This window comes from Streptopelia decaocto (assembly GCF_964273445.1).
Source record: "Streptopelia decaocto genome assembly, chromosome: 2".
In the NCBI taxonomy this organism is placed as follows: domain Eukaryota; kingdom Metazoa; phylum Chordata; class Aves; order Columbiformes; family Columbidae; genus Streptopelia; species Streptopelia decaocto.
In genome coordinates, this window is record NC_138655.1 from 78,232,271 (window position 1) to 78,520,628 (window position 288,358).

The 288,358-nt window shown below is 41.0% G+C and overlaps 3 protein-coding genes across 8 annotated transcripts; 2 read left to right on the forward strand and 1 right to left on the reverse strand.

The window, feature by feature from the left end:
* The first annotated feature begins 281 nt into the window (after positions 1-281).
* OTULINL (OTU deubiquitinase with linear linkage specificity like) lies at positions 282-27,171 on the forward strand. 4 transcript variants are annotated; one of them, XM_082046976.1, is made up of 9 exons: positions 282-490; positions 2,996-3,119; positions 15,911-16,070; positions 16,179-16,210; positions 16,318-16,409; positions 19,356-19,505; positions 20,297-20,425; positions 23,675-23,947; positions 25,063-27,171. In XM_082046976.1, the coding sequence occupies exons 1-9, from the start codon at positions 410-412 to the stop codon at positions 25,240-25,242; spliced, it is 1,221 nt and encodes a 406-aa protein (XP_081903102.1). In that variant the 5' UTR covers positions 282-409; the 3' UTR covers positions 25,243-27,171. The 4 variants fall into 4 exon arrangements, with proteins under 4 accessions (XP_081903102.1, XP_081903103.1, XP_081903105.1 ...); XM_082046977.1 differs by lacking the exon at positions 2,996-3,119; XM_082046979.1 differs by lacking the exon at positions 2,996-3,119 and having other exon boundaries at positions 315-421; positions 15,915-16,070.
* A 17,064-nt stretch (positions 27,172-44,235) lies between these two features.
* On the forward strand, positions 44,236-59,034 carry OTULIN (OTU deubiquitinase with linear linkage specificity). 3 transcript variants are annotated; one of them, XM_082047059.1, is made up of 8 exons: positions 44,243-44,693; positions 45,986-46,321; positions 50,202-50,275; positions 51,101-51,195; positions 52,187-52,330; positions 54,578-54,703; positions 55,727-55,996; positions 57,229-59,034. In XM_082047059.1, the coding sequence occupies exons 1-8, from the start codon at positions 44,515-44,517 to the stop codon at positions 57,421-57,423; spliced, it is 1,419 nt and encodes a 472-aa protein (XP_081903185.1). In that variant the 5' UTR covers positions 44,243-44,514; the 3' UTR covers positions 57,424-59,034. The 3 variants fall into 3 exon arrangements, with proteins under 3 accessions (XP_081903186.1, XP_081903185.1, XP_081903187.1); XM_082047061.1 differs by having other exon boundaries at positions 44,558-44,693; positions 45,990-46,321; XM_082047060.1 differs by lacking the exon at positions 54,578-54,703 and having other exon boundaries at positions 44,236-44,693.
* An 18,413-nt stretch (positions 59,035-77,447) lies between these two features.
* ANKH (ANKH inorganic pyrophosphate transport regulator) lies at positions 77,448-173,995 on the reverse strand. The gene is made up of 12 exons (XM_082047062.1): positions 173,610-173,995; positions 116,917-117,133; positions 109,272-109,390; positions 108,057-108,140; positions 105,347-105,517; positions 103,508-103,642; positions 101,869-101,961; positions 100,031-100,126; positions 81,732-81,861; positions 80,598-80,721; positions 79,913-80,012; positions 77,448-77,708 (listed from the first exon to the last, which is right to left on the reverse strand). Exons 1-12 carry the CDS (start codon positions 173,703-173,705, stop codon positions 77,592-77,594), a joined length of 1,482 nt encoding a protein of 493 aa, XP_081903188.1. The 5' UTR covers positions 173,706-173,995; the 3' UTR covers positions 77,448-77,591.
* Between the last annotated feature and the right edge of the window lie 114,363 nt (positions 173,996-288,358).

The window sequence follows — 288,358 nt, forward strand, 5'->3', positions numbered from 1 at the left end:
GACTGCCACTGAGACAGAGACCATGTATGGGCAGTGTATCACCATTTGACAATCACCCTGCTGCGATCTCCAGCACCCAAACAACTTGGAAGATGTGGAGGGAAGTAGCAATGTGACCTTTATAAATAGCTGAGTTACATTCAGTTCTGGTTTTTGTTGTTGTTGTTGTTGTTTTTGGTTGTTTTTTTTTTTTTTTCTTGTGGCTTGCATATGGAGAAGCATGCGCTGCCTGTGTGACTTCAAAAACCTTAGCGGAAATGAAACAGGAAGCCAGATCCTCTCACAGCTTGTTGATCTGTGAAGACGAGCCGAGTCTGTAGAGTCTCATTTTCTACCTCCAGCAAAAGAAGCCAGGGAAGAGAAATCCAGCTGGGGAGATCCTCTCGAGAGGAGATGCAGAGGCGACACGATGGAAAGGCAAGTCAGAACAGAGACCAGTTCACTGAGCAAGAAAAATGGAGCAGAATTAACCACTCAAAGAGAAGTGTTGGTAAGTTTGTAGAGCTGTGCCCTAAATTTTGGCATCTCACCAAGCTGGTGATCGGCTATAGGAAGCTCTTGTGCTGCAGATCATACTGCACTACTTTTACCTCTGAGTTGAACTATACCCGACCTTGGTAGTAGTAATAAATGATGATGAACTAGGAAATGGTTCCTGACTGTTAATGATGGACTTGAAAAACTGGATTTAGTGCACCTAGGTTTCTGCACCTAGGTTTCTGCACCTAGGTTTCTGCACTTAGGTTTCCTACTTTTACTGGGTTGCATGCTGTTTGATTTGTCTCAGCAGACCCTTTTTGCACTTCTTTGGAATTACTCACATTCTGTGGCTGTGGTTATAATCCTGCTACTCACCTGCAGATGGAAGCAAGAACATGGTACTTGTACTTGCTGCTGATTTGTGGGTTGAAACAGAAACAGTTAAAATGGCTTCGTACCTGCTTAGTGTGGCTTGCAGCATAAGCTTTTGCTGTAATTGCTGTGCAGTTTCGTGTGGGTACAAGTGTAGGGAGGTAGTCACAGTCATGCCTGCAACTTGGAGATGCCAGGACCTGCAGAAATACCTGGAGGTTCATGATATGAGCAAGTTCATTATGCTTCCCTAAAGGCGGGAAATATAAATATCTCTAAGTGACAGAAGTTTGCCATCGGCGTATAGCTTTGTCCGAGTATTGCAAACCTGTGCAAAACGCCATGACCAAAAAGTCTGGAGGAACAGAATCAAATTTAAGCTGATTCTAGTTGGAGCTCCCTGGATCTCTCCCCTTGCCCCCACGGAGCTGCTATCTTGTCAGAAGTGAAGCAGGGGATGCACTACTTCTACGGAAAAATGCTGAATGTATACTTTAAGTAAGGTCTTTTCTAGGGCCTAGCATTGTTTTCCAAGATATTTTGGGGAAGTTCACACTTTCTGAAGCTTCCTGAACCCTTGTAGCAGTGTGTTTCCCCTTCTGCTCAGTCCGTAACAGAAACTGCCTTCCACTTAGCTGCTATTCCGCTTTTTGCAGTTGATCGTGGCTGAGACCTAGACCTTGCTTGGTCTCCTTAGGATTGCCTGAACTCTTCTTCAGGTAACACGAATGGCATGAGCTCACCCTGGCCAGTCCAACACAGAGAGCAAGAGGCCTCTGTGGTCCTTGGCTTAGTCTCACCAGAGCTGTCTGCATCCCCGACTGAGGACAGGCTTGCAGAGGAGGGAAGTGGGTAGAGGCTTGTCCCACCTCAGTGACTTGCAAGGAGGAGAGACAATATTCTCCTGCTGAAGCCCGGGAATGGGAAAAGGTAGTAGAGAGAGAGCTCTCTGTGACTGTCTCAGGGAACAGGTCCAGAAAGACCTTAAGGGGGAAGAAAAGGTGTATGGACAGCGTTAGTTAAAAAAAAAAAAACAAACTCAAGAGGGTTCAAATAAGTGATCTCTGATTGATTGCCCCAAGGCTTATTCCCAGCAGGAGCACACGTAAAGGACATAGGTTATTCTCTATATTGCACTGAAATGCTGAATAACTGCCCCGAGATGAGAGAGCTGGGAATTGGAAAGGACTCTGTGATACAGGGTTGATCTGCAGTGTTTGTACTATGTGTGTTTCATCTCCCTTAATGAGTCAGCAATGAGATAAACATTAACTTTCAGGCCTGTCTGCACAAAAAAATCACCTTTTAAATCCTAAGACCTTAACACAATTTAGGGAGGGCAGAAACAGGCAAATGTGGATTTGGCTGGAATGCTAAACTGTCAAGCAGCACCAACGCTGACCTGGCCAAGGGGAGAAGGAGGCTGGAAATGGAAGCTGAAGCATGTGGAAACTGCAGGCCAGACATGGCTCAGAAACAAATCCCAGGTAACTTGGAGCCTTCACAGGTGGATGCCATGCGAGCTATACTTAACATTAAAACACAAACTGCATGTCCAAACAGAAAGCACCAGCTAGATGATGCTGCAGAGGAGCACAGAGCTGGCACTTAGGAATGTGGGGTTTTTTTTCTTTTCCAAAATGGATTTTTTGATGGAGCAGCACACAGTGCTACACAGCTGACAGCTTTAGGACTCTGAAGTCAGCTATTTACTTCTGCTGTTCTTAGCTGCTTTTTAAGCCTAGATTTTCTTTTATTTGGATAAGTGTGTTCGTGGCTTTCTGTGAGTGTACTGAAGTGAGTGCCTGGCACACACCAATATTTAACAGGTTTTGTCTTTTTTGTTCTTTGCCCAGATTAGCTGAGATGGGTGGAGAAACATTTGATAGTCATGCCAGACAGTATAAACCTCTTCACTGTTTCATGAAAAGTGTTTGTTTTCTATCTTCAGCCATTTCAATATCTTATGATATTTTGGAAAAGAAAAAAGGAAAACAAACAAACAAAATACTCACAAAAACAACCAACCCTTTAAGTTTGTTCTAGCACTGCACTGGAGCAAACTGCTTATAACTCTGTAAAAGATTTAAGTCTACGTCACTTGTTCAGACCATTACAATTCCCCTCTGTTTTTCCTGCAAAGTCCCTAGGGAGATGGGAGAAAATTGTTCTTCAATGTATAACCGGAAAAGAAATTACACTGCTTTATGCAAATTCTCTACATACAGCTGGGACAGATTACACCTGGAAGACTGATATAAGGGAAGGTATGTGGCAAGAGTGAATTTCTTTGCGGACGAATGTATTTAATCTTGTAAATGACTGAATTAGTGAGGAAATTAACATTTAACGACAGAAAACCAAACAATCAAACAAACAAAACCAACTTTAAAGTCACTAAGTTGTGTTTACGTTTCGTGGCTAGATTTCAGACAGATGCTGATGACATTGGTCTCCATTAGGGGAAATGCTGCTATAAAATCCACAATAACGTGGTGTGACACGAAGCACAAATTCTGTCTAACTGATGGAGGGGCTGCTGGGGAAATGGAGAACTCCACTCGTTTCTCAGGCAGATGGGTGGCAAGGGCTCTCCCTCCTCCTCGAAGCGGGGTCCGAGACCCCCACGCTGCCGGCATTACCCTTTGCTTTCTGCACGAAGGTAGGAAGTCCTGGGGCCTCCTCACCACCCACCGAAATGAAACCAACCCCCGTGCGGCAGCGGGGCGGGCCGGAGCGCCGCTGGGGGCCGCGGGGGCGGGGGGCGGCCCTGCGGGATCCCCGCCCCGGAGGCCGCTCCGGGCGCTGTCGGGGTTTGATCCGCGGGCCGGCGGCGGGAGAGCAGCGGAGCGAGTGAGGTGCGGCGGGGGCTTGGGGGGGGTATGTTGGGTTTCCCGTGGTCTCGGCGAAGGTTTGGGTTGTTTTTGTTTGTTTTTTAATGTTACTGTCCACTTGACTCTTTTGGGGACGTTTTCCCGAGGTGCCAATACCCGGAAAACTGCTCCAAAGGTCCCCGTGGCGGGACCGCCTCGAATGTGACACCCCCTCGCTCCCACCCGACCCGCCCCGGGGGGCTCCGGGCACGGAGATGTTTGGGGAGAGACAGGCTGACGGGTCTTCCTGCAGGAGTTTTATAGATGTTGAGATTTGGGGTTTTGTTTTAAAACAGCAACGTGTGCTGATTTTACAACAGGTGTGTATTTGGGGTTTTGGTTATTTAGGGTTTTTTTGTTTAGTTTCGTTTGGTTGGTTGTTTTTACTGTGTGCAATCTGAAATCAAGTGCCGCAGAATGGCTTCTATTCCCATCAGAAAGGTGGAGGTTTAGGAAAAAGGGGATCGGAAATAAGGACGTGATTTGGGAAGGCTTGGGAAGATGGACACGCACCCCTTCTGATGGGCTTGCCAGTTGCTTGTAGCTCTCAGTATTACTCATCTCTTAAGCCACTGCCAAGAGTTCTTTTAGGCTGAAGATACCATGCCCTACCAGTTTGCTTTTCTGCTGTACATTTTAGGATATGTTTCTGCTTTGATCGTTACTGGTCCAGCACTCGTTTTCACTGCCTTTCATACTAACCAACTGGTTTGCTTTTTGGACGAGCTGTACAAGTTGTGTTCAGCTTATACTGTCACTTTCTGCAGTGGAGGAACAACCAGATTTCTGTGGTATTTAGTAAGTAAGTTTTAAGCTAGCGTGGTTCCAACTGCTCTATTGCTAATATGTGCAAGTCCGGTTATTCCCATTTCAGTCCTTTTGCCCACTCCAGCTTCTGCAAGTGATGAAACAAAGAGGTAAAGTGTGTAAAACAGAAAAAAAGTTACCTATTTTGGTTTTAGGGCTCAGAAGACTTCTTTCTAGTCACTGAAGTTTGTTCCTCTAAGAATTTTATTTCTTTACTGCTGGACAAATAATTTAAGTAGAAATTGAAGGGGACACCAGCATGCAGTTGACACACCTGAGGGACGCGATGCCATTCAGAGGGACCTGGACAAATTCAAGGAGGGGGCCCATGTGAACCTCCTGCACTTGGATCAGGGCAGCCCCTGGTATGAAGTTGTTCAAGTACCAGGTGAAGGGTGTTAGAATTGATTTTTCAAAGGCAAAAGCAGCATTAAAATCCTAGTTTGTAGCTGGATGTGAGTGTTTTATGGCAAAGTTTCTGCATTCAGATTTGGACTTCTGAAAAAAATGTTTAATTTTCGTAGTTCTGAGTTTCTTTTTGCCATTGGGATATAATTTTTTTTTTCATTTTGTTTAACTTTATGGAACATGTTCCCTGACTAGATGGTGTGGATTTCTCATTGAGCATCAGGACTTTCTGTTTATCGTGTTTCTGAGATACAGCTTCCAAGTCAAATCCTCACATTCTATCTACGAAAGATATAACAACAAACATTAAAGGGTTTTTCAGTAATGTCTGCAGTTTTTCTTAACATTAATAGCTGAAGATGTTTGACTTTGCATGACTACCCAGGCAAATGAGTTTGTAATTTCAGAAATACCTCTGTGCTGTACCTCATGACCCTGTGCAGCTGAACCGTGGGAGCCACGGTGCCAAACTGTACTAGGGTAGATGAGTATGGTTGTAATTTGGTTGTTTTGAAAACACAAGGGAATAACCAGTGCTCAGAAGTCAAAAGGTTATATAATTATGCTGCTTTCTTCACGCTTGCATAACGAAATTTGTCAGTGTGATTAGAATTGCATCAATTGTACCTCAAGGAGCATCTTAATTTTCTTGTTTTAGGCTGTAACATTATTTTTTTTTTAATTACCATTGGGCCACATTAGTCGTATTCTAATCACGTTTTTATTCGGGCATTCTGACTTCTAAAAGAATTACAGTACTCTTTAAAGTCAAACACTAATCTGAGTTGCTGTCTGACTTCTGACGCTGAATTGTGTCAGGATCTGTCTTCTGCTTTGAGGGGATTTGGGAAAGCACGACGGACACAGCATCCTTCTTGCAGTCCTGGGTTGATGCAGATGACGTGGTGCCAGCACGAAGCAGTAACAGGGAACTTTGCCCATGTGCTCTGTTGCTGGGATTCCTGGCACGGTAAACACCGCTTCCTCTGTGCGTGGTTGCGGTGCCGGGGATCAGACATGACAATGTCGTGCCTTCCAGAAAGACAGAGAAATAGCTATGTATTAACTTTAAATGTCAGTGTTTTGTGATAGAAAACTGTCAGGACTGTTGTGCTCCAGCGACAGCAACGTAAAAGTGGTCAATGGCAGTTTAAAGGGTGGAGTTTGTAGCTAGGGATCTTGTACTATTTCTGAGGTGCTAGAGAGAGTTTAGTTTGTATTTGTATTTTCCATCAAAATTTGGTTTGATGGAAAGTTTTGTTTTGTTTTCCCTATGAACAGTATAACTTGTGGTTGGACTATCTGTTGCCTATCATATAAAATCAGGTCAAAGTTTTGCCCCAGCATAAATGAGAAAAAAGGAGATAAGGGTGTTACTGTCTACTTCTTAAGAAGGCTTCAGTGAAGCCAAACATGATGTAAAGTGTTCCAAAAACTGCTGCAGGTTACTTCATGGGTTTTCAGAGAAATGTTAGTGCCAGCAGCTTTTAGTTTCTTTGCAGCCTTATTCTGTCTTGGTAGTTTCTTCCCATTGTTTTGCTGCTGAGGAGCAACACCATTTAGTTTTGTCATGCTCAGGATCCAGACCCCAGTGCTTTGGGTTTTGCTGTAGACTGTGCAGAGGTGCTGGAAGCTCCTGAGCAAGAGAGGTGGTGTGTCTCTAGCTCCTGTCCCCACGTCCCCAGTGAGGACAGATGCCACTTACACCATGAACCCATGCAGAGGGATGTGGCTAGCAAGGCGACTTGCACTGCCCAAACTTTTTTTTCAACAGACATTTCCCTGAGGAGAAGGCTGTGGGCTGAGCAGAAGAGTTGTGTTGTGTTATTTGAACCACATCACCTTAAGGTGGAGGGCTAAAAATGCAGAATGATGTGGCTGTCTGATTGCTCAGTCTGTAGTCCTGTTGCTAGTTCTGTGTGTGGTCCTGGGCAAGACCCTGTTTTGGATTACTTGTCCATTGTATGTTGCTGACGTTTTCCAGATTTTTTGAGTGTTTAGCATTAGTGTTTCCAGGCTGGGCTGGTGCACTGAGTTAGCTGAAATTGAGTTAATTTTCCATGCAGTTAGAATCTTTTCTTCTTGGTAGCTAGTATGGTCTTTTGTTTTGGATTTAGTATGGGAATAATTTGGTAACAACCAAGCTTCCCATGCTTTTCTTTCAGTAGCTAGGCTGGGTTTTGGAGTTGGTATGAGAAAAATGTAAGAACTCACTGATATTTTGGCTGTTGCCAAGGGGATGAAGGACTTTTCAACTTTGTAGCTGCAGGAGCAACATAGCAGCTGGGAGGGAGAACAAGTGGGACAGCACCTAGATTGACATCCAGCTTATTCAATGAAATATTCCCTACCATTAGTGTCATGCTTGGTATATAGCTGGAGCTGGCTCTTCTGACCAGTTAGTTTGGTTAGCTCTGTTCAGTAGTTCCGTTCTGTTTGGAGTTTGGTGCTAGTTTGGCCTTTTGCCGTTCTGCCATTTTGCAGTTGATCTTGGGCTTTTCTGCCTTTTGCTCTGTCTGGGATCAGCTGTGTGGGACCAGGCTGCTCTCCTTTCCAGGACTGGCTGTTCAAGCACAAACTGCTGTCTGGATCTCTGCTCTTCCATGATCAGCTGGGACCGGTATTCATGAGCAATTGTATTGAGTATCACTTGCTTGATATTTATATAGTACTTGTAGTAGCTGTGCTGGTTTGACTGAAAATGAGTTAATTTTATTAATGCAGTTAGAAACCTTTCTTTTTCATAGCTAGCACGGTCATTGTTTGGACTTAGTTTGAGAACAAGCAGGTAACACCCTGGGACAGAGTTAATGTTTTTAATTGCTCTGGTCTGAGAGCAAACGACATTCCAAGCGCTCTGCCCACAGGTGAGAGGCATTGAGGAAGGGGGGCATGGATGGGGCAGAGCTTGACTGACATCCAGACTGATCAATGAGAGTATTCCATCCCTGTAGAGTCATGCTAATTATTTAAGGAGAGTTGGGGTCTTCTGATGCTCTTTCGCATTCTCTTCACTTTCTTCACTCTGTTTGTCACCCCCAGGGGAGTTCTGTTCAGGAGTTTCTTTAGTTTGGCCTTTTGCCATCCTGCCATTTTGCAGAGGCCTCTGGGCCTTTCTGCATTTTTCTCTCCTCTCTCTCTGGGATCAGCTGTCAGGACCACATGCTGCTGCCTGGGACTGGCTGCTCGGTGTGGACAGAGTTCATGAGGAATTGCCCTGAATATGACATGATATGATATTATATTTCTATTTTATATAGGTATTTACTAGTAGTGTATTAGTATTTTGTTATTTTATTAAACTGTGTTTATCTCAATCCGAGTTTCTGTCTTCCTATTTGATTCTCTTCTCCCTCCCACTTAGGGAGGGGTAAGGGCAAGCGAGCAGCTACCATAGTCCTTGTTGCTGGCTGGTGTTAAACCATGACAGGTAGTCATGTTGGATGAATGGTGCTATGAAAGTGGGAAACATGTATCTTAGCATTGACCTAGTGCCTGATACGATGTGACGTGCTTGGGGCTTTGACTATCACCAGGTCTGCCCTGGCATTTGTGCAGTGAAGAAGCATCATGGCAAGGTGCTTGACACTGCCCACAGGTCAGCTGCCACCGGGGAAATGCAGGCAAGTTGTTAATTGGTGAGTTTGTGCAAAATCAGTCGTTCTGCCAACTTAAATACTTGTTTCAGGTCCGTCTGTGTGATAGAGAGATGTCCTACTGGTTTCCCCAAGTTGTGCAGTTCTGCGCTGTGTGTGTGCCTGCTGCGTTTGTCCGGGACCGACCTGCGGATGTGTTTGCTGTTCCTCAGTTCTGGTTTCATTTCATGTCACTTCCTGGGCACAAATTTCAGCTGTGACATGCTTGCCAGAGTCTGAGGTCTTAAAAATAGGGGATTTCGTGTAATTGGATATCTCTAAAAATGACACTGCTGGCTTCCAATGTTAGAAACTGTCCAGTACTCTGTATTTCATTTTCTTAGTTTACAAGTGAAAGTAAATTGTGCCTCTGCCAAGTGCGAGCCCCTCAAGAGGAGCTTGGTATGCAGGGTCACACTTAACCATATTTTACAAGGCTGCGTAATTTGTATTTTATGTAGACCTTGCCACATAACTACCCATTTTTTAGGCAATTCGTGCAAATGCAGAGGTGTCAGGGAACCGTGGTCTCTTGGTCTTTGTTACTAACGTCCAGAGCACTTCATTTGAAGCTTCTCTTGGCTTCCAAATGTCTGTAACAATACCAAATGTGCATTATTTATTATAATATAATATACTATATATTATATATATAGTATATTATATATATAGTATATATATAGAGTATATTATATAGTAAATATATAATATATTTAATATAATAAATATACTATATAATAATAGTAATAATAATAATAAAAATAATAAAGTGTTTTTACAAGCAGAGAACTTCCACACAGAATATTCTGGGTTCTTGAATCACATTTTTATTAAATATTTATATTAGCTGTGACTTTGATATTACATTGGATGATAGTAGCTGAAATTTAAGTTATCTTGATGCTTTACCTTTTCACCATGCCTTTTTTCCTGAAGAATTTAGGCAAGAAGTGCACTGTAATGCATTCTCAATAAATGGCAGAGGACTCATTCATGCGTGAGCTAATTAAAAAATGCCAGATTGAAACTGTTGCCCTTTAAAAGACGGAGAGAGCAGGATTTAAACACCCCAGCTGCTTGCATACTAATAGCATTAACTCTGCAGAATAAAGCTGAAGTTTTGACTTTCATCAGGCTGGATGTTGAGAGGCAGGGGAGAGACATTCAGGACCAGTTTCTGTCTTCTGCATTTAGAGTGATGGCTTCAGTGTTGCTTTCTGCTGCCTTTCCCTTCTCCTTCTAATCTGTCTTGGAAAGAGGGAGAGGGACAAGTAAAATTCCCAAACAAACAAGTGACACAGCTGGAATAATCTCTGCACACATGTACTGGGAAAGTACAGGCTTTGTGATCTGGTGTGCCACCAGGAGATGCAAGTTATTTCTGATTATTAATAATAAGTTTTATGTGACTATTTATCCATATGAAAAATACACAACTCTGCATAGTGCTTCACTGTGCGCAGAGTCTGGTACACTTTTGGAGAGGGCTGTGCTCTGAAGACAGACATAAATCTTTATCATGAGGGTATGGCAGTCAGTCTCTGTGCAGAGATGAGAGTGACGAGCTGCATAGATGCAACCTGGTTAAAGGGGTCTGGCTTTCAGAGCAGGGTCTTCACCAGATGGCAGATGTACACACCACCTGTAAGAGTTAACAGCTCTGACTGATATTGCTTATGCAGTAAACAAGCTCAGATGAGTTGATATTTTTTTTTGTCCCAGGTTACTTCATGCTAATGTTTTCCAGGCTACCACTTGGATTAGTTGTTTACTGACAGGTAGAAACTTAAAATTCCTTGGACTGTCCTGCAGTGTGTGCCTATCGAGTAGAGCATTTCTTGCTGCTTTATCCTCTGGGCTACATCACTTCAGCAAAGGACCCCTCAAGGTGTCAAATCACAGTTTAGGAATGAGCCAGGTAGTGACCAACAAGGCGCTGGGGGGTTCACCTGGGCTGTCCAAGGGGGGTTTTCTCCCAGGAGCACAGCTGGTGGAGCCCAGTATGCAGCTTGTTTTCCCTCTGCTGCTCACATAGAGTTCTTTCCCACATAGATTTCTGAAGACATTCCCTCTGCCCTGATCCAGATATCTTTCCCACTCCTCATGTGCAGCTGGGGGGCTCCTCTGCTTGCCGCTTGCATCCCTTCTCCGGTGCTGATACCGTGGCCACGTCTGCTGGTTTTGCTGGAGTCACAGAGTCCACCAGTCCCTTCCTTTGGGGTGGCAGGCTAGGGCATGCGTTAATATCTTGATTAAATAGCTGAAACTGGTTCTGTAAAGGTAATTCTAATAGGGTATATTTTAGATAATCACACAATAGGTAAGAACACATCATGCCTGTTGCTACAGAGAAGGAATAAGTAAGTGTCATAACTGGGTAGATATGATTACCGCAGTTCAGGTCCTCTTGGCAGTCAGGGCGTCCAAAGAAAGCTGCTGACCTTTCTCTTATTTTTGTTTTCCCTGAAAGATCTTTACAGAAAGGGGACATGGGCAGAGAGAGCACTTGAGACTCCTATGCAGGACAGCTGTGTAAATAAAACCTGTCTTGCAAGTAATAGGCCTTGGTGCTAACGTAACTATTCAGTTTTCTAGGTTAATTGCATTATTCTAGTTGTTGTTTGGGGCTGGGATTCTGTTTTGTTATTTTCTGGAGTAGAAATTGAGGTCTAATCAGCAGATACGGTTGACCTTTTGATAGGTCACTGATGATTACCATCTTTGCCTGTAAATGATTATCTTTTTCTTCTTATACTAAGAAGAGATCCTCATCTCTAGTTGTTATGTTAGATGAAGAAGGTTTGCTTAACAAATTGACATTGCTTTGCTCTGTAAAGGAAGGGCTTCATAATTAAATAGTTGTTGAATTAAGCAGTGCTTCCCACATATCTTGGTATGTGTTTGATCTGTTTTCAGTAGTTTTTCATTTTTTTGATGTGGCGCTGATAACAAACTGGGAAATCAAAGACTTTGTAGTCACTTGGCACTACTTAAAAAGGCATGTTTCTTTCTTCAAAGGTGTTATGGGGTGTGATCTATTGTAGGTATTGAATTTGTATGATTAATAGCTTTTTGTCTGTGTCTCCCTCTGGTTCAGTCAGCTGAGCTGTATGTGCACAGGTGTGCATCTGTGCATGATGCTGATGCCCACTCTATAAGTTTGCTTGTTTTCCCTTTAAAGAGGGACTTTGCCTATTTTATAACATACCTTAGTAGTGATACTGCGTGGTCTGGAAAAAAATGATGTGTAACTTTGAAGAGAGCTCTGCAGGCACACACTGAATGCAGGCAGGCTTGCATCTCTTGGTTGAGTGGTCTCTCTTCCAAGCTCTGGATCCAAGAGAGGAAGCAGAAGGAGGGATGCAGGTGGGTAGCAGAAGGAATGGAACAGAGGGATCCCAAATCCTGTCTCCCTCTTTGAAGAGGGGGGGTTACCTGCTTTTTTGGGAACTAGGAACGTAGTGTTGTCCGATGGGAGTATCAAACATGGCCACTTTGTGGTAATAAGTGCTGTGTCCTGCTTTAAGTACCAAAAAGACTGTGAAGAGGAATGTCTTGAAAAGACATCACACAGTCAGCTTTTAATTTTGGAAGACATTGTGTTATCTTCCTGATGGCCTTGTTACAGAGAGGGAGGAAAAAAAGTAAAAGGGTGAACGTGCCATCAGAAACACTGGAATATTGGATCATGCTTTAGCGCTGCATACAGTGCTGCCTGCTAGTTCCCAAGCTGATCTCTTACGTTTTGCATTTTATCAGTTACGCATTTTAAGGTGACAGCCTCCAAAAAAGTTGTGAGGGAGTCAAATGTGGAACTAATCTTTTAGAGACTCTTCTTGAGTTACTTGTGAAAGCAGCAGATGTTACAGATGTCTCTTATTCATCTTTTTTCTGGCCTGTTTTTTTTTTCCTTTCTTTCTTCTGTACATCTCTCCTGATGACTTTGTGGGGAGGTAAAACCTTAAGGTTTGGCACTTGCAGGAAGTTGATGATGTGGCATGAAGAGAAAAAACACGGCGTCCTACTTGCATTGTAAGATAAACACTGCTATCAGCTCCTGCTTCAGCACTGTGCAACCTCTGTTCATCCAAATTTCTGCTAGGAGCTGTGTTGGCAGTCCCAGGGCTCTGTTCCCCTGCGTGGGAGAAGAGTTGGTCCTCCCTGTCCTCACAGAGATGCTCACGGTCAGTCTTCAAAAAGGTGTGAGCCCAGCAGGTGGTCGCAGCACCAACAGGTTGTCACTGTCTCCTGAGGGACAGAAGGAACTGTGTCCATATCCCCGGGAATGGTTTGTTTTAAAAATCCTTGGGTTTACTTTACTCCTCCCTTCAGTGTGTTATTAATTTAATTGCTCTTTGCTTTCTGAAGAATTTTGGAGGAGGCAGGGAGTGGGTGGACAGATCTATTTTAAACTACGCTCTTCTTCAATTCATGTTGTGTTCATGATGTATTTTTACCAGCAGCACTTTGTGATCCAACTGCCACTTCTAAAAGTCATTTACTTGAATTAAAAAAAAGTAATTATATTTCTAACACTGCACTGAAAGTGCTGTTTGAACAGCAGCTTTCCCTTGACAGAAGGGAAAGTTTATGAAGTCCAGGGTATGCTGTAAGACAAGTGTAGCAAAAATACTCAAAACTACTTGTTTGCAGGTTTTCCTGTCTCCCATTAGGCTTTTTATTAGGGAAATAACTACTTATAAATCACTTATATTAAATAAGAATGGATTAACAATATTTGGTTATCTCATGTTCTTTGATATTGATTTGTGGTTTTGACTGCAGTCACTAAGCCAGTGCATCCCAGTGCTCCCTGAAAAACAGTTGCTCATGCATCTGTGAACCATATGCCTTGGAAGGGGCCCTGCGGTACCTTTTTTCAGGATTAATATAATTAAAAGCTTTTTCAACAAATTGCTTGATTCATCCTAAAAGCTGATGCAGTCTTCTCATCTTTTTGACTGTGAAGGGGGTAAAAAGGAAGAAATTTTGCAATCAAATGTATTTCTGATACTTCATAAAGCAAAGTATGTCATTTTAATGGATGGACCGGATCTCACTTTTTATAATCCCAGCTTGTTCAAAATCAAAAGGGGGACGATACAGTCATTTTAAGTAATGAAATAAAAGTCTGCTCCATCTTCCTTTTGGTATTGTATGTTTAAATTGCTGTTAACAAATTTCATTTGAATCATCATTGGTTTTCGTACTATAGTGGGACAACGTAAATCCAAAATACCCACCAACCCATGGTCTGAACAACATTCGTAAGCCTTCAGATTCCATTCTAGTTAGCAGAAGGTTCACTTATTTACACCCTACAGAGTTTTGTGTGTTGTTTTGTTTTGTTTTGTTTTTCCAATGCTGATGCCTTTATCCTAAAGGAGAGAAGAAATTGCAGTGCCTTGATTCAGCCAGGACCGTTGTCTGTTAGTAATTCTCAGTTGTTTTTCTCTAGGCAGCAATTGGGGTGCTTGTTGAGAATGTGCCTGTTGGTGTCCATCAGCAGTAAGCGTGTGTGCTGTGAGTGGGAGTGTGCCCGTGTTTCCATGAGCTCTGCTGTTTTCAAACCGTACAGCTGATGTTCTGCTGTCTGCTACTTGGCATCAGTAATAAACTTTCCTTGCAGCTTCAGATGTTTGGTCCTTTTGGTTGCTTGTGAATCATAGAATAGTTTGTGTTGGAAGGGACTTCCAAATGCCATCTAGTCCAACCCCCCTGCAATGAGCAGGGACATCTTCAACTAGATCAGGTTGCTCAGAGCCCCGTCCAGCCTGGCCTGGAATGTCTCCAGGGATGGGGCATCTACCACCTCTCTGGGCAACCTGGGCCAGAATGCACGTCTTACTTTTTCCTACTCAGCATGTGCAGGTGTAACCCCTGGCTGTGCCAGCTGCGCACACGTTGGTGCAGCACTCAAGTAGAAGCTGACAGAAGACCTCTCCGTCATCTTCTGTATTCACAGCATACGGGTTTTGTGTAAATGGGAACTAGCAACCCAAAAGCTTCTCTGATTACCTCTGTAAAGTTTATTAACACCATTTACAGGTCTTAACCTGCCTTTTGTTCATGGGGGAGATGAGGGTCTTGCCTCTGGACAACTTATATAATGATGGCCTGTAATCAAACTTCTTCAAACAACAGAATATTGGAAAAGGCCAGATATCAGCAGTGCTCTGTATATATGCAACAGTACTTGTAAAAATATAAGCACAGCTGTTTATTTCATTGCCAAGGTTGGTATTCATATTTAACTCTTCGACTGGATAGTTGTCCACAGTTCACAGGCTTAACTTCCTTGTAAAACTTAAGCCACCCTTAAATTCCATGTTAAAGCCAGGAGGGGCAGAAGCTCAACTGACGTAAAACTGTGCTGAATGAGTAATTCCCTTTGTGGACTCTCTGGGGAAGGATATTTTCAGTCTGACCTGGGGATGCCTTTGTAAAAAGTTGAGTTCTCTTAAAGTTTTATACTAAATCAAGAAATAAGTTAATAGTGGAGCAGCTGTTGATCATAAACTCCAGGAATTTCCTATACTCAAATTTCAATTAGAAGATAAATTTCTCACTTAGGGAGAAGATACTGCCTTTGTCAATTATTCAGTCTCCAGCCTCTCTCTCAATTCTAGATTTTCTTATCAACAAGAGACAAGCAAAACCTTCCATAACCCTGCCTGTAATGCCAATGGAGCAACAGAAATGCGTCCTGGTTTATGTCTGTGAAGAGCAGTGAAAGCGTACCCCCTTTGTGATCTTCTGAGCTGCCTACCAAATCCCTGGGGAGGAGCTTGCTCCAGAGTTTCAAATTGACCCTAAACTTACCCAAATTGAGGCAGGAACATTCCTTTAATTCCCCATCCAGTTGTATGATGCTTAGTCAGCTAATGTTGCTTTACATGGCCTGCTTATACACTACAACTCCCAGGAAAACCAAGTCTTTAAAACCTTGACTTAGTGGCAAAGTGATGCTGGGACAGGTGTCTGGATCAGCGCATCCTGAAGGAAACACTTTTTGTTGTTGTTATTGAACAGCTGCTTTGATATCTGCCTTCCTGTGACTCCATTGTAACTATATATCGAGCCTTCACTGTGTGGAGGAAAGCCTGGAAACGTGAACCACGTGCACTCAAAACTCTAGAAACTTGAAAAACTAGCTATATAAAGTATGTATATTAAGGATATAAAAATATGCTCGCCTTATATATTTCATGTTTTGTGTTTCACTTGGAATGGTATCGTACTTGGATATTTTTCTTTTTGTAAGAAAACAAATAGAAACAAGTATTTCAAAACAGTGACAAGGTTTTTTCCTCTCTCTTTTTATCGCTATTTTAGGAAGGCATGAGGTGCGGTCCTGGACAACAGCCACCAAGCAATCCTTGTGTATTATGTGGCAAAAAGTGAAAGCGCAGCTAATGCTAAGCATGTCTTTCCTTGTTGCTGTTTTTTGGTACTGCAGAAGGCTATACAGCTTTTTAGCACAGCTACTGAAACGGTAGGCTTTTATTATGTAGACTTTAATCTTCCATGCTGTTGCTTATTTCAGTAAATATTGATCTTTGGCAACTCCTTTTTGACACCTGTTTTATCATTTGGATTTTAGGTGGAGCAACTACCTTCAGAGAAAACTCATAAGTAATCTTTTTGTTGTCATTCCATATTTATTAATCCTCTCCCTCACAACCACCCTTTAGATGCAGAACTGCAGAATGTAACTAATCTGTGAATTAATCTTGATTTAGGGAATCTCAGTGTGCTGACAGAAATCGATCTACTTGGTTACAGTGCGAGAGAATGGAAAGGAGAAACAAAGCAGGCCGAACACATGAGGGAGGTAAGAGTTAAATTTTAATCTCTGCATGAGTACAGGGGAGAAGAAGTACCTGGGTAAGGAACAGCACTGCCAGTGCAAGCAGCTACCGCAGCTCCCACAGCCTGTTGCACTGCTGGTCACACGAAAAGCAAAAGGGAAAGCTTGAACAAGGGTCTAAGTAAAGACTGCAGCAGAGCGGGTCAAAATGTAGACCAGGCTTTAGTCTTGCATCTTCTCAGAGTTCTTCCCTGTGTCACTGATGACCCACGCAACAGCTTTTAACGGGAAAAGTCATCCCTAGTGCTACAGCCCGAATAACTCCGTCTTAGGTGCTGCCTCTTGGCCAGCCTTCAACTTAAGGTAAAAACTCTTTTCCAAGCTCTGAAGGTCCATGTGACAGCAGCTGGCGCCTGACACCGAGGATCCCTGTCTGGCTGCATCAGCTGCAGCTGGGCCAGGGGTTCACATCTAACCTGTGCTGGGCTATGTGGGTGCTCAGTGGGTGAGGACCAGCGTGCTGGGCGGTGGCTGTCCCCTGCCTTCCCTTAGCGCCCCTCTGCTCCAGCTCCAGGCCCCTGGCCGCACGGTGCTGCCGAGGTGCTCCCTGGCCCTGGCATGGCTGGGCTGAGGCCTGTATCTAGTGGAGTGCCTCAAGGGTCGGTACTGGGACCAGTACTATTCAATATATTCATTGACTTGGATGAGGGAATAGAGTGCACTGTCACCAAGTTCGCTGATGACACTAAGCTGGGAGGAGTGGCTGACACGCCGGAAGGCTGTGCTGCCATCCAGCGAGACCTGGACAGGCTGGAGAGTTGGGCAGGGAAAAATTTAATGAAATATAACAGGGTAAAGTGTAGAGTCTTACATCTGGGCAGGAACAACCCCAGGTTCCAGTATAGGTTGGGGAATGACCTGTTAGAGTGACAACCTATGATAAGACAATGGGCAATGGGTATAAACTGGAACACGTGAGGTTCCATTTAGATTTGAGAAGAAACTTCTTCTCAGTGAGGGAACAGAGAACAGGGAACAGGCTGTCCTGGGAGGTTGTGGAGTCTCCTGCTCTGGAGACATTCAAAACCCGCCTGGACACATTCCTGTGTAGCCTCATCTAGGTGTTCCTGCTCTGGCAGGGGGATTGGACTAGATGATCTTTTGAGGTCCCTTCCAATCCCAAACATACTGTGATTCTATGATTCCCTGCACCAGGCCCAGCAATCAGGACACACACAGGTTAACTACACCCTAACTACACACAGCAACTACTGCTGCCTCATACCAGACATAGCTGGGACTAACCTGCTACTGATCTCACAGTTCATGTCCTCATCATCCTCAGCACCCTGATAAGCTGCTGAGGGGCGGCTGGAGACAGCCCTGGGCTACATGGGGAGGTGGCATCCTCTGCTGATTGTGGGCATCAGCTAATATTTGGTAATTTGGTGCTGCTTTTTTCCAGTTATCTTATTTTTTTCTTTTTTTTCCTTTCTGTGTAAGTTTTTTTGGTTGTTTTTTTGGTTGGTTTTTTTTTAGTCCTCGTATTTTTTTTCTTTTTTTTTTTTTTTTTTAATGAGAAAGAAAGAAGATACCTTTCAAAAACCTGGAGTTGTGTCCAAATGATGAACAGAGAAAGGATCCAGCTTTGCCAGATTAAATGCAGGAACACAGTAATGCCAAAAGTGCCCAGAACAACACACAACAAGGCTGGAAGTGATTTGGAGGAACAAGTAGAAAAAGACAGCAGAACTTTAAGTTGCAATAGCATATTGGGCAGCAAACCTTTCAGAAAATCCATGAGCCTTCTAGGTGATAAGAGCTGAAAAGGAGATTTCTTTCTGTAGAGCAGCCAGTGGGTGGCTTGTTATATCATGTAGAAGTCACTGCAGTAAGGAGCACATTTTAGGATGAGATCTCTCTCCTGAGATCCTGAACCTGCCTTACCTGCTTGCTGTCCCCCAAAGGGACAGTCCCTTCCTTGCCTTGTCTCTCCCTTTTCCTTACCTCATTCTAGCTAAGCAGTCCCTCCCTCTCTTTTGTGATGGCTCTTCTGTCTTCTGTTGGATGTGGTTCACCGAGTTGGTGAGCTGAGACAGCAGGTCATCCCAAAGGACGCTTCTCTGAGCCGCCTGAGCTTGCTGAAGCAGCAGGAAGCTCCCCCACCTGGATGAATTCAGTAGACTTGGATTATCACAGCCAATGCAAAGTAAGAATAGGGGAGACTATACAGCTGAGGTCTTGGGATGGGGTGAGGAAGCAACTGAGATGAAAGAGAACCAGGAGTTGAGACCATCTTCGTTCCCCCTTCAAGAAGCAAACTGTGAGACTGCTGCAGCAGCCTACAGAAGTGTAGAACCCTCTTTCTCAGTTAATTCTCTGCCAGTTTATTGGGCTGAATTGTGTTGCCAAGGGCTCAGGTGAGAGCCAGAGGTAATGCAGAGGAAATACAGGGAGTGTGTAGCTGGAGGAAGGGTTATTCACTTCAGCACAGAGCTGCAAATCTGCTTAGATCACCACTGCATGATGGATCTGGGTCACTGCAAGAAGATGCTTCTGCCACAAGGAGTTTTCTCCAGCTGCCTGTTCCAGCCCTTTTGCTGCTGCATCCCCCATGTTGGCACAAGTTGTGAAGTGGTCAGGGTTAAAGCTATTATGGCAAAGAAGTCTTCACTGATCTGCTCTGCTTTAGTTGGCCCTGTGAATGTTTACACAAGCAACAGTGCAGAGACTGGAGGAAGTTGCTGGATTTGGAGAGAGCACAGAATCATTCTTAAGGGGCAGTGGCAGTGTAAGGTGTTTACAAGAACCATGAAGTTAGAACATTTTTGTATATATAAAATTACAAATACACTCATTCTTTCCCTTAATTCCCTTTTATGAGTAGTCTGGAATTGGACTCAAATTCAGCATGGGTTTGGTCCAAGATTTAAAGTGTTTATTGCTAAATTTTTTGGGGTCTTTTTCTAGGCCTATGAAGAATTGTTTCGGAGCTATCACATCAAATATCTACGACAAGTCAGGAGGGACAACTATTGTGTACTAAGAGCAGTGCTTTTTCAGATATTCAGCCAAGGCATTCCATTTCCATCATGGATGAAGGAGAGAGATATATTAAAGGTAAAATTAATGTCATAAAGAAATATAATTCAAGTGACCTTATACTGCAGAAGGAAGTTATGTTCAATGTAAAAACTGCTGTGTCTGATATGGAAGTAGAGGAAAACCATTATCAGAATGAAAAGTTTTTCAAACTCTTTGAGTTATGCTTAGTTGAAAAAGTATCCCTGATCTAAATGTACCAAAGTCAATGTGACTCTAAATGGTAAAAAAAAAAAAAAAAGGGGTGGATAAATGTTACTGCCACTCTGCTGGATGTCACTGCCTTAACACAGAAGGATATCTGAATCCTCCTCATCCACATCTTTGCAAAGTCTAGTGGCTCACTTGGGAGCTGCTGAGCGTGTTGCTGGAGCAGCGGGAGTCCTGCCCAGGCCTCCAGGGGCTCTGGCGGGAGAGAGCGGGAAGGAGGTGCAGAGCTGTACCTGCTACCTGTGGGGACATGTGTGCAAACTGGAAGGTGTCTGTAATCCTAAAAACTTCACTGAGTGTGGATGTTTCCAGCTTTTCCGGAGTGTGGGTTATATACTTTGCTGAGAGCATATTTTCTTCCATTTTGGCTGGCCCTGTTTTAGAAGTTCCTTAAGGACTTGGCAGCCAAGTGGAGCTTCCTTCTTAACATTGGAGTTGTTCTGAAGCCCATTTATATTTTTTTGTTTGTACTGCACAACCAGAGGATAGAAACATCATAAATTAAAATGTGTATAGACAAGTTTATATAACTTTATATTTTACTTCTTGTTATGGTTATGATCTCTACTTAGTTTTTTTGCTTTGTTTTTTTTCCCCAGCTCCCTGAAAAGCTTTTGTATTCCCAAGGTTGCAACTGGATTCAGCAATACAGTTTTGGGCCAGAAAGATACACAGGTCCCAATGTCTTCAGTAAATTGCGCAAATGTATGGAGACATTAAAGACCAATGTGAGTATTTAGGAGATGCTTGGGAGAAATAAAGAAGTGGATTGAGACAGAGTTAGGGAACTGCTCCTTGTTTGATGTTTTCTGTAGCAGTCAGCCTCCCTCCCAGGTTCAGAGAGCTGAGCTGGTAGGCATGCCATTGTCTCCCCTGCAGAGGAATCTGGTTTTGGGGATTCTACTAAGCCAAGTGCTCACGGTCCCCCTGACAGCTGGGAAGGCCATGCTCCATGCTTCCCACAGCTGTTAGCTGCTGCACGGTTACTTGCACTTGCCATCAAGTGGCATCTGCAGTACCTCATCATTTTCATTAAAAATAACAATATGCTGTATGAGATCCTCCTGGATTCCTTCCCAAAATGGGAGGGAACAAACAAACAGTGCATTTTCTTCTTGAACTGTTGTCTTTCCTTTGCTCCCCTCTCCATGGAATGTTGTATTTACCCAGTTTTACTATAATTTGAAGCACTTGATTACGAAGAGCTGTCAGCCCCACTGCCCCCTCTGCTCAGCATATCCAGATTGCCGACATTCCCAACCAGGAATGCAACTCTTATTTACATAGCTAAAAATAGAGGAGTTTAGTATAGAGTCATAGAATCATTTTGGTTGGAAGAGACCCTCAAGATCATCAAGTCCAACCATTAACCTAACTCCAGCACTAAACCATGTCCCTAAGAACCTCATCTCCACGTCTTTTAAACACCTCCAAGGATGGTGACTCCACCACTTCCCTGGGCAGCCTGTTCCAATGCCTGACAATCCTTTCTGTAAAGAAATTTTTTCCTAGTATCCAATCTAAATCTCCCCTGGTGTAGCTTGAGGCCATTTCCTCTCATCCTATCACTTGTTACTTGGGAGAAGAGACCAACACTCTCCATGCTGCAACCTCCTTTCAGGTAGTTGTAGACAGTGTTAAGGTCTCCCCTCAGCCTCCTTTTCTCCAGGCTGAACAGCCCCAGCTCCCTCAGCTGCTCCATAGAGCCATAGTAGCCTCAAAGCCTTCTGACGCAGAGGTAAAAAATTGGCCTGACAAGACCTTGCACCTTCCTTAAGCTCCTCTGGGATTTCTGCTGTCTGCAGTTGCGTGAGCTCTGAGCTGTTCCTGTTTGCTTTGCCACAAGCTGTCCCTAGCACACCACCACCCTCTCCTCCACATCTTCCTCCTGCCAAGCTGTTGTTTTGTATGCCCTCCTGGGTTGTAGCCATCAAATGGATACTGCTATTTGATGGACCCCAGGGTTTTGGCCAAGGTTAGGTTGAAACTGCTCTCTGAAGGTTATCCATTATCTAGTATATCAGGTCTTAAACCATAATTTTTAATTCTACAGTACACCTTACAGTACTGGATGGTGTACCACAGCCACAACAGCTTATTTCACTGGTACACATTTAAGCTAGTTCCTTTTGTGTGGCCCTGTGTATGCAAGCCACAACTCTGTAGTTTTAAGCCCAATTGTCAGTGATAGTATTTGTTACTTAAAGAAAAACAACAGACCACAAATAGAATTTATTTAGCTCTAGAAACAAAGCATTAGTAATAAAAAGAGGGAATTAGAGATCTGGTCCTTGTCCCTTGCCTGCAACCTTGCTGTGCCACAGTGACAGCTGCCTGTCTTCTTGAGATGTGCCTGGTGGTTCTCGCGTGCTCTTATCGTTTTGTTCTGGTCACTCTTTGTGTTTGCCGGAGTTGGGTTGTTCAGCTTTTAACTTCTTGTGGTTCTTTTAAATTGATACTAGTCCCTTAACAAAGAACTGGATGTTTGTACAGAAAAAGCTTTCAAGTCAGCATGGTGAACAAATCCATACAATTAACAAATCATTGCAGAGCAGCTGTATGACGCATTATGCTGTTGTTGGACATGAGGTCTAGCTCCCAGCTTCATTTCATTTTTATAAAGATTCTGTTTGGCCAGCGAGATGGATTTTTTTTCCTATTTTCACTAACAGGGTTCTCTGCTGCCTTTCCCAGCTCCAGCATCATCTTGTGGGCTGCTGCCTGCAGATGCTGTTGTGCCTGGGCCATGTTGGTTAACAGGTGCTTTACACTTAGGACGGCCTTTTCACTGAGGTAATAGAGGTCCTCTAGTGAAGGGATATTAGCAGTTTATCGACTTGGTCTCATTTTTAACCTGTAAGGAAAGTCTGCTGGAATGCATGAGGACATGGAGGGGATGTTTCTCCATTTAGTATTCATCTATAGGTTAGATTTTTTTTTTTTTTTTTTTAGTTGCAATTCACAGTTTATGGCCACTTCAACATATAAATGGTACAAACACAGAATTAACTGAAATTCATTTGAATCCCAGCCATTGAGCATCATCTCTTATTATGGTCCCAAAAAGTCTCTCAGTTCCAGATGACTCTTTTTAGCCACTCTGTTCAGGACTGGGTACTTTAAGTTTTCTGATTTGGTCACCAGTTCAACATTGTCTTCTCGACAGCCCATTTTCTGAGTGTGAGCACTGGCTTTTGATCCCTCTACAGCAACAGAGAGCTCAGGAGCTTTCGTTATCAGCTGTGAACAGAATGAGAAATTCTTACCCCATTCATGTCCCATGCATGTCTTTATCTTGTGCCACCTTGTGCGGCCAATTTACCTTGACCACAAGAAGCAGAACAAGGTAAAGACATACAAATATGTACAGTTCATAATGCTGTTCTGGCTTGTCCAGTTTGTGTAGGTTCCTTTTAATTGACACACCTCTGAATTGGCTCAGCACCTAAAGAATTCAAGGTAGGACAACTTTAATGTAAAGGGTATTATAGAGGAAAATCACTGAGTTTTGGAAGCTGCAAGTTAAAAAGAGGTCAGGAGTCATCACTTACTCTAACCTTTTCTTATGGCTTAGTGTGCATGTCTGATGCACCTACAGGGATTTCCTTTAACTTTCTGAGGTCTTTTTGGTGGTTACACTCCCTTCAGACTCTACTGACGGCGATACCTGGATTTTGTACAATGGTGGTGGGTGTCTTTTGCATAGGGGAATTACGTTTGTTTTCTCATAGACTGTCATTAGCACCCAGATGCTTGGTGCTCTCTGTAGTAAATAGGTTCAGCTGGATAAATGAAAACTGAAATGTGAAATGCTTCAGATTTCATTGGGGATCCCAAAGAGCCACCTGCTTATTTGCATCACCATTTGGCCACAATGATGGTATAGTACAGACTAAGCAATTGTTCCTGTTTTGGAATCTTTCATATTAAATAGAATTCTTAATAATTTGATTAATACTCTTCTGTGTGCTTTCCAGTGGACTGAAATAAGTGCTACTAAAGATCATGAAGAAAGAGGAAACATGTGTAACACGCTCTTTTCTGATGAGAGCAAAGAGCACAAACTATATGAGGCCGTAAAATTCATCATGCTCTATGAAGTTGTCGAAGCCTATGAGCAGATGAAGAACAGGGAAGAACCCGTACACAACCTTTTTAGCCGCCTCCTTGCTCGTGATTCTTCATCTGATCCTTTGAGTTTCATGATGAACCATCTGAACTTCATAGGTGACTCTATTTGCCTAGACCAGGTAATTATATAAATGAAAAATAAATCACAAAATTTACTTAATCTCTGAGGTCATTAGGTGAATATATCATACAGCATCTGTGATAGCTGGTCCTTTTTTTGTTTGGGATGTGGGGAAGTGGACTGAGGATAGTAATGTACCTTCCCTGAAAACAACTGTATTAGAGTAAAATGGGGTGGACAGTTTTCTTGCTGGGCCAGAAATAAATGCTGCAAGCTATTAACAAGATGTAGTTTAGAACAATGATACCTTTGATATGTAAAATAATTTTCAGTTACACAGATTTGATGTGTTGTTTTGCTTTTCTTATCTGTTCCACCATCTCAAACCCTCTATCATCACTCTATTTTTTTCCCCTCTCTTTGGCTCCCTTAGGTCTAATGTCTGTTAAGAGTAGGAAATGAGAACTCTGTATGTTAAGTTGGTTTTTTTTTTTTTAATTTTATATTTAGTGAGGAGTTAAGTACTGACATCTAAGCTCCACACTGACACTCTGCAAATAGTTTCACTTTCCAATGGGTGTATTTTTTATAATAAATTTCAGTTAGCAAGTCAATTGTTACGTGTTGCTGTCGCATTCAAGAACAGTTTGGCTATAACTGGGCAAGTTCTGCTCTGTCTAGCTATGCTTTTGCCAAAATATTTTTCCAGATTAAGCAATCCTTTGCAATAAGTGTCAGTGAAGATGTCAGATTCATATACATGAAGCACAAGGAAATTTTTTCCTTTCACTGTTATGTTTCCCTCGTGTAGCAAGTGATCACAAGGTGGCAGGCTTCCCATTTTTCAAGGTGTACCAGTCTTTTAATAATAGCTAGTCCCTATTTGCTCTCCGCTGAACTGTGTGAGCTGGCTTTGGGAGCAGGTTATGTATTGTGTCAGGAGGAGGAGAGATGTTTCCAAAGTGTCAAGCATTAACCAGAATATCCTCTACGTGCAAAAGAGCAGTGGAAGGACTGTTGGAACATTTGATTTTCTTACTCCACTTACAAAAGGGCCCCTTTTATTCCTTGTCAACTGTTTGGAAGCTAGATGACTTGCCTTAACTTGCGTTATCTTCACCTTAGTTTTCTAAGTCTAGGCATAAGTGTCTTACAGACTTCTTTCATCTTTAGGTTGAACTGTTTCTTCTTGGATACTTACTTGAAGTGAAGATAAGAGTTTACAGACTGCATAGGTTTAATACCGAGGAATTTCAAGTAAGCTATCCAGATGAATACCGAAGGGAATGGAATGAGATTTCTCTCCTGACTGAAGATGACCGCTACTATCACATCCCCCTTCTCAGAACATGAAGGACTAGTGACTTTTTTTCCTTTGTGTAATATAGTGAGTGACCGGTTCCAGTAAATTAGGTTTCTAATTGGCAGCAGTAAGATTTTGAGAATGCTCATTAATGATTACAAAATTATTTATGCGTTCATTGTGTAAACGTTTTACTTTCCTTTTGCAGCTCAATTCATCATCAGTCAGCCATAAAAACCGTAACATATATTGTTATACTGTCTGAGGGAAACAAATGTCATATTTGAGAGCTGTCAGACAAAAAAGATTGGACTGCATGATGAAGGCAAAGGTATTACTGGGTTTTCCATTGCTAGTCCCGTATTTTGTACTCCAAACTTGCACTGATCTGGGGCCACCTAGGATAGGAGGATGCAAACTGGGGCCTCTGCAGAGCTGCAGGTGGCTTCTCTCATTGCTGGACCATCTCACACAGAATCACAGAATCACAGAATGTCCAGGGACGGTCAGAGCAAGCAGCTGCAGGCTGTACTTACCTTCAGACATGTGAACTTAAGCTGCCTGTGCTCAGTGCTGATACCCGAAGGTGAAGGAATGTTACACAGGGGGAGAAAAAAAAACACCCACACACAAATACTGTGACAGATGAATGGAGGATCTGCTTTATAACTGAGGAAAGTACACAAGCTTTCCCAAACCTAAAAATGGCAACAGTAATTAATAAGTAACATGCAATAGAGTTAAACCTGGTAGCTGCCTATGGATTTTGTCAACTTGTCAATCCTTTGAGGGCTGATTTCAACATTACCTGCCAAGAGATAACAAGATGTCCTTTGCAATTCATCTGAGAAAGCTGCGCACAGAATAAATTCACAAACACTGCATTTTCAGAAAAAAAAGAAGATTTTCTATGCATTATGTGAATTCAGCAGTGTGTATACATGTTTTGTCCTCTGAGTATATATAATTCTCTTTGCATAAAATATCTTTAGTTTAGACTTAAATGTTTGAAGAAGTCTGTCTGGGACAGCTAAATGATACATGGAACATTTTACCCAGTTCTATTCTCTGTAATAATCAATTCTGTTTTGATTATTTCAAAAACAAGGGACTTTAATTTGAAGAAATATTAAAATGATATAGCAGATCTAGCAAAATATTTATGAAAAGCTTACAGTCCCATAGGCACACAGTTATATTGAAGAAAGTAGGTTTTATTAAGAAATAAAGCCTCTACTTTCCTTATCCTAGAAATACAGGAACAGTCAGGTTTGGCTTTTAACTCCTGCAGGGGAAAATACCAGCCAGTAACAAAAATGTGAACAGGGCCTGCAGGAGCTAAAGCAGTTTCAGGAGGTAACTGAATGGTAATGTTTGGAGTGCACTGAGACCACTCTGTTCCTCTGTGTAAAGGAATGCAGTTTTATCCTTTACAGTCCTTTTATTTGTATGTATATGTACATATATTTATAAACACAAACACCTGAGTTCTGTATTATAACAGTTTTGTTTCCGGAAAGGTTTTCTGAGTTCAGTTTTGTTCGGTAATTTGTAGCTTTTAATGAAGAAGGCTTGATACCTATCCTAATGTCATCTCATCAAAACCTGCATATCAAATACTTTATTTATTAAAAGAAACTTTTTTCCACTGAATGAAATAATTTGCCTACTTTAGATTTGGTTTTGCACTGCATGGGGAAATGTTATAATGTCTGAGATTTGGATATTGCTATCTACTTTGTATCAACAGTAACATTTACAACTATCAATAAACTCGTCTATATTTTATTCTTATTTTGGTACAAGGAGATATGCCAAAAAAGGATGTCTTTTTATAGTGGGCTTTTTAATGGTTTGCATATTATTTATGAATAGGAAAACAAAAGCTTTGCAGCCGAAAGTGTTAAATTGTAAAAATGTATGTTTTTGTAATCTTGAACATATTGATAGCAGGGGCTTAATAAAGCCAGTGAAATTTATCTCACCAGTTTGGATGTTTGGATCTGAACTAGGTCACCTGGGGCTCTCTGCCTTGTTGGTGGAGGGCAGTGGCGTGTGGTCAGTCATAAGAGTGGGTCTCTGGGAGGCACTGGTTGTCCTCATCGACTGTCATGGGAGCTCGCAGCGATCAGCATAAATCTCTCTGCTCTAGATGTCTGAAGTTAGGCGAGATTAATTTTGTCCCAAGAATCCAGAAAGGATAAGTTTAAGCAGATCTGCTGGCTTAGCAGAGGTGCTGGCCAAATCATGGCTGGAACAGAAATGGGATGTGAAGAAAGAGGAACTTCGTAGGAACTTCGTGGGAGGATAACTGCAAGTCTTAGAGCTCTCTATGTGTTTATCTCTACGCAGGATCTTAAGAAACACTGAGACAGATTTGAGGCTGCACTACGTTCCCATCAGGTTCTCCGTTTATATATTTTACATATGTATAAAGCAAAAAAAAAAAAAAAAATTACATTTAAAGAAATATATGTCTATACATATAAATACATGTGTATATGTATTTAAAAAAAAAAAATAATCCTGAATAAAGTGCATCTGGAGCTAACTGGTACTATGGAAGTGACAGGTGCTGCAGCATCTTTTTCAGTCAATAGCACAGTCAAGCTTGCTGTAGAAATCCAGAGGCATGCAGTCATTACCAACTTCTTTTAAATGCAGTGTTGTTTGCAGCTAAAGTTTCGAGTCAGGATTTGTTTGCTTCTATTCTAGCAAGAAAAAGAAGAAATACTGAAACCTCAGCAGTGGGTTTGGATTTTTCCCAAACTTGAAAATGTGTGGTAAGAATGTAGCAGAGCAGCTGAAGAAATTTATATATTTTATTATAGTGGAGAAAAAAGACTTTAGTTTTGAATATAATCTTTTTTAAAAATTGCATCTCAAAAAACCTGTGTAAACCACGATCCATATTTCATTTTAAACTCCAAAGCAAAATACTGGCAATCTCAGTTCTTCTACCCTAATACTGAAATTGCTTCTTGACTAGATTGTGGCTCCCAAGTTGAAGCAGATTGAAAACCGCCCAGTGTAGTTGTTTGTTACTGGTAAGTCTACCTGCTTATTTTCAGGGTATTGAGTTTAATGTCTAAGAAACAGCTTTCAAATGCAGTCTGTAATTTGTCTAAAGCACAGATTTAAGGAATGTGTTTGATTTCAAATAAGTCTACTTCTCAAAATACATAAAGAGATGTCCATTCTCTTCAGAGCATAGAAAATACCTTCGTAGTTTTTTTTGGCAGTGGCTGGATTTCCCTCTCCCTCCCTACATCAATAGTATTACAGCAGCCCCACCTGTGACCCTGTTATGTTACTGTTATTGCAGCTCTAATGTTTTTTGGAGTCTTCATTTTTCTGGAAAGCTCCTGATTCTGAAGCGGAGGTATTAATGAAGTTGAGATGTTGGTGCCACAGAAAGCCCTAGTCCTTCCCTCTTGGCTTGAGGTGGTTTCAGAGTGCTTGACAGCCTCCCTGGGAGGAGAGATACTCCTTTCATTTTGTGTCTGGTTTTGTGAGAGGGCAGTATACAGGTCTTTGAGGGTCCCTTCAAATTATTTGGGAGGGGAGCCTGGCCTGGCAGCCGGGGCTGGAGGGGAGCCGCTGCCTCACCAAGTGGCATTTGTTCCTGTTCACAGCATCTTTCACAGCGTTAGTCCAACCTGATCTTGGCCAGGGGTGGAGCAGGCAGCCTTGCAGAGATTTGTCTGAAACTTTCCAAGGAAATCTACAGGCCCCAGAGACAAGAGGTGATGTACCTAGTGGTGGCATGAGATAAATGCCAAAAACTCTCTCCCTGGTGCTTGCCTGATACGCATCTCTTCATGAACCCTTGTGTCAGGTTTGTATCGACCAGGAATGGTGGGTGAAGGAAGGTGTCTGGGGCACTGCTGGGTCCAGTTCCACAGGGTTGCACATGCTGGTCCATGAGGGTGGGAGGGAAAAGTAGAAAACAAAAGAAGTATTGTGGGCACTGGATGCTTTCCATCTTCCAGTCTATTCCAATTTTGCATAATTCAAAGGCTAATGCCTTAGAAGGGCATTTAACCAAAGCATCTTCCTCTTTAGTAAAGCATTTGGCCATTGGTCAACTCTTCATTGAAATGTGGGGGCAACTACTTTGAATGCACTTGTGCAACTTTGTGTGTAGTAACTGCACATACAGCCACTAGTAACTTCCCATGGCCTTTAAGCCACATTCTCACATTCAGCTGAATGTTTTCCCTATAGCAGTAGCCAGATCGTGATACATCACATCTTATAAATGTCGAAAATAATCAGCCTTTGAGTTTCAGATGTTGAATACAGCATTTAGCTATGAAGGATTTTGTGTTCTTTTTACCTATCCAGTAGGTGGCTTCCAAGCATCAGAAAAAGTATTTCAGTAAGCTCAGTTCTGGCAATTCTTTGATTGTCAAACTTGCCAAGATGATAGTGGTGGCCTTGGCTGACAGCCAAGCACCCACACAGCTGCTCGCTCACCCCCTTACACCCCAGAGAGACAGGGGAGAAAATGGGAAAAACAGGAGCAAGAAAGATTTTAGGTCAGGCTAAAGGCAAGGAAATCACTTACCACATACCGTAATGGACAAAAGAGCCTCATCTTGGGGAATTTAACTTCATTTGCTGCCAATTAGCATAAATATTTAATTACTGGTTTGGATATTGGGAAACAACAAAAAAAGACAAACAGAATGCTTTGGGGAAAGAACACCCATCCTCCTTTCCCAGGCTCAGCTTCCCTACATACTCCTCCCCTTTCAAAGCAGCAATAGGAAAGCTGTTTGTAATGTTTGGTCCACCAAGTATAATTCATCTAGGGATACAGAATACTGCACAGAATAAATATGATACATTCAGGCATCAAATTAGAGCAAGGCCAAATGAAAAAAAGTAAGGGAGAGGAGAGGGAGAGGGAGAGGGAGAGGGAGAGGGAGAGGGAGAGGGAGAGGGGAGGAGAGGGACAGAGAGAGAGGGAGAGAGAGAGGGAGAGAGAGAGGGAGAGGGAGAGGGAGAGGAAAGCCACCAGCCTATTTATTGGTGGATATTTTATTTCCCTTTAAAAAAAAAAAAAAAAAAAGACAAAATTCCAGCACAAGTGCATAAAATACAGGTTTTGATGAAGGGTGTTCTCATTTTCTTTTCTCTCCCACCTGTATAACATCAAGTAAATCAAGAAATAGTAGACAAAATTTGGTGGTGGTTTGCTTTCTTTGGGTTTTTTGTTTGGTGGTGATGGTGTGGATTTTTTTTTCCCTTTCTTAAGGAATATAGCTGGAATTGTGTGGGAGAAAGCATCACTAAAATCTCTTCATATCATAATCCTGAAATTCCTACTAACTTCACACACATGACAGCTTTGCTCTGGAAATTTGCTGGGTAGAGGGAGGGATGCTGCTGGCTGTGAGGGAATGTAAAGGAAAAACGAAGTCTCTTCTATTTTGTCTCTTCTTGAAAGCACAGTGACTAGGAGAATAAAGATGCACAGCAAGGCTAGGCAGTACAGGGTGGAACTAGGCTTGAGTCATGCAAAGCAAGGCATAAGGTAAGCAGCACAAATACCATCATACAGTGGTAATTGACATTTGATCCTGCATGACCAGCTTTCCATAAGGCCTTCCTCATCGAAAAGCGAATGGAGAATGAAAGGTCACTGTTTTTTTCTCATCTGACTGATGATCATCCCTTTTCTGTCTTTTTAACCTGTAGTTCCAATGCCCTCTGCTGCCTAAGATCATTTCTCACAGAGACCTATAAGCTCAAGAAACAGCGTCATCAAATTCTTTGTACAAGAGCACTTACACAAATTTACAGACTATTTACTGGCATCCTGATGTCTTTAAGATGTCTTTCCAGATTCTTCACCCTCTGTCTTCACTGACAGCTCCCAGGTCCCTTCCAAAATGTCAGCATGTAGGGGCTGCCTCCATGTGGCAGCTGCAAGGTTGTGTTCTTGGCACCACCTTTTCCAACGGGTTATGAGCACTTTGGTGTGCTGGAAAGTCCAACTATCTGCCAGGCTAATATTTATCCTCATAGATTGAAGATTATGCTGGTCAACTTCATCAAAACTCAATGGTAATCCATGTGTGTGTGAGAAGGAGCCTGACTCTGCAAGAGCTGATCTGTCTCAGCAGGAAAAGGGAAGAATCTGGGCTACGGCTTCCCATCTTTCTGAAAATGTAGCTGGTGAGTTCTGTTTCTAATCACGTCTGTTTGTCTGGAAGTATCTGTCTTCTCTCTGTGCTTTGTTACTGCCAAATTCGTCTTCAGACACCCCTGACTGCAAAGCCCTACTTCAGGTTATCCCATCTGTATATTTCTGCCTAAATAAGGCAGTGCAGCAGCTTGGTCCTGGGAAGGCTCTTAAACATCATAATTTGTGAGCCTGACTGCAATTTGCTTTCACTCTTCCCTCCTTTGAGAAACTGAGCTGCTGCCAGCAATCAGAGCTCAGGAGGAATAATGTGGCTTGATTCTATAAGTGAGTATCAGTATGTTAACTGTTCCTTTGTGACCCCCAAATGTGAAGTATTAGAAAAATAGATGGATGTTAACAGAGAAGTTTCAGGACAACTATATTTTGAAGCTGTTGGGAAAAAAAAAAAAAAAAAGGATGATAGTTGTAAATAATTTTAGTGCTCCAGATGCATGTAATTTAGTTAACAAAGCAAATGATTTCTCTGAGATGCTGCCAGCAATTAGAAATTTCCAGTTTCTTGCCAAGCATTAGAAACTGCAGCCTTCAAGTGGAGCCACTTCCTACTTTTCTAAATTCAGTTAAGACTGTAGAGTTGACTTTTTTTTTTTTTTTTTCAGTTTTGAGGGAGTGGAAAGGGCAATACAGTGATTATCCTCTGGGCCCAACATATGCCAAGAGCATGAACAGAAGGAGAGAGGATACTAAGTATTTTTCCCTCTCTGTCCATCGGACAGAAAATTCCTGATGCTTCATTTCAATCTTGGCATATGACCTGGGAGTCATGTTTGTTTGTTTGTTTGTTTTTAATAGAAAGCACATAAAGCTAGGACTTAACACTGTCTCATCTCTTCATCCTGGGCTGCTTAATGTACATCAAGTCATTATAGATATTTTAGACTTAAACCTACAGTTTAAAACACAGTTTAACTGGCATCCAGTCTCTCTTCCTGCACGGAAGTTGTATTGTGTCTGAATAGAAGGTGGTTTATCTGCTGGAAATTGGGATCTCAGGTATCCAACTTGCTTGATACTCTTAGACAAAACTAAGCAACTGAATATTTCATAGCAGCAAGTTTATTAGTTATGGGGTTAAATTAGTAGATTAATATTTCACTATTTTTTGGCAGTTTAGAAGATAGATTCTGTCCTGGTTTTGTTAAAAACAAGTTTCTCTTTCAGAGAATTTTGCCTGTCAGCTAAAGCCTTCATATTAACTGCATTTTCCTGGAGAACCAGACACATGTTTTGGTAAACATAGCAATGGAATGCAAACTTAATGATAAGCATGGATGGACATCTCGCGAGAGGGGCGACGAGAAAACAAGTGACCAAGAAACTGACCAACTGTGTATAACATTCCATTCACGTGAATACTTCATATAAAAGTGGGAGATCACGAGGATCTCGTCCCTTTTTCCTTATGGCCGACATTAGGAGAGGGCCTGGCTAGTCGTCCCTGCGAACTGAGGCCTAGTGAGAGACTGAATCCAGCTCCGGTTGGCTGCAGAGTCTAATCCAGGACTTTGGGTGCCGGCTCTGCAGTTGCTGAGACTTTCAAGATTGGTTTTGTATATTTTGTATTATTTTCTCTATTCTTATTAGTAGCATTAGTAAAACATCTTTAATTTTTTCCAACTCTCTTCTCTCTGTCCTTCTTTCCCTCCCGATCGCCTGTGCTGAGTGGAAGGGGGGAGAGGGAGGGGCAAAAGGGGGAAGTGGGGGGGGAGAGGAGGTTAACAATACATCTGCCAGGGTTTTATTGTCACCCCGCAATCTTAACCCTTGACAGATTCCAAGTAATTTGGAGGCCTTTTGTTAGAAAGCAGTTCTTGAACGGGAAGGAAGAAAAGGAGTTTGGTCCCATTATCTTAGTTACAGCACATATTCCACATGTATGTCATCATCTCCTAGGTGGTACATGTCCAGATTTAGCAGTGCTTGGTCTCTTGAGGTAACCTTGGTGAACAACACACTTGACTTGTCTGGGTGAACTCTGCTGGCCAGGATCAGATGAGAACCACAATCCCAGAACCTGGGACCAGATGGGGATCCATGGCACTGGTTTCAGGCCCATTCCCTGAGGAAAACATGCATCAAGACAGCAAAAGCTGCTCAACTACTTCTACAGACCCTAGCAAAGAAAAGGTAAAATGCTACAGGATTACATCAGTATTATACAATCCAGGTGAAAAATCAGGTTTCTATCTGGAAATGCCTCTTTTGGTAGACAGGAAAGCACCTAGCTCAGAGTTTACCAGTGTTTCAACCTGTTATTTTCCTGGCATTTCATTCTTAGTGTGTTCAAAGAGCAGTGAGTTTAAATTGTGAGGTTTAAAGGTTAAGTATAGACATTGGGCTGGAGCTATTAGGACTTGCACAATTTCATTCTAGTTCAAAGAAGAGCATGTCTTTCAGAAAAGATATTACATTTAATCATAAATCATTCAGTGAGCTGAATCATCTTTACTTTTAAAAGCATATCTCTTTTTTTCAGCTGTCTGGCTATATCTACCAGCCATTGAATTCTGATATGCCTTCTTCTGTTAGACCGAAAGGCCAAACAGCAAGTGTTGAGTTTCCTAGCAGAATGTGATCAAATCACCCTTAACTTTTTCCTGGATAAACTGAACAGATACTATCCATTTTAAGGTTTGTGTTCAATCTTTTAGTCTCTCCCATGATGTGATTATGAACTCCTTCTTGTGTTCCAAATACTAGCCTGAAGTTTAGCATTCAAATCAGTCTTGAGTGAGCACTGTATAAAGAAGAAACAACAGAATAAGTCCATTTCCGCCTGGGATTCCTCTGTCTCTAGATCCAACAACAGCAACAACCTGTTTATTCCGCGGAGCCCTGTTTTTTTAGCTGAAATTTAACCAGGCATTGTGGCAATACAGTGACAGTATTTTAGGTCTGGGACCCCACAAAGCCTATGGCTGCTTCTCTCTGCACATGTTCAGTAGCAAACCATTGGGGACTGAGGGAATTTAGTGGGTCCTAGGGCTGGGAGTGTGGCTATTTCTAAGCATAGCAGCAGCATATATAGAGCTATAATAGCTTATGTGCTTGTGTGCTTTATGTCTCCAGATGATGTGTGCCACCACAGGACTTTCATAGTAATACCTGCAGAACTTTCGACTGCGTAAAATTGAGGTCAGCTAAACAAGTCCTTGCAAGTCCTCGGCGTGGTAGTGCAAATTAGGACCATAAAAATTGTTCAGCTTGTTCTATGATCTTAGCAAAGACTTGCGTTTGGGTTATGATTGACTGATTCCAATAAAGGTACAAATATGCCTAAGATGGAAAAATGATCTGGCACTGGTGTTCAAGAAACAAATACCATAAAAGTCAGGCAAATGAAGAACAAAAAAAAAAAAACAACAGAAAAAGGATGCAAAACCACCACCAACAAAAAGATGAGTTATCTATTGCCAGAAGGAAGTATTACCACAGATGACTAGTTTTCCCAAAGGCAAGGAGAAACAGGAGCCTGCTGTTACTGCACCACTCATTCTGTGCATGTATATTGTGCCCTGAAGAGGAATGGACAGGATTTGCTCCAATGCTACAGAGTTACCAGCACCTTTTATGTCTTTGCACTCCATACATTTTGAATATTGACAGGCTACTGAACCGCTACACTGTTTAGGCTCAGTCTTGTGAATCAATCTCTAATTACAAGCAGAGTCCTCACATTGACCCATGAGATTTCACAAAGGAATAAAAATCTCTTAGCTGGAAAAGCTTCTCAGCAAGTGTACAGATAAGAAAGTTTTCCAAGTGTTTCTACAGGACCTTGCAAGTCTTGCTTCGGAGGAGTTTGTCAGTAATGAAAACTGTAGACAAGACATGAGGATATCTGTGCAACCAGACTGAACTCCTTGTGAGCTGGTGTTCATCAAGAGTCAGGTTGTTAAGACACAAGAATGGATGACCAGATGATAACAGCATTTGAGTCCAGCAGCTCCAAATATCTGCAGATGATATCAGAAACCAAATGGCAGAAACATCCTGAAGCTTCTTTCTTTTAACAATTTTACACAAAGTTATTCTACCTCTACAGACTTTAGACATTTGTTTCAGAATGTACTAGGTCTATAGGTTGCATGTAGTAATGGTATTTTGCCTTGAGAGATCTTTTACACATATATTCACCTGTTGGTGTGCACACACCTGAAGTGAAGACCTCATGGAGGTGTACTTGCGGAACAGTAATACAGGTGCGGAGTGTGCTGGTCCTACCTTTGGGTCCTCTGGGCCAGCTGGAGCAGAATTCTCTTTACACCATTTGTAAGCAATGACTCACAGCTTCTTTGAGGCTTGTTCTCTGCTTGTGTGAAATCTTTTCCTTCTATTTAATTTCTTTTGTTTGATGTACTTTATCCCAATAACCCAACAGTTTTAAATGAAACCTGTCCTGTATGGAATGTTTCCTTACTATTTGTGCATGGTAGGTGTTTTTTTTTTCCCCATAAAATATTCAGTTCATAGCAAGTTCTAAACCTAAAGCAAGAGATGGGAGAGGGTACAACAACTATTTGCTAAGTAGATATATATGCTCAAATATTCATTATCTTCTAGGTAAGAATGATAAGCCCAGAATTTTGTCATTGCAAAAATCCACAAAAAGCACTAATGTTTGAGATGTAAGTATGAAAGGTTTTCATTTTGTGTGGAGAATATAAAAAGGCCTGCAGAAAATATCAAATCAGGAACAAGTGAGTTCCGCTGCTCAGAAAAAATTGTGACCATAAATACAATCTTTGTTCAGATACTACACAGATCCACTGGAGCAGAACAGGATGTAGTAACTGCAATATACTTTATGTAAAAGACCTGAAGGTATTGATGTATCATGTCCTTTACACTGGATCACTTCTGCTCACTTGATATTTTCAAAACAGAATTAGAGGAAAATTCCCCCTTTAAAGACAACATTAAGATTAATTTATCAGCTTCATCAGGAGAGGATGAACAGCTCCAGAAAAGGAAAACATAAACCTTATGTCCCATCTCCTACTGTGCTGAGTTTCCAGAAGACTCATTTCTTAGATAGACTCCCTGTTCAGAGAGAGAGAAGACTTAATGACTTTTCCCATCATAAAAGCTCCGAATTCAAGCAGTCCACTAAGCCTCAGATCCAGCCACCAAGTGGATGAGAACTGGGTAAGGGCACAATGTTTCCAGTACCGTCATGTTCTATGCCACTAGCTCTTCCCTGAAAACAGGCTTCAAAGAAAACCTGAATGGGGGATATCTCAGTCACCCTTTTGTGCTCCAGAAATCTCAGATCAGCCCCTCACTGCAAAAGACTCCGATGGACTAAATCCATCCACATATACAGTATAATGCCAGCAACCTCCCCCGATTGTTGCAAAGTGTAAAATTGCTCTATAATCCTTTGCTCAGCTCCAGAAGTCTGCTGTAAACACAAGCATGTCCTTCCACCAGAGGCCAAACTGGTCCTGTAACTGAAATGCAGTACACCACATAAATAAAAAATTCTCAAAGTGATATTAAAAGATAAAAATTCTCACATATTTTTCAGTTATCATTGAGCAAAAAAAAATTAAAAGTGACTGAGAGAAGACAAAAGGCTTAAGATACTCCAAATTTATCTTGTAATTTAAACCAGAAAGTTCAAAAACTTGAACTGCACCATTCAATCTAAAAACCTGTCTTGAAGCCCTGCAGGATTCTGAAGGGGAGATCAGCTACAAGGGTTAATGTTGTCACCAATTATGTAGGAAGAATGTGAGAGAAAAATCTGCAAGGGGCTGCACAAAAAGGTTGTCTGTTGGAATCTCTCTAATACATGTCCTTTTCCATGGGTGACTTGTCTGCTAATGCCTTCCAAGCAGATGTGATATGAGGCAGAAGATATAAGAAAAGCTGGTTACACTGAGTTCCCCCTTTACGGAACTGACACAGTAAGCCAGCTGAATGAAGAAAATGGAGACCTCTTGAAATTACCTTGCAGGTAGACTGTGTACTTTCCATATCTTTTATATGCATTCATAATTGTTGTTTTGGTCACTATGAATAAAAGTATGATTTTTTAATTTTTAACCCAACTTGATGAAATGTAATCTAAAGAAAGACAAGCAGGCACCTTCACCTAATGGCATGGATTCTACAATTTACAGACAAGGGCCACAGGACATCTTATCAGGTAACTCAGCTTCTCAGAAAATCCTCCACCACAACCAAATATTTAAAACATATGTCCTTTCTGAGCTGCAGAAGGCAGGCAGAGAGAAGGCATCACATTGGTGAGGGTTTCTTGGTGACGCTGAAGACTTTCTGGGATCTAGTAAGATACCAGGGTATGCTCTTGCACTCCAAGATTCATAAGTCAACCTTCTCTCTCACTGAGGTAGGATTTGGCTTCCCTGTGTCTGTTCTCCTGACCTGAGTAACAGACTGCACATTAGCAGCATCCCTTCATTGTGGTAATGAAGACTTTGTGTCTGCCATTGCCAAGCTTGTAGAAGCAGTGGGTTTGACAACAAAGTAAAAACCTGGAGCATTCTTGAGGAGCTATAGGTAGCCATGGAGATACGTGTCCTGAAGGCATTGAGGGGAAATGGATTGTAAGAGAAGATTTGTTTTAGGGAAACACTATAGCTTCACATTGAGAAGAAATATTAGTAAATTGTTTAACTGCAATGACATATAGCTAAATATGGTCAATATATGCTGATTGACATTAGTATAGAAAGCCTTGTTTCAAGCTGGCATTTGCAAGGGTGGCCACATCCAAGCAACTCCAAAGGCTTGTTCATGAGGTAGGCTCAAGAACATCAGCTGAGAGGGATTTGTTTCAAATGAATAGATTTAGTTCATTTGATTAATGAACTGAAAAAAAATCTTGAGGCTGAATTGTTGACTCAGTTGAATAAAATGCCACCTTTTTTTTTTCTTTCAGAAAACAGTAAAGAGAACTCATGAATTTGAGCGCTGTAATAAAAACCATTTAGTTTCTTGACTTTTGGTACTAAAATACAATCTGAGAGTTCTTTGGGATGTTCTATTACTTCAGTAACTCAACTGAAGGCTGCTTCTCTTCATGTCTTGACCTTAATGTCACACTATGTCACAAAGTACATCCGACTACAAAAGACGCTCTCTTGTTACCTTTGAAGCCAAGCTTGCATGTTTGCCGTCTGTACAGCTGATGAGGGTGGTCTTGCTGCGCTCCTTTGTGGGTACGCAGGTGAGCTTTTATCACTTAACTGAGCAAATGTGGCAGATACAGACATGTCAGGCTCCTTAGGAAGAACATCACAACTCATTGCTTGATTTCATCTTGATCACTTGTCATGGTAACTCTGTACAGTGATTTTGCTTCTCACTCTTGGTCTTTCATCTACCTTATTGCTCCCAGGTAGTCAGGCAGATTCATGATTTGCTTCACCAAAGAGAACATCACAGAATTTCAAAGGAGAAGCTGGTGGCCCTGCCACCAACTGCATACTTCTCAACTGAAACCTGTGTTTAACTAGTAGAGATTTTTCCCTGAAACAACAGCCTGGTGTTGCAGACCAGAAGTTGCTGTGTAACTCAGAGCCTGAGAACTCCCCTTCATCATCTAATCCAGCTGACGGGCTGTTCCACAGATGGCTTCAGGTAGTTTCAGAGGCCTACTGATAGCAATGAACTCATTAAACTCAACAGTAACAGGAAGTCCATTTTAGCAGCAGCAGTGACCATGCTGTTTTACACATGCAAAACGCTGCCTTTTTTTTCTACCTTTTTTTTTTTTTTTTTTTAATTTTCTGCTATCTTACGAAAACAAGACCAAACTACTTTCTTCTTTATAGCATGATAAAGATGCACACATCTTTGGCAGATTCAATGTAAGATTTGAGCACTAACTCTACTTCTAAACATGCTCTGTAAGCTGAAAGAAAATGGAATTTTCAAGCAATCAATAAAGGAAATACATAATTGATACTACGGGTGGAGAAGATGGGGTAACCTGCATGTGCATGTTTCTTAAATTTCTGTCTCATAAAACTGCTGGAGTTTTGCATTTAGTATCACTATTTAGTTTCTGCAGTCCTCTTTTTTTTTTTTTTTTTTATGTGGAAATTAGAAAATACAAAAGGCATGAAACATGAAAATTGTTCATGGAGGTTTAGTTACTTAACTGAGCCACTAAGAGCATTCTCAGTCTGAGCAACAGTCAGTAGGAAGTATCGCTGGCTTATTCTGACATACTAATTGACAAGAATGTTGATTTACTGAGAGCATTCTGAAATAAAATATTTGTATATATATTTTCCAATTAAGGGGACACGAGCTGCTCTTTGTTTAATAATGAAAAAATAGCTACAGCATACTGTAACTTCTTTTAATAAATATTTTTAACAAATGCATAGAAAATACATTTATTCATTTTAAACTTCATGCATTTTCAAATGTGCAAACTAAGCTTGTTCAGAAAAAAAGTGAAGCAGGTTTTTAAAGGTGCCTTCCTTTTTTCTTCTTGTGAAGACTTGTTACTTTAACTGTTTAGACTGGTGCACCATAAAAAATAGTGACAGATTTTTAACTGGCAAACAGACATAATTTTTACCAATGATGTATGTGTTATATTGATATGATGCACACATGCTCCATTTTCTGCTCATGGAACTGAAAAAAAACCCCACTGCACCAAAGCCACAACTTCCATATTTTTCTCAGCAATTTTAAAAAGGAACATAGCATGCTGGAACTGCCTTTTTGCTTGACAGACAGCACTATGCCAAATTAGAGCTCACTTAGTAAAGTATAAAAGTGAAAACTAAAAATGGAAAGTAGCATGTATATATACCTGTCTCAATGTACAAGGTAGGATATATATCTTTCTAAGAATACATCTCAAAAAACTCTTAACAAATTCAGGTACGCTAAAGGAAAAAAAACACCCATTGAACTAATATATAACTACAGAAGTATATAATGGATATTGTGTCACCCATTTGACTTTTACTGGTGGGTTTTCCCCATCTATTTTCTTATGAATGGTATTCCCCTATAGTCACAAGCAGAACTGATCACCCAAAGGTTTCTAATCTTATTCCTGAAAACTGTAGAGCAATTTTCAAGTAGTATGCTGTAATTAGTTTAGCAAAGACAGTAAGAACTGCTGGCAAGCACCAAGATGCATTAGATAAGGTTAAAACAACCAAAAGTGTTTTTTTTTTCATGGTGTTCGCTGGGTTTTGTATCAATATCTCAGTTGCTAGTGTCCTTTACCAGAAAGCACCCAGTATAGAAATATTTCAGACCTCTTTTATTACACAGAATGGTTTTGACATGTATTTATTCACAAACTTTTTAAAGGATGCTAATGTTGCTTCAGCTAAAAATGAGTAAAAAAATTAATCCAAATGAAACTACGTGTAAGCAAAAGATCTTACTTGTAAACTTACATTAAAAAAAGAGTGAACATTCCAAGCTACCCTGAACACTCCAGTACCTCCTTATAAACAGTAATAATAGAACTAAGTCTTTTAGAAGATAATAATGTGTATGTCAGTCAGGTCCAGTTTCCTATACAAAGCTGGATGGAATGAACACTGATGCATTTTATCACTCTGTATGCATGTAGCTCGTTTAGAGTCTTCCAGATAGAAAGCTTTTGCTTTGCAAAGATCCTTAACTCTCCTGAGGAGGTCAGAATCCCAAAATACCATGTGCAACTGTTGCTACACTGTGTCCTTTGCAATCCTTTCACAGTCTGAGCCAGGGGAAAAAATACTTAAAGAATTATAAGTGCTTTGGGGAAAAGTATATTAAGCTGCAATATTTTCTTCAGTTTCGGTATCTACTAATTTATTTATTCTTGTTGCTTCTGTGATTTTTTAAAATCTATATTGGGATAGATGCTCTTATTTGTAATGACAAAGTGGACTAGTTGTGCTCTACACTTAGAAAAGGATGTGGGAGTCTTACAGTAATAAACAAAATCTGCCGAACCCATTCCAGGTTGCATCAGCATCCCAGAGATATGTTCTTACAAAACTGTGAGTTATTCTTGTAACAAACAATTGCATTACAGTAAAAGTAGGGCTCAGCAATCTTCATTCACGTTTACATTGTTTTGGGGTTGACCTTGGTACCTTGCAGTTGAGAATTATAATCTCAATTTTGTTTTCAGCTGGGAAGGTTGAATCTTACCTCTCCCATAGGTACAGGAGCCATATAGCCTTCCCATTGGAAATTATGGCAACAGGATAACCAAATTTCTAAGTTAAATAGTCCGAGCTGTTCATAGATCACGTACAGGACAACATGCATGGCTTTGGGTTTTTACTGTAAACTTTTGTGATACTTACTTGTCTGCCTGCTTGGCAGATGGAAGTCTGAAAATAAAGCCTTAGGTATAGGTATTTTTTGAGTAATACAAAGATCTTGGATTCACATGCCTATATTCTGCTTAAGCCCCATTTTCAAAAAAACATCTTAGAGAGTAACATGACTTCGTTATCTTTAACAAAAGTAAACAACTTCTCCATTATTTTTTCTGCATAGATACATCTATCTTGCTTTATCTTAATATACAATTACTTTTTTCTGAATATGTTGACATGGTTCTTTCAAACTAACTTCAGATATTGAACAGAATTCCACAGACATTCTTTTTAGCATCCATAATTTCAGTATTTTTGTAATTTCTGCACATGTATTTATTATTTGCCAATACTGAAAAGCAAGATGCTACCTCTACCCTTAAGACTTTGCAAAGGGTAATTGTCCTCTGTTGGAAAATATGGCATTGTCAATGGATATGAATAATCATGTATGGCCCAAGCTCTAAATTGAAGTAATCATGACTAACATATTATTCTCAATTATCAATATAAACACTAGAAGTACCTGTGTGAAAAAAGTAAACACTGCATTGTTGTTCTATTTAATGTACTTAATAGTTTATGTAAATCTGTTGCTCAGCAATGTTACATACTTTGAGCAAATGAGACCATTTTTTTAATTACACATACCTATTAGAATATGGAAGTGAATATACAAATCACAAAGGGGTCTGTTTGTTTTGAGGGATGTTTGTTTAAAAATGAATCATCTCAAAAAATAACAGTCTTTAGAAAGCAAAGTTCAGGACCTTATGCTCAAGTTGTATTGTCTCTTAAACTGGGTAGTACTTGTAAAAAATGGAAAAAAGTGCTTTGCTTTGTTTAATCTATTCTAGACATATTCTGTATAAATTCGTATAACTCTTTCATTATACCTGTTTCTTTTTCCTTTAATGTTATTTAGTATTGTTGCATGCTCTTCGATAGCTACTGCATTCAGTCTCTAAGAAACTGGTTTTATTTGCTAGCTAAAACTGTTATTTGAATTTCTGCAACCTGGAAGGCAATGACTAATACACAACTCTTTTGCCACACTTGATATTGTGAAACGTGTCATGGGACTTTCAATTATTTCCAAATACTATATACCAACACTAGACTCAAAAATACCCTTTGCTAATAAAATAAATTCCATGTATGCTTGCAATATATTATTTACAAGAGGCAGAGAGAAACTTCATTTTTAGAAGTACTTAGCATAAAGTCTGAAATGATGAATATTCCCTTGAATTACCTTTATCAATTCAACTGTGGATTACATCTCATTAGAAGATAATGAGATTTTTTCCACTTGTGGAGGAAGCATTGGGTGGAGAGAGCGGACTTTTCCTGTTGATTTTGCTTATTCAGTCAATGACATTTAGGATACTTTTTTGCAGTTAATGCAAATTCCGAGTTTTATGAGGAACATACTACTTTTGATTGAATACTTTTTGTGATGAAGATAAAAAAAAATTAGTAGTGTACTTGACACAAGGCCCATCTGTAAGCAGATAAATACCAAATAAAAACTATTGCAGCCGTTTTTTTCAAGTTCACACAGCAAGTGTTACTGTAATGCAGCCCGAAGTATGACATTATAGCAAGCTTTTTATCTAATAATTCTTGAGAAAGGGAACACAATTTGCTGTTTAGGAACTGTCTGTTACACGGAAGCAGTTCCAAACAGAGCAAACCTAACATTTGCAAATTTCATTCCATGACTCAGAACAGTTCATGTATTTTGCAGCATAATTTTGTAATACACTATTTTGCTCATCATAAATAATTAGGTCTAGGTTGCAACTTCACCTATATTATAAAGACCTATGGAATTATTCTGCTCTGTAGTTCTCCGAAGGGCTGCCAAACGGTCAGACAACACGGCTTTCCCATGAAGTTGCTAAGAGAATGGTAAATGTGGGTAATTAAGAAACTAAAAAAAAAACCCCAAAACAACAACAACAAAAAAACAAACAAAAAAGCCACCTAAAAACAACAACAAAAAACCCCAACTGAAAACAACAAACCCCCAACTAACAACAACAAAAACCAAAACAAGAAAACCAATCCAACCCCCAAACAACTAAATCTTTGGAAAGCAGGTAACTGATGATTCCTAAAAGCTACCGAGCTGCTGCAGGCTCACGGGGAACACCCGAGTGTATTTTCAGGGGCGCGGCTGTTTGAACCGCGTCGTTCTGAAACGGCCAATCTGCCGTCCGCGCGGCGGTGGCCGCTGCCAGGCGCGGGGGGAACCCACTGCGGGCTTAGAGGCAAAGTCACGTTTCCCTCGTCCTGCCCCCCCGCCCCGGGGATTGGTATCGCCCAACCTTCCCCCCCGCCCAGCAGGCCCTCGGCTCCAAGGTCGGGCGCGATATTTTTTTTTTTCCCCCCCTTCCGCCGCCAACCCGCATGCGCTAGAGTTCACTTTTCCACCCCCCCCGCCCCGCGCCCCTGTGTGTATGACGGCCGCCAGGGCGGAAAGCAAGCATGGCGGGCACGTACAGACGCTATATCCGGCGCGATGACGCGCAAGCGGGGATACCGGCGGCGGCTGGCGAGGTGGAAGCAGCGGCGGCACCGCTGCGCAGGAGCCGGGCGCTCCCTCCCTCCCTCCCTCCCTCCCTCGCTCGCTCGCTCGCTGGCGCGGGGCCGTGGCCGTGGCCGCCCGCGCAGTGATGGCAGCGCGGGGCGCGCGCCGGCCGCCGCCGTTGTAAGCCGGCCCCTGCGGGTGGCGGCGGCCTCGTCCCGCAAGGCAGCCTGCGGGCCCCGCCGGCATGAGCGGCGAGCGGCGGGCAGGGCCGGCAGCTGCGGGCGGCAGCGCGTTGCCGGCCTCTCAGCGCCTCGGTCAGCGGGGCCCTGGAGCGGGGGCAGGCTCCAGCGCTCGACGGGGCGCGGCGAGCGGCGCCGGGCGGTGTCGGGCCCGAGGTCTCGCAGGGCGGAGTGTGTCGAATAGGTGAGCGTTCGGTTGCCCGGGGTGGCGTGGTTATGGCTGAGGGTGTGCTGCGCCCGGCCTGGGGCCTCCTTTCCCGGGGAGCAGGGCTGGGAGCGATGAGGCCAAGGTGTGCAGGTTGCCAGAGCTGTCTAGAGCACGAATGTGTTAACTGCAAAGCAACCCGTGATTTTTAGGGGAGGGTTTATGCATCAATCTAAGATAAATTTAGAGATAAACATTCCCGAAGCACATCCTAAGCTTTTGGACAACTTACTACAATGGATTGAAGAAGTTCCTGCCCTCCTACCCCTCTTCTCTGCCCTGGTGAGACCACATTGAGTTCTGGGCCCCTCAGTTCAAGAAGGACAGGGAACTGCTGGAGAGAGTCTTGTGCAGGGCAACAAAGATGATTAAGGGAGTGGAGCATCTCCCTTTTGAGGAAAGGCTGAGGGAGCTGGGTCTCTTTAGCTTGGAGGAGACTGAGGGGTGACCTCATTAATGTTTATAAATATGTAAAGGGTGAGTGTCAGGAGAATGGAACCAGGCTCTTCTCAGTGACAACCAATGATAGGACAAGGGGCAGTGGGTACAAACTGGAACACAAGAGGTTCCACTTAAATATGAGAAGAAACTTCTTCTCAGTGAGGGTGACAGAACACTGGAACAGGCTGCCCAGGGGGATTGTGGAGTCTCCTTTTCTGGAGACATTCAAAACCTGCCTGGACACATTCCTGTGTAACCTCATCTAGGTGTTCCTGCTCCGGTAGGGGGATTGGACTAGATGATCTTTCGAGGTCCCTGCCAATCCCTGACATTTCGTGATTCTGTGATTCTTACAGTAATTTAGAAAATCATATTGGAAGAAACAAAGATTAGTGTGTTTTCGTTTAAGCAGTAGTCCTGGTGCAATGAAAAATTTCGTGGAGCACCAGGTGAGTTTCTAAAAATACTCCTGTTGCAGGACTGAAACTTGTTTCATTGGGATTTCTGTTTAATCCTCAGGCTTTTAGATGATAGTGACCCTTAAGAAAAGCAAGTGTTTAGTTGGGTTAGAACAGGTTGTGTTTGAGGAACTCTCTCAGATTAGCCTTGGTAAGAAATGAAATTGGCTTTCCCAGGAGATATGTTTGAAAATAGCTTGTGTGCTGTTTTATCTTACCAAACTATTCTGGGTTTTGTTCTTGCTTTTGAATAACTTCAGTAACTTTCCGAATCCTCAGAATATAAACGAGTATCAAAATATTGTAATTTTCTAAAACACGTGCTTTTGTTCTTCCCTGAGAAATACTCTTCTATTTCTCCATTCTTCAAAGCCAGGTTAATTTTCAGGGGTGGACAACAGAACCAACCAGCCTTTCTGTGGATGCAGAACAGATGCAGGAAAAAGAGAGTGTTGCTATACAGTTGATGAAGCATGAAAAGGAAGTTGGTGTTCCTTTTAATAAACTTGGTTCAGCAAATGCAGCTACTGACCAGAAAGAGCATTCTGCATTGGAAATAAGAAAAGATTATGTATACAGAAGTACTGGGGGACCTGAGAAGACAGATGCGACTAAGTCACTTGTGACAGATCAGAATGCATTTGGAAACTGTGAACTACATCCACCTGTGTCTAGTAATTGTTCAGCAATGGAGTCATCAGAGGACAGGTGAGAATTTTTATTAATATTTTAACAGCTTTTCTGTAGGAAGGGAGGGGTACTTTTAGTTCATGAAAGTGAATTTCTTGGCAAAATTTCATATAGGTATAAATGTCAAACCTTAAACTTTGAAGACCAACTTCACCTTATAGATAAACTACTTATTTTTATACTTTACTGGTGGTCTTCTTTCCTCATCTAAGGGAATAATTGATGAGGAATTAAGCTCTTAATGGTAAGATGCAGAGCATGGGAAACTAAGAATTGAAGGCAGATACTCTGGTAGCTTGGTTTTAACCTGTGAACACATTGTTAGATGCAGTGCTGGCAAGCATAGAAGGGCTTTTTTAAGCCAAACACTTCAACTTTTTGTTTTTGTTTTGGGTTTTTTTGTTTTGTTTTCCTTCGTAAACCTGTTGCTGTAAGCTGAAGTAAAAATTTAGTTGTGTGGTTCAGATTTGACAGTAGAAGTCTTTACTAGAATATTTGGTATCTAGAGGAAGAAATATATGTGAAAGTTTTTAAAAAATATAGTCCAAACTTATGAACACAAAATTAGTGCACATTAATAGTGTCTTTATGTTGTTGAAGAATATGTTAGTGAAGTAAGAGAAGTGATTTCTAATTAATCCCCTTCCTATAGGTAGCCAGTAGACTATTTTATACAACATCCAAAATCTACAGTAAGTACTGCCTTAGTGAAAATGTCGCTAAAAATAAGTATGTGTTTTCAAGGATGCTTTAAAAATCTTACTTAGTCCTTAAATTACTCAAAAATTTAAGCACAATCTAATATGTTCATGTGAGTTTTTTAATATTAATACACACTTTCATATAAATATGTAGTAAGTGTGTTTCATATGTTGGCAAAAGTGTGGTTCATAAGGTTCTCTATCCTTCTGAATTTTTAAAGTAGCTGCTTCTTGGCATTCTAATTCTATTTGATCTAATATGCCTTTAAGTGAACTGTTAATAGCAATGAGTTTAATCTGACATAAAAAATTTTATGTTTGTCCCTTCATTATAATAAATGGAAGACTTTAAGCCTTGTGGGCTTTGTTCATATGGTATCTTCAATACTGGAAGTTCTAGTCCTGCAAATTTGTTAGTATAAAACTAATTATATTTTTGCTCATAGTTATTTCCCTTCTCTCCAGCCTAGTTTTGCTTACTGTTGTCTTAAGTTGTTGGGGTTTAGGATTTTTGGTGTGAGGTTTTTTTGTTTATAAATTTCAAAGTCCAGGATACTCTTAAGTAAAATCTGTCTTGTTTTTGTTTTTTTCTTTCTTGATATGTTTCGGTCAGCAGAATCTGATTTACTAGTTCAAATAATTAATAGAATCATAGAGTAGTTTGGGTTGCTCATAGCCCCATCCAGCCTGGCCTGGAATGTCTCCAGGGATGGGGCATCTACCACCTCTCTGGGCAACCTGGGCCAGTGTTTCACCACCTGCATTGTAAAAAATCTCTCCCTCATGTCTAGTCTGAATCTCCCCTCCTTTAGTTTAAAACCATTACCCCTTGTCCTGTTGTAACAGGCCTTGATAAAAAGTCTCTCCCCATCTTTCTTATAGGCCCTTTTAAAGTACTGTGTTTTTTTTTTTTTTCTTTTATGCGTTCATGTTTTCATTGACTGATTCTTTTCCATCTGTTACTTTATTGTCACTCTCTGTAAAATATTAATGTGAAGGCTAATGGGGAAAGGCTTTAGTTTCCACATTCTTGTTTCCACAGATTTACTAACAGTTGTTGTGCCATAATAGTGTTGGGATACAGTTTCAACTCTGAAATGAGGACACCTGTGCAGATAGATTGCACCCCTTAGCTACCTTGATTTCAAAACACCTCACTGAGATTGCAGTGCCTTGTTCATACTGGATGTTAATCTGTTAGTTCCTGAATGTATGTGTTCTATCTTGTCAACTTGCAGAAACAATATAGGATAATATCTGCAGAAGGAACGTGATGCTGTTTACATCAAACTAGTTTACTAAGTTAAATGTTTTTTATAATTGTGCATTATAACCTAAATGTATTTTTGAGGATGTATCCCAAAGTAATGCTTAACCCCTGCCCTGCCACCCTCCCATGAAATCCCTTGTAGAAGCAGGTTTGCTCATGCTTAGAGCAGGAGGTTGTTGCTTTATATTTTAAATACTTGGCTTATAGATAAGCTACATTAGAGATCACTGCTGTTGGATACCAAGTTGTTTGGGTCTTTTTTTATAGTATTTTCAAGGTTATTAAGTATTTTTGAAATTCTTCATAAGCATTAATCTTTACTGAGAAATAAGATTGTGCATGGAAGTTAGCATTTGTCCAGTGCCACACTGTAAGGGTAAAGACTTGGGATAAGTATTTCTGTGATTTTTCATCTCAGCAAATAGTGCTTTTTTTATGGAGAACTGTGTTTAATATCTACTGCATCTATTTTTTCTCTTTTAATTAATAATTATGTAGTATTGTTATGAATCAGATTTCAAGCAGCTAATTCAGCATCCAGGAGACGGTTTGAACCTTGAGTAAAAACTAAACTGTAGTTTCATATGACTGCACAGTAGATCATGGTTTCCTGGTATTAACCTATATTTGCTTTAGGCATTATTTTTGTTCTCAAGGGAAATTTATGCAAATGCATTAGACATGTTACCTTTTTAAAGTATGCTGGTTTGGCTATAAAGTAATAATTTAGCAGTGTATTCTTTCATCTTTAATGAGAGTAATTACCAGCTGGCTACATTGAACCCTTTCTTGCAGTCTTCCCAACTATTTGTCTTCTCCTAATGTAACATGGGGCAGCATGGTCACTGCCTTGATTCCTTCCTTTTCTTTTGCAAGCACACAGTGGGTGTATTTTTTTGCATAGTAGATTACAAGCTACTAATAGTACTGGGCAATGAATAATAACCTTACATTTCTTTTCTGCCCATGTACTTCCTTAAAAATACAAATGTTCAGTGTAACTTTCTTTTAGCAGTAAACCTAAATGATTTACTAGTATGTTCGCTATTTTTTTGAAGTATTTTAGCTGTGAAACTGTTATTTTAAAGCTTTTTGCTGGATGTAATTATGTGACAAATGCCACTCAGAATCACATTTAAAGGAATGTGCAATTTATTGTGTTCTGAACACTGTTTCAACACATTTTCAACAGTAATGTTCACACTCTAGCTTCAAGATGTCTTGATAATGCCAGACTATTCATAGAAATTACACCCTTTTAGGCCACCATTTCCTCCTTTATGGTCATAACTTGAGTTCAGAATGTCTTTATATAGGCTCAGGTGGAGTCATTTGACTCTTAAGACAGCATACCTTGACCAAAAAGCCCATATTATTCAAGGAAGAAATGTTTGTCTGGATTGCAGTTAGCCTGCAGGCTGCAATTTGGATCACACTTAGAATTTTGTTTTCTTTTTGAGTTTATAACATTCAAACCAGCTGTAGATAGCTGGCTACTTTTCATCATGGAGTTCTGTCATGTATTCTGCTCATGCTATGCAGGTTGCTTGGCCCCAGTGGAACATAGATACAAAACTCTGGTGAACAATGCATTCTTAGTTACATGTATAGGTTGCAGTATTCATATACTGAACAAATAAGGCTTTTTTTTGGCTTGTATCTTTTGCAAATTTATCCTGTAAAATTTACAGATACAAAGGGACTTCAGTACTCTGTAGTCTCCATACAACCAGCAGAAGAGAAATTCAGGCAGTGGTTTATTGCCAATGCAAATGTCTTACATAAGATTTTGTGAAATCAAGTTGAAAAAATACTCGGAGAAAGACCTAAGTACTTGCCTGTAATTGTAAACTGGGAAAAAAGGTAAATTGCTATAAGATTTGTGCTGTTACATGAAGTATGTGTTACTTGTTGATTTTTATTGCAGTGAAGAGGACATGTATCGTGATGCAGAAGAAATAGAGAGAGAGAAAATACTGCTTTGTAAGATGAACTCTTCAGGTACATATAAACTTTGTTTCAAGTACACTATTACAATTAGTTCTAGTACTTATTTGTGATTATTTGACACCCTCATTTCCAAGGATTTTCGCACACAGATGTCTGTATGCGATAGAAGTTACTTATAATGACTTGAGTCTGTTGTATTGTTTAATTCAGGAAAAGATCAATTTTATGTAAAACCAGTTCCTCTTAATATATTTTTTCCTGTGTTTCTATAGTTACTTCACAAGAGAATGTGAATTCTTTGGAAAGCAGTCATATACCCTATCTTTGAGTGTTGTGCTTGGAAATTACTTATTTATAGTTGTTATAGCAGCATCTCTTGCTGGGATTCCCTGATAACCTTATTACTACCTGTTTTAAAATGAAGGCTGTTTGGATTCCAAAAGAAAACCATATTTATTCTTTCTACCATTGTTTCTTGCTTATTCAGAAAGATCTACTATCCTTCTTCCTTGTAGTCTGTCTGCTGAAAGAAGAGAAGCTTTTGCCAAATGTTTTTCTGATTGCTAAGAAAATGAAAGGGTACTTTACTAATTTCTGCTCTTTCTCAATTATTATTTTTCAGAAGAGAGGAGCAGAGTGTTCTCTGTTTTCTTGGACTATATAATTATTTTTGTTCACTTGTCATTTTCAGAGCAAGCTCTTTTTTTTTTCCCCTTGGAAACTAATAATTATTTTGTAGCTATAGGTTGTACTGCCAGTCTCATTTGGCATCAATGTTATTTTAAAGTCATAGAGTGTATTTAAAAATTTTATTCTTTTTCTGTGGTGTTCTTTTTCACAGTTCTCAGTACAGTGTTACATATTCTGTTTTAACAGAAAATAAACTAAGTGTTGCACCTGAAATGGACATCATGGAGTACTGCAGAAAAGAATGGAGAGGAAATACACCAGTAGCAAAAAGGATGAGAAAGGTATCAGTTCTCTTTTTGTTGACTTTTGTTGGCCTTTTTGTTTTCATTTGTATGTTTAGTGGGTGATTTCCTATGGGAACAATCTTTAAAATGGGAAATGCAATAACAAAGTTTTCCAGTGTCTGGTCTTAGAAGTGACTGTGGACTGGAAGACTATTTTGTTTGTATTCATTCAAAGTGGGTTTTTTTGTAAGGTTCCTTCTTGATAGTATAGGGATTTGATTAATACTGTTCTTCATTGCTGTTTTCAATTATAGTTCTATTTTTTTTTTTATTACCATAAAATGGTAATCTTGTGTGTGGTTGAAATGGCAGAGCAGATACTCGCCTTCTGTTAAAAAGTTTGGTTATCTGAAGTTTGTGAATTTCTTGATTTTTAAGACCAGAAACTTTAATGAATAGACTCAATTTTTCTTTTTTTTTTTTTTTCCTGAGTTCTTATTTTTTGTAGGTTTTTGGACTAGTTTTCTTAAATTAATCTTGAGCTAGGATGGTAAAAAATAAAGCATAAGGTTGGTTGGGTATTGCTGAAACTTCTTGTAAGCAGGATGTATTTTTAGACTTGTAGTCTTATGTGTGCATGTTTGGATTTTTTTTTTTTTTTAAACTTAAGTGGGTTAGCTACCTGCATTTCAATAATGTTTCTGCTCTGGCATCAAATAAATACAACAACCAATTATCTACTTGGATTTCTTCAGTTCTGCTGAATAAGAAAAAAAAAAAAACAAAGAAGTTTTTTTCAAAGTATGGTTAGTGACATAAAAGCATTTGAACTTCCAAAATGGGTAGTGGATCAACCCCCCCATTTTTTTTTTTTTTTTCCAATAGCATTAGCATTTGGATGATAATATTCCAATATCTTTTATGATACTGGCACATGACCTTAAAAAGTTTTATTAATGCTTTCATGTTATTTGGATTTTGTGTGTTGTGTGTGTGTTTGTTTGTTTGGGTTTTTTGTTTGTTTTGGTTTTGTTTTGTTTGTTTCCAGGGATATGAAGCAGTTGCTCAGAAGTTTGCTTCTATAAGGACAGTACGAGGTGATAACTATTGTGCTCTCAGAGCAACCCTGTTCCAGGCCCTGAGCCAAGCTACCCAGTTACCAAGCTGCCTGCAGAGTGAGGATTTTACAGTGGTATGTATCAAAATCTGATTTTCTGACAGTAGAGGAATGTTGGTTCTAACCTATTGGATTACTTTGCGATCTCATTTGTCTATTATGCTATAGGTGCTCACTTCTCGATATCCCTTGAATTGAGAAGTGGTAGTGTTCAGTTTTGTTGTAGGTTTACAGTGATTCTTTCAACTTGGAATTGAATACAGATCCTCTTAGTTTCCAATTGGTAATGTACAAATGTTAACTGTAGTGCTGACTGTAGTGTAACTTGTCTGTCTTCATCTTGCCCGCTTAGTTTCTTCTGCATGTAATACATCAGTAAGAGGTTTCCCACAAGACAGCTGGTAAAACAAAAAATACAGGCAACTCATTTTAAACACATTTGAAAAAACCCCTAGCTTTTCAAAATTATATGTATTATTGTGTGCTATATATGGTTTCCCTAGAAAGCAGATTAACCAATTGGATGCTGCAGGCTTTTCTGAATCTGTTTATTACCTGTGTCTTAAATATTACTTAAAATAAGTGCAAGAGCAACTCCAGCCTGACACGAAGAACTGTTCTTATGGAGCATTGATGGAAAAGCAAAGCAAGGTGTCTTACCAGGAGTTGAAGAAAAATATTCCAGAAATTGTCTTGCATCAACAAAGTCAATTTGGTGATATCAGTGAACATGGAAGAAACATGTAAGAAGCTGCATATGGAAAACCATTCCACTTCAGGGGAGTAAGTTTCCAGTTGTATAGGTTGCTGCTGGAAATGTAAATGATGAATGTCCGATGTGTTGTAGGTTGGCAGTCCAGGTAGAATCATACTGCTTGTATTAACTTTCTGTATAACTGTAGAGGCCATCTTAAAACTTCATTGTGTTCATTGTTAAGTAAACTTGTGCTGATAGGTTTTTGTAATTACTGATAATATTTTTATTAAATGTTTCTTACTGCAGCAGTGCATCATAAAAATATTTTTTTAAGAAAAGCATTCTTCCAGCTGATAACCATCTCCATTTTCTCAAACTGGAGAAGATAGTTTCCTAGTGCTCCTTTGAAGATCATGCAAACTTATTTAAATGGTGTACTTTGCAGTTTTTAGCGATGTTCAGCTATTTTTTTCTTACTGATTTATAGAGGAAAATGTGTCATATGATAATTAGCCTTTTTTTAAAATGGTGTTCACTGTAAAACAAATGGATTAAGATGAGAAAGTGTTAACACATCAAAGCAGAGGGCATGTAAGAGAAATGTGTGGTGACAGCTAGCAGTACAACTTTAGCAAGGATTTTTTTTTTTAATTTAAAATGGTATTTATGTGCACATTTCTGGTTGTGGAAGTTACTGGCATCTAATATTTGATTACTTAGTTCTGTATGTCCAATTAGCACAAGCTGCAAGGCTGGGGTGGCAAGAGGTCTGTGTGTATGTGACAAATACTTAGTTGCTGTTAAGGAACTGTTATGTTCATGTTACTAACTTGGAGTCCTCACAAAATGAAACCTGATAGGTGATGGCTGCTGGTGTATGTGCTGCTCTAGCCAACTATTCAGTTCATTGTGAGACACAAGTTGCTCTTCCAGTTCTAGCAGTAAAAAGGGTTAATAAATGAGGGCAAAAAAACTGGGCGTGCAACTGTAAAAGCTCTTACCTGAGCAGATGAAGCATGTGAGAGGCAGATCTGAGGCTAAAGTATGACTTGATGCATCAAGTAATCCCCAGGCTCTTTTCTTTTTCATGAGAAAAGCTGTACCATAGTGTGTTAATTATGTTCTCTGAAAAGAAAACATAGTTTGTGTGTTCTGAATAGAGTAGTTGTAACTCCACCAAGACTTCTGGATGGATGTCATCACATCTTAAACCTTCCCTTCTGTTTGATCAGGGGTACTTTCAAACACAGTCACTGTCATCTGCTGCTGGAGGGTTGTGAGGTTTTTTTAATTAAAAAAAAAAGGCCACGATTACTTTGGGGTGATGATTTTTTTTCCAGTGCTTATGTATTGCTTAGATGTGGAAATAGTAATAGGCCAGTATTTTGACTTTTATCCAGCACATATTATAAAGAGCAAGTTGTGTTCACTTATGGTCAATCTTAGTATGATATCTGTTCAGAAGAACATGTGAGGGATCACTTTAAGGTCAAAATGTATGGCTTGGTGATGTTTGGTTTGGGGTTTTTGTTTGTTTGTTTTTAATAGTAAAATAATAAGGTGCAAGTCAGTGGCTTTTCCTTTCAAGGTTTTTTTGACTTATGCTGCCTTCTCTCAACTTCCAGCTTCCTGAAAAGTTGCTGAGCAAATATGACTGGATCAAAGAGTGGCAGCTAAAACAGAAACTGGGCAGCAAGACGGGAGAAATAAGTGATGAAATTAAAGAATATTTAATACTTCTAAGGAAAAAGGTTGGAAAATTATTTATTCTTGATCACTAGCAAATAATAAAAATTACAAAGATTTTTGAATGTGGTGAATTTAGCATAAAAGTGCTTTCACTAGTGAAAAAAATAACTTTTTCTATGTATACTGAAAAAAAAAAAACCAACAAAACAAGGAAAGAATGTCTGTTCTGATCTGTAGGAGCTTTCTGGTCTTCTGCTGCCTGCATTAGCTGGAAGTAATTTGTAGGCCCTGTAAAAAACTACTAGACAGGTTTCAATGAAGAAATTAATGTAATGGTAACATTTTGTAATTTTGCGTCTATTATTTCTGGTATTCATTTGAAGGAATTCGGTATACTGTGGATAAATGCTGTTTCTACCTTGATCAGGTCTTGGAAAGAAAAGCAAATACAGAATAATGCTGAAGCAATTTCAGAGGAGAAGTTTTTGTTCCACATCTATATGCTTTTATTTTAGGTTAATGTAACAGGAAAATGGTTGTGCCCATTCAGTGTTTGTAGTATATTACCTAGCCCCATCTTCAACCCCTTGAAACTCTGGAACTATTTATTAATAAAAACTCTTCAGTTGTTCCTATCTTACTGCATATTCTCTTTTGTTGAAGGCTTTTAAGAATATTTTAGAGGCTGCTGTTTCTTAGGGTGGGAATGAAATATGCATTCTAAGTGAGTGAAATGTAAAAATATGAAGGATGTAGGATTTATGATACAGGAAACAAAGTTTATCTTATTGCGTATTGTCCCACAACAATACTTGTTTCAACACCTTGCAGCAATTTCTAACATCTACTCCTTTTGCTTTGCTTAAGGACTAATTTAAGCAAAATCAGACTAACTCAACTTGACCTTGATAGGATTACAGCTGTGGAAGTATTCTCCAGTGTTTTTAAAAAGGCACAAAGCCCTTCATAAATTCAAATTGAGTGACTATGCTGAACATCTGACAGTTCACAAGTGGCTTTTTACAGCTCTTCAGTGATGGTGGCTATTGATACATGTTGTGTATGTTGTTGGTTTTTTTTTATAGTGGAAGAATATAAGTGAAATCAAGGATCCTGTTGAGAAACAAGAAGCTTGTGATACATTGTTCAAAAATGAAGAAGAGGAGTATAGTCTCTATGAAGCACTGAAATTTTTGATGCTTAACACTGCCATCGAATTATACAATGATGATAAAAATGGAAGGAGAGTTCCTGTCTTCTCATGGCTACTGTTTGCACGGGATACGTCTAGCAACCCTTGTCAGTTAATGCGTAATCATTTGAATCATATTGGTCACAGTGGAGGCCTTGAACAAGTAAGGAGAGATGGTTCTTATAGCGTTATTTTCCCATTTTGGACATTTTGTTTTCAGGTGGTTTAACAAATCACCCAGCTTTTGTTGGTCTGGTGTAGTGTAGTGTCTGGTCTTTCACTGGGAAAAATACAGTATAACTGCTTGCTTGTGGTAAGACTGTGTAAAGGTCTTCCTTTTAAACATTGATTTTTATTTTTTTTGTTTCCCTGGTGGCTGACACTTAGTGAGCATTCTTTGGAAGTACGGATTTCTATTAGTAGCAACATTTGTATTAGTCTCTTGTTAGCCTTTTTGAAAAATCTCAAATTATGAAGAAAAGATTAAGTGTAGTATGTATACTTGGTGGATTCTGATAAACAATTACTGCCTTATACATTGCAGAAATTATATGCATATTACAAAAAAAGCCCCAAAACAATGTAGTAGTTAATGAGCTGAACAGTATGAAAGGTTTTTAAAGACATGCACTTAAAGGAATCCCATTGATTATGTTGTAAGTGTAGTACTGCAGTTAAATTCACAAAGTACTTACAGGCTCTAGAAATATGGAAATATTCTGTTTTGTTTGTGTTTATTGGTTTTAAAATCTGTTGACTGTAGCACAGATGAGACAGGTTGCTGATACTGTTAAATTAGCTGGTTCATTGATGACTTTTTTACTGTTTAGTCAATAAGTAAGATTGCCTATTTTTGTGCTGACTAGATGGATTTATTTCAGTGGTAATTCTTTGTAAATTGGTATTTAGAACAGGAGGTGCTTGCCACAGGATAGAAGCTTTTCTAGCTTCTTTCTCCATATTCCTTCTGTTACCAACAGGCTTTGTAAAGGCTTTTTATTTGGCTAGAGAGTTCAGAGTACCCTTTGGAGGGAAAGGATTGTTGCCTAAAACATCTTATTGTCTAGTTTAGTGAGTTAACAGGATGCATACTGATACAAGGGAATGTCTTTTCTGCCTGTTTGTGGCAGTAGGGAGGTGGGATTCTTGGTAGCTTTTCTTTAGGACTAATATGCTGCTGTGCCATTGCTGGCTTCATGTTAAAACATGGTATCTTAGAAGTATGCGATTGAGATACTGAACTAGAGATGCTGATGTATGCGCATTCTTGCTTCATATTTTTCTTTGAAAAACTAGAACTGGTAGTTACTAGTTTAGTATTTCTATGAGAAATATCTTGTAAAAGGTATGCTTAATTTTACACATCATATTTCTTCTTTTTTTTTTCCAATGTAGGTGGAAATGTTTCTCCTTGCTTATGCTCTGCAGTATACCATCCAAGTGTATCGACTGTATAAATATAGTACTGATGAATTCATCACACTTTACCCCAATGACCCGCAGGAGGACTGGCCTGTGGTAACTCTCATAACTGAAGATGACAGACATTATAATATTCCAGTCAGAATGTGCCAAGAGACTGTGCTGTAAACAAGTGATTTTTAGCAGACAAACCTGTGCTGTTGTTTGAGGTTTCCAGTACTATTTTAAAACATGATGATGATCAAGTCTGAGTTACATCTGAAATATCAGGCACCAGCCTGAAGAGTAAGAATTTTGCAAGTATGACTTTTGTTGTCTGTTAAAAACAAAACAAAACTGTGCAGTCCTTTTTTTGAAGGGCTTACTCTGAATAGGAATACAAGAACTATAGATTTCCTTATTTTAGGAAGATAGGTGAGGCTCTGTGGTAAAACATAAGCTGACCTTCACCTCTCTGAAATAACGAGATAATGATTAATTGAAATTTCTGGAAAAGTAAGCTGGCAGTACCCTAACTGATAATTGTAATACTGCCTAGGAGCAATTTGTACAAATCTTGGGTCTTGGGAAGCAATATAATTCTTTTGCAGTTGGAATTGAATCCCTGCCATGGTTTATGGTATAAGAAAGGTGTTGTTTATACTTTTCTAATGCTTTGGGGATTTTTCCTACATTAATATCTCTTATTTAGAAGCCGGTCATCTGTGACACTGAAAATGAAGAGCTCTTCCCTTTTCAACCCAAGAAGGTCATGGCAAAGAGGCTTGGTAATAAGTGGCTAATGAAAGTTGTTAATTAGTAGTTCACAAATTCAAAACCTACACAGGTTTTGAGATAACCACATACCCACAAACTTCCATGTCTGTTCATATGACTGTTCCTGTACTGTTACCTTGCTGGTAGTTGCTGTGGAGAACATGAGGATTTTGATTTGTCCGGGGAGTGTAGTAGATGGAAGTTATCTTTTGCTGCAACTTATCCACTCTTGGGAGGAGTATGAGGGACATCCTCTTTCTGGTCAGAATTATTTATTATTCTTTAAATTGAAGGAATACAGAATATATCAGATGCTGGGAGTGCTGACATACCTAAAAAAATCAAATAAAACTTTCACCTTTAGCTTAAAGTGGAAGTATGCCCTAGAGATGATTCTCAAAATAAGAAAGTTGGGTTAAATGGAATGCTGGTGATACACAGATCACTTGGCTTCTCTTAGAAGGCCTTCTTATAGAAAGGGGATAAGATTATAAAAAGTATTTTTCATTCAAATATTCTAGAGGAAATGACATGCAAAACTTCTGGCATGCAAAACTTCAAATTGTCCTCTTTTGTTCTACTTAAAATTTGTTAAGTTTTATTGCGAAAGGTAATTACACAATGAGAATGTGTGTTCACTATGTACTAAAATGTGTTTTAGCCACAGCTTAATGAGGGCTGTTGTGTACTCAGTGTTATATTTATGTTGATTTGGGCTTTAAAACAACTAATTTCATCTGTTACTGAAAAATTGCAGGAGCTACAAGGGAATAAAAATAAACACGTTAATCTGGCAATATTTTGTTTCTTGTTTCATGCACTGTTTTCTCTCTAGCTTTACATTTTTGAGTTTTTAATTTTGAAACTCTTGTTCCAGTTATTTTTTGAAAGCTGCAAAGCATAGTAATATATGTAAAACAGCAACTATCGGCTTGCTGCTTGCACATGAACAGCAAAAAAATTTGTTGTCCAAGTGACATTAACAGGAAAGAAAAATAAATGAGCTTTTGCAACTCTGATAAAGTTGTAGTTATTATTTTAATAACTAATTACTTAAATCTTGGTATCCTCTAATTGTCATATGTTCTGGAGATTAATTTTAATCAACTGAACACCTCTTAGAAAAAGACTTCTGTCATACATTTAGAGCAGTGGCTCTGAATGGATGACAAAAGCCTCTAAAGCAGAAGCTATTTAAGGGCAGAGTTTGTAGCCATTAGGCATGTGAACAAATCATGTAATTGGCTTGTATGTCTGAGAAATCCAGGACAGAGCGTAAGGTATGTGTGCACCTTAAGTCACTCCTGCAGAAGCTGAGTGACAAGTAGTAGAAAAACTGATGTTACTTTGTAGTTTCCATACATATTTTGGAGATAAGCAATTAGTGTGTGCTGTGCAAGGTCTTGGTAGCAGGGGCCTACAAGCATGGCTGCTATGAGAAGCTACTAGCAGCTTCCCCCAATGTCTGATAGAGCCAAGATGGACCTGCTGCTGGCCAAGGCTAAGCCCATTGGGGTGGTGGTAGTGCCCCTGGGATAATGTATTTAAGAAGGGCAAAAATTTGCAGTCAGAAGAGAGGAGTGAGAATATGTGAGACAACTCTGCAGACACCAAAGCCGATGAAGGAGTGGCAGGAGGTGCTCCAGGCACCAGAGCAGAGACTCCCCTGCAGCTTTTGGTGTACAGGCCATGGTGAGACCAGCTGTCCCCTGCAGCCCATGGAGGTCCATGCTGGAGCATGTGGGTGCCTGAAGGAGGCCGTGACCCATGGGAAGCCCACACTGGAGCAGGCTTCTGGCAGGACCTGTGACCCCAGGCTGGAGCAGTCTGTTCCTGAAGGGCTGCACCCTGTGGAAGGGACTGCTGGCGCAGTTCATGAAGAACTGCAACCTGTGGGAGGGACCCATGTTTCAGAAGTTCATGGAGAACTGTCTCCCATGGGAGGGACCCCACACTGGAGCAGGGGAAGAGTGAGGAGTCCTCTCTGTGAGGAGGAAGGAGTGGAAGAGACAATGTGTGATGAACTGACCACAACCCTCATTCCCTGTCCCCCTGTGCTGCATGTTGGAAGGAGGTAGAGAATTCAGGAAGTTGAGCCTGGGAAGAAGGGAGAGAAGGAGGGAAGATTTAGTTCTCTTTCTCATTATCCTACTGTGATTTGATTGGTAATAAGCTAATTTTTCCCCAAGTTCAGTCTGTTTTGCCCATGACAGTTAATAGGTGAATGATCTCCCTGTCCTCATCTCAACATGTGAGCCTTTCATTATATTTTCTTTCCCCTGTCCAGCTGAGGAGGGGAGAGAGAGCAGCTTTGGTGGGCACCTGCTGTCCAGCCAAGGTCAACCCACCACAAGGAGGAAGAGAGGTCAAATCAGTTCTGCCCCCCATGCTGATATCCACAAGTCTTCCATGTGAATACATTTATAATAGCTGCTGTACTTCAGTGCACTGAAGGAAGCAGATGCTTTACGCAACACCAGGCATACTTTCTTAGGTACAGTCCAGATTTTTAACGCTATAACATGAGCTCCTAGGACTTAGTAGAGATGAAGAAGGTTCACTCTGGCTATTGTAGTTGGTGTGCTTTTTGTGCAAAAAAATACTGCACCCACTTCAGGCATTTTTTTTTTTCCCTACTTTAACTTTGTACCTCCAATTTCTGCCTCCTGTATGCTTTCTGGAGAAGGAGATGCATGTTTGTTGTGTTCTTCAGAAGCATTTTAATATCGTTTGAGGTATTAAATAGAAACATCCTGCGTTCTATCACAGTGCCTTGACTTGGGCTGATTGCTTTTAAAAGAAGCATTTAAGTGCGTGCTTTTCGCTAAATCCAGTTGTGGTCTACACAGAGCTTTTATTTTGGCTTTCTTCCATCTCATAGTAAGAAATGTGTTGTAAAGTTAATTAACATTTATCCTCCAGCTTCCTTTCTGTTGATGAAAGTGTACCGCCCAAGTTCTTCATGTGAAGGAAAACAGGAGGTCCAAGTGTCCTTGCTGGGCTGGGAGGTACATTGCGCTGTACCCTGTGGGAGTAGTTGGCTCTGGCTGGAATCATAGGATCATTTTGGTTGGAAGAGACCCTTAACATCAAGTTCAGCCGTAACCTAAATCTAGCACTAAACCATGTCCCTAAGAGCCTCATCTCTACATCTTTCAAACGCTTCCAGGGATGGTGACTCCACCACTTCCCTGGGCAGCCTGTTCCAGTGCTTCACCACCCTTTCTGTGAAGAAATGTTTCCTGAATGAGAAAATGGAGAAATGTGCTGAACTGGAGCTGCAGCTGGCAAGGCAGCAAAGCTTCGCCTGGGTACAGCTCTGAGGAGCTTGTGCTGGAACCAGCCTGGTGGTGTCCTGTAGGAGCTCACCCCAAGCACCGGGCTGCTCCAGGGAGGTGCAAGTGTGTTTGGTTCAGGACTGTAACTTTGTTCCGATAGCTGAGTCAAAGCTTCATCAAGTCTTGGCCAAGTTTATTTTTGTGTGGCAGCAACAACCCTATGATCACAAACTAGTGGAGGAGAGTGGAGAGTAAGGTGGGAACTTGTCTCTCACCTCAACAGCAGACATGGTCCTACGTCCCTTTTTAGGTACTCTCACATTGTGTACTGAGTACAGAGTTTGAAGCATGTCCTTAATATTTAATAGTGTTGGTTGTGCAGCCCCTGCATCTTCTTGTCTTCTGGACATAATCACCATTTGTTGCCCAGTATGCTAGCTGGCAGGGTAGGACTGAGAATGTTTGAAGATGGCCAAATGTACTTTATGGATGCTCCCTTTTTTGGTAACAGCGGAAGACAACATGCGGCATGTTCTGGAAGTTTGCCGCTAGATTAATAATTGTCCTATGGCATCGACTAACGTGCTTCAAGCCAGACAGATTCAAATAATATTTCCATTTATAAACTTGTTGAGGAGAACCTCAACCTCTGAGAAATGGAAAGGGAATGTTATTAATGCTGCAGAGTTAAAAGTGAAATAGGGAAGATTTAGCGTGGTGGAGGCTTCTCAAGAAAGGTGGCTCTCTAGTCCCTTTTCCCCAGAGCATTAATTTTCTGCATGGGTGCTGATGGGTTGCTGTTATTCTTGTTCATGGCTTCTATTCAAGCCAGCGGGATGTCAAAAAATCGCCCCAAGATGCACTGAGCCGTTGAAGAACTAGTCAGTACTGACTAAAAATTGTTCTATCGGAGCTATCAAGTGAATACTGTGGCATGCTGAGGAAGGAGTGACACAACGAATGTGATCGCCAGCTGCCTCCTCCAGAGGACTGTTTGCTCAATTTGACCCTTTTTGGAGTTGTGGGGTTTGGGGTTGGGTGTTTTTTGGTTGGTTGGGTTTTTGTTGTGTGTTGGTTTTTTTTTGTTTGTTTTGGTTTTGGTTTTTGTTTGCTTGTTTTCCAGACACCTGCCCATCAGGTCCTTGACATGAGATGTTTCCTTTGGGCTATTACAGAAGACGGGTGCTGCAGGGACTGTAGCAGGTAGCTGCTGTACATACTGTTCAGTGTCAAGCTTTCAATCTGACAAAAGAAAAAAAAAATCCTTTTTTATTTTAAAAAATGAAAAAACCCCAACCCCTAATTTTATGGAAAATATGATTTTATAAAAATTATTATTATGTAGGCTGAATGTGGTAGGTACTTTTTGTTAATGTTGTTTTCCTCTCTTTTTTTTTTTTCCTCTCACCTTTCTGGAATTGGATAATTCTGCAAGTGTTTGTGTTCTGCTGGGCTGGGACTGAATTTAGACACTGGCCTTGTTAGACCTGTTGTGCACCCACTCGTTTTGTATTTTAAAAAAGAAAAAAAAAAAACACACACACACACAAAAAAACAAAAACAAAAAACCAAAACCCAACAAACCGAAAAACTGCTACAGTAATTATGAGACTAGTACTGTCTATCTCAAGCAGTCTTGTTGTGTTTCATCCTCAGTTTCCAGCCCGCAGCTGAACCCCGGGACCCGCTCCTGGTGCTGGGCCGGCCTGGCCGCTGCCGGGCCGCTGCCGGGCCGCTGCCGCTGGGCCGGCAGGGGTCGCTGCAGGCCCGGCATTGAGCGGAAAGGCGCGTTTGGGCCTCCCCAGCCACAATAATTTCCATAAGAATTGAAGAGCATCTGCTGAGACATGCTGTGTGAATCCTGGGCAGTGTTTCTAGGGTAACTTACTCTCTTTACGCAAACGTGAGGCTATATAGTATCGAGAGTAATGTACATTGAGAAATTGTGAGGTTGGACTCTCAAGATTGTCCAAGAGCAAGTCAAATAACTTCTAAAATACATAAACCTGTTAGTTTCCTACCACATTTACTGGTGCCTCGTTAGTTAAAACTGTCAGACTGTTTTATTTCTTCCAGTATTGGCTTGACAAGGGAAGATGAAACTGTAAGTATCTTAAAGTTTTCCATAATCCATTTATTTCTGTGTAAATTTAATTTTTTTTTATTCTGACCTACCATGTCTTGCGTGTTGCCTGTCAAAACTCAGGCAAATAAAATGCTAATTTGAGAAGCCAGTGATAGAATTTGGTTATATTCTCCTGCCATTTGGGGACCATTGGTTAACCTAGATTTGAGGTCTGTATTGTGTATACATCTTTGATGTTTGGCAATATATAGGGTCTGATTAAAGATTTCATGAGACCCAGAAACAGGGCTTTTTTTTTTTCAGGGATCAAAATTTATCCTGTTCTTCATGTTTGAAAACATGGATGCTTGTTTCCTTATATTACTTTAGCAAATGGTAAAACACCAAAGACCAAAATATTGGCTGAATCAGTGGTCAACCTTAGTCTATTTTTACTGTTCTTATTATAGATGGCAAAAACCACTTCTAGGCATAGATGTTTTATAAAGATTTAAAGTGCTTTGAAAAACAGAATAAAAATTATAATAATCTTATAGTACTGCCCATACTGTTTTTACTGAGTTGCTGAGACGACAAGAATTATTTCTAGCTGAAGGGAATGTATTCAGTGTAAACCCCTGCATCTGTAGACTAATGGATGTGACTATAACAAGCTATATCTAGAGGTGAAGCACTTGCTGGGCTGCTACTCTCCATGTTTCTGAATGTTTTCTGCATCATAAGAATGTGTTTGGGTTTTGTCTGTTTTTTAATGAAAGGTTGAAAGAAATAATTATATTGAGCAAGTAGGATGTACAGAATAGGCCATAAACAGGCAAACTGTGGCGGTTTCAGTCAAACTCTTTCTAGAGCCTCTTTCTTTGAGCGGATTTTTTTTTATTTAAAGTATTGTGTAACATTTTGGCCTTTGTTTTGCAGCAGGAGATACGGGTGTTTTGCTTAAAGAGAGGTTCTGCAGAGCTGAAAGTAAGAGCTTGGGTGCAAGCCTGCTTCTTGCCACTTCTGGGCAGGTTCGTCTCTTGCTGCCAAGGTTTGGCTTCTGTGCCAGAGTGTAATGAACTGCATCAAGAGTGCACTTGCATTTTGGAGGATTGTGTTCCTTTCAGCAAGCTGACAAGCAGGAGCAAACAGCAGTTTCTGTCCCCTCATCTGAGCTTGTCTTTTAAATTTAAATTGTCAAGGGAGTCAGAAGAATGAATAATAAAACTTCTCTGCGGTCATCGTTGAGCTGCTTGGCTGGTATGGTTGAAAAGAAACAGGGAAGGGGATTTTTACAACTAAAACAACAAGAAAATAAAAAACTCCACCAACAAACAACTTCAGGGAGTTAACAGTTTCTGGCTTTAAATAGCACTTGCACAGTGGCAGGCCGTGCTGTCTCCTGCTGTGCGGCTCAGATTCTCATCTTCCATTCAGCCCCCTAAGATCATCCCTAGGAAACACCCAGCTGGAGCGTCACTGACCTCCTGCAGGTATTACCACAGGGGGCTGGCACACAGTGCTTACGTACCAGCTTTTAGTGTCTAATATTAATGTTACTTTTAGACTATCAAGTGGTTCCATGGTGTTCTTTTACTGATGAGCCCTCTGTAGAGCTCTCTTCACTCAGAAGTGCTGAGTTTTGTCTTGTCAAACCATGCTACAAACAAAAAATCCCTTTTAGTTAAACGAAATAAATCAGTGCCTTTTTAAAGGTAGTGGGTGATTGCAAACATTATTTTAAAAAAGAAAATAAGTTGGAGCAATGCTTAGGGCTGTTTAAAGCAGATCTGTGATGGCTTCCACAATAACCTGGTTTGTAAGACACCAAGATGAAAGGTCCAGGTGTTACTACATCCCCCCATCATCCCGCCCCATGGATGCTCCATTCTGATGTGTCTGCCCTCCCAGCGAGAAGATGGAAAACAGCAACATGGAAAGTTCGAAGGAAATAATGGTGTGAAATTTCCTTTGTGGAACTGGAATAAAAGGTGTCAGAGCTGTGTTGTGAGAAGGTGGGCCTGTTGCACTGCAGGGGCTACATTGTCATCGGTGGGGCTTGCCACCAGAACACCTGGTTCTTCAAAGGAATGCTGCACTGGATGATGTGTGAATTGACTACCTGCTCATGGAGGGTGGGTGGGTGGGTAACAAGCCCTTTTCTGTTCCTTGGCACATGGCAGATCTTCCTCCAGCGACAGATCTCCAGCAGAGCCATCTTCTCCCACCCCTTCCTCCCCCGCTTTATTATTGATTATTAGACACAAAAGCAAAGGCCGTGCAGTGCCATCTGCGAGCAAGGGGGTTTGTCTGTGGTTGAGGACTCCCTCATCTGAGATCTGTGTGTGCCCTTTTGGGAAATAAACCGGATTATATTTCAGTATACCTCTTAGAGGGAAGAGCTAGTTGTCCTCATTACTGACGGAGGAAGAGTCTGAGGGGGGTCTGCTGATGGGAAGGAGGGAGGGAGAGGAGACTTTCAAGACTGTTTGCCATCACACTGCATGCCTTACTTTTCACCTGCTTGCAATCTGGCCCTTTCTTGCTTAGGGAGAGAGAAATAAAGCCTACGTGGCCCCTGAAAGAGAAAGCTTAGTTTGAGAAAGTCAAACTCACCACATGTGACTCTGTTTACACTTTCTGGCCTTGCCGAATCTGCTCAAGATGAAGCAATGTGGCAGTAATCCCCACACCTGTTTCCAAACAGGCTCTGGCCTTCCAAGCCACGGGGTTGTTGGCTTGCTCGGCCCTGCCCTCATGAGGGAGTGCACAGCACTGGCAGGCACAAAGTATCTTTTTCTGAGTCCTTTTTTTAATTTTCTTTTTCTTTCTTTTCAATTTTTTTTATATCATGGCCTCCTGCCAGGCCAGCGCTGTCGGCAGGCAGAGCTGGACAAGGTCAGGCCACGCTCTTTGCAGGCAGCCATGGACGGGCAGCAGCGGGTGACAGCGGCCAATGAGTGTGCGCCTGTCAGCAGCTGAGGGTGCTGTCGTTTGCCGATTTAGATGCCCTAATTATATTCTCGGCATCGCTCAGCATTCCTGGTGTTGGTCAGGAACGTGACCAGACATGACCTGATCCTTTCCCCAGCCATGGTGACAGCAGTTGGCAGCTGGAGAGCGGGAAGGGGGACCTGAACATAGTGAGACCCATGGCCAGTTCAGGGGTCTCCACAGCCCTCCTCCACCACCCCAACCCAGGGCCAGGAGAAACAACGCTGCTCATCCCAGCCCCGTCACGGGGAGATGGGGCACACCCTGCAGAGGCCAGGGGACAACCGAGGCCTGCATTGCAGGGGGGAGGTGGCCACAGATGCCAGGGGGCTGGGAGGGCAGTTGGGGAGCCCCAGGAGAGGCGAGGAGATGAGGTGGGCAGGAATTGAAGGGCTGACAAGGTGTGGGAGGCCCTAAGGCAGGCCAGGCTTGAGGGATACAGGATGATGGAGATCGTGGGTGGCCTAAAGTTGAAACCAGTATGTGAGGCAGTCATTTTGTGGGCTGAAGAAGATGGACTTCTGTCTGAGAGCATCATCTGATCTGCTGTGGGCTGGTATGAGGAGAGCTGAGGCTGCAGAGTCCCAGAGGCTTGGTCATGGGTTTGAGCAAAGCCCCACCATTGGACCTCTCCAAGACCTTTTTGAGAACAGTGGCAATTCAAATGTCACATCAGGAGAGATGTTTAAGGCTGTGGTCCCATAGTCAGCCTGCTCACTGGCTCTGGGTAGCTCAGATTTGGTTATTCTGGAGTACCCAAAGTACATTTGGTTCAAAATCAAACACTAAACATTTTTGGTTAAGGAATGTTTTCACAGCTTCATAAGAACAGCTTTGGTGGCTTGACGGATGGATGAAGCATCTTGTTACGACATGAGTTTGCCCTCGCCTAATGAGAATAATGCTGTCCTTTTAAGTATTAAATGTCTATTTAACAGGAATTATGGAAGTTTTAGATTTGGTGTGGAAAAAGTACTCTGACCGTGGTATTTCCACATCAACAAAACCTGGAGGCTTTGTAGAAAAAGAGACCTTGTCTTGCATTACTTTATAGATACCCTTGGATTTCATTAACTTCAAGTTAAGACCCTGCAGTTGGCAGCATCATGTTCCTAATTCAAAAACAATTTGTGTGTGTTGGATTAATTTCTCACCAGGAGGTATATTTTGCTTGTTCCAAATAAGAAGATCACTTTAGACCATGTCAGATTATCAGAATAAATAAAACAGAAGCAATCAGAATCATGAATCATATGCAAACTGTTAGAACTTTACTTAAAGTAATTATAATATGAAAGCTATTGGACAATATTGGAGCACAGATTCCCCCCCAAAGAAAGCATAGATCGTTCTTTTTAACAATGCAAAAACATACATCTCTGTTAAATACATAAACAGCACTCAATTTTAATGCAACAAGTACTTTTATACTTTTGACCTTAGAAGTCCTTTAAAAATGTACGAAGTTTTAACCTTCATTGGTTTCTTTCAAGTTTAAAGAAACTCCACGTTTAAAGCAAAGTAAAATGGTCATTAACAAAACAAACCGATGGCTTTAGCGTGTGTACAAATTACAGAAAGCAACGTTTATTTTGAGAGAAATCAACTGGAATTCTACAAGTTTGACAGAAAATTATGCATGAGGTAACATTTCATTTAAAATCTGGGATCCCTGTACTGTAGTCCCAAACAGTGCTCTGGGTGGAAACCTACAGTCCTTACAAAATCGACTTGTTTAAATAGTCGAGGATGGCTATTAGGCACCCTGCTTTGCATAAAGACAGCTTTATCCTGCAAGAAATAATCTGAATCTGATACTGAAAGATACTCTGAAAGAAATGAAAAACAAATGGTACCTCTCAGGTGAAATATGCATTTGCCTAGTTCTCAGATTAACCTTCAAATTACAAAAATGAACTGAAAAATGGGGCTTTTTCTCTACAGAAAGGCGCTTAGAGAATTGACCGTAATCCCAATGCAACAGCAGCATGCCCTAAAGTGTGACCAGATGCTGCTCTTGCCTCCTTCAGTGTTGTAAGCCCACTCAGAGAAGAACAAAATGTTGTTCTGCAGAATACTCCATGGTCAGAGGGTCAAGTGGGGAAAAGACGAGGCCTCCAGACACTATTTCCCCTCTTTCCCAAGCAAGAGTCTTCAGACTTTAAGCTTCTCTTTTTTAGGAACTTGCTTCCAGATACTACCCATTCCCCATACCCCCATTCCCCATTTTTAACGTGTTCCCATGAAACTAAAAATAAGTCAATTTTAGAGAACCCAAAGGCACAATTAGAACATGCAAATATGAATTCAGAGGTTTTAGGCATTTCTGTGGTGCTGCTCCCTGTATTATCCAAGAATCTTTTACCAACATCAGTCAATTTTATCCTTACAGTACCTCTCTGAGATGGGAGAACCTGCTGTACTTGTAGTATAACTCCACAAATGGTGCAGTCTGACCTCACACGATCAAAGATATCTTGAACTTCTTTTCAGAAACTGCATCTCCTTTGAGAGACTTTCAAGGGGGGCTCTTCTATACAATTGGGTTCTCCTCTGTGAATGATTTCCTCCTGAGAAGACAAAACAGTCCTCGTCTTCTGCTCTGCCCAGCAAACCCAATGGTTTTGCTCAACCGTTGTAGTTTCTTTCTGGAGTGACCCTGTGGCTGGCCCTGTTGATGTATGCAGAGATGGAGAGAGCAGTGTGCGTGAAGGTTGCTTCTTCCTCCATTGCAAAAGGTGTGGCAAAGTTTGCTGTTGTTTGTTTTCCTAACGCTGTAAGTCATAGAACCATAGAATTGTTTTGGTTGGAAAAGACCTTTGAGGTCATTGAGTCCAACTGTTATCCTAGCACTGCCAAGTCCACCTACAAACCACATCTCTGCATCTTTTAAACACCTCCAGGGATGGTGACTCAACCACTTCTCTGGGCAGCCTGTTCCAGTGCTTGATACCCCTTTCAGTGAAGATGTTTTTCCCAGTATCCAATCTAAGCCTCCCCTGGTGCAAGGTTCGGTTTTATCTATTGTCTGGTCATGCTGCCTGATAACCTTTAAAGGTCAGTGAACCTTTCACTAAAGATGATAAATTAAGGGGTTACAGTTCTCCCTGCCCACCTGTATCATCCTTGCTGGGCAATGCAGCACGGGGTGCTTGCAAAAGACACTTCAACTCACTGATTTGTGGCCTTCTCTCCCTCCACATACGCACACTCGCTCCTCCACACTCACTTGCTCACGTGTGCTCCTCGGGCACTCCTGGCAGCTTTCTGTCCCATACAGATGAAGCGAGGCTTCCTCACAGCTTGGGAATGCCGCTAGCCTGTGGTGCCCAAACACCGCTACACACACCTCAGCCATTCCACCACGCAGAGTCGAGTCCTTGGTCTCCAGTTTGGATTTCCACGGCCTGTGGTAGCGACCTGCTGTGCCAGTGTCACAGGACAAGGAACACTAGCAGCTCAGGGGGCTCCAACACTGCCTGCAACCCCAGCTACCAAGTCTACCACTGATGGGCAACATCTAGTTTCTTTCTCCTCCGCTGGAGAGGACCACTGCCGCCAGCTCACACCCAGTGATGGACTTACAAGCCATCAAACTGCGTCTTTCTAAAGGAGCTTTGGGCTTCCTGCCTCCAGCTGCCCTCCCTCCCAGCAGAGTAGCCCTGGGGTTCTCCAGCCGTGCCTCCTGGCTTCAAGAAACAAAGGTGGAGGCCGCAATGCCACAAGCTAGTCCAAAGCAATGGAGCAGTGAGAGCAACCTTCTAAAAGATCAAAACCTGACATGATCTGAGCTTGTCTGCCTTTATGATGGTGGTGGGGGTTTCTGCCCAGTTTAAAAACACAGGCTGAATTCCACATCTTGTGCGCTTGCTTTTTAAAAAGGTACAAGACATTGCAGGTAGCTTTTTACTAAACCTAAAGTAAGTGAAGTGCACTTTCAACTACAATATTTAAAGAGTGATTAATTTATTTTAAAAAGCTTATTGATGATAATAAGTAAGGGTATGCCATCTACAAAAATGCATATGTACTTTCAACTTATTTGGAGGTTTTGCTTTTGCAACTTTGTAGTACTTGCAAACTCTGCGGATAAAATCAGTTGACCTAAGTAACTAGTAAACTTATTGCCTGTAGCCTTCCAATTGTTTCATTACAGCCTAGGAAGGATTTTTTTTGCTTATCATAGTAGGACACAAAAGCAGAGTTACGGTGGTGCTGCTTTGAAGAGCAAACTACAAAGCTGAGCAATGCATGTTAGTTCCAGGCTCTGCTGTTTTCTGCATGTGTGTGTACACTTTACTTTTCACCCAGGCAGTATTCTCATTAAAAGTTAATGCAATTAAAATTATTTTTTTTCAATTCTGCAGTTTTTTCTTTTCTTTTCTGTTGTGTTTTTGCTGAATTATGGATAGAGCTCTTCTTCCAATATTAAAATACACTCTTTCCTAAGTGGGCATTTATAATGCTCTCATTTGCAAATAGGCCAAGCTGTTTTATTATATAAATGTAAGTATTTGCTTTGCATTATCTTGATTACAAAAGGAAGTTATCAGATGAATGATGCACGTGAAGAGAGATGGGACGAAGCAGGTAATAGATACAATTGCTTGCTGGTTTCAGGCAGTTTTTGCTTAAAGAGTTACTTGAAAAAGTGCAGTACAGAACTCAGATATTTCATCTGTGGATACAATAGGTTATTTTTGCTTTGCCCTTCTTGTGGGCTCCCAGAGGGTGGGAGGCTACTTTACAGCTGGTTCAGCAATATGCAAGTTTTGTCATCAGCAAAAGAATCTGTGCAGCTTAGTTTTTTTGCTCAGATGCCTACATTGTAGAGGCCTAATAGGCACTGCCTCTCAACCCTGAACTGAAAGCTTAACAAAGGCAAGCATTCTCAAGTCCCTCAAGATAAAGGGACCTCTCTGGGTTCCAGATAGAATCAAAGAACAATGTAGGTCAGAAGAGGGCCACAGGCAGTCATCTCACCTAGCCCCCCTGCTCAAAGCAGGGCTGCCTTAGACATTGGATCAAGCTGCTCATGCCCAGCTGAATTTTAAACTTAATGGATTATCCCCTCTCCAACTCATTAAGTGACACATTTAGTTGTGAAATGTATGAGGTCTTATGTTTCCCAGTGCTTCAAACTATTTTGTGCTGTGCTGGGGATGCAGTGCTAACTTCGCTGGAAAATTCTGGGTTGTGGTCTATGGACCATTAGAAAGTCACAATGTGGCTGGAGCTAAGTAATGAACTTGAATAAATTCTTTTAATTCTTGATTTTAAATAAAGACACCCCTCAATTCCTTCTACTTCTTGATTCTTCTTTTCAGCTTAGCAAATGAAAAGTAAAAAACAGTCCATGAAAGAAGACTTCTGTTGTAAGCTACTTTTTAATCATTGCATTACTTGACATTGAGTCAGCATGATGATTACATTTTCCTTCGCAAAATGGCAACAGACAAAATAAGCCTAGCAGGAACCTTCAGAAGAAAATAAGGAACCATCTGAAGACGCTGAACTAGGAATGACAGGAAATAATGATGAGGTTAAACTAATAAATTGACTTGAACAGTGTCAAAGCCTGGTAATACTAAGGAAAACTTTCCCCTCAGGGTTACAAAGACAAAAGAACACCTAAAAATATACCAGAGTTCTGTTTTACTGAGATAGAATGGATATCTTGATTATGAAATGCTGACACTGAAGCTCACTCTCTAACCGCTACAATTAACTTGCACAAGCTGCAGCCAAAATGCCCTTCTGTGCGAGTATGTGCTCCAAGCTGGGCTTAAAGCTCGATCTCTCTGCCCCCGTATTTTGTCTTTGGCCTTTTTGTTCAGAAGGTGCCAATTACTGAGAAGTCTGGCAGTGGTTTTGCTGAAGAGTGCATCTGAGCACTGAAAATTGAACTTGGCTCTCCAAAGCAAATCTCTACAAGCTGTGCAAACCCGGAGCAGAGCGCCAGGGCTGCTCCCACACCCCACACTCTCCTGCTGCTGGTGCTGTGGGTCAAGACTGTGCTTAGACCGAGTTTATTGCTAAGCTGACAGTTCTGCCTCGTTTCGTGGTGCTGTCAGGCTGCAACTGAATACAGTGTGTTGCAGGACATGGAATGAATTTGAGCTTCTTATGCCACCAGGGCTCTGCCATGACTCCCCACTGCCTGCTCTGCACCGCACCCTCACTCTGTGGGAGCTGTCTCCCTTCGATAAATACGATATTCTGCACTTGAATTCTAGTCAAAAATCAAACATGAATATTTTATGGTTAAGCTGGTATTTGGGAAATGCCAATTGGATACCAGAACTCTGATAATTTTGTCTTTTGTTTAAGTAAGTTTTCCGTGACTTTTCCCCAATCCAGTCTTGCCAGTTACTCAGAAACAGCAAGCTATGTAATGCCTCCACTTTGCATGTTATGAAACCTGCATGTTGGTTTATTTCTGCTTGAATAATCTTCTGTTTCATATTCCTCTCTCTGATGGCTCCTCTACTCAGAAAACAAAATACTTAGAAGTGGTGTCTTATGGATGCATTGCTCCTTATCTTCCAGTCCCTCTCTGGGACAGCTGAAAGGGAAACAGCAGCAGTCACACCTCTGCTGTTTTCTGCCCTCTGATTCACTCATCTCCACACCATACTGCTGTCTATAGGATGGATATACAACACTGACAAGCTTTTAAACATGTCTTCTTTCTCTCCCATTCCAGCTTACTGATCTAAATCGTGTTTTAGCTTATTGGTATAAGGTCTGCTGAAGGGTGTCTTATTTACTCTCTTATGAAACTGCCATTTCTTTAAAATGGCTTAGTATTAGTACCACGTTAAGATAATGTTTAGACTTGAATCCTTGCTCCAATGAACTATATAAAGGCCATAATAAAAAATACATACACAAAACTCTCATATACACACTCAAATACATATGCATGGCTTTCCAATACACTAAGGGCTACTGCAACTATGCTCAGGTGACACCCAGCTGCACTCAAATCCATGCTGATGACACCACAACCACAAAACCTCAGTGAGAGACGGAACCGATACTGCCATGCTCAACAAGGATGCCAGCACTGAGACCAGAGCTGGGATGTTGGAACCACAGGATGCCCCCTTCCCATTGCCACCTTGCAGCCCAACACATGACTATGCCCGGTGACTCGGAGCACTCGGGCCTGAAAGCATCCTTTCTCCTTTTTTTTCTTTCTTTTTTTTTTTAAGTGCAAGGCGCCATCCCACAAAACAAGGCACTCTTGCCTTCAAAAGGTTTCTGTTCGCACGTCGTGGACTGCCCTGAATCGGCTGCATTCATCAGCTCGCCCTCTGTCTCGGGCTGCTCCCTCTCTGGCTGCAGATTTGGCAAAACACCGAGCAAGAGCCAGATATAAATCTCTCCCGCTCAAAGGAAATATTTAGCAGCAAAATGAGGAGAAAACAAAAGACTTCTCTGTTACTCACCCAATCCTCCCTCTCAGGGCGGCTCTATCTAACAAGCAGGCGACGGAGCACTCCTGCCCGGAGCGGCTGTGCCAGGGGGACGAGGAGCGGGACTGCCCCCGCTGGTGCCCAAGTGGCCGCCAGCACTGGCTGGGAAATGCAGAAGCCTTTTCCATCAGATCCACTGCTTGGTGAGCCTGAGTGGGCTGCTTAGGGCAGTCAGGGGAAAAAAAAAAAGGCCAGTGTTTCCTGTCAAGTCTGCAAAAGGAAAACTCAAAACACGTTAACACAATTTTACGTGCATACTAAAAACCTACAAACATTTATCTACAGCTCATCGGTGTTCTGCCCTTATTTCATCCATGCAAGCTGTTCTCCCATAGTCTGAAATTTAAGATGTAGGATGCAGATCAGCTTTGTTCCTCTTTTTGTTGTAACTTTGATGGTGTAATTCAGTAATTCTCAAGAAAGCCTGGGAAGGCCAATCTCCACATGAATTCACCAAGATGACTGCACTCTGGCTCTCTGAAGCAGAAACCAAACAGGTTTCTATCGCAAAATATTTATCACAGGAGATAGCTAGCAGTTCCATAAGCAGTAACGGAAAAGAGACAGCTAAGCCATTGTACTAGAACTCAGGAAAGTCCTTGTGGGAAGCAAGAGGTGCAGAGCACGGCGTGCACCAGCATCTGCCTGATAGACACTGGAACCAGCAGCGCTCTGACTGGGGCTCCAGCCGAGGAGGACGGCTGCCCGCTCCCAGCCAGTAACCTGTCCAGCTGCCTCCCCTGCCCGGATGCTTTTGCTTCAGTTGGTCCCTGAGGCTCCTGACAACATTTCCCAGCAGCAGCACTGGAAGCCGTGGGGCACAGGGCACTCCTTGGGCCCGGCCCTTCCCCCCCCACAGCTGCCAGGCCTCGCAGCGAGAGCCCGGGCTGGCACCAGGGGATGGTTCGGACTCAGTCATTGCCAAAACGCCGGCACATTTTCTTAATCCAGCAGAGCGATGTAAAGAAATATATGACCTGCAGGAAGCAGGAATAAATGAAAGGCATGAGTCCTTTATGTCACTGCTTTAATTTCTGCCCAAATCTCACCATTCCTGCTCTCATTCAGTATCTTGCAAAGTAAAGGACTATTAAATATTACCCACACAATTGAAAATTTATCTTTTACAATACCATTAGTTTAGCTCTCTATGACCAATAATTCCTTTTAAAAATATTTTCTCAGTGTTTCATTTAATTCGTTTTCAAATTTTTACCTTTTAGTGCAATTATCTTGGAATCTAGATAGGTGATGCTCGGAATTCTTCAATAATACTGGTTTGAATTTTAGCCATGTACCAAAAGAAATATTACAAAAAAATATTTTGTTGCTTTATCTCTACAGTTCCTGAAAAACTGTGTCTTGTGGACTTGGATACAAACATACTGGAGAAACTAAAACAGAGAAGACCTCAAATGGCCACTGTGATCTGTAACAGTCTATATACATGTTATATACATATGACTGTTTGAGAGCCTCTATTCATGAATGTATACAGTCTACGTAATGCAAATCGTTCATTTGTCTATGGTTTCATTTTATTTTTTTAAAACTACTGTCAGAAACAAGGAGAACAACCATGTGGCAGCACAGAAAACGTGGTTACTGGATTTAGTCTAACCCTCCTAGTTCCACAGCTCATTAACCATGAACTGATTCTGCAAAGCTGTCATTCAGCACAATATTTTCTACACTTTTTTCTTATTGCATTTGTACATGTAACAAATTGGTACAAATGTTTACAATAAAATGTAAAGTTCATTGATACAATGCCTTTGATGGCGGCCATAACTGGTTACTAGCCAACTCTGTAGTATTTTAGAGACGTTTTTAGCTGAACTTGGAAAAATAGGAAATGTATTATAGCTTAAAATAAATGTACATAATATACAGTATATATATTTATACACATGTGTATGTCTATGTCTACATACACACATATTGATATAACATTTAAAGTAATGTTTAATTTTGATCAGTTCTCTGAGTGCTGGGACTATCTGGCAAATAAATCTAGAACCGGAATTTGTCCACACTTTTAAATAACGATTTCCACAACTTAGAAAAATATACTTTTACTAAATAAGGTTTAAATTAACTGATACGGATATAGCACGGAGGATAACGGTTTCCAGGCTCTGGCACAATTAGATCTGAAAGAACCCAAGCTACCACGAACTGGTAATGAACGCTGCCTGGCAGCCAAACACAGAAGAGCACAGAAATACCAGCTGCTGCTGCAGCCGTCATCGGTGGCACCCAAATCCTCTTCGGTTCAGCCACCTCTTACATCAGCTTCATTTCCACCTGATGCAAGTCACTTTGTGATTTAAGGCCCATTCCAACCAGAGCCACCGTCTTTGCAAAGCCTGCTCCCCGCTCCTGCGCAATTCCTGCCTTGAGAGCCAACGTGTGATCTGCGTCTCTAAGTAACCACTTGGAGGACCATCAGTACTTGAGGTTCACCATATGGATTTTGATCTACTGCATAGGTAAATACAGTACAGCAAAACATACATACATATGTGCGTGTATATATGTATATAGAATCATATATACATATACACATGCGTGTGTGTGAGTATGTGTACATCTCTACATTAAAAAAAAATCCATGGAGCTACGTGTACTAATGTGATATACCACGGCATCCTGCATACATCATCTAATTTTTGTTTTTAAATATATAGGCACCAGAAATAAGATACAGAGCGAATCAACCTTTAAAGTTAAGTCAGTGGACAAGAACTTTGGTAAAGCTTGTCAATATTTATTATTTTTTTATTCAAATACAGTCAAAGTTTATCAGTTGCCATCACCCTCTTCACAAGAGGAAAGTGCATGTTTCTCTTTTCCTTTTCCCTAAAAAAAAATTATACATACGGTGGGGCTCAATGATTCAGGAAAATTCTGAATTAGATGTTTACATTTTTCAAAAGGTTACTATCTTTCTGATGGAATGAAAGCTAAATAGAGTTCTTGTCCTGTGTGTATTTTATTTATTGTATGCATATACATATATAAGTATATATATATATGTATGTCTCTGTTTATGTACCTCTGTGTGTGCATATACATCCACACACTTGTAACTGGAGAGAGGAACCTGTTTTTCTCCACTGTCTATGTGGAGACTTACACGTTCCTCCCTGTCTTGTACCCTGCGCAGTATCAGCTCTAGTGATGAGGCCAAACAAAAAGATATAGTTCACCATAGTAGATTAGTTTATGTAGCAAAGTCATTTTCCAGCAAGTAAAATAAAGCTCTGTATTCCAAACTTCTTTTCCTTTACATTTCTCATAAGGAAAAGGAAGGAAAAGGAAAGAGGGGAGGGAGTAGGATTATGGCAGTAGCACTAAGCCAGTGGCACACGTGCACGTGCGTGTGCAAATGTGCAAGCACACGCATACACACACACACACGTGCACAGAGAGCAGGGCTTTGGTTGACAAATGCAGATTGTCCAGAGAAGGTGGATGCATAAGTAAGGAAGACTCTACAGTGATGCAATTGTATCTTTTGTGTTTGCATGGAGTGAGAAAACAAATTCAATTGGAAAAAAAAAAAAAAGCAAAGACCTCTTTTTAGGTCCCTCATCAGTGAGAGCATACTCAGTATGCTAGAGAATTTATCTGAAACCTTTTAAATCAAGGCCTCTTTATTACAAAAATAAAAACGAACAAACAAAAAAGTATGAGAGACGACAAGATGCTGAAGTGTCACTCCAATCGTCCCTGCAGAGAACAATTGCATCCCCTTCATTATTCATTCTCTTCTCTCATTTCTACGATGTCTGTCATTTCCTCTGTGTGAGGCATGTCGGTCATTGCAGAGTCTTCACCTTCTGTAGCTGCTTCATTCTCATTCCGCTTCTTTTTCTAGATTGAAACAAGCATTTGGAAACCTATCAGTAAGTTGTGCATCAACGCAGTCCTACAAACTCTGGGCGCAAGGAGAAGTGAGGTGTGAATAAAGGTTATTTTTTTAGTATGTTATGAAAAGCTACAGTATTTGTGTCATATTTGTGGCTTGTCACTAATAAGTTGTCTTAATTTAGAAGGTTTTCATAACCTTCCTGGGGCTCAGCCTTCTCCTTTCTAACATAAATGCAGCAACAGAGGCATTTCTTATGCTAAGCAACATCCAAAACAGGTTTCAGCATGACTGGAGGGAAGGGAGCTTCTGGAATCTTTTACATCACAGACTTTTTATTAAAAAAAAAACAATACCCAAAACAAAACACAGAAAAGCAAACAAAATATGAGAGAGAATAAGCTGTTCTAGGAGCAAAGATAAAGGTAGCAACCTAACTTCTCAAATGTCAAACTTCAGGAATTTTGCAAGATGTCAACATTCTGGCTTTTCTTGGTATTGCTGATCCACTGTGATCCCCCACCACACCAAGGCCAAGTAATAGAGTATTTTTGGCCAGCAGAAGCAGGAGGGCATTCAAGAGGCCTATGATTCATCCAGGATGTCCTGGATTAGTAAAGCTAAGAAGCATTCGGCCCCACTACAAAACAAGTTGAAGCATCTGTTCCTTATTATCCCTTTCTCAGCAGGCTGACTAGTTTTACAGAAAACACTTGTACAGCTGACAAAAAATCCCCCACAGGTATTATTGATCCAGTTGAGTTGGGCATATTGGAGTTTCAAAATTTCAGAAGCGTCTACAACACTTGATTTGCAGCTCTCAAATGCCACCGTAGGTGAAAACAAGTTGGTGCGTAGAGCTACTGGTTGGCTCTGCCACTGTCACACTGGCTGTTGAGATGACGCTGTCAGCTACATACTAATTCTGGCAAGAGAAAAAATAGGTTGGCGCAGTAATTCCTACTACTACCTGCACTCATCACTGCAAAAAATTAAGCACCATGTCCCTGGCCAGAAACACTCTGTGAGATACTACTGTAAAGAACAAGTGATAAGGAGGTTAGTCCAAACATATATGTTGTTAAACCACAGGTCAAGAACAGCCATTTCAGAATCTACAGGTTTCACTCATTGGTGCTTAAGAAAAACATGACAGACTAATCATAACTGATCAAAATCTTCTGTTTTCTTATGAAACTTGAACACTTTGGTCTGTTGCTGTGGCCTGCACTGTTAGGACCTATCAAAAGTGGTTTTAGTTTGTTCCAACATAAGGCTTTTAGATATTCCAACAGAAGTAGTAGGCATCTTCTGTTGGTCTTTAGTAAGAAATCTAATTAAAAAAAAAAAAAGTAAATGCATAGATTATATTTTCTTCTCCCACCCACAGAATCCTTCTGCACCATGGGATGATGCACACACGCTGCTGTTTCTGCTTGGAGTTGCGCCTGGTGCCTACCCAGGGCCTTGAGCATGTAACTGGAAGGGTACAACATGCAGGTACTGTGATGTACCCAGTCACCGAGCCAATATTTAATGTATGTTTAACTTCATTTAGTGGAATATTCTTTGAAATCCGTGTACCAATACTACTCCATACATGCAGGACTGTAGCGTGGTCAAGTGTGTAAAAGTATGCCTATGAGAAACCCTTGCCTGTTTAAGTATTTGTAAGCTCTTATTCTCTACTGCTGTAGGAGTATATCCTGTTTTAAGCTACTTCTTTAGATGGTTAAAAAAAATTAAGCAACTCTACTTTTTGTCTATTTCAGCGAATTGGTTTTATAAAGAAACACACACACATACATATAATAAGCTTGGATGAGTAGTTCCTATGACTGCATAAAGAAGCTATATTGTACTGTAGTAGCACATCTACAGTGCAAAGCAGGTGGTGGTAAGGACATAATACCCATGATACACATATTTTGAGGCGCAAGAAGCTTACTTCAGACCAGCATGTCCCATGACCTGAATGCCCACTAGCAGCTGGAAGGCACCTTTTGGTTTTATTTCCACCCAAAGAATGCCCAGGTTGCACACTCTTGAGACTGCACAGGGAAGCGAACCAAATTCAGTAAGTGGGGATGCCGGGGAGTTACATTACAAAAGTATATTCTTAATCTGAACTAAAATCCGCTATATCCAACAAATGTTTTCACCAGATCCCGGAGAGCCTAACTCTGATCCTGCAGAGCCTAATTCTTACCTGTTTGCGATAGACGTAACAGGCTGCTATTGCAACCATGGTGGATTCTCCTACAAAACCAGCGAGAAGGGATCCTACTCCAAGAGTGGCTCCATGAACTCTGTGGGCAGCATAGAGAGACAGTAGTCATGGCTGTGTGAGAATGCCTGATTCATAAGTATACTTACAGAATCAATCTGTTGTTAGAAATATTTCCTTCAAAGACATAATGCACTGGCAAAGAAAATAGCTGATATTTTAAAGGACTTTTTTTGTTTCTGAATGACTTCACTGTTAAGTAAAAGAAACACATTCTGAATCAATTTATGGACTAAGAATATCAAGTCTCACACAAAGTGATGTAGAATAGATCATTTAACTTATAAACAAGATATTCTTCCATTAGCTTGCTTAACAATGCATTTAATAGAATGGAAAGAAATTCCCCTTAGGACATGTTTTAGCCTCTCTGGCATCTGCATGTTTTTTCAAGAGGGTCATCAATATCATGACTACCTAGAACAAAGTCACACTTGTAAATTTAGAAATGTTTCTTTTTCAGATATTGACACTATTTAAGCTTTCTATTATGGTTAGTATTTAGGGAAAACACTCTGAGCTACCCAAATTCAGCTATTAAGTGACAAGAAACAGGAATGAAGAGGAATGCAAACGCATGAGCTCTGTGGAGAGGAGAATGATTTACCCCAAGTAAGGCAGCACAATGAGACTAGTGATGAGGACGATAATGCGCAGCACTGAGCTGGGTGCCAACACAAATGTCTTCTTCAGAGTCATCAGCCAACCGGTCAAGTGCGCTCTGACCGTCACTGTTCATAAACAGGGGAAGGGGAGGGGATGGGGAGAGAGGGAGGAGAGAGTAGTAGAAAAAAAAGAATTAGTCTCCTCACATGAGAAGCTTTTTCATGCAGAGACCACTGTTCAGAAATAATCGCAGTGAAACTTGTTTCTGGTAACTTTGCACACTAGGAAATCCTACTAGAAATGAAGTAGATCTTGAATCCAAATTGTTTTAATTATAGTGATCTTGGAAAAAATAAAAGGCCAGTTACAGAGAGCAATCCTTCCTAAGAGCTGTTCTCTGACAACCAGCTTATTAGACGGTGCATTCCGCCTTCAGTAAAAAATCCCCTTCCCCTTCCCTAAAGAAAAATCATACCATGGCAAATTTTCCCTCCATCATCTCTTGTGTAGTACATAGTGTAACAGCTAAGCACAAAAAGAGATATCTACAGGTACCTATTCTTGTATTTGGAGTTTACTTTTATTACAAAAACACCTTGTCACATAAGCAGAAAACACTACATGATTTGATTACAGAAGTTAGAAGTTTTTTGAAGGGAAACATTCTGATTATTGCTGTCTCTCCCTTGAATAAGGGCATTAACTTTTATTCTATATCGTTATGCTCTGATGATATCTGAAAGTGCCACTGAGTCTGGCAGCAGAAGAGGAGACTGATGAAGGTGATGTTACTGTGGAGCTGGTCTTAGATGCTCTTCCAAACAGCTCATTTCAGTCTTGGCAAGCATGTCTCACTACTGCCATCCATGTGTGTGCTCTCGGTCAGCTACAACAGATGGAATTCAGACTTTTGACAGCCAGAAGTCTGCTTAATGACAGACTGCTCTTACTGCAACATTTGTATCTTAACTACTGATGTAAATAGTCCTGGTTTACACCAGCTTCAATAAAAAAACATGTTACCTATGCGAGGCCTGCATTTAGTCACTATTGCATACACAGCCACTTCTCTATGACCACACCTCAGGGTTGGTTTGGTTTTGAGGTTACAGATCATTATATTTTTGGTTTTTACCTGGAATTGGAAAGAAGGAGAAGATGCGCAAGGGAACAACACACAGCTCTGCAAAAGCGAAGTCTACTCCAATTATGTCAACTAAAATCTTCTCTGACACGTTTGGCGTCCAAAACATCACAAAACAGAGCTAGGAAGAACAAAATTAAGGAAGGTTTATATTTCAGAAAGGAAGCATAAAAAAGATAGGCCCTCCTGGTCTATAATGTGTATTTACTCTACTGATGGGTAGATAATTCTACTGATAATAAATACACACATAGTCTATTTCTACTTAGCTTGCATTCAAAAACACAGAGTACACAAGTGTAAAAAGAGAGACATGTTAATGTAAGAATCAATTCCTACTCCTCATGTTCCTCACATATCAAGACTGACGCATATAGAAACAATTTTTATGGTGCCTGCAAATGGTTCTACTTGAACGGTCTAATTGGTAGAAAAACAATAAGAAACTTGATTTTCACAGTACTTAGTCTGGTTAACACACCCTTATTCGTAAACAGATTATCGAATGTATTAGTAACTAAGGATATGAAGTACTCCAAGACCCAGAGATCTGACCTAAATCTAAGACTAGGGAGTTAAACATGCTGCTGATACTGGTACTGTTGGTAAGTAATATGCCTGATAGCAAGGCAAAGGTGTTCAGCCTCAGGCCACAAATCCACTAAGTCTTGTTATTTTAAAGAGTGCGCTGTTTAGTCCATACACAAAAGGAAAACTTCCATAAAAACCCCGGAACAAATGGTATAGTGGTAGTACATGAAGCTTAATTTTTTGGTCAATACTGAGGCAGGGCTTCAGTTTGAACTGAGGGGGCTTTTGGCAGGTCCAGCTTTTGTTCATGGCACTCTCTGAAGAACAGTGCTGACAGCCCTTGCAGGACTTTTCCCACAAGAAGGGGTACCTGACACCCTTTCAAGTATAACTAGTTTGCTATTTAACTTGATTCTGTGATTAAAAAAGTTATTTCTTCCTGTTATTCTCGCAGTAAAGCAGACGTTAGGGGAGCCAGCTTACTGAACGGGGCAAAATTTGGGACCTTAAATGCTCTGGCACTCCTCTTGTCAGGTTGCAAACCAGTACACCAGCTAAATTATGCACACTGACTGTCCAAGCTGATGGCTCTGTAAGACTCTGTAACTCCCCTCTTATAATTTAGCCTACAAGATAGTATTATAGTATCTAGCTCTTCTCTTTTGATCCAGTTGTCACATCCCTACTTGTTCAGATGGCTTTTAAAGCTAGTCTTTGAAGTCCCACCACCTCCAAGACAGATGGGACTTCACACTCATTCTTTGGTTGTGTGCCAGAGATTGTCCTTTCTGTTCAGCCTACAAGTGCCCAGAGCACAGAAGCTTCCCAAGGCCTGTGACCAAGTGGCCTGTGGGAGGTCTCACGTTCTGACCGCCCGTGCAGTGAACAAAACATTCCATCTTCCTGCAAAAAGGCTCAACTTCAGCTTTCTTCTCTACTTCATAGGGTAGGAACCACTACTATTTTTCACAACTGAATGTTTTACTTGACCAATTTGATGCTGTCTTACAGCGTATCTCCATCACCTATACAGAGAACAGAAATAAGTGGAGGAAGGTAAGAGCAGAAGACAAACTGTGCATGGATATCTTCTGCTTTAGCCGACACTTGTCTCTCCCTGCCAAACTACTCATACAGGGTACAACTGAAGCAGAGGTGGCACTCTAGAGCAGAAAAGGTTGTGTGGTTGAGAATCCAGTTATTAAAATGTAACTCTACAGAGACAGAGCAAATTCTTTCATTGTCGCAGACACCATTAGGCAGACTGCAGTGATTTCTACTCTTACTACGAATGACCGGTAAAGCAACCATACAGGGCATATTTTGTCAAATCTTTCTTCAAAGTCCATTAAACAATATAAGATGCAAAGACGTCCACTTTTCAAGTATAATCCACTGTTTTCATGAAAGCGGAGACCTTTATGCTGCTTGTGCTGCACAATGCCATTAGCATCCTACTGAGCAATATAGTTACTGCTGCTGCAAGATTCCATATGTTTCTGCTAACAACAGAATCTGCCCACCACTAGCAAAAGGCAAATAGAGCAGCCTTTCCTTCTTCAACAGCTGTTTGAAAGAGTATTCTAACGTGGTTAGACAGGCAAGCAAATAAGAGACCAAAGGCATTGCTCTCAATCCTGTTCTCTTTGAAGTTAAAAGTTTGTTTCTGGCCTTAATAAGAACTGACTCGATCTCCATCCAGGTCCTGCGGGAGGAAGGTCAGTTTGTGAGTCAGGGGTAATGATTTACACACAGGTGGTATGCAGTCATTCCTCCTCAACTCTTGCCAACCACAGTCTTCCTCACTCCCTGTCCCACTGATCAGCAGAGAGTTGGTGCTGATACATGGCTTCAAAGAGCAATTCATATATAGCAGTCAGCGGGTAAAGGCACCAGTGTTTGCTAAGCTCAAGACTAAGCAGTTTGAGGAGGTCAGGTATGGCAGCAGACGGATCTTCTGTTTCAGTCTCAGCATGCTTCCATCTTTTTGGTTGCAATATTGAGAACTGGTTTCATTTTGCTACGAGATTCCTCTCTGTCATCTTATGTGCAGAGGATATTCTCATTGCCCATGGGGAACAAAGCCTCAGGAAAAGAAATAAATTGCACAGGGCTTGCATGATCTAAAGCATTACAATTCTACAGTGCCTGCAACTTGAGAAGCTTCCGTATTATTTCAAAGACAAATTCAAAATGTAGTGGAAAAAACGAGGCTCTACTTCAGGATAACAGTAACACTAAACATGCAAAGCAGGGAAGGTATTTCAGCTACTGATTTTATTACAGGTGAGGGGTATTGAAAATAGCATGAAGTCTTAGCTTTTTTGTGATGCTGAGTGGTCTGTATGATGTTTGTGATTGCCTTGGTAAAGGGTGAAGACTGATCAGAAAGGAGACTGGAGAAGAAGGTAACGTGAAATGATGCAAGTAGTCCAATGAAACAGGGAGTGTGGCACACTGGAGTGGAGTAACCAGTGCTAATTTCGGGGGCTCAGATCAGGAAAGACTTTAGGAAATAGATTTACCTATAATACATCTTCTATCTTTCTTTCAGTTAAACACTGTTAGTTTTCTCCTCCCCCTTACATCTTTCTGCCTGTCTGCAAGGTTAAAAATAGAATAAATAGGCTTGGGTAGGGTTACAGTTATACTTTCATTTAGTCTAATCAAGAGGCAAAGACAAAACAGTAAAAGCTTCTGCAGAGGCCAGCAATGCGCATGCACAACAGCACTGCAGCTTCAGGTTGCAATTGCAGTTGGCTGCAAAGGCTTTATACAGTAATGAATATTGGACTTGGCAGCTCTGCTGAGGCTGAAGCATTTTAATGCTTTGGGACTAAGGGTTTTGTTTGCAGAATTCTAGCAACAGAGTTGATTTGCATTTCTCTTACCGTATGGTATGAGTGCAGCATGATATTAAAGGATAGTTTTGTTAAAGCCTTTGATCATTTAAACAGAACTTCAACTGAACAGTAATGAGTGCTTTAAGAATACAAGAAAAAGGGGAGTGGAACACTACAGAGAATATACAGACCTGAGTAAAGACAGTAGTACTTATTATGGTGGTGTTATCTCTGTATAAACAGCAGTAGCCTGAATGTTTCTGAAAGTGTTTTAATCATTTGAACTGATCTGATATGTTGTGCTATTAGGTAATGTGCCTTTAACTGATCTACAGTAGTAAAATTTGATAGACTTTACTAAGTATGTCAATAATTTACAGCACCATAAGAAAATCAGTACGGCTGTGGCAGATCAGCTCACAGCTCCAGCTGTTATAGATTAGTACTGTCTCCCTGCTAAAGGTAACTGGGGTTGCCTAAGGAAAGGGCACAAGGAGCAGGGTAAGTGCAGAATAAGGGATGCCCTTTCATGGCTGCGTGGTCCGAGCTGCTGGCAGTTACAGCTTCAGAAGTTCTGTGTCTGCGGTGCACCTCCACCCCATGCAGCATTATGTTGTGCATTCAACACAGCTGATATCAGTGATTTGTTTTTTTTTGTTTTTTTCAATTCAGTTGTGCATTAAAAAGATCAAACCCCCTCTCACTTGTGGCTTAGACGCTCTGCATAACTTGTTGTGCTTCCTTTCATGTGGAATCTTGCTATTCTTGGCGAGCACATGCAGTGTCTAGGCATATTAAAAGGTTATACATCAAAAACTTCTGCTGTTGGCAAGCTGGAGAGAATGCACCCAACCTTTGTTTCAGTAGGGAAAGTACCAAACTGCTGGTGCTCAGTCCAACTTCTTTTTAATCTCTTAAACACAATTCATGCATTTGACTTTCACAAATGATTGTGACAAAAGACTGTTCATGAGGTTTTGTTTTGGATGCTGCATGTGTGGGTTTGAATGCTGGTAGTTCTTGAAAACTAACAAGTCTTTTCATAGGCCCTGCATCGCCTGGAAGCTATTTCCATTTATTGTGGTTGCTGACAGGGATTACTAAACCTCAGAGACCCACTACATAATGCATTATAACACATTATGCTAACAAAGGCAATTGTCATGTGTACAGTAATCTGCAGGGTGCTAGACTGATTTGCCTTTTGACATTTGTAGAAAGCTGCCTGTGTTTTGGGACATTCATTGATAAATATAAGGCACAAAAGAGTGTTCCAGTGAAATATGAACAACAGTACAGCATTTCTAGACTTCAGTGCAGACTCCAGTTAAAAGAAGCACTGCTTGATGACAAAGACACAACATGGCTATATGTTCCTCAGAAGGAAGCAATGAAATCCAAAATAGATGTTTTTAAAAATAGGTTAGACATATACCAACCTGAAATGAGACCAGGGAACATATTTTACCATGGGGAAGGGTACCTTTAACCTGTTAAAGGTTCTCCTGTGATGAAATGCAGTTCATGTTTTTCTCTTGCAAAACAGCTCTCAGCAGCTGTTTCCTATCGTTTGTTGAACTTGCTATATTTGCAGAAGTATGCCTGTCCAAGTGAGGTGTTTTACTCTCAAAATATTGTTCTATGTATGTATTGAGTATTGCATCTTAACTAATTTAACCCACGCCTTGTCCATGACCTTTCTATTCCCGTTTATGCTACATGGTGCCTGGTGAGGGCAGAGGAAATTTACTTGACACCTTATTACATGTATCAGCTTTGAATTGCACCTCACATATTTGGGATAGTATCACTTAAGTTTATCACTTCTATTAATATAGAAGAATATAAGTCATATGATTTTTGCCTTTTGAAGTGTGCAACAAACAGATCAAAAAGAGTCTTACGTGGTCTAATCTCCTGATTTGCCGAACATCTCCATGGCCTCCCTGTTTCTTTCATAAACACAACTTCCATAATTCTTTCTCCTTTCAGAGCTTGTATCACACGAGATCAGCTGATCTCACAGATAGGTTTGTAAGTCAAAAAACATCTTGTTCTAACTTGCATCAGTGTGAAAATCTGTATTTGACTCTATTCAACAATCTATTCTGCAAGATGCTGGAAAAAATAATGGTTGAATTTGTTAGTGCTGTTCTTATACGTAGTCCAAATCCATACCTTCACTGACCTTGAAAATTCAGTTCTCTAAATGACTGTGTAGTACTGGGGGCTTGCACTCAAAAACTTATTGTAGAATTTTAATGTTAAAGGAAACTGAATTTCTCTTCTGTACTTTTATGTAGAAGAATAAAAGTCAACAACAGTTTTGAACTATTAACTACTAATACTGAAACTATAGAAACAGCTATTAGTTACACACCTTTTCAGACTATAGTCAGACTGTTTTTCTGTGTTGAATATAGCTGTGCAACTGGATACAAATTCCTAACACCTCCTGAAGCACTTATTCCACTATGCAGTCTCTCAAGTAGTTGAACATGGAGAATGTCCAACAGGGTTCTTACGAAGGAAGGAGATCCAACTAGTCATCATTTTAAAAAAATAAAGGACTGTGTGTTTTATTGTGGACCAAGAAACCAAAAAGTCTAGGTTTTATCATAAAGACGTTATTCCCTGTTGATGGGAAATCACGTGAGTTTAACATGAAACTAGCCAAGTGAAAAACTTGTTGCCTTTAAAGACTCAGGTGTGGGGTTTTTTGTCTTGTTGATGTTGTTGGTTTTGTTTGGTAGTTTTTTATTTTAGGCACACTGCTATAAAGAATCATAAAGTTCTTGGGAAGCCGCAGAGGAATTGCTGGGTATGGTACGATACTGGAGACCAGAATCACTGGCTTGCTATGGAAACTTGCTGCATACCACAGCCTGGCCCACGCCAGAACGGACCTGCAGAATCCTATGCTTGCTTTGCTGTAAATCATGTCTGAGAGCAGTCTTTGCACAGCCACCCCAGTTTTGGCAATTTTGAGGAGTCTTTGATACACAGCGTTTAAGATGAAAACCAAAAAAAAAATTGATCGGCCCAAACGGAGACGTTGAATGTTCCTGCAGTCTGATACTCTGTTGGGATATATCACGATGATGTGCTTATGTGTCCCATTATTCTGAAGTGGGCAGAAAGCGAGTCCTTTTCTTGTGTGAGAAATGGAAGGTTTTCAAGACCAGACTGGCCAAAGCCCCAGGGAACCTGCCCTGACCTCACCGCTGCCCCTGCTCGGAGCCAGAGGCCGGGCCTGATGAACTCCTGAGGCCCTTCTGACCCGCACAATCCTGCAATCCTTTAAAGCAAAAAGCTCTGGACCCGTGTGCAATAAAAATGTCAGACCGCAGTCGTATTTGAAAGCATTTTATCATAATGCTGATGACTTGGATCACAAGGACATTCTCTTATAGCAATTATCCCTCAGGCGCACACAAGTCAGTATAGATTTCTGTGAACTTTGTGTTCTGCGAAGGGTGGTGTAAAGCTGAAAACAGCTGTCATAAAATTTGTCAAGCAGCAGGGGGAGCAAAAGAAACCAGAGCCTGCTTGTGGGAAAACTCCCTAATTTCATATCTTCTCCTGAAATAAGTGGTTTCTACAGAGCTATGTCTCCCACTGCCTCCCCCAGCCTTCCTTATAGTTCAGAGTGTCGAAGCATGACATTCTTTGGAAATAAAGCTAGGTCCAGCAGCTGCACAGTGCACTGACTCCCTGATAGCATTAACGTGATGCCACATCTGCTTTCCGCTCAGCTGCTGCTCAAAGTACTTAGGTAGTATTTTTCAGGCTGGGTTTGGCCACTAAATTGTTTAAGGTAGTAATTAATTACATCTCCCCATTGAATTATATACTGCTTTACTTTTTACAGAAAGTGGAATATTTTACTGAGTGTTTTACAGCTTCACTTTTAAAAAGCTTGAATAAAGCAAAGCTGGCAGATTCCTAGGCTCTCTTTCAAAATTGTCAACTTCACCAGTCAGACATTTTCTTCTGTCCCAAGTTTCCTGCAGCCCTTGCTGCTTCCTATTGCGATGATGGAGTTTGAGCAGAAACATGCTGCAGTGACAATTTTCGGCCCTTCCTATTTTGCTTGCTCCAGCTACTCATGCAGAATAGACCCTTTGTGTGAAACCTGAACAATCATGAAGGAGTCATTAGTCTCCACCTCAGTGGAGCAAACAGAAATCCTTTGTTCCAGGACAAAGGCTCAGTGCGGTACCATGGATGGGACAAGGCCCTCGTGAGGATTTTATAAAGTCAGCCTCTGGTGGTCCAGTATCTTCCCGAGCAGACAGGAACACATCCACTCACGTCTGAAATCATTTTTACTGAAGTGGGAACAAGATCTGACTTTGAAAAGGTAAAAAGCTTCTCGAGTGATTGTCTGCCAATATGTCACTTTCCAATTGTTATTTTTGTGCCGGCAGCCTGGCACAAATCTTGGAGTTCAGACGGGCAAGATCAAAATGGTGAAAACAAACCCATCCACTGGATGGGTGGTATTATTCTAAACGCTGCCCTTGGCATCCATATCGTGTATGACAGTAAAGTTGAAAGAAAGTGGAATATCCTAGATACGACTTGGGAAATCTCCGGTAATGAAACCGCAGATGAAATAAGACTGGAGAGTGTGGGGGAAATCTGTCCCTCTTTTTTTTTTATTTCCTTTCTTTGTACACTCAAGAGAGGTAACGACACTGAACTCAGTCACCCAGGGAATTCCAGATATCGGCACTGTTAGCAGCTGGGGTTGTGTCCTCTGAGAGGGACTGGTTTCTTGCCATGACATTTCTTCCTGTGGATTTTACTGCCTCTCAGTCCTGTTATTGCATGACTCTAATAAAGCCCAGTTGTAACCTTTGATAATAAAGCAATGCAGAGATGTAAAATAAAGGCAGTCAATAGAAGACAGGAAAAAATGACTGAACCTTGAACACAAATCCAGTGGCCTCTGCAGTGGCTTAAACTTTCGGTTGCTTTTTGATCTGTGGCTCTGAATGTCACAAATATATATGGTGGCAACAAAAATGGCTTTATGTGTGTTTCCCTTCATTTATCTACAAACCCCATGGAAGGCTAAATAATGCTATACACTACTTTGGTTCTGAAGAAAGTGCAGTTCGCACTGTTTCTTAAAGCCGGTTGCTAGCCATGCCGAAGCTCTTATTTGTTATAAAAAGGTATTCCTAAAAGCAATGAAAAAATACCAGGAATGGAGAGATATGCTGCAGTAGCTACGCTGAGTCTGAAGCTCTTCCACACTACATAGGGGGAATTAATTATTCTCAGAAGAAGAAAAGGAGATATTTAGGGAAAATCTCCTATTGAGGAGAGCTGTAAGCATGATCTTGGAGAGGGGAGGATGAACTACTGCTTTGATCTGTATGAACTGGACAATGTACTATAAAGTACGCTTGCTTTAAATTTGGTGGAAAGGGAATGAGGATAGGCAACATTAATCTACAGTTTGATATTGTGTGATGCATTGAAAAAATTCAATTATTATCCAAACTCTGAAGTTCCACAGTCAGGCTTAACTTACTTAAAAAAAACAAACAAAAAAACACACAAAAATGATATAAACTTGGTCAGCTTTAGAAAACAACAAAGGCTTGGCCTAGTTAATGTAGTAACACTTTAAGAAAGTTGGGTCTTCAAGTAATCTTCCATTTATAAATTCTAGTGCAGTGCCTGATGACCAATGTGCTTGAACTACAATGCTGCAAAACCCTACCTCATGTCCCCAGCCATGTTTGTTAAAACACAAGCACCTCACAAACTTAAAGGCATTCTTGCCATCAGAAGTCATGTTACCTTTCTGATGCAGAATTCAAATTTTTGATTTCTATGGAGTAACTTAGTCTGTGCTATGTTATAGTTTTGAGCACATGAACAGCGATAAACTCACAGATTTCATTGTTTACACAAAATAAATCATCATGACAAATCCTGTTTTCCATGCTGTGGCTAAGCTGTTTCTTCTAGTAAGGTAAAAATGCTGTGGTAGCCAAATGCTCAAGATAGAAGAGATTAATGAGGTTTATAACTGGGTGTCATATTGCACTTTCCTTTTGCAGTAAAGATGTAGAGTATCTGAAGGCCACGGTAGTTAAAGTGCAGCTTGTCCTTTTCAGACCCTAATGTTATTCCCTCAACCATGAGACACGGATTCATGAAAAAATGAGGCTTTGTTAACTTCAGTCCATTTGTAACAACTCATTCAGCTGCTGGGCCCTCCTGCACCATCACTGCACAAAGACCACATCTTTGGCCCTCTCTTTAGCATAAATACTCTCATATTTCAGCACATCCCCCTCCAATCCCCCGCATTTCCCAGTTCCCAACTGGGCCCTGGTGGTCCATCTTCTAAATGTCTGCTATCGGTCATCTGTGGAAGAGTTGAGATGGGCAAGTGGGAAGGTTTTGGCATTGCATGAAGGTTAGCTGTAAAGCACAGAGAGGAACACCTACATTAAGTATGTCAGAAATCACCAGTTTGTTTTGAATACACTTCCCTCAGCTGAACTAAGCTAACTAAGCTGTTCCTCAGCTTTCTGAACTAAGAACCAAGCATTAGCAGCCTGGAATTTATATAGGTATCAAAGCTAAGCAAGTTGTAATAACTGGGTGATTTTTTCCGGGAGCAATCCTCACTCAATACACAGGAAAACTGTGGCATCACTCACAAGGAAAGAGAAACAGTATTTTTTCTTGTTCCCCTTTCCAGCATCTTAGTAACTTGAAATGATGGGGATGAAGAGGCAGCAGATCCTTGGTTAAAGGCCTTTTAAATGAGAGTGAAGGAGGAATAATGGAGTCAAATCCCTCATGGTCTCTTGTATTGGTCAGAATTTGCACACCGCAATGCTCTACCCTAGGCTGATCTTTACCAAACTTAATCAACGTTGTACATGGACACCCTCTCACTGTTTGCTCAATGTATAGAGGGCATAAATTTTATTATTCTTATATCTTCTTGGTACCTGACAATCTAATACTGATTTCACAGTATTACTTACCAGTAATAATAACTGACCTTATTTTCTTTAGGAAAGGGGAAAAAATGAACTACATTTTTGTCAAAGTATGTTCACACCTCCTGTTTGTGGCAAATTCTATTTTAAAACATTTCTTCGCACACCCTCTGGCTACAGTGAAGCTGCTTAAGGCATTTAAAAATTAAAGCTAATCTCCTGTCAGATCCTGAACGCAATTTACTGTCTTTCAGCCTTGAAATAAGACTCTGCTGGTGTTTTATCCCTAAAGAATGAAACAAAGCAAAGTGCATGGTGCTTCTGTAGGTAGATGAGGTTCTTAGGGACATGGTTTAGAGGTGGACCTGGCAGTGCTAGGTTAATGGTTGGACTGACGATCTTAAAGGTCTTTTGCAACCAAAACGATTCCATGATTCTGTCACAACTCATTAAGTGTATTCAGGTTGGCTAAATGTCAGATACCATGCAGCTGACACCCAGTGAGAACCACATACTGCAGGGAACTGCTGTGCAGTTCTTTCATGCTATGGACATTCCTCTTCTGCCTTCAAAAGGTTTCATCAGTAAAACAGGAACACATTCCTTGGTGTTTCTCAATATGCAAACCTGATTCCTATCACCCTGAATGCAAGCTAAGGATACCTAGTAAGACAGTAGTCAGTCTTGCTGCAGAGATACAAAGAATTCTTTCACTTCTGTCCTTCACCAACAGTTGCTTTATGTCTCATTGTTTAGCAGGACAGCATAGCTGAAAATATCAAATACATCAGTGTCTTATGTATGCAAAAGCTTTACTTAGGGTACTTTATCATGTGGAAAATGAACTTACTGGTAAACGCAGAAAATGACAGAAAACGGCATATTTATTAGACTAGATATTGAAAATCTGAGAGCAAATGGGCCTACTGAAAACTGGATAGTTTTTGGTGCCCCTCACGGGAAAAATCAGTTGCTGGACTGACGGCTGGGAAATAAGATTTGCTGAGTTCAACTAGAAATTAAACAACTGTTGAGCATAAAATGTTTCCATAGCATCAGGGAATATGTCAATAAAGCAATGCTATTGCAATAATATACTAAGCTGGTATGAATATTCTGTTTTCACTCACGCAGGCTCCAATTTTATCTGCCAGTGCCCACATTGCACTGCCTGGTGAAGCCTTGCTGATGAACAAGACAGGAGAGTCAGCACGTGGCATCCACTTGGCAGTTCCTAGTTTGGCACAACCAAATCGAAAGCAGAGTACAAACGCTTGGGCATCTGGAGTTGCCTTTTAAAAACTAAGAACTAAGCAGAAGGCAGCAATGACTGAGTTCTGTATTCTGTACTTTAACTCTTTCATATAGGGAATTTTCCCTGTTATGCTCAAAGCTTTCTTCTTATCTCCTGGGTGCTGGATGATTAATTATAGAAGATAACCAAGCAGATGATGCCTGGAGATAAAGCAATTGATGGGATAGCTGGCAGTAAACAGTCGTCAAATGGAACAAAGACTTTCCTCCTCCCCTCTTCAGGCTGAAACTGAACTATCGCATCACAGGGAACCAGCAAAAGACACTCTGTGACTCTGGAGCCCTCTCTGCTGTTTAAGACTGTGATGGGGTCCCTCTATTGAATCTTACAACGTCAGTTAAAGAGCCTCCAGTCCCCAGCAGTTTGTTCCACTTTTCTGCCTGTGCTTGCGGGGGTAATAAGAGATATACAAGCAAACATGTTAAATGATGCAGTTTAAAACTTCTGATGATTATAATATTAAAAAAACCCACTTGTATATAACTGCAATCTGCATATATCATAGAATCATTTTGGTTGGAAGAGACCCTCACGATCATCAAGTCCAACCATTCACCTAACACTAGCACTAAACCATGTCCCTAAAAACCCCATCTACACGTCTTTTAAACATCTGCACTGCTTCCCTGGGCAGCCTGTTCCACTGCCTGACAACCCTTTCCGTGAAGAAATGTTTCCTAATATTCAATCTAAACCTCCCCTCGTGCAACTTGAGGCCATTTCCTCTTGTCCTATCACTTGCTACTTGGGAGGAGAGACCAACACCCTCCATGCTACAACCTCCTTTCAGGTAGTTGTAGACAACTACAAGGTCTCCACTCAGCCTCCTTTTCTCCAGGCTAAACAGCCCCAGTTCCCTCAGCCTCTCCTCATCAGACTTGTGCTCCAGGCCCCTCACCAGCCTTGTCACTTTTCTCTGTGCTCTCTCCAGCACCTCAATGTCTTTCCCATAGTGAGGGACCCAAAACTGAGCACAGGATTCAAGGTATGGCCTCACCAGTGCTGAGTACAGTGGCATGATCACTTCTCTAGTCCTGCTGGCCAAATTGTAGCTGATACGTCAGGATGCTGTTGTCCTTTTTGGCCACCTGAGCACACTATATGATTATGTACTTATCAGATACACATTTATAATTACATAGGCTATACATTAACCTGTAAGATTAATATAACTGCCAACTGATGGCACCTTATGCTGCTGTGCTACAAGATGTGAGCAATAGAGAGCTGACATGATGCCTCTGTGCTGCTCTTTCTCAGGGGCTGATAACTCCCAACAAATGAAAGAAACAAGGCAGTTGCCAATAGTAACTCCTTAAACTACAGATGCTCATCAGCAGAAGCCCTTAGAAAATCAATGTGTCTTTTCCCCTGTCAAAAGAGTAAGTCCAGATATGAATCTAAATATTACATTCTATTTAAAAAAATGTATTTCATTATAGAATATTAAAAATGGCCTAATATATAATACAGAAAGTAGTACTGTAAGTATTAGAAACATTTTAAAGCTACCATTAGACACAGGTTACCTGGCATTTGAATTTGGTTACCACAACTGATGCGTAACAATTTATTCAGCTAAGTGCCTGAGCCTTCACTTTAGTTGAAACTTCATGGCACTTCTACAATTTTTACTAGTCTGTCTGTGGTTTGTAACAAGTAAATCTCAAATCTGTAAACCTTACACAAACCACACACACACGCAAGTGTAAATGCGAAAGGTTTCCCTCCAGTCTATCTCTCAGTCTTCTTTTGGAATGGAATGAAAAATGACAGGGCAAGCTTGAACATCTGGATTTTGGTTCTTAAGCAGTGTCCACTGATTAAATATAAGATAGCATTCTACACAATTAGCTTCTCCCCTTCATCAGTCTGTTGATTTCATGAAAACTGCTACTTTTCCCATCTGTCTGTAACTACATGTCTATTAAAAAAAAGGCAAAGCAGCACTGAAATTGCTTTTAGAAGAGCACCGGTGCTATTATACTTAAAGCTGGAAAGAGATTTTAGCTGTTTCTTATAGAACATGTATAATAACCGAGGAGTACTGCGCAGCTCTCCTGCTGGACATTAACTTAGAGACAGACGGATGAACGTGGTGCGGTGCGCACAGCGTGACACCCTTGGCACCTTGAGCCTGCTCTGTTGCTAAGGGAAAACCTGTTGTAATACATCAAGCACTCAGGAATATGAAGATACAGCTGGCCGCATGTCTTGCTGACGATTTAGTTAACAGGAACCATGCAGACAGCTGGAGTTGGTGTTTGGAAATGTATAATACTGCTGTTAAGAAGCAATTGCTCCTTCCTTGGTATAAACAAACAAGTAAGTACAGACTATTCTGGGTCATTTTTAGTGACGGGGAGCTAGGGAGCTTTCACAGTGGTCTGTGAGAAACTGCTTTTTCTGATCAGCACCTGGTATGTTCCTCAAGCAGTGATCTTGCTGCAGCCTCACAGAGCCAGACATGCTTTTACCCCAATGGCAGCAATGTAAATCAAGGTGCTTGCAGCAATCATTAAGACATCACTGGCCTTCCAAGACGAGTCCGAGCCATGAACAGATGCCACCAATCCCAGTCCCCTCAGAGAGTTAAATGTCCTGCTTTCCCAAGAGCTGCTTGCATGATTGATGGCCTGCTTTCAGCTCAGTGCATGCAACTTCACCAACTTGCGCAGGGTTTGCAGGCAGACGTGTGTGTGAGGGCACAGCTATGAGTGTCACTGGAGTGGACAGCAGCAGCTGCAGTGAAGAAGCTTGTGGCCTCCCAAAGGAGCCCTCTGCTCATCACTTTCATATAGCGGGCACTAACTAACACGAAATCAGCCTGGAAAGCCTTGCGGCTCAGAGGCAGATGACCAAACGCTAATCCCATGGCTGCCAGCAGCTGACATTAGCCATGGTAAAGGATCTTAACTGATTGCAACTTCTGTGTCATCACAGAAGACTTAAGGAAGAGCTCAACTGGGAAACTGGGACAGAATTAAAAAAAAGAAGGTAATTTGGCAGTAGGTTTGCCCTTCAGGCTGCCTTGGAAAACCCCTGTATTCTGCAGTGTGGTGGCCGAGTTCAGAGACATGGCCACTATCCTGAGAAAAAGCCCTTGCTGATGAGCAGCCTGTTTGCAGTTACTCCTGCTGGGTAAGGCAGGGTTCCCTTGAGTACCTCACTCCTCACACAGCCTGCGCCTCTATGCACAGCTCACAAGTGAGGGAATGCTCTCCCCTGACATAGCAAACCCCTGCTGCAATGGAGAAATGCAGGAATTTAGCACCTGGACAAATTATTTTGGGACTTCTGCACTGTACTGAGGCTGACACATCCCACAGCCAAAGGGACATGTGCTACAAGTCCACCAGTTTTCTTTCAGGGAAGTCTGTGTCTTCATTTAGTTTACAACTGTGCCATGACCTCAGGGCTGAATTGTAGTGTAATCTAAACAGGTCAAGCATTGGACCAAAACATCTAGTTCTTCAACAGCCTTATCTGGCAATGGCAGTAAGACTAGTGTTTAGAGTAGAATCTCTACTTTTATTTAGAAAGAAGCATTTTTTCCTGAAGTCCCTAATGGCAATGAAGTAACAAATAATGGCAAGCAGCATTATACACACTCTTTAAGCTGAGAGCAAATTACCAAGCGTGCCTTATTTTCTAAAATCGGAATCACTCTCTCAACTGTGTGGGTGAAATTCTTCAGCTGAGTCCTTCCCTGCTGGTATATAAATTTTACATTCAGCTACACAGCCACAAAACAGGGCTGTTGGAAGGAGTCACTGCTAACTTACAACCAAAGTCACATCGGTGTGACTAATCGCATCAGCTCTCTTACATACTGGGACTCTAATGGCTTCTATTTAAAGCCTTGCAGCTTGTCTACAATTTTTTCAGTAATCAATACAACTAATTCCCATGTTTTGAAGAAGCAGCTTTAATACCAGCCTGATGCTTCAAAGCCTTGAGACAGTACTTAAGATCACACTTGGCAGAACACATTTCCATGCGGCCCAGACAGCCTGGGAAGGCTCAAGTGCAGCCTTTCAGATCACACGAAGATTTAAAAAAAACCTACAACACACCAAACCAAAACCAAGAGCTTATGTTTCTTAACAGAACGATGCCTTTTTTCTCTACTCTGACACAATACTGCCACTATCAACAAGGGTGAAAAAGTGCTTCTGCTGTAGCAGCAGGTTTACAGTACTACTTGTGCAGGCATGACTGGTCTGTGGAAGGAGGTAGGATATTTTTCTTCCAGCTCTATGAAATAGAGTGTCTTCAATGATTGGGAGGTTTCCCAAGGTTTTACACAGGGAGGGTACTTTCCTGCATGGTTGCTACTCATACTGCAAGTTTCACTGTTATTTTTTTCCAGTGGTTAATAGACCTCCTTTATCTTCCAGTCTTATGGAATCTTCCTATAGATCATCCACTGAAGAATGGATTCACATGGCATGCCTAAATATTTGACTCGATTTGATCTGTTGGTCAGCCTGGGAGCCTCTTTCCCACTTTCCCTCTGATCCTGAAGAACAAGATGTTGCCAATGGTGATGCCACTAGTCTGACTGTCATTCACTGCAGTGGATCCTCTCCAGAAAAACACAGCAACCACGGGTGGCCACGGGAGATCAGCTACAGTGGCCATCTGACATGGCTGCAACAGAGGCAAATTTGAAGTCCAGTTCCTTCGTCTTGTGGCACATAATGACTTGAGTCATACCGATGTCTACTGAGCTTGTGTGCTGAAGCATTTGAAGGCTCAGGTCCTCGAATCAAACTGAGTCTTTAGAGCTCATGTGTCTTATTTTCCGCTCTGTCTGTTGACAAGCAATCCTAAGAATCTGTCACTAGCAGGCAAAAATAGAAACAGGACAGGAAAAGCTATGAACCTCAAAAGTGTTTCTGGAATTTCAGTGAGGACAAATCTCTCCTGATGAGCTTATGAAAGATCTGACCTTGAAAGTACTCTGGAGAACTTTTGGGAAAAAATAATCCTGTTATTACTGCAGTAATTAAAAATTACTCTGCAGGGAATGGTGATGGTAATGTGAGAAGTTCATGATTGATCAGAACTTGAGTAAGATGACAAATGCCCAGAAGGGTTAAGAAAATACTCAGTTCGGAGAAAGTTTTGAGACTGAAACAGCATTCTCACAACAATTTATAAAGGGGAAAGCTATCCCCTTTGTGAGTCTGTAACACCACCGATAGACTCGAAGGGAGGCTCCAGCTGTATGGAACAGCCTTGGCTTGGCACAGCACACAAGAGAAAACCTCAGGGTGTGTGATGGTAGATGACATGAGAGCTGTGGAAAGTTTTAGCTGTTCAGGTAAAAAGTATAGGAAACAAACAGCAGAAGAAATCTCCTAACTCAGCTACTCGTGGACTGAGCTGCTTCATTTTCAACTGTGAAATAAGACAGAGAGCACCACATACCACTTTCTCAGACTGGGACAAGGGAGTGGGGATGGTTACAAATGCTGCTGGCTTGTGTACTGTATGGTTTCCTTGATGTAAATTAGTTTCCCTACATGCAAAGGCCACGTGTGACTCAGTCAAAAGGCCCTACACTAAAAATAAGGGGAGAGAGAAATGATGTCAGCCCTCCATTATTCAACAGTAAATTTGTGAACGTGGGGAGAGTTACAAAGCAGACAGCTCCTGCACGGAAGGTATGCAACACTGGGGATAAAGAGAAAACCTGCCTGGGGTATCAACAGATTCAATTAAAGGACTCTGAGCATCATATCCTAACACAATTGCAGCATTTCCCACTTTACTAGTTTGAGAATACAGAAACAGAAGTTGCATTTACTCTGGTCATCTGCTTCAATATTTGCTGTGATCCCTACCACCTGTGTGAGTTTTCTTACAAAACTGCCTGTTTGTCGCTAAAAAGACTTGTGAAGAAACAGTTTTTTTGGGGGAAGGTGCACTGTATGTATGTGTGCAAGCTGGTCATTTTGAAACACATCAGGCTCAGTAAAATTTCTCCCTGAAAGTCAGCCCCTTGCAATGCTTCCCAGCACAGTCAAGCTATAGATCCTATGTCAGTGCCAGCACCGTCTCTAAGATTGCCCTATTTAGTTCATTTTGAGAGTAAGCAAAACCAACATGCACAAAAGTACACCCAGGATGGAAGACCAGTGCCGTGTGACGTGGCAGGGAACAGCGACTGCAGTTCTGACACGTGCTGCCTTTCCCACTGGTCACGGTAAATGGTGCCCGGGGACACGCTGTTATCCCACTGCACATGAGACAAATGTGGGTTTTCGTTTTCCTGACACATGGGTTACCAAGGTTTTGTTCATTTAAAAGAAGAGAGAAAAGAAAGGCAGATCTCTGATATCTCTTTGCATGTTGAAGCCAACTTGAAATTAGAAGTAGTGAGAGCAATTACATAAAATAACTCTAGCCTGTAAGATGTCTAGCCTCAGTTAATGATAGCTGATTTTCTTTGTACTCCAGTACTATGATCACACTCTCTTCTCCAGATAAAAGCAACAGAGCTTCATAAGAAACGACAACTCACCTTTATTGAACTGCTCCTGCTTTTAGCATTAGGTGGAGAGGATAATTTTCTAGTTGAGATGAAAGACAGAGAGTTCAACAAATGTTTCTTACCGTTAAGGACAATGCCATGCAAACAAAAGTGAACTTCTTGATATGTGTTGCTGTGACGGTGCTGTTGGTGTTCACCAATTTATTGCTGGGGTTATTCTAGGGTAAGAGAAAGAGATAAAGAGCATTAGCTTGGCTCCAGACTAGCAGGAGGCTGACGGCACCAGGGTCGTGCTGGACCTGACTGTGTGCTTGCATGTCCATCTTTGCTTGTTTGTTTTTTAACCAAGAGCTTTCTGAGTACTTTGTACCACCACAGAATATTTTACACTTAAAAAGACAGCAACTGCTCCTGTGGTGACTGAGTAATCTCCCTACTTTTCTAAGGAATAAGTTGTATTTCACAAATTCAGCTTTGAAAAAGGGTGGTAGCTCTTTCTAAGGAAACTCCACATGATTTGTTTTACCTTAATTTAAAGTTTGTAGTATGTTTAGACAGGAAAAATAGGATTCCATTATTTTTTACCACAGAGTGGTACTGAATCCGTATGCCAATGCAAGCACCCTTATTGATCCAATTAGACAAGCAGGTAATATAAACAAAGCTCCTGTAACAGCTGGCTCGTTTAGTGCAGTTTAAGGAACAGAACATAATTAGGACTATTAGATGTTCCACCTTGAACATGGGCTCTGTGCTCACATGGCAGCGAAGTTTTATTTAAAACAACAACAAAAGCCCTCTTCGAAATGTCTAATGTAGCAAATGAAGCTGAAGATTTTAAATTGCCCTCAGGGAACACATAAAAACAAACTAAATGGTCTGTGAAAGGAGAGGATGGGATATGAAAAACAGGGCATTATTAGGAGCCCTGTAGCAATAGGCTGCTGGGTCATCCATTTCGTTTACCCTGGGGCTGTTTGAGGTACAGAAGTGTGCGCCCACACTGATAAACCTGTGCCATGAGAGGCAGTTCAACATTTATTCACCCTCGATGTAACTCAGGTAGAACAGCAGGACCTGTCACAGGGTCAGCCTGCTTTACTGACGTGACTTGTAAGAGAAATAGGAACTTATGCAAACACATCTTGGGAATGGACAAACCAAACATGAGCTCTGTGAAGGGTACACCATTTCACACTCATTTAAGCAGTTGACGGAATTTTGCAGTTTAAAGCTTTTGTGGTGATCAGTGCAGTGACAGCACCTGGATAGCCCCATATCTGCTTGGAAGTTTGGGTGTGTGAAGATGCACGTAGGTAACCCAGACCCTAAAGCAGGAAGCTGCTCCCGTGTTTGCCCTTTTTGGGAAAAGGTTCTGAAAACCCTCTGTAAACCTTTTTTTTCACAGATCTATTCTTATTTCTTGCATTTCTGAAGAAAGCAGAGATATGAGCTTACTCACTCACTGATGGACACTTTGTGAGAAATCACTTCATTAGCTAAGCAGCTACATCATAGTGAGTGAGGGCTTTTTTTCATCCTTCAAATATAGCACCTATCTATTCAAAAGGTAGGCTAAACACCTTGTAACACAGAGCTAAGGTTAAAATTATAAATTGGACAACAGCTTGAAGCCACCAAAATCCAATCCATTTTAACAAGCATTTTAAGAAATCCTTCTCAGTGGGACAAGGAACAACAGGCATCAAAAGCAAACGTAAAGAAAAGCAAGACAATAGATGGCCATTAATATAGCCCTATTTAATGTTTGGTTGGTTCATTTTTAAAGAATCTGTTACACTTGACTATGGAGCCATTAACTATCTTTCTTCATGTTTGTTTAGCATAAATTACTTTGACATCACTGAAGCCACCCCAAATTAAAATGTTGTTGAGAGCAAGAGGAGGACCACGCATGTGAAACCACATGAAACGTAACAGCCCTAAGACGGGCACTCACCTTGTCAAAAGCAGGGTATACAGCTCTGATCTCTGTCAGCCAGCCATAGGGCATGTGTCCCACAGGATACGTAGCTGTCAGAATGGCCACCGCCTATGAAAAGAGGCAGGGAAATATATATGAACTTCAAATCTTTGAACAGAACAGCTAAACTAACATAGGGGGCCATTTCCCGCCAATATCACCACATTGACACCGTGGGAAATCAGGCAGGTGACTGGAAACTCTGTTTCAGGAAAGCCAACAGAGCAGCCATCATTTGGCCCGTCATTTTAAGCTTATGAAATCTTTGGTGCCATGAAGCTACGTTACTCAACTTTGTGATTTCACCATCACTCTGATGCTTTGGGATAATAGTTAATTTGAGCTGGTGTGTGCCCCTCAGCCAGCCAAATGTCTCCCTCCCACATTTCTCCCAAGTTATTTTACCTACAGATACCTGAGTAGCAGAATGCTTTACAGCTCACAGTAGCTTTGGGCCATGTTTCATAATTTTAATTTATATACATTTTATTTGGTTATTCAGAAGTAACATAGTTTTAAGTAAGACAGGCTACAAAACAGTAGGCCTCAGTGGCTGACTGACTTTGGATATCAAATTTGTAAAACTCTTCTGTATACTGGTGCTCCAGACACTGATGTTATCTGCATTGACAGCACCTCCCTTTCCAGAGGTAAATATTTCAGAAATCAGAGGAAGCCGAAACATGACCATTACTGTTAGTGTGAACACACCACGAAACCATCAGCTATATCATATATTTGGAGTCATCCTAATAGCAACAAAATGCCATTGGCTAGCCATGAAGCTTTCTGCATCTAAAATCAAAAGTCACCAAAAAATGCAAAGCTGATCTCTGCTAACCCACTCTGGCTGCCCCTGTACTGAGAATGCTATTCATGCATAGACTGATCCCTGATTTACACATGTAAAAGCATGACATTTCCCAGATTCTCTCTCCGCAACTGTTTATTTGCAGTCACTGGCAACTCCTGAGTGGGTGAAATACACAGTATCATGTAGGAGAAATTAGCAGCGCTAAGAGAACGTTTGTTAGGCATCACCTGTTTGAATTTTCCATTCACTACCTTACCACCCTCTTCTTCCAACGGAAAAAAACTGCGAGAGATTTGCCAATGACCACATGGATCTAGACATCCTACCACTGAAATTGGCAGCAAATATCCCAACCAGGAGACAGATTTTTTTTTAATGTGCTTCCTTATGTCTCTACCCCTATTCGGTGTGAGGCACTGACTGCTAACAGTAGTTTTGCATCAGTTTGTACAGCCATAAATCTCCATGACAGGAAACAGCAGAACACACGAGTGCTGATGTCTGTCCTAAAATCTCTGTGATCTGAATGCTTCGGAGCATTGGTAGCTATATGGAGAGCACGAAAACCTGGGACACAGGAACTGTTCAGTGACAAAGATTCTACTGGTCTTGTGGGTGAGGTCCCACTAGGCCCGTCAGAAACGCTCATGGTAAAGAGTCATCTTCTCAAGGATACAGAGAGCACTAAACAGAAATGTACTTAAGACGATTTTTTCTTGTCAGCATGGCTGAGAACAGAAACACAGAGGTAATTTCATGCAAATGATGGTTTGTAGTAATGGAGAGCACTGCCTTTCTTACCTCTGTGGCTGAAGAACTACCACCTAGGTCCCGGGAGACGAAAAGGTTGACAATGGGCCTACTTATTCGCTGAGTTGCCAAAATCAATGCCAAAGGCCACCAGAAACTCAGCATCTTCCTTATTGTAGCCTCTCCCTACAACACATAGGAAAAAATGAAAAAAAGAAGTGGGTTTGGAAGAAAATGTGCAGAACTGGACTAAAAGCAGAGAGAAGGGATTTTTGCTTTTCCTACACATTGTCAGTTTGGTACATTCATTTCCATAGTTTTCAAGATGAGGAGCCTAAAATATTTTCACTGATGTTGGTAATACTGACTCAAAAGAAGCTGTGTCATGGATCTCAATAAATAATGCATAAGGTATCTATCTGTTTGTTCTGGCTACCAGACAAAGATATGTGAAAAACAATATGACATTCAGGGAAAAAAAGAATTTTGAGACCTTCTTCCCTGTGAAATAAGGTGTATGCTTAGTTCACTCTGTGCTGTCTTGCAGCTCAGTACAGAGCTCAGTGTGGAGGTGCTCAGCAGACAGCACATCCATATCATGGGAAACACTGCCTCATGTGCACACTTCACAGAACATAGAATCACAGAATGTAAGGGATTGGAAGGGATCTCAAAAGATCATCTAGTCCAATCCCCCTGCAGGAGCAGGAACACCTAGATGAGGTTACACAGGAATGTGTCCAGGCAGGTTTTGAATGTCTCCAGAGAAGGAGACTCCACAACCCCCCTGCACAGCCTGTTCCAGTGCTCTGTCACCCTCACTGTGAAGAAGTTTCTTCTCATATTTAAGTGGAACCTCTTGTGTTCCAATTTGAACCCATTACCCCTTGTCCTACTGTTGGCTGTCACTGAGACGAGCCTGGCTCCATCCTCGTGACACTCACCCTTTATATATCTGTAAACATTAATGAGGTCACCCCTCAGTCTCCTCTTCTCCAAGCTAAAGAGACCCAGCTCCCTCAGCCTTTCCTCATCAGGGAGATGCTCCACTCCCTTTGTTGCCCTGCACTGGACTCTCTCCAGCAGTTCCCTGTCCTTCTTGAACTGAGGGGCCCAGAACTGGACACAGTATTCCAGATGTGGTCTCACCAGGGCACAGTAGAGAGGAAGGAGAACCTCTCTTGACCTACTAACCACCCCCCTTCTAACACACCCCAGGATGCCATTTGCCTTCCTGGCCACAAGGGCACAGTGCTGGCTCATGGTCATCCTGCTGTCCACCAGGGCCCCCAGGTCCCTTTCCCCTACGCTGCTCTCTAATAGGTCATTCCCCAATTTATAATGGAAGTTGGGGTTGTTCCTACCCAGATGCAAGACTCTACAGTTTCCCTTGTTATATTTCATTAAATTTTTCCCTGCCCAACACTCGCCAGCCTGTCCAGGTCTCGCTGGATGGCAGCACAGTCTTCTGGCGTGTCAGCCACTCCTCTCAGCTTGGTGTCATCAGCAAACTTGCTGACAGTGCACTCTATTCCCTCGTCCAAATTGTTGATGAATATATTGAATAGTACTGGCCCCAGTACTGACCCCTGAGGCACTCCACCAGATACAGGCCTCCAACTGGACTCTGCCACATTGACAACGACTCTCTGGCTTCTTTCCTTCAGCCAGTTCGCAGTCCACCTCACTACCCCATTGACCAGACCACAGTTCCTCAGTTTAGCTTGCTGGAATAGTTTCTACTATGTCTCTTTAAGTGAAATTGTCTTTTTTTCTGCAGGATGGAGAGAGGAGGCCCTTCACGCACAGTGGTTTAATACAGTATTATAACACAAAAAAAGCAAGTTTAAAATCAGTGAATTTGAAAAAGCACAAAATATTAAAACATACCCCCATTTCAGGCCCGCTTCTGTCAGGAATGACATCATGTATGTTCCTGTAGTATCCGAGGCATAAAGTGGTACATCGGACAAGTGCTCCCATGTATAAGGACAAGATTGGGATCAAGAGAGGCTCCCTGCACTCCAAGTGACTGTGAAGCAAAATGGCTACAAAAACAACCTGCAGGGCAAACAAATACACGATTAGTAATTTGTCTGTGTGTTTCCTTAGGGCCAACAGATCGCCTGCTTGACTCCAAGCCAGTCCATCTGAACCAACAACCATGCGTGACTACAGTAATTATCTCACTTCGAGCTTGTGGCATTTGAAACTTTAGTCAGGACCACCCCTGCATTCGGCCATACAGATGAGAAGAACAAGAGTTAACACTATCCAGAAGCTCCATTAAACAGTACTTGAAGGTATGGACAGGTGTCAGACTAGGAGCCATAAATAGGAGAAGGTTGACATGCAAGTCTGGCAAGGACTGGCAGCAAGCACGGGGCTGAGTGCCACCCTTCCCAGGAGAATGTGCTATTCTGATATAAGCTGAGGCTGGAGACGTGTTTCTAGGGTCAGCTTCTAAGCCACACTTTTTTTTGTTTTGCAGGGGGGGAGGGCAGCAGGCAGTGGCAGTTAAAAAGCCAGATGTTTTAAAGTATTCACTTCAGCATTTAGAAGGAGGATATCTTAAGTCATCCTAATTTTCTACTTTTCTGAGTGAAATTTCAGTATTTCATTATTCTCTCTTCAGCTGAGTGCCACATAGACGTAAATGAAATGGAAACTTTGGGCTAATGAACAGCTCATAATTGAGTCTCGCACGATTAAATGCTCAATGCAGAAAATGCAAAGTAATTGATTAATATGATATTACTCTCTTTGTTAAGTACAGAGCTGATGGCGTGCCTGTTAAATTCCAAACATCTCTGGATGGAGGGCACCCCTGGAAAGTCAACTGTGTTTGGTGTTGGAAACAGCAGAATCAAGGACAACGCTGCCGGGACATGCTGGCATCAAGTAAATTACAAGGAACACAAAACACATTGTTCAGGGACAGGCTCTCTCCTTCACTGCTAGAGCTTGAGAAACACTTAAGAAAAATCACTCTGTGCAAAAGTTTATTAGGCAGGCCACGCTGTTTATGAGGGTTTGCAAGACTGTTCTTTCGAACCTGACAACAGAAACGTTTTTCAGTAAACAGACGCAGTCACAAAAACTGTGTGTATGAAGCTACTGAAGGAGAATTAGCTACTGCCTGCACACCTGTTGCTTGTGTAGGGAGCAGACAGAGGTGTAGAGAGTTCTGGGGTATGTAGACTCACAACTTTTTGTCTTCTGGATTTGCTCTTTCTCTGTGGACAATACTCTGTGGAGTATTTTGTTGAGAGAAGATGACAGGTGTCTTACTCTTCACAACCCTGGCACCCCACTCACCCACCATTGTGGAAAGGGCATGTGTATTATACCATGTGCAAAAGAATTTGTTTCTGTATTTAGCTGTATATGACCTGACATGCATCTAGGGTCAGCAAACTTTGTAGGTCACGTCAGAACAAGAGTAGATCTTGAAAGTAAAAGTCGTTTACAGTAATTGGTACTATCTTCAGGGACTTAGTGCAGTACTGCAGAGGGGCACACCTGCCAAACAGAGAATAGCAGCTGACCGAATGGTTCAACCTGGTTTATAGTTTGCTCATATTTAGTGGGAGGAAAATACTGTGGAAAATTGAACCAAGTGCTGTTGACTTCATACTTCCTTTGATGTTGTACTGTTATTACCCTCTTTCTTATCCAGTCATTACACCATTCAGCTGCTAATAGGGCAGTATAGCAACTGTTTTATAGGTGCTGAGACTCTCCACTTCATAGTATTTTTATATATGCTTTAAAAAGAGGGTGGTATGTTGGTTCTCAAGTGCTACAACACTGGCCATGAGCAATGTGTATGAATGTTGCTTTCTAAGTGTGTCTAGTACAAAGCAACAGGATAGTTAACACATCCCTCACAAATGAAAGTTCAAACAACATTTGGTCTTCCTTGCATCACGCGGGGCTATCACCACAGATCCCTTGTGCTGCCATTCTGAGCCTTCACCTTTTCGACCAGTAACAAGAACAGTGCCATACTGGCACTCAGAAGATGGTTTACACTACCGCATTTCACTGTAGCAGACAGCACATGCAAAATTGACAGGTGAACTGGAGAATCAAGCCTTCACTTCCCCACCTACAAGCCTTACTCAGGATTTCAGTGCAACTGTGTGGAGTGCAGAAGAGAAAGCACAGGGGAGAAAAGTGTCTTTCAAAGCACGCCGTCAGCCTCAGGACTGGTAGCAGCCATTGGTTTCATTGCCTGGCCTTTCTTTTTCCCAGATGTACCCACATATATACAACTTGTTTCTCAGCCATTCTGAAACAGGGTTGTGGAAGTGCTGAAAGACATGGCCTTAGCCCAAACAATCCTGGTTCCCTTCCCCTGATAGTGGTTTGGGACTGACTTGCTCCTGTCAAGTGAGACCAGCCTAAGCCACAAATGTCAGCAAACAGCCTACACGTGATGGGGAAACAGGTAGAGAACAGCACACAAGATTACTTCCTCTGGTGTGCTCTTCATGGTAGAGAGAGAAGGCAACCTCTGTGCAAGAGAGCTCCTGCTGAGGAAAGCATCCAGTCCATAACACAACAGGAACAGTGACTGCTAAGAGGAGCCCATTACCTGAGCTATGACATCTGAGATGGATGCACATCCCACTAGGAAACTGTACTTGTGTTTCAGCAGAATCCCAGCATGGGTCCATGCCTGAAAAAAAAGCAAAGAGGAGTGTGGGAAGTGATCATGGTATTTGTGAATGATTAGAGGTCCTGGAATGCCATTTTCTGGTTGTTATGTTGTACACAAAATTCATAAAGCACTTTTCAACCAGCGATACCTGGTGTGAACCTGGGCAAATGTTAAGCCGGTAATGCAGAGAAAGCACTGCTGCATTCAGCTCCTCACTGCCAGGGATGACAGGCAGAATGGCAATTATTTTAGAGACTATAGAGAGCAGATACAATAAGAAACTGCCCCTTCTTTGTAAAACAGATGCTGCACAGGATGGATTATCATACAAAATAATCCAAGGGAAAAAATGTTTATTCTCATTCATCAGCTGGATGCACCTCTTAAGTGTAACATCCATTGGTCCACTGAGTTAGACTGTGTCCTGTCTGGAAAAGAAAACTAACGATCCAACTTCTTTTTATTGTCAGCTGCTGTTTCAAGCAGACAGAGTGGTATGCAAAGTGGTGGAGACACACCATGAGAAGGTTATCCTTTACCAGCTTTACACAGCAGTAGAGGCATTAAAGAGAGCTGCCCTATTTTTATGTTGTGTATGCCACAAGCAGTGAGCCTGGTGATCTGGGAAGCGGAGCTGAACCCATGTGTGACTCTCTTGCCCAAACATTTAAGATACACTGGACTTAGCTGTGCTTGCAAAAATAGACTGTAAGAAATACCCTTTCAACAAATTTGCATTGAGAAAATATTGAGCTTATTCCTTGTGAGCTCTGCAAGTAACCAGTGAAGGCAATGGCAAATACAACTCTTTCAACTCAAGTTGGAATGAGAGGACACATACAGACAAACGGTGCAGCTTGTCACAAGATGACCAGTGCTTTCCAGTGTGCACATACAGCAACTCTAACAAGGCAGATGAGGTTTTTTATGTTTGCCATGATCTCTGAATGTTCAAAATCCACCCAGATGCTTTTTCCAGGTAGCAGGAGATTATGTGTCCGGGTATATCCAGAGCTATTTCTTGCAAAGGACACAATTTCCTTCTGCACACTTCCAGTTTCCCATCAGGTAACAGACCTTGTGAACTAAGGTCATCAAAGAAAAAAAATGACAATAATATTAAAATTCAGTTCTGAATCAGGCACTTACCATTGCATCCATAAAAGGGAAGGCAGCAAGATAAAGGAAGGCCCTCCGAGTTTTACTCCCCACTGATTCATCCACATGGTGCAGCTTATTAATAATGTAATACCCCAAATCGCTATATGCTGTAGAGACACAAGAATAGGAATGAATGATAAAGGTTACTTATGGAGTCTGGGTGAGATATGCAGAAGTACCTGAAAGACTGCAACACCCAGGAGCTCAGACATGCATCCACTTAGAAAACAGCTGCAGGGGCTTCAGGATATTACAGCCTCACCAGCTGGTGTTTATGACAGAAGAGTGCTCTCACAGTTCTTTTTCAAGTAACCTTTGGCAGAGAAGTGATAATAAATGGCCAGGTTGGGAGATGGGTATACTAAGTGGCACATCTGTTTGCTAAATGAACACACTGGTACTCCAGAAAATCTATTGCTCTTTTATTAACTCAAGGCTCTTTGTTAGAAAAGCTGTTTTCACCAGGCATTATGTATTTCATGGGATGTAGTACCTTATAAACACTGAAACCATCTATTGTCACTGCATTCTCATGACACTACCTGTAAACCTTCCCAAAGCTGTGAAAGGATACTGTGAATTGCGAAGGCACGCAACACATCACCCTCATTATGCTTCTCCCTTACCCTGTCTAATGATCACGTCTGCTGAGACAGGGCACTGTGCCCTTCCCTGTATGGTCCCCGGGCAGCCTCCACCAGCCTTAGCTTCCTTCTTTATCTAGAGCCAACATCTCAGGAGTCACAAGTCAGAAAAGGGCACTGCTGGAAACCAGGGGGTTGCCACTTCTGATCGCCAGGATGTTATTTCACCATCCTGTTTCAGCCTGAGACAAGAATTTTCAGTGTAAGGCAAAAAGCTTCTTGCCAGGTCTCTCTGCCCAAAGCGTCGGGCTGAAGACAACACAGATGCAGGGACTCACCACACAGCCCCCTGAAGAACGGCTTGCTTCTCTGTTAGTACCCATGTCATCCAGTTGTTTTAATAACCCCAGAGTCCTCCCCATGACCACGGAATGTCTGAACTATGGGGACTTGGATAACATGCACAGTTAAATAACTCAAACAGTTTTTAACCTTCTACAAACTATGTTCTAGATCTGCATATTATCACTTGGTTTCCACTATACAGTTGTAACAGCTGTTAAAAGAATGATTAGGTTGTAAAGTCAATCTCCCAACACAAGTAACAGCAGAATTACCTCAGTTCTCTTCCGCTTGTGTCTTTTCTAAGGTAATTATTTCAAATGTGAACATCTATCAGATTTTCCATTTATAACAACTCTATTATCATTGTATCTACCTTCACAAAAAGTATTTCAGGAAAAGATATCCTTTGCATGCATGCAGGTCACTTAATCGGATTGACAAACGCTAATGCTAGGCATTCAATTCAATCTTTTTAGCCTAAAACTATCTTTCATAACTCATTAACAGTGTTTGGAAGCAAGTGAAGAGGAGTTTAGCTCATCATTGTTTTGTGATTGCTTAGAGATACAGCAGTTAAATGGTTAACAGGACTGAAAAGATTTTTCAGTCTGGACAAGACAGTGTAAACAAGGTAGTAAAATAGAAGTGCCACCCTCCTGAGGCACTCCCAGCCTCACTTCATTTTGAAGGGGGTTGGGGAAGAACTTTAAACCAGTACTCCGACCTTTCCTCAGTTCAGGGAGGCCAGATTAGTTCTTCAAGTGTTCATGTGCTTGTTGCAGTCCAGTCACACATCAAGCACAACCTCATTTTTGTGTGAACACCCATATATCAACTTTTGCTCAGTAGTTTGAGAACTCTCTTTTACGGAGTTTTGCGTGGTAAGTCCTTGCAGAAAGCTGCTTTTACAGCACAACAGTACAGGGATGTTTCTGAATCAACTTATTTGAATGAATGAGGAGAAGTTTGGAAGGCACCTGAGACAAGCCACACAAGAAGGTCAGATTCATCGAGCTGTCTCTTAGGTTCTGTTGAAGTTGCTTTACATTTTTCCTGCACAACAACTTAAAAACTGCTGCAGGAAACACACCAGCCTTATTCTCTACATGGGCACTGACAGAATCAGAGTCCAGGAGCTGAGGAACTTGCTTCTGCGGAGGGGTCCCCACCAGCAGTGCAGTGCTGGGAAGGCAGCACGCTGCAGCAGTCACCCTCCGTGCTCTCCATGCACTTCACCTGCTTTAAATGAGACTTTAAAAGTGTTCAGAAAGTGATTAATAAGTAACTTCTTTTTTGGCTATAAAAGCCACTGGGATGTTTACATTATTATTTTTTAAGTTTACTATCACAGAAAAGTTCACAGAATCAGCAGGATCAGAGGCCGAGCTACTCTCACTTCTAGGAACAGAGTTCACCAGAGGGCTGTAGTTTATTGGCAGGGCCTTCTCAAAGGACTCATACCACCACAGCCCACAGCACCACATTTTTAAGATTTCTAGGGATATAAGCACTGTGCTCTGTAAGCTTTAAGACTTTTGGTTTTTTCTTTCCTCCATCAAAAATCTAACTGCATTTTTTAATGTGATTTCGATTTTAAAATCATAATGGCTAAGCTTAAAAGATAGTTTTAAAATAGTCACTATTCCACATGTCACTGAAAGCACACAGTCACTTTTGATGATGTCCATGAATGTTTCCATCCTCAGAAAGAAGGACTCAGCAAGCCGAGATTTACTGACTAATATACAGGCATGTGTCTCAGAGCCGCGAATAAAGCAATTGATGATGCAATTACAAGTTAACCTTGGCCAACCTTACAAACTTATTATGAAGCATGACACAAAATTAATAACACAGACAACAGAGCTGAAGAGTACTACACGAATCTAAAGCAGATGGCTCTTCCCATTCCTTGCATCATTTCAACCAAAACAGAGAAGTCCAACTCCAAGACAAGCTGCCTGTTTGCTCTCCCTTAATACCTCATTTATTTTGATATGTCTATGGATTAGTTTTGCTACAGAATTTAAGGAGGAATTCTTGCTTTTGGCTTTTCCATTTAAGACCCAGAAGCTTAAGAAATGACACTGAAAACCACATCCCTAATTGGATCTCCTCTTCCCTACACTGATTCAAGCCTCTAACAAGCCAATTACTACCACATGCACTTCAGACATTCTTAAAACAACTGAACACCCTCTTAATGATGCTCACAGTCTCAAACAAATAGTCATACTATAGTCATTCTGGAGCTGTCTACTACCAAGTATGTTATACTGACATCATCAAGAAAACAAAACCAAACCCTCATATGAAGTGATACCATTTACTTTCAGACACAGAGCTACATATGTCAATATTAGCTTTACTGAAGGAAAAAAAACCCAAACAGCTTACAAGCATCTCAATGCAGCCTGATTACTGCAATCATCCTTTTCTGTGCTCAGCTCTATTTCTAACATTGCATTAGTTGATTTTTTCTCAAATCTATCAATGACTGTTGGTCTCTGAAATACCTTTAGGTAGGCCAACATCACATGAGCCTGTTTTAACCGAAAAACAATCACTGCTATCCTAAAATCCACAAATGCTTTGGTCACAGGCTTTCTTCATTCTTCCTTTGCCGTGAATACCTTGCTCACAAGAAACTGCCCCTGTACTGGGAGAAGGGTTAGAGCAGCCTGGAATATATTATGATTTGTGTTCCTGTGCTATCATGTTTTCCCTGGTCAAAATGTTTAGTGCGAGCCAGTAGAGTGGGCACATCACAACAAGACTGACTGGAAAAAATAGCTCAGGTTGTCATAAGCCACTCTGTAAATCCTAGTCTCTAGAAAATTCCAGTAATGTTACAGTGGAAGGGGTGGGATTACACCTGTATCTCGCTTCTCTTGCAGACCTTTCAGGCCCAGGCAGTGACCATGTATACGGGAAGTTCAAAAGAATCAGTGGAATTACTTGGAGCTGCTGAAGTTTTCCCCTGTGCAATCTGCGCAGGGAATGGCCCAAGCCTGCTGGCCTGTCACTTAATAAACTGGCATAAAACAAATCAGTTGCACATCTGGACCATCCAGTCTGCTCTAAGTTTGCCTGATTACTAAAGTTCCAACCTTTTTTTTCCTGGTAATAACAAACGATCCCTCATGTAGTTTTAATCAGGCATTGTAGGCACCAGTTAAGGATGTCTACCTAAGCAAAGAGAATGTTTCCCCAAAGTAACATCTGCCTTGTCATTTACAGAACCTCAGAGAGCTGTTGAAAGTATTATTAATATGCAAAAGGAAATAAACTTTCTCAGTATACTATTTCTCAGTAAATTAGTGAAAGGCTGAACAATGTTGCTGTATTGCTAAAGAAAATGTCCATGCCCTACACGACATCGGTGTTAAAAGGATCCACTTAGTGTGGAAGGCTTACCAGCAACAACGTGAAATGCGTTACATTAGCATAATGTTATATAAATGATTTCTCTCTTCTGTCAAGCTGGCAATTTAGTAAGATGTCAAAAATATGCACACACAGGCTTAGCATCTTGAATCCCTTCTCTCGCAGCCCAATATCCCCACCAAAAGCCAATCTCTGAAATAACGAGGTGCTTTATCTGGCTACATAGCAAACTTCTCACCAGGAAACCCTAATTGGTGGCAGTAGCTGCCCCCAAAATAGCACAAGGGAAGGAAGGCAGCACACTATCTTCAATTCCCAGATCACAAGTGAAACAGCAAGTGCAGGAATACTGTACTGGTCAAGGTTTGCAGCAGCATTACGAATGGGATGAGAATATGGTTTCAATTCCCTTTGAATAAGTCAACTAGTTTTTGGTTCTGACTGCTACCTGCCCAGGAGAGTGATAGGAACTGTTGTTGAAGACTTTGCAGATGCTCATGGGAACATGGTGGGGTGAGGACTTAAGGACCCAGAGCTTGCAGCTGTGAGTTTGAGTGGCTTGGCTCAGCCAGTCACTCCCACAGAGGCTGCGTTAGCTCCAGTGGGGAAGCCGTAGTGGGGAGCACTGCTGCTGAAGCAACGAAACATCAGTCAGCTGGGTGAAACGGCCTGTTTTGGTATTTTAAATATGTAGAGGCTGCTGTTTGTGAGGAGCTGTGTGTGCAGACTGCAAATAGTTTCTATCACAGTTGGAAATATGGTGATTCATTGTGGTCACTGTGTTTCTAGCACCACTTGTTTTCTTCTGACTTTTTGGTACTCCTCCTTATTTCATTGGGCTTCTGCTTCCCCGTTCCTTCCTGGGCTTTGACAGTCCACGGCAGACAGTCGTGTCATCTTCCTTAGCCCCATACACATGGCATATGGAAGAAATATAGCCCCCTGAGCGTTGTTTCTGTTTTTCATCTGCTGAACATCAGTAATGTGAATTTTTGTCTCATGTAGATAGTCTGTGATAGGCTTGCAGCTGCTGGAGAGTAGTTGTAGGTCCTAGGAGGCTGCCTCTCTGTCACTGGACTCCTTCTCTTCCTCCTGCTGGGCAGGTTGTGCATCTGTGGGTCAGAGAAGAATAATCAGGATTTGAAACATGTTCAAAGGAAACTTGGAACATAAAACTTGGCAACATCACCCAGGCAATTGGTGTTAGAATCTGACTAACTCCATTCTCTCGGGCGCTCTGCCAGTCTCTGCTGTGGCCTTTGCATATTTTCAGGCACAGACAAGTTAAAATACTAAAAAATATTTTGCAGTTTGCCACCATAAGCAGCTGAAAGATTGCATGATGCCCTTCAATTCAGGACTTTAAAACATGGTGAGTACAGCTTTCTTTTTTCGTTTTTGCCCAATATCTGCAGAGAGGGCATTTCAGACATTCTGAACTCAGCAGGGCTCTATTTCAGGCAAAGGCAAGAAACTCATCTGGCCCATTTTTCTAATGGCTGCTCCAAACACCTCCCCTTCAATAAAAAGTCCCGTATGGAAAATCCAGCTACATCTTTCACCTGGAAATCTGATAGTTATACTTCAAATTTTCTTAAAATCTATCACAGCTTAAAATAAAATGTTGGATGACTAGAAAATATTTCTTTATCCAGTTGGCAAAGCCAAAAACTTTGACCAGCACTGGCAGGAAAACAAGTGAGCAACTAGAAGAGCAGCTCTGGGAGCTGAAGAAACATTCCAAGCAAAGAAATATGAGAGCCAAACATACAAATGGCCCAAAATTTATAATATTGACTCAATAAAGCAGCTTCAACTGTAAACATATTGAAGAAGTGACTAATCAATACCAGTGAATTAAATTAACTTGAATGCATGGATCCAGCTTATAAAATCAGCAACAGCTTATCCCTGGCACAGAGTTGCCGTGGCTAGTGAGCCGTTACCGTAAGCATTTATTATGACTGTAACACAGAGCAAAAGTAAACAGCATACGGCTGCTGTATCAGTGGTAGAATAAGAGACATGATGGTCAAACAAACTGGAGTGCTTGGGAGGCACATAAAGGTGGTGAATATAGCTGGCAGCCTGTTAAAGGACAAGAGCAGGGGGCATTTATATTTCCCGGAGGGCTCTTGTACCCACTTGGGCAGGAACTATATGCCAACCAGCAGCACATGCTGCTCTTGAGATGCTAAAGCCTGATAAAGAATGGTGCCAAGCTTCCAGGCGACTGCAATTTCACAGCAATTCTGAATACTGACATCAGACTCACATGTCCCATCTTTCTGCGATGGAATGACCCCCTACTGCTCGTCACCCAACTCAACCCTACTGCCTGTCAACCAGCCCTCCTCCCATCCCTTCGACCTCCCAGCTTTCAGGATTGTACCTGTTGAATGCAACGCACTCTCTGCTTCTTCCTCCAGTGTCTCCGGTTCCTCCTTGCTGAGGTCCAGAGGCTTCAGCTCTGTGGAACGAGCCAGAAGATGCAGAGAATCTGGTGCAGTTCTGGGAGAGGATGAAGTTAGTGTCTTCCAGGTCACATGCCTTTTTATTGTTGTGGTACCGGTTGATGCTTGGGTTGGTATCACATTTCTCCAGGCTCTCAGGAACTGGCAAATCCTGTGGCTGCCTTACTTTTTATGTCCAGTTCATATTTGCTTGTGTGTTGTCTCTGCTTCAGAGGACACTCATGGAACCGGTCTCAGTTTGACACAAAGTGCTCTCAGTAACTACTTTTTCTCTTATAGATTAATTATTCAAATGAAATAGATGATTACTAGTGCTACCAGAGAGTAATACCTGATATTTTAATAAGATGCTGGCACCTACTTGCTTAGAGTTTTATACTGTGAGATAAGTAGCAAAGGGATAGATACAGAGGGAGTACACCGGCAATACCATCGAATTCTGACAAAGAGCCCTACCAAGCACACCCTGAAGCCCTGCTAAACTAATTTGGGCAGATACTGCTAGTTGATAATCACTGCCTAACAGTGAGACTGAGCTATCAGCTTCGTGCAATCTGTCATCTTTGCCAGAGTTTTGCTCCCACACCGGACTGAAAGAGATCATCAGCACATCTTGCTGCCAGGCAGGAGAGCCCTGGAGGTGGAATCTGCCACTTAACAACCTATTTAAAAAGTAATAAAAATTGCGTGGATGGGTATGATACCAGCCCAAGAGATTTAATCTCTTTTGCATCTCCTGTTGCACTTCCAAATGAAATCTTAAGCACACAGATTAATCAGTTTGGAGAACAGGCAAGGGAAGCAAATTAAAAGACATATTAACTAGATGTGAAGGGACCTTACCTATTAAGGTATGAAATATAGCAGCTACAGCGCCAGCCACAACCATGCACAAAACTGCTTTGGTCCTGTCTCGTTTGCTGTTCACAAACACCAGACCTACATTTTTGAAGTCACTCATGGGACCCGTGAAAAACTTCATGAGGGAGTACGCCAGCCCATAGCTGGCCAGCATTTCCACAGCATCTTCCTTAACAGCAGCGATGCCCCTGTTCAAGGCCTGTTGGAACACAGAAAGAGAAAATAATGTAGCACATGTGGAAGTGTACCAAAAATGATCTTCTGCAGCTGACTTCTGAAGGAACGAGCAAGTTCAGCTCTCATTGTTTTCACCTCAAGTTGACCTTATTTCTCTGGGTTCAGCAGCAGCAACCTGTGACTTGAAACACAGGAAACTTCATAATTTCATATGGACAGTACATTCAAGTCAAGTAGACTCAAAGATAAAGCAAATATCTGCTTCTAAAGTATATAATGGAACTCCTAGTATAGCACAAGTCAGTCTCTTTCCTTTTTAGGGTAATTTTAAGACCTGCTAATAATCACAGATAATACAAGACCACTTAAATGCTGCTTTGAGGTCTCAGCCCTGAACTGAACAAAGCACAGTCCTTGCAGGTCATCTTTACATGTAAAAAGTCTGACATTATTATATGCTGCAATTTCAGGAGCTCAAACCTTTTTTCAGCATTATGAACTTTTCACTACGTCCTATGTAACTGTTGTGAATGGCTGATATTATCCTATGATGTTTATTATAGAACTATGCCAAATATGTACATGACCAAACATAAGTGTTCTCCTTTCATGTATTTCACAAGACTCTGATCCTATATTAATTTATATTTCCTAGTGGTACATCTAAAAATAAATACAGCACACGTATTTCAAAACATATTCAGGTTCAACGTACCTACTAATTCATTCTAGGTCTGTATTTAGGAAACGTCTGCCAATGAATCACTAAGAATTAGATGGATTATTTTTACAATTGAGGTGAACCATATAAAAAAATGTGTAAAATTGATTCAGATTCCAGCTTGCAACAAAATGCTTCTAAAATATTGAATAAAAATGACAGAATGATCCAACTTTATCTGCAGTGTGACAGCATCAATCATCTGGTACACCCAAAAAAAAAGGTTACAACAAGATTAGATTCAAAAAGCATGAAGGATGAAATATGACTTGTTTTCACGAGTATTTAGTTCCTATGGGTTACAGCTGATGTGTTCTGACAGGGCCGCGGCAATGAGGTCAACCAGGAACATCTTGCCAACCCATCCTCCAAATCTCAGTCTATCTACTTCCACAGCAGTTCTTACACTGCTTTTTCTGAATGAACAAAACAGGCAGAGTATCATCAGGTAACTGGGGTGAAGTTCTTCCATTTCAAATGTAAACATAATCTTTTTGCTGCAGTCTTTTGACTTCTTTTTTCCCTTCCAAAGACCATACAAGCAAGCAACTCCCATTGACTTCAAAAGAAACCACATCCTTGTAGCAGAAATGAGTATTTTTATTACTGTTCTTTTCCACTCTTTCTGTGAGATGTGCTTAGTTTTTGAATCTAAAGCTGCACTGTCAACATAGCGAAAAGCTATAGAAAATACCAACTTCTCCATCCTTGATATCTGCCAAATCTCTCTAGCCATGTGTTTTGGCCTGAACACCTGAGACTCCAAATGTTTTCATCTGTCTTGCTCCAGTTTGCCCCTTCCTGAAAATACCATGTGTTAGATATGGAATATCCACAGCTGCTATATGCAACCTTTCCTCAGGTATAGATAATTCCATCTATTGCGTCAATAAGAATTCAAAACCAGATGCCCAAACCAGTAGTGGATGTATAAAAACTGTACTCAAACAATTTGTGGAAAAGACTGTGGCCTCTGAAATGAATAGTCAAGTTTAGCTGTCTTTTGTGATGATGCTTGTGATGATGTTGTAATCAATATCAAGTTGTATACAGAATTATAATATTTTCATTTAAACTTCCTAAAGATGCCAGCCATGCAGGTAGTAATCTTCCAGTCTAATTTCCTGATAGATTTCCAATTCAATATCTCATAAAGAAAGAAAAATATAAACCAGGTAAAGGTCTCTATTTTTTTTATCTGACACTATCTATCTCGTACACTTCTTGTGTGAACAAAACTCAATAACAGAACTTCATCAGCAGCATCTGTATTCCTTGTTCGTTTTGCATGCAACAGAACATATCTCTAGTGAGATTTGTGTAGCTTGTCAAAGAAATCACACAAAACTAGGTAGTAACAATATTAATAATAATGACAATACTTAATAGGAGAAGTTAGCTTGATCATACATATTTCAGATGTCATCCTATTTTCAGCTGGCTTGTTCACATCAAACTTGAAGGGAGAACCAGGAAATCCAGATCCTGGAAGGAAGACTATTTGTGATGGCACCTTCTCCTGAGTTCTTAATGAACAGCTAACCTAATATGGTAGTAGGCTAGAATGTCACAGTAAATTGATATTAATCAACTGTGACTAAAATAAAGCCACTGACACATTGCTGACCCTTATTTTAGAAATACCAGAAAAAAGCACATAATACTTCCAGGTTGAGCATGATCTGGTAGGTACATGAAGAGGTTAGTTGAAGTAAATCATATTCCTAAAACACTTCTCAAAAAGGCAGGCTCCAAGAGCTACAGGTACTTCTATGCAATGTCTTCTATAACACATTATGTAATCACTGGAAAGATTAAATCTTTACTATAGGACTCAGTAAGAACCCCTTGAGTCTTTTTTCATTAATAATTGTGTGCTCTCTGCAATGTTTACTAAAATCGGAGAGGCCTAGCATTTTGAAATTCCCACCCAAAAGATTCAAGTAAGACAAAAACTATATAATGCACTTAATGACTTTTCAATCTAGTAACCACACCTTTACAGTTGGGTACCACAGCTGGCTTTATCCTCTTAGAAGGAACATAAGAGACCTCTATCAAATTTCTAGGACATGCATAATGGATGAATCCCACAAAGTGTTGCATGCAAAGGCAGTGATTTTAAAAGCAACAATTGGGAGAAAAATGTCAAGGGTCTAGCTTGTCCTATTTTGCATGAGCTTTCAACACTATTCACTAATGTTGGCAGAAAAGGTTTGGTTCTGATCTACAGCTACACACCTCTGTTGCCAAAAATTCAAAGTCCGTCTCTTTAGCTGGTTCCATAGAGCTTGACCACTTCCCACATGATCCTCCCCTCACAGAGACTATTGGATGACATATAAAAGCATAAAAAAATTCACTGAGAAAGCCACACCTATTGTATATGCCTACTTCTGCTTTTAAAAATATTACCTGTGTACTGCACAGAATTTCAATAGTCTGTATCTAACTGGAGGGGCACATTTTCTACTTCATTTGAAGTTAACTATTGACTATGAAGTCAATACTTGATTAGTGCATGTGTTTCAAATAAGAGCAGGTAAAATTCAAGAAATGTAACTCCTTTTAGTCCTCCATTTTGCTTATCCTGGAAAAGGAGACTGTGACTTAGTGGAAGGTGGCACATTCCTACAGCTTCTTCAATTTGAAGCTGGGATTCTGCCTGAGCTGTTTTCAAGTCTGTTCCAGCTAGTTATCTGCCTAAGGGTGACACCGAAAACCTGCTCAGTTTGGCAGCAGCTTGGCCAAATATATGCTCAGTTCAGCAAAGATTTGTGAGATGTTCCCTCTCCCCCTCCCCTAAGAAAATGGAAGAAAGACAAAGTATCCAACTAAAAATCAAGCTGATATAAGGGACAGCCCCTCTCCTGTGTCAAATAATCTCTGTCCTGATGATTGTTGGCTGAGTTTTCATTTACTAAATCCTGTCACACTGAAATCTTCAGTATCAAATGTACCAGCTGGCTCTGGCTGTTCTGCCTCCCCCCGTCACCACCGCAGGAGCTGCACTGCCAGAAGGACACCTGGGCGACCTGATGCTCTATAAAGCACGGCACAATTGAATCCCTGTGTCGGTGCTACCTGAGCATTATCCCATCTGCATCTCTGCTTCTGCCAGGGTTTCTCGTAGAGGCAGGAGCCGCAGTTGGCAACTTGAGGGAAACAGCTAGTGATCTGTGTAAGACTTCCGTGGATGTAGACACAGAAGTGGGAGAAAATGGGGTAAAAACAGTATGTGCACATTTATTCTAGCTCAAGAAGACTGCCCAAACAAACACACAGATTGAGCTCTGAAGGGGTAGAGGGATTCTGACCTTGTAGCTTGGAAATGATGACTGAGGAGTGTTTATTGTTTTGCATCTCTTTTGTTTGTTTTGTTTTGTTCTGTATCACTTTTCCTCTAATTCAATATCTCTAATTTTGAATTGGCATTTTTCGTAGATCACGTGTCAAATGCCATCTGAGGTCAGTTCCTATTAGCCCACTATTAAAATAATCGACTCCCTCCCTGATCCTTTACTAAAGCTGGCTGTAAGAAAACAGCTACTCAGGTCTGTCCACAGCACTGAAAGTGCTGACATCAGTTCAACCCACTGAAATAATCCCAGTCCCCAGCAAGAGACCGTAGCCCTGACCCCCAGCCAGAAGGAATAAGAGATACCTGTCCTGAGAGAGGGACACTCAGGCACCCCCTTGATGTGTGGCCTGTCTCTAGAGAGGCCGTCCTTGGAAGAGCACTAGGACTGCCCTGAAAATGAGAGCTGAAGTCCTTCTGTCTCTTGCTGCTTCCTAATTCGAAAGAAACTGGAAATGCAGGGCAGGTGTCATGGCTTCATCTCAAAAAAATGTTAGCGTACAAAAATTTCAACTGAATTTACTCTGTCTGCTTTAGTAAAGAGAACATGGCCTAGAAGAAAGCCCACAGACCCTGTGAAACAAAACCCAATCCATGAAGACTAAAATGCAATCAGTAACAATTTTTTTCCCCATTCACCTTCCTGAGCAGCAATGGAAAGCAAGAATGAACATTTTTGCAAGATTCCTACTCTTATCTGCCATGCCTGCTACTCTGTGACTACTATCAGGCTCTCTGTTCTACTTTTTGATGCTATTCACTCACTATCCAATATAAAGGCTGTACAAAAATGTGTCCTAGAGAAGTTTAAAGAAAGACTCTAAATCAAAAATAACATAATTTTAGAGCATTCACAGCTTGCACTTGACTGGGGGTACATCAGGGAACAGCACTTTTTACAGCACAGCCAGGAGGCACCCGAATAAACAGGGCAGAAGTGGCAAGAGTGAAGTCAGTGAAAATGGGAAATTCTTCCCACTGCAAGAACCAAGACAAGGAGGACACGCTGGGGAGCTAGAAGAGTAGTTAGAGCACACTACCCCTGGGCACCTACTGCTTGTGAGTAGATTCATGCACAACAAGACTGAGAATAATACAAAAAAACGCAGATGGCTGCAGAAGATAATGGTGCAGGACCACGGGAAAAAAAACAGAATAATGAAGCCAAAATGTGCCTCATTTAAAACTGTGGTTGACAAAGAGTCAGAATATTTATGACAGGGAGCAATCGTGGAGGGGTGAAATCAGCTGCTGCAGATGGTGGCCTCCCCATGGGATGTGAAGAACACTGATCCTGAAGCCAAGAGAGCTACGAGCCATGATGGTGGGAAGCCCTTCAGGATGTATTCCCCAAGTGGTGTTTACTGAATGGGGATGGCTGACACCTGCATGAAGGAGACCTAAACCACTGCCACTTCCACTGACAGGTGCGGAGAAACCTGCCCCCTGAGGTGAGACCATCACCATAAACTTCTCCTGACCTTTTTTAGGCAAGCAGTGCTTGCAGGGGCACAGGACAGAAGCAAAATCAACATGGCAGAGATATTCCCCTGCATTATGACTTCCCTGGTGTCCTCTGGCTGATGCCCATCAATTGTCTAAAATGTATTTAAAGTGAAACTCAAAAGGGAATGCTCTGCTCTTAGAGCAGTATCTGAGCTTTTCATTCAGGTTTCACGGGAGCTCACCCACAAAGGTGAGATGCATTTGTGATTAAATTCCAGAAGCACGGCTAACTCTAGGCTGAGGTTATTTGTCATCAGATCTTCTTCACATGGAGGCCAGAGACTCTTTTTCCCTCAAAAGCTATTTCTAAGTCTATAAGTACAGACAAATAAAATTGAGACATAAATTGAGTCACATAAAACTAGGAGAAGGTCGGCTCCCTGTCTCTTCAAAATGCCCTGTGGAATAGCTATCGTTTCTTCACCAAATTCCATTTTGATTACTTTTAAGTGCTAGAAAACACCGTGGAGGATACAAATGCATATCACATGTATCTGCAGACAAAGATTATCTGCCTTAATCACAAGTGATACGGTATCTACAGTAGTGTTCCTTTTTTCATTTTTAATTTCTCACAGAAACAGGCTCTGTTCTCTTCCTCGCATTATACCCCAAAGTAAAAAGTAAGCTGATTTACTATCAGTTGCATATTTCATAAAATCACATTTTCTCATGTTTATAAATTAAATCTCTGCAAGGACTGTTATAAGACTTGTTTGTATGTGCACAGTGAATTTAATCTATGCAGGTCCCATGCCTCTCACGACTCTGGCATATTACCTTTTTATTAGCATTAACTCATTTTTTGCTGAAATACTCCTCACATCTCTCTCCTCTTAAAATGGAGATCGCCATTTTCTCCATGATCACACCTTCTCATAGGCTCCAGAGGGCACAGAGAGGTTTGGGTTGGAAGGGGCCCTTGGGGGTCAGCTGTGAGCCCTGCCCCGGGCTGAACGTCTGGGAGATGGTGTGAAGGAGACCCCACACCTTCCCTGGGCAGCCACCCTGATTGGCCGCCCTCACTCTGAGTCTTATTGTGTAACCAGAACTGGCATCCAAAAATACATGGCCATCTTCCTTTCACATTAGAACATACTTTCCTGCCAGCGAAGGCCATGCTCCTTGCATGGGCCTGAACTTCCATTTCCCACATTTCCCCTTCCTTTCCTGAAACCTCTTTGCTTCATCACTCCATACTTCTCCTTGCTGCTGTCTTTCATCAAAGACCTTGTCCTTGAAAATAACCCACCTATATTTTCACCTCATGGCAGGAAATTAATTAGCTCCACTTGCCTTCCAATTTTCACCTTTTCTGCTGCCACTGGCTCTTTCATAGATAAAACTTACCTTACAGCAGAACAGTATTTTTCAGTAATTTAGTGTTGTATTAATTTCTTTTGTATTTCTAAGTTCATGCATTACATATGAAGCTAGGCTTTTGCTTTCTCATTGTTTCACATATTACAAGTAGGGTATTTTTTCGCATAAGGTTAGCTGACACTCCCAATTATAAGATCTTGCATTTAGTGCAAGACAAGTTTTTCCCCTTAAAAAAAAATCAGTCCTGGCAAAGACCCAAACTGAAAAAAAAAAATCCAAGCAAATACCTTAATATACCTGCAAAAATACATTTGCCAATTGCAAGAATAAGGAAAATCAATGAGATTCGTCCCTGGATTTGTAGATTTTTAATAATTTTCCTTAAACTTTTCACATTAAAAAAATCTTAAGGCATGCAGAATTTGGTGAAAAATTCTGAAATTTGGCAAAGGCCATCAAAAGTGCCTTTAAAACAGACCACCAAAACTTGGGCAACCACCTGCAAACTCTGAGCTGCACAGAAGAACTCGTTAAACTACTTTTAACTGCACAGAAATCTTGTCTGTATTTCAGCTGCACTGAGTGTGCTCCTGGGCATTGAGCTTAGAGCAGTGAAGGTCGAGCACCACACGGCAGATACTGAGTAGGTACAAGACCTTAATGTACCAGGAGACAAGGGAACACCACCTGCATCATTAGCTCAAAGAAAAAGGGACAGCATTTCTCTTTCCGTGGACTGAAGATGCAGTACCCTACAAAGACTTCCTTCTCCCAGGAATTGTGAGGTCGTTTATTCTCCTGTCTTGGCTCTTGTGGAAAGTACCCTGGGGGCCAGATCTGTACAATTTACTTTTGTTGCTTCAGCTCTCTTATTTCTGTACATTTCCACCCTTTGTTAGGGACTAAGATCCCACGTCCTCTTACTTGGAACACTAATAATTGGCACTTCCTCTCAATTCTCTTTCCATGTGGAATTTAAGGGATGTAATAATTATAACCAGCAAACTCTGCAAGAGCCAACAAACAAATCTGAGGCTGTCAATACTGCAGCAAAATATTTTAGTATCATCACACATACTATCCTACCACTTTGTGGCTGCTCTAGAGATTACCTGACTGCTGCTATTGTTTAGAATTACTAATTTTGCCACAGTCAGAACTGGTAGTCAACTGGGAAGGGTGGGTTAATTCATTGGCGTATGGCTGTGCAAACAGGTATTTCGGGGTTTGGTGTAACAAAGAAGTAGAAGCCTCACAAGATGGATGCCCTGTGAGGGGAACCTCCTGTTAAATCAGCAGCTGATCGCTTTTGGAAATAATCCCTTGATATACTTAGTTCAGTGGTAGCTGTTCAATCTCTTTTGATTGCAGAAGGTGGTGAAGTTCAGCCTCAGTGAAAATGTACACGATGGGACCGAAACAGTTTCAGATAATGGGGCTGTAAGGGAAGACACTGTGCAAAAATAGATTTTTTTCCTATAATCACTTTCAAATATGACTACAGCACAAGTTAATTGCTCAAAAGGTGGAAATGTCAGAATTAGGGGGGGCTACTTTTGGTGTCTGCCCCTCACTCCCTCCCCCAGCGTAGTTCACATTTATCAGTAGTCCGCAGCAGACCAGCGTTAAGTGTCGCTTGCAAACTGCAAGCCCTCTGTTGTTGGTGGAGCTCCCATGGTCATTTGGAGCTCCCTGGAAGAGTCCTGACATCTCTCTGCCAGGCAAAATACGTAAAGCAACCGAGTTTCTGCCATTTAATGAACATTACTTGTACATGATGAAAGGCTAAAGCAAACTGAAGCAAGTGTCTGCAGGTTTTGTTCATTCAGCTTGGATAAATGTTCTCTCTCTCTCACTGCAGACAGGATAGGTAAGAACCCCGCTGAGCAAATGCACAAAATTCTTGATTTGTCACATGTCAGGGCTTAGGAAGAAGAAAGGCAAACAACTGCAGTTCGGTCTTTCATTCTCCTCAGTACTACACTATGTCCAAAAGAAAATTAAAAAAAAAAAAGAGAACAATCTATAAAGTATATGCCAAAGCTACTATGATTACAAAAAATACATATAACCATCAAACAAGGCTTCTGTGCCTGACTTGAGAGGTGGGAGCTTGTCCAGCTGTCCCTGAACGTGTAGTACAGCCCTACCTGTATGTGTACTTAGTGCACCATGCCATTATCTGCTGTCCATTAGCTTTCACCTCCCCACGAGGCCTGACACGGACTCGTTACTTATGTTCTAGGGCTTTGCCCAACTTCAGCCGAGCAGAACATATTTGAGGCCTGTGATTTCCATCAGCTGTTGTGTCAGGAGCAGGGCACACGGCTGGTTAAGGTCCATCATTAAGCAGCTGCTCCCTCCAGCATGCTGCCAGCTGGGCAAACCACAGTCCGGGCTACACAAAGCAGAGTTTGTTAGGTGTGAGTGCCCGCGACTGCAAGTGTACAGCTGCCAGATTAGCTCATGTCTTAATTGCTTAGAAGAGACAAATAGAGGGCACCTAGATCACCAGCCTAAATACAAACTTGGTGTTTCTGCTGCTGGAAACACCCACTGTAAACTAAGTCCATAATGTCAGTCAGAAAACCTTTCATTTTTACCTGTTTTTCTTTCCCTTCCATTCTTATTCTTTTACCAGCTTTCTTAGGATGAGATTAAAGTTATTGAGTTGAATTGGAAATAAACTGTGGAGAGGAACAGTGATTTCCTTTCTCAAGGGCTGGTGAAATTATTACAAAACACACTTTGAAGTACTTCCAGTTATTACAGCACTTTCCAATACTCCAATACCTGCAGAAACCAACAGGCTCACTAAACGGGTAATTCTGCCTCTAGATTTTGACCTGTTGTAGCTGTTTGAAATAAATGGGAAGTGGGTGGTAAAGATGTGGGAGTGGAGGGAGACAGAGAGGAGAAAAGGCAGACTTTCTTTAAAGTGATTCTTTTCTCTCAGAAAATCAAATTTTCTATTCCCTCAGCCTAAATTTTGAGAACCTTGAACTCCTCTCCTGGTTCCTGCAGGTGGTGTTGACAGGACTCGCTAACATTTCCTTTTATAAATAGCTCAACTGGTTCTCTCGGTATCCACTGACATGAAGTCAACAAGTCAACTCACAATGAAATTATTGCACATGTTTTTTTCCAGGCGGTGGCTGTATGGAGCACAGATACCTAAGAGGTTTCTCTTAAAATCATGCACTCTTTTTGAAATCCCCTTTATTTCACAAAGGGAAGCACAGTAATATTTCTACACGACCACAGCTGAAAATCCCCTCTCTGACCTAGAAGAACAGGAGGCCATGGGAGAACCTGATTACTGTTGCTTATGTGGTCTCACGACAGCTGGGAGCCCAATTGCTGCTGTTATAATAAATGGCTTTCCATGGTAATGGAAATACATGTAAAATACCAATTAATCTGAAATGCAATCAGTCTAGATACATTCTGTCCTTACTGGATTCAATAATAAAAAGGAGAACTAGAAAATGTATTGATATTTCAAGCTTTTCCTCTGTACCTCTTGGGAACATCTAAGTCACAGAGGGAGGCAAAAAAAGCATTAATTCTGAATATTCTGGGACAGACACATCCTAGAGCCAGCAGTCCGCTGGAATAACCTCTAAATGGCTGGCAATAATGAATCCTGTTACATCTTCACCGAGTCCTTGGCTAATGCTTCTGCTAAGAATTCCTTAGGCAGTACCTAGGCAGCCTTCTCCTCGGGGAAGAGGAGATTTGGAAACACCCATGGAGTTGCAGCAAGCCTTGTAACTTTTATTTCTATGTGTCTGGCAGGGGTGAGCCTTAACCAGAAGTGAGTGTTCTTGATTATGCCAAATGTGTGGTATAATCCGATGTTTTGTCTAACTTCAGAGGTTTCTACTCCTGGGTTTCTAAAATCCAAATTAAAAGAAATATATATATTTAAATCTCTTACAGTTGAAGAGGTGATCAAACACACAGTGGATGGGTTCCTCCACTAAAACTGTACACGGTATCGCAGTAATTCTTAAATGGTTTCTGCTGTCTAACAGCAGCTCTACAGGCAACTTCAGCAACAGAGCACCTGCCATCATGAGACATTTGATATATAGGCTCAATGCTCACCTAGCCCTGTGCCCACAGAAAACTTAACTCCAACCTTAAAACTATCTTTATTGACATCCTTTCTCATTCTTACATTCCTTCTGACCTGATGCGATGATCCATTATTAAAAGTGATTCCTTCCATAGTAATGAACATTCTTTTACTAGCCCCCTCCCTCTAACTCCTCAATTTGAATTGCATAGTTAAAAGTTATTATCTCAAGACCCTGACTTGTTATGTTCAGCAAAGCACCGACAGATTCCCAGCTTAAATGAAACTGATGCTGATACATCATAGCACAAGAGGTAATTTTGCCTAGCAGTTTCTCTGAGACGCTGGTTCTAAATAATGGGTTTCCTTACTCTGGATTTCAAAAAGTGGTAAGAAAACACAATGAAGACAGACTATCTACCGTTCTCTCATGCTAGTATGCTACACGGTGCAGAGGTTTCACCTAGAGAACAACCTCCCTTCACAGTCGCCCTGCCCTGACTCCAGTTTTGTTCTGCTTTCTAAGTCATTTAACACCCCACTTTCATATAGTCGGCGAAGATGCAATTTGTCTATCTTCTCCATACCTGGGTTTTTGTCCTCTTGCTGATATGCAGGGAAGTGTGCAGGATGTAAAAAATTTAATTCAGCACAGCTAAAATTCACCTCTGAGCTGCTGTAATATGAAATACAAATCTGGCTTTGGATGGGCATCCTCCCAAGATCTTCACTGAGGGGAGAGAGTCAAGTTGAGTGTCACACTGTTGTTGTGGGGATCGAAAAACTGAGCTGGCTTGCTTTCCTAGTGTAGCTAGTTTTACTCAGTGAATTCTTCACTACACTTCTCTGTCGGAAAGAACAATGGATTAAAATTTATCCTTTGATGAAATCTTCAATGCCAGAGGATAAAGTACAATACAAGGTACAAGAAAAAGAAGAAAAAAATAAAAGGACCAACGCTACCATGCATAAGTTGATGGTCTCTCTAACTAGCTGTATTTTGCCTTAACAAACCTTGAAAACTTGCAGAGCAGGATACAAACTCAAACATGGTATATTTCTACAATAATCTACCCAAACTGCCTGCATTCTGTCTGACTTCACTGAGAACCCTGGTAGGGCCCAGAAATAAAGTGGAAACAAAGGACACATTCCAGCTCAGCTTCAGTTTCTGAAACCGTGGGTGTAAATAGCTTATGTTGTGTTTGCATGTCCTTGGAAAAGTGCAGCATGAGAAACTCTACTGGCTTCATTCTTGGGGCTCAACAACACAGTTTAAAATGGGGTTCATTTTTAAAGCATGATGAGATGGAACGATAGAAAGCAGTGGATGCTCTACTTATCATCACTCTTCTAAGGGCTCCAGCTTCTGTGCTGGTGAAATTCTAGCTCTTAGAGGCTGCTGGGCTTTCTTTGTTCGGGCTTAAAGGGCAGTCAGGCAAAAGCATTAACTGCTCCCAAAACAGCTTCTGAAATGTGCTGATGCTAAGGACACCAGCTGGACTGCAATGGGCACACCATCTTTGGGTAAATATAGTGCTGAAGCTCTTGTAGGAGTGGCACGTAATACCAGAATACAAATACTGCAGAAGCAGGCACACTGCCAACAGCACACGGTGATCCTGACAGAATTCTGGGTTTCGACTTGGGTGGTACAAAAACTGAAATGAGGATATCCACAGCCACCGTGGAACACATCTGGGAAGTACGCACCAGGAAGGCACCAAGACTACCGAGCCTCCAGGTGCAAGTCAGGAACAAATTAGTCTATGTTGGTCTTGACAAATAAATTCTTTTGGACATCAGGGAAATTATGTCCTGGAACAGACCTTGTAGAGTGGTTGTGGGAGCAAGCATCTGAAATATTTTGAAGCAGTCAATGCTGGTTGATATTTTGCAACAAAAGCTGGAAAGTATGCTTGCAAAGAAAAGAAAAATTTATTTGAGATAATGCAGTGTGATGGTTTTAATCGCTGTTTCCTCTGGTCATGTTCCTGCTGATAATCTAATATGTTTGTTCTGAGAAAGCTAGAATAAGAAAATTGTTCCTACTGCTCAGACGTCTCAAAGGAGGAATTTATAACTGGAGGTAAAAACAGGTTATAGTCGGCTGGAATGCAAGAAGTTCCTAGCTTAGGAACTGCAGTCTAAGAGCTGTAGGAATATTGTGGGATCATCCTCCAAAGCACTGTCATTTGGAAGTGGTGATCCTAAAGAGACGGATGTTGAAAACCAGCTTACTAGAATTGGAAAAGCATAGTTCTCTACTCCAGGTATTTAGACTTCAGCAATACTGCACATTTCCAATCTCTCTATTTGAAACCCTTTGCCTCCAAAGAATCAAAAATGTGACTGTGGTAAGTGCAAAGTGAAGGCAGGTGACATGATACCTCTCTTGAATAGTCTAACCTCAAGGTTAGATGATCCAAAAAGAGCCTTTCCCTTGGGTCACCCCACATTTCCTGCAGGCAGTGAATTTCCCAAAATTGGTTACTTCACCATGATCACAGTGTTGGGCAGGACTCTTAACCCCCAGTGAGCTCTGGAGCCCGATCCCCACGAAAATAAACCTCAATGCCTGTTGCTAGTGGGTAACATGCAAACCCCAATGGGTTTGTCCTTTGTCCCATGTTCAGCTTTCTTTAAGGTCAACGTGCATTCGACCAAAGAGCAGTAGGCAGACAGAAAACAGCTTCTCGCTGCTGTGAGACCTTCTTCACGCTTTCCTCCTCTCATCCCCTCCCTGCTCGGCCACATCCCCGGCAGCCCTCACCCAGGCAAGGGGCTGCTATGTGCTCGCTCCCCTGCCGGCCAGTCAGGCCAGACCTAGGTGGGTTCCAGCCGTTCTTACGTCTCCAGTCTCATCACAGACAGCTTAACTAGCTTTACAAGCACTGCAAATTGCCTCCTGCCCTGCCATGGTATAAGACCAAATTGTATTAAACACAAGAAAAGGACTGTATTTTCATAAACTTAGAAGTAGAGGAAACAATCTATTCATGCCTATTTCATTGTCTATGAGGCAACTCCCTTACTATTTCTGTGTTATCTTTTCGGAAGACCTGACTTTGTGTTTCAACCTCATTTTAGTGTTTGGTATTGGAGAAACTCCTTTCTTAAAGTTACAGTGGAGAAGAACTGTTGCTGTCACTGCAAATTTAAGCTACCAGTGTGAACAATTTGTCAATTCCAGTCAAGAGTGCCAAAATCTTATTTTATAGTAGGAATAGAGCTGCAATAATTCTGTAACTCAATTAACAATCTCTTAAACAAATACAGTTAAAACCTGTGGGAAGATTTTTTTTTTTACCTATATGACTTATTTCACTCTGAACAAAAGACAGAACCACTCGATTACATATTCAAATACTATAAATTCTTTTTTGCAGTCAATAACAAAGCTGCTGCAGTTGATAAAAAGGTTTTAAGAAGAATAAGGTATTTCTTTTTATTACAGAGCTTTTGTGGTGTCTTTCCCTCACAAGACTATCTTGATTCCTTTTAATAAAGATGCCTTTGAGGAAGCAGATGCTTGTCACAGTGGTATCTAGTAGACTAAGCCTTTTCTCTCTGAAACTAGGGGGATTTATAACCAAAGAGCCCTGAATTATAGGCACTGCAAAATTAAAAGGCAATTCTACTCTGAAGCTCTGTTGCATGCTTATATTGAAACCCAAACAGGAAAGGACAAAGAAGAACAGTCTGAACTCCTTTGAGTCGTGATATTTATTTGATCTGCAGTTTGGGGATCACCTCTTGAGCCCCAGTTTGGGCTATCACAGCTGTGTTCCCCCTCTACTCTCAGACTTCTGGAGAAACATCTACAGCACTAGTGGATATACTGTTGATGACGGTAAAACCCAAAGTTTTCTACTAAACGACGGGTAGCTGTGGGGGGGGATGAATTGGACGCTCCTCATGCCCGTGTAACGAGACCCGCCATGCAAACACTCGGCCTAGTCCACGTCCCAGCCCTACACCAGGCATTTCAGTGACAGAGGGCCTGGCAGAGTGACAGCCTTTAGTTAGCTAGTGAAGTTAGCTGTGAAGCTGAGGGTACGGGGAGGTACACCCCAGTCTGCCGACCCTCTCCGATCAGCACTCATTTCTTGGGAATGGGAAGCACTAGGACAGTCAGTCAGCAAGCACTGGCCTTGCTGCCTGCAGTGGGGAAGCACTCTCCCTTGCAGACAGTGTAGGCAGGGGCCAGCTGATGGGCTGGAAGGGTTCTGAAGGAGTCGGAGGAGTCAATGGTGCTGTCAGAAGCATCTCTGGGAAAGAAACAAGGATATACATTAAAAAAAAAAAATTAATTATATTTTTTCATTAGAAGTTTATAATAGAACTTGCAGCACTACAGGCTGGGCGCAGAGTGGCTGGAGAGCAGTCAGGCAGAAAGGGACCTGGGGGTACTAATTGACAGGAAGCTCAACATGAGCCATCAGTGTGCCCAGGTGGCCAAGAAGGCCAATAGTATCCTGTCCTGGATCCAAACTAGCGTGGTCAGCAGGACAAGAGAAGTGATCCTTCCCCTGTACTCTGCATTGGTGAGGCCACACCTGGAGTATTGTGTTCAGTTCTGGGCCCCTCAGTTCAGGAAAGATATTGAAGTGCTGGAGCGGGTCCAGAGAAGAGCAACACGACTGGTGAAGGGACTTGAACATAAGACCTATGGGTGGAGGCTGAGGGAGCTGGGGTTGTTTAGTCTGGAGAAGAGGAGGCTTAGAGGTGACCTCATCACTCTCTAGAACTACCCGAAGGGAAGTTATAGCCAGGTGGGGATTGGTCTCTTCTCCCAGGCAGTTAGCAATAGGACAAGGGGGCATGGGCTTAAACTCTGCCAGGGGAAATTTAGGCTGGATATTAGAAAGAAATTCTTTCCACAGAGAGTGGTCAGGCATTGGAATGGCCTGCCCAGGGAGGTGGTGGACTCACCATCCCTGGAGGTTTTTAAACTGAGATTGGACATGGCACTTAGTGCCATGATCTAGTAAATGGACTGGACTTGGACCAAGGGTTGGACTTGATGATCTCTGAGGTCTTTTTCAACCCAGCCAATTCTGTGATTCTGTGACTTCTTAATACAGGGCTCCAACAAGTACCATGATAATAACCTGAAACATCAGCTTTTTTTCCCAACTGATGTTTCATGAATGATAAGTAAATGTACTTAAAATGCTATTTTATGCAAGTGGTAGGACCTCATCCAGTAGCCTCTGAGCTCAGTGCAACTCAAAATGTGTTTTATTTCCTTGAGGAATAACTTCCCTTAAGTGCTTTTGCTTCCCCAGGTGTTTTACCAGAAGACATGGAAGGACATAACAAGTGTTGAGACCTCCCCCTCTCATCCTGCCCACCGTCACAAACTTAAGCAGATGAAATTATATCAGCAATAGGAAGAAGGAACGGTACACTTCTACATGAAGTGGTGATGCTAAGCTTGACTTTGTTGAATTTAATATTTTTATAGTCTCAAGGCAGTATATTTGAAAGGGTGCTATAGCCTCTCAGTCCTGCTACCTGTGATCATGAGAAAAGAACATGTCTTGTTCTGTGTGATTTGGACATGCTGCTTTTACAGCTGATAGGCGAAACAGTCTTGAAGTTTCAGTTAAGTAAAAGACTTTGCTTTCTGTCCCAAATTCCTATGATGGATATTGCAAGGCTGTTCACAAAAGTGCTATAATCTTCCAGGAAATATTATATTTCAGAGCAATGTTTATTTGGAGTATTTCACAGTTTACATTGTGCTATGATGAAAGAATTGTATAAATGCCATTTATTTATTTATTTCAGGCTGCCCAGGGAAGTGGTTGAGTCACCATCCCTGGAGGTGTTTAAAAGGTGTTTAGTCGAGATTCTTAGGGACACGGTTTAGTGCTAGAGTTAGGTTATGGCTGGACTCGATGATCCCGAGGGTCTCTTCCAACCAAAATGATTCTATGATTCATTTAAAAATACTGTTTCAGACTAGGATTATCGTTCTTCTCTGGAGACCGGCAGAACTAAAGTGGCTTAAAGCACCCACAAACTTAACAAGGCCTTGTACTGTATGACTGCACGCTCCGTGAAGCAAGCCCAGGTGACACAGCTATGGTGGGGGATCCAGGTGGGCTGCTGAGTGAGCCGCTGTCCCTGTCACTCTGGATGCCCTCGCCAGGGGGCTTTCCAGCCTTCTGATAGCAGGCTGGATTGTCTGCCTACAGTAAATTAATAAACTGCAAAGCATGCCTACAGCAGACCTAGACCAGAGTACCTTAATCATGTTGGTACTAGAGGGGATTTCAATAATCTGCCTTTAACCAGAAGTTATTTTTCTTTTTCCTGCTCCTAGAGAACCTGATGTTAACAATATCATACATTTCTTAACTATTTCAGTGCCAGCATTATGTCATGCCATAGAAGATTATGATTTCCCATCAAGATGAAGTAGTTTGGGATAAACAGATTTCAAAAGAGGAAAGTGAAATCCAGGACAGTGCAGGGATGGATTATCTGTTTTGAAGGTGTACATACAGTCTAAGTCCTTATGCTTCATGACATTTAAAATATTTTTGGACACTATGGTTTATTGATTTGGTAACAAGTCAGTGAGTTCTTTGGGATGCTCAGCAACGTGGACTCTGCATGCTTACCAAGCTTGCCTGTTCACCAAGAAGCCTGTGATAGGAAACCAATTTGTTGCTAGCACCAGTAGATGTGGAAGAGAGGGTGAGGACAGGTTTGGAAGATGCTGTGAGGAAAGGCCTATTACGCTTACAGAAGAAGAGACTTGAAGACTTCAGACCAAAAAATATTTGCAGAGTCATTATCGTTTGTTTGGCAGAGACGTTATCTTTCCCTTTTCCACTGCAGCAGACATTTCTACCTCTGCATCTCTACCAAGAGCAGTAATGACAGAGGGGGAAACAAAGATGCATGACTATCGCAAATGCTCCTTTGACAAGTTTATTTGGCTGTACACGTACAATTCATTCTCGAGGCAACGGTGGATCTCATGGTGGAACACTACCAAGTCAGTGGCAAGCAGGACTGCCAGTTTCAGCTTGCAAAAAATCCCAGTCTGCCATGGACGCCTTTGCATGGGTCTGTGGGAGTGTTGCTGGCTCTGGAACTCCAGTGCATTCTGACCGCGTTACATACTTTGCCCACGTCAAGTAAACAACTAGGCTTACGTATCGCAGCAGCGAAAACAAAAAAAATGGGAAGGAATCTTCAAGCAGTGCTTACATGGGAGAAAAAGTAATGACGAATGCTTCAGAAAATGGTCAATGAGGCAGAGCATTCTCCTCCTATTATCACTTGAAATGGTTCAAACTATAATAAAAATAATTCCAAAATCAATTGCCAAATGCAGTGATGTTGAACATAGGCAAAGCTGAGGATTGAAGCCATGCTCCCTAAGCTTAATGCAGGGTCCAGACAACAACAGCTAGACAGTCTACACTGCAAACCTTTGAAAGAACCAGTGCATGAAATTGCAGGGGGTTTAATTAAATTGTCATGCTGATGTTTGTACAATCTGATTAGGTAACAGCATCTGATATGGTATCACATAGGGCAGAATTCATCAGACTGAATAATTACATGGATTAGAAGAGGACGTCTGAAATGCTTATGGGGCTGGCTCAAAGAGAAATGCAATCAGCAAAGCTGAAAGGAGGCGCACCGGCCTCTAAGGAATTTACTGGTAGCACTCCTAAAGATTAGGCTGATATTCTTTAGCATTTTCATTAATTTTCATTTACCACATCACAAAGACTGTGAATATGCAGATTATATATGCTAAGGATGCAAATCTGGTAAGCATTACCAGCACAGATGACTTTGAGACTTGTGTAATTAAAAAAAGGGGATGAAAAGAAGTAGAAAACACCAAGCCAAATACTGGGGACAAATAAGAATTTCTGCCATGAGCCAGGAACTCATCAGTTAGACTGGGAGTACTAACACATTGCCAAATGTCTGACCAGCAGTGTGATGCAGCCATGGAAAAAGGCAAAAGCAGTTGGAGAATGGGTCTGGTGAGGCATTTCTGGTAGAGACTGCGAAATATTTTTGCTCTTTTAAGGCCTTGTTAAGACAACAGCAGGAATAACTCTGCCCCAGATCAAGGAGGCTTTCAGAGCATCCCCAGTTCAGTGGAAGGTTACTAAGCTGATCCAGGGGTACAGAGAAACCTGATCAAGTGAGAGGAAACCAGAAGAGCTTGTTTTCCACAGCAAAGGGAAGGATGAGAGGCTGCTCTGTTTCAACATAACCATGATGGAAAAAACAGACAAGAACCATTTAACTCAGAAGACGGTGCTGGCGTTAGAACAAATGGGTATTAACAGGACTTGGATACATTTTGGCTGTACTTTAGGAGGCAGCTCTCTGACCACTGAAACAGAAAATTGCTTTTCCTCCAGAAGTAACGAGGGCAAAAAGATATGTGGCATAATCCCCTACAGCAATATGTAACTTGTGCACTTGAAGGTAGGTAAACATGACCTGGAAAACCAAAGGGGTGGCTGCATCTTATTTTTTAATCATTTCCATGGGCATTAATGTTGCTTGGATCTCTTCTCCCCTTTCACCCCCTCTTTCAGTACAACACATAGCATGAAAAAACATTCCCAAAATCCAGCTTTCAACTGAGGGGGCCTCACCTCTTTTTGCGGAGGATGCTCCCAAGGACAACTTCAGCTCTGACTCTGACTTAGCTGCTCCAGGTCCCACCCCAGAAGTGTTTTCCCCTCCTTCTCCAGCTGTTTTCTAACACAGAACAGCTGTGCCAGCCTCTGAGGCAGCATGTTTCAGTGCTGCTGAAAGCCTGGTGTGTATGTGCAACAGCTCTGTTATGTAGGGGGAGGTTGATGGGGGGCTGCTTTTTGACAGTCTTGCTTTTTCCTGCCTGTCACCCCACACTTTGGTTACAGCTTTCTCTTTCTTTGCCTCCCCATTTTCTCTTTCTCCTCAACAAGTAACAGGGCAAATTTATAGCCATTCGAAAGCAGCCTGTAAGTGAGGGATGGGTGACAACTGCATCAGCCCATCTTACCTGAGCTCTCAGCCACCACAGCACCCGGCTCCTCTTTCCTTGTACAAGGCGTTCACGTCACACCAGCCTGCCAGCACCGTTCAATACTGTTATACTTAGAGGTATCGCTTCCTTTTTTCTTTCATCATGCTGGCTTCAGCTTTTATTAGCCTTGCCCCAAGTCATCTCCTTTAGCATCAGTTGAAGGAGATACTTTATCAGCCTAACTGTTTTTATTCGACTACATGTGCAAACAGAACAGATGAATATATATTAAAAGATATAATGGAGATAACTCTATGTGCACTGCAAGCCAAGATAATGAGAAATGTTATTAAGGACTTTTTGTTGTATTTTTTAGAAGCGAAACATCATATGAGGACTCTGCATTCAATAAAGCCTGGAAGAGCACAGGCTCTGAAGCTTATTTCAGTGTGACAGGATCTGTGTCCTTCTTCCCCTGCTTAAATCCCAGAAATACTTAAGTGGGTACGAGATGGGTAAAGGCATGACACCTCCAATACCAGCTAGGTATAGGAGCCAACTACTGTGCCTCAAAATGATGTGAGGTTTGCTCAAAATTGCTATCTAGGAACTAAAAAGACCCTGCTTATTTTGGTACCTCAGCCCACTGTAAAGAAATACTTCTATCCCAAATACTCGCTGCCCTCCTTTCCCCCCCCCCCCATAATTCAGTTTTGCTTGACTTTCTGTTGTTTGCATAATATTTTTTTATCTTCAAGGGCAACAGAGCATGGTTACCTAAAGCCATAGTCCCTTCCAATATGCTTACCTGCTCTAAACTATTACTTTTAGAAAACAAGTATACTGGGACAAGCTTAGAGAAAATGCCCGATCATTAAAGTGCCTGAATTTGTTTTCTGGAGCAGCTGCAGAGGCTTCAGAGGTGAACCCCAAGCGTCCTCTCTGGCTTCAGAAATCCCTTCCAACAAGCTTCCGTGTGAAGAACACAGAATAAGGAAGCTTCAGGGAGGATTCTTCAGTGCCCTGTACTTTCCATAGGTATTTGCATCTGGATAAACTGAAAAGAAGGAAGGTCTCCTCCTGAGGTTATAAGATGGAGGAGGACTGAAATGGAAAATGAAATAAATCTTTCTGTTTTGATGTGTGAGTAATAACTGCTGAAGCCAACATTTCCACACAAAATGCTCTGTTGGTTTATGTGGCCAGGATGTTTTGCCACCAAAATCTAGGTGGAGTCAATTGAAATCTGTCCTGTGGGTTTTGCGGTACGTTAATATGTTTTCTAAATTTAATATACTCCAGGGGAGAAGGCTTGAATTCCTGAAGATAGCAACTCCTGTATTTTTTTCCTTTTTCTTTCTTGTCAAACAGACCTAGGTGGAAAGGTTTCTCACAGTTTTCCCTTCTTCCTGCCACAGGCCAGTCAATGAACCAAAGTTTATTTACTTTGCCTCTTTGGGAGCATTGTACATCTGCGTATCTGAGAGAGTGAATGACATAAACATCCTGTGAACGTCTGGAGGAAGGAGGAGCGAAGTTGGACATCTTGCCAGTAATAAAAACTGAGTGTATGTCCTCAGTTTTTTCGGTCCTTTGAAGAAATACGATGAGCAGTGAGCAGTTCACTGGGCAATCCTGAACTTTATTCCCCAGCGTTCGTTGCTCAAAAACTCATCAGCACAGGAACAGTTCAAAGAATGGTACTAAAAAGTGACAACAGGAAAAGAAAGGCAGAACTATGATTTATCTGGCAGCGTACTTCCTGATGACTAAGTACTCACAGCACACGAGTGGAAAAATCTGATACTACACTTGAAGGCCAGAGGCCATAGTCCAAGCACTCCTATAACAAGGAAAAGGTCATTAAGACTAAGATTTTGTTTAGCCTGTGAAAGTGTCTTCATTTTTTTCCTGGGCATGAGGGCAGGCATGACTTCAAATGGCAAACCTGAAATTTTGATAGAGCCAATTTGGCAGAGGGTGAATGAAAACTTCCCATTCTACTCCCCAGAGATGTTAAGCCTCAATAGCTTCAAATGATATCTGACAGAGAGAACAGAGTATTCACTTCTTCTAAGTGAAGACAATACAATGATCTAAGGCAGTCCCATGAGCTCTACAGAAAGAAATTGCATCCCCCTTTTGGCTAGACAAATTCAGTGTTACATGTCTTCTGTTCAGGACTGTGATGTCGTAATAGCCAAGAGCTAAAGGATGACATTAATTAAAAGAAAAAAAAAAAACAAAACACCCTTCCACATTCAAGTAAAAACTCGCGAACAGAATTATACTATGAACAATTTCAAAGTCCAAATCTGGGAGCCAAGCCAAACAGTGGGGCTTAAACCACTGCTCTGAAGTTTTGTTTAACTAAGGCTGAAACTCAGCTGAACAATTTGAGCAGATCTGAAATGGAAAATGAGGTGGTTTGCCTCCTTCCCTAGTGAACACTCATACCTCTACAGACTCTTCTGTTAGAGGTTAACCTCCCAAACCTCTCTCCCTTTTTTTGCCAAAGAAGAGTGAGGATACAAGCAATTCCCTAGAAAGTGTGTATTTTTTTTCATGATGGTGACTAGAAAATAATGCACATACACCTTGTAACTGTAAGGAATCGGACGCCAGACCACAGCTTTATTTATTATATGAACACTGCAGTGTTTTCTTCTAATCTCCTTGCTCCTCAAAGACCCGATCTGCTAGGATAGGGAGTGCCTCTTCTATATTTGAACACTGCCTAGCACATATATATTTTCAATGAAGACATCGTGATAACTGAAAATGTTGTTCCCAGTCTCTCCTGATGATGGCAAGGAGAGAAAATAAACTAAGGGCTGAAATTTGGATTTGCAACTGTGATGATCCTATAACCAGAGATATATCTGAGTAGTTCTGCACGCAGTATAAGTCCTTTTCAACTGCTATAAAGGTTTTTATAGGCTCAACCCCGATCATGACTTTTTCAGCATTTATTATTTCCCTCACCTTGAAATAGGAACAAAAAGCCCTCAGATAAAAAAAACTGGGACACTATAGCTTTGAGAGGTATCTCCATGTACTTTTCAAAAAAGCTTATCTGTCACTTGTCTATTATCCTATTCCACGGTGAAGTGTAACAGAGAACCTGAAGCTTCTTTAAGGCAACAATGAGCAATTGAGCTCATTTTATTTTTCCATTACTGCATGGTTAAAACAAAGCACAAATAGTTGCTATGTTTAAAGTTTAGCGCACTGTGATTAAGTAGAAATCAAGCCCTTCCACGTAAAGTACCTTAATTAAATGATCAGGCCCAATGAAAAAGAGAGGGTACTTGCTAATGAAACTACCCTTTAAATGCACTCATTGCTGCTCTCCTGTGCAGCTCTGGTAGGAGAGTTGGAGGCAGAGAAAGGGGAAATGAGGGGTTTCTTTTGTTGTTTTTTTTTGATAAATTCAGCCATATATGGAGGAAATGGTTTTGCCAAGTTTTTTTTTTCACTTTCTCTTTCAAATCCAGTAAATTTTTTAAACGAGCATTACCTAAAAACTTGCCACAGCTGAGTTAAAAGTAAAAAACCAAAACATAACATCCTTAGTGCTTCAGAAGCACTGAAGCAAAGAAGACCTACAAGAAGGCTGGAGAGGGACTTTATACACGAGCATGTAGTGATAGTACAAGGGGTAATGGTTTTAAACTGAAAGAGGGTAGATTCAGATTAGATACAAGGAAGAAATTCTTCCCCAAGAGGGTGGTGAGGCACTGGAGCAGGTTGTCCAGAGAAGCTGTGGATGCCTCATCCCTGGAAGTGTTCAAGGCCAGGCTGGATGGGGCTTTGAGCAACCTGGTCTAGTGGGAGGTGTCCATGGCAAGGGGGTTGCAACTAGATGATCTTTAAGCGCCCTTCCAACCCAGCACATACTATGATTCCATGACAAAAATATCTGTTGATTTGTTAAAACTTTAAACTTTGGGGGTTTTTTTAACCCTTTGAAGTGCATGTTTTCAATTTTTGAATCTGAAGTGCTGCCAACTTTGAAAAGCTGAGTTGGTAAAACCAACCATTTTAGAAAATGCCAAATGTAATAAAATTTTATTATGGTGAATGCCCAAGCCATTTTTTTATTATTTACTTTGTTGTCAACAGGCCTAAGTATGACATATCCCTGTATTTATTAATTTAATCAAATCACCTTATTACTTCTCTGAAGGGCTGGAATAACTTTATACCTTCTTACTGTTCAAAGACATTTCATGTCTTTATTTATATTTATCTGAATTGGCTTACTTGTTCTAAGCCAAGTCCTCTCTTGCAATCTGTATATCAAATGAAAAAGAAAGCATGCACTCTGATGCTGTTATTAACTCCATCAACTGGACACTGGTCTGGAAAGGCACTTTTCTTCTTCACAGCTTTCTTGTTCAGATGGCTTCTTAGGAAGGTTGTCAGCCATCTAACTGATTTCAAAGGTGTCTTGTAGTTTTTAGGAAATCTGACTTAGTGTGTTTTAAGCTGACTCTCTTGATACGTTTCTTAGCAATGTGCTCAGCTGGGATTTCCTCATAAGAAAATAATTACTTTTTTTTTCCCCCCCCTGCTTATAGCTTAGATGCTTGTTAGAGGCAGATCATTAATAACTAACTTGGCAGTATCATTACTTTCTGCTGTTGGCTCACTAGGTACATTGTGTTGGCTCACATGTACCTTACCAGAAGACGACAAACCAAGGGATATAATGATGTGATCTTAACTCCCTTCAGTGAGACAGGTAGAACACAGAGGTTGAAGGTGAGCAGCTTTGGGAAGCAGCAGCTATCCCAACAGCTACCCCTGCTGCCTTTTCCAGACTTCTTTAGACTCCTGCCTTGGCAGAAAGCGATGCCCTGAGCAATCCCTCCAAAGCTCCTGTACGCACCCCACGAGGTATCGCGCAGCCCACGTCTGTATGGTAGCTATAAATTTTCTTCCTGAAAGGAATATATCTTTCACATGTAAGGGAAAGAGAAGATAAGGTTTCTAAATGAATGATTCATTGTTGGAGGGCGCAGTCTTGATTTGCTGGAGTTGCTACGATACCGCAGCAGCAATGCCAACTTGTCATAGCCCCGAACACTCTCTGGAAGCTCAGCAAGCCAAAAAGGCCTTGCTGAGAGAAATTATTTATTTTTAAGCAGGACGTGTGTACTTACCACAAAATTACTTTCAATCTCCCACCTTTCTCCGTAGGCTGGCTTGAAATTAGTTGTAGCCCTTTTTCCCCGCTGTGGGTTCGGGGGGAGTGAAGGGCATAAACAGGAAGGCAGCGTACACTGAGAAAGATGGCAGGATGCCTTAAAACGCTAATTTAAAAAACTCTCTCGCTGTGCCTGCCAAAACTTGGGTTTGGGCCTTTTTTTGATTAAAAAAAAAAGAAAAATATTGTCAACAACTTTCTGTCTCATTGAAAGCATATGTGGCTTTGCTGATTCATGTTTACCTAGAAGAAGTTTGAAAGCATATAGCCTGTATTCTTTGTGAAAAAGCACAGCAGGGCTATATAAGAATAAAGTCAGAATTTATTTCGGGAATTCTTCTGTTTAAAATGTAACTGTAGTTAACACCAACTCCGCCTTTCAGCAGCATAAAAACTGCATCTTATGCAAGCTGACAGGTTAAACAGGGCTCCTGCAGCAAGCTAACAGTACAGGGAACAGGGAACTGGCCCTACCTAAAGGCTGGAGCCTCTTACTAACTAACACGAAAGGCTATTACTATTTATGTCCACATAGGATTCTTGTCCTTTATTGTAAGAGCCATTCCTGAGCCCTAATCTTACTGTCTGTTGTTCAAAATATGAGACTCTTCTCCCTTTTTTGCTGTTTCCTACCAGTGACTGACTGTTCAAAAATATCTATTTAAAGTCATACAAAATGACCCAAATCTACGTACCACCGGCATTACACTAAACATATGTGCTTCAAAAGATACAGCTTGAATATAAATGTATGGAACCTGCTGGTGACTTGGCTTTCATTTTGGAGTTTCCTTCTAAAGATGAGTAGGCAGATGTTTCATCCTTGGGCTGAAGAAGGATATTCTTTACAAGTCTTGCTGCTTCTCAGTCTTTCCCCCTTGGTATTGCTATTTCTGAAGAAACTGCTAAGACTTCCTATTCCTTTGCTGCTTGATAGCAGCAGGAAAAAAAGGGAGGCTAAAAGAGCAGTAATACTTGAAAGAGATTTAAAAGGCTACTTAAAAGGACCTGAAAGGAAGCACCAGCAGTGTCAGGAGGGAAGCACACTCTCTGAATGAACACACTGCTTCCCCACAGCATCTCCAGCCTTTGATTAGGCTCAACCCTGTGGAGACTCCTGGAAGGATCCTAAGGTCTAATTAGAAAAATGACATGGAATGATGACATGGTTCCCAGCTGGTCTTTATGCTTTGCTTTCCTTCTGGGAAAAAAAAAAAAGGCAGGGGGGAGGGGGCAAAAGGAGGGAATACTGCACGCAACAGTAACAAGAGAGATGGAGTTACATTTATTATGGTGGTTATTCTGTCATATGCGTGTTGCAGCTGCAGGAGCTGAACTGCATGAAGGGAGGCCACGGTATTAAAAAAGGGTCATTCCTAAGAAGCCATCCTGTGAAGTGCGTGCAAAAAGCTACGGGAAGAAAGCGACTCCCAGGCAAGGCTGTGCTGCTGCTACACCTTTTCTAACACAGCTGGGGAGGGGAAATGGCATGAATAACTCTGCCCGGAGACTGGCTGGATTGAAGTGGGAGAAGAACTGAATTTCCTTCCTTTGCTGGCAGTATTCGCAAACCGTACCTTGCTTTAGTCTCTCTTGTTGGTAATTCTTACTGCTCTCCTCTGACACCACATTAATAATGAGTTTGGCACGATGTCTGAAAAACAGAGAGCAGTGCAATGACACAGCAAAAAAAAGAAAAAAAAAAAAAGGAAAATCAGGAGCCAAAATTGATCTTTCTGCACCCGCAGCTGAAATACAAATTATGACGGAAAAAAACAACAGCACCTTCCATGCAAACTGCTCAGGGTATGGAGTCTATACCTAAAGGTAGCTCTGCCTAGAAATATCTACCACTGTAATTTATTACATTACACCTAGCTTAATAGAAACATCCTTTGACAACAGCAAAGGTAAGAATCAATTTTCCTTGGTCGAGCACTTCTGTGCAGTCAGATCGGGGCTGCCGTATAACTAAGCCTTGTTACCGGGGACATGACAAAGGAAGAGAGAAAATAAATGACAAGCAGTGTGACACAGCTGGCCTGGAGGATAAAGCTGCACCTTTCAGCCAGGCATCTTAAATCACTTCTGCATATGCCACAACAGCTTGGAAGCATAACCTTATAGGAAAGGCACAAAGTAAGATGCTAGTGGTGCTTGTCACAACTAAAACCTTTATTATGACCTGTTCCCAGGTTACTGATCCAAATCCCAAACACCATAAGGGGAACCATCACATAAACTGAATAAGGCCCCATGTGCAAAAGAAAAGGACTGTTCCCCACCAGAAAGTGACATCTGCTTCTCTTAAATTTAATTTAAATACTGTTTTTAAAGGTAAAACAATTTGTAGCTCTTTCAGTGCTGAGAAAAACACAGGTCTCAAATAGAGGCAGTGGGAAGCAGCAGAGACTGTATTTAAAAGAAAGATCAGCAAGTGACAGCATCTTGCTGAAGGATGAGCTGTTCAATGGAGAAAAAACATCACCTGGGGTTTTAAGGACATGATCTGACCTGAAGAAAGTGGGTTCTCTCTTTTGTCCAGCCATGGACTTACATGACCTTCATTATAATAGCATCTTTGCAATGTGCATTGGGAATTTAAGCGTGTATAAACCACACAGTAGAAAATGCAACAGTAGTATAGAAATAAAGAACACCCCATGCTGACTTCCACTGTGTAGATTTGACTATTCAATCTATATATGCAAAAACTGTGATTTTCAGAGAATTAGAGGAGGCTTTGCACCCAGTCAGGAGGAAAAAGACACCTTCATAAGGAAAGATAACTGAGTGCAGTCTACAAAAGAAAAGGTCTGTGCAAGCCTCTACATAATACAAGTTTAACAAAACTGGAGTTAATCAAATTCAGATCCGAATCCTAATTATTATTATTATTATTTTTAATTTTACAGAATAAAAGGAAACTGATGCTAAGCAGTACGAGAACTTTTACACAAATATGATGATCCTCCTTGTCAATATGAGAGCATGTGAGTCCCCATGTCCACTGCTGTGGCACTAATGAAAACAGAACAAAACCTCCCCAGTGGACAAATTATTCCACAAAAACCCTCAGCACCACCTTCTAACAAATGTTAATAACTGTCAGAAGGAGTTGCTAGACTAGACGGACAACTGAGTGGACACTGACAGACAACTAGAAGGCTGCTCTGGTGTTAATAATATAAATGCACTCCTTCTTCACACCACTTGAAAAACTACTAACCTACCTCAGAGGTATTTAAGGATATTTGAGGTGTTCTTTGAGGTAAGAGTCATATGCACAAAACATGCACCTATGTTTACAGGAAATAATCTGCTTTCTGTGCTGTGAAGGTATTTAAAAGAAGAAAAACTATGTGTAGAATGCTGGTCTGCTTAAAAACAATGGTGACAAGAATAATGACAAGCCCAGATGATTCAGCATTTGCAGTGTTAAATTTTTGGAAAAAAACATCAAACAAATCACACTGACTGATCTGTGTTTTCAATGTATACTCAAACTGACACTCCACTCCTTTTTTCCTCAGTGCAATTAGGAGAGCAAGTCTTTTCTTTCTCCAAGAATCCTCCAGAGAGTGAGGCACCCAGCTGCTACAGGCTCTTAGCAGCAGCACCAGGCAGCCTACACCACTCAGCTGATGCCGGGTCAGAGTATTTATTACCTTCCCAACCTTCTCCTTATCCCTGCGCTGGGGAACCCAGGCATGGTGGGTTGTTCTCTTTCAGCAGGCAGGCCTTCGTTTTGGTCTCTCCCAAAAAGCTGGAGCTACGCCGCAAAAGAATTGGTACTAAATCAATCCTAACACACTCCTTAAAAATAGTAACTCAAGAGGGCTGAATTTGGCTTGAGATGCTTACATAAGTACATACGTATCTGAATGAAGAAATGAAAAATGCTCTCAAAGGCATTCCAACAAGCTCTCTTTAAATTTGCTAATCTTTTCCTAAATTGAGTGGACATGTAGTTAACCTATTAGCATGGTAACATGGTCAACATGCTCCTGCAGTACATCATCATTATTATTATTATTATTATTTTAAAATCTTTTTGAAGTATTTTCATTAATAGAAATGTCAGAATGCTTCAGGTCCTCCAGGGGAAATTTATAACCTGTTACTATGCAGCTTTAATAATTTAAATGCCAATGTAACAATCCAGGAACGGAAACAGTATGTTCCAAGAATGCTGTAGTGAATTAGTAATTGTGATCTGCTTGTAATTGCTGATTATGCCCATGAATTCTACCCAGACTAATAGAGTGAATGTTTTTTTACTGACAAAAAGAAACTTGGGAATAATATTAACTCAATAAAATTAAAATCAACAGTGGCCTACCCTGTTTCCAACAAGATTTTGAATCTCTTTATCAATCATATAAATAATTGCAGAGGATCAGCGTATGGAGCAAGAGGCCCTACACTGAGAGCAGGGCCAGGGCAAGAGCCGTGTACTGCTGTACATGTAAATACAGGATCCTGTTACCAGGCACTGCCACTGCAATGTCAACACAAATACTGTAGCTAGGGGAGGGAGAAGAGCCAGTGGGGCTGGAGGGGCAGTCAGCTGGACACCAGGCAAGGTAGCAGAGCCATGTGTCCTGGGCAGGTTTTGCATATGCCAAAAAGTATTTGAACGATATACGAGACATGCTGCAAAGTATGTTCATTTGGATGTGTATTTCCTACTGACTGTTCCACTCAGTCTCTACTCTCCTTTGATAATATTTGTTTCAAGGAAATAATTTGTTTTTTGGAGGGGGTAATAAATACAGCATCAGTGTATTGAGCAGATGCTTTGTGTCTTGCAGGCTGAGAAGTCAGATGTACAGTCAACAGGCAGTACCCAATAAGAAAGCTGTGAAAACAGGTATGATTACAAAATGTTACAAGAGGAGTCCAGATAGTTACACCAGAAAACGAAATAAACGAATAAAATAAACTTGGCAAGGATACTAACAAGGGACAGCATATGCAGTAAAGAGCGGTGAACTGTGACACAGACTAAAGGAAAGAAAAAGGGAAGAGGAAAGCAAAGGCCTTAAGACTTTGCCAGGGAGCAGTCACTGTAGATTATGAAATTAATTTCACTGAAATGAAATGGATGTCCGTAGTGAATTCAGGAGATTATTCGATAACTGAAAACATGAGACTGGTCAGCTCTTGCAAATGAGCAGTCCAGAGCACTGGCAGGCCAGCAGCTTCTCAAACAGTTGATACACAAGGGACATCAGGGAAGTGGAACAGAGGTAGGTGAAGGTGCTGGAGGAAGGTGCACAGAAGTACAGATGAGTAGGAAGTACCGTGGGAAAGGCTGCATGGAAAAAAGGGAAATTACTCACTTTGGATCATGCTGGACAAAATATGGATTTTGGTATCCTGGGCTGTGACCCAAGAACACACTCACCTGACACTGGATCCATAAACCATACTCAGTGCCTTTTGCTACTCTGCCTCTGCGGCACATTCAACCACACTTGATCGGCACTGAGTGCCTTGAAGCCTGACCATGAAATAATCTCTTGAGGCGTGCACAAAGCTGCTTTGAAGTCAGTGGAGCACTAAGAGCATCTGGTCACAGTCATCATGTGCCAGCACCAGACTGACACTACGACAGTATTGCCTGCAGATTCCTTGTGAGACAGTGCTGAAGCACGCGGTGCATTTTGGCTATTTCTGAATGAATATATAGCAAATCTAAATAATTTGTGAAGTTTACGGTTATTGCATTGTGTGGAGAAAGCTGTGGACTTGAAGGACTTGGTTCTCCTTTTAGATGTATTTATGGTATCATTTTCACCTCACGGATGCTGCTGAAATCAACAGTGGTTTGGTAAAAGAGAAATAACTGGCTCCAACTGCTGTCTTTTAAACAACAACAAAAAATAAATAGTAAGTCTGCAGAGAATGCTTATTCCTGCATTGTGAAATTATGAACCTTGCTTTCCTCTTTTCCTCCATACAAAAAGCAGTAAAGCTGAGTGAAGCTATTCCCACGCCCTTCTAAACTACTATGGAAGTTAAAAAGTTACCTGTAAAACATCCATGCTTACAAATGATGAAGTCTGTATGTTTAACGCAGCTTGTGCTGTCACTCACAAACAGTATAGCAATCATACAAGCAAAAGATCTTTGTCTTTCCCTTGCTCTGTTACACAACTCAACATATTTTTCTAATCCACTGTTCACTGAGATCACTGAAGAGATACCAAATAATTGGTAGGACTAGGAAGACACTTTTATCTCAGTACATACTTCAAGCATGCTACTCACATAACCATTTCTATGCACGTTTCCCTTTAAAGTACCAATAACGAGAACGTGGTGGCCCTCAAAAGCATAATAATGTCTGTCTCATGCCAGAAATGAAGCAAGGCAAGGAACACATTATTTCTTTACCACTTTTCCTGTCTTCCTCAGAGCTTTAGATGGGGATGTGGCATATGACAACAATGTCTACAAATTAAGCTACTATGAGGTAGCAAGTTAAGGGGTAGCATGGGAGAGAGAGCTTTCTCCTACTTGTAAACTGAAAATCCACAAGTTCTTCTGAAAGGAGAGATCGAATTGTCAAGAAATAGGTGAGGCCACAGGAAATCGTCCAAGAGAAAGGCAGGAAAAAACACTCCAGGAGACATGGAGTAGGATGGACTTGATACTTGGGAGTTAAGGACAGAAATGACACATCATTTAGCAGCTTAAACTTGACAAAATTAGGAGGTTCTAGCTGAACACTGTTCTACTGTTGCAAGTGTTTTTCCGCACTTGGAGATGTCCAATGGTACCAAATATGGTGGTGGCTTTGAGGCAGGAACCAAAACACCTCACAAATAAGATTCTTGGAGCTGAAACTCTTACATTATGCCGAAAGACCATGTTTTCAGAGCCCTAACTAAATACGTAAAATTGCACAGCCTTACCTGACAGACACTAATTCAGCTGTAGGTTGTCCAAAGAGGCAAAGACAAATCAGAGTCTTATGAAAAACAGCTTAGGCTGAAATGGAATGGGAATTAAGGTTAAATGGAAGAACTATTGTAAAGAATACCTCTATCTCCCGAAACCAAATTTCACAAGAGGGAGGAGAAGAGATCATCCTTAAGTGATGTTAACACTGCATAAGTCATGCCATACTAATAGTTTGTCAACTGTTGAGAATGACTTGTTATTTGAATGTGTAGGTTTACATATTAACAAATATTAACCTAAAATCTGATTCTGAAGTATCAGCCATTACTGATAACACCAACATGTGAAAGAGAGAACAAATGAAAAAACAGGCTTTCAAATTTGGATCTGCTTTCTGCTACCCCAGAGCTCCTGTGTGTCCAGTCAACCTCAGTGTGTTACAATTTTTTATTAGATGATCGTGCAGACTTAGGAAGTTTCTAGAGTTTTACGCTTGCCAGAAAACTGAGTTTGGACGTGGGTGTGTATATCTTTATCTTCCCTTGGCCTGGGTTAGCTCTAGGGGTGAAATTTTTTCCCTCTCCTCAGTAGCCCCAATACATATTTATTTCATACAAATTCAGCCTGTTAACCTATAAGAAAGTAGAACTTCATGGTCGAAGCATCCAGTCAGAGCTATTGCTGTCCCCATCCAACCTCATATGCCTGCCTTTACATACACACACATGCACAACCATCCTCATTTGCTGAAGAACTAGACTTTCCATTTTCTGTACATTTCCCAGCTGCTGGTTTGTAAGTGTAAAAGCAGATATAGCTGAGATATAATACAGAGATTTTGCAAAAGTTTCTGTTATCGTTGCACAAGAAATAAACTAAATTAAACAAAACAAAAATCACTGTTTGCATTTCCCAGCTTTGGGAATTTTTTCTTTTGATCATTGTTTGCTAGGGACTTTGGGGGCCTTTAAAGTATTCAGGGACCTTCACTGACATAGCTTTGCATTTTGCATCTCTTGTCTTGAAAACGGCTAGCAAGATAAGCTTGTCCTGATAACTAAGGGTTGCTGAGGTTTAGTGACCTTCCATATACACCCTTGCCACATCACTGCTTGCAACTGCATCCACATGTGGACTGTGGAGGTAATTAAGGTAGCAGAAGGAGAGACCAGGCTTATAAAAAACCATGAGCTTGCGGTATGATAAAGGTAATTACACAGAGTTCATAGTCTCCAAAACACAGCTCATAAGTTGCACTGTCCCCAAACAGCCACAAGTGAAAAATCCCTTCACCACCCTGCAGTCGCCAGCACTCATGTTTGTCATTAATAATTTATTCTATAATGAGGGTGGTGAAACACTGTCCCATGTTGTCCAGAGAGGTGGTAGATGCACCATCCCTGGAGACATTCCAGGCCAGGCTGGACGGGGCTCTGAGCAACCTCATCGGGGTGAAGATGTCCCTGCTTGTTGCAAGGGGATTCGACTAGATGACCTTTGGAGGTCCCTTCTGACCCAAACTGTTCTATGAGTCTATTCTATTAGGAAAGCAGAAAAAGAGCAATAGTGCAACACCACGTTCATCTGCCACAGTCAGCCTCAGCAATGCAAATGCCCATCTTTCTTTTTGGTGTTGTGGGGAAAGGAAGGGAGGTGAGTCCCTCGGCAGTAACACGGAATGCTAGATGACGGCTTCGGAGCTGCCACATTGTACCAGGTCTGGTATGTCACATTTGTGGTGATCTCCACAGCATCCGATGCACAGCTCAGAGACTCTGCAGGAGGCTGCACAACCCCTGCCCACCACAGGACAGTGAGGACCAAGTGTCCGCCACCGAACTGCCATTTCCACAGCAGGAGACCTATTTTCAGCATGACACATTTTCTCAATTTGCTTTGTTTCTTCAGTTCAAAAACATCGACTTGAATTTTGGCAAAGGCCAGTTCTCACTGTTTCAGCGAAGAGCAGGAGACTGGCTGTCACAGACCATAATGTGAAAATTGAGGGGAAAAAGGAGGAAGCAAGACTCATCTCCTTGGGCACATTCCAAATGTCTTATTTATATTCTACCTTTTAAAGTCCACTTCTGTTGTCAGATACAGTCTCCTTCTGCTAGCAGCAGCCAGAAATATGAAATGGCCTAAAGTTCAAAGCAGAAAAAAATTGATGCACAGATTTCATTTTATCACATATACACAGTGATTGGCTAAACTCACTTCTGCCTAACAGCCTGCAGCCCAAGGATAGTATTTACATAATAAGTCGCATTTATTTTTAGATCAGGTAATGAGGAGGAAGAAATTGAGCAAAGTAGCAAGTGACTTGCATCATACAACTCTACACATTAGATAGGACAGGTGAAATGGTGACAAGCCACTAAACGAAGAAAAATCTGAAAGCAGAGTTCTTACTTGTGATGAATGTTCAGCAGTTAATTATAATAATAATTTTATTTATTTACAGTAATCCTATCCCTAACTTTTAATTTTTTAGCTGATGATCTAAGTATTGAACAAGTTATTTAAGCAGAAATTAATTCTAAGACTAATAAGTTTCTTTCTACACAGAAGTAGCTGCAGGGGACTGTGCTGTTACTAAATCCTCTTCTGTTTGTCACTGCTCCCCAGTTCACAGATTATCTAAGTCCTGGCTTGGTTAGCTGCACACTTATGCTGAAGATGCCACAGACAGCTTTGGGAACCATGGGAGAGCAAGAGTATGAGCAATGTAAACATCCCCCAGGGGTTCCCGGTGATGGCTGCGGAAGGGAAGGAAGGACAATGAGATGCCACCTGAGTAAGAAGTCCTGAGATCTGGGTGGGTGGAGTGTTCTCTGTGGAAGAGAGGGAATTTCCTTCGGATTGTGAGGATCTCTGGTCAGAGGGCTGGAACAGCTCTCCTGTGAGAACAGGCTGAAAGATTTGGGGTTGTTCAGCCTGGAGAAGAGAAGCTCCAAGGAGACCTTATTGTGGCCTTTCAGTGCTTAAAAGTGGCCTATAAGAAAGATGGGGACAGATTTTTTAGCAGGGCCTGTTACGATAGGGCAAGGGGTAACGGTTTTAAACTAAAGGAGGAGCGATTCAGGCTAGACATGAGGAAGAAATTTTTTACAATGATGAAGGTGAAACACTGGCCCAGGTTGCCCAGAGAGGTGGTAGATGCCCCATCCCTGCAGACATTCCAGGCCACGCTGTACGGGGCGCTGAGCAACCTCATCTGGGTGAAGATGCCCCTGCTCATTGCAGGAAGCTGGATGAGATGAGCTTTGAAGGTCCCTTCTGACCCGAACTCCTCTATGATTCTGTACATTTCATTAACTTTTCATCCTAAATGACTACAGCAGCAGTGCTGAGATCAGTGATACCCCAGTAAAGGGAGCAGTGAATAGGCGGCTGTTCAGAATAACATCAGGTCAGCTCAACATTTAGAGAATTCACTACATATGTTTCCAGAAGCATGACTCAGATACACGTGATCAAGAACACCCAAATAGAAACTGGAGGCAGATGTTTGCTAGCAGGCAAAGTGCAAACTTTAGAAACAACGAGCTCCATGGAAAAGGTGGGTGTTCAGAAGAAAACAATTAGTATTTTCTGTGGTTCTTTTTAAACAGGTGTTCAGATACTAAGAAACTACAGTCTAGGTGATCTACAATGAAATAAGACGCTAAAAACCAGAACAGTACAACTGCACTATAGCAGTGCTTACTTAAACACAGAAACTGTCCTGTCTTCAGAGTCTAAATTCCTTGGACACAGACGCAGTAAGTCACCCAAGACATCATAATGAAAAAACACCTTCCTCTGCATAAGCACACTGAATTTTTATGTTAAGCTTTGCTTTAGTATCTTTAAGCATGCATTTTCACTACCTAATAAACAGTGAAATTCTACACTAAAAAGAAAAGACTGAGACACAGATTTTCCAAATGTAGCTGAATCAAGTAAATCACTTGAATTTCATTATGGGGATAGTTGTTTTTTGGAGAAGGACTGTACATTTGTGCAGGGTTGTATCATCTCATCATCTGCAACATTTTTCTTTAATCTTTTCTTCTGAAACATAAAAATTGCAACTGATGCTATCTGCTCTCCCCAGCTGTCTAGAGCCTTTCTGGTTTTGAGCTGTCTGCGGTTTGTTCACTACCTGTTAGTGAATTTGGCTAGACTAATGCTGTTTCCTGTTTCTGCTGTTAGTTTTATAAATACAATTGAGACAATACAATATTGAAACATGGGTTCTTTATCCATCTTCAAAAAATGAGTGAAATGTGTTAGGTATATCTTCAGAGCAGTCTGTTTCATGTTCTTACTGGCCTTTCTCCTTTGTTTACCTGCATTAAGACTGGGTATAGTCAGCTCTATGTTTTGTTGCTCTTCTTAAGTAATATAAGCACTCATTTGTATAGAAAAATGTGGAAAATAGAACTATGTACAGTAGTTCCCAACTTAGAGTTTCAAACACAGACTATGCACCTGCTTGAATCACTGCCTTAAACTCCATTTTCATGGAATTAGCGTTATGAGAGATCAACTTTATCTGAGCTTTATTCCCAGAAAACATCTCACACTTCGGTATAGTGCAAATCAACCTTTTGCTTGTTCAGGTCTGAGCTTGTTCTTCCCAGCAGCCGCCATCCAACTCTGCCAGTGGGTAAAACCAACCTGTTCTGAGGGAGGAATTGCAGGCAAGACTCCTCGGGTACCCAGTGAAGGCAGATGTAGTGGTTTCCCCATCCCTTCTGGGAGCTCTGCATCCTACTGTAACGATAACCCCGATTTCTTCAAACAAGTACCACTGAGTTACAAATAAAGAGCAAGCAACTGGAGCAGTATAAAGAAAGAACATCGTTTGACTCTTTTTGTTCGTTTCATTAAAATCTGTGAGATTTGGCTACTGCTTTCTACAACTGACATTCTGCAGCTTCATTAGGATTATCTGGTAATAGTTCATAAGTAAAGATGCCTTTTCACACACTGCTGCTGTCTCTTTTTTTGTCAATGATGAGTGCCACCTACCTTCTCCTTCACTGCTGACTTCTCAGTCTATGGCAAACAAGTCCTGGTGATACAGTTAGTCCAAAAAAAAAAAAAAAAGGTATTTTTTAGGCAGTAATACAATAACGAGTGTTTGAACTCCCAGCTTCTCTATTCTTTCCTCTCTTTCTCGTCTGAAACACCACTAATACACAATAAGCACTCAGCAATGATTTCAACTCTATGTTACTGGAGGCAAAAGAAGCTGAGTCGTGCTGTATGAAGAAGCACATTCCCCCCACTTTTATGAGAGCACTAACTTCTGACAGAAGTTGTGGAATTGTTAGAGCCACTGGCTTTGATGTCACAAGAGGGACTGCAAGGGCACAGGCCGTGTCATTCCCTTTAGGTGAAAAACTGGTAGACCTTCATCTGAAATCCACATTGGTCTGGCAGGTTAACAGACTGCTGTTGGAAGCCTTGCATTTGTTCCTTTCTCCTGATCTTCTCTTTTCTTGTCTCAGTAAAGAGAGATTTGCTTATTGGCATATCCCAGCCTCTTGAGTTTTCTTCTGCTTTTTACATAGTAAGTTCTTTGTCCAGAAAGCAAAGAAATGTGATGACTATAGCTTTTGTTCCAAGATCTGGGTTGAGTTTTGGGCCGTTAAGACTCTTTCCAATTGTAAGATCTCATTCCCTGAGGCTTTTTGTGTAATGGGTGATAAAGGAGTAGGAAAGCAAATTTATTGCCTCTTTTTCTTAAAAGGCTTTTCTTCTCATCCTTGACACTGGTAACAGGACCTTTGCTGCTGACGCTATTGGGTTTCTCCCGAGCATCTTATTCTTCGGTGTCATTAACAAGATAGGTTATCTCTTCCTAAATCTCCTCCTCCTTTGCACTTTCAAGGGTCATATTATTGCATAGCTTCAATGTTAATGTGCAGAAAGTTCCCACTGAGCACATGGAAACTCTACAGACTGTCTTGGATTAAGAGTGCGCTTATTGGTCAGGGATCTTTGGGTATCTCTTCTGCGCATATCAGATACTACAGACAGCCAAAAATTTCCAGTGAGCCAAAAAGAACTGAAGCCGCCTTTATGCCATGTGATATTCTTCTCTTTTCTTTTTCCCAGACATCTGTCTGTTCATTTTCGGTTTGGAAACCCACTACTGTGCCCAATATTCACATTCCCAGTGGGGATTATTTCTGATGACTTCGCAGTTTCACAATGACATTGAGCAACAGCTGACATCTCTCTGCACAGGCTTCAGCAATTTCTATTTCTAGACTGCCTTCATTCTGCTTAGTTAACAATGATACAGCAAATTTCTAATTCACTACCAACAGTGAATGAAAGGGATCAGTCATTTTAAAAGACTGAGGCGAGAGGGGAGAAGCAGTTTTCCACTTTCTAAGGACACTGCCACCTACCTAAGGCTACGGGGAGCATAATGACTATTCAAGGAGTGAACATATTCAGGTTAATGCCAAATCTGCACCCATTCTCCTATGCCTTAGTCTAGCAATGCAGAGTGAGCATTAGAGGTGAAAAGGGAAAATCTACACTGCAGAAAGATTTCAACCTTTCTGAGTCTAAGATGTAAGTAAACAGATCTGCCACTTTATTTGTGGAAGAATGAACTCTGATTAAAAAAAAATATAAAGGTCTCAACAGCCTCTATGTGTCATGAGGATGCAAGCTGAAAGCAGCTGGATGCAGGTACTTCAGCCTGTGGGAGAGACTCTGCAAAACCGAGTGCACCACGGGAGTTCCTGCTCACTCCTGAGGCACCCAGGGATGGGGACAGTGGAAATGACAACTACTGCTTTGCAAAAATCTTCCAAGTGCCAACAGTAATTAAGCCCCAGGTATCCAGGGGACAGGAATCCTCTCTTTGCTTGGCACACCCAGCTCCCTTGCACACAGTCCCACCGTACAAATGTCCCTTCATTCCAGCAAAATCACAGGATTGCAAAATGGTCCTTGAGAAGAAGGGTGGTGGGAGGATTCACCTCTCTGTGCATACAGCAGTGGGGAGAGCGAGACAAAACTGTTTGACTCTATGATGTTAAAGGTCTTTTCCAACCTAAATGATTCTATGATGCTAAAACTTTTGCTGCCTCATCTCACTGGCACAGTTGAACAAGGAGTAGGACCAGATGATGGCTGCAAATCAAAGCATGTGTGACACACCTGATGGTCTGGCTGTTTGCTTCCATCTGCTGTCAGCAAAGTAATTAGACCATGCTCAATCAGAGCATGGACACTCGCAGGTACATGGTGTAACTAACTAAAGAGAATACAGAAGCCCTTGGGTCTAATAAAACTTGCGTTTCCCTCAACTTTGATGCAGCCAGATGAAAATGCTCAGTCTCTGAAATGCACAAGTAAGCCTCTAATGCTTCGCCATCTACTCTTCTTACAGGATGCATTGCTCTAGTCACATCATTAAATCATTCCAGAATCATGTTTTTCATTAACAAAAGCAACACAAATATGGCTTATTGGTCACTGCTGTTATGCAGAGGCCAAGAAATTTAAATGCCACATTTCTGCAAGTACTGCATCTTATAAAACTTGAGACAGATTTTTTTCTTTTAGTATCTCATTACTGCAACGGTGGCTTTCAGAAGGACCAAAGCAACCTGATTCAAATAGATGCAGACATACAGACTGCGATTTTCAAAGTGGCCGATGGGAGTTAAGCATTTCTCTCCCAGTGCTCTCAGCACAGTCTGGATGCTGCCCTCTCCAGCGTACTTTTGGTACTCTTGTCTTTTACTAAGAATATGCTACAGTGGCAATGTTTAAAAGGATTTTCAGATCATAGTGCCAGCCCGCTATTTGGAATGCTGGGAGAACACACAAGCAATGAAAAAATGAGAAGGTATAACATGTTTGGAGCTTGTCCTAAATCAGGGTCAATGGCAACGACAAAGCAAACACTGATGCTCAGCTTTGATTTATCATTAGCATGAAAAGCAGAAAATATGAAGAGATAAGCCGTCCTGTGGACAACGATAAAAGGGCATTGCCAAACCCTTCCAAATTTTGTTTAACATGTTATCATTGAAAGCACTCCTTTATAAACCTGAATATACATTGTCTTCTCCCATTGTATTTTCCCTCATTTGACTGAGTGACCTCCATCCCCAAGCTCATCCCTCTTCTGTCCTGTTCTCCCCCACTGCTCATTCTGCTGGAGCAGAAAATGAACAGAGCGTTGTTTGTTCGCTGGTGCCAGCAGCAGCAGCAATGTCAGCCCCATAGAAGCAGCTGCCCTCAACTCTGTGGCCCTGGCTGAGGGGACACCTCGCATTTTTTGGAGTCGTGCATCCCAATTCCTCTGAGAGAACAGGGTTTGTGGAGGTCTCAAGCAAGCAATTTTTTTTCTTTTTAAAGGAAGAGAGATTCGAAAGTTAGTACTTTAGAACGATCGCATATTCAGAGAGATTTAAAAAAATGGTGAGAAAAGCATTTAAAGTTAGGGTTTAATTTGCAATAGCAGGTTCTAGGTAATCACTTGACAGCATAAGCTGAAGCCAAGGCATCTGCTTTCTTGCAGCTCCACTTGGGGCCTCCTATTCCTTTTTGTGTGTAAATGGATTACATATTCGATATATATACACAAAATAATAGTTGTCTGTACCAAGTTCTGACTTCTCTCTTCCAAACACAGAAAATGGAAACAACTTCCATGGGTATAGGCTGTGGTCTTGGCTGTGCTCCAGGCACACATGCAATAGAATGATTTTCATTAACTCAAAAACAGGTAATTCAGCTATTCTGCCCCTGCTCTTTTCAGAGCCTCATTCTTCTGGTAGCCTGGAGCCTTCTTCACTTCCAGCTTAAAAGTATTCACAGTCTGTTTGCAGTCAGATATTGCTACCCAGTTAGCTCTTGTTTGTGGGTAGGCTAACATCTTATCTAGAGACAGCAAACTTACTCACGCTCTACCTGTCTTTGCTGGGACACAGACATCAAGGCCTTTCAGCTTCTCCTTCCCAAATAGAATGAAAAATGGAGAAACTAACAGCTGGGGTATCTTTTGCCTAATCTTTTGCGCAAGCTTGAATTGACCTGCCAGTATGGGTGGCCAAAACTGTGCAAAGTATCCCAGGTGAAATCTCACTTGAGAAATGCCTTATCACTACTGGGAGACAGGTCATCAGATAAATCCCCCAAGATCTCCAATCTTCTCATCTTTATGTCATCCTCACACATTTCATATCTTCTTTTTTTCCCAAGAGAACAGGAGCCCTTGGTGATAATATTTCAGGCTGCTTGCAGTGCCTAGGTAGGGAAAGACCCACTGGTATTCTTTAGGAGATGACCCTGCTTTGATAAACTTAGAAATGTACAATCTGAACTCTTGAGAGTGTCAGGCAAGCCAAAAGCTATCAGCTACTGAAGCTGTTATTTCACTACTTTCTCCCAGGTGCATGTTTTGACTCTTTCCATTATACCAGTACGCTTTTTGCCTCTTTACTCTCATCCACTCTTCTGCTTTATATTTTTTCTTCGTTATCAACCTCTGTAGAAATGCTATCAGCAATTTTTGTAAGGTGGGGAGATTTTCAAGGAGATCAATGTTGGCTCAGCGTAAGTTTAATTTAGAACATGTGATGAGTCTGAGTCACACAGTGCTATTCATGCCATCCAACCCTGATCTGCAACAAGCCTGCTAGTTTAGGTATGACCTGAAAATGTCTGAAGCCAAATTATATATAGCTTTAAAAATATTTATAATGTTAAGAATGGTTATAAACATCTCCAAAATCCCTCCAGATGAAATGGTGATGCACAGGTTCACCAGGGACACGTTTCTGTCAGAAGCCTACACTGAACACCTTCTTCACAACACCTGGCCCATTCTGCACAATGCATTCATGCCCATGTACAGATGACTGAGCTTGACATGATTCTCCCAGGTTTCCTCAAAGGATTGCCTTTGAAAGAATACACCAAAGAGCAGAAGTACCCTCTGATCCAAAAGAGGCTTTGCTGAGATTAGATTTTCTCAGCACTTCAAGATCTTCATCTCTGACCCTTCAGGTAAGAAAACATCACTGGTCAGCTACAGCAATGAGACCTCTGTGGCAGGACGAACAGGCATGTGAGGAATGCAGGCAATGTTATTCTCGTCTCTGATCCAGAAATTGGCTTTAAGACTTAGTGAGAGAATAATCACCCTGATCTTCGTTTGCAATGTCTTTAAAAAGAACCACCAGTGAGGACAGCAGGCATGTGCCACGTGCCACCAGACACCAACCAGCAGGGAGAAAAATTTCACTGCTTCTCCTCCACAGCGTGGTGCTGAGCAGGAATTCAAAACAAGCCACTGGAGTGAGGACAAGAGGGAGCCACAGGTCACCAGCCGTGGCAGAGCAGTCACAGCCATGTCTTGCCAGCGCTGCCACATGCCTGCTCCTAGAGCAGAAGTATCTGAACCAGACTGAACTGGAGCTGGTCCTGAAACAGTGGGACGTGAGGAGTACGGATAGCTGGGCAGCACGTTCCCTGGTACCGCAGCTGCATGTCTGGAGGAAGAAGAAGAGGCAGGCACAGGCCCCTTGATAGATAAAGTCCTGCAGCTTCACAAAGCTCACATTCTTCACTTGAAGTCTGGCTGCTTCCTATGAGATAAATACCTGTGCATGAGCTTAACTCATGCCTAAACTTAAAGCCCACAAACATCAAAAAGATTTCAAGTCAAGCATTTCTCTTGCTGAACTGGGCCTCTTGTTTACAGTGAATAAATTTGCTGGGGGCAGGCGGTGGGAACCTTGCTGTCATGATTACAGTGGGCTGCTTGCCTGCAAATGGCAATGGCAATGTGCTCTGGAGTCTGCACCTGGACAGGCAAAGAAAAGGAAAAATAAGGAGGACAGAGGAAAGTAGATATTTGTAGCTTACAGACTACTCCGGAGAAAAAAGGATGGCAAATGGGTGGCAGGGGGACAAGGAGGATATGCAGGGAGGAGGGTCAGGAGCTGTCCAGGGCCACAAACCACAGCAGCGCATGGGAGGCCCCAACCCAGGGCTGAAACCAAAAAATCCCCAGTTTTAAATAAACAAGTATACACAAAAAGCCCAAAAAAAGGCAGTAAAAGATGAGACTGACGACGCTCGATCCTTTTGGGTTTGTCTTGGCAGGCTGCAGATGCCAGGCTGTTAGTTATGGTGTTGCACCAATGCGCTGCCACGCAGGGATCCAGTGCAAGGGAAAAAAAAAGGATCGAATTGTGCACAGTGCCCTATTTTTATATCCTGTTTCTGTCTTTCTGAATGGGATGTTTTATTTCTTTCACAAAGGGATCACGAAACAAAGGCATAGACACAGAAGATTTGAGGTTATAGAATCTTATCTGGCCAAAACAGAAAGAAAAGTGTAGAGATATTTGATGCTAAATGTCACGAGGCTATAGAGGCACTATTCTTTACAGAGAGCAAATGAGAGATGCTCATGCTTGTAGCTGCCTTTGAAACCAACTCCCAGAAGCTGCAATAATAACCTTTTGCAAAACAGCTTCTAATCCTTTTTTGAAACCCTTCCAAGCTGTCTATGCATCCCTCACCCTCTACACTGTGTCAACAGCAAAGTGAAACAGTATTTGGGGTTCCTAATGCTGTTAAGTGTGTTAAGAGTTAAAAAAAAAATAAAATATCCTTTGTTCTTCTGACTGTGGACATAACCACTTCCCTGTCCAGCCAATTTGGTTATTTCTTGCCATAACACTCCATACTCAATGTTCTCAAGAGATAAGGCAAACTCATCTAGAAATCACTGCATTCATATCTAATGATTTCAGGTGCTGCTACTATTCGTATTTGCTCTTGAAAAAAGGTCGGGGATAATAATGAGTCATGTTTTTTCTCCATTTATTTCTACAGTTCAGCGCAGGTCATCCTGTATCGCCAGCTGGACGAGTATTGCTTTGACATTCTTCTTGGTGCTGGTCATAGAGAACCTGATTGCCTTCTTGTTAAGCTAAATTTACACTGGCATGCCTCCTTTGTCTACTTGAGACTTCCAGCAGGATGAGGGAGGAAAAAATATCTAGTTCATTATTCAACAAGGTATCAGCGAGGAAATTACGGCCCCACAGCTGCTTCATCCGTAAGCATCTCAGCCTTCCTGCTGTGGTGGAAAGCTTTCATGACAGGCATTTGTTGGACATTGCGACCTCTGGGATGTGCCAGTCCTTCCAAAGCCAAAATTGTCAGGCTTTTTTCTTTCAGGCAGCTTCCCCCTTGATCTAAACCTTTTCTCTCTTATCACTCATTTCCCCTTTCAAATCACTGGAGGCTCCATCCACATCTGCAGATTGCTGCAAGCACAAACCAACCCTTGGAGCTCAAGTCACAAATATGCAACTGAATATGAGGTTTCCTTGCCGAAGTCCCGAGGCAAGGATTGTCCCTTTGCTAGCTATTTTCTCCTCACTGATGCAATCACCCACAAGGCGGAAGGAGCTAGCAGCTGACAAAAACAGGCATGCCGTGATTTGCAAAAGCTAGTCCACAACTATACCAGCCTTTTCTGGACAGCAATTCAAAGCCCACCAACAGGTCAAGCCTTCGGTAAGAAAATGTCAAGCAGGCTACCTGCTGTGATCTCTCATAAATTTATTAAAGAGAGAAACATTGGCCTCTGCACAGTAAAAGCAGAAAAAAGCATGCTACTTATATATTAGATCCAGAAGGCACTGCTGACGAAAGCTCTTCCCAAGACGATTACAATGCTGGAGCATGTCCTAACCAGTAGACCGTTGACTGCATCTCAGAAAGCTCATATAAGAACAAGACGGTGAATGCTGAAAGGTCGTCATGCTTTCATGCTTTGAAATAGAACACTCTGAAGCAAAGTGACTGCCCACAAGTATATAAAGAACAGTGGTGCAGTGGTCAGGAGTGCTCTCAAGGTCACATTTTGAAAAGGTGAAATCCATGTACAAAACTATTGACTCAAAATTTAAAAAGCATTCGCATATGCAACCGCCATGATCACATGTAACCAGAGGCAGCTCAGACTGTTAATACAAAGGACACATCAGGTGCATGTGCAATTACCTAAGCAGCCCCATGCACAGCTCTTGTCCTTATTTCCTTAGCCATTTTGCATTGTGTATAAGTCAGTAATTAATCAAGACAGTACTTTAGCACCACTCAGTGTATTATTCTCCTGTAAAGGCAGGCTCCTGCTCATAACACACTATGTACACGTGCATGTGTACATGTGCACATTTGCATTACGGAAGTACTTGAAAAATATTTACCTGTGGCAAACAGAAAGCTTTTTGTGGATGGCCAACTTCTACGTCTTAAGTCTGCAAAACATGTTTTGTGGTTTGGACTTCCTTTTTCTTTTAATGTAAAGGCTTAAGATTGCGAAATCGTTACACCCCAACATAAACACAAGGCAAGCTGACAGTTCTGTCATACTAAATTTGGAGCCCCACATTACCAGTTGTTTTATACTATGGAAGTGCAGAGAAAAATGACAAGAGATGTCCCCGTGAATGTACAAAACCAAGGACAACTGGGGTTTTTTTGACAGGCTTCAAAAATCTATCAGCAAGAGAGGGCAAAAATTAAAATTTAATGAAGAAGATGATCCAAATACTCAGATTGGAAGATTCATTCCCCACCACCACAGGCTATGCAAATGGGGAAAACCAGCTACCATTCCAAGTACATGAGCTGGCATGTTCACTTCTGCCAAGCAGAGCTGGTGGCCAGTTTGAACTCATCTCCTCAGCTGGCCTCCTGGGCTCTGTGGGTTGCAAAAAATCTTAGCATTCAAAGTCATCTCCAAAGTGCCACAGTGGGAGAGGGAGTGGGATGGACTGATGGAGTCAGCTACCAAAGCTGGTAACAGCACAAGAGCGAAATGGATGGGCTCCCTGTTAGCAATTAGGGTGAGGAGCTGCAGTGCAGGCCCAGCCTGGTGACAAAGCCATGCAGGTGTCTGTGTAACTAAGGTGCTCCAGCACCCACGGGACACCCAAGCAAAGGACTTGCAGAATTGAACTGAAAAGGCAATAAGGGTGTGGGGCTGGGTGTGCGCTTCATGGCATCGCAGGGCCCGAAATGTCCCCCGTGCTTGCTGTGTCTCATCTCACAGGATCTATGTCTTCACATTCTTTAAAAGACTCAGCAAGCCTCCAGCTTAAAAACAGAGTTAATATCTTCTTCACTTCCACACTGAGGACATCTCAATGCTCCATTCCTCTCAGACTGGAAAGGTCCCTGTATTTTAATAAGCTCATTTTATTTACTCTTTTTTTTTAAGACCCCAGAGCTGCGTATTGCTCACCCAGGCAGCTAAGGGCACGCTGCTTCCATTACACACTTCTAAAATGAACAAGACAGTCAATACATCTATTAGGGAGGTAACTCTGCTTTCTCTCCCTACCAAGTGTTCTCTCTACACTAGACCTGAGAGCTGTCGTGTGAAAAACAGAGTGCTGTAAGAAAACTGTATCATGATCACTAATCATTGATAATAGAAATACTGCACCTCCAAGCTGCAGATTCTGTATATTCTACTTTAGTGTGGACAACTTAACAGGAAGAGGCCATTCTAACAGCCCATAACTACATTACCATTCAAGATTGCTCTGAGTGTCTCTGAGGATATGGGGTTCCCAAGCTGTCTGTGTCCCTCACCAGAAGACAGGGTCTTCAGGTTTGACACCCACCATGTACAGCCCTGTACAGTGATGACAACACTCTTTGCTTTCGGTGACTCGCTGAATTTGAGCCTACGTAAAATGCTTCCACCACCACGTAATGCTGCCTAAAGTACAGCACTCTTCATGCCACATTTTAGAAGGAAATAACGTCTGAGAGTGAAGGATTCCTGCTTTTTCCTTGGAAAATCATCTGGAAACCTTTTCAGTCTAAATTGTGTTTAAGCATCCCAATGTCTCTCATTGCTTCTGGCCACACGACCCTCCACAGCAGTGACCCAGCTCATCCCATCTCGTCTCCTTTGTGACCACGCTGCAGTTCATAAAACTGCAGATGGTTATCAAATTCCCTCTTTTGTCCAAGCTATAAATGCTTCATTTCTATAATCTTGCCTCTTATGTAACTGACATTTCTTTTCCCCTCTCACCAGAACCGAAAATGTGAAGTGTCTTCCTGCCCAGTAATGCTAACTATTGGTTTTCTTCTCAAATGGGCTACGTGCTTTTTAATTGGTAAGATGCTCAAGGAGGAAATGGTGCTGATGGAGGAAATGGGACTGATGGACTTGTGTGAGAGTCTGTCTTTCATCGGCAGGATGGCAGATTCCAGATTAAAGGCTGGAGCATGCTGGTATGCTGCAGCAAGGGAAGTCTTCGAAATGAAGAGGGAGCTGCTGGAGGTGATCACAGCTACCTTAGCTGGCCGTGGCCACGGGAACAGCAGCTGCCGCTCACTGACAGACAGGTTACACAAATAAGATTCTGCTCATCGCTATGCAACAGAATGAAAGACAGATAACACCGTGTGAGTATGAAGTGAACAGGAAAAAGAGCCCCATAAAATCTAAATATAAATCCTGTATTTTCACAGAAGTATTAACAGATCACAGACTAGGGTTGGAAGAGACCTCTGGAGATCATCTAGTCCAACTCACCTGCTAAAGCAGGTTCACCTAGAGCAGATCACACAGGAATGAGTCCAGGTGGGTTTTGAATGTCTCCAGAGTAGGAGACTCCACAACCTCTCACTGTCATTAAAAAAAACGGGGAAGAACAGTAGGTGCAGCGCAGTTGGTCCCTTTATACCCACAAGCACTGCCTATCTGACTCAATGAAGGAAGAGCATCAGTCCCAGCTGGCGCATGTCACCGCTTTCTTCGGCCAGTGACGGTCAAAGTCATGCAGCCGCATTGATGGAAGGGCAGCACATGAAAGCTCAGGTATGACCTGCATCTGACTTCGTTCAATACTTTTATGTATGAAACACAGGTAAGAAGGCACGAAGACAAATCATCTCCCTGCCAAAAGCCTTTCAAATGTATTTGTCGGCAAACAGACCAGCATGTGCTTTGGTGTGGTGAGTTTTCAGCCTCACAGAACCTGTACCTTAGGGAGTGTTTGCCAGGAGTCAGAGACGGGCAACTTAAAAACATGTAAACACAAATATGCTCTCCAGACTGTATGGATGTGAACTTTCTCAGCATCTCCACTGGAAAATTTTCTGGGCTCTGAAAACTGAAAAAGGTTGGAAACAATTGCCTTAGCAATCCAATAGCAATACAAAAATCTATGTGAAGCAAATAGCTTAAAAATAAGTTGTGTCTTGCAGTTTATTTGCTTCATGTATTAAAAGCTGAACTCTTGCTGAACCACTACATCAGTAAAGCAAACTAGGTATGCTGGACAACAGCGATGACAACAGTAACACTCCTGACAAATCAGAAACAGTGGATTTTTTTGCATCATCTTAGGGAAAACAATTAAATTGGCACTTGAGATTTCATGCCGTTGTAACACTTACGTTTTAACAAACTGCTCTCTTAACTCTCCAGTATTTTTTCTTTGTTCTTTCCTAGAATGCTCTTGAAAAGGCTACAGAAACCAGTTGTGTTTTTGCAAATAACTACGCTGTACTTCAGCCTGCTTTGGAACTAAATGCATGTTTACACCCGGAATTATTCTTAGTCAGTGTTTCATGCAGGTACTTTTATTATGCACTACATAAGAAAGGAAATAATACAGAAAAAAATGCATATGCAGACAAACTCTAAAGCAAGGTAGCAAAGTTCTGTCGAAACTCTGAATGAGAAGCGACACCACACAGGACACAGAAGATGGGAGAACTGCAGAGCTTTGCTGTTGCAGACACTGAAGTTCATGGGTCACTCAGGTCTCTTGTTCTTATGGTGGTTCTATTTTAATTCTCCAGCTAATGCCTATCTGAAAAGGCAGTGATGGCATCTAAAACCATAGCTAGAGCAGTATCATGTCAGTAGCAAATCAAGAAAGCAGAAGGAAGTGCAATTTGATGATCTAATTGCTTATTAACACTCCTGTTTCCCTCCCCGCAAAATCTCCAGGTTTCCAAATACAAATAGGATGAAGTATCAACAGCTAGTTAGATTAGCTTGTTGAAATCTAAGATCATTACAAATTTTACATATTTTTTTAAGAAACGCATGTTCTGATATGCCATTTAAACTGGAATTGAGCTCATCAGTCATATATATGTTATTTAAAAACATCACAGATTTCTGAAAGTAGCTACAGAGCAAAATCTGTTTGGAACTGCTCAGTTTTATGCACGGAGGTTTCTGCATGAGCTGGCAGATATATTTACATTTTCTATTTATACAGCAACTTACATCCATGTTTTACAAACATGAAAGAATGAACTTTGTAACTGCCTTGTGAAACACATCACTATTTCAGAACTGACAAAACTCACACAAAGAGAGAGATAAATGTCTTGTCTAGGATCAAGATAGGAAGTCAATTAATTGCTAGAATCTGCACTTTCAGAGCAGGAGCCTTGTGCATGTGCCTTCTTTGCATATAAAAAGCCACTTATCTTCAAACAGTCATAAGATTGGTCATGTCATATAAGCCTTTGTACACAACCAAGTTCTCCATGAAGCAGCAAAATGAGTGACGATTATAAAGAAATCAGTTCAGACCAAATCATATGAGATGATAAATCAGTCTTCTCGGTTTTGTGAAAATGCAACCAAAGAAATGCACAAGAAAATGCCTGAAACAAATCAAATGGTCAGCTCAACTCAAAACCACAAGTTCTACCTTGGAGATTTCTCTCCATGACACAGAATACGGTGGTTCAAACCCCTTTCAAAATTTCAGTTTTGAGCCCACGTTTTAAAATTAGTCTGGGAGTATTTTCATCTTTTCTTCCTCATGCTTTCTTAGGCTACCAGAGTTTCACCGACGTAGGGAGGAGAAGCCAATTCCCCTATCTCTGAAATAAGCACCAGAGGTATTTGGCTACCCCACGACACTTTTGCAGTGAATATCAAGTGATATTATGACTGGAGTATCTCCAGAGAAGGCCCCCTGCCCTAGAGACCGGGACTCACAATTGCTTGGAAAAGTGGAAAATGCACCAGGTCTACCACCGCATTGGTTAGGGAGAATCGTTTCTAACCCACAGACCTAAAAGTTTTATTTTCCAGCAACCTGGTGGGCTCTCAACTCACAGTTCTGAGATTAATTAAACTGCTTTAGAAATAAATAAGTGGTTGGTTGGTGCTGTGTGGCATTGTTTCTCCCTCTTTCCATCCCTTCCTGGAAATAGGTTATCTCTGCAGCTATATAGCTACCGAACTACTTCAGACATGTTTAATGGGTATCATCAAGTACAGAATTGTGGGGTGTGGGAGGCAATGGGAGTGGGGAGCTGGAGGGTTTTGTGAAGGGAGGAGAGGGTAGGATGAAAAAAAGAGAAAGTACTGACAGATGAGGCACGGCACGGATCCTAGCTCTAGATTACATATTTTACACCACGGCAACACGGAGCACTGCGGGGGACGGACTCCTCATTTGCAAGTTCATTCTCATAATTTGTGTTATAGCATCATATGAAATTTTCAGTGGTGATAGCCCCATTGCTCCTCATAACCTGTTTATCTTGTACCTTATGCGCTATAGAATGCAAATAAATATTGGTTTAGCTGCCATGGGTATGTGTCTTTGTTACCTTTAAGAACATTAAGGCATTGGTGAGATTTGGCTTTTATCTACAAATGTTTCATGAGATCTTTGACTCCTTCCCAGAGCTCAGTGTGCATCGCTTGCCGTGAAACTCCAGCAAATGCTCTGCCTGACTGGTAAATGCAATGCCTGGTATCTAATGCCCAATTCAACTAACATAGACATATAAGCCGAATTAATCATTTGTGTAGCCTCAAGAATTGCCCATGTGGTCTACAGGCCACTTAGCACCGGCTTGAAAAAACCCCAGTGCTTGGCAGACGAATATTCAGGAGCTGAGGCTGTATGTAGGGTTCAGGCCGGAGAGTAAAAAGAAGCTGCGTTCCTCAGAAGAAGAACATCTCTGGAGTCAGTACTGAGGTACAAAACCTTAAAATTACTACTTCAGAAGTGTGTGGTTTGGGTTTTGACCCTCCGTATAAGGTTTCACTTGGATTTTCTCAGTCCAAACAGGGAAGTTAGATGTATTTCACTAGTCTTGCCTGGCTGCTTCCCTGACTATTTGGCTTGTGACTCTTGCAGGAGAAATTAATTCCTCAAAATATTACCACAGAAAATTAAACAAACAAACAACAAACTTTTGTTGACAGTATACTCTGAAGATGTTTGTTTCTTCAACACAATTTCATCTAAATTTAATTCAAAATGCTGTATAGTTCACATTAATTTAAAACAAATAGGGCATTTCAATCAGCATACCCTACTAATAACGTGGTGGTGGTAATAACTATAGTCATGGTTTACACCAATTATAAGACTTTGTTAGCTTTTTTGTTTAAATGGTACTAAAGTCCTACATGATTAAATGAGTCCATGATGTCTAACAACAGCAATAACAGGAGTACTCTGCACTCGTCCAGCACCTTTCATCCTGTGGAGTGCTTCTGACACGTGAATTTTCATTACATCCCCGTGACGCACAGGTAGGCATGCAGGCGCACTTCAAAGGCAAGGGAACCATGCCACGGAAAAGTTACACAACTTGGCCCAGATCCCTGGGGAACAGCTGGAAATGGGAACTCTCCTATTGCTTGTTCTGAACGTCCAGACAATAACACTTACCCCCAAAATGAGCTTCATAACACATTAATCAAAATGTTTAACCCCCTACTAAGTTTGCAAATGGCATGGGCAGACAATAAGCTCACTAATTCTTTTTGATGCATTATTCATGACTTGTTCTCTTTTTCTGGCAAGACTTCTTTTCTTAGGGGAAAAAAAAAAAAACAAACCAAAACACATTCCAAAACAAGAAAAAAGCAGTTTGATTTTCAATCCATTATTGCAAAATATTTAAGAATCCAGAACGTTTAGCACCTCCTTTACTTCGACTGTTTGATTCCAACCACTACACTGCGTTCAATGTATGGCAATTTCTCTGCAGGACAGGAGCACCCGAGTGACCTCTGAGAAGGCGAGAGCAGAACTCTGCTTCCTCAGTGTTACTTTCCCAGGACCCACAAGCCACCGAACATCATTATATGTGCACACCTAACAGTTATGTTGGCAAACAAAACTGCCCAACCAACAGCTAGTGACAGCAATTGAAACTAATAATTCAGGGGCTGGCCATATGATAGCTAGAAAGGAAAAAAAAAAACCAACCTTCTACTGTTCCTGTTGATAATTAAAAGACTACTGCAGGCAGGCCCTAAGTTCAAAATACTGCTCTCTGCCTGGCCTTTGCCACCCCCATGAGCAGCAAAGAGAGTTACCAGCCACATTTGCGAGTTGTATTTAAGGCTGCCTAGGGCTGATCCTGCACTTGGGAGAAAGTTGGTGAACTAATGAATGCCTCAGTTTCCCCTCTTTATAATAATGCTAATGCAAATGTAGACACATGTTACAAATTAGGCCGCCATAATACATGTGAGCAGCTCTGAAACGCTGTTAAAAAGAAAACTGATGTGGGTGGTGATGGATTTTTGAGAGCACAGGCTAACAGTGGCATTATTTACAGGGTGAGTTGTTTGAGGGTGTGTTGTGCTCCATCATATGGGAAGAAGTTAATTTATTTATTTACAAGTAAGTACATCCAACAACATTTTTCATGGAGCCAGGATTTTTAACGCAAACTCTGTTCTCTGATAGCTGAGCTTTAAATAAAACACTAATTGCTCTGCATCTCAGGATAAGAAGTTGAGAGTCTAATGCTCTCAGCAGCAGAATGAAAGGGAGAATCTCTCTTCCAGTGGCAGGTACTAAGCTCTTGGGATGAAAACACTCTCTTGTGTGTATTTTGTGTGTGTATGTGTACCTAGAGATAAAAAATAACCAAATACATGCGTGCAGGCCCACACTCACACACAGATATATTTGTGTGAAGAAGGAACACTGAGTCAAAATATTTGGGACTATTTTCCTGAAGAGGAAAATTTCATGAATGCTATGTAGCACTGTAAATAAATTGTAAGGGAAATTAGCTGCAGAAGGAATTCATTGAAATAGGTTAGAAAAGGTTTATTTCTCTAATCTTGTGGTAATTTACCTGGTCATGTATCAGGACTACCTTTCGTAGCAGTGAAAAAAAAAGGAAAATCAGGTATTTGTCTAAGAAGAATTTATGAGGTCAACAGGTGAGGCTGGCTGACCAGATTGGAACAACTTTGTAATACAGCCTTGTCCTAAAAGCATTATTGGACTAGGGTCCAAGGGTCAACGGGAGGCTCTTCACTGGCCACGGCGGTTCTGGAAGTGACAGGAGGAGCTGAGTTTGTTAGTTCTTATGAGCATTGTTCCAGCATTTTTTTACTTCCTACAAACTAAACAGACTTGCTATAGCAAATATATCATATGTGGCCATGGTGACAGACATAAACTATATTGTGCAAATATTCTCTAGCCTTACTGTAAATTTCCCCTGAAGTAGCAAGAAATCTAGAAACAGCTGCATGTCAAGGCACCAGCAATTTCCTAGTGATGTTTTCTATTCAATAAAACTATTCAACACCCAGAAAAAGTCTCTGAAGGGGAAAAAAAGGTGACATTCTCTTTATTTCTTACTTTTCAATCTCAGGTACCTAAAAGTAATAGGTTTTGTTTAAAAGGCTTTGCTTTAAACACCCTGCTTCCAAATACTCTCCCTGCTTGAGAGAGCAATGCATGAATACGATGCATCAAAAGGGTTTATGACCGACAGATTTCTTAAATACTTCTTCCCCGGTCAAGCAAGGTCCATTCTCTCCCTAATTTTTTACAGTTATCTCTTATTTCTGACCTATAGTTCTCCTGTCTCTTTTACAGTAATGTAACATTACTTCATGCATTACTTTGGGTAACATTACTTCATGCAAATTCTACTTCCCTTATCGTTCTTAGAAATCTTTTTTATCTGCAGCATACATTCACAGACGGAGGTACGGCAGCCTTTTCAGAGCTATCTGTTGGCACACCCATTCTGCTATGTTGCTTTCATTCAGCCCGTTATTAAATTATTACAATTTCAGAGAGCAGAAAGGTGACAGCCTCAGAAAGTCAGTATATTTTCAGCAACCTAAGTCCAACAATAGTGCCTCACAAGTGTAAAAAATAACTCCATGCATTATGTACAGGAAAATAAAATCCCTGTCCTTTTGTCTGTAAGAGGATCTCTTCAGACCCAGAGCAACTTTGTCCCTGTCTCGGTTTCTCTGCAGGAGTCTCCCCACTTGCTAGATTCCTCCCTTTTCAATTAAGCACCTCCCCAGGCTGCCACCTGAGACACAGGATAACCGCAGCTTTCCTGGAGGGCGAATCCTACGACTTGGCTGTCAAATAAAACATATTTTCTGAGATATTTTGTCCCTAACACTGTCAAAGTTGGCTAGATAAGTGCTTACATGTATTGTCTGCCTGTTAACATTCCTCCCGTGTCACTGGTAACAGGCCAGACATAAGACCCTTCATTTATAAAATTGTAATCTCTTGATTGCTAATTTTTGAAATCCTGGTCCAGAGCACACCGAAGCCAAGGGCATGTTTTTTATGGGCTGACACGGATTTTGAATCAAGCTCATCTCGTATGAAGCAAACTGTATACACGCACCTGTCATACTCAGTTTGCTGAGTGAACTGCTTTCAATTTAACTTCTGCTGTATGTTATTAATGTGGCACAGTTATTAGCACTTAAATCACCCTTTCCCTTGTCATCGCTACATTTAGTTTTCCCTTCCCTCCCAACTCCGACTATGATTTATAGAAGACTGACTTGGTAGGAAAGTCTGTAGTTGTCAGACAAGTATGGAATTGCATTTTTAAATATCATGGCTTATTCAATATTAAAGGACTAGGAAACAAAATGTGATTAACACAGCAATGACAAACATATGATTAATGTTAGCTATTTTTCCCCCTGTAATATTTTTCCTTTCACTTTCTTCTTTACAAACAGGTAAAAGTACCCAGTAATTTTCTGGTATTTTCGCCCAAGCAGCATAGGAACAAGTGCCTATTCTGCTTAGAAAACAAGACCTTCTCAGCAAAGCTGAGTGACTTAGGACAAGGATAAAAGCTATTTGAGATGCAATACTCACTGTGACTGCCCATCTTAATATTTGTGAATAACTATTAGTGCATACCAACCTACTAAAAATGTAAAGATAGGCCCTATATAGTGCAGCTTGATGCAAGACTGGGGCCTTAGCTGTTATAAATACCAAAACAAGAGAGCAGAGATTTCCTCACACCACAGTGCCGTAGCCAACAAGCACCGTGCGTGGAAAGCTCAGGCGAACGAGTAGGTACGTCAAGCACAAAATACGTTTTAGGTGCAAATGCAGCAAGCGGGGATTAGGAGGACGAAGCAGGAGGGCTGCACGAAAGGGAGACTCACGGCGTGTCAGGGTACACCGGGACATTTTCCTGGTGACCAAAGCAGGGGATAGTCTTAGGTCACCAGCACCGCCAGAGAATTTCAGCAGGGCTGAAGCACGGTGGCAGCAGCTCCTGCAGCTGTCACCCGATCTTCCCAGGCTCCTGCCCGGTGTCCAACACCGCAGACTCCAGGCTCACAACACGCCGGCAGAGGAAGGGGCGCAGGCAGCGGCTCACCTGCCCGGAGCCCTGCCGGGCTGCCGCCCTCCTCCCGGGATGCCGCGGCGGGGCTGCCGGTGGCGGTGCTGGGGCGGGGGCCGTTGCGGCAGCTCCGCGGGACGGGGTGGGGACGGCGGCGGAGCCCCTCGGCAGCGGGCAGCGGCAGCCGGGCCTCCCTCCCGGCGCCCCGCTCCAGCACGCCGGGTCCCCGGGCTGAGCCGGCCGCCGCCGGGCTCGCTGGCTCCACCACCGAGCTGCGCTGCACTGCGCTAGGGGCTGCTGCACCTGAGCGAGCCCTGCCAGCGGGGAGAATAAACCAAAACCAAGACACGGCGAATGCATTATGTAATTTCGGATTATATAATCTTAAAATACAAGAAAAAAAATTAATTAACTAAAAACAACAAAAACAACAACACTCAAAACCCGGCGTCCTTCCCCGCGCATCTAGCGGGGGTGCGGAGCAGCCCGCGCTCCCGGGCCGCCGCCGGGGCATGCACGGCGGCACCGGCCGCCCGCCCGCCGCCCCCAACAGCGCAGCGGCCGCTGTCCCCGCCCGCCGCGATGCGCCGGGAAAGGACGGCGGGGCCCGGCACGACCGGCAGGGCCCGGCCCGCCATCCCTTCCCTTCCCGGCCGAGGCCCTGAGGGCGGGCGAGGGTCGCCCCCGGGGGAGGCGCTGCCTTACCTGCTCCCCGAAGTCGATGGCGATGTTGGTGATGCCGAGAGGGACGAGGAACCGGATGAGGGGCCAGTAGTTAGTGAGCGCTGGAAATTTCACCATAGTCCCAGCTGCGCGGTGACCCCCAGCGCATCTGCCGCGGCAGGAGACGGCGCGGGAGGACGGCGGTGGGGAAGGATGAAAGGGCAAAGGAGGAGGGTGCGTGCGTGTCCCTGTGCGTGTGTGCGAGCTGGTGGGGGGGGGGGGGACAGGGCGAGGGAGAGGAGCAGCAGGGCCCCCTAAAAATAAAGCAGCCGGGGGAGCGGGCGGGTGTCCGGTCCCTCCCTGCCCGGCGCGGCTCGGCCCTGGTGGGTGCTGGCTGGGCGGCGGGGCGCGCTGTGCTGCCGCCTTAGCAGGAGACCCGAGAGATCAAGTCCATCCCCGCCGCCCTCCTCCCACACAACAATGATCCGCCGCCGCCGCTGCCGCCGCCGCCGCTGCCGGAAAAAAAAAGAGGAGGGACACCGCCGCCAGCCACTCGTGCGGGCAGCGCTGCCATCCTCGGGGCGCGGGGTGCAGGGGAAGGGCCGGGCCGGGGCCTCCCCCCGCCTGACGCTCGCCGGCGCCGCGCAGGAAAACCTCCGCCCTCCTCCCCGCCGCCGCCGCGGGGTCGGCGCAGGCCGCGGGGCCGCGGTGCCGCGGTGCGGGTCCGGGCGCTGCCGCCGCCGGCGGAGGTGCCTGTGCGGGCGGGCGAGGCGCGGTGCGGGTCCGGCGGCGGGGCGAGGCGTGCGGCGGGGCCCGGGCGCTGAGCGCCGCTCCCCGGCGCGGGCTGCCGGAGCACGTGGGTTTGACACACGCTCGGCAGACGGGCCGGGCGGCGGCGGGGGAAAGAGCGGCACCGAGCGGCTCCTCCCGCCGCCCGAGCGGCCGCGCTGCGCCCCCCGCCCGCCGCGGGGACGAGGGGCAGCGGCCGCGCCGGGCACCTGTCCGAACATACGCCCCCCATGCTGGGTCCCGCTGGGCGCAGCGGGTTCCCCCCGTGTGCGTGACCCGCGCCCGCCTCACGCAGCCTGGGGCAGAGGAAGGGTGTTTGTGGTGACAGGCTTCGGGCCTCGTGAAGGGGCACCTGGGGGGCTGCAAGGAAGGTGGGGGTCCGTAACGAGGCATTAACTAAGATGTCTGAAGCACAGCTTTTCCTCTGGTCGAACACCAAAATAAATAAACGGTGAACGCTTGCCAATGCAACCACTTCGTTTTTCAAAGCCTCGGCCCAAGTCCGGGACAAGGGAATGTGTTGGTGGCCCCATGACAGCTCACAGGAGGGCCCTTGCTGGCTGGGAGCACAGGCAGCCTTCAGACTCCCAGCCTTGACAAGTGCAGAGGCTCTGTGAGCTTAAGGGGTGGGGAAACAAGAAAAAGCAAAACCGCTTCTTAACACATTGTGGAATTTTCTTGAACTCTCAGGGTTGTTTCGGGGTTTCATTGTAATTGAGTTTTTCTGGGGCATTTAGCTTTGTGGTGTCACCTTCACCTTGCCACCTTCAAGGAGGGCTGGCAGATATTTTGAGGTGGAACCCCTATGAACAGTCAGGTGTCTGTATCTGATGCTCAGAGGAGCTGTGGCCAGCATAGGAGTGGTGGACAACCTTCCTTACCCAAAGCCTCCTGTATTAAAAGGTGCTTGTAACCGAGAAGCCATTCCATGTATTTTGAAGAGTCAAGAGGAGGTGAGCTCTGAAAATCCTTGACATGCAGATGACAGGCTGTATGGTAGGGTTGTAGTGGGGTTCCTGGGGTGGCTCAGCAAAGTCAGCCTCATCTATAGCTGCAGGCTTTCTCCCCCTGCAACTGGAGTTTGTCTCACCAAGCAGCCCTTAAGCTGTTACAGCCTTCCCTGTGGCATGCAGGGGCAAACTCAAGCACTTATGAGAATGCAACCTTGCCTTTGTCCTGCAGATCACTTAAAATGCCATGAACATGGTGTCCTGGGGATAATGGGTGGATGATAGAGTGGAGCAGTGTGAAGCAGGAGAGGACAATAAACTGAGAAAAGGGGAGCAGGAGTTGTTTGTGATTGCCTAACTGTGTCTTTGAATTAACAGCACCAAATCATCATTCTAAGGAAGATCAAATCGTCTCCACATACACCAGTTGTTGATCTGTCTAACAGCTTCGAACTGTGTCCACAGTGGGGAACGTTCAGTCTCCAACCAACCAGACTGAAGTTGGACTGAAGTTGAAAGTCTCATGTAGATGCAGGAGCGTTACACCAGCTGCCTTGTTCTACTTGTTTGCTTGCATCGAGTTGGATTACCTGCCAAACTAGACATAGCCTGAGCATATGCTTATGTGCAAGTTGTAGAAGATCTGCGTAGTAGGTCCCTTTCTTTGAAGCAAGTCTGATGGCTTTTGAAGACAAGGCTGTATATATTTCAAAGCATTAATATTTAATTCTGTCTTCCTGAAGCTGATTTGGTTTTAGGTAACCGTATTGCCAATAACTAATTTCTTCCTGATAGCACTAGATTTTGTTGGGAGTGAGGTCATTCCTCCTTGCCATGGGTCTGAGAACTGAAGCTGAAATTGCGGAAGAATATTCTTTATAGCTCCATATTTTTACCTATTTTTTCAATAAAGTGTCCCTATTTTGTTTCAGTTTAGAGGGCTTTTTTTTTTTTTTTTTTTTAGGGAAAAGAAACCTTTAGTGCTGTTCTTGAGTCAGAGAAAAATGAAAGGGAAGCCCCAAAGCCTCTTGTAAATATATGATTTTAACTTGCCATTTGAACTTTTCAGGTGAGCTGATGTTTGAGGACTACCTCCTTTCATTCCTGGCAAAACCAAACCACGATGAAATTAAAGCTTCCTAAATCAAAACGTTGAGACACTGAGCATGTGGCTCACATAGTGATTAATTACTTAGTCAGAAAATTATGTTAAGTCCTGGAAATACTGAGACAGTCAAGCAGTTTGATGGAGTATAAGAGAAGCATCCTTTGGGGGGTTTGTTATCCATAAGGTAGTTGACATTTTTTACTCCGCTAGATAATGGATCAGGGTCCCTTGAGAGCTCTCATTGACTTATCTTCCTGCTGCCCAAAGCAATAGTACAATCTTATTTTAAGAGTAGTTTACGTTTTACTTCATAACATGTCCTGGAATGTCCTGGAAAAATGTTAACCTAACTGATGCTCTCTTGAGTCCTGTATATTAAAATTATCAAACTTATTTGATAAGATGTTAGGCTGTTTTAGGTTTCTCTGCTTCCCATTCCTGTCTTCTGTTTATGGGATGACTGTAGTTCTTGTGTGCTTCTCTTTCAGCCCAGGTCCTATTTGCTCCTCAAATTCATTACAGAAACAAAGTTGTGTTTGGAACCAAAGAACAAGGATGGTTTCTCACAACTTGAAGTCAGTAGTTTGCTCAGCTGATGAGCTGAGGAAAGAAGTCATTTTAGCTGTCTTGGGCAAAAAGCAGTGATTAGTAATCATTTCCTTTCTAGCATATTTTCTGTTACACTACATTTCTTACTCATATACCAAACACTGTCTGTTTGTTTAATGGAATAAAAAAGACACAGAGAGGACAGCAGGAAATAATTAGACATAATATCTCTGCTTTTGACAGAAAAATGGTCGGGTCTGGGAGTATCTCAAGTGGAGGCATCTCACTGGCGAAGTCCATGTGGATCAAGTACAGTGCTGTAATGTGTTACAGTATAAATGATGAAACATATCAGAAAACTCCCTCGTGCCTGATAACGAAATGTGTCTTCAATTGCTGCTTCAGCGACAGGGTCGAAGTCTGAAGGTGTTCCCAGTAGCAGATCATATCAGAGCAGTGCACATTAGCTTTACCCATGCAGTCAGAAATGCAACATGCCAATCAGCACATGAGCTTTAACATGTGTTAGAGTCCCAGTCCTTTGCTGAACTTGAGGCAGGCCCCTTGCCACAACTACACGACGGGAATCTTGAGAAGAAGACCCTGCTGTGGTACTGTTTTGCTTCGGAAATATGCCTCTATTTACGTCTTGAGGCTACTGCTAATTACCTACTGATTTTATTTTTTTAAATCACTGTGCTTCAATTTTCCATCCCCAGTTGGCTATGTAGCTGTCACCACTGCTTTTTTGAGCTACTGGCTCTCTTCCAAATCTTATCTTCTACCTTTTTTTTTTTTTTTTTTTTTAATAGTGTATCAATTCAGAAGAACTCATTGTATAAGGAATTCAGACTAGTGGACAACAAAATTTGTGAGCCAGTCATTCCATAAGAGGACAGGTTAACTGGGTTTCCAAGCCCACAGGACGGCCAATAATTCTGGTCTCTGAACAGCCTTGGGCTGGGAGAGAGCAAATGACGACTGTCTTTTCCTGTCCGTTATCTGACAAAGTGGAAGGACCTCTCCACAGTCATACCCTGTTTCCCCAAAAATAAGACAGGGTCTTATATTAATTTTTGCTCCAAAACGTATTACTTTTTTACACGTATAGCTGCCTGGATACTATTTAAATTGACTTTTTTTATGAACTGTAACTACGGCTTTTTTTGGAATAGGGCTTATATTTCAGGCATCCTCAAAAATCTTGAAAAAAATCATGCTAGTGCTTATTTTTAGGGTAGGTCTTATTTTTGGAGAAACAGGGTATTCAGCTTCTGTCTTGAGTTATTGTTCTCCCTGCAACAGCTACCTCTTGCAGGCACAACTTTTGGGTTGAAACTGAGTCTGATGCATATTTCCAGCTCTTTATACAACAATAATTAAAACAATAAGATTGTAGTTTGAAAATGTTGTCAAACTGTGACTGAATGTTACTGCAGGAATGCTCAGAATGTGGGTCTTGTGCACTTAGTGGAAAAATACCCATTCCTACTTAGCACTGAGGAATAAAAGCAAGAGTGGCCAGACACAAAGCTTGGTTTTAAGGAATCTTCATGACCCAGCTGAAGGTCCCCTTCTTCTCATGGAACCCCAGTTCTACAGAAAGTCCATCCCTAGGAAAAATGTATGCTTAGCCTCTTCTTTTCCTGCAGGGCAAAGGACACCTGTACGCACATCCTTTTTGTAGGTGTAAACTAAGCCTATGTCATTACAATTACTGTGAGTCATGCAGAAAGCCTTAAACTCAAAAGGTTCTGGAACTCTTCTTGTCTTACTCCTCATGCACCAGTGTTAGGATCCAGGGACACTGTGTTCTGGGGCTGTGTGCCTGGCTGTGACTTCTAGGTTGTTGCAATCCGTAACTGGAAAGACTACAGAAATCCTGCAGGAAAAATCTGTATATTTATATAATGCTTTATTCCATGAATGGGTAGAGCTGAACTGAAAGATCAGAAAATAGCCAAAGGAATTTGGGTTATCAGTCAGACAAGCATCCGACTAATCCAATTCCAATTTAGCTACAGCTCTGTGTGAAGAATAGAAGTGGTCTTTACAATCAACCTGTGTCCCCTCCCTAAGGCCAGTCTGCTCTGGCCACAGCTGGCTTGTCAAGTTAGATGATAAGGATGATGCCCCTGCAGGAAGCCCATGTCTGTCTTTTTTGGCTGGCACAAGTGCACTGGCAGCTTGAGGCAAAACTGTTTCCCAGCTGATGAAGCAGGAGAAGCTTACTATTAATGCTTAATAGACCAAGATAAAAAGAATGTCAGATTTCAGTGGCGCGAGTAGACCAGGGTGAGTCAGAAATGCCTGACTCATTTTTCAGGTGAGAATCAAAGTGCTGTCTCCGGTCACCTGCAGCAGGGGGCCAGTCCGGAAGATGCCTTCTGCCACAGGGCACCTGGGAGTGTTGTTGGCTCTTTACGCGCCCGTCTTCACATCAGTGTCTGCTCCAGTTCTCACTCAAGCTGACAGCCTGGGGTAATCCCAGCTGTATGCGCGATTTGTGGTTTTGGACTTAATAGCATTCTGTGTCTTTTGGGCTTGTGTCCGGAGTCCAAAACTGTATCTTCTTCTTCTGAGGTGACATGGGGCTCGTGAGTCTGCAGCAGCTCCAAAATGTGGGAGATGGTGGGAGCAGCCAGTCTGAAGCTGCAGCTGCCGGCGGGGATACATAGTGATGCCCAACTGCAGCTCCATTTGCTAAGGCAACGCTGCACCATTTCTTAGCTGATTAATCCCTTCCTCAGTATTGGAGTTGCATAAACGTTCTGCAGGAGGCTAACTGGACCAGGCTCTGCTCGAGTTAATGAGATCTCTCTTTCAAGTGCTCGTAGTATGGCATCCTGAGGGACTATGGTGCTTATGAACCTTGTGTACTTCAGGCAGGATTGCATTGTCCTCACATCAGGCCTGAGGCTCCGGAGTTGCTTTGTGATCAGAGGGAAAGAAGCTTTCTCATCATCAAAGCTATCATATATGCATGTTGCATTTCTTCAGCATGGGAGAAATCAAGTCTTTAAACATAGGGGGTTTGTGTATTGTCTGTAGGGTTTTACCCCCCGATTTCTAAATTTCAGTTTATTTAATGATATATGTATTCAAATATCTTGAAAGAAATGCAAGTAATAATTTAAAATGCTTTCCAAAACTCATTTCCAGTTAATAAATTAAAATGCATTTATAGACTTAAGAATCTCAGATTTGTCTGGAATTCAGAATCCATTATTATGTACATTTGGCATCTTTGTTCCAAGCATTAGGACCTATTTGGACTTTTTGCAGCCTGTTTGGTTCTTACTAAAACATTTACATGTAATATCACTTGCTGTGCTACATATGAAATGCAAAAAGCACACAATCTTACAAATAGCGTAAAGCTGCAAAGGTCCATCTTCATGGCTTTTTGTATCATTAAAACAGTGATCAATATTAGGCTTTAACTGTCTGCAGAGATAATGGGTGTAGTTGAACACCATATCATTAAAACCTGTGGGAGGTGATGGTGAATTTATGTTCCAAGCTCTCATATTCTATGTCCTTTTATGGTGCTGAGCATAGTAATTAGATTAATTGTTGAGAATATGCTTAAATGTTTCAGAAATATGCATTTATCAGCTTGCAATACTTCATTCTCTCTAGTTTTCTTTAGAAGGGTGTCAGCCATATATGTTGCCAAATATGGCTTCTGTGTTACTGAAGCCATCATAAAAATAGCTTCTGCAGAGCACCTATAGTAATGAGAAATCTAACGTATTTGTGAAAAAATAGTAGTGTGCAAACACGTAAACATTATTTATTAGTGCCTGTATGACTGAAAATGTTACAGCATATACATGCCTAAAGCCAGTATTCACAGAGTACTCTACAACTTTAGTAGTAAGTTTAAAACATACAGTACTTCTCTTTGACATCTTAAGACACTGCTACTGTCTGGCCATCTAGCTATAATATTTGATAAAATTTGCTCATTTTAGAGAATTCAGATTTTGTCCCTAACTGGGAGCTTTTAAGAAATATTTGTATTTTGGAGTGAGCATTCTGTACTTTTATGATAAGGATGTCATTCAAGAGGATACAAGGAAATGTTAAGATGTCAGGACAGCCAATTTATAAAACAATACAAGACTGCTTTTCAATGCTTTAATTCCCCTTGCTGCCTGCCAGACCCAAAGTGCTGTAGAAATCTGTGTCATTCTCATTATATATGCTGCAGAAATGCCCCTTTTTTATAGATGGGCAAAACAGAGGGAGATGGATGGCATGTGGAGGTTAGGCAGGGGGATGTGTATCCCAGACCTGTAACTGACCCTCTTGCATCTTCTGATTTATTCAATTTTTTTCTCCTGAACCTAAACGAAGAAAAAAAAGAAAAAGAATTGGTTTACAGAGAAGGAGTCTAATCTGGGTCAGTTAGTTTATAAGTATTTAGAGAACAAGCAGGGCATTAAAGCCAAGTATAGTCTGTTATTTGTATGTGGGTAACATCCTTATCCAAGGTCTCAGACATTTATTGTTCTTTTATAGATAAAGTTGTATCATTGTCTTCTCTTACAAAGAACTAAAAGAAGAAAAAAAAGAATCAGCTTCATCTGAAAGTTGAAAATGTTTCCTCCAAGGCCTGGATATTTTGGATTCTTAAAAAAAATGATGCATGTGTAATTGATAGAAGAATGTAAGCTGCTCTCACAACCTAAGTAGTATGTTACATGACTTTTCAAAATGCTTACCCCTGACAAATTATTTGGCCCTTGTTCATCTCTCTCTCTGTCCCTGCCAGATGTTTATCTCTTCTTATAAGAGAAGGATAGATACTGGATAATTGAAGAAAGTCCGTTCAATTTCATTCCCTCGTTAAACAGACAAAGTCAATATTGGCCTATCCAAATGAAGGCCACTGGCGGACTGATGAAAAATAAGTGGTAAAAATCTAAAAGCAATTCAACTCCAGCAAAAGAAAAATTCCTCTTTTTATGCTATTTATAACTACCCAAAAAGGCAGAATGGTCAGGTCCTGCAAAAAAGGAAGTAGTGATGGAACAATGAAAAAAAATTCAATTTGCATGACCTTTTAATATTACAATTACATAGGAGCTGATAAATTTCAATAGACGATCTCACAGTGATAAATTTTATTATTTGGATCATTCCCACATATAAAGATGAGTTTGAGATTTAAAAAAATCTCAAGTACTTTCTGGCACTTAAATTCAAATCCAGTTTGAGAACACCTGTAAGCCTGTTAAAGGAGTATAGAAATCTTCTTTTATTTCACAAAGGCTGTTGAATAACATAACTATTGGCATTTTTCCTTCTCCCAAAATTTTTGCCATCATTTTTTTTCTCTAGTTTCAAAACAGTATTATGAAGGGACAGAAGAGATTACTGGGTGCCTTTTGCATGTGGACATCAAGTACCTTAGGTGGGATTCTCTCAGAATCCTGCTGCTTTCTGGAGGTTGCATTAACAGGATTTGCATTCTTCCAAGGACATATTTTTAGTTAGATTATAAAATGTTTCAATAGTTTGCTTAATTTTCAGGTGCTGTGCAATCTCTTTGATAATCCCCTCAGACTCCAGATTTATACTCATTGTCTAAACCAGAGGTATTTGTATCTGGATATAGTCAAATAATTGTTTCCTTCATGCAGGCAGAATGAGACTGTGTTAGCCGAACCACATTGTGCTAAGATAAGCCTAAAAAAGGAGCACTATGGCATAGTCTTTTCTGCCTGTGGGAATTCAGATTAACATGTTATTATCTTAAATTACAAGAAAGATGTGTCGTAGCTGATGAAATAAACCAGAATTGATCTACTCAGTTAGCACTGAAAGTAAAAATCATGTGCTGAATGGATCCCTTACTAAAATTGTCTAACAAGGGTGTTGCCTCAGTTGGTGATGAACCACAAGGAGTTTGGTGTAGACAAGGTCCAGACCCACCAATGTATTCAGCAGCTGATCATCACATTTTCCTGTTCCTTTTCTAGAAAAGAGCCTTCCAGCAATAAATAAAAAATAAGAGAAGAACTGCATTAGACATAGGGCAGTCTTGAACAAAGACTGGTTTGATGAATAAAATCCCATAGCAGTAATCAATCTCCCTCACATCCAAAACACATCACAGCCGCTGTTTAAAGTATCACAATATGACGTGAACTCTGTGAATCGGAGCTCCTCCAACCAGAAATAACAAGTTTGAGCTGCCGAGGCCTAGTCTGGAAGAGCGTGTTTCAAGTTGCCATAGTCCGGCTGGTATGAGGGCGGAAGAAAGAGGGGGAGACCTGTTGTCCTGTGTTGGTCATGCACTGTTCTTTCTGACATCTCAGCATCTTTTAGGAAAATGGACAGGGCTTTCACCTGAGAAAGTGAAGCACAGATTTTTCTCTATCCTCCATCCAACACCTATGATGGATCGGTGTGAAAAACATCTGAAAGGAGGTTATAGAGAAACCACACATGTTGGAGTGGGCTTGGCGTGTTTGGGAAATTTTGGTTATGGAAAGGGGCTGGGGGTGGACCTCTCTTTCAGCTTGGGAGCTGGATCAAGCTGGCCAGATGCATCCCACACCGTAACACCAGAGAGCTGCAGCAAGAACAGGCACCCTGCTCCGGGTGTGGGGGAACTGGAATCTGCTGGAAATGGTGTAGGGGGAGCAGGGAGGGAGTCAAAGTGAACCTCACACTTGGAGCAGGACTTGTTGGGTCAGTGGCAATGACAATAGAGGGATGACCTCAACTTCTGCCTGTGTGGGTGGAGCCTGGTGGTGAAAGAAGCCTTTGCTGTGCTTCCTTGCTTCTACTTTAGGAGGTATTGGTCTCATGGGCTGTGAATTTATGGCATGATGCCAGGGTAAATCTTTGATTTTCCCTAAGACTCTGTCTGCTCTGTCCTTTACTGGATGTAATGGAGCTGCCCCCCAGGGCCTGAACCTAAACCTGAGTAGGTGATGAAGCTTAAGGCATGAGACCTTGAAAGGCAAACAGGGCAGGGGAGCAGCAACAGGGATGTAGGGGAAGACAGTAATTTGTGGACATCTGTCCAAGAACATGTGAAAGCATGTGCAGTGAGTCACACTTGCTTTGGTGGTGGGCAATGGTTTGAGACTGTGCTGCGCTACATATGAGAAGAAGAGATGTTAATTTGTTGAGAAAGGTGCGGTGCTTGTAGTCTGCAGTTTAAAATGGTAGGGGTTTGTTGGTCATGGGAAGTTTTTTTATCTTGTTTGTTAAAGGACAGAAAAAGACTTCATGTAAAAGGTTACCTGGTTGGAAGTACAGATTCTGTGAGGATGGTATCTGCCCTCAATTTCTTGACGAAAGAGCTGTATGGCACGGCAGTGGTTGCTGTAAGGAACAGCCAGCAGTGAATGCAGCCAGCAAGGATGGCTGTTTGAGACTGCATCTGGAATATTGTGTCCAATTCTGGGCCCCTCAGTTCAAGAAGGACAGGGAACTGCTGGAGAGAGTCCAGCGCAGGGCAACAAGGATGATTAAGGGAGTGGAGCATCTCCCTTATGAGGAAAGGCTGAGGGAGCTGGGGCTCTTTAGCTTGGAGGAGACTGAGGGGTGACCTCAGTAAAGTTTAGAAATATGTAAAGAGTGAGTGTCAGGAGGATGGAGCCAGGCTCTTCTCAGTGATAACCCATGATAGGACAAGGGGCAATGGGTACAAACTGGAACACAGGAGGTTCCACTTAAATATGAGAAGAAACTTCTTCTCAGTGAGGGTGACAGAACACTGGAACAGGCTGCCCAGGGAGGTTGTGGAGTCTCCTTCTCTGGAGACATTCAAAACCCGCCTGGACACATTCCTGTGTAACCTCATCTAGGTGTTTCTGCTCCAGCAGGGAGACTGGACCAGATGATCTTTCGAGGTCCCTTCCAATCCCTAACATTCTGTGATTCTGTTGAGCAGTACAGGTAGCAGACGTCCCGGGCACTGCAATTTAGTGCCTGAATCATACAGAGGCCTCTCTTAAGCAGATGGAGTAGGTGGTGGAATCCTCAAAACCAAATATCCCTCAAAGGCAACACATTTACCACCCCTTCACCTGAGATCCACTGATCTCCCTCGGGGGGAATACCTTTCTAGCTACTCACTGCAGACAGAGGCAGACTGGTTCAGGGCTTTTGCCAGTGTACTCTGAAGGATGTCAGTCTCACCTGCTATTATTTTTCCAGGTTTTTCCATATTTGTGTTTTCCCAATAAAGTTTGATTGTCTTGCAAACAGGAAGCTATTTGTCATTCTTGAATGCCCAGACAAGAAAATTTGGCTTATCAGATGCTCTTACAATCCTCAGGTGCCTAACTGCTTGTCCTTGGAGAGCTCAGAAGATTTTCCGAGACTTTTTCTCCTCTGGCAAAAACGAGTTGAAGGTGGTCAGATGGCTTAAAGAGTGTCAGGCAAGGACAGTTGGATGGACCAGCAAACAGTATAGCTGCAGACTGGCTTATGTGCTTAGGAAACACTTGTTCAGGCTAAATATGACCTGTAGCAACTGTTTCTTGAGCCTGAAAGCTTTATTGGTCTATAAAATTTATATATATATATATATATATAAAGGATCTATTTTTTCATTTTTATCAGATACTTTATGTCTATTTATTAACTTATGCAAAAACCATGGGAAAATTTAGGTTAGGTTTTTATAAAGGTGTAGTGACCTATTAGTACAGATAAAAGGCATATCCTTTAGACCTATTAGTGCAGATAAAAAGCATGTAGGAAAAAAAAAAACCACAAACATTGTTTGGCTGACATGACTTCCTGGAAATACAAAGTTAGAATCAGTGCTATTTGCCTAAAAATTAATCTCCATGTTAAGTGCAAGCATTGTTGGATTCACAGCATGCCAGCTGCCCACACTATTTCTTTTAACTCGAGGTTTGTTTGTGGAAGATGTTACAAATTCTGTGCAGTAATTTGCTAGCCCTGGGTTCTTGCTGTGTGATCTTCCAGCTCTGGGCAGAGCTTCTGGGGGTTCACATACCCTTTGGGCAAGGTGAGGAGTTTCTGTTACATGCACTGAACTGAAACTGCGTGAATAAAGCACGGTCTTTAATGTTCTAGAGTGTCATGCTTATATATCTTGACAAATTTTGTTGAATCTTAATTATTTATATGGTTCCTGAATGTAAAGTGCTTCTTTTAAAAAAAAAAAAAATAATTGCTTTTGTAGTATGAGAGCAATCACATAATCGTGCTGTCAGTAGGTCTCTGTGACAAATGAAAACCTGTCACCAGCAAGGTAGCAATTGCTGCTTGTTTCCACTGGGTGGTATCTTAGTTTTTATACTCGTAAGTTTTAACATAGAAAAAACACTCTTTTTATCATGCATTTGTAATGCATGCGACTTTTTTTTTCACTTAATATTTACCGGAGTCTCCTACGCTGGAGACATTCAAGACCCACCTGGACACATTCCTGTGTAGCCTCATCTAGGTGTTCCTGCTCCAGCTGGGGGATCAGACTGGATGATCTTTTGAGGTCCCTTCCAATCCCTAACATTCTGTGATTCTGTGATTCTGTGATGTTCCAGTTGCTTCTGTGTGTGCGAATTAGCATGAGTGGAGGAAAGAAATGAGGTGCTGTGAGATTCCTCTCATCCCTGTGTGTTAGTGTCCCACTGCTGGTGGGTTCTGTGGCATCAGGGGGAGGCAGGATGAGCAGAGTGAGTGTTTCTTCTGGTGCAATTTTGCACAGATTTTCTAGGCTTTGAGCATTTCTCCTGGGCATGAAAATAAGTACTAAGCCAGACAAGGGGTGTTCTGCACTATGAAACAGCAGTTCCTTGCTATGTTTGATAACTCTAATGTGACAGAAAAATCCCTCTCATAGCATTGTGCTGAGCTTTTAAGTTGATGAGAAGCAGTTATGTGCAATGTTAAATATGAGGCTGATCACATGCTCATAGTATTCACATGTCCAGAATCCACGTTCAGATTCTGTCTGATGATACAGTTCACTGCAGACTAGTTTAGCTATTGTGAGAGAAATCCACCATTGTGAAGCATTGTATTTGTGAGCATATAGGTAATTCTCAGGCAGACTTGCTGCTTGATTGTGGAACTTGCCTTTTGAGGACAGATCAAATATTAGACACTTAAACTGATTATGAACAGAACAGATTACCACTGAGGTCACTGGAGATGTGGGTATACAAGTGCTCTGAAGAAAAAGAGTTAAGATCTATTTTTTGCCTCTTACAGCTTCCCTTACCACCCTAACTAAATAATTTTCAGAAATGGATCATTATTTTGTCATTCTATCAAGCATTTTTTTTTGTTTTTGTAAAAAACTAACATGTATTTAACATTTCCTTTTCAAGAGCAAATCTATTGAAGCTGATAACCAGTTCTCCATTAACTGACTGTAAATTCTTGATTTTGTTTTAAGTACAGAAGTGTTTATTAACATGTATCAAACCACTCCATCTGATGAGATTCCTTCTTCTTCCAGATGTGGATACAGAACTGGTTAGGTCATTCAGGGCCACCAGGTTTCATGAAGGAGTCTTGAAAGATTCTTTATTAATGTTCCATGTGAAACTTCACTAAACCTTTTGTGTATATTTTTCAATACTTCTGACTGTTCTAGGCCTATCACAGTTCATTGAACAAATCTTGGTATTTTTTTCCTAATGTTTCCTTATTCATCATGCACATTTAGACACCCCTGAAATGTAGGAGTAAACAAGCAAAACCCAGAATATTTTTTTTTATTATTACATATGTATCGAATTGAATTCCTTCTGGTACTTCTGGTATTTAAGCAACAGCACAGAGTAACTGTTTTCTGTTCAGTTCTTAAATGACAAAATACAGATGAAGATATTTACATGTTTTCCCCTGAGGGATGCTTTGGCTTTATTAAGTAAAGGTTTGATTCTGCTGTGATCAGCAGTTACCTTGATTGTGTCAGTGTTTTAACAGCATAATCAGATACACACTATTCTAAAATGAATGTCTCGTTTCATTATTCCTTTTGCATCACATCTACAATAGGATAAAATTCTTTGGTTTAAAGGATTCAGTTTGCTAATGTGGCATATGGGAAATTCTGTGATGCCTGTTCTCCCACTTCACTTGGTTGCAATCTTCCAATTTTGGTTGCAACCTCAGCTATGACTGGAGACTAGACCTCTTGTGGCTGTCTGGACCAAAGATGGTAATCTTTCCAGGACATGGGTGAACACAAGAGGTGTGGTTCTTCTAGTCCATGAAAATGTTCATTCAACCAGAAAACACCACGAGCTCTTAAAACTGCCATGAGGACATTTGACCTGGAGTTGTCCCTGAAGTGCTGAAGCTCCTCCTAATTTTTCATCCGTGGGGTTGTTGTTGGCAAAGTGCCAGAAAGAGCTGCATCTTTTGGCCACTTTTGCAGCAGAGCAGGCAATACTTTTTGTTTAAAGGTGGTGGAGTCCAGTGGGTAGGTCACAGAAGTGTTCCCCCAAGGTGGCGTCCTCTCTAGTTTCTGAGAATGGAGGTTTTTCTTCATCGTCACAAAAGTGGCCCCTAAAACTGCTGAGTTAGTGGAAACTTGGTCCAAGCAAGGTCTGTAGCCATTTTGTGCTGTACAAAGAGGGTCCATCGGTTTGGTTACCCAGCGTTTCTCAGGGCAAGCTTGTCATGCTTCCAGAGCAAACAGGTACAGGATTTGGGGAAGAATATGCAATACTCATCTTGGGTTTAATGTAAATATGTGCAATAGAGCCACAGATACACAGCGAAGGAACTGAAGCAGCTAAATTCAGGTGGTAAGTGGATGAGTGCAGCCACATATTTTGCTGCCAGTTTAATTTCAGCCTGAGGTCCCTCCTGCATGCAGGGAGCTTCAGCCAGTCAGACGTAACGTTTTTCTGCTGGCTGTAGTTTGTGCAGCAGCATTTTAGGTTTCTTATTTGACCTGTGAGGATATTAGGCTGCCTGAGAACTTTTTCAGGGGGGCTACCCCTGTTGGAGCGGGTGGCCAGGCAGCCCTCCCCCAGTCACCCACCACACACAGGGGCACATAGTTGTAGTTCGGCAGATCCCTTGTTGCAATGTGGCATCCACTGAGAGGCATTTTTTAATTTCATATCTCCAAATAAGTGAAAATCTTAATTTTTTTCTGGGTGCAGTGTGAAGTATAGTGTGTCCATGCGTGATGGACAGCCTGTGGCTGTGCTGACCCTCAATCTGGGGAGCCAGCCCTCCAGGAGGAGTCCCAGCACAGGATTGTCCCCTTGACACCTCTTTATTCAAAGGTGAATAATCTGAGATTCACTAGTTACTGGACATGCTCTGTGAACATCATTTAATTGAACAGAGATTTAAATATGATGCTAATTTTTCATCTTTCGCAGATTGCTGTTAATCCATCCTATTTATGCTTCCACACTCTAAGCAGAAACAGTTCTTATTAATCAATACACCAATTTGCTGGTTTACCTAGGAAAGAAGCAAGGATTTGCTGCCTGCATGCTTTATGCATAGGAATACCGCCTCTGGGAGCCCATGAGCCTGTGTCGGGAGGCATCTGGGAAATAGAGAAGCCTTGCAGTTAAGCAGATTAACAGTGATTTCTTTTCTTCAGTCTGGCAGCAGGTGTCTGTAACTGACTCTGTGCTTTGCAAGATGATACTTCATCAAATAAATGTGCTGTCAAAGTTAATTAGTTATGTTTTGTTTCGCAATTCACCTCCATGATGACATCCTGCCAGTAGTAAAAAGTGCTCAAAAAAGAAATCGTTTGTGCTCTAGCTGGTGGATTTTATGAACACATGAGAATGAACTTTTGGAAAAGCAATATGAAGGCTTTATATATGATTTTGCTTTATTAGTTGGTGCTGACAATATAGATGCTATTTAAAACTTTTGAAGATTTTCACCAAGCTGTAAGGTTTAAGGACTCTATCAGCTGTCTTTACTTAATGTCTCCTACTCTTGTGGCAAAGCCATGAATGCATGGAGACCTGTGAAACATGATTGAACTGTGATGATCACACATCGTTTCATTTATCACTTCTGGTGATACAGAGGAAAACTGTTCTTCAAAACAATCAATGAAGCATGTCAGAGTGCTTATCTCTAATTCTATGAAATTACATACGAAATTTGGGCTGAAGCAGTGTCAATGAATGTAGTTAAGGTGCTCATCTGTCTGCCAGTTACCATTTCTAACAAAAATAATATGCTGACCATTTATTTCATAACTGCCAAACTGCTTGGCAAGTGGCTCAAGACAAACACCTTCATATTCACAATGCTTTGGGCCATCTCTCTGGAGATACCACCAGCTCAAGGAATGAGATAGATATAGATAGATAGATAGATAGATAGATAGATAGATAGATAGATAATGTCTGTAGGAAAATTCTCACCTATGAAGCTGAGTAATTTTTCACTTTCCACCCCAGATACTGACTAAAGACAGCATTCATTGAAATACTCAACAACAATGCAAGAGATGGCAAATACATGGCAGTAGTTATAAAAGCATTTGTAACATTATAAAGTTTACACTGTATGTTACTTATCTCTCGTCAAAATAAAAAAATACGTACAAATCTGCTTGGACAGGATAATTTATTCATTTTCTTTAGAAGTCTGAAAAGTAGCTTATACTAATAATCACCATTAGCTGAATTGTGGAAGAATTGTGTTGTGCTTTTATCTGCAGCTAAAATCGGATATGTCATTTTACAGTTGTGAAATCTGGATTTTATGTATGCTGTCAACAAAGGCTCTTTGATACTGTAAGCCCAAGGGGTTATTCCTTGACAAAATACCTTGACGCAGGTAATGTCGAATGATAATAGATTTTAGAGTGTCTTGTATGTTTTAACTTCTTTCCCTTTATTCCAGTGGCAGGAAACACATAGGCAGCTAAATGCCTTGCTAACATCATAGGAGGAGTAATTGAAAGTTGGGTCCTTAGCTCTCAGGATCCTTCAAATACTCTGGTCAAAAAACTTCAGTATTATCAAGGTATTTTTTGGAACAGCACTGTTCCAGGGGGCATATGTGCCATCCCTGGCACTCACATTTAAAAGCCAGGGCCTGGCTGCGGCATCAACATGGTAGATCATCTTCCATCCTCCTAAGTGAGAGGCCTGTGTTCAGATGAAAATTGTTCTAGCCTTCTCCTCAGGTGATGGAAAGAGAGAGGCAGTTCCAAGATATGGCTGAGAGGGGCTGAATCACCTTTTTGATGTTTGTGCTTCACCCTGATGATTATTTAGAGATAAGGGAGTCTAGCTGTGTTAATCATCATGGATACAGTCACACCTTTTTGTTTGTAGTAGGGCATTACACCTACATTCAAAACCTGGACTTTCTTTTTATTTCTGTTCTTAATCAGCAAGTTCTTACTCTACCATGGGAGGCATACTGGTTGGGAAGAAGGTGAGAAAGCCACTGCATACCTGCTGGTTCCATGAGGGAAATAAACTGGGCTTGATGGTGAATCTCAGCAGCTTGGTGCTGCTTCTGGGAAGCATCCTCAGTCAAGTGGACAGCTTCCCACCGCTTTGTTTTTTAATGGGGTGGCCACATCCTCCCCATTTACCCCCCACCACCTTCGTCCCTTGCAAAACTGCTGTGACAGTGTAACCCACAATTACCAGAAGCAAAGACCCATCATTATATTTCCATCAGACTGTGCAAATACTAATTTTAAAACACAGGAAGTCCTTGTGTTGTTGCCTAACAACATTTTTCAGGAAGGAAACAGGCAGACAGAGGTTAAAATCTGGGTGACAGATACTACCCTCTTGACAAGCTTGGTTTCTGTACTGATACATTTCAAAACGCAATACGACTGTGTCCTCCTGCCTCAGCCAAGTCAGTGAAGTAACTGTCATGAAGATCAACAACCAGTAAGACATAATGGGCCACTTTCAAAACAAGCTGCAAATTTTGTTTTGTTTTTTCAATATTTTTTAAATAAAGCATTTATAGATCCTAACAGATCAATTTATTTATGATTGCTATCTACACATGCCATTAATGTACAGCACTGAAATACTGGGTTAACATCTTGCAGTAGAAGTGAATGCTTTCTCAGTGAAGCTGAACATTTATTTCTCCACTTTTTTTTTTCTTTTTTTTTTTTTTTAACAAAAAACTTCCTTTAAAAGTCTGTCACTCATCATCAAGGCTACAATTAGTTGTTTGTTTCATCAGAATTGATGGGTGGCTTCAACCAAGCTTCAAGAAGCTTCAACCATGTAACCAAGGACAGAATCTGGATTGATACGTGGCTATTACAAGATGCAAATAATTGTAGAATTCTTATGGCAGATAAAACAGGCAAGCACTAAACATGCATGCTTCACTTTCTCTCCCACAGTGGCTAGACACAGCAGTTGTCAATGACATTGACTTTCAGATATTGGAGTATTTAAGCTGAAAAAGCAAAGCTTGTATCTTAAATTGATTATTTTCTTACAGAGGAAGTGATTTTTGTCTTGTTGCTATATTCAATAAAGGTTTTTTAAAATTAAAAATAGGTATGGTACCCATCCGATCAAGTCTGTGAGAAAATGAGATACTTGGTGCCTGTGGATGCATGCTCCATATCCAAGAGCTCCATAGCTTGCAGTAGTGATGACAGGATAATTGTATAAGGTGCATAACCAGGGGAACAAGTGGGACAGAGTAGCCTTTCCTGAGCTTGACATTTGAGAAGGGTTGTTTTTTCCTTTTTTAATTATAATCATGAGTCTAAACTTACTATTGTCTTAAGCATATATGTTCTTTGAAAATCAGTGAAAGAGATGTTATTTTATTTTTTTTATTGTTTTCAGTGGTGAATTTTCTCTGAGACTAAAAGCCAGCAAGGAAAGCAACCCAGGCCAGAACAATAGACTGGCTGGAGCAGCTGGTAGAGCTCTGTGATCAGTAGGTAGAATATTATTTTCCTTTGGGGTGTAGGCGTGGAAGAAGGGTAAACTACTTTGTTTTTCCGTTGTGATAAATTTTCGGGAAGACCTGGGCTCCTGGAACTTCTTTTTTCAAAGTCAGTTTTTGGGATTTACGGTAAATTTAGCAATCAGGAAGTGGAGTCATCCTTCCTGACTTATGATGAAGTGCAAATATCAGCTCTTTATTCTCCTGAAGGTCATATGGCTTGAGAATTGCTATGAATGTTGGATTCTGAGACCAAAAAGAATAAACAGAGTGTTTTCAACTTAAAGGCCACTAGCTTCACAAGATGCTTAAGCTCAATAGAGAGTAAAAACTATTGCAGTCATGTCTCTTTGCACAACTGTATACCTCACGTGGTCTCTCAATACTTTGAAGGCAAATATATTTTATCTGCTGTGACTAGCATGGAGGTATTTAGTTTTCTTTTATTAGCATAGACATGATAATGATTTAGTGCTTTTGGTTATGTTCTGGTTGCTAACTTGAAGAAAATGGAGTAAGCCTGATATGAAGATTTGGTATCCATGCATGTTACAAGACCATCATAGTCAACACTCATATACCAATATAAAACACACATCAAGAAGCCATCATGTGTGACAGTACTTCAGCAGTTCCCAGTGTTTGGAAGAAGAAATAAGGGCAGTATGTCTGATAAGATCTGCTTGCTACGTCTTGAGTTCTTAATGGTTACTATCATACAATCTACTTAAGCTCAAAACCTGTGACCTCTTTCACAACCACACCTCTTCTAGAAGGATCAAATACACAGCTGTCTTTAGTAGAGGCAGCAAAGTTCAGTGGTAACTTGATCATTGTGTAAATGTCTTGGCATTTCCTTCTATTCAAGGAAAATTGTATGGTACACATTTACTCTCAAGACAATCCATCAAGAGGCTGGTACAAGCCAAGGAGTGTATGCTCATGTCAAATATTTCACCCATAATTCTTACTTTTTCATCCTGAAGCTTGCTTAAGAGTAGCACAAAGTGGATATGTGTGGGTGTCTAGGGGAAGGGAAGGCTTTCCTAGCTGAGACCCACGTCTGGAATTCTCTCTCTATAGTCATCAACTGGCTGAGTAAATATCCTGTGTGGGATCCTTCACAGAAAAACTCAAGATCTCTTCCTTTTCTCTTTACCATGGTTTCTTTTCTTTCTCTTTACCATGGTTTTGATGTAAGAGAAAAAGGGAACAATGTTTTGTGTTCAGACTTTCCTTCAGGTGCCACTCTGAGATCCCCTAACATAATGATTATTATGTTATGTAGTTCAATTATTTTGTTGATGATATTCTATCCAGTAGTTACTGAGGAAAGAGGACATTTCCATGAAAGATTGCTTTTAACTATTTGAAAGAATCCACAATAGTCTGAACTTTCATTAATTTTTGAGTGGCTATCTCAGTAATCTCTTGTGTTCTGATCCCCTGAGGACATCTGGAAAGTGTCAGATGACCACATGATTTCCTCCACTTCTGCTGACATAAACCTGAAGTACGGTCACTTAAGTCAGTGCATCTTTTTGCAGTTTGTGCCATTTAGAGTCATTCTAAATCCTGTTTTCTGTTTATATTTGCTTTGAAGAGGAACACAATGAGATTAAAAACTCATTCTTCTAATGTTTTCCAGTCTGTTGTGTGAGTGATATTAAGACTTGGGGTTCAACTACTGACCTGGGGTTGGCTAGGTTGTTTTTCCTTTTGTGATTAAGTGGCAAGGTGAGTTTTCATTGCCAGAAGCATATCTGCAACACAGGGAAAGGACCGAGACAGACTAAAAATTTTGTTTTGCAGACAGGCCAGACTTATTTTTGGTGGCTTTGGCTCGGTCATGTTTCAGAAACCTCATTCCATAAGGGTTTTTCCTGCCTTCCAAACCTCGGTTGTTTTAACAATAACAATAACAAATTATAAATGTCTCCATCTGTAAGAGAGCTAACTTCATCAAATTGAAAGGCTCGTGTTACCCAAGACATAGGGAACACTGTACTTGAGTGCTCTGCAGACATTGTCCAGAAACACTGATCTTAGGCCCTGAGGAGAATTTATGGACAGCAGAGTACCTACAGCTACAGAATTTCACAAAATAGCTGTCTTTATGAGTAATTTAGAAGTAGGATTGATTCTAGGCTGCTGGGTTTGGTTTCCTTGCAGATGGATAGGTAGCTTAAATATAGGCCTGATGTTTCACCTGACATGGCAGAAAAGCTGAAGAGGAGGCTGTACCACCGTGTATAGTTTGCTGCCAAAACTACTCCACAATTAATTCTGTAGTTCTATAGTTTCTTTCTTGTGTATTGTTACCTGGCTAGTCCTTGTCAGAGCCTGAGTTATGTAAGGGGATTTAAGCCCTCAACAGCTTTTTTTCTCTTCTTTACACAAGCCTGCAGTGAAACCATGTTTGCTTATGAGGCAGAAGAGATGTTACAGACCCCCTACTGCTGACTTGAGACACGTGTCTAATACACCTTGATGAACAGAGCCCTTCCACTGGCTTAAAAACAAAACTTGTCAGTCTGATATTACTTTATAATGAAAAAAATTGGAATTCTTTGATTTTGCCTATGTTTGTTGTAGAAATGTCAACTACAACAAAGTAGTTGGTAGGGAAGGAAGAGACATGAGGTGTATTTCATATTAGAGTAAGGATTTTAAAAATGGAGCAATGAGCTCTGTTTTCATTGTATTTTACTATCGAATGAATCAGAAAGAAAATGTGTAATTTTATTAAAAATACAAAGTAAATCCAGATGTTTATATACAGTAATGTTACTACAGTCTCCAACGAGCATGTTATACTGTTAGATTTATTCCTCTGAACACAAGCAAACAGCTCATGCTGAGTAAGACTGGGGCTTCCGTTCAAACAGCAGTGGTAAGACTGTGGGACTGGAACCTCCTGTATGAAGGGAAGATTTTAAGACTAGTACACATAAAGTCTATGGAAACATAATACACTGAGGTCTTTGTGCTTTAGAAACATGCAACAATTTCCTTTTTTTTTTTTTTTACTCTGAGAATTTTTTTGCATTACTTTTGCAACTGTACTAAAATATTTTTATTAACAACTGTATCTAAAAGTACACCAAAACACTGGCTAGGGAAAGCTGTTCACTGTCTGGGAAAAGCTTTTTCTTGTGATTCCACTTGTGTGGGGTGTGCGTTTGGCGTTTGGCTTTTAATCCGATGATCAGGTTGTAATAGCAACCTGAGAGTCCTCAAACCTGGAGACATCTGTCAAAAGGAAACTGATTCCTTACTAGAAAGGGAGACTGAGATGACTGAATCTGGAGCTTCACTACATAAAGTTCCCCCCTGTTACCTTTTCTGGGCCAGACTTTCATCCCTTGGGAAGATATTTACTCAGAGCATGTTGGCAGTGACTCAGCTCTTTCTGTGACGTGCCCTGGCCATAGGCCTGATACTGATTAGTCTGAGGGGATGTCAGTTCTGCAAAGGAGAAATGACAGGGTCCTACTTCTTTGAGAGTCCCCAGCTGGGGCAAGCACTGATGAGGGAAGTTAAGGCAGCCTAGCATGAGTTTAAAACTGTTTGAAAATGCAGTGCTTTATATTTAATCAAATTGAGCCCCATGGATTAAAAGATGGATTTGTCACTAAGAGAAGCCTTGTAGTCTTGAGTCTGTGCGATAACAAAATGAAAACCTCCAGCCTAATCTATTATTTGTAACTTTTGATTCCTCTGACCCTTATGATTTTTTGTGTGGAAGTATATGGCAGTTAAACTGTTTGAAATATTACAGTCAGTGAAGTCCTTTGGGAAGGAATAGAGGTGTGGGGACTGTTCAAACACTCTTTCCTTTCCTGTCTACAGTTCTAGCTTGGTTCCTTGATTCAGTGCATTGATGCAGTCTTTAATTAGACCACTAGAGTCTATTTTTCTTTCTGAGCACAGACTGAGGATCAGCCCTCCCAAGACTGCCATGATCCCCAAGTGGTTAAATACCATAGTGTCTGAGGCAGTAATGAAAGCTGCATGCATTTATCCTGTATTGTTGACTGAATCACATATTTTGTTCATACATATTGATACATAATGTCCACAGTAAAACACTTTTCACCCAGAAAAATGCGAGTGATTCATCAAAAAAATTAAATCCCTCATTGAGGCAAGGAGTCCTTCAATAGCCAGACAAGTTGTGGAACATGACTCTGTAAGGTATCTGGGTGTATTGACAGACTTTGCAATCTCCTCTCTCCACGTTCCCATGGGGCCTGAGTGAGGAGCTGACACTGTGAGGTGGGGGGACACAGCTGTGTCTCCTAGTGGCCATTACTACATAGGAGGGTCTTGGGTGTCCAGCAAGATGTTGAGGTGCATTTTGGCAGTTGGAAGCTGTTGCAGTGCTGCCTGAGCTTCTCTTATTCCCATTCCCTTCATTAGGCTAGGCCCTATTTACACAGACGGTGCCACATCTGTTGGCAGGATCTTTGTGAACATTTCGGTTGTGTACTTTGAACAGTGTCTGTTCCACAAATATTAATTCTCACAGATACTTGGATGAGCCGTACAAAGGGCATTGCCCTAACTTTAAAGGTGATAAACACAACACAGAGAAATTAAAGTCAAAGCTCTTTGGTGACTTGGAATACCTGGCCTGAAGTGTCTAAAGCTTGGATGTTAAAAAGCCCATATATACTCTGTGGTATGTTTAAAGCATGGGTGCCCCTCTACAGCTTCATATGTAGCTCTGCATACTGAGAATTTGAAAGCCAGACTGAACGGTCTCCTGTGAATGCCTAGAATTTACGCTTTTGAAATTTCTATTGGGTGAATGTCCTGCATCCCATGGGGGCTGTGTCAGAGATAGGCACATTATTTCCTTTTCCAGCACCAGTATTCAGTTGTCTGAAGCGAGAACACTCAACCTCAGCGTGATTTTCCCTGCAACTTCATCTTCTGACTGCTCACCATTCTTATTTCCAGGGAACAAGTAGATATATCTGTGAAAAGTTCATTGTACATAATACAGATAACATTTTTGGGGAGACAGGGGTTTTACAGTTAGGCAGTCTGCTCTGAATGCATAGATTATGACTAGTACAAAGACTTGTATTTTGTCTGGATTTCACAGTGATTGTAAAAGGTGCATTCCTTTTACCCCTATGACTGTAGTCCTATCCCAGCAGATTTAAAATATTGCTGGAAAGCACTGAGTGTGATTTTCGAAACAGAATAGTTTTATTTTTCTCATTAAATCAGGAAGAAAGACTCTTATTGCTTCTTAGAAATGACAGGTTTGTTTCTGAATCAATCTAAACTGCAAAAATATGCAGGTTGAGAAGAACCCAATATGAAAGATGTAGTCTTTTGGCAACTAAGAAAAGTATGTTAAAAGGAAGAGATGTTGCCTAATTTACTAAGTATGTAGTATGACTATTTGCCTAACAGTACCAGAAAAACACATTGTCCCTATTTAGAATCTAGAAAATGGTAGAGTCAAGCCAAGAACATCAAAGAATATTTCTCATACTGCTCCAGCAGCAGTATGAAAAAACAGAAATAAGTGATAGGAGAACAGAAGGACACAAAAAACTTACAGGGATCAAAATACAGTCTGAACAAAAGCTCCAGGCTTGTAGTAAGGATAAATTGCATTAAGAAGTATGTTCTAAAGGTGTGCCTCTTGCAGATTAATTACTTTAAGTTCCTTTTGCAGTATGATGAGCGAAACATCAGTGTTTCGATGTTTAGAGACATATGGTCCTTTGTTTTCAGATATTTTTTTGTGCAAGAAATCTCCTTCTAAGTTTACTCTGGGTCTAAAAGGTGATTTAACACTGAGCAATGGTGGTATTTTTTCTTTTACTGCTGGTTCTTGCCCAAATCAAACATTTCTTGCTTGACAGATTACACAAGAAACAGAAGATGATCCTCTCCTTCATCAGTAAACACAAGCCTTGTTTCTTTCACTCAGCATGCTCCTCACTACTCCTGTTTTTCTTGCAGTATTTAAGCAATTGGTAATTATGCTGCCCCTGTCCCCCTTAGGTCTCAAGATTCATTCTGCTGTGGTCAGGCCTTTCCTGCCTCCTTTTGGAAAACAGGACTGTGACTTCATCATATTGTGTAATAAAGTTTAAATTAGTGCAGGAAAATATTGTACAAAATAACATTTTTTTATTCCTGTAATAAGCTTCATAACTCAGGGGTAGAAAGAAATGGAGGTCATCAGTCTAAAAGGCAGTATATTTGCAAAACAATCTACATAACTACTTTAGAAAAATGAAGTCTCTTTACCTTAAAATTCATAATTTGGTATGTAGAATGACTGCTTATAGCATTTTTTAGTGAACTAATGTTCATTCTCTTGCAGTGTAGTTCAAAGTATGTTGTGAACAGATCTATGTTTGCATACTTCATCTAGGAAGAAGATTTGGGGTTTCCCCACCCCCCAAAAAAGGCCTTTGTTTTAGTGAATAATAGTGTTTGTAGTGAATAATAAATTACATTTGTTCAACTCTCATTCAAGGGCTGGAAAGCACTTTCTGAAGTTGTCTAACAAGGACCGCTGTAAACTCCCTAACCAGGCAGGCATTCCAATCTGCTCTTAGGAAACGGTAAAAAAATTCAAGGTGTTGGAGTTGCTTTCATGTGACTGCACCACAAGTCAGTCAGCTTCTTGAATGCAACTTGAAAAGTACTTCCAAAGACGAGGATTTGTTGTTTTTCATTAGAGCTTTAAATTTATGAAAAAATTTTCCTTATTTTAGGGTTAAACTAGTTATCGTATGTCATTTACATATGTCCCATAATAATGTTTTGTACAAGTCAAAGTATTTGACAGTTTTACTAATAAGGCAGTGACTGATGATTATAAAAATTATAAAAATCTTATTTCTGATTTTAGCAAATGATCCTTGAAGTGGCGAAATAATCGTCCCTTCAGTGTTTTGTGATCTTTAGAATAAATTGTTTACTAATTCTCCTCTAGAGTGAGAAAACTATTATTTGCATTTGAGTTTTATTTATTTCCATTCTCGTGATGCTATCCTCTTCACTTGTGAGATGTCTCTCCCTAAATTTTTGTACATTTTTCCAACAACAGAAGTACAGAACAACTACTATCATAGCTTCATCTAAAACCAGCTGTATATCTGTTACTTTTCTTCAGCTTCTCCAGATTAAGTTAAATTCTGGGTAATTATCATCTATTGACTATCTTTTCCAGTGAAGTGGTTAGTAAAATGATTTGTTTTTATCCTCGTGCAGGGCAGAAAGACCTAATCCCAGGACTGGGTCAGCCAGGGATATGCTAGACAATCTATAGCGAGTTAACATTATTGCACCGTAGGAAATGGTCTTTGACTGAACCAGGGTTTGGGCATCAAACTCAACATGAACAAGTATGACTTTCAGTGTCATGAGCTTCTAAAGTTTATTTTGCTTAGTATTTCAAATGATGGCTGTTTTAAAAAAATTAAGCCTAATATGTCTGATATACACAAAGATTAGCTGTGATGTATGAGGTGAATGCTAAACTTGACAATATTCTCTCTAGGCACAGGAAGAAAACAGCAGAAACAATAAATGGAAGTGTGCAGGCAAAGGCCTCTCAATCCCTGTCTTTTTCTCTCCCAAAATAAAGTATTCTGGCAGGAAATAATCTTTTGATTGCCTTTCTGAAAGTAGGCTTTCCACCTACAGATCAGCCTGTGTTGTGCACACAGACTATATCAAGATTAGGGCTGTTTCCTACGGGTTAGGGAGCTGGAAGCCAAGGGGGGATCTCCAGACTGACAGGGGCCTCACTGGCCAGGGCCCATCCTCCAGTGCCCATATCAGCCAAGCAGCACAGATTGGGAGGTGGTGACCAAGTTCTACCAAGAGTTCGGTTCATGAGAAAATATCATGGACATGAGGCAGATTGAAGGTCAAGCTAGGTCAGGGTTAGGATCAGGGACAGTGATCACCAGGGTCCATAGCAGTAAGGCTAGGCTGAGGTCAAGCCAGGAGGCCAGTCTGTGGATCGGTGCCTAGATTAAGGAGCTTCCATTGTCAGATCTGTCCATGGAGACCAGCACTCCGCTAACATAACCCAGGCAGTGAGTGAAGGCCCAGGGCCGAGCTTGAAGGGGAGCTCCTGGGCCCAAGGTTGTGGGAGCAGCCTCAGGTGAGGCTGGTCACAGCTGGAAAGATGGATTAGTGCACCCAGGGCCCTGACAGACTGGGACTATTCTGTGATGTGCTCCAGAATATTAAATAAAATTGCTTTGAGTTATTCCTTTGTTATCCTGTGTGCCCCTTGCTCCATAATGGAGCCACCAGTATATGAAAAAAGCACAGATAAGGCATTCTTCTCTTAATATACTGACTTTTTAATAAAGCGCCTGCTCCCCAAAGACATGTAACTGCTTCATTTTAGAGATCTTTGTGGTGCTTATTCATTAAAGTCTCCTTTTGCCGTGCAGCTAACATATTCCTTAAACTCCACAAGCAGAAAAAACAGATGTAGATAAGGTGTTTCATTATGAGTTGAAGATGGCTTCAGAAAGCCACCTTCTACAGTCTGCAGAACATCAGCAGAGCAGATACAAAACTTGTTATTTAGTTTGGATGCTTATTTTTTCTTAAGGGCCTCTTAAAATGCATGAGGGAGATGTATCTGGAGGGATAAAAGAATTATTGCCATCTTACAGTGGGTTGGTGGGAGGAAGGAAATTAAGAGTCTTGAGTCCTATATCTGAAGATGTCCTAGAAGACTGAAAGGGAGACTGTTTCATTCTATAAAGCTAAGATATTAGCCATGGCCTTGAGCTACTGATGAAATGTGTCATAGAGGGAATAGAAGAAACTCTTTTTTTCTCTTGATAAGAAGCTTCAAGTTGAATCATGAGCAGCTGAAATGGAAAAACCTGGGTTTATTGGTGCATGAATGCTCTCCATGAGTTAGGTCAAGCCTTCTGTAAATAGGTTCACATTTCTGTAGATGTGAGCCAAGCAGTTTTATGGAATTTTTTTGTGCTTGAAATTGAACCCCCATGTGACATTTTTTTAATCTTTTGCTGGCTGATCTGCTTATCCTTGTTTGGTAATAGCTGTACAGTGTGTTTAAATAGCATTGGTGTTTGACTGATAAACACATACTTCAGTTTACACCCTACCTTCAGGATGCTGTACTGTCATGAACATGATAGAAACCTGTGAGTAAGCACTCAGTGGAGAACTGGTTTAAAAAAACACTGTGGAGTTGGAAAAAAAGGGGTTCCAAGAGGCACTGAGCAGCTCCTGGGAAGAGAAATAAGTTTTAGCACATTATCAGGGTTATGTTTCTGATTCAGTGAGGCACTTCAGTGCATATCCTGCATAATAATTCATGTTCTTGGGGTTAATGGAGAGCCTACACAAATTCCTGGATTCTTTAACCAAATGAAAGTCACTGTTTCCATGCTGCTAAGTGTTAAAATACAATGATTCATGTTTTTATCTGTGAAGTTTCAATGATTTATTACTTTTAGCAAGTTGACTGTACAGTTGGATGAGTACCTAACTTGGCAATGAGATGCAAAGCCTATTGTGCTTGTTTTTTTTCCAACTTCTCTTTTTTCTCCCTTATATTCTGAAATTCTCAAAAGCGTAATTGTCAAAAGCAGGGATTCATGCTGGGAACATGGATCACCAATCATTAAACTCTCTTTAAAACGTTTTGAGATTGTAATTTATCATCTGAACATAAATTTATTCAGTTCCTTTTTAAACTGGGGTTTCCAAGGCTTCAGTGATATTTGTTGTGCTTGTAGGGACGACACATAACGGTTATCTTCTGTCACCTTGGGTACCTTAAAAATTATGACAGTTTTCTCATTAGTGTTCAGTGGAACTGGAAAGTTGCTGTCCAGAAATAGTGCTGTAATTAGCTTGTTATCCTGCACTATCACCAATGACTAACTGTCTGAAACTCCTTCCTTGGAAAATACTGTTCCATTGACATCAAAAGGCCTGGGTTATAAGGGTAGTACTCATGGTGATTTCTGTCCTCCTGACTTGACTCTAGTAGTTTCCAGATCTCCCTCAGCTTAATGAGACAGTAATGGAAAAAACCTGCAGTGTAAAACGCTTCGTGTGCAGGGCAACCTTCCTGATCCTGTGAAGCCCTCGTAATGCGATGAACAGTGCAGTGGCATTGACAGTGTGAATGTAATGGTAGCTTGTGTCTTAATGTTTTACTGGCTTTTATCTTGGGGTGATCTGACTGGGTGCTCCTTCTCCAGAAACGAGCCCTGCTCCTGGTGGTGTCTTGCTTTTCATGCTGCCCTCTTTCTCTGTTTTGTGTTTTAATCTGTGCCACCTTCCTTCATTCCTGTCGGCTATGGGCATCTGGCCCTGCACATCAGCTGGGCTTAGTGGAGAGATAAAGTATCTTCTTCTATGTTGTTGGGAGCAAACAGTTTAGGAGAGTGAGTTTTCAGCTTGGTGAATAGTTTCTGTAAAGAAGTCAAGTACTTAATGTTCTCAGATCTGTTCTGCTGAAAATCAGTGATAGCTTTTGCTTTAAGTGTCATGATCAAGCTCTTGAAACTAGAGAAATTATTTCATTCTGAAAAACACATACATAGAATGAGAAGTCAAAAAAATTCGTAGTCTTTACAATGGCCTACTTTTAATCTCTATTTCTTGTTTTAAAAATGCTGCCTAAAATCATTCCGATTTGTATTCTGAAAGCATAGTCACATTTTCTAAGTCTCCCATCTTATTATGTACTGCAGAGTTTTCCACTTCATTGCAAATAGCATAATTGGAGTGGGAAATGGCAGAGGCGCTCACTTTGAATGACCTTTGGGTTTTCTTCCTTATTTAACACTCGGAGTTGAGTGAATCTCTTGGCTATTTTTTAAGCTTCTTGAAAAGCTTTACATATTTAAAAAAATTATGTGTAGGTAAATGCTGTTTTCTACTGACTAAACTTTCTCCATTCCTCCTAACTATTATTTTAAATTTAATTTAAAGTAAAGCTGTCTATGTTCCAGTCACACTGCTGGACTGTGAAGTGGGTACATGTACAAGTATTCTAGCCAGAAGCCACAGAACACACAAATATGTTTTATTTTACACATGTTCAATGCATGTTGTTTGCATTTTAATGAAGGACTAGAACTTTACAAATGTCTTGGTTAAAGGCTTCATTCTGATAGTTTGGAAATATTGGTCAACAGTTCCTTATTATTGCAGAGTTAAATAACTCACTTCGGGATTTTCTGTTTGTAAAAACTCCATGTTGGGGAGCAATCAATTTTGTAGCTCTCTAGCTGCCTCATTGTAGTGTTTTACCCTGTGACTGCAACCTTTTAAACTGCCATTCACTGAACTCGAATGGGAGTCATGAAATACAGTAAAACCCAGACGTACCCATTGCTGTCTGCTTTGTATTGAAGCATTGCCCTCAAGATCTGAAATAGCGGCTTTACATGTAACAATGAAAACTCTGAAACCCCTGCCCTAGATGCATGTGGTTGAACAGCACAATAGAGTTAGACAGCATGTAATCCCTGTGCATTTGCCAGTGCATGGTCTTGCACGAGCTTGTTGGGAAGTGAAGAATTTCAGTTTGGGATTTTTTTTTTTTTTTACTGTGATGTTAAGAGGATAATTGACATTTGGAATCAACAACACTTTTCTCTTTTGTGGCTTCTCTGTAAATATACATAACAGCATCTTTAAGAAGGTACGTTTCTGTGCATCATGAAAGAAGGTAACCTGTAAATCGTGTTCTTTTAAAAGAATTTATTTTCCTCGAAAAACTAAAGGATTAGTTACTTCTTGGTGTGACATTTATTCTAGGTGAATAATTGATGATCCCTTCAATTACCGTCACTGTGAAGAAATTGGAATCTGTAGAAATAGTACTTGACACATTTACAAATTGTATTTATCAACAGTACAGCCTAAATAAAGCCAATTTAATTGCAGTAGATGTCTAGTTCAGAATGAGAAACTGCAGAAGTTTGGCTGAAAATGATAGATACTTTCTTGCAGAATAAACTTCTCTCTGATTCATTTTAGATATTTGATGTTTTTATCTTTGGGCATAGACAAACAGGTTTTTGCTGTGCCAAACTTTATCACACTGAACAAAACATAGGTTTCTATGGTAGCTGGCTCACAGATGGTGATGTATTGGACTGGGATTTTATGTGTGGTAACCTGATTTTTGCTTCACTTGGCACTTGGATCCAGCTGATCATCCTTTAAATGAAAGTACAGAATTATCCACTTAATACTATCTGCTTGATAGCATGAATGGCTTATTTTGTCTTATTATCAACCTCTTTGTGCTAAAAAAGGTAACTTCAGTTGATAGTCCTAGTTAAGCTGCAAACTAGTAGTAGCCATTTTGAAAAGAAAATCAAACATTTGATAAATTGATTTCAGGATCAGTATAGGAACCATGAAGTTGTGTTCTGCAGTCTCAGCACATGGTGAGGAGCACTTAATTGCTTGAATAGCTGCTTTGTAATCTGCAGCTGTTCAAAGCTGCGTAACCTTTGCCTGAGCTATGCATCAATGCCTTGCCTACATACCTGTACTCTACATATTGCTTGCAAGTACTTAACTGTGTGTCTGCTCAGCACAAGCACAGCTGACCAATGTAGGAGCGTCTCATTCACTTCTGGCTTGAGATTTCTCTAATTGAGCATCCATGGGGCAAACTGATACAACTCAAATTCCCCTCCATCTGTTAACTTGGTGCCTCTGTCCTGACAGAGTTCATTGATTGCAGGATCGTGCACTGGTTCGGTGAGTGGCATTTGAGCTGATGAAGCAGTGGTTTGCCCCTGCTGATAGGGAGGCTTGTTAGTCAAAATCATAATGAGCTCCACTGGAGGAAGAGGATGGCAGTAAATCACAATTTCTTGTGCTGTACTTTTGTCTGGAAGTCATCTGAATACTCAGTCCATGTGCAAAAGAAAATAGGTTCTTTGTCTGAAAGCTTCATTTCAGATTCCTGTTACTATTACGGTGCTTTTCAGCATCATTAGAAGGATAATAATGCTGATCGCCTTTGCCTTTTTTTCCAGGGAATTGCAAACTACTTGCATTAAAACATTTCTGTTTTCGTAGAAGTAGTGTCTGCCAGGGCCTATTTTTTTAAGGCAGTGACCCTATTTTTTTGTTTGTGATAGTGATGTCTATTCAGTCACTTTGGAATCATGTTGGGAGGCTGGTGTAGCAATCAACACTGGAAAGACAAAAAAGGGAAACAGCAGTACTCGGAACTAAACCCAGAAGTCTCTGAGTTTACCTATTTTAGCATACATGCCACTTCTCTATACTTATTTCCAGCCTAAAAATGAATGGCAGGGGTTAATGAAATCCCTGCAAGTAGGCTTTAGTAAGACATGAACCTGTATGGACCCTCCATTTGCCTAGGAAGACCAGCCAAGGCCTTAGCTGTGACTTAACGTGCATTTAGAAATGCAAACCACGAGTTGTATAGTGCAAGTGTTCTTTCCCTGCCATGCTAGCTGCAACAGCTGCGCTGAGGAGAATTCCTCGGCAAGATAAGTGTTGGACATTTTCAAGGAGCGCTCCCTCTGTGCAAAAGAAAATTGGAAAGGATCAAAATGTTCAGAACAACTGGCTGAACCCGCATGTTTTTCAGATCTTTTTTGGTAGCTGAAACAAAGCAGTAATATTCAATACAGTTTGCTAAGGGTGGATTCCAATTTGGGAGACTGTAGGAAAAATAAGGAGTCAAATGCAAACCTGATAACAATTCCTGAAGTATGGAGATTAGTTTCCTTTCAGACAAGTAGGAACTGGCGCAGTCTCACCGGATTTCTAATTAGAGCAACCAGTTATGGAATCAATGCTGGTTCTTCACTAAGAACCTCAAGTTGTGCTGTTGGTCAAGCCAGCAGAGTAAATTTTTCAGCTGACAGAGTGTGAGCAGGTGCGATTCAGAGAGAATTTTTCATACCTGCCTAGCAAGTTTGAAGATGTATGCTGAGAAATGAGGTTGCTGGTGTTTTAAGCTTAGTGACTTACATGCCGGTAAGGAGTTATAAATACGACCCAGCATCCCCTTGCTTTTCACTTCTTCAAGAGCCAGTCATGAATCTAATATTTCTTGGACTAAGAGGGGAAAAAACACCTTGAAAAACCCAATAAAAATAGCTCTGTGAATGCCATTTCTGAAGAGAGAAGGAGAGAAAACAGACAGATGCACTTTGTTGACCCTTCATTCTCTTCCCCCACGCTCTCCTCCCACAACAGCTTAGATCATTAAGCCTCTGTATAATTAAAACTTGGTCCAAGTCACACTAATTCTGTTTACTGGCCACAGTGAAGGATATAAATACCTAATCACCTCCTTACACAGAGGCTGCTTCCTGCTTGTGGTTTGCAGTTGCGAAGGACTCGGTCCCTTAGCGATTCCCTGTGCAGCTGCTCGCCCTGTGTGAAGGAGCCTTGCTCCAAAGTGGTCCCTTACCATGGCACGTTTATTTCCACAGATTCCTCCTCCTGTTTTTTCAAAGGAAATGATGTCACTTTCTATAAACAAACAGCATAAAAAGGCGATTGTCAATGCTCATAATAACTGGAATTAAATTTACAGAATGAAATTAAAAAGGGAAGAAGAGACTGTTTTTTGAGGGTTTCCCAAGGGACTGGTGTTCTAATGGACAGCTGAAGCCACAGCACCGAAAGGCCTCACAGGCAAATAGGTCCTGAGTTCAAATCCACTGAAGTCATAGTAATGGTTAATTGATGGCAATGCAATTAATACAAAGCATTCTCTCCTCAAGATGGAATGTCCATTGATAGGCTTCAGAACAAGCAGAACTTAAAGTGTTGCCTGCAATAAGATTTCATGGGCATGCTAGCTTGGTCCAACACCCTTCTCTCTCTGTAGGAAGGAATAACTGGGAGAGGGAAACTGGAGAAGAGGAGGAACCTTCCTAATTCACATCATCATGGTTTTATGAAGTTGGCATAAGTAGCAGACTTGAAATAATCAGCTACTCTTGAGCTCTAGTAGGATTGCCGTGACTTTGGCTGTTTGGGGAGGGGGACATGTACTGACAGTTGTACAACATGCGTCGACACTGCTTGTGGAGTAAGTCTCAAAATTAAATAGACGGTTTCCTTGAGACACTGAGCAGCCAGAGCTGTTATTCTTGTCTGCCTTAGACTTAGCAACTCCAAGAAGTTAGTCCATGAGCTCCCGCTTCCTCTGTGCGAGAAGAAAGGGCAGAACTGCAAACCAAATGAAACGAAATAGATGCACTGCAGTCACAGCCCTTTGCTGGCAGTTTCAGAAATACCCACTGTTTTACTGAGTGTTTAGAGTAAATTGTGTCTGTTTTTTCTCTCTCCTTATGTATGAACGCTGAGTGCTGCTATAATCAAATAAGGCTGGACTGTATTTTGCTGAAGTTTTAGCTATGCCACTGGGTAAAGTGCCTGGGGGTGAAAGATACTATAATAGTTACATGAACGGGACCTTTAGAGCTCCTTAACAAAAACGTCCAAGTTGCAGTGACTAATCTAGTGTCTAAGTTATACTCAAAGAATGTCAGAAAATACATCAGTCCTCTCAAGATGTACAGAGGCCTGCTGAGCTTTAGTGTTTGAAGTGAGTCTACTTTCATTTGGAGTATTTTTAATACTTCTCTAAGCTATGTGGGGATGAAGGCTGATAGCTGTACACTTAATCTGTAGTATTCAATATGTTCTGATGCTCCAATTGAATCTTTTGTAGAAGCATTGGCTTTTTCTAGTTTTAGTTAAATGTGATATTAATGACAAAAGTAACTTAGAAGTAGCAGACATATTAATAATACCTTGAAATTTATAAAAAACAATGTCTGGGTTACAAGTTAGAAACAGGTCTATTTGAACCAAACCTGTGTGAAGTAGAAGTTATTTAACAGCTCTGAATTTAAAACACATGTCTGTTTTGGCTTTACTCATTCTCTGTAACAGATTGTTACTGACCTAAATGTCTCTCTGTGTTTAATTTCTGGCTAATGTTGCCTTGTTGTAGAATTAATGATTGAAGTAGTTTTATTTTAATCTGGACCACTTAGTGAGCATTAGAATTGGTTTGTCTCCCTACATTTCTACAGTCTGTTCATCACCTTCTACAAGGCTACCTAACATCTGTCATGTTTTTTCCTCCCACCTTGTGGAGGCAGAAATGCAGTGGATTGCCCTGTGGGTGTTTTTTTAATTTACTTTTAATTATTACATGCAGTTTTCTGGAAGAGACAAATCAAAGAAATAGGGATGAGTTTTGTGTCGGATATTTATTTAATGGACTGAATGTGAGACTTTTTGTCTCCTACACAGCCAACACTTCTTCCTCCCTGGCCTCCCTTCTTCTCCTCCCCAGGAGATACCCACAAAGTCAGAAAGGAAGAGTGACCTACTCCAGCTGTCAGCCAGAAGTTGCAGATGGTCTTTTAAAATAAGGCTGCTGAGCTGTGGTGTGACTACTATTTTACTTACCTCGGGTTTGGTTTCAAACAGCCATCTCTCATCTTGTAATTGGTCTTCTCTAAATGTCGAATCACTGGGTGTAGTAGTAATGCTCTGTCAACAGAAGCTGTGTGTCATCTGAGTATTGCTAGTAAGTAAGTATTATCTGGCCAATTTATCTAAGTGTTTAGCATTGAAAAATGCATGTTCTCAGGGTGCAGTGGATCCAAGGTAGAGGTACAGTTCATCATCATAAGAAAGGGTTTAAGTCCTTCTAGTACCTTACCATAGGACCCTGTTGCCTGTCGGATGGCAAAACAACTTCTGCTTAGTAGAGTAAGATGATGCAGAAGGGAGCAGGATGCAGAGAAAATGTGCTTTGCTCTCTATCCACCAAGAGAGAAGTCAACACTAAAAAATATTCTGAGAAAGACAGTGAGAATTCCATACAGATTCCACTTTATGTTTTCAGTGTGAGCAAAGCTTGCTTGTAAATTAAATAAATATTAAATTTTCAGAAACTTTGTGTAAAAAATCCACACTTTTGAGGCTAAATACTTGATTCGGCCTCAGGCATGATGCCACAACTGTTACCTCCATAACTAACCATTGCACAACAAGCCAAATGTGTTGCCTGGAGTTAGCCCAGGAAGCTGACTGGCACATATATTTGGATGTTCCACTTCTTGCTTGTGTGGTTATCTGGGATTTATACGCTGCGACAGATATACAGAGGTCACTGTAAGTTATGAATCTGCAAATTGCACAGGTACACTGGCTGTGCTACTTATCCAGTTGTTTTGAGTGCCACTATTCACACGGATCCAGCTAGCATGATTATGAAATGATGCAAAGCCCATGACAGTCATGGCAGTATTCTTTTTTCCATCCCACTTGCCAAGTCTGGATGATTTACTTTGTAGGTCAACCTGTAGCTCTTGGCTAACTTCCAAATTCAGTAATATCTAATCTACAGATAGCTGCTGTTCAAACAGTTCAAGCCATTAAAAAAAAAAAAAAAAAAAAAAAAAAAAAAAGGGAAAAAAATTTTCAGTTGAATGAATAAATGAAGATGGAGTTTGGTCCAGAGAGAGAGGTATTTGAATCTGGGCAATAAAGAGCAGCAGATGAAACAGCAGCTACATAAGTAGTTGATAAAGTCTTGATAAAGCAGTCCTTTTGTTGCTGAGACTGAGGGAAATAAGAAAGCAGTGCTTTTCCCCTCACTCGTCCTATGGACTGAGTGATTTATTCTTTAGGCAATTGCCTGCGGAACTGTGGCACAAGAGGAGGAATCTCTGAAGGTGACTGTAATGGGAAAGGTAGTGCTTGGCTTATCTGTCTTTTGATTTGGAGGACAAGTGATGTACGCTACTTCTATTGCAGAGACAAGAGTGCCTATTTTCACCATATTTCTTTAGGTGAGTTGGTCTTTGACCTGCGTATTAGAAATAACCTGTACTATGGAATCAGATTATAAGCATCGTCTCTGCTGCTCTCACTTGGGAAGACAGAAATGCTGAGAAATTGCTTCAGTTCAATATATCTGAGTGTGACAGTGCAGCTAGGATCTAAGAAACAGCAGTTTTGATGCTACTGCTTTAATCATGCAGTTATATGGTCAAAAGCTATTGCCTTAAATTCTGATTGTGGGTTATTCTCTTGTATCTGATGAATGGAGTAACTTTGACTCCTTTACATCTGACCTCTTAAAGAAGAGGTATGAAGAAGAGTTAAATCGGTGTTTCCTAATGGTGTCCACATTCATTAAGATGGTGTTCAGTTTTGCTTCCTTAGGCTGGAAAATTTGCTGTTCAAAGCCCCCAGGACTGAAGGCTAATTTATTTAATGGTCATCTGTAAAGCCATCTCTAGTGTGTGCCACATGGCAGTAAAGTCACCTAAGTCACCTATGGCTACAGTTGTCTCGATTCAGGTAGGTAGCACCATTTTCTCCTGCTTCCTGCCTACAAGGAACAGTTTAATTTGTTCAGCAAGATCTTCTGCATAGCATAAAATTCTGCTGTACCCTTGTTTTTGCAATGGTGCAGAGAAATAAAATCAAACCAAACAGTAGGCTGGAAAAAATGGGGGAGTAAAAACCCCAGCATACTGGTTAGTAAATGATGCAATGACAATGTGATTGTTGACTTTCCCAAGTGATGATACCCCATTTTTAAAAACACCTTTCAATATGTTAGAGCATTAATATTGTGCTCAACTTCAGTTGCACTTTTGCAGGAGTCAAAAGTAGAGTCAGAGTATGCATGAAGATGCCTTTGATACTATGTGATACTGTGCTTTTCAGAAAATACATGGGAAGGCAGCATCATTGTCATAACATTTGTTGTTATTAACCTGCAACAGATTAGGCAGAGAAGAGGTCATTCCATCTGGTGTATATCTAGAGATGTTAATATACACCTGTCTTACACCTGAAGAAGTGTGCATGAGGTTTGCCATCAAGTGGCTTAAGAAAATGTTTTCAAAGCTATCAAGGTGTGAAAATTGAAACCTGTCATTGGGGTGGTCAAAAAACTACCTGCCTATTTAAGGCTTACTACGTAACAGTGAAGACTATGTTGGACTGAGATACAAGAACTGAATGTTTCCTGTGTGAGAATTAGATAGTTTAAATCAGTTCATTAACTCACAGTGCATATCTACCGTCTGTAATTTCTCTTTGTGATGTAAAGATAAAATTCTTGAGTTTTTGCAGCACATTTCAAGTGGCTTCCAGGGCTGGTTCTGTCCCACCAGGACTCCACTGTGCAGGATGTTAGTTTTGCATTTGCAGGGGTCACATACATTCATTAGGATCTTGAAATAATGATCTTTTATTACAGGTTGACAACACATATTTAAAAATCCGGTTTCCTTGGCTCTGTGGCTTTCTAAGGCAGACAGGACCAGAACTTAACAATTGTGCCATGATCTGATAACCATAAACCGGCAATCTTACAAGCTCAACTTGGAGAAGTTAATGTATTAACAATCACTATATGGCTCTATTCATAACTCTGTGATCTCTGTGATATATACAAGAGGGGGTGTTTTGATTGGAAAAAAATTACTCAGCATCTAAAGTACTGTCTGCTTTTTCACTTAAAGAGGAATGAAAGCCTTGAGTCAAAGCCTCTTTGTTGCTGTGTTTATATAGGAACACTCAACTTCCAGCATGAGCAGAAGTGGGCACAGCATTTCTTATGCTTCAATGTACTTAAAAACTTAGAAGTGGTCAGGAGACTAGAACTGTTTAATTAGGCTTCTTGTATATGTCTAGGGTTGAGCATACTTGACAGTAATTAGTTTGACATCCAGACTATTCACTGGTACCAGTACTACAGAAAAGCTACCCTTCAAGGTGTAATAACTGAAGCAGGCTGTAAAGAGTTGCAGAAGAACTCCACAGTACTGAACAGCTATTGAAATTCCATGTAGACAGATATGAAGTGATGCTCAAGGAGCAGGTGAAGGAAACGACTCCCATCTTGCGCAAACGGCGGTGTTTGTCTTCCCATATTTCTGAGGGATGGCATATAGACGCAGTTGTAATCACCTGTGTTATTGTCAGCTCAATGCACAATAATGGTCAGAATCCAGAACAGACAGCACTGGACTACTGCATAAATCCATAGTATGCCTATATCTGGCACATTGTGTACTGTTATGGTATTGCTTCTCCCTCTATACTCCTCTTTTCCACTTAATCCTCCCCCAAGTCTACCTCTAAAAGAGATAATAAAATTGAAGAAAGAAAGGTCAGAGGTATGTAATGACTTCTATATGAGAAATCATCTAATAGGCTTCACCACTTAAGGCTGGAAGTGAGAGAGCTCATAAGAAGCAGACCTCACATGTAATATTTCAAATGTCACAGACAATGTGAGTGGGGTTTGATTGCTTAGTGATCCCTCCGATGCAGAAATAGGGGACACTGGATGAAACCGGCAGCGCTCAAGTTCAAAACTGCTTGTTAAGAGGTAGAAATCCCTGCCACAGGATGTTATTGAAGCTAGGTGTTTTATTTGGGTTCAAGGGGAGATTGGACAAATTTGTGGAAGAGAAGTCTATCCTCTGTTATTAAATACTGGTTATCTGTTGCTGAGGACGTGCATCTGAGCTAAGACTCGTTGGAGACTGTATGAGTGTTACAGCTAAGGATCGCTCCCCATTCGCTCTGGCTGTACGCTTTTCCCTGGGTGTGTGGCTTTCGGCCACTGTCAGTGGCAGACACCAGGACAGGTCCATGCTTAGCCAGTGGGTCTCTCCCTGTCTTCTGCCCCTCAACCTTGTGTTGTCAGGTGGTCTTTCCTAAAGTGGGTGACATGTATTAGACACCCCAGGTTAGAGCAATTGCCAGTAAATCTAAGTGATTATTTGGCACGTCTGCTATTGAGTTAGCACATATACAAGGTATTTTGTGTTGGCTTCCTGTTGGAGAAATAACGAGTGGTATAATTCACCATTCTCTGTCCCTGCCAGCTCCCTTTTAACTTAAAATGCAGCCTTTAAAGCAAATAATCATAGCAGATGTACAGATAATTATTTTCTTCTTTCAGTAATCCAAGCAATACCCACTGCTTTGCAGTAGGCAAGGTGTACAAGTGTGCCCCTAGGATTACCTTCAATTAGATAACCTGTTTCTGCTCTTTCTGTCCACCCAATTCTGTATATGAACGTGTATATATATTATTATGTACATGTGTATATATACACAACTTACTTACCAGAACCCCATAGAGCCACACAGTCACAATGTCAATCAAGGAGTCCTTTCAAAACTTCACATTTTCTCATGTGTCAAGAAAATACCTTAACATATTTGAATGCAACCTCTTTGTCTTGCAGGCATAGCCAGGCTCACTAAGTAATAAAACTTTTGGTAAGGTTCTAAGTTAAATTCATGCAACCTCTGTACAGGGGCACCCATCTGTGAAGATTGGTCCTTTACCCTGCAGCTTAGGTATATTCGGTAGCAGCTGTGATTTTAAATGTCAGACTATCTGTTGCCTGAATAGTGAGTATTCAGCTGCTGTAACACTCCTCCTTGAAGACTGCAGCAGTAGATATAATCTACAGCCCAGTGGCTCAGCAACACAGGGACAAACTAATCTTTGTAGCTTGGCATTAAGATAAAACCAATGCACATACAATATGCTTCAGTAGTCATCAAATGGTCAAGGAATTTGTCAGATTATTTTTGCTTCTAGAGAAACTTGTTATACCTGTAAAGAAGATATTTTACAAATGTACTGTGTGAAGATTTTCTTATCCTCAGTGGGGAATAAGATATTAGACACTCCAGTCCTGTCACAGAAGGGAGACATTGTACTTACGTAGCATGTGGGACATGTGAGCTCAAATTAAATTAATTAAATTTGTGTTGAAATGAATCTGGGTCTCACAGCTAAATACCATAAATATATAGCTAGTGTTTTATTCTTTCTCCCTTTAAAAAAATCCTTAACTCCTTTCTTCATTGCAATTTGAAGCAAGTGGAAAAACCCTGTCATTAAAACAAATGTCATTTTTGACAAGCTCTGAATATGAAAAAAGGTTTTATAATTAACAAAACCAAGTTTTGCATTATTATGCAAAACTACCTAGATTCCAGCACAGGTAAAACAAAGTCTTGAGTCACTTTTATTTAAGTTTAGATTTCTTGCTGGATTGTCATTTTCAAATCCAGTAAGTAACATTGTTGTGACCTTATATGATCAAGGGAATGAAGTGTACAGGTTGCATTTTGATCCTAATGAGCTGTCAAAAGCAGTGCTGAAGCCTTGAAGGGCAAGTTTTTAATTGGTCTCAGTAAAATAAATCCTGCTAGGGTGGTGGCACCTTCCTTCAAGGAGAAAGACTTTTGGTGGGAATTCCCTTCTAGTGAAACTGCCAGAGGTTTCTCTCCCCTCCTCTCTTCCCCACTTTCTAGACACTTTAAGTACACACTCATTGCTACCTTTCTTCTATTTTTATTTCCTTCATTTTCCCACTCCACACAGAGCATTGAAATACCACCATAACCCAGTAGACCCCTCATCTTTAGTAAGACAGTTGGATTCAAGTTCTCTCACAGTATCCCCACAATTTGGTTTTCTGCATAACAAAGTAACACAGTAGCCTTTCATAACCTAGGAGAGACTTCTTTACTTCCCTCCCACCCTCTCTAGCAGTGAGGAAAGGAAAAATTAAACTTTTAAACGTTTTTCCTTTACCCTTCTGCCATGTGGCTGAAGCTTTTTATTGCCCCAGCCATCACATCACCTGGGCCTTTCAAGTGCATTGTCTTTAGGCTGGGTCAGTGCTCTTTAACCCTTTCTTACAGAAAGTCTGCCCCACCACTTTCTGTTTAAAATGCTGGACTCTGTAAAATGAGTACTATCCAGTTTTTGGTGTAGTATAAACCCAGAGTCCTTTGAAGTTTAGAGAAAACAGTATCTTTCTGCAGAACATCACTGCTAACTTTTTGGTTGCTCCCAGGTCTTTGTATTACAGGGTTTCTCACTGGGAAGAGAAAGAAAATGTTTTCCTAGGGATCTTTTTTTTTGCAGCTGGTTCTTGAGGCTGGTAGAGCCAAGCATCTGCAGTCCTGAAATAGCCATGTGGTAGCAAGTGCTGTGGCTGCTGCCTTTCCAGCTGGTCTGTATGAAATAGCCGTAATGATTCTCTTTTCCTTATGGCTAATGTGGCATAAAACTTAGAAGCTATGATTTCTGTCTTCCTCTGGCATGTCCTAAACTTCCAGACTTTGAAGGAAGCTTTTCTTTGGAAAGATAAGTACAGGCTAGTGAACTTCTTACAGCTGAACGAAAAGTATTGCTAAATATATATTTGATAGACAAAAAGGAGAAGAAGTAATTTGGTTTGGTATCTTGATGGAAGGGAACTACTAAATATGCTTAGACTGCTGAAATTTGGGTTAAGGCCTCTGCAAGCTCATTAAAGTCCCGAAACTCAGCATAAAGGTGCTAATTCTCAGAGACAGAGAGGTTGCTATTGAGCACTGCAAGTAGAGTAGATGCTTGTCCAGTCTTTATACCATCCAGTGAAAACCAAGGTGTTTGAAATATATCCATCCAGGGTCATATTTAATTACAAATGTATCCTTCTCCTACAGAAATTTCCGTGTAAGTTACAGAACTTAATAACGTAAATGTTATCTGCTTGACCTTTTACTTGAAATAAGAACACATGAAGATGGAGAAGAAAAAGCTCTTACTAACTTTCTCCCAGAAGCTCAAAAGGAGCTTTGAAAATGGCATTTACGTCAGGTGCCTTTATGTGGCTTTAACCTCTGAAATAGGCCCCAGGCTGCAGGATTATGATTCCCTTATCGTAAGACTTGTTTTGTCCCATACAGACAGTACTTATTGGGGTCCCAGGGCCACAAATAAGCCCTAATGGCCTTGACCAGCTTCACCTGGGGCCACCCTCTGCCTATGACCCAGGAGCTCCATTTCAGTTCAGCCCTGGGCCTTCAGTCTTGCCTGAGCTGCAATACAGGAGTCTGTTACACTCTTGCTTGGCCATAGATGTTCTTGATCCTGGCCTGTGGACTGATGTCCTAACCTAGCCTTGGCCCATCCCCAGGGAGGTGCCTGAAGGCTAGATCTAGGGCTGCCCCCAGCCTGTCCTGCTCCCTGGCTGGGGCTGTGAGATGGCCCTGGAGTGCCCATGGTGCCCTGGTCCCAAAGCAGCAGCCAGTTGTTGATGTCCTCCTACTTTGTGGGTAAGCAACAAAAATGTTTGAGCCTGTTAGCACTTTGATAGCAAGGATGCTTGTTGGTAGTAAATCACAACCCATTCCCTCTTGTGCAGGTGAAGTTATTGCTTCATTTGTATTGATGTATGCATGGTGAATAATAAGCAGTAAAAACAACAACAAAAAAGCTTCACAGAATACTATTTAATTACATAAAAAAAGCTTCACAGAATGCTATTTAATTACATAGTTCAAATTCACTATTTTTGCTCATGTATGTGTGTATGAAGGTACAAAAGCTTGAAAGAAGGTTATCAAGCTCCAACAGGTGATAACAGCTGTTTGGGGCTTAGGCTTCTTTAGATTGTTGGTTTGATAGCTGATCTGTAAAAGATCACACAATATCCAGGAGAGAGGTGGCAGGAAATGCTGAACTGAGGATTATCCTTGCCTTTCTCTGGAGTTTCAGTAGGGGAGGTCTGTTGGAAGGTTAGAGCACCTGTACCTCCACAAGTCCTGGAGTCTAAGGTCTTCTTTGGAAGGCAGGCCCTGAAAATCAAAGGGAGTTGAGAAGTTTGGTGCTTATTTTTCTCATATTCCAGAAAGAGTCCCTGCAGACCAGAATGCAGTGTTGTTTTTCAAGTGCTTGCTAAAGGTATGTCTGTGCGTGGAATCCTCCATTCTGAAGGTGAGCCTACTGTTGCACTGCAGTCTAGTCTTCATCTAGAACGGGGGTGTCAAATCCATTTTCACCGGCGGGCATGTCAGCCTTGCAGTTGCCTTCAAAGGGAGGATTGTAGGAGTAGTTACATTTATACAGTCCTAAAATTACATTTGGCCCTTTGAAGGCAACCGCGAGGCTGATGTGGTACCCAATGAAAATGGGTTTGACATCCCTGACCTAGAAGACAGTCTTCAACTTTACAGCCTCTGCTCCCAAGACTGTATCATAAACTGAATAATAATAATACTAATGATAACAACAACAATAATAATCTGAAAGACCATGTGTCACTTTGACTGAAGGTAGAGTTTCAGGCTGGATGTTATCAGGATCACTTCAAGATGTGAGCTGGTACCCTGAAACAGCAGCTCTGTGTTCATAAACTTATGATTCAAATCTCCCTGTGTGTATAAATCTACAGATCTTGCATTGAGAATTGTTCCCTTACAGCAGCAGAGATTAACATCTACGCTGACTTGCAAGATGGCTTAGGCTTGTTTGGCCTTTTTGATTGCCTTTTCTCTTAGTAGCATTTTCTCTTGGCATGAGTCCGCTTAGGGTAAATTCAGGGTTAATTCTCTAAATGTGTACTTTAAATATTTCAGCTTTCTTGTTCAGCTAAAGCAACCTAGCATGCCCTTCCCACATAAAAATCAAACAAAACACTCAGTGCAGCTGAGTTTCCTGTAAGGGGATGATTGGGGCCTGTCACTCCCTGGAGGTGCTTGTGGCATGTGGTGGGGAGCTGGGCAGGGGCAGAAGCTCAGCCCGGTCTCCTTCCTCCCCTCCTGAGTGACCTCAGCTGTTCTTCACACTGATTTGAACAAGCACGTGAGTGTCACTAAGGTCCAGGTTTTGTAAAGCTGGGCACTTCCAGTAGCAAGTCCTGTAATTGAGGCCTTTTCTATAGGTAATAGTTCCAGGGAGGTGGGAGTAGACTCCAGCTACAGCCAGGCTTGTGTAACCTTGGCCTAAGAGCAGCCTGGCCTCATTGCATGCCTTCAGAAGGGATGGCTGCCCAGAAGCGTCCTATATAGGCTCCTAACCCTCCAGATTAGCCAAGGTGGTGGGAAGAGAAGAATCACTCTTTGTAATGATCCCTGTTTAGGAGGAAAAAAAAAACCCCAAAACAAACAAATAAAAAAAAAGCACTCAAAAACCCTTAAATTCTCACTATCTTGCATTTGTAATTTTTTTGGTTTTAAATTTTTCTTTTCTAATGTTGTGCTAAATCTCCCATGAAACTTACCTGGTTTATCTCTACTCCCAGCCTTTTTCTTCTTTGAATCCTCTGCATTTGGGCACTAGCCCTTGGCCAGTTTGTTGAAAAATAGTTATTTCCATTTGGTGTTTCTTCAGCAACTGTTATTTTATTCAGCGTGCCTGATACTGATATTTCTGTTAATTGTTATCTCTGGCAGTCACTGGAGTAGCTTAAAGCTAAAATGTCTGAAAGGGTGGTATATCAGCTAGTATTGTTGTGATTTTAGACTGCAGGTAGTTTGTTTCCTCCTTCAGTCTTACTGTAGATGTTGGAATATGATCAAGCGAAGCTTGGTGGGTTTTGTGTATTGTTTTTTGTTTTCCTTTTTCAATAATTTATCACTGATATGACTTAAGAAACAATGTACTTAACTCTACTACTTTCCAGCAGTACTGTCATGGCCTAAAGTAAGCAATATCATCAATGAATGGGCTGTTCCCCTGGATTTGTTTTCCTTTTCTTCAATGCTGTTTTCTATCTTTTTTTTCTTTTCTGAGTAACAGAAAAACAGTTGACTTTTACTTGTCTTGTTGCATTTCTTTTTTTCTTTTTAATGAACCTACATAAAGCACTAATTGAGTAAAAAACATCTTGGTTCAAAAACAGCCAGAGTGATCGGTGCTACTCATTTCTTGGTTTTTTCCAGAATTTTATTTGGCAGGCAGGATGGGTGTCTGTGGGAGGAAAGAAGCTGAATTAAATTTGGGGAAATACAGGATGGAGCTTGAAAGGGTGTGTCCTCAAAGATGTGTGCACATGTGTCACACTTGCAAATTGGGTAATTGCATATTTAGTTTCCGGTCTGTATACATGTGTGGGAGCAAATGTACGGTTTGTCTGCCATAAAGGAGATACATGCACTGACGGCATCATCATTTTGAGACTGTTTTGAACCTAGTGCACTGGAAGAACTTACACTATGGTGTAAGCCACCATGGTGACTCAGAAATTCAGTCCCAGTTTTATGTCTGTCTAACAAATCCTGGTAATAATTGTGATGTTAAATATATTTTGGAGTATAGTAGTGTCAATTAAGCAAGAATACACTGATGTCTCTTGAGGGCCTGTTGTCCTTAGACCTCAGAAGGGCTTGGCTAACAGCAGCCTTACTCCAGTACATCCTTGATACTGCCTGTGTCCTTCTTGTGGAAAAATACTCTTACTGCTGTATTTTTCTTGTTGATACTGCCACTTGGATATCTTGGTATAAAGCTGGAAGCGTAGGAGCTGAATGGAGGAAGAAAGAGAGGGCACATACGGGTCAACATTCAGTGGCAGTGAGGAGAGACATAGAAAAATGATGAGGTTTTCTTGTAAACAGTTTGTACTGGTAGTTAGTGAAAAGAACAAATCTAATGCTGGTTTACATGCTTCTATTCTGTATCCTCAGCCTCCCACCTGATGGTGTTCATCTTCCATTTGGAGTCCTTCTGGTTATAACTATGAAAAATAAGCTATTTCTGATATGCCAATAAATATGCTTGCTCACTAGTCTTAAAAAACAACTCCCTGCAATTATGATTGTGGTGGCTGCACATAATGAATGATAGAGTTAGTGGTGAAAAGTTTTGCTGTCATAACCAACCTTTTAAAAAGTAAAATTTCAAAATAAGTACCACACCCTCTTTGCAGCCTGTATTTCAGATACTTCAGAACACGTAATACGAATTAAAACTTATTTCTGCCATAAAAATGGATGATATGGGTATTCAGTGGAATAACATTGGGGTTTTTTGTTTGTTTGCTGTATATACTTGTGCTTGGAAGGCATGGGGGACTGAAGTTAACTTCTTAATTGTCTGTGTTTGCCAGGTTTTGAAATTAATTTAGGAGTCAGTCTCTTTGAGCCCTAATGAAGAGTTACTATAGTCAGAAATGCAGATGTAGCTAAATGTGTGTTAACCTTCTCTTGCTTTTTATTGCACAGTTGAGCTACGATGTGCTACCCATGGAACTTGGCCACCTAGGCATGCATTGTCTTTTGTCTTTCCTATCTGAAATGAAAGTTGAGAAATGAACATTTTTATTCTAAGATACAAGCATCCTTCCCTCTCAGTTATGGAATTAATTTAATTAAACTATAATCTAACACCCTGATATTCCTCTGAGGTCTGTGAAATCTTTGAAAAACCAGAGAACATACAAAACTGCTGTTGTGAAATGACTGACTTTCTGGAGGGGTTTTGGCAAGCCAATAGTTTGACTCCACACTTAAATCTTGTTATTATTTTTAATAGAAACCCTTTAAGGATTAGTGTGGAGTACTAGAATGGTGTACAAATAATGTAATTGTCACTAGTGCAGGTATGTCTGTTGTCACCTTCCATAGGCTTGCTGGGTTTGGTGTTGGCCCTGGCAGGTTTTGGCTTTGGGCTGGGTCTCTGTTCAGATTCTGCTTACCTGTTTGGGGCTCTGCAACTCAAGAGCTTTGGCCTTGCTCTTCCAGATTTAAACACACACTGGGAAAGCTCCAGTATTACAAACTGATGTTTTGTTTCCCACAGGAAGTGATGGCCTGCAGGAGGGGGGTTAGTGGATTTTTTTGTTGTTGTTTGTTTTTTCTAAGTAACTTCAGTTGAAGCTGTTCAAGAATGAAATAAGGAGTTGCTGTGCCCAGTACCTGCATTGGTTTTTCCACTGTTCTTCTAGGATATGTTCAGTTCAGAGCTGTGCCCCTTCAGTCAACGAGAACAAGGATCCTTCTCTAGAAACCTGAGTAGCCTGTGCTTTCTGGTAAGGTGGCCTGTAGCTCTTGGAGCCTGCCAAAACTGAGGGAAGGTGACTGCAAGAAGTGTCTGCTAGTCCTTCCTGGCTCCTCTTCACTAGTACCTTGCACTTTTCTTCCACTTTTGTGAAAATGTCACTACTTTGGTAGCAGCCTGGTGGCTGGATTTGACTGGTCTGGTTCCTTTAAACCTTAAAATCGTCCTATTAGCATGAATTGATCTCCTTTTTAACCAAAAACTGCCTGTGTTATTGCCCCTGGTGTTGCTGAGGCAGAATGATACCCTTGTGATGGATGATGAAATGAGAGGGGAAAAGTCTTACCTAAAATAATCAGTGCACATCAACTGTATGCTGTGCTCAAATTATCCCAGCACAGGTGTGAATGAGTTGCTCCACTGTGATGCATTGTTTGAATTCTGGGTGTGTTCAGAGGAAATGGATCTTTCCGCACTCAAAAAGTGTTCTTCTGGCTAAGCAATTGTGCTTTTCAGCTGAGCAAGAGAAAGGAGGTAAGAAGACAAAGCAGGCAGGCCTCTGCACTGAAGCAGTCATTCTAGGAATGCAACCCAGGGGACAGATCTTGGGCAATGCAGCCAGTCTTAGGCACACCCGGAGTCAAACTACTTGCTATGACAACTTAAAATTCTTGAGGATTTGCCCATTTCAAATGTGGGAGATCTAAACCTCATCTACTCGAGTCCTGTGGATTTGAGAAGAATAGATCCTGTGACTGCTGGAAAACGCAGCTGCTTAGCCCTGCACGGTGCTTCTTGCAATGTATGATGCTGTATCTTTTCCTGGCTTGTTCCCAGGAGCTAAATCCTGCTCTTCCAGTGGCTCAAAACTTTAAGGTAACCAGTGCTCCAGACTGGGTGTTAGTGATCTCTATTGCAAGTCCTCAGGCTTAAATTAAGTACCTCTGAGGCAATCTCCATTTTAAAGTGAGGCCACTTCTTTGTCTGCTTTCTTCTTAAATTCATTATAACATGATCGTAACAAAACAGTAACTGGCAGCGAGTCTGCTTGTAGTTCTAGTCATATATATGTGTATCTATTTGACTTGAAAATGTGCATGTATATATATGCATATGTAAGTGTTTTGAAAGGTAGACGTGTAAGTTTTCTGTTCTTGCTCACTGAAGACATGAGTTTTGTACCAAATTTAGCTCCTAACTACTGTCTAAATAGTTTTTATTCTGGATAGTACTGGTGGTATGAGACAGCAAACTGAGGAGAGTATTCTGTTGCTTGTCTGTGTGAGCTTTAGCTCTGAGAAGCTTGAATCAGAGCTGAGAGATGGCATTTCACCAGCCAAGCGAGGTTTTTCCTCTTCTCTTCCCCCTTCTTCTCTCCCTCCTGGCTGTCTTGGCCTGAGTTGCAGCGATCTCTCTGCTCTTGGGTGCCTCCCATGGTGCATTGATCTTCTGCTTTTTCTTTCTTTCCTCCAAGTCAAAGCACCATCTTTCCTTGGTATATGACTCCTACTCAGGTCTATACCATGAATTTAGTCTTTTAAATTCCTTAAAGAGAGTGTATTCCTTCAAGTAAGTCACCTCCTTTGTGCTCTGGCTGGATGCTTCTCACAGGTTTAGATTGTGGGATTCAACTTTGTCATCCCGTATAGCATTTCTTCCCAAGAGCGTAGACCTGCAACTGCTTTCTCTCTCTACTGGGAAGAGAAGTGCTGCCTCTGAATGCCCCATAGCTTAATTTTGTTTGTTTGGGGAACTGGAGAATGGAGAGGCAAAGGAACTCGGTAAAACTAATATTAAACATGTAAAATACACATATTGAGGGCAGCCATTGGCACTATTTTCCTGCAGCTCCGGAGAATCAGCTGGGCTGGGGCAGTTCACAGTATCCTCTTTTTTTGAGTCTTGGAGCTGTATCTAGGAGATCTAGCTCTAGCTAATGTTGGCAGTGGCTGTAGTGGAACCAAATCTATTCACTACAAAAACAATAATCTACTTTCTCTCTTCTATTTGAAAGAGGATTTTTTTTTTTCCTGTGACAGAATTTTCCATTCTGTTGCTCCTCTTTAAACCTTTCAATAGTTACAGAAAGTTTACTCTAATCTCTGTTTCTTGGGCCTGATGAAAGATAGGAGGAAATCTGTCCAGTGGATGAAAGAGCCAGGAAAGTAAATATTTCTTACCAGAGAAGGTAAGTGGTGATGTTTAATAACTGACCACACTCTGTAAGGACAGAGTTTGTCTTGTGCAGTGAGGGACTCTGTTCAGGCCAAAGGTTTCATGAAAGAGAAAACCATTAAATGCAAATAACTGGCTGGTATGCAGTAGGAGGCTATACTGCATGGCTTCTCACTATATGGCCCTGAATGGAAAAATAAAAAAAAAAAAAGTAAATAAAATATCTTAATTTTTCTATTGGATTTCTGAGAAGCTAGGAAGCATTTCAATTTGTAAGGAACTTGATAGAAGTGCTGTAGTATCTGACTTTGAAAATGCTATACCGATTGCATCACTTGGAGAGGAAGTGACAATAGCAAAGCATGAGCAGAGCTGCCACTGTTTAGTTTCCTCCACATCATGGGTAAGAAGAAAACTGCATTTGATGTTCCTTAATGTCTTTCTGGTGAATTTTGGTACTTGCCATGACCACTATATGCTACCTAGGAAAGAAGAATTTATCAGCAGGGAATACTTTCCTCCTTCTTTTAAATACGAAAATGCTTTGCAGTCAAAATTCACCTCTGTCCTTAGGATAGCTGCTGTGTTGTTTGTACTGCTCTGATTATTGGTAAGGAACTGTGGAGTTTTATTAGTTTCCTGGCATGCAGGTTGGAAATTCTTTTTCTGCTCTGATGTTGAAGCAAAATGAATGCAGTGTGTGAAAGCTTGTCTGAAAACTTAACGAGACTTTGTTCTGCTTTTAGTCAAACAGTTTTGAGGGCTGTCTTCCCTCTCTTGGCAAGGGTGCAGGAAGAAATATGGGCCTGTACAGAATCTTAACCCCTCCTGGGAAGCCCAGGCACAGTTCCCCTGTTAGTGACAAGAGCTGCTGTTGGTTGAGCAAGCAGCAGTTGGGCACTTGACTGAGCAAAAAGCCAGTGCCTTCAGTCATCCTTCATGATAAAGCTGTTCCTAGTGTCCATCCACATGGTTTAGGCCAGAGCTGTCCAACTCAGTTTCACTGGGGGCCACATCAGCCTGGCGGTTGCCTTCAAAGGGCCTAATGTAATTTTAGGACTGTATAAATGTAGCTATCCCTACATATGACTTCAGGCTTAGAAGCACTTCTCAGGGGTGATGTCATGGCTAGCTAATTTTACAGGGTTGATGGTAATAAGAATATATAGAATATATAGAATATATAGAGAGTTCTAGATATGTTTTGTATGTCAGGAGGTGGGTCCAGGAGCCAAACAGAGGGGAGGCTGCCGCAGGTCCATGCCCTTGATTCCAACCACTGATGGGGCTGAGCATGTATTTCCCCATATGTGCATACACACACCACCCCGCATGTATACAACACACACATAGCTGGCTGACCACAGAGATCAACACAGGCAGGCACACAAGTGACACCAATGACCTCATCCTGTTCTATTCTCCAGCTGAAAAACGTGAAGGTCTTTTAGTGTAAAACACTAATATATAATTATGTGCGTGCCTCTCTCGTTATATATATATATATATACATACATATACACGCACACATTCAATTATATATTATCAATATATTAATTATATGATATATCATTAATATATGTATTAACTACTAGTAATTATAGAATTACAGTTGATAATTATCTTTAATTATTACTAATTAAAATTACGTATATAATTATGTATGCACACTCATATGTACAATGTGGATCTCCCCAGCAGCTGGCCTCAGGCATGCAGACTACCATGTAGCTGCCCCCCGGGTTCCGGCCTCCCCAGTTTTTGGCACATGGAGAGATGAGCTCCCAGACCCCTGCTACTGGTCCAGACCTCTGCACACACACAGCTTGCCAGGACCCCCTGGGTTCTTCTGATAGACAAGCCCCCACGGTCTTGCCGTTGGAGAGACACACACACAGAAGGGGGTCTCTGATTGACTCCAGACCCCACAGCCTTGTGAGCAGCTGGTTGAGACCCCACTGATCCTTCCATAGCCAGCTCTCCCAGTGGTCTCATCCTTGGAAACAAATAGCTCATTGACTCCCAGGGTGCTTCACCTACTCACAAGCAATCCCTGCTTGATGTCTGTAGTGATCACATGCTCACTTGTGGAGCCTTGAACACATGCACACCCACTCATACACCCACCCCCAAAACAGAGCGTCTGTCCCCTCAGGAAAACAGAGTTTAACGAGAAGATGGCACAGACTGTGCTGGTCAGATGCAGGACATGGCCAGACAAATGTCCTGGCAAGCCACCTGCTGACATGTGATTGGTCCTTTTGATTCTCTTATCCCTCTGTTTTTGCATGATTGTTTCCCGTGTCGTTCCCAAAACACCCATAGTAACCCCTGTGCAATCCCAAAATTCTCTTCCCTTGCACCCCATAATGTGTGCAATGCCCCTAGGCAGTGATCCCCTTCTAGTTCAGAAGATGTTTGGGAGGGAGGGGAGGGACCTTCTTCTGGAAAGGACCTTCCTTGGAGTCCTTAGTTTGGGTTCCTGCCTGCTTGTGGCCCATCTGCTCCTCTGGACATGGGCCTTTGATGGTATGATGGCTCGTGGGATGAGCCTGGGAGTAGTTTGGCAGGGTGTTATTTGGGCTTCCCCACTGCCATTGTCTCTCTGTGCTGCCCTGTGTATGCGCAGATGAGCTTTATCACAAAACCAAAGGCTGGGTGCAGAACATGTAGATCTTCTGGTCTGCTGGGTCAGGAAAATGTCTTTGCATGAGAAGCTGTTTGCTTCTGTTGGGAGGCTTCTACCCCAATCAGGTTAATTAAGAATAACTTTTACATTTGAAGTCCACAAGGGTGAGAGAGTTTAAAGAAGCTGGAGGAGGAAAATGAAATTATAAAACCCCTTTCCCTCCCTCTGTCACAAGCCTGAGAGAAGGAGAAGGGAAAAAAAGAAGAAAAAAGGGGTTAGGGTGGGGGAGATGGTTGGTGTGTGTGTGGGGGGGGGGGGGACACGTGACTGTTTTAATGATATTATCTTTTTTTGTAAATACTACTAGGGCCTGTACACAAGATATAGCATAAAGGGGGCTCCTGCAATGCCAGAAGACCTATGCAAGTACCAAGCCTGTCCACGTCCCACAGTCCTGGTGCCAGCCAGCTGCTCCTACACACTGCTGACAGCAGCAAAGGGAAGACTTGCATGCAACTTATTTGTCTAATTATTTTTATTCTTTATCTAATATCATATGCAAATTGATAGGTGAGTGAAATCCTCAAGCATCATGCTTTTTCCCCACCTTTTTTGGAAAACAGTATCTTCGTATACAAGCAAAAGACTATTACTTTTGCTCTGTGCAGGATCATTATTGGGAAGGAGAGAAAATTGTCCATGGAAAGATCATGTCAGGGCTCAGGGTGAATTTTTCTATAAAAAATTGTAAATCTGTAAGATTATTCACCAATGTTAGCAGAATACTGCAAGGAAACCAGCTTAACTCTTCTTTCCCCTCTCTCCTTTGTTAGAATGCACCTCATCAAGACTTAAGCCTCTCTTCCATTAAAGCAATCATTTCCAGCTATGGATAGGAAGGAAAGCAGTTGGTATTCAATGACCATACAAGTAATCTAAGGGCTCCCTCAAGCTTATTAAAGGGCATCTGTTGCCCTCTAGTGTTTCACCTGCACATCTTCCTCAGAAGTACTAGGGGGAAATGTGTCCTCATGTGGCTGTAGCTGGCATTGCAGGAGCCCCCTCTTGTGTACAGGCCTTAGTAGTATTTACAAAAAAAGATAATATCATTAAAACAGTCACGTGACATCAGGTGCCCAAGGGACAGAGAAAGTAACTTGTCTGCGTTATTCTTCTTCGTATGTTGTTGTGCATGCAACCGTGTAAACAGAAACTGAGTATAAAGACAAATACAAGGTGTGCCATGCTTGCTGTAAGAAATTTCCCAAGAGGGTTTACATAAATTTCTAGCAGCTGAGCGAGTGCACGCTTTTAAATGTAACCCCTCTTACAGCAACATCTGAGTATGTATTGAAATGCACAGCAAAACTATATGGGTTTACAAAATATGTGCCTGACTTAATTTGGCTTCTAGCTGACATCAAAAGCCAAGGAAAACCAGAGAGCTCTTTTGATTTCACTGAAATTTTGGCTGTGATTGGAAAATAGGGAGTTTTACAAAGCCTTTCACTCTGCAGGACTGGTTCAGCTCAAGACACTTCAACTGAGGTTTTACAGTATGTGAGTGATTTCTTCTGCATTTTCCTTGTCTTCTGTCTTCACCCTTCAATGGGAGCATGCAAAAAAGATTTACAGAAGCTTCTTATAGGGCTGAAATACCTATACAAGAACTCTGAAATGTTTTCTATGCACAGAAATCAGAAGAGAACTGTGTTACTGAAGTGGATGATGAGTCTAGGCCCAGGTCACAGCTGAGAACTGAAAATATCTGAAGTTTTTAGGGTGTTAGCAAAAACTCCAATGTGGTGTATATCATGTGCTTTTCTTCCACTCACAGTGAGTATTCCTTTAAGAAATCTTGCTCAGTCATAATCTTGAAAAAAATCACGTGTGTGTGCGTATGTAATAGGTTTTTTTTCTTGTCAACTGCCACTTTGGATGCTGCGCTGTGCTCATGAGATGTGTTGTTCAGGCAAGAAGCTGTGTGTACCATTTCTTTACCCCATTCATGAAACAGTAGGTAGCTAGCGTAGCTAAAAGGGGACCTGTGGTATGCTGGTATGCACTGCTGGCCAAGCTGTATTTATTTACTGATATGTATTTTGACTCTAAACATCATGTCACCTGGATGCAGATCAAATTTTTTGTTATGTGATCAGAAAGAGACGTCTTTTTTTTTTCTTTTTTTTTTTTGTCTTGTGGTTGAGGGCAGTGGGTGTGGATCATAAAGATATGTCCAAAGTGACGGTTTAACACAAGCTGGAGCTTTAAAAACTGACAAGTGGATCAAAGTCAGATAATGACTGGGTTATGATCAAACTTTACTTAGAAAAAGAAAACAAAATTAGTCCCTTGCATGTCACTTCTCTCTTCTGTTTTAAACTATGGTATTGATATATAGATATATACTGTCCTATTCCTGAGCTATTCTTTCTGTTGAAGAAGACAGTTTACACACACACAAAAAAAAAAAAAAAAAAAAAAAAAAAAAAAAAAAAAAAAACTTACACTGTTTAGAATCATTTTGGTTGGAAGAGACTCTCAGGATCATCGAGTCCAACTGCAACCTAACCAACTCTAGCACTAAACCATGTCCCTAAAAACCTTGTCTAAATGCCTTTTAAACACCTCCAGGGATGGTGACTCCACCACTTCCCTGGGCAGCCTGTTCCAATGCCTGACAACCCTTTCCAGGAAGAATTTTTTTCTAATATCCAGTCTGAACCTTCCCTGGCACAACTTGAGGTCATTTCCTCTCATCCTATCACTTGCTACTTGGGACAAGAGACCAACATCCTCCATGCTACAACCTCCTTTCAGGTAGTTGTAGACAGTGATAAGGTCTCCCCTCAGCCTCCTTTTCTCCAGGCTAAACAGCCCCAGGTCCCTCAGCCTCTCCTCATCAGACTTGTGCTCCAGACCCCTCATGAGCTTCATCACCCTCCTCTGCACTCTCTCTAGTACCTCAACATCTTTCTTATGATGAGGGGCCCAAAACTGAACACAGGATTCAAGGTAGGGCCTCACAGTGCTGAGTAGAGTGGCACAATCACTTCTCTAGTCCTGCTGGCCACACTATTCCTGATACAAGCCAGGATGCTGTTGGTCTTTTTGGCCACCTGGGCATACTGCTGGCTCACTTTCAGCTGTCTGTTGACCACTAGGCAGCTTTCCAGCCACTCTTCCCCGAGCCTGTAATGCTGCCTGGGGTTGTTATGACCCAGGTGCAGGATGCAGCACTCGGCCTTGTTGAACCTCATACAATTGGCCTTATCCCAATGATCCAGACAGTCCAGATCCCTCTGTATGGCCTTCCTACCCTCCAGCAGATCAACACTCCCACCCGATTTGGTGCCATCTGCAAACTTACTAAGGATACACTCAGTCCCCTCATCCAGATCATTGATAGGGATTAAACAGAACTGGGCCCAATACTGAGCCCTGTGTCCTACCTACCTGTGTGCTAGAGTTACTATTCATAGTGTTTAAAATAAGTCTTTTGATTTCTCTAAGTGGATGTTAAACTGGCTTCAAAGACTTAAAGGCAACAAAGATTCTTGTGCCTTAGAGAAAATATGTTCATCAAAGACATGTGATGGGAATCTGTGACTGTCAGTCTAGACAGTCCCTGAGTTATCGCTGTGTCAGTGACTGTGCTGATGAGGAAGCAGCAGCACTCAGCAATGGGATTGGGTACTGGACTCAAGGACACTCAGCAGTAGCTCCTGAGGGGAGCATAGGTCTTGGGCAGATTTTTCCTAAGTGTGAAATGACCTTTTTGAAATAGCAGAGAGGATGATCAGTGTGAGGATGGGCTGCCTTTCCTGACAATGAAGGCTATACTGTGTCCGAGAGACTGCTCAGGAGAGCTATACCAGTGCTGCTATAGCTTGTTAGTTTGTTTTTCGTTGAATATATAACAGATCCAAAGTGATGATGCAGGGGCCTTATGTGCTATCAGGTGTGGAGTTCAGGATGCAAGGTTGGTTTGTAATTCTAGGGCCATGTGCACATAACCCTTTTGGTAAACTGGAAACAAAAGATTAGGTAAAAGGAGAGACTTACAAATCCCAATGTGAGCAGAACATCAAATTCAGAAGCCGAAAGAAGACCTTTCCTCAGTTGTAATGGCTATTCCTCCCTGAACACTTCATGCTGTGTCAAAAGACCTTTACTTTTTAGTTCTTTCAACGATTTATCTTCACGGATCAGATGAGTAAATGAACCTGGACTGCATCCAGTGCTATGTGTAGGCTAAGGCCACCAGATTAATTTGCTTCTGTAGTGGGCAATCAAGCTGCTAATGTAGCAAAGTTTGGATGAAAGGCTAGGGAAGATATTAGTGGCAGAAACATTTGATTATTCTTTCTTTTTGCATATTTTTGTGTGAAAACCCTTGAAAGAAATGAATTTGTATCCTAGAGGCAGTCTTTTGTTACCCCTTGAGAGAGGTGTAGACAATGCGTCCTTAACTCTAACTGTGAAAAAATCCTGAAATTCCTTCCGTTATTCATTGAGTACACAAGATTAATGTTCAGAGTGTGTGCAAAATAGACTCCTAATAAAATAATAAACCATCAAGAACTAAATTCTCAAATTATGATGATTCATTTTTCTTGAGGGGTGGTTTTTTTTTAATGAGCACAAGATGAATATGGTACTTGCAGATCAAGGAAAACTGTGTTGTGTGTCTGTGTGCCTTTTTTCCTTTTTTTTTTTCTTTTAAAGTTGTTTTAGTCCCTTGAGAATGAATCTCGGAACTGAACCCATGAAGACCTGGAAAATATCTGCTTTCACTGATGCAGAACAATATACTGCATAGTTGCTACCATAGCAAATTGTATAGGGAAACTGCTATGGTTTTGTTGGTGGTTTCTGTTTATGAGCAGATATACCAAAGAAAGGAACACAATAAAGTTTTTGTTTCCATGTAGGACTCTTAAAAGGTGCTGGAGTTTATTTTATTTGTATTAGTCCATTTATATTGGTCTGTGATGCTGAAGAAGCTATTGGAATTTTTTTTTCCTCCTCTAGGATCGAAAGAGTTTTGTCAGAATTGAATTGTGGCTTTTGCAGCTTGATAACAGAGGCAGCGTATGCACTGATGCCCACTTTATTGCAGGCATCAAAGGCTTGAGGGTGTGCATGAATTTCCAACTTGTAGAGAACTCAGTGCTGCATAGTTGTGGCCATATTGCCTGTATTGACTATACCTAGAACAAGTATTATAATCCCATGGAAGTTTGGTGTTGCAGAAATGATCTTGGTGACATTTGACAATGGGAGGGCTTGTCTTTAGCATAGCAGCCTGACGCAAGCATCTCAAACTATCCCACAATTTTAGTGTGAACAGGGAACCTGTACATGCTCTGTGTTACAGTACGTGGCCATAAGAAGTGCATACTTGAAAAACGAGGCTTCATAGCACTCGTTTTGCCTGGTTAGTGATAGCTGTAAGAAAGCTGATGGTTATAAAGTCTTCTGGATTTAAAGAGAAACCTTTTTCTTGTAACTGTTTCACCATCAAGATGAAATAGTATCTATCTGTAAATTGTGTGTGTGTTTTTTTTTTTTTCCTTCAAAATTGCTCTTTTTTTAAACACAATCACATGCCAGATGAAGTGAAACATTCTACTTCACATTAAGGTTTGCCTTGTTTATGGTACTTACTTGCCATTTAATAGTGATTCATGTGTTTGATTTAAAGAAATTACTGATGCCGACAGAATCATAAGTAAAAGCTGAGTGTTTGCTTTGGTAACTGAATGTGTCCTATGACTAAGAGCACATAAATAAGAGAGGCTGTTGTGGCTTTATTGTCTCTTACAGTGACAAAATTAAAAGTTGCTCTCCTTTAAGGAAGTTTCATATTTAGAAAAAAATGGTTATCCCATAGAATAATGTATTGGTAAGCAATTATTGCTCTTTCATCACAATGTTTAGGGAAGCTAAAGCGTTCTGGAGTTGTTGCCTTAACAGTTCACAAGAGAAATTAAATCTGCCTTTTATGGAGATGGCCTCGGTAACACTTTGAATACTTCTTTTTGTTTTTTAATGTCTGATTATGAAAGTGTCTTTTCTTTGACTAAGCAAATATTATAACTAGTATTTTGGTGTGAACAATTAAAAAAAAGACAAAAGGAAACCCAAAGAGTGAGATCAAAATACACAAAGTGGCAAGGGGTGTTTATACAGTGCAACATTGCAAAAAGACTCATTTTGAAAGATAATTGCTAGCTGCCTACCTATCTGGACACCGACAAAACTCCCAACTGATCCTCTTACAACAGTGGAAGAGAAAGGGTGGTGAAGAATGTGTGTGATAAACATGCGAGGAATTGAGGCAATGGTGGATCCTGCCTTCAGGTATTCCTCAGGTAGGGATCTGCAAAAGGAGAATAACCTCAAGAGGAGAGATTCTGTCACATTGACATCAATGCTCTTTTTAACTTCAAATTATTCTTAATAAAATTTTTCTTCTAGGGGTTTAGCTTATCTTCAAAAATCTCATTGTTCTGGAGTTGTGGATAGGTTTTTATCACAGAAAGTGTCTCTTTCTGGTTAAAGAAGGGATAAGTACTTCATAAATGATTCTTTAGAAATACCTGTTCGTACTTAATCAGTACAGTAGTGGTCTTTCATATGCAATGATGTTAAATGAAATGCCACTTGTGACTTGTGGCTCAAGTTTCAAGTCAGACTAGCTTTTTCTATCTTAGAATGACAGCATATTTTAATAAATCTTCAATGTGTTATCGCAAGACTTCTTAGGGCACCAACTAATACATTAAAGAATTAATTAAAAAAGGGGTGTGTGTGTGTGTGTATATATACAGTTTTTTGTTTTGTTTTGGTTTGGTTTTTTGTCCTGCCATCTGTAGAAGTAGCAAAGTCAACCAACGAGAAAACTCTTTCAAGTACAAGAGAAAACTTCTGGCCAGATTCTTGATTAACAAATAGAGATACTGAACACTTGGTCTATGTAATGCTTATCTGCAATAACTGGTTCATCACAGTTCATTAGGGCTGCTCTCATTATTAAGGGTTACTCATGAGCAAATACTGAGAGCCTACTTTTGCTTGTCCACACATGTCATATGGTTCAGTTCTAATTGAGCATTTCTGAAATGCTCTTCTTCAAGACAAGTGTGGGCACCAAAATGCTTTTGGGATTATAGGCAAACACAAAGGCAGCTCACTCCATGGCAAGAATAAAAATTTTAAAGTGTGTGTGTGTGGACACTGGTATATATTTCATGTTAATGAAAAATGTCTGAGAGCTGCCTGTTAGATCAAGATACCTTTTGTGGGGAGGAAGGGATATTTTCAAGGCAAATTTGTCTTCTCAAGGGGAACATTGTGATGCAAGGGTTTGCTGACTGCATGCTACCATTCCCCTCTTAGGGGGCATTTTATTCTTGGCCCCGACACAGTAACTGAGCAAAATATTGCACAGAGGATAAACTCACATATAGTAATGATTGCAAGACATGTCTATTTGCTGTGCTTCTCTGCCTTTCATCCTCCTCACATTTGGCAGTGTGGAGATTTACATAACTATGGACTCTTGTGTGGATGGCGCTTGAATTACTGTTCCTTTTCTCAAAGGCACTATCTTTTCTAACAGAGGTTTGCAAAGCTATTTTAGATTTTTTGGAGACATCTGGGATGCTTGCCAGTTCACGGAAGAGTTGTAGCTGTCTATTCTGTCTGTTGTTCCCTAAGTGCACATAGAACAAGCTTTGCTTGGGTGGGCAGGCAGTTCTGATAACAGTAACAGATTATATTCAGCCATTCATTTGTTAAAACACTAGAGTTATTTTAGAATATGTTTTCCAGAAAAAGATGTCTAGATATGAACTCTACACACTAAATGCTTTGGTATTGACAGTTTTGTTGTCGTTGGAGATTTTTCTTTCAGAAATGGTTGAGCTGCTGAATAATATCTGTAGACGTGGTTGGTTTTTTTGTTTGTTGTTTGTTTGTTTGGTTTTTTGTTTGTTTGTTTTAAATAAGGACTTAGCCACCTGAATATCTTCTGTGGTTGCATTTCCTTCTACGGTGGTGTAGTGTTTCCTGATATATCAAAAAGGTTGTCAATTTAAACATAAAAATGACAAGATCATTTTGCCAGTTGGCATATTGCTTTACCTTATTTTTTTTCTGTAATTTTGCCCTTGGTTGCATTTGAGTCACTTGTAAAATCTATATAATATATTTAGTGGCAGAGTATGGGTAATTGCAGTGCTACTTAGTGTAGTAATGTAGTTGCTTAGTAATGCATTATATTGAAATAATGAGGCTTTTATTTTAGATAATAATGCTTTTATGCCAGCTTCAGTATGATGTGAACTGAAAACTTAGTTATGTGAATAAATCATAGATGATGACAAATAAATACACCTGAAGTAAATCCTTTGTTCTGATCTCATTATTTCAGTATTTGTTTTGAAATGCATGGATATAATTGCTTTGGATTAGGTCATTTTTGTCAAAACATAAATTGGTCATTTTGGTTTTGGCCTTTTAATGAGTGTAAAGCAAATAAAAGCAGTGTGTGGCTTTAAGAGGCAATAATTAGTTCCTTCAAGGCAGTGTAGCTATGGTGTACTTTTTTTTTTTATTTTATTTTTTAAAGAAAAAGGTCTGAAATGCACTTCAGTAGGTACATTCAGAGTTCGAGCTGTCATAAGCATAAGTGATGTTTATAGAGATGTGTATGTTTTCTCAATAGACAGCTCTGCAATCAGACAGGAGCTGTGTGCAAGCACTTGAGAGGGATCTGGCACAAAGTGAGGGACAGAGGAGCTGTAGGTAGGAGGTAAAGCTGGTGTTCCCATGTAAGCAAGGCACAATGCCTGGCTCTTGTCAAAGCTGGTCTTGTGGCTCACACAAATATGAGCTATTATCTATGTGAATAAGCTAAAATGCCCAATTTCTTTCCCAGCCTTTAACAACAACCTGACACATCATTTCAGGGGAATAATTTTACAGTTTCACTCGAACACATTATAGTTTGGATATAAATTCAGTACTGGACACGTTACCTTATAGGGGAAAATGATGTCTAGTAGGACAGGTTTGGAATTGATGAATGACCTCACTCTGAGCAATTAGACTAGCTGCACAGCTGTGCTGATGTCATGCAGCTGGCTGCATTTAGATTTATGGCTCTGCTATTAAAAGGAGTGTAGTGTTAACAACAGAAACAACAGGAGGTGGGTAAAGGTTTTTCAGATTAAAATGATGAGAGGAGACATTGATGTTTATTGCAGTGCTAGTGCCTTGTGCTTTCCAGTGAACACAACAATAATTTTCCTCCCATCTGATGTTGTGTCCAGTAGTTTGTTAAGTAGCACAAGTGACTTGTTGCTAATTTGGTGGTAAGAATTATGAGTGTATGCCCTGTTTCACCATTTTAAAAGCACTGAAGTACCCAAGGTCTAGTTCCTGGCATCTGGCTGAGCTGCTTTGTTATGCAGAGGCTGACACAGGGCAGTGGTGTCATGAAATGGGTTAGCTGGAGTGCTTACTATATTGCCCGATTGATGAAATCAGGCATCTTGCATTAGGGAGAATGAGAGAAAAAAGGCTGGGCTGTTATGCACACAGTTGTGAGCTGGAACAGTTGTTGAACTGATACTGAGGTGGCATGAATGAGACCCACAAGGACTAAGGTTCATATGAACACACGCTTCACCAGACCAAGTCCTGTTTTCAACAGGTTGTGAATTCAGGAAGAGCCATGCTCTAGGTTATTACTTGGAATACAATCTATTGTAGAAATGTGTGTTGTGTGTGTGTTTGTGGTGCAATTTTTTATTTATTTATTTATTTTTTTAATGTATGAGATGGTACTTGAATGTTAATAAAACTGCTGTCTACATTCCTCATATTCGCTGTTTCCTGCAGCAGCCTTGCCCAGGCGGCTGAATTCTGCATCTTGGCTCTTCAGAGAAGATACTGATGTAGGAACCCCATGAGAGCAAGGGAGAATTCATTTGATCAGTTTTTATGAGAAGCACGTGTCCAGTGGGTTATTCTACAGCTGGCCTTTTCTAATGTAAGGATTTCTTTTTCTTCTTTCTTTTTAAGGGCTAATTTGTCAACTTTTGGCCTGGTGCTTTTGCACAGTGCTGCACCTCTTCTAAAGAAATGACTGAATGCAGAAATATCGCTGTTGTTGGTAACTTAATCCCCAAACTGAGTCCTCTTGGCATGCTAAAAAAGCTCCTTTTCCTGCCTTTTCTCTCCAAAAGAAATAAACAGTCTGACAATAACTTTAAACATGTCTGAAACATGTTTTGAGAAGGCAGAGAAAACTCCTCTCCTTGCTACAAGAGAGAGAATGTGATTTGTGCTCAATGATAGTTCTGACTTTGGATGGAAGATGCTTTAAATCTTTGGTAGCCAGTAAAATCTGAATTTAGTCATGATGTGACAGCATAGAACTAAGAACTTTGTGGTAGTGTGTTGTGGTGGTGGGTTTTTTGTGTGTTTTGTTGTTGTTTATTTGTTTGTTTGGGTGTTGTGGTTTTTTGTTTGTTTTCCTCCTTTTCTTTACATTCTGTAGTGCATCTGAATTTATTAACCTGAGGAATTTTGCAATACTTTGGATAGGTCACCTAAGTGACAGTTCTTGTTATTTTATGTATATTCCTGCCTCACTGGCAGAGACAGAGTTACACTTCACTGTGCAGACAGAAGAAGATTGTTTGTTTTTGCATCTGAATACATAATTCAAAAGAAAAAAAATATTAATGCAGTATCGACATTCTGATACCAATTGCAGAAAGCCTTAGTGGTGCACTATGCTAAAAGAAATTCCCTACATTCACTCACAGGAGATGATGTGGACTCATCTTTTTATCTGGTCTAGATGATTCCTGGGAATTTATTTTCTGTGGGAACCTTCAGCTGTTTCTATAATTAGCTAGACTGTCAATTATTTTTATCCCCTTGGCTATTCATCATGGTTGAAAGTGGTGAATCATCAGTTTTCTGTGCTTAGAATATTTTCTGCTGCTGTGGCTACTGGTCTGTTCTTCTGGCTTTGCTCTTCGAAGTCACTGCCCTAGCACTCAGACCATGGCTTTGTCTTTATGGTAGTTAGAAAATACTTGGATCACGGTCTGATGTATTTTGTGTTACTTCACAACCTTGGCAGGGGCTCACTTTCCAAAATGTTTCTCGAAATTATCCAAAGGTTACCAAAAAATGCTTGCTGAATATTGTTCTCTGGACCGTTTGTTGTGGCCTTGGTTGACTTTCTTGGGTACTTTTTAACAAGGGATGGGAAAAGAGGAGTTCAGTGGTATGTTGAGTGAGTCAGTAAAGGTCATCCTCTTATTTCGCTCAGGTTTATAGCCCTAGGAGAGTTTAGAGGACATGACCCTTTCTCCAGTTGTCTTGTTACCCTGTAACCTTTTACTGGTCATTTGGCTTTCTTTTGGCATAAATAATGGATACATCCTTCCTCCCTTGTACAACCTTTGGTATTTACAACTCTGTAACAAAATGAGTTAAATATTTTTGCTATTTTGGTATGGTTTTTAAGGTGCCACAACATTATTTTATTTTTCAGTGAAGGCAAAAGAGGTCGCAAGAGAAACTTTTCAGAGCCCAACCTTTGCAAACCTCCTGAACATTGTAGGTGGTACTAAATCAAAACCTGAGGTAATTTGTAGTGTTAGATAAACTGCTGACAATAAAATTCTCATGTCAGTCTGAACAGCAGTTAAGGACACGACAGTGGAATAAGTGATGAGAATTATTAGTTAGACAACAGGGTTTTTTCTGTTGCTGTTGACATGTATGTTGTCTATTAAAACTGGCAACCGTGAGGTTATGAAGCACATTGCTTAGGAATGTCTCTTGGCTAAGGTTTGCCAGAATGGGGCAGATAGAGTCATGCAATATTTTTTTTCTTATGAAATGAAGGACAGAAGTGCGTGATCTTGGCCTACATGGTTATTTGCAATAAATTTGTCTAAAATAAAGGAGTATTCAGATAAAATTTTTGTTCTTTGCTTAAACCTAAACTGTGATTACTTGCTGTGTACATGTGCCATATGTGTGAAAGCAGGTGTTTTATCTGCGTATTACCCAACACAGCTTGATCACAGGGAGATTATGAGAATAGAAAAAGAGCTTTCTGACTCCACAGAAACTTCCATGAGAACTCAGAACTTAAGCCAGAGGTTGTTTTTTCTCTGTTATTGGCAGATGGAGTGTCTATTTTTTTTTTTTTTAATAATCTGGAAAACACACTGTGTTTTGGTTGCTGAAAACAACTTCTTCCACTCTTCCCACAAAACTACACAAAACTATTCTGAATAAGAGAAGACTTAAGAAAGGACTAGGAAACATTGTTTTGGTCAAAATAATTTGCTAAAAAAATATGGAAGTCTTATTTCCTGACCTACCTTAAGTAGTTACGTACAAAGAAGGTGCCTCTAACAAATCATCCTTATTAGTACATGCTGCTGCCTGACACTTGCAATTTTTCTGGTGTGTTATGATTCCTCATGAATCATAGCTTCTGTAGTTCCTTGAACATCCTGCTTCTTGTTATGTATTTTTAAGCTACAGTGTCCTATGTATAAGCCATCTAGACAAAAATCTGCACCCTGAATGCAGTTACTGTGGGGAGCTGTACATTCTGTTGTGGTACTTGTGGCAAAATGACAGAATGTGCAACCAGACTAGTAGGTGAAACCAAACTATGCTAAATATTTCCTTTTGAAAAGTTTATTTTAGAGCTCTTTTAGCACATAATTAGGCTGTCTCAGTAAGCCATGCACTTTCCTAATGCAATTACGAGAAAGCTGTTTAGTTAAATTGCTAGTGGTTGTCTAGACAACCTACTGGAATCTTCTGAGTTGGAATTTAATTAAATGGAGGGAATTTGTATGGTTCTAGACAGAAGTATTTGGCTCGAGTGTCTTCTTGTTGAAGATGTGGTTTGGAGAAGAACCTACAGTGCCTATGAGGATGGGAGAAGATATCCGGTTTTGGAATTAGATACTGAATGGAAGAGAAGAATTGGAGTTGTAAAGAGTACAACTTTTATTACCACTTCAAGGGATGATCATGTTCCTGAAAAGAAGCTAGGGCTGTACCTATATGACTTGGCAACAACTGACAGCTTCAGAAAAATGTTTACAATTCCCTATTGCTGTCCACCATTACCCTGTTGCTTTTGCCTCAGCACCATCCACAGTTGTTTAATTTTTAACTCTTCAAATTTTTTTAGGGCATAAACCTTAATGTTTGATAGAAACAACCTTTTTCGAATCTTATGGTGCAGTTTAGAATTAATTATCCCCTGTGAGCTGTTATTGTCCATCTGCTTACATCTCTGAGACCACTTAGAAATTAGTATTCACACTATCTTTCCTGTTTATTTCCCCACTATGGGCTTGATGTGCAGAATTAAAAGTTAGGTCCTGGGGACCAAGAGTACTGTGGGAGTCCTTATTATTCTGGTGCAGCATCAAGCACAGAGGATCCTGATTCCACTTAAGCACTAAAAGTTCTACCTATCGAGAGTCATTTATGAGATTATTTTTTAAGGGAGGGTCACCTTGACTAAATGGGGAATTAACAAGGTTGAATATTTTCTTTATTTGTGTCTTAAACATGGAAATGTTGGCTGCTGCTTTTTTTGAGACTGGCAGTGAAATGAAATACTATGTTAAGTGTTAGCAGATGCTACAGGGGTGGACAGAATAGTGAAGGAACCTCTTTTGTGGGCACATGGTGGGATTTAAATCTCTAAATAAAGCTTTGTGTACATGCCATCCCCTTGGCAAAATGGCTGGTTTTGCTGATGAAGTTCTTAATGTCTTTTTGGAGCACTGTAAACCAGAAATAGACTGCCTTATAAGAAGAAAAATAATCCTGTTGTCTGTCATAGTTTTGAGAATGAGGATGAATACAACTCTGGACGTATGAACAACGTCTTCATATTTGTTTTTTGTTTGCAGTGTGAAGAAATAAAATCACAGAATCATTTAGGTTGGAAAAGATTTTTTTTTTTCTTTAAACAACTACATATTTGTCTTATTGAATCATGCAAACAGTTCCTTTTATGTCAGTGGGGTTTCTTTTGTTAGTGTCATACTGATTAAAGACTACAGCTTTTTATGTTGATCAAGTAGTTTAGTGGCTGAAGTTGGATTAATCTTAATCCAGTGATCATTCTGCAAAATTGTCTAATCTTTGTAAGGATTACATATCTCAGGTCCATCTCTGGGCGGAAAAGACATGCAGTCAGCAGAACAGACTAAATCACAAAGCTGACTTTACTTCCAAGTTCTGAAATATAAAACAGAGTCGGGTCTAGGGCTGTGATCAGGATATGGAGTTAGAACATCTGATTTTGGGTTGCAGTACAGTAGAGACGAGATCTTAAATCCAACTTGTCTTTCTATATGTTTTCTAAGTTTTTTGTATTGTTTTTTTATTATCGATCTTGTGAAGAAGACAGACTCCTTCTGTGTTTCAGGAGCAAGAAGGTGCTTTGTGATGCTAAGAAAAATAATGATCTCAGATACTCTCTGTGTGTATGTATACATAGAAATAAAAACATTTAAAGGAACTTCTATCTTCGTAGTTGTGGAGCTGGATTTATTGATGCAGGAGTGATGAAAGTACATGGGCACATATACTATGATGCCACCAGCAAAGGTAGGAACTCCAGAGGGTAGAAAATTTCTTTCTTGTGGACTCCAGGTTTCTCACAGAGATATATGGCATCTCTTCCTAGTGCATTTATTAGAAGGGAACAATTATCTGTAGCCTTCTGTAGGCTTCTGCACTTAAGGAAACAGTGAAAGAATGAGAATATTGTTCAGTTTGGAAGGTAAAGTAGATCAGTCCATAGTATTGTACATAACTTACCACTCTGGTATTAAGGATATCCTAATACACTACAGTATTTGAATTATAACCCATCCTCAAACAACCAGCATTTCTGTTTTGTAAATCATATTTCTACTTTGGCTCTTCTATCAAAATCTGCATCTTACACTGAGTTCTCCTCTTGACTCTTAAAACTCTTGTCTTGCTATCCTGCCTGAAATACGTAAATCTCTGTGTTCTCTCTCATGTACTGCAGAGGAGCTCGAATTCAGCCAAGGGCTGTTGTTTTTTAAAGTTAAATAGCTAAAACCTTTTCTAGTCCTTTCAATAGGAGTAGGAGCAGACCTGTGTTAGCTCTCATGGCCCTTCTGCACCACGGGAAAGGATATTTCAATATTTGTGACAATTCACTTCAGCAGTTTTCTCTTGCATAGGATCATGTTATTTACTCCTGTAATCCTTTATCCCTGACCAGGTGGGACTCCAGAGGGAGGGTGCAAGTCTCCAGGTCTGGGGCTGGAGGGAGTTCCTGGGGCCTCTCCCTGACACCAGGGCTGCTGGTGATGGTTGTTTAACCTGTGGGAGATGTGCTGGGTTTGAGGTACTGAGCTGCTGGCTGACAGAGCTGAGGGAGGAGGTGAGCAGGCCACACACCATCAGAGAGAACAAACAGGAGATTGACAGGGTCTTCCCAGGGTGTTTGCAGAGCTGAGAGCCCAAGCCGCATGATACAAGGAAAAAGGTGCAGATAAGCACCATGCTTGAAGAAGCAGTGGGTAGAGACTCCCAGGAAGGAGGAGGCTGGAAGCTTCTGCCTTTACCAGCAGGAGAAAGGTTCTTTCTTCTCTTTGATCTGAATTTATGAAATTGTTACTGTGTCCTAATAGCCAACACAGGAGAACAAACTCCATTAAGGGAGGCATCAGATCCAGCTGGGCCTGAACAGGACATTGGTACCTGGAGGATGCAATGGGCATGAATGCTTAGAGATTCATTTTTACATGAGCTGGAAACACCCAACTGCCAGTGAAGCATACTCTCACAGGAGGTTTGTAGCTTGTTGTGGCCCAGATCCAGGGTGTTTGAGAGGACTGCGAAGATTTGGCTGGCCTTTAGATCATTACATTTCATTGATTGCATGCAGGCCACTAAAGATGCCACCAAGTTAGACCTAGAAGAAATCAAGAGGGACTATGGAGCTCTGGAGGTAAAGGTGAATGATGTGAGAGCTTAGGCTATATTGTTCTCAGTCTCACTGGTGAAGGGGAAAGACTCAGGTAGGAAAGGTTGCCTCTTGCGAATTAACAAGTGGCTGTATGGCTGGTGTTGCAGAAGGTGCTTTGGATTTTGTGACTGTATATCCTGTTTCAAGGAATGACAGATGGGATCCATCTGACAAAATGGAATAAAACTACCTTTGCCTATAGCCTAGACAACCTGGTGAAAAAAGTTTTAAACTAGACATGGATCCATAACAACTTGCACTTAAGGAATAGAGGTTGGGGCAGCAGGTACATGGAGCAAGGTGACAGGAGACACCCCACAGAAAAGTAAAAATCGTCACAAGGAGCCAACACCAAGGGCTTGCATGAGTGCAAGCAAACTGGGAAACAGGAGGTGCAGAAGCTCTGTATGTGGATGCAGGACTAGGACATCACTGGCACAACTGAGACACCATAGAACAGACCACTTGACTGTGTACAGGCTCTTCAGTAAGGATGGTTGGGAAGAGAAGGAGAGGCTGTCACTTTAAACAAAGTACTGCTCCAGAAAACACATATGAGATCCTGATGTGAAAGATGTGGCAGTTGGGGACACAGACTTCTTTTTAACTGACATTAGGTACTGGCCCTTCAGAATGAAAACCAGACAAGTTTTTGTCCTGTGCTAATAACAAGATGCTTTAACTGCCAAATGTAATAATGGCAATAAGACTCTCAGACTGTAGCAATAACACAGTTGCTTATGAAAACACAGAACCTGACATGCCTCAGGTGCCACATTCAGGTTTTTAACTCTGTTGTACTTTCCATCTACATCTTGCTCACGGCGCTCTTCCGAGCTGGCTGGCTGCAATGCTGTGAGGAGAACCCAGATGTAGGGTTGGGAGTGAAGTGCCATTGACAGCAACACTTCTTCTCGGTTATCTAAAATAGAGACATTCCGAATTCACACTTTCCTGGTTATGCCTCTTTGTGAAGCGCAAAGGTGTTAGATCAGCAGAGTCCTCTTGCCAAGGCAATGTAGGAGTTGAAACGGGATCAGAAGTCTCTTGGTTACTTCCCCTCTTTTCATTCCTGCAGTTAGTGTTGGTGAATCTGCTTTGTGAGTTGGTGCTGGTAAAGTACAGCTGGCTCTTAATGAATAGAGGTCATAGTGCCAAAAAGCCATCCTGCTTCACATTAGCTTTTTTCCCCCACTCTTTCTGGAAAAGGGAGGAAATTTCCAAGCAAAGGGGATATTTGCAGAATGTTTTTTAGTTTATGCTATACCTTCCTTTCTGGAATATTATAACAAATGTGTCTAGCAGGTGCAGACATTAAATCAAAAGGTAAAAATGTAAAGAAAAGCTCTAGTAACTAGTAAATATATATTTCAGTTTACTTAACACTTGCTCAAATCTCTGACAGCTGGAATGAGAATGCCTTATTAGGACAAGATGTAATTTTCATGTCTGTCTCAGAGCTGAGGTTTGTTTCAGAAATGGGACCTACCATTCAGTCTTACTTTAATCTCACTTGCTTTTAGAAGACCACAGCTTATTACTATAGGTAGGGAAAGCAAAGCGCTAAAATACTCTTCTGGGAAAAACTAGTAATAGACGATTCTGATACAGGATGCTGAAGACTTTTCCAAAGATTTTTTTTTTTTTTTTTTTTTAACACCAATTTTTTATAGTCCTGCTGCCAAAGTTGAGGTGGAAAGATCTCTGAATAAGTTCATTTATTTGTGTGATTAGCTAGACTGGAAAACTAGTAAGTTTTATAAACAGTAAAAACATGAGAAAAACATCAGCTTTTACCTTGGTATTTAGTTGCAGGCTTTTCTGCTTTTATAGATTGTTCTGTATGTTGGTCTTGCCTTTGGAGTACTTGATATTAAAAGAAAATGAAACTTCAATAAAAAAACCTTTAGTGTTATATGACATAAATTGGCTTCTACAGCTACTGTGGCTAAGAGTTTTGAAGATCCCTTTGCTCCTGAGTTGGTGATGAGCACTTCCAACCTGTTTATGCCTATTTAACTTTGGAATTACACTCAGATTTCAAATCCTATTCACAAAATACATTGTAAAAATAAAAGGCATTCTGCATCATTTTCTGAATGAAAGGAAATACCAAGAATTTTACTAGTGAATGAGGGCTTGGGAATCTAGTTCATTAGTAAGAACTTGTCCTGCTAATTAAGTCTATTTTTTTTTTTTTTTAAGTATCCAAACCAGTGATTTTTCTTCTGTATCGCTATAATGCTTCTTAAGGAGTAAGAACTGCAGTCTCCTGAAATCTGAAGGGCGGAAGGATGGTTTTCTTCGCAAATTTGCACTGGAGTCAAAACTATCATCTTAATACTTGTGTTACTATGTTGAAAAAGCTATTATTGCAGGGATGACTTTATTCCACAAAGCAAATGATCAAGAATATTTAGGCAAGACTTACAGCTGATTTTAGAAAATAAATGAACTACATTTTGTCTGTCATTTTTTTTTTCATGACTCATAGAAATAGTTTCTAACTTGCAAGAAAACTTATTTTAAAATAGCTTTCTCTTTCCTGAAACATTTTAGTATGAAAGCAAAACCAAGAAGTTTAGTTTCTCTGTAAGTCACAGACCTTGTAAGTCTATTTCTAAAGAGGCACAAATACGATTCCAAGTATATACCAAATTCTCTCACAAAAGATGTGAAAAAAATCTGCTAAGAAATAATGCTGAAGCTTTAATAGTCTAATAGTGAAGAGGCAAAAGCATTGTAAAAATGAACTGTTTCCTTACAGTAATGATAGTGATTTAAAAATTGAAGACCAAAATTGTTGCCATATGACTGCCATCCATAATTTGTCTTAAATGAAACTTTAGCAAACTATAAACAAGTCTTCACCATTGATTGTGCATCTACTTAGCAACTCTAATTTTACATTATATATTAAACATATTTATACAACTTCCATTATCAGTACAGCTGGGGTTTACCTTATATTTCAGAGGGCATGAATATCGGTGATAAATACATATAGTTGATTTTATATATAATTGTAATTGTAAGCATATGTGTTGCTATATGTGAGTGTAGTTGATAATCCAGACCACTCAGCAATGTGATCTACCATTCAGTCTATTTTCATTAATGCTTGTTTAGAGGTGGTCTTGCAGGAAACCTGATTACCCAGACACTGAAGAGCTTAGGAATCTTAATAACCACCATTTAACTTTGTCTCCTTAATTATGACAATCTGATAAAACCAACAGCTTCTTCCTGAGGGTGGTGAAGAGTCAAGGCAGGGAAGGTGATTTATTTTTGTCTTGTGGATTGTGAAATGAGGCTGTTGAAGCACGTCCTCTCAAAAGGGTGACAAGCACATCCAATTATTATCCCAGGAAGGAACACATAGAGGAAATGCAGGATGCTGGTTTTAAGGACACAGACACAAATAGTAAGCAATTAAGGGGATAGCAGCAATGATTAAGGTGGAGCCAGATTTAAAGGCCTTCCTGGTCTTCTCTGTGGGGTGATGGGAGAGAGGAAGACCTCCTGAATGCAGAATTAAGATGCCTTTGAGTATCTTCTACTGTGTCAAACAAACCTGAAAATGTTGATATCCAGGAATACCTAGAGTATAGCTACTGAAGTGTGCCTCAGTGTCTCCCTGAAATGAAATTGCTGTCCAAACTCCTTTGGGATTGATTAATTGTTCTTTTTTTGTTTTCTTTGTCCTCACTGAAATGCTACTTTTGAAAATTGAGTGCTGGAAAGCTGCCAAATTTGGTATTGTCTACCATCTACCACAAGATGGCAATATTATTTCTGTGCTTAATGAGACAGGAGTTGACTGCCAATCAGCCTTGTATTATAAGGAAAGGTTAAGGGAAATGGCTTCCTTCTCAGTAAAGGATGCTATGTCCTAGGCTTCCATCTCTTGCCAGTTCAATTAAAATTTAAATAACCTAGAAATTATATTTTAACTGATTTGCAATCAAATACATGGTGTCGGGTAATGCCATGCTGAGTTTAGGTTCATTCGGTATCCTTTCTATAGAAATAACAGTGTACATTTAGAATAGCATAATATGTGATATGTGCCAAATAAATGCAAAACCAAACTACTCTGTTTGCCCAGTTCAGTCAGTACTTCACAAATGTGACTAGACTTAGTTTTAAATTCAATTTCCCTTTCTTCTGCTCTCAGTCTAAGCTTTTGTATGGTTATCTGGGTTAGCATTCAGTGCTAGGGTATGATTTCTAAGAATTTCGATGACTGCGACGCAAGAGTCATAACCTGTGAACTGTCCATAATTTTTTTAATAGTGTAGTTTTGCCTGCATGTTGCAGAATTAACTGTGATGTCACCTTGCCAAAGTCTAACGCAGAAGTTCCAAGAGCAAATAAAGGAAATAAAATATTACTGGCTATGCAGTTATCTTTGGACAGTCTCCAGGCTGAAGACATTTTTTCATTGTAAACTAGTAGAGGTCTCAGTGTGAGACCGTTTCTTTGGACCCACCACAGGGACCCCATGAGTGCCAAACCTAGAGGAGGAGGAGAATTATTGTCAAATACTCAAGGAAACCCAGCAAGTGTGGTCTCATCACCACATAAATCCCCACTTAAGTCAGTTTTGCTGCATGGTTTCTTTGTCAGGGCCCCTCTTTAAAGCTCCAGTGTCAAAAATCAGAACAAAAATGTGTGAAAGATTGCCTTGGGCAAGTGGATTTTCAACTCTCAATGCAAGCGTGGTACATTCTTGCTCAAATGGATGAAAAATTCATAATTAATGTCATTATTTACTTATAATAGCTGGCTTATTCTGGGTTATTCAAAGTGTCATGTATCAGCAGGCATGTTCATCAGTAGCTACTGGTACTAGGAGGTCTCACATGAAGAATGTCAGTGTTGCATCTGAAAGCAGAAAGAGGACCAAATCATTGTTGAACTGTTTGTTTTGTATGTGTTGCAAGGATCAGAAGAACCTCTGAAAGCCTGTCTGTATTTGCAGTGTAAATGCAGCATCCCTCCTAAGGAACCAGCTTCTTAAAGAAGAGGACTGGATGTCTTGCAGTGGCCAGCAAGTGCTTACTGTCTTGACCCTGAGAACACCAAGAGGTGCATCCTCTTCCTGTGGGTCCAGAGGACCCATTTTCAAGCTTAGGCCCAGGTCCTCCTTGTATGAATTGTGTTGTAGGTGTACTTAGAAAAAGCATGTCCTCAAGCCTGTCTCCAGCCTTGTATCCTGGATGGATCTCAGGCCTATCTTGTAACTTCGTCTCAGGCCCTATCTCTTGCTGCTTCTGACTAGACCACCGGGATAGTCCCTGAATCTGGTTAATCACCAGAGTGCATATGGGACATTCAAGGGAACCTGCTATCAGCCCCTGGCTCTGCTCCACCAGCTCACGTGGCGCAGGATTCTGCCCTAACTGATGAAGATGCTGCCTTGCCTGTGCTGTGGTCTCTCCTCACTTCTCCTGCCTTGTGCAGGAGCCCTGCTCTTGCTGTTTCTGCTGTCTTCATTTTTGTGTCACTGCCATTTGTAAGCTGCTCAGCTTGATGAAAACTTGTTTTCACTGGTCTCTAACAAATCACAATATGTCAACAATTGTTATTTCAGAGGGAAAATAACAAGGCAAGGGGAAGCAAATTTTCTACCTGCATGTTTTGCTGACAGTAACAGCGTCTAGGTATGGCCCTTGCTGTTTCTTGCTTAGTTATTGCAGAAGAAATTATGTCTCATATACCAAAGAGTGTGGAGTATTTAAACCGGCAAATGGAAATTAAATTATAGTTCTGAGTTCTAACAATTCGCAAGATGAATTTTTGATTAGGCAGGACACTTATTAGGCCTGCCAACATTATGTGCTTCAAAAAGATCTTCTTCCACAGAACTTCGTCTACGTAGAAGCCAAAATACGTATTCACAGGTTTATTCTATTGCCTGCATGCATGCATCTCAATTGCTTCAAAGTCTCCTGCAGCTTAGCAGTTCCACATGTGTTCTCATTAGTGCAGATTCAACTTCTGGTGTCCTTTCTTAGGTCTATGAAATGCTTTTGCCATGATACAAGTTCCGTAGGTGCTTCATTACCTTTCCTAATGCCTTAGATGGTAAAGAAATGAGTAACCAGGATGTCATCAGGGCAATGACGTAGCTTAATCTGTAAACAACCTGTTGGCGACTTCTTCAAGTGTGGGACTTGTCTTTGTTCTGTTTTGCTGTTGGCAGTGAAAAATCCTTTTGTGCTCCTTCCTTTAGTTGTTAAATTGAAAAGAAGCAGCCTCCCCCCGCCCCAGCCTCCTTTCCCAATTTCAGACGGGCTTTCGGCATCTTTGCCTCTTAATGTGCCACCTATGTCCATTCCAAAGCATCGGTTTCCTCCACCAGATTGGAAGAGAAGCTCAAGCATACTTGTAGTCCTCCTTGCACCTTCCCAGAGCATTCCCCAGAGTCATTCTCTAGAAGGTGTACAATAAATGCAAGCATTCTTTTAAATAAAGCAGTATTTTAACTGTGGGTTTTTTTTAATTTTATTTTATTTTTTATTTTTTTTTCCTGTTCGTGGTATATATCTATTTAGTATACTCTGCCCTTAGGAAGTATAGTTTTCTCAGTATACTCTAAGGTGTTCTATGTGTATTGTGCGTAGAGCTTAACAGGGCAATCTTTCAGTCAATGAGAACATTACTAGTGAAACTTGGAATGAAAGTAGGTTACATAAGAAACTGTGTGCTTGGTGTGCAGAAGTTAGACTAATACAACTCTCTCACTCCTTCTTGCTACCTTGAAGTCTTTCCAATTTCTCTTTGAAAATAAGAAGAGGAAAACTGTTATGACAGCATTGATTAGCTTAAAAATAATTTGCAATTGGATTTGAGTGTTGCCATTTGTAAATTCTGCTCTTCTACTGTCTTCCAGCTATGCTTTCTCCAGTGCAGGAGCAGGAGAAAGAGGGATTATGGGTGCACTATGTTGAGATTCTTACCAAGTATCTGATGGCGTCTTCATGGGGAAGGAAGGACTTTGGTTGCTTAAATACAAGGGCATGTTGCAGCATAAGGACCATCTGGTATGGTACCTCCAAAGGTATCTGCCAAGTCCCATTGTAGAAAAGCTGAGGAAAGAAATCATGCAGAGAGAAAGGCACAGTTATCAGCTCTGTGCAAAACCTTTTCTAACTGATATCAAAGTGAAGAAGCCAGGAGTGATAAAAGCAGTAGGGTTGTAATACAGCAGAAACAGGAGAAGCACTCAGTGGTGACTTTCGATTTTAGTATTTGGTAAAGGGAGAACAGAGGGATATTTTGTGGTAACAGGCAATCTCCTGTTTTTTCTTTCGAAATGGAAAAAATGAGACACTTGTTAGGCTGGTGCAGACATCTTGTTGGCATGACTTGCAAATGGAGCATTTTGCCCTAATGTTTTTTAGAAAAGCCAGACACCTTAGTGTGATAGACACTGCTGTGAGCATAACTCCTTGCTTAGACACCTGCTTGTTGGTTTGGAGACAGCAATACTGTGACCTTCTGGCCTACAGCAAACGTTACATAATCCTGCCCAGGTCCACAGAAGTCCCTTAGCACCTCCCAGTTGTCTGCTCCTTGCTTTTTAGCTGTACCACAGGCCCCTTTGTTGTGAAATCCCATCTTCTGCTTCTCTTCTCCCCACTGCCCCCTCTCCTAGAAGTCTAGAAACTTCCCCTGTCTAGTGTGCTCAATTGGACCATAAAATTCTCATGCAACTCTTGGATTTAGAAAACAGCCTTTCAGCCTCCTGAATCTTCCTAAATAGAGCACTCTGGGTAATTACCAGCCTGTAACCAGTTGTATTTAAAGCGGCAAAGTGGCTGGCAGTGAATTCTAACAAGAGTTTGCTAGAACAGTAGCATCTAATGTGATTTAAAAGAAATCAATAGAAAAGATATTGTCAGGAATATGAAGATAAATCTTGGTCATCTGATAAAACATATTCATTTTAAAGTAGTGGATTTCTCTGTCTTCTTGTTTTGATGTAACACTTTCTTTCTCCTAAAGGAATGTAAATGACAGAAAATTGGCCGCATCTAAATCCACTTAGAAGTTTACTTCTGACTTGTCTCTGTGTAACTGTAGCTTATGGTTGGCCCTCTGACCTGTGTAACATTGAGGCTATGGATTTTTCTTTTGTACTTTAGTTACTGATCATCATATACCTTTTAGAACAGAATATCAGCAGTGTAGCAACTTCAGTCACTGCCAGCTCTTCATGAAGGGTTTTGTTTGTTTGGGTGTTTCGGGAATGAGTCTGATTCTAATATTCATCACTTGGTGAATGCTGAGGATCTGAACAGGTTGCCCAGAGAGGTGGTAGATGCCCCATCCCTGGAGACATTCCAGGCCATGCTGGACGGGGCTCTGAGCAACCTGATCTAGTTGAAGATGTCCCTGCTTGTTGCAGTGGGGATGGAGTAGATGGCCTTTGAAGGTCCCTTCCAACCCAAACAGTTCTGAATGTTGAAGAAGGGAACTGGGAGCAGGGGGTTATCTGGCATGCTGGCTGGCATGTGTGCAATGCCTGGTGGGATGCTATATCCTACCTGTGCTGTTGAGTCAGTCTAAACAGACACAGCAATTCAATTAAAGCCCTGAGGAACTTCAGTTGCTTTTAGGCTCCCAAAAGGAACTAAGGGTGACTCACTAGCCAAAATGTAAATACATATACTTGATAAATGGATTTTCATAGTAGAAAAAATATGGTAGGGTGAAAGCTAAAGCCATACTACTGCATACCGAAAAACTTTTGTTAATAGTGAAAGAAATTAATCTTTGGAAAAAGTGATGAAAAGCTAGTGATGATTTCTGTACCAACGGACCTGTCTATTTAAATCTGGATGCTTGTCTGAAAGCTAGGATTTTTTTTTTTTTTCTCTAGAGTAAGCCTTACATTGCATACTTAGACATTTTATTGGACCAACCTTTTCTAGCCTTAATGTATTAATACTAATGTCTCAAAAGTGTCTGCTCAGTACATCAGCTTCATGTCTGCTTTTAATTCTGTTAATACAGCTCATGGCCCCCAAGCACAGTGCTGATGGAGAAAATTGTCCTGTGATTTCCAAAATTTACAGTGCTGGTTGGATCTTGAACTGACATTTGACATTCCAAAAGTGAAATTTAGAAAGATGTGATTTTTTTTTTTTTTTTTTTTTTTTTGTAATATAGTTTCTGTATTTGTTGGTTTCAAACATAACTGGATCTAAATTACTGAAACCAGTGCTTCCTTGCTGTGTTTTTGATGAGGAAAAAGATGACAATTTTAGGGGTTGGGTCAGGATATCATATGTTTTTTAAAGACCTCTAATGAGGAAAATGGCAAAAACAATCCAAAAATAAAATCTTGGATGGTGAAAGAAATTTTCTATTATAGCAATGCCAGTGACTTAAAACTAACTGTCTCTGGAAAAAAGTCTTCTACAAGGGGTTAGCATTGGGGTTTTGCAGTTGACGGGATGGTTTCTTCGTCTCCGTTGGAGATCTCACCTTTTTTTCCATTTCCCTCCCACTTTTCCAACGCACACACACCTTCTCTTCGTTTTACTGGCATTTATCCAGTAGCCAGTTTGTATAATGCTGCACACCAGCACTTCTTGCAGAAGGCAGTTGAAGGTACGGGTGGTGTCATGTCCATTATCGAAGTCTCTGTTGTCAACCTTTCTCTATTCCAACAGACACCCCTATCATGCTAATGATAAGTGTGAGTAGTCGAGAAGTTATATAAAAACCCAGATATTTATTACATACAGGTGATGATAATTGTCTTCTCTAACCTCCAGTATTTCTCAAAAAATACACAGTAGAAAAGTAGAAACAGTCATCTTGAAACCACTGAGGTTTGATACTTTTGGCTGAAAATCTAGAAGTGGTTTAACCTTGAAAAATATTAAAACTTGAAAGGAGAACTGATGGAAACCAATATTAACCTTGCAGTTTGGATAGTCTAAATTTGTAACACTAGTGAATTTTTCAGTGATCAATCTTAAACTAAATGAAGTACCTGCATTATCTGTGGGTAAGTGCTTTCCTTCCTTCTGAAACATAATTTTAGACTGGGCTGAGTTGAAATTGGAATCATTCCCTGTGCTCCCCATGATATCAAAGTGCACCATATATTTTAACTTTTTAGTAGCTTCTGCCAATGAAAACAAAAGTTATAATTAATAGTCTCAGCAGTTTTGCTGCCAAGGGTTCCTGGCCACAATTCTTAGTTTGTTTTATGCTGCAGATGCATACCTCTGAACCTTGTTAACAATTATTTTTTTCCTTGCCAGTGATTAAAGATGACTGCTGTCCAAGGAACTGGCCTTACTTTAAAAATAAGAGAAAATAAAACATGGCTGTTAAAGGGTTAATTTGCCTATGAGAAAATGTTTTTGAGATAAACTCTTTAAAAGAGCTAAGGTTGTCGCTATGGCTAAAGCGTCTTCTCACATATCAGTCAATTAATTGTTCTAAAATAATTTTGACTGTAGAGTTATATTGCAGATGAGGTTTGTTACAATACTGAAAAATGACTCTACAGAATAAATGTATGGGTTAGCAGGTTGAGGTCTTATGTCTTTGCTCTCAGGAGCATCATATGATTAATTGCCCTAATAATCTCAACCCTGTTAGACCAGTAAAATCTCTTTCATTGTGATATACTTTTAAATTATTCAAGTATATATATGTTTCTAAATATACAATCTGACTTCTGACTGCAGATTTAGTTTGGGAAGTGCAGGTCTAACACAGGACCTTTAGGAAAAGGTAGTTTTTCTTGCCAAACAAATCGGTCCAGTCTCCTAAAAAGGGGTTTTTATTTTTTTTCTTTCTCTATTTGTGGAGTTAGACCACACAGTCTGGTTTTATATTATTGACAACTGAAACTGGCTGATGAACTCGTTTCTGCTGGATTTGGTGGTAGACGAGTGTTTTCCTACCACATAGAAATGTTTAATTTTTTCCCCTGCTTTGCCTTCCTGGTAGTCTTGCTACAGTAACATAAGCTGGATATTGGTGTGGCAGGACTTTAATGTCTTGTTCAGCTCTTTGCTTTTGGTCCAAAGAAGCTTTTGTTCTGCTTATATCATTTTTTTCTTTTACAGCCAAGTCTCCTGTGGAAAGCTCCGTGTGGGTGGTTCAAACATTGTATCTGATCAGATGCTGTTTACCTAGGGCATCTGATTAATACGCACAAGCCTGAGTGGGATTAAGACTGTAATAAGCATCTTGGATAGACACAAATCTAAGGAATGGATTTAAGCTGTCATCTTATTCTGTAGTGCTTAGTGACTGGGCTGAGTGAAATTTAAAATGGAAACTTCAGATCTAAAATATCTATCTGTAATTTGTTATGTTTCTTCCAGTATTGTCATTTCTATAGTTTCTCTACTTTTTCAGAACTCTAATGATTTGAAGACAGCCAATTCAATGTCCTAGTGCTATTGAAGCATTCTGTGGGTACTTGAGATGTTCCAGCAGGCAGTGCCTAAATGTGTCTGAAATTTAGCTTTGTCTCCTTTTTAAACATGATTCTCCTCCCTCCTGTGTTTCTTTGTTCACTGAGTAGTATGCTACTTTCATAGCATCTAAATGTTCATTGTGCACGTTTTGTGTTTATTATTCTTTTCTATACTATGTCAGCTTTTCCATTAGGAGAATCTGAAATGCTCGTGTAATTCAGGAATCTCGCTCTACTTTGGTCTTTTCACAAATTCTGCCACATTTTCAGCTCTTAGGAGGGTGATGTTTCCTGTTTTTAGAAACTTTGCTATATTGGATGAGTCTTAGAGCTGTCATCTTAGCTATTTCTGAAAACCTTGTTTTTAGTGGGAAGAAATCTTCATAGAAATAAACTTCCAAGATCAGAATTTGTTAGGTACTCTAAACTGAGCTTCTGTCAGGACAAGCATCTTGTTTAAGTTTCAGAAGTAAATTTTCCTTCATCAAGAGTGCTGTTTTGAGTGCTTGGCAAGAGAGTCAGTGGTTTGTTCTTTTCACTGCCATAAAGCCAAAATAGAGGAGCAGAGGAAAGATTGTCTCTTAACAACCAAATGGAGTGTGCATTAATAAAAAATTCCTAATTTGCTGACTTGCAGTACCAAGTGGGCCACCCATCCTGCTGTAACAATTCCAACAACAAGTTATTCCACCTGTTCTGAGAAGTAAAAAAATGATCTGTGGAACAGTTGGCTAGGTGCAAGGATATAATATGGAAAAGATTATTGATCTTGGTCTATTATGATTTGTAAAGCTTGAGGATATTGGCTGCTTGCAACTTTGGCCACATTTTCTTCATGTTTGCTCAGCCCACTGGACTTCCATCAGTAGATATCTAAGAATTAATAGGATAGAGGGACTGAAGCTCTGTCAGTGCAATGGCTGACATAATTTCTTAGCATAGTTGTGCTGGCTCAGATGCAGTAGTTATAAAACTGCAACCACAACACAATGTAGACAACCTGCATCGAAACCCACATTTCAGTGTCTTCAAAGTTGGCATCAGAGCTTTCTAGGTGGAAGAAGAATCTCTACAGACTGCAGTGTATTTCCAAAGGTAGGAACTGGGGTGGTGAATAGAGCTTTGTGGGGGTCCATTTTATTATGACTTTATTATTACTATTAAGAATATATATATATATATATATTTAAATAGGAATTAAAGTCAAGATCACTGCAAATTGAATTGTATTAGTGCTACAACATGAGTGTAAGTTGTAGGAGGACAGTGGGGTGTGGGTTACCACTTAGAGTTAAATTAAGCCTAAAGAAGCACCTACAGAAGAAATCCGTATAGAATAATGGGACAATCCTGCTCTTAATTATCCTTTAATGGGTCCTACCTCTTGGGGTCTTGAATTGCTGCAGGAGAAGCCTCTGCTCATGGGATGTCTAGAAGGTCAGGCTCCCTTGATCAAGGCTTTCATGAAGCATTTCTTAGCCTCTGAGGCAGCTATGGAAGATGCTCCAGGACTGCTGAGTAGCAGAGCAGAGCTTCCTCTAGTCTGTGTCAAGAACCAATGAACAGGAAACTACTTATTTTCCATATCGTGGTTTGCTAATAAAAAACAGGCTTTTGAAATCTTGACAGCTTTTCATTGCTAGAACATTATTTTGATCAAGTAATCACTAAGAAAAATCTTGAATATTTTTTTTACCTTCCTCTGTTTGCATAATAGAAAAAAGAAGTAGCGAGAGAGAGCAAACATATTAACTTGCATCGTAAAACACTGAAACCACTTGGAACGATAAGGTTTCTGTGTTCCCACAACTGCTTGCTCTATTTATTTTCTAGTTTAGTGGTTTACCTACAAACACGCATCCAGCAGGACTATGCAACTCTGTGGACACAAGAGCTGGCAGCCAGAATATTCTGTGGAGAGAAATGCCTCTTTGTGTGGAAGAACTGATGAGACATTCTGTGCTGTTACAAGTAAAACTGGAAAATTAAAAGCTGACTGTCTTTAAGCAGAAATATAATCTGCTTTCTCTCTGCAAAAGCTCACCAGATTTCATAAAGAGACAATGGGATCTCTTTGCTCCTGTTCATTGTTGTATCCTGCCATCCAGCAAGAGCTGATGTAGTCCACACTGGACTTGGTATAACTGCAACTATCTTATACACTCTAGTGGAAATAACCATACTAAATATCTCTCAAGTATATTTGGCAAGGTGCACTTACTGCCATGTACTAATATATAGACCTAAACTGTATTCCTGAAAGCTTCTGTCTGTGCCAGGAGAGTTTAGAAGCAGGCAATCACTGTCTTGTCCATGTGCTAGCACCCATGTGGCAGATGTATTTTTCTTTTTGTTACAAAATTTATAATAAAATTATAGGTTTGGCTTCTCTCTCACACACAGAATTACAGAATTCTTTGCCTTAATGGGGATTTCTGGAGGTCACCTGGTCCAACCTCCTGCCTAGAGCAGGGTGAACTCAGATCATGCTGCCTGCACGTAATGTTGAATGAAAAGATACTATGTAACTTCCTTATAAAAAGAAGTAATCCTTAAGTTTGTTCAGAGTTACCAGCTCTGAGCTGCTTTAATGACATTGTGTCCAATCAGTCACTACATGGCAAGCAGCTGCCATTGCAGCTTTACAATGTTGCAGATATCAATTAAAAACAAATAAGCAAACAAAAGCCATGAAAAATAGCTTAGCTTTGGTTATTTGAGTCCATGCTTTCTCTGGGGTGACACAACATATGGGTACAAGTAGCTCTGTGTAAGTATAGCAGCATATGGTAGCACCCAACTGGCAGACAAAAAACTATGCCCCATTGAACGTGATGAACCATTTGCAAGCTCTTTCTGAAGCCAGCATATGGAAAGAATTTCAAATCTTATGTTGGAAAGGTTTTTTTCCTTCTTGGGTAAGAGGTCTTCTTGTGAGTTCTGAAAGGCACGCATCTGCTGGTCTGAAAGAGGGGAGACCCTGCCAGTCTATGTAAAGCTGCTTTTTGCAACAGTCAAGTAGCTGGCAGGGTGTGGTAAATAGTAATAAAAAAGGCTTAGGAAAGACTCTAATTGAAGTAAGAACTCCACTAATTATGTTTGAGGCTACAGAGAGGGGGCCCGACACTGGATAAACTTTTCAAACTGTTGGAAGAGAAAAAATTAATTACAGTCTCAGTCACAAATTGAGGTCATTTATTTAAAGGGAAACACCTAAAGCTATGGTGCTTCATAATTTATATGAGTGGGTATGCTTTACATAGCTGGACTTGTAATGTGATATTTACTTTTATGCATAACACTATTATGTTCTTAAAAGGAAACCATACTCAAAAGAGGTAAAATTAAAATTCTCTTGTGGGAGGTGGTGGCACTCTTCACTAAAGGCAAGTAATCTGATTTCTTTTGCTGCTGTGCATTCTGGTGGCATCTTGAAAGCTGTTCAACTCAATAATATGGGTATTGCACGTTGGTTCCTGTTTTGGTCTAATAATGTGAAAGGGAGAACAAAATGTGGTTTGCTAAAAGGAACAGTACAGACAAGACTTTGAGCTGTTCTTATTTTTGTGCAATACTGGCAAATTCTTCCTGTAACGACAGCAAGTAGAGAATGGTTCACTCTCTACCCTTACCTGTGGGCTGATGGCCTTTGCCATTCTTTTCTTATTTAAGTCTCTCAGTCTTGGGTTGAATTGCAACACAGCTGAAGCAACCAGCCATAGTTACATTGACCTTTGGTAAAGGAAGCAGTTTGTCTGAGGCCAACCATTTATTTTTGCTTGTATGTTCTGCAACTGTATGGTATGGTGTAGGCAGCACCAACAGTTTAAATAAGCTGGTGAAAAATTTTTGGTATATAATGAAAATTGCTTTTTTGGTGTGCTGGTGTGAGATGTCCTGATGGAAGGAACTACTTCAAACTCACCAAGCGCACTGGAAAGATTAATGTGTCAGGATTGTAGGTTGTCAAAGTGGAACTGCAAGTGGCAACTACAGACATTGTGTTTCTTACAGTATAGACTCATGTAGAAATGTTTTGAATTCCACATCCATAGTGATTCTTTATGGGTGGATTTAAAATGGTGCAAGTATTAAGTTTAGAAATTAAAGAATTTTTGGACACCCTCCCCCACTCCCCTCCCCCAAGCAAAAAAACAACCCCCCAAACAACAAAACAAACCCCCCAAACCCAGCCCTTTGAAATGCAAATTCAAAATTGGAAATAAAAAAATAAAGATTCTCTAGGACTTTTCTGTAAGCCCTTGCTGTGAAGTAAATGCTGTTCTCAAATTCACTGGATAACGCACTTTCCTGTGCTCAGGTAGTTGTCCTGCTAGTGTTACCTGAAAAAAACTGGGAGTTGCTTATGCTAAGTAAGAACTATTTTATGTAGAGGATGGGACAAGTTCTCTTGACTCCTGACATCTTTCAAGAGCAGTGTATGAGAAGGAAAGGCACAGTGCTGCCCAGCAACTGGAAGTGTGTTCCTTAGCTGTGCTGCAGTAGGTTCCTGAAACACCATAATCTCCAGTTGCTTCCTGAGCTCCAAGCATAAACCTTTGCAGTGTAAGTCAAGGACTGCATGTTGTTAAGACCATGCTGCATGTTTGTATTATAAGACTGACCTCAAACTGTGTGGTCAGCATGCTTCATGTAGTGGGTATATGTATTTTTGTTTGTTTGAAAGCATAGTAAAGCTTTTTACCATAACTCATTCTCAGTTTGACATCTTCAAATGCTATGGGGATGTCTGAATTTTTTGGCATTACTGTTCTGCCATAAAGCTTTCCATGGAAAGCTGCTCCCTCTACTCCAATTGCAACAACTCTAATTGTGGCAGTTAAATACTCTTAATTCCAGAACTGTCATTGCTTTTGATTAACCTAATCAAGGTCCAATGTGATTACTCATTAATTGGTTGTTTCTAAGATGCAGTAGGCAATAGGAAACTAAGGCTTCTCTTAAGTAAGTTTTTAATCACTTAGAATAGACTGTTTTAGTCAACTGCCTGACCACTTCGGGGCTGACCAAATGTTAAAGCACATTACTAAGTCTGAATGCCTCTTAAACACTGACAGGCCTGTGGCATCAATCACCTCTCTAGGAAGCCTGTTCCAGTGTTTGACCACCCTCTACGTAAAGAAGTGTTTCTTCATGTTAAGTCTGAACCTTCCCTGACACAGCTTTGAGCCATGCCCATGTGTCATGTCAAACCAGGGAGAAGAGATCAGCACCTCCCTCTCCACTTCCACTTCATTCCACGTGGGAGTGTCTGCTGTTTGTTTTCAAGGAGGCATGGGTAATATTTTTAAAAATATGTTATTTTACTGGATCTCTTTTAATTTGATAGCAGTGATAATTTCTAAATCTGAAATGTCAGGAAATATGAAAGAAAGTTTTCATGTAAAATTTTGTGATTACAGAACAGACTGGGTTTGCTGCCTATAATTTCTGAGGCCCTTATTGAGCTTTCATAACTTTATAGATTCCAAAATAGGTTGAAATATTTGCCTCATAAGTAGAGGCAAATAAAGTTTCTGATCTTGAAAAGGATGCTAGAGAATTACTGTTCTCTTGGGCTTTTAAGTCTATCCAAGTCCAATATTACCTATTTATGAAAGATCAAGCATTTCTCTGCTTGGAAGTAGTTTTCCCAGGCTAGGCAGAGGATAACATTCATAACAGGAATGCACCTATATGGTTTCCGAGCATCTGCATGTACCTAAGAACCATGAACAGAAGTCTATATGTTTGTAGACTAGCATTGATTAAATGAGGATAATTGAACTAGGACTAACAACCTACTACAACAGACACAGGGATAAAACAGATAAAGCACTCTCTACTTGGAGATGAGTGTCCCAGACCTTGGGCAGAAGTCAGGTTGCTTGGTTCTCTCAGTTATTCTGGATTTCTACAGTGTCTTGCCTCTTTTGCTACACAATCTTTAACTTCTGTGAAGATTGAGCACATGAAACCTCATGAAACTTTACATAGCTCTAATTTATTTCAAAAGGTGGTCTGGCTGGAATGTCCTTATAAAGGGCCATGCCATAATGCATATAAAAAAAGGGAAAAGAATGTTTTTAAAATGCCAAGAATGGGAAGGTCCATCTGAAAAATCTACCTTCTTAAAACATGGCATCACAGGTAAAACCTCTGAGAATCAGTTTATCTCACGGAATATGGTCAAGTGACATAGAACTATGTCTTGTCTTAAAAAAAGGAATGAGCATAGCAGGAAGCTAGAAAGTCTACAGAGAAAATACATAAGTTAAGTGCTGTAAGAAAGCATCGGCTCTCATGTTGGTGACAGGTAGCAGTGTCTGTAGGAAAAACATTCTTGGATTCCTTAACTAGCTCTTTTTGATATGAGGGCAGGTGTATAGAGCTATACCATTTGTTGTGGCAGACCTAGCTTGATCTAACACAGGCTGAGACTCCCAAGCACAACTATATCCTCATTACTGTGAATTCTGCTGTACAGGTATTACAGATGTGAGGAATATAGCTGAAAAAGTTGCTAGTATGAGTACAGAAACATAGGCGATTTTTTTAAACCGAAAAAAAAAAAAAAAAAAGAAATGGTGGTGTGTGAGCAACAGCGTGTGGCACATATCTCATTCATTACTGTGATTTCAACTGCTGCAGCCACAGAACTGGCAGGACTCCTTGGGAAAAGTCCATGGAAAGATGCCCAGGACAGGGCTGGAGTATCCTGTCCACTGCCACAGCGTCCTGTCAGCAGTGAATGAGCTCATAGTTGAGAACAGATGCTTGTGGCTTTGTATAGGACTAGTGTATTTGGCTGTCATAAAATCTTTGCTGAAGGTAAGAAAGAAGGATACCGTAAAGCTGGCTATTACTTAAATAGTAGATCTTGAATAAGCATTTAGGGATATGATGTGAGGTTGCTATGTATAAAATTTCAGGCTTGTTTGTAAGTTTCTTATCTCTTATTCTGCAAGTTGAATTATGAAATACAGAAGTTGCTCACAATAATAAGATTCAATTTTTATCTGTGGTGTCATTTTGGAGAATGTATGAGGAGGTTCTGACTTCTCAACAACTCAAAGGTATATTTGTCTTGGTAACAATTTGCTTGCAGTGTTTTATGACAGTGCAATGACAGAAATTGGTTGGCCTATCAGTGCAAACCTTTTAGGAATGAGATCATATTCCATGAGCTGACTTGCATGAAATTCAAATGTTAATTTACTACTTTTTTTTTTTTTTTTTTTTTTTTTTAAGAGTAGAAGAATCAAATTTGTTACTTACAACATCTGGAGACAATACTGCACTTAGTTGAATCTGTTCATCTGTTGAGATGGAGCTCTTTGAGGAGAAAGGAGGCCAAGGTGAAGGCCAACACAGGAACATTTGTTTTCCTCTGTGCACTTCCTCCCTTTTCTCTGTTAAAGAAGTTTGACATTTTGGTGAAGAATTCATTAAATTATTCCCAGAGTTTTAACATCTGTATCACTGAACAATCTCATCTGTTTGGAGTGAGGAGGCTGAACAAAGTACTGACAAATGCGACGCCGTAGTGTTAGTTTCACACAATCTATTATGGGGAGACAGGAGAGAATGCTGTAGACAGCTGTAAATTCATTGTATATCTTTATTGTGAATATTGGACAATGTTTTTGCATAGACCAACAGACAATAATATCAAATACTAATTAAAAAGTTGTTTACTGTTTGTTCTCCTGAGCAGTTGTTTCAAAATTATTGTGGGAAGTGAGGGTGGAAACTGAATTTCTATTGTTTTGTTGAAGAAGGGTTCTTCAGGCCTTCTTATTTTTATTTTTAGAGTAATTGCCATTCACTTTAATCATAAATAGTTCAACAAATGGCTTCCTCCTGCAAAATGGAACTTAGATGGAGTGTTAATAATTGCTGAAAAACAGATCTTTAATGAAGGAAAAACATTAGGCAGGCACACTAAAAGCAGTGACTTGAAGAAACAAGCCTTGAAGCTACCAACCCTTGTATGAAGCAAAATTTCAGAGTGTCTTATTCAAACGTTGCTGTATAAAGAAAGGTTTTCCTGTGGTAAAATGCAACTGTAGAAGCATAGCTGGAAAGCAGAGGGTAATATATATGGACTGTTATCCAGGTGGAATGGAAAGATTTTATTTTTCACTTCATAAATTTCTCAAGGTTTAAAAGTATATTTTATGTTATCTATACTTGTGACAAGTCTGTGCTGATGTATCTGGGGAATGGAAGCTCCTAATTCATAATTGCTGGTTGAGAGATCCTTAACTGCCATGGCAGGTATGATATTCCAGGAAAATATATATATTTTTTTAAATTTTTCGTAAACTCTAGGGAAGAGAAAGCATTTCCTTTCCCTTTGATTAATCTCTTAAAGTATGATAAGGTAAGAAAATGAAATCTGAAAAGTTAGGTGTTTTTTTGAACGCTAAACTGAACAGACTACCCTAGATCTGGTCTTATAAATAGCAAATACAAGGGAATAAGCCATTCCATTAGCCTGTTCTCATACACTGTGGTGTGTAGTTGGTTTCCTCTGCAGTCAGGTCACACTACTGACTCTTTTTTTTAACTTGCTGTCCACCAGTACACCCAGATTTTTCTTTTCAGAGTGACTTTCTAGCTTATCAGCCCTTGCACTGTGCTGTTGTGTGGGGTTATTCCATCCCATGTGCAGGGCTTGACACATGAATTTGTTGAGCTTCTCAGGCTTCCCTGCCAGCCCGGTTTTCAAGCTGGTACAGGTTCCTTTAAGTATCAGCCTCCTCTGGTGTATTGACTGCTCCCAATTTGGTATCTTACATCTGTTTCCTGAGAGTACTTGCTGCCTTGACCCAGGTCATTGATAATGACATCAAGCACTACTGGCCTTATTGCCACTCTTTAAGGGGTGCCCCTGCTACATGCCTGCCAGTTGGACTTTTTACTGCCAGTTTTCACCCTTCGAGATATGTGATCCACAGAGTTTTTCAACCACCATCCTGTTGCTAGTCGATGGACTCCAAAACTAGCTCAAAGGTTACTGTGGCAGACCATGCTAGAGACCATACTGAAGTCATGATATACAACATCCACTGCTCTCGCCTTGTCCACAGAGTCAATTGCTGTCTCCTAAAAGGCAAACAAATTGGTTAGGTGTGATTTACCCTTGTTATATCCACACCGGCTTTTCCTCACTAATTTCTAATTCTCCATGTGCTTGGAAATAGGTTCCAGGAAGATTTGTTGAATAACCCTCGCAGGGACTAAAGTCTGACTGACTGGCTTGTGGCTCTGCTAGTTTTTGATACCCTTCTATAAGACAGGTATGGCATCTGACTTTCTACAGTATTTGGAACTTCCTCCAATCACCATGACCTTTCACTGAGTTGCTATAAAGTATGACTGGGCCAATTAAAAAGTTTCAGGATCCTTCATGTCAGCACAAATATATGTCAGCCTCTGCTAGAATTACACTGTTGAAGGATGGGGCAACTGTTGCTGAGTTACTGTTTCTATAAGGAAGAGGTGTCTGGCAGAAGTAAAAAAGGTGAACTCTGTGGGGCTTTTTGGGTGAAAATATTAAAGAAGAAAAGTGTAGCTCTGGCAGCATAACTAGTTAAAAACACTTGATGCATACCTCTGTAAACAGAGGCAAGAAAAACATGGCATGCTGATGAGGTTTTGGGGGTTTTGTTTGTTTTGATATGGTTCAGTAGCTACACAGAGTATTTAAATATAATAACTGACCAAGTACTTAAATGCTGTTTTGGTCCTTTGCAATTGCAAGCATGAAGCAGACAAAGAATGTGTAAAAACATTTCTCTGTGTTTCTTTGCATGGTGTGGCTGAGTGTCAAAGCAGAGGTGTTCCAGCTGGTTTTCAGAAAATGTATTTTGGGCAAACATCATGCACTGTCCTGTGTGCAATAAGAACACGTGTGGAACTTTTCACTTGCAGTAGGAGCAGCACAGTCCCAACATGTTAGTGTGCTTTAGCTTGGTTTGGCTTAGAAGGGATCCTCATGCAACCTGGTATCCCATAAAATTTCAGTAGCATATACCAGTTGTATTTATCTCTGCCTTTGGATTCAGAACAAGGTCAAAGAGACTTAAATTTGTAGTTGTTGTAATTATAAGAGTTAAAGCTGTTATTTCAGAAGTGATGCTTGAAGCATTCTATAGAGAGGTCATGAAGACTGAACAAGTCATCATTGATGGCTAATGGCGTTTTCCTCTAGTTGAATTTAATAAAGTCTGCTATATCATGTTTGCATTGAAGTCTGTGAACTGGAAAGACTTTCAGACAGATGTGCTTCTGCAAGATACTAAGAAATGTGGAGGATCCAACACTTCAAGAAAAAACATAAGCAAGTGCTGGATTTTGCACCTGGGACACGGCAACCGTGGCTGTACATACAGACTGGGGAACAAGATGCTGGAAAGCAGCTCCATGGAGAGGGATCTGGGGGTTCTGGTCGACAGCAAGCTGAACATGAGCCAACAGTGTGTCCTGGCAGCCAAGCGGGCAAACCGTGTCCTGTGTGCATCCAGCACAGCATTGCCAGCCGGGCGAGGGAGGTGATTGTCCCGCTCTGCTCTGCACTGGTGTGGCCTCACCTGGAGCACTGTGTGTGCTTCTGGATGCCACAGGATAAAAAGGATATAAAGCTACCGGAGAGTGTCCAGAAGAGAGCTACAAAGTTGGTGAAGGGTTTTGGGGGGAAGCCATCTGTGGAGCGGCTAAAGTAACTTGGTTTGTTCAGCCTGGGGGAGACTGAGGGGAGACCTCATGGAGGCTACAGCTTCCTCACAAGGGGAGGAGGAAGGCCAGGTTCTGATCTCTTCCTTTTAGTGACCAGTGACAGAACCTGAGGGAATGGCAGGAATATGTGCCAGGGGAGGTTTAGGTTGGACATTAGGAAAAGGTTCTTCCCCCAGCGGGTGGTGGAGCACTGGAACAGGGTCCTCAGGGAGGCAGTCACAGCCCCAAGCTTGTCAGTGTTCAAGAAACATTTGGACAACACCCTCAGACAGAACTGTGGGGTTGTCCTGTGCAGGGACAGGAGTTGGACTTGGTGATCCTTGTGGGTCTCTTCCGACTCAGGACATTTTATGATTCTAACTTGTTGTTGTAGGCCATGTTGCTGCTGAATACTAAAGTCCTTCTTTGGAAAGGAAGTAGCTGAACTACACTAGCTGACTGTTATGCTGGCATTTTTCAACCTATGACTATGCCAAAAAAGTGCATTGATTTAGGACAAATAGAAAGTTTATAGGCACTTTACTGATCAGCTTAAAATGTTCTGTGGTTTCTTTTTCTGTTTGTGTGGGGGTGTTTTTTGTTGTTTTATTTGGATTTTTCCTTTAAAGAACAATCAAAATAACCTGTTCTTGAATACATCAATGTGGGGAATAATTCTTCCCTTAAATGCACCAAGTGATCCACTCCATCTCTTCAGTTTCTAACTTCTGTGAACAAAGGTAAAGCTAAGTGTGTTATGGAGCAGATTGAATCAACATAGCATGACATTATAATGAGTTGAAAATGTGATGTCAGTCTGCCTGTAAATTCAGGCCAGCAGGAGCTGTGCATGGTTCATTGACCAATAATAAGATAATTTAATCAAGGTGTATATTATGTTACAGCATGGGCTTTATGTATTCTGCACCAAAAGTAGAATTTACGAGGAAGCAAAGTGACAAAACTGCTGCTACCAAAGCACATGCTGGAAAGGCTCTCTGTAAGCATTAAGTATGTAACGATGTGCTTATACTCTTCAAGGCTATAGCGAAAAATCAGATGTACTTATCTTGAATGGAGCCATGTGGTAGCAAATTTGTAGTGAGATCTGGTGTGGTACTTGTCTCTGCCATTCAAAAAACTACCTGAGCCTGTGCCTCTCTTCCTCTTTAACACAGGCAACAATAGCACATACAACCTTCTGCCTCTGTTTTTTGTTCCACTTGTGTTGTGTTTCCTTGGCTTAATTAACAGCAGAAGTGGTGGGTCAGGCAGTCAATATAAGTAAGACAGAGCTATGTTAAGTAGTTACTCCAAGAGGAGCTGGCATAGGACTCTAACAGTCAGAAGCCATTTATCTAACCCTTAGGTATAGCATAGACCTCTAATGTTTTATTTGGCCTCCTAGGGAAGGTTTAAGGTATTTGTACTTTGTCTTCAGATATGTAACAAATACTTCCCTTACTGTGCTGTTTTACTCCTACTACATATGCTTTCTGTGCTCTTTGAGAAACTATTCAGTCTTGCTGGCTGAGATAGCACACTCATGTTTGAGAAACCATGTCTTCTGTTTTAAGTCCTCTTGACTTGCACTGATATCAGCAAATAAGATGGACAGTGCTCATAGTCTCATGTTTTAGTTATAGGCAGTCCTCTGAGGATCGGGAAGTTGGACTCCATGATCATTACGAGTCCCTTCCAACTTGGGATGTTCTATGATTCTGCCATTTTACTGAATTCCCCAAGGGTATTCAGTTTTGCTGTCACCAATGTTTTGTGCTTGTACCTTATGTGGAGATATACACCACTCTGACTGGCTCCTGTGTCAGAAAAGTAGATAAATCCTTAAATGCACTATGTTTTATATAGCAATTGTATGTGAAAAAACACTGCCAGCGTTCTTGTAACAATTTTTTCCGTAATGTATTTTGAAACTCCTACTTTGCTGGTTGTCTATCTTTAAATTTTAGTGGGGTATGGGGGACAAGTGTGAAACTAAAATACTGCAGCTTCTAAAAAACAGAAAAACAAATATTTGTTTGTCTGTTCAGCTTTTGATAGCTTTTGTTTCAAAAAGCTTCTATAGAGCTGACCAGTGCAACCTGTCAAGGGAGGCTGTCCCTGTGATGGGGATGTGGCTTGCTACCTCTGTGTTCTGCGGGCATTCCTGTCACCTTTGTTAAATCCAGAAGTTTGTGTTCACAGGCTTTGCAGAAGTTTGTGCTCAGCTTGGCTTTGCAGAGCACCATCTTTGACTGGAGAGTTTACAGAGAGTTGACAAGTAATGTCTGGTAGTTGAACTTCTCTGTTTCCATGGTGTTCCCTCAGGAAACAGTTGATGCTTGACTAACTTGTCGTTTCTAATTTTTTAGTACCTAAATCATGCAACTAGAACATTCTGTTGCTTCTTTCAGAGTCTTATGATTACTAATGAAAATTGAGATTCTCTAATTGCCACTCAATAAAACACTGTTTGGCTGCATCTTTATTTTGTTTCAGCTGGAGGGGGCAAAAAGCATTAGAAAAGTAATGGTAGCCATCATAACTGTTGAAAGTTTTACTCTTGCCTGGTGTGATAAAGGTGAAGGACTAAAACCAATAAAGCCCCCAAACACAAAGTAACCCCTTTAGTGTTCAAAAGATTACATTTTCTCTTGTGATTGTACAACATGCACAAAATGTATGGCTTAGTGTAATTATTTTCTTAAAACTTGTTGATAGCTAGCTTTAAACAACAAAGAATGGAATCAATAGGCAATTATGAGAAACTGAATGGTCTTACTGTATTTGATTTGAGATTGTAGATGTGTCTTCTCATGTCATGTATAAAGAAAGAGAAGTCATCTCTGCAAAATGCAGCCACTAAGGTTTTACTTACCTGGCCACTGGATGCCAGTATTGCTCTGCAGAAACTGATGAGGTAAAGCTTATTTTTGTGACTAATATTGCAATGGCTGCTCTAATATCGGAAGCATTTTGTCACTTATTTTCTAAACTGGGCTAAAAAAATGGGTAAAGTGCTAGATGAAAAATACAGTTTATATCACTTTCTTGAAGAGCTGGATACAGATGGATTGATCTATACATTAGATTTTACCATCATCCATAGTAGTACCCTTTGTAATGAAAGTAACCTTTCTTTTTTTTTTTTTTTTTTTTTTTTTTTTTGTTGTTGTTGTTGCTGGTGTTTTCTACCTTGAAATAGCTTGCAGAAGGAAACATTCTTTGCTAACTCAGGATGGAAAATCCTGATACTGACTGAATACATTTGTAACATGTCTGGCAGTTTAAAAAATCCTGTGCACCTGGGCAGATTTCCGACACGTGTAGGACTTCTGAATTTGAAGATAGTGGCTTCTGTCCTATGTCTAGGAGTTCATACTTGAAGACAGAGTGGAGAGACAAATGTATTCAGTGCCCTAATAGTATTAAGGTATTTGTCGAAGAGATGCTTCTAATCTTCTAATGGCTAACAGAGGCTGAAATGAGGGTTTGCATTGCTTATGCTGTGAATGGTTGGTTGTGTGTCGTTTTTTGTTTGTTTTGTTTTTAAGAGACAGCCTGTTCTGGCTAAGGCTCAGAAACTATGAAATTGCCAACTTGGTTACTATTGCCACAAAGATTAGTGTGCACAATACTCAAAGCAGTGCACCACTGTTCACCTCATGCTGTGTGTTCATTCAACAAGGAGAGACTGCATTTGGCAAAACTAACTGCCATATTGAAACACTTGAGTGGGAAAGTATGCTCTCTCTGTTCCATGTCAGTCCAACATGCCATCTCGTGCTATCATGAAAAATCATTATGTCCCAGAGAAACAGCCTCTGGGTAAGTAATGAATGGATGAAATCGAAATGATGCTGACTTCATTATTCAGCCCTAGCCTTGCCATGCTTTTACTTTTTTCCTAGAAAAAGTAACAGCTTTTCCCTTTAAGTATGTCTTAGAGTTAACATTAACCTGGAAGTAGCTGGTTTTAATACTATGGGAAAGGAAAATAATGTCTTCAAAGTTTTATTAGCTGATATAAAGAAATGAACAAAAGAAGTTTCTGTAAGATACATCTGTTATGGGGGAACTAACAGGTTGTTTAACAGCAGGATCCCTTCGTTGTATTTTAGAGGAAGGATTATAAAAAGAAACCTGTGAGGCACAAGCCTAACTTTAATTTGGATTACTGTGCTGCTTAGCTGCCTGTCTTTAGATCACAGAATGCTGGCAGGGATCCTAAGGCTGAACTAACTGGGTGGCTCACACTCAGAGACCGAAAACTTTGGCCTGCTCATTAGCCAGGTACGCTGACTTCTATTCCTGGTAGTCTTACGTGTTGTGCTCATTATAACTCACTGTGAGGGGCTGTAAGGGCCTTCCCCGTTGGGAGTTGTGCCTGTTGAGGTTCATGGCCAGCTTAGAGATGCCGTGGCTGCAGGCAGCCTCCCAGGTACAATCCCACCGTGTTCTTAACTGCAGCCGTGGAAGTGGGAGCTGCAAGTTCCCACCAGCTGGGCTGTGAGGACCATCTCTGGCTGGGTTCTTCTCATGGCAGGAGGCCAAGTATAGAGTTGCAGGAGCCAGGAGTGGTGCAGGCAGAATCCTGCCTGGGGCAAAACAGCAGGAGGGCTCTGGGGACAGGGTTTGATGAGTAGGATGTGGGACAGGGAGCCTGAGGAGCTCGTGGTGTAAACCAGGAGTGGTTCATAACTGTGGCATGCTCTCATAAGAGCCTGGGATCTCTCACTTCTGGTTGAGAAGTAGCCACTGGAGCATTTTGTGTGACCTTAGGTTCTTGTCTCAAGGAAGATCTGAAGAACAAAGCGAAGTAATTATTCAAGTTTTTCTCATTTTTTGCAATAAAACAAAAAAATGAGGGTAAGAACTGAAATGTACAGAAAAAAAAGGAGGGAGAAAGCTTTCTGCCATCTGGGCAAAAGCTGGAGTCAAATGCAGAAAAAGGGCTCTCTGGATTTGGACATGGTCTGATCTGGAAATTGTGCAAAGAAAATCCTGAGAGGTGAAAGCCCTGCAGAAATGTCAGCCTGGTTTTTGTTGTTGTTGTAATGTCCCTGATGTTCAGAAGCATAAATTGTTTTGTAAAAGCAATATAATGATTTTCTGGAACCATTTAGAATTGAAGTTCTTTCCTAACCTGCATGAATTTGGAGTGAGGAGAATATTCTAGGCAATGTGTATGTGCAAAATTTGTGGCATTTTTACCCATTTCTTTCAAAATGAGTTTTGTTTAAAAGTTTTAGAAGTTTTCCTTATCCAGTGATTTATTTATTAATTTATTTTTAGAAATACTTTAGGAAGCAGAGCATAGAATCCATTGGTGAATATAGACATTCTCATTTAATTTTTATTAGTGTCAACTAAGATGTAGACAAAACTAAACATTAGGAAAAAATACAACTTTACACAAAATGCAGTCTTTTAGTTCTTGGTGTGTTTTTTGTGGGGTGTATGGGGTTTTTTTTTTTGTTTGTTTGTTTGTTTGTTTTTCCCCAGCAATTTCTGTTGAAATAATTCTGTTCTTGTTTGGCAACAGACAAAAACCATTTTTCTGAAGGAGCAGTCAAGATCTAATCCACCCATCTCTGCTAAAACTCCGCCAAAGCAGAAACCCTTCAAATGTGCCCCAGATCCCTACAGCTAGCTCACAGAAATTACAGGACCTGCTACACTGTGTGGATGACTTGTTTTGTTTTTTCTTTGCAAACATTCCCCCAGATGCCAGAGGTTGTGAGCAGACATTGCTGTTCAGCATCAGGATTCTTTGCCAGTGCTGAACACCACCTCAGCTAAAAATTTGTTCTGGCATCAGTCAAAACCCAGACAGTAACAAAACACTGTATAGTCAGCTGTTTGCTCTGGTAAAAATGGTAAGAAGGTGAGGATGAGCAGGTTGTCACTGGACTGTGAAGCATCCCTGCTTACCAAGAGGGTAAAGGCTGAATGGGAGCTGTTTCCCATCCTCAGCAGTCTGTGATACACTAGTTGTTATAAAAGTTCCATGCAGTATCTGTACTGTATTCATAGCCAGTAGTGTCACTGAAAGTATGGGTGTTTGTCGCTTCTGCAAGCAAGTGTGAAAAAAACTACATCTCTTAAACATTTTTAAAATTACCTTAAATCATAGTGAGTTACAATGATATGCAAAGTGGAGGCTGAAATACAATATCAGTTTCACAAACTGATGCAACTGATGCCTCCACAAACTGGGAGGCAAATGCAGCCCTGATATAGCACACCAAAATCTTCCTGTTTCATTTAGGTTTTGGTTGTTTTGTTTGTTCTGGTTTTGCGTGTGTTTTTGTCCTAAGTAGCTATTATAACTGCAGGCCAATTTTTTGCCTTCTCTGAGAATAGCATGGCTTCTAGTTCTCTTTTTACTTTTTTTGGGAACACCAACAGCCATCAAGGATGGTATAGCAGTGATGCACAATTGTCGTGTCCAATGTTTGACCACCAGTAAAAGTTTAATCAGTGGCCAGTAGTGGGAAATAGAAAAACAAACAAAAAAAAGTGATTGGGCACTGACATATGCTGATTTCTTGATCATGGTGTTTGGCCTGAATAAATACACAGACATGGTACTGAATTTGCCCCTGGTGAAAAGGAACAAGGAAAGCTGGGCCAGCGACTCCTGTTCCACTGAAGAGGAAATGAAAGTAAAATACTGCTCTTTTTCCTTTCCTTGCAGCTCCCACAGGGAATCCATAGTACCTGTCAGTGGGATGCAGGGTCCCGAACTTGCAGAGAAGATGTGACAAAAGCTGCAGTAAGTGGATGAAAGAGCAATGAAGTACACACAAAAAAGCAGGTGGGGAGGAAAACCTTTGCATAGAATACAGCCCAATGTACCTTAGATGCTGTCTGACAACATGAAAGTGACATCAATTCTGGTTTAAAATTGCTAGCAATTCACATTTAGCAGTGGTCAGAGAAGACAATTCAGTGGCCTCCAGTGAAGCAAAGAAAATATGAAGAAACACTTTTTTTAAAAAAATTGGATTTCCATTTTCCATGTTTCTGTAGAACTGCTGTATATAAGTAACGCTTTCTTAGCCATCTGTAGCAAGTAACAGCTCAAACAGTACAGCTTTCCATCCAGTTGTTCATCCTTTCCTAGCACAGATGGTCTAGGTTTTGTTTCACCTGTGCTGTAAAATAAAGCAGGCTTCTTGTGGAGTTAGTTTAAATTTTCAGTGCATCCAGATGAAATGCTTTGTTTTCCTTTAGAAATTTTAATAATTCTTCTTTTTTTTTTTTTTTTTTTTTTAAAGCACTGTCGTTTTCAGAAAGTACAACTAACTTGTATTGCACTTCAGTAGAAACACTTACCTTTGTTTACACTTAAATGCTAAATATTTTGTTATTTTAAGCTGAAGGTAATGAAGTCAGTTGTATATTTGGGAGAAAACTGTTTTAAACAAACAAGGTGGACAGTTATGCTGATAAATTGTTTTATGGTTAATTCCGAGATGACATGAACCTATTAAAGACATATACTAGAGAACTTGGGTATGTTTATAGAACGGGCCACACTCCTCCTTTCTTCCTCAAAAGTACCATTTCAGCCCCTGATATGCTTACCACTTTGGAGTATCAAGTGGCAAGAGGTATACTGGGAAAACAGTCTTACTGAGAGGGGAGAAAACGTTTGTTCACCAAATTCTTGATTCTTTACTGGACTTTCTGGCTTCAGTATTTTGTTATTCTGTTCAGATAACTACTGAAGATACACAGTATGGAGAATTTTAAATATAATTCAAACTTGCAGAAAGAGTTGTGGCTGAAGGATGTTTTCCTCTCTCTTCATCAAATCTGCTGATCCAAACTTTAGACCACTAATCTTTCTATATGTTCCTATGAAAACATACAAACTAAAATTAGATACAATGCAATATTGTCCAATGTGAGCAGTTTCTTTGTAGAGGAGTTTTATTCTTTTAGTGTGAAATAGATTCCTGAATAGGAGAAGACTTATTTTTTTCATATTCTTAACATGAAGGAAGTGGGATTCTAGGTGTGATCTAAAGTGCATATCCTATGCCTAGTTATCCTATTTCTTGCAAGAAAATACTGATCTTGATCCTTAAGCCAGTGCTGACACATGCTAAGCCTTTTGCTTGTGCACTCTTCTCCTTAAGTTTGCTGTTGTTTGCTGTTCTTTAAACATAATTTTTTCTAATTATAGACTTTTGAGTGGCATAAGTTAAATTACAATTCTTGCATTAGTCCTACAAAGTATGTCAGTCATGACAGAGATGCTGTGAAATAATCTTATCATCAAAACGTGTCACAAAATGTCATTTACCAAAAACTTGAGACATTATACAGAACTCCATCTTCCTGAGAGGCAGCAGTGTAAGATGTCTGTTCTGTTTTAGGTCTCACTCTTTCACTGTAAACCCTACAGATAAGGAAATTGGTTTGTGTGTGAAGCTTTGGGGAAAGATGTTCTCCTTTTTATTAGGCGTCCTATTTCTTTAATGTTTTAAGTCTAAGAACATTGCTTATCTGTTTAGTGTGCCTAGTTGCCTAGATAAACTGCACACATTCCATTCAGATGCAATGTCCATTCTTGGCAAAATATTTGTAAAATACCAGTAAATGTACATGTTTCTTTCCTTGCTAGGGAGCAAGTTTTCTATGAGCTATAATTCTGGGAAACATGTAGTAAGTAAATAATTGTGAGCAAGTAGTGCACAGACTTAGCTGATGAATCATTTTGTCCAGTTGGTGTATGCCAGCATAGCTCTGAGTTCAGTGGAGCTGTGGATGTTAATTTATGTTATCTAAAGTTCTCATGCCTTGGTTGCTATTCCATTAATTAGAAAGGGAGCCAGGAGACAAATCTAGTTGGCTGCTTTGTGTGACTAATTGAACACCTGTTTTGGTTTTGCCTCATCAATTATTTTATTCTTGGAGTTTAAAACCATAACAAATGAAAGAACCCAATGCATTTCCACACTGGTTTAAAGTCATGGTTAACCTTAAAGCAGGAAGAGATATAACATTCTAAGCCTTAAAATTCCTCAGCATTTCTTCCTTGGAAGGCAGAAAATACAGCGAAAATCTATGCTGCTCTTCACCTTTTCTGTCTTCTGTTTAATGAGAGCTGCATACACTGGCTCCTATTTCTCAGACACATTAAGTGTGGGGTTTCTTTTTTTATTTTGTTGTTGTTGTTGTTTTTCCTAGGAACAATAGACAATGGACTGTCCTCTTTTTCTTTTTTTTTCCCTACATCAATTTAATTACATATGTTTTCCAGACAGTACCACCGCTAATTCAGCAAGACACATGTGCATGTTGCAAAATCTCTTGTAAAAGAAGAATGCTTGAGATTTCACATTTCTGCAGAAGGCAAACACAATAAAATCCCTGCAATTGGCCCATGTTTGCTCTGCTGTTCTAAAACTATAAATGTTTTATGGAAACACTGGGATTTATATGTACATTCATCCTTTAAGGAGAAGAATAGGTCTTAATTCACTGGGGACTTGGCTAACTAGAGATGTGAATCCTCTGGCCTTTCTGCTCCTGCTGCATGTAACTTTCTGGAATATGGGATGACACTCACACCAGAACTCCACTGAGCTCCAAGGCAGATGGGCAACTGATGGGTGATTGCTTTGTCTCTTGCTTAAAAATACCAAATAGTAATGGAGTTACTGCAATATGTTTCTGATTAAAAAAATGTCCATTTTGCATTCCTCATTCCAAAGCCACATTTAGTAATGCCAAAAGAAGCAAAGAAGTGATCTTCCTTATGTAGCAAAAACACAAGAAAACCTACTAGTGTTGAGAGGTTAGTGTCCAAACTTTGATATACAAACACTATTACCAGTTACCTCATTACTGACATAGCTTTGTATGTCAAAAGATCCACTTGTAAGAGTGAAATCACAGCCATCAATTAAGTGACCTAATCAGTTTGTGCCTTCTAGCTTGGAAATATTACAGTAAACCAGCGTTTTGGGGAGGTTTTTTTCTTTCTTTTTGCCTTCTTGACTTTTTATTTATTTTTTTTTTTTTTCTTCTGAAAATCTCTTGCAACAAATATTAAAGACTAACAGCTGACAATTCTTTTCTTCCATCAAAGCATGGAAAAATGTAGTCATCTGTCTTTCTGTGAATTGTAAGGGAAGGAGAGAAAAGTTATGCTAAATATCTGAGGAATGACGAAGTGAGGCAAGCTGTGCACTCTGAGTTTCTATATCAGCTGTGTGATTCATCCATCATGATTACAGTTTGCAGCTGGGACTGTTGCAGGGCTCTGACATTTACTGTAGTGGGAGAGGGAAACATCCTGATGAGTTGTCTGCCTGGTGTAGTTATGAGGCCTCTGCTGCTACTTCACATTGTAAATGCTTCACTGTTGCTGTAACAAAAAGAAAGCAAAAAATCAAACAAAAAACAACAAAACAACACAACAAAAAACCCCACCAAAACCAACAAAACAAACAAACAAAAAACTAGTATAGTTGTAAACAAAAAGCTTGAGAGACTTCTGACTCTTGGAGAGGTCTACACTGATGACCTGCTATTCCAGTTTTGCTTAGGTTTGGGCTTTAGAAGTTCTTGGGAGTGGCATGTACACTGCAACCTCCTTTATGCTTTCCTAACCATGTTCTTCAGCCCCCACACACAGGAGAACTTGTAAGCAGAATCTGAATTTGAGAAGAAAGGGATGATGCATTGTTGCCCTCCTTCACTAAAATGGTCACCAGTACTTCAAATATTCCATCATTTTCATTTCTTCCTTGCTCTTCCTTTCTCTTTTTCATGTACGGGCTACTTTGGTTTGTTTTCTTCTTGCTTCCCTTTCTTTCTCAAACTCTACTTCTTTGCTTAGACCCCTGCCCTGCCTGAACATTTTAACTTTCAGTTTTGAACTTCAGGCTCTCCTGGTTTATGTCCTGGCAGTTCTCTGGATTGTCAGCCCTCTGGATGTTGTCAGAAGAGTTGTCCAGGTGTTGTTAGCTCTGGGATCTAGGAAGTGGTGTGTAATGGAGGTAAGTCAGCCCCATCTCTCCTGCGAAAAGTAGAGTGACTGAGATGTGGCAACCCCCTTCCAAGCCACTAGCATGCAGCGGGCTCATTACAGTGCAATACCAGTGTCCAGAATATGATATATGGTTTTAGTAGAGAAAGATAGCATAAATGGAAAGAGTTCTTGGAAAGCTTTCAAGCTAAGTTTTGAATTTCAGGGTTTTAGAAAAGTTCATAAGTTCCTTCTTAAAATTCAGAGATTTAACATTTCAGTTACAGTTTGCATAGTATATATTAAGTTTCGGTAGCTGTGTTGTACTGAGAAATCTGCTGTGTTGCTTTTTGAGGGAACCTTTCTGTCTCCATGCTATTGCAAATAGTTGCTGTCTGTACCCAGACTCCTCTGCTGGGTTTTCTCATGCCTTGCAAAGGATTCTGAGTAGACTTCAGTGCAGCAACTTTATGATCTGTGGGAGAAGATGTTAGTGCTGTTTGCAGCATAATAGTACCCTACTTTAATTGTAGGAATGAATACTAGAAAAGATAGTTGATGTAGCTTTTGTCAGTTTGTACTAGTTGGGGAAAAGGGAGAGAATTTCCTTTGTCTTGAACATGACGCATGTACTGTACTAAATAACCTGTATGTGTACAGAGTGGTTTGCTATCTTTCAGCCAAGCCTCCCATTCAGTCTAACACTTGCGTTACCAAGAGTATCCACTTTCCTCTTTCCCAAGCCTTGCAGCTTAACCACAGAACAGACTGTTTTTCAGGGTGAAAGTTCTTGAATTTGTCATAGCTAGCAGTGATAAAATATCTTTCCCATAAAGACACAGAGGGATGGAGATCAGCAAAATTACATGTGTCACATAGTTAGTATCCTCAGAGCAGGCTAAGCTGAAGGAAGGATTTGAGGACTGAGAAGCCTCACAGAAGGTTGAGTGACAGACTTGACTATGAACCGTGATTTTAATTTGTATGATAGTACTTGCCCTTGACCAGGAGAACCTATTTAATTTTAGATGTTTTATTTTTCTATCTGTTCTGTTGGTGTAAGAACAATGATCCTTTTTTTAGAAAGCTTTTAGTTTTATTATTCTTGGCTTAGGTTTGAGGTTAGGTTTACAAAAACAATAAGCTGCTTGGTTTTTACGATAGTTATAAATATAGAATTGACTATTCATAAATCTAAATAAGGTTGTAAAATATAACCTGATTGTAAAATAAAGAATGGAAGGGATTTTTTAGTTTAAGCATATGGTCTTAGTTTCTTGTGTACTTACATCCCCTACTCTGTAAAAAAGTTCAGCTGAGCCATTGTAAATGTTTGAGGTCAACAACTCCACTCTTTTGTGTTAGATACCCACAGCGTGACACCCCATGAAAAGCTATCTGCTTGGCAGTTACTGGGGAGCAGTATGCTTGTGAGGAAGCACCCAGTTTTGATTTAGTGACTGTTGACAGAGGGCATTATTAAGACTTTTTAAAGTTTGCTGATAGTTAATATGCATCAGCAGGTTAAGATGCCTGCATCCTGATGCAGCCATGGTATGGGAGGTTAGAGGGCTCCTCACTGCTCTGGAGTGACACCTCGTTGTGTGACTCTGTGGGTAGGGACTATGCCATTGATAGCAAATGTTTCTGTGCTCACTCTTGAGGTTTTGAATATGATGACAGATCTATGTCCCCCTCCAGTGTCCTGCAGATTACTGGAATAAAAGCCATTGGTAAAGAAATCTAAAGTTGAGGTTTCAGACCTCTCCCACAGGCCTGAGATGGGGGTTCTGTTGCCTTCTACTATACCCAAAACACTGTTTTCTCTAGCAAAAACGTGATAAAATGGACTTTATTTCCTTCAACAAAATTTGGCATATAACATATGTAGTGGCTTGTCACCTCTCCAATGCAAGATTTAATGCTTTGCAATGTTTTTTGATGATATAGAGCATATAAAATTATGAACATTGGTAGCAAGTCTAGACTTGCAAATTGGTTTTATTAATTATAAAATTCCTGTTCATTGTTTTGTGGTCCTGCCCCAAAGTACTAGTATGGTTTTAAAAACAGTCTAAACTTGCTTGATGAACTGAACCTTGATTATTCCAGTAGCTGCACAAAATAGCATTGCAGCCAGGGTGCGAAGAGTCTTTCAAGACTGCAACAGGTCTCACTAAATGGAACTACCTACAAAAGAAAACTGAGGTTGTGACCTGCATACCTGGTTGCATCTGTGTTTTGAGAAGATATTACCCTAAAAGTGCAAATATCAGTTTCTGTCTGTCTTCTTTTTCCTATTATTATTTCATTCCAGTTAAAGCTCTCTCGTGATTCTGTGACAGCCCATCCTTGGCAAAAGGCCAGCGTGGTGAGCCTGCACTTCGTGGCAGGTTGTGTTGCATTCCTAGCTTAGAACAGAGGGATGTACACAACAAAACTCTTATCCAAGAGCAGCGGTGGCTTCTGTCTCAACCTTTATAAATACCTACATCCCAAAGAAGCCAGGGTGTGGAAAGGGTCCAAACTCCTCTGGGTAAGCACAAAACAGTGGGGATGAATTATGCCTCCTGCTGACTACCCCAAAATGAGTTTTCAGGTTTCAGGTTCAGGCTCTCTCACCCTCTCTCTGATTCTGAGTGTCTTGGATTTTCTAACATATGGTGACACAGTCACAAGAGGATATATAAACTTTTGTATATGACCCAGTGGTCTGAGCATTCTTTTTGTGAACACAGGTTGAATTTTCCTATTTCGAGGGAACAGACAATCAAGTCCTCTGGCTGCTGGTGGGTGCCCTGTGCCCTACATAATTTTTGTAAAGAAGTGTGTCTGCCTTTGGGACCATGGTGCAAGGGAAGGGAGTCAACCTGTTGCTGCAGGTCTTGGGCACAGAAAGGTTTTTGGGTGTGTGAACACATGTGGTATACGTGAGCATATGACTTGGGGTTACAAGAGATTTTACATGTAAAGCTGCCAATTAAAAATGTGAAGCAGGCTGAGAAATCCCCTGACTTCCCTTGCCGTGCGCTTTTTGCTGTGAATTTCTTTCCAAGGCACGTGAACCATGACTGTTTTTTCTGCTCTGGGATTCAGTTGTTTCAAAGGCATGATGATACTCGGTATAGCTAATGCTAAGTTCCCTCATCTTTCTCTATTTTATATGTTAGAACTGACAACACTGGCACACTTTCCTAACATGTACCTTTCCTCATATCCAGAAAAATGTGGGGTTTTTTTCTTTCACAGAAATATGTATTATTTTTCTAGGAGATATTCTGTGTATATTCCAAATCATGCCATGACAGACTAAAGCAAATATCACTCAGCTGGAAACTCACTGAACTTGGGAAGTTTCTTTTTGTCTGGAAAGCACCTGCCATTTTATGTACATCTCATAAAGCTGATTTTACTAACCATTAATTTACTGCTGCTATAAAACATTTAAACTTACTCCCTTTCACACAGATGTGTAGCACCAGCCCTTGGTTACTGGTAAACACCAGGTGATACCCACAGTAACTATAAATTGTCTCTAAGCCCTGGAATTGATGCTTTTACCTTTCCCTGCAAAGTTTCCTCCTGCTCTGCAATGCCCACCCACACATTGCTATATTCATTTGGGGAACTCAGCTGCAGGATCTGGGCTAATGTCAGTTTTGGTTTATATGCACACGTATACATACACATACAGAGAATAATTAATATCTTGGTGAAGAAATGCTTAACAGATAAAAATGTGGTTTAAATTATGTAGCTTTCTGTATCATGAGTATGTATCACCCCCATTAGAATGGCAAAATTTTCAGGTTCTTCTATAGGTAGGCAAATTTGGAGTTTATAGTTTCTGAATTCATTTAAACAGAAATACTGTTGTACAGTAATTAAAAAAGATGCCACAAATTTTAGATAAAATGTTGTGGAGTTGGACTCAAATGGCCTAAGGTGAAGATGGTGAGAATCCCTGACCCACCCTCAAAACTGGATCTCATCAGCACTGCTGAAACAATTTGGCAGCAACTTCCTGATTTCAGGTCATTTTCCAGCCTTCTGACAGCTGTGTGCTCTCTTTATCCAAACCCATGAAAAAGACCTTTAATGCATCGGCAAGCTTACTAAATTATTTACATGTGTTACTTGGAATATTTGAGAGGTAAGGTTAGAGACATGCTATTAGCCTAGGTGATAACAGAATCCATAATGCTCAGTACTTTCCATTGTAAAATTTTGTCTCAGTTTTCTGTGATATATTTGCTAAGCTTTAACAGTTTGAATTGAAATCTTCCATTTTGGATATCTGTCTCAAGTGGTCCTGGGAGTGGGGAAATAAGCTAAAACTTCTTTGAAGACTAAGTGTCAAAGAACAAAGGAGAAGATATCTTGTCCTTTCTTAAAGTTTAGCACTCTTGCATTTTGAAGAAATTACTTAATGTTTAATAGGAAGCTACTTTCATATTAAGTATTCTTCTGCTCATCTAGGGAGGGCAAAAAAATCCCCACTTGGTTAAGATATAAGACCTTTAAAAATACTACAAATATTGCAACTGAAATAAGAATAGACATTTGCAAAAGTTAAGTGGTAATGTTTCATGCCCACAACATAGTTCACTTGACTTTTAATTACTACACTGCATGAAATACAATTAAAGCACTGAGAGTTAACTGGTGCTTACAATGTTGATAGGGTTGTACTTGTCCTTTCCTCTGAAAGGTGGGAGAAAATCTACTTCAGGGTATTGACACAAATTAATTTTCATGAGCTACTCCTGTTCATGTAATAATATTGTATCCTGTATTAGGGGAAAAAATCGTACTGTGCAGTAATACAGCACAAGGTAGTGCATTGAAGAGCAAGAAAATGCAAAACGTTGAGTAATTTGTCTGTGGAGGAATACTGGTCACCTATGGATGGTCTGATGAGCATCCTGTGGAAAACAGTGGATGCAATGCAATACGGTATCATATATACATACATACATGTATAAATGTGTAGGAAGACATAGGAAAAAGTGGATTTTGATCAACTTTACAACTACATTACCAAATTAAAATGTTCTTTGCATATGTGTATGTATACGTATTTGACACCAAACTAGGAGGAGTGGCTGACATGCCAGAAGGCTGTGCTGCCATCCAGTGAGACCTGGACAGGCTGGAGAGAGTCCAGCGCAGGGCAACAAAGATGATTAAGGGAGAGGAGCATCCCTTATGAGGAAAGGCTGAGGGAGCTGGGGCTCTTCAGCTTGGAGGAGACTGAGGGGTGACCTTATCAATGTTTATAAATATATAAAGGGTGAGTGTCACGAGGATGGAGCCAGGCTCTTCTTGATGACAACCAATGGTAAGATGAGGGGTAATGGGTACAAACTGGAACACAAGAGGTTCCACTTAAATTTGAGAAGAAACTTCTCTGTGAGGGTTACAGAGCACTGGAACAGGCTGCCCAGGGGCGTTGTGGAGTCTCCTTCTCTGGAGACATTCAAAACCCGCCTGGACACGTTCCTGTGTAACTTCATCTATGTGTTCCTGCTCCAGCAGGGGGATCGGACTAGATGATCTTTCGAGGTCCCATCCAATCCCTAATTTTCTGTGGTTCTGTGTGATATATAATGTAGAAATGTAGGCACATTCTTTTGAAGGGAAAAATTCCAAAGAGAAAGAAAAAAATTTTTTAAGGCCATGTTAGTGCTGTTTAAATTTGTCTCTAAAATTACTAATCATGTTAAACTTGGAACAATATTGAACTGCAGGTTTATTTTCTTGTGGAAATAAAACATGAACACATAGTATAACTGCTGGAAGGGTCTGAATTTCAATCAGTTGCCAAATGATCCTAAGACAGATGCTTCTAATAATGATGAAGCAAGTGTTCCATTAATTAAAACACACACTTGTGCCCTTGGTAGACAAGAAAATATTCCCACTGCTTACTGTTGTCATGCATGCATGCTGACAATTAACATTCATTAGCAATCTGTATTATAAGCAGGGTTCTGCTTTGGCTACAAGAGATCTGAACTACTATTCTTGGAATTTCTCTGTTGCTTAAGACTTATTCTAAGCCTAAACTTAACATTTCTTTTTTCGTGAAAATTCATTTTAGTGTAACATCCAAATTGATAACAGTAACCAAGAATGTGTCTGGTTTTAGAGCTGGAGTTTTGACGATGTTTGTGCTGGAAGCTTCTGTTACTCTGGTTTATGTGTTACTGATCTTTGTTTTTCTTTTGTGGCTGGAACATAAAGTTCATGAATTTGTAAGGTTTGGAAGCACCTGAGACTTTTCAAATTTTGAGAGATGAACATTTTTAGATCAAAAGGTTGTCTTTTTTTTTTTCCAATGGTAATTACTCATCTAAACCTTAATTTTATCTTGTAGATTCAGGTTAAATTATTAAAAAACTAATGTTGCTTTGATCTTTTGGGGGAATTATTTTTAGCAAGTAAAAGAAATTGTAAAATGTTGTTATCTTCTTAGATGCAACAGTACATGTTCTTTTAATGAATATTTTTTCTTCAGTATTTTGCATGCTTTGTAACCTTGTTCAATATTCAGTGTTTCATTAATGCAGTGTAACATCAGACAGAGCTGGAACAGGACTGATAAGAGCTCTAATTAATTGATTTTATTGTTTATCTACTGAAGTATGTATGCTAAATATAGAAAAAAATAGATATTTCTGTACAGACTTGAAAACTGGAGTTCTCAATAAGCAGCCCAGGCGCTGTGGTAACACATGCTAAAGCATGGAATGTACCAGTGGGGATCTAGGTCTATTGGATGGGGACAAGTTTGATATCTCACTGTATTGACATGTGCTGTCATGGAAAAAATGACAATTTGGAGTCCTAGCAGTGTCATCAGGTTGGAGAGACCTCTTCAAAATATTTAAATACTTCTCCACCTTGTAAATCAGACTTTTCAACCAAAACCCAGACAGCATATTAAGATTCATGTATCTTCTCTTCCACCTGGTCATTTTTGAAACACTTGCATCTCTGATAAGGTTTCAGACAAGGTGTCAGGGTTTTACAATTTCTACATAAAGAAGAGGTGAAGGATAGAAGACGGAAATATGCTGCAACTTGGAATATGAACCAGATAGTCAAATGCTTCCATTTCATATTTTCCCCATATCAAAATATTTTATAGGATAATTACACTCCAGACAAGTAATTTGAACATGTCTTTGTTAAGACAAGAATAAGAAATAGAGATACCAAAAATTTCAAAGGAACCTTTCCTATTGTGCTTGCAGCTACTGGTTCCTTTGTCTACTTCTGGCTCTAGAATAAGCCAAGACAGGAGTATAAAACCCCATAGAGAACAAGAGATAGTATTTGCATTATTTAGGTTCAAAATATTTCTTTCACTTGTTTTTTACCTAGTTCCAATTGCGTATCTGTTTGTTTTGTTCTACAAACTGCTCATCCAATACCCATTTCTTGTTTATCTTCACCTCTTTAATCTCCCTCTTTTGCTTGCCTCACCTCCAGTTGTCATATCCCCTTGTCTAACTCTTTATCCCCTCTGTCTTTCTTTAATGCAGAATGTGCTCATATAGCCTCTTCAACATGAAATTAAAAGTGAACACTTCCATAGTGTAATCTATAGGATTGATTAAACTCCTTCACTTAGTTACAAATTTCTATGTCTATTTTGTATTGTTATGAATAACTGCTGTTATGCAACTGTGTATATCTTACAGAGAGCATCAGTTGTCCTTTACAACTCTTAGTCAGATGACTCTTGATATGTACAGTAAGATACTGCTCTGGTGGGGGTTTTTTTGGCCTAAGTAAATACAGTGGTATGAAACACAAAGCAGTGCTCTTTTTCAATGCCTGTGATGAATGTGGAGACATGAATTTTCTTGTTTAAATTTGTGATTCTTGTCATAATTCCCTGCCCTGGCCTGGAAGTATACTAAGTGTGTTTCCTGGTTTATTGTTTTAACAGTCAGTGCTGTTTTTTAAAAGACATGGAAGAAATAGCTTTTCTAACCCCATCATTATCAATACAAACAAAACAAATACCATATTTGTCTGTTCTGCAGCCCCTGCTCAGAGTTAAATTTCTGCTAGAGTTTCCTGGTTCCTGAATTCAGTTTTAGGTGGAGCTCTTGATATTACATGGATTTATCTGTAAAGGTACCAGGGCATGGTGTGTCCAAAAGTAATGAAGAAATGGCATCAACAGCAGCAGGACAGATACCCTGGGAGACAGGTGTTACAGGTCAGTGGAGTATTTTGAGAGTAACAGAACACTGCCAACTAACTGGGTAAGAAGAATGTGGAATTTTACATTAGGTAAATGCTTGCTGGTACTTGCTGGGGTTGGCTGGAAAAGGGAGATTTGGGGAAATGCGTCTCCAAGACTCTGGCAAGAACCACATGGAGTTGGTCAATGTGACTGTGTGAAACCTCATCTCAGGCAGTGATGATCAGTTTAAACTCAAATTGTCAGTGAGAAAGGTCATGTATTTGGTATGTGGGCACTCACAGCTGGCAATAGGATGTGATGAGCATGTAAATACTCTTTCAAAACTAGGTCCAAAAGGTAGAGAGCAATTAAAGCAACATGTTAAAAACAGAGGCATATGTTGTTCTTACGTTAGCTTCACTCAGTGCTCCCTTAAGACTGTTCTTAGGGCTTTCTCTCTTTTCAGCAGGAGAGATCAGGTCTTTGAATAAACCTGCGACCATGAAATTGTGGAGTTCAAGATCTTGTGTGGTAGGAACAGGATAGCAAGCAGAATTGCAACCCTGGATTTCAGCAAGGCAAACTTTGGCCTTTTCAAACAATTGCTAGGGGAAATCTCATGGGCAAGGCTGCTTGAAGGTAAAGGGGCCCAAGATAGCTGATAAGTGTTCAGGGACTGCTTCTACCAGGCTCAATATCAGAGCATCCCGACACATAGGAAGTCAAGGAAGGGAGCCAGGAGACCTGCATGGTTAAACAGGGAACTGCTGGGTAAGCCCAAGTGGAAGAGGAGAGTTTACAGATCATGGAAGAATATAAGGGTGTTGTCAGAGTGTGTAGGGAGGCCACTAGGAAAGCTAAGGCCTCCTCAGAATTAAACCTGGCGAGAGGGGTCAAGGACAACAGAAAGAGCTTCTTCAAATACATGGCAGATAAAACTAACACCAGAGACAATGTAGGCCCACTGATGAACAAGGTGGGTGCCCTGGTGACAGAAGATACAGGGAAGGCAGAATTACTGAATGCTTTCTTTGTCTCTGTCTACTCTGCTGGAGGCTGTCCTGAGGAGTCCCGTGCCCCTGAGACCCCAGAGGAAGTCAGAACAAAGGAGGAGTCTGCCTTGGTTGATGAGGACTGGGTTAGGGAGCAGTTAGGCAATCTGGACATCCATAAATCCATGGGTCCAGATGGGATGCACCCGTGGGTGCTGAGGGAGCTGGCTGAGGTCATTGCTGGATCACTCTCCATCATCTTTGCTAAGTCTTGGGAAACAGAAGAGGTGCCTGAGGACTGGAGGAAAGCAAATGTCACTCTAGTCTTCAAAAACGGCAAGAAGGAGGACCCAGGTAACTATAGACCGGTCAGCCTCACCTCCATCCCTGGGAAAGTGATGGAACAACTTATCCTTGGTGCCATCTCAAGGCGTATCAAGGATAAGAGGATCATTAGGAGCAGTCAACATGGCTTGACCAAGGGGAAGTTGTGCTTGACCAACATCATTGACTTTTATGAGGACATAACAAGGTGGACAGATGATGACAGAGTGGTGGATGTGGTCTACCTTGACTTCGGTAAGGCATTTGACACAGTCTCCCACAGCATCCTTACAGCTAAACTGAGGGAGTGCGGTCTGGACAATTGGGTAGTGAGGTTGACTGCGAACTGGCTAAAGGAAAAAAGCCAGAGAATTGTGGTTAATGGGGTGGAGTTTAGTTGGAGGCCTGTATTTAGTGGAGTGCCTCAAGGGTCAGTACTGCGGCCTATATTATTCAATATATTCATCAATTATTTGGATGAGGGAATAGAGTGCACTGTCAGCAAGTTCACTGATGACACCAAGCTGGGAGGAGTGGCTGACACGTGAGAAGGCTGTGCCGCCATCCAGTGAGATCTGGACAGCCTGGAGAGTTGGGCGGGGAAAAATTCAATGAAATATAACAAGGGCAAATGTAGAGTATTGCATCTGGGTAGGAACAACCTCAAGTTCCAGTATAAATTGGGGCATGACCTATGAGAGCGCAGCGTAGGGGAAAGGGACCTGGGCGTCCTGGTGGACAGCAGGATGACCATGAGCCAGCATTGTGTCCTTGTGGCCATGAAGGCCAATGGCATCCTGAGGTGTATTAGAAGTGGCGTCGAAAGAGGTTCTCCTTCCTCTCTAATCTGCCCTAGTGAGACCACACCTGGAATATTGTGTCCAGTTCTGGGCCCCTCAGTTCAAGAAGGACAGGGAACTGCTGGAGAGAGTCCAGCGCAGGGCAACAAAGATGATTAAGAGAGTGGAGCATCTCCCTGATGAGGAAAGGCTGAGGGAGTTGGGTCTCTTTAGTTTGGAGAAGAGGAGACTGAGGGGTGACCTTATTAATGTTTACAAATATATAAAGGATGAGTGTCAGAAGGATGGAGCCAGGCTCTTCTCGGTGACAACCAATGGTAGGACAAGGGGTAATGGGTTCAAACTAGAACACAGGAGGTTCCACTTAAATTTGAGAAGAAACATCTCAGTGAGGGTGACAGAACACTGGAACACGCTGCCCAGGGGGGTTGTGGAGTCTCCTTCTCTGGAGACATTCAAAACCCGCCTGGACACATTCCTGTGTAACCTCATCTAGGTGTTCCTGCTCCGGCAGGGGAATTGGACTGGATGATATTTTGAGGTCCCTTCCAATCCCTAACATTCTGTGATTCTGTGATACAGTGAGGGCAATGCTTTCAATGCCATGTCCCTGATGTTATGCCTATAGGTTTTTCTGTTGTTAGACTGATGTCTCTTCATCTGCCCTCTGTTTGTTGGGATGTTCCTTATCTATGCTATTTTCTCCTTTTCTACTGCTGCCACTAACGTCTGTTTGGTCTAGTTCTGTGACAGCTAACCAGCTGTAACCATATAGTCATGCACTATGTCATCACAGAAAGGATGTTTTATTCTCCAGAGTAGCTGTCTGGAATTTGGGTGTCTCTATTTCTTAGCTAGCAGGAACATTTTTTTTCTCTTTGTTTTTATTGCTGAGCATCTCAGATTCCCACGCTGTGCTACAACCCTCTCACAAGATTCTGCAAAGGAGTCATTTCTGGTCCAGAATGTCCATAGACCTTCACTGCACTGAAAGTTTACACAAAATACTAGGTCAAGTTATAAAACTGTACATCATAGATATTAGTTTACGTTAGATTTATAGTTTTGACTAATCCCATCCTTACCTTTTCCTTCTGATTTTTTTGAGTCTAAGACTCTAGGAAATAAATGACATGCTGAGAGTTTAAAGTTCAGTGGGTTGTTAATGCCTGGCCTCCTGTTACTTGGTTGGGGCTTTTTTTTTTTTTTTTTAATGTTGTAGTTTAATATATTTTGACAGACCTCTTTCAAAACTTCTTACAAACCTTATAAACAGTGATGAGAGATGAACAATGTTCGGTGTCTTCTGGGAATGTGGTTGGTGTCTGAATGAAAAAGGGAGAATTGAGAAAAGATTTGAGTAGGAGACTTGTTTGCCTTGAATACAGTCTTTTGCCACTGCTTTTTAACAAATAATTTGATAGTAAAAAGTGAAATGCTAGGCTGAATACAACATACAGTAAAGAACAAAAAAGATAGCTGAGGAGATAGTAAATGCTTGACTTAAATGACACAGGTTTCATGCTTTTGTTGAATATTTGATTTCTTTTTTTCTGAGATCTGTTATGATTGAAACTAGACCTACTATGTTTAAATCAAGTGTGAATTTCCTGTGTGTAAAAAAACCACAATTTATGGTGTGTGTTAGCACATTAGACTGTACCACACTGTCTTAAGGGATGGAGGAAAGGACAGGTGTTTCTGAAAAATGCAGGTGGCTGAAGAACCAACTGCATGCTTCTTTAGGGAAAATATTTTTCACCTTAAAATGACTTATGTTGTTTAATATATATGTTGGCTTTTTGTCTTTCTACAACATAGGTTATGAGAGTGACAGGATCTGTCTTCTCTGCTTACCATTCAATTTCCAGTCCCTTGAGTAGCACTTGCAGCATGCTGATAGACCATGATATTAAATTTTGGCTGATAAACTCAATTAAAATGGCATTAAAAAAAACAGAACAAAACAGAACACAAAACCAACACTTTATTGAACAGTTAGTGTTCATAGTGATATTTGGAAAACTGAAAATTTGGAGAAGAAGCAAGAGATCTAAATGAATTTGAGAGCTTCTGAGGAATCAGAAGCTTAATACTGTTCTTTTATAAATTATCTTATTTCAGGTTTCCCACAGCAATAACATGTTTTTGTACAAGGAAAGAAACTGCTAGTATGGGGGCAGAGAGATGGTACCCTAGTAAAAGGAGGCATGAAATATCAGTTGCTGTTGTCTGGAGAGAGGGAAATAGTGAAATA

What these genes read in the sequence shown, in the direction of transcription:
- OTULINL (XM_082046976.1), top strand. Translation starts at nt 410, where the DNA reads ATGGAAAGGCAAGTCAGAACAGAGACCAGTTCACTGAGCAAGAAAAAT. An exon ending in GAAGACTGATATAAGGGAAG is followed by an intron (nt 3,120 to 15,910) that starts GTATGTGGCAAG and finishes TCGCTATTTTAG; the next exon opens with GAAGGCATGAGGTGCGGTCC. An exon ending in ACTCTATTTGCCTAGACCAG is followed by an intron (nt 23,948 to 25,062) that starts GTAATTATATAA and finishes TTTCATCTTTAG; the next exon opens with GTTGAACTGTTTCTTCTTGG.
- ANKH (XM_082047062.1), bottom strand. Translation starts at nt 173,705, where the DNA reads ATGGTGAAATTTCCAGCGCTCACTAACTACTGGCCCCTCATCCGGTTC. An exon ending in GCATGGCATTGTCCTTAACG is followed by an intron (nt 81,862 to 100,030) that starts GTAAGAAACATT and finishes TGTTCTTCCTAG; the next exon opens with CTCTGTTTTGTGATGTTTTG. An exon ending in GTTACGTCTATCGCAAACAG is followed by an intron (nt 77,709 to 79,912) that starts GTAAGAATTAGG and finishes GTTTCAATCTAG; the next exon opens with AAAAAGAAGCGGAATGAGAA.
- OTULIN (XM_082047059.1), top strand. Translation starts at nt 44,515, where the DNA reads ATGAGCGGCGAGCGGCGGGCAGGGCCGGCAGCTGCGGGCGGCAGCGCG. An exon ending in GGGCGGAGTGTGTCGAATAG is followed by an intron (nt 44,694 to 45,985) that starts GTGAGCGTTCGG and finishes CATTCTTCAAAG; the next exon opens with CCAGGTTAATTTTCAGGGGT. An exon ending in ACAGTGGAGGCCTTGAACAA is followed by an intron (nt 55,997 to 57,228) that starts GTAAGGAGAGAT and finishes TTTCCAATGTAG; the next exon opens with GTGGAAATGTTTCTCCTTGC.